The sequence below is a fragment of the Serinus canaria genome, chromosome 2 (genome assembly GCF_022539315.1).
Source record: "Serinus canaria isolate serCan28SL12 chromosome 2, serCan2020, whole genome shotgun sequence".
In the NCBI taxonomy this organism is placed as follows: Eukaryota; Metazoa; Chordata; class Aves; order Passeriformes; family Fringillidae; genus Serinus; species Serinus canaria.
This window is the reverse complement of record NC_066315.1, coordinates 104,370,795-104,594,908: the sequence shown is the minus strand read 5'-3', so window position 1 is coordinate 104,594,908 and position 224,114 is coordinate 104,370,795. Positions and strand designations below refer to the sequence as shown.

The 224,114-nt window shown below is 40.0% G+C and overlaps 3 protein-coding genes across 9 annotated transcripts; 2 read left to right on the top strand and 1 right to left on the bottom strand.

The window, feature by feature from the left end:
- Positions 1 to 9,029: 9,029 nt before the first annotated feature.
- On the top strand, positions 9,030 to 33,335 carry ABHD3 (abhydrolase domain containing 3, phospholipase). Its single transcript, XM_009102466.4, has 9 exons — positions 9,030 to 9,310; positions 10,859 to 11,022; positions 13,659 to 13,841; positions 15,529 to 15,574; positions 18,433 to 18,545; positions 21,980 to 22,153; positions 22,787 to 22,835; positions 22,920 to 23,085; positions 31,253 to 33,335. The coding sequence occupies exons 1-9, from the start codon at positions 9,164 to 9,166 to the stop codon at positions 31,429 to 31,431; spliced, it is 1,221 nt and encodes a 406-aa protein (XP_009100714.1). The 5' UTR covers positions 9,030 to 9,163; the 3' UTR covers positions 31,432 to 33,335.
- Positions 33,336 to 39,959: 6,624 nt separating this feature from the next.
- Positions 39,960 to 73,724, top strand: ESCO1 (establishment of sister chromatid cohesion N-acetyltransferase 1). Of its 2 annotated transcripts, XM_050970948.1 has the most exons (12): positions 39,960 to 40,043; positions 42,759 to 42,862; positions 43,020 to 43,218; positions 43,792 to 45,154; positions 45,787 to 45,898; positions 47,045 to 47,108; positions 49,154 to 49,268; positions 58,425 to 58,556; positions 66,570 to 66,659; positions 69,142 to 69,285; positions 70,158 to 70,345; positions 72,754 to 73,724. In XM_050970948.1, the coding sequence occupies exons 3-12, from the start codon at positions 43,022 to 43,024 to the stop codon at positions 72,899 to 72,901; spliced, it is 2,553 nt and encodes an 850-aa protein (XP_050826905.1). In that variant the 5' UTR covers positions 39,960 to 40,043; positions 42,759 to 42,862; positions 43,020 to 43,021; the 3' UTR covers positions 72,902 to 73,724. The 2 variants fall into 2 exon arrangements, 1 of the variants encoding a protein (XP_050826905.1); XR_007776882.1 differs by lacking the exons at positions 70,158 to 70,345; positions 72,754 to 73,724 and adding an exon at positions 65,862 to 65,984 and having other exon boundaries at positions 69,142 to 69,157.
- A 541-nt stretch (positions 73,725 to 74,265) lies between these two features.
- Positions 74,266 to 205,933, bottom strand: GREB1L (GREB1 like retinoic acid receptor coactivator). Of its 6 annotated transcripts, XM_030228201.2 has the most exons (35): positions 205,731 to 205,933; positions 179,357 to 179,422; positions 149,636 to 149,739; positions 134,752 to 134,923; positions 134,281 to 134,478; positions 127,120 to 127,296; positions 124,276 to 124,452; positions 122,238 to 122,375; positions 118,916 to 119,053; positions 116,950 to 117,087; positions 116,496 to 116,615; positions 114,626 to 114,763; positions 112,658 to 112,843; positions 106,683 to 107,009; positions 105,696 to 105,824; positions 104,980 to 105,114; positions 102,880 to 103,077; positions 101,862 to 102,042; positions 100,254 to 100,446; positions 98,708 to 98,841; positions 96,325 to 96,664; positions 93,296 to 93,411; positions 92,700 to 92,944; positions 91,111 to 91,673; positions 90,562 to 90,664; positions 87,581 to 87,736; positions 87,243 to 87,382; positions 85,338 to 85,499; positions 84,825 to 85,029; positions 83,983 to 84,148; positions 83,062 to 83,289; positions 81,558 to 81,699; positions 80,247 to 80,447; positions 78,364 to 78,502; positions 74,266 to 77,022 (listed from the first exon to the last, which is right to left on the bottom strand). In XM_030228201.2, the coding sequence occupies exons 4-35, from the start codon at positions 134,918 to 134,920 to the stop codon at positions 76,859 to 76,861; spliced, it is 5,946 nt and encodes a 1,981-aa protein (XP_030084061.2). In that variant the 5' UTR covers positions 134,921 to 134,923; positions 149,636 to 149,739; positions 179,357 to 179,422; positions 205,731 to 205,933; the 3' UTR covers positions 74,266 to 76,858. The 6 variants fall into 6 exon arrangements, with proteins under 6 accessions (XP_030084061.2, XP_030084064.2, XP_050827027.1 ...); XM_030228204.2 differs by lacking the exon at positions 179,357 to 179,422; XM_050971070.1 differs by lacking the exon at positions 179,357 to 179,422 and having other exon boundaries at positions 122,238 to 122,360.
- Between the last annotated feature and the right edge of the window lie 18,181 nt (positions 205,934 to 224,114).

The following is a 224,114-nucleotide window of genomic DNA, read 5'->3' as shown; positions in this document are numbered from 1 at the left end:
GTGACAAGAAAAGTGACAGACACCGCATTTTCAGATATGTGTCAGCATTTTCTTTAGAAACTGGGAAACTAGCCACCGTAACACCTTAAGGAAAGAAATAATATTCATTTTTCAGTTGAAAAAAACCCTTGTAGGCTTAAGGCCTCTTGTGAGGCAGAAGGAGCTAGCTCCTTGGCTGGCTGGTTGTACACAGAATAAATGCACACGGATTTGCAGTTGTCTCTAACAAGTCTCTGGTCCCTCAATAGGACTCTTTTCTTCTCCTGATGTATGCTGAGAGCTTCTCTTATCTCCTAAACTTGCATTTGCCCTTAACTGCACAGAACAGCCATTATACGGAAGAAGAGAGGGAGAAGGAAAGGGGATAGGAGAGGAGGGGAGGGGAGGGGAGAGGGGAGGGGGAGAGGAGGGGAGGGGAGAAGGGAGGGGAGAGGAGGGGAGGGGAGGGGAGGGGGAGGGGAGGGGAGGGGAGGGGAGGGGAGGGGAGGGGAGAGAGGAGAGGAGAGGAGAGGAGAGGAGAGGAGAGGAGAGGAGAGGAGAGGAGAGGAGGGAGGAGGGAGGGAGGGGAGAGGGAGGGGAGGGGAGGGGAGGGGAGGGGAGGGGAGGGGAGGGGGGGAGGGAGGAGGGGAGGGGAGGGAGGAGGAGAGCGAGAGGAGAGAGAGGAGAGGAGAGGAGAGGAGAGGAGAGGAGAGGAGAGGAGAGGAGAGGAGAGGAGAGGAGAGGGAGAGGAGAGGAGAGGAGAGGAGGAGGAGGGAGAGGAGGGAGAGGAGAGGAGAGGAGAGGAGAGCGAGAGGAGAGGAGAGGAGAGGAGAGGAGAGGAGAGGAGAGGAGAGGGAGAGGAGAGGAGAGGAGAGGCAGAGGAGAGGAGAGGAGAGGGGGAGAGGAGAGGAGCAGAGAGGAGGGAGAGGAGAGGAGTAGGAGAGGAGAGGAGAGGAGAGGAGAGGAGAGGAGAGGAGAGGACTGAGCCCTGAGGAACACTGCTGCTGACCAGTAACCAGCCAGATGTGATCCCATTCACCACAACTGCATGAGCCCTGTCCTTCAGCCAGTTCTTCACCCAGTGCATTGTGAGCCAGCTCTTCCCATGTTTGGATAACTTGTCCAAAATGATGATGGGAGGGACAATATCAAAAGCCTTAATAAAATCCATAAAAACTGCATTCGCTGTCTTTCCTTCAGCCAATAGATGTGTGACTGTATCATAATCAAATTGGTTAAACAGGACTGTCCCTAGTGAATTCATGTGCTCACACTGCAGGTAATTTAATCTATCAGTCCTCAGATTGGGGGAGAAAATGCAATCTAAACCATCAGTACTAGAGCTGGCAGATAATTTATTTATTTACTTTTCAGGTCTACAATCTAAAAACTATACTTATAACCCCCCTCTAACCTAGGACCAGTAGAAGAATGGGACTATGGGGTTTTTTCCACTATTCAGACTGGCAGAGCAGTAATGCCTTAAACTGCTGCATCATGAGCAAGCAAGGCTTATCTGTGAAAGGCTTATTTACAGAGTTGCTGGCCCTGTGAGACAGTGCTTGCTTTGAACACCTCAGGTAGTCATGGCAGAACAGTTGAATCAGAGGCTGGAGGAAGGGAATCCACAGTGCTTTAGGCAAACTCACTCTAATTGCAAAGTCTCATTCATATTCATGCAGTGTAGGAATTTGGATGTGCAATATGAGCTAGTGAACAAGTTCTCTTCTGGCTACCCAAAATTATGTATATTGCTGATTCAATCCCCCAGCTGGTGATTATGGTCTTCCTCACCATTTTCTGCCATATTGGAGCAATCCAGTAAGGGGCCAAGAGAGAAGACCTCTGGTTTGTGCAGAATTCAATGCTGTGCATACCCTGTAGCCTCCTTGATTTTGTTGGAAAGCAAACACTTTTGTAGGAGTGACTTTCTGTAAGAGCAGCTGCCACCCTTCTGAAGGGTAGGGCAACTCTCAAGACAACTCTCATAGAGTCACAACTCTCATAGAAATGGGACCTTGGAGAACATCCAGCCCATGCTCCTGTCCATCAAAGCCACAGAGAAAGCTGCTTGTCCAAACTGCCTGGCTGCCTTTCAGATCTGCAAAATGTCATGATCCAGCAGGAAATTCTAATATAAGTATTTGCCTGGATTGAAGAGAGGCTTTGATGGAGGTTTTTCTGGACTGTCTTCTTTGATTAAAGCTGAACTTGCAGTGTAGTATCTGGAACACATAATGGAAGCAGACCACAGAAAGGGAACTGTGGTATCTGGAACACAGAAAGGGGACTGTGCCTTTTGCACAGGAAAGAATTCTATACAAAAGTCTTGCTTTTATACATTTCAGAAGAAAAAAAATCTCAACTTCTTGGAAAGATACTTTTTAACTTGTAGAGTTTCGAGGTTTTGTTTATGATCTTGTACAAATCCTGAATTCTTAGAACTTGTCACGTGAAGAGTATATATAAATAGCTGCCTATGAATTGAGAAAGAACATCTAGTTTGGATACAACGAGCAGACTGCAGTTTTCTTTTTAAATTACAGAGGTAGAGCTTATCAATTTATACTGATCTGAGTAAAAAAAAATCTGCTTCCTTAGTTCAAGACTATATTTTAGTACAAGCATGGTTTTTTTTAGTCCTCCTCCTGAAAACTGAAAGCATTCTAGATTTTAATTTTCTGGTTTTGCCCAAAAAGGATTTTATACCACAGTTCTTTCCAGTGGACAAAAGTAATAGGAAAAAATGAGGAAAAAGGAAGCAACTGTCTTGCTTTTATTGAAATTATCTATTCTTTGTGTAACTAAATCGAGTAACTGAGGAAGACAGACAGAAATATTGGCAAATGAGATAAAAAAATACTGTCTTACTGGAAAAAAAATTGCCCCAAACATATTTTTTTTGTGTGATGAAAAGTATGTAGCCCCAGAAACTCCTGGTCTGATAAACATGACACTTCTAAGTGAAAATGTACATAATGTATATTTGGAACCCTAAGTACCAGTTAGGAACTGCAGGGCATATCCTGTTTTCCGTGGTATAGTGTTAAAACAACCCTCATTCCGCAGCCTCTGCTGCCATCGCGTGGCCGTGAACCATCTCATTAATGCTAAAACTCACCCGTCGTCTTCACTTGTCGCACTCTTTATTTCCTCTGCTTTGTTTACCAGTATCATTACCCCGTCACAATCCAATTTTCTTCCTCAGTTTTCAGAAAGTCATGAATAATTGGCATTGATTTTTTTTCCTAGTTTCTGCAGATTAAAATATTTTTAATGTCAGGTAGTGAGCAAGTTGTCATGCACCAGAGCAAATTGCTTTGGTGGGTTTGGTTTTCACTATGCTATTGGCATCCTCTATGAAACTGTTAATTAGAACAGATGTATTAACCCACAAAGTCTATGACACTGGATTTTTTTTCCAAGGAGTTTTATCTCTCTCCTTTTCTAGTAAAAAAAAACACCTTAGCAAAGAACAGAATAAAAATACATAATTTCATTTTCCTGCTGTGAGACAGAAGCACTCCTACGAAGATCTGCTAAAAAAAGATTTTTTTTTTAATGTAGCAAAAAACCTCAACAAGTTGAAAAAAGTGTTTTAGGATAATAATAATAATGAGCATCCTGGAATCTTCTTTCCTAGTTAAGGTTTTAAGTTTTACTGTGCTGAACTCTTTTGAGTGGAGAGAAAACAAGAAATCTGTGAAGTTAATCCTGAAGTTTTAAATATTCAAAAATAAAATAAAATAACTAAAAATTATGTAGCAATCTAGGGCATACACACTACAATACCACATACTGATGTTTGCACAAATTCTCCTACTTTAGCACACCTTAGAGGATTCAAAAATGTATACTTACCTGGTATTTCCAAGGGTTTAGCCAAATATTGTTGTTTAATTTATAGATGATTTTTAAATTAGGTGATGCATTGCAAGGAGGGATTAATTTCTTCCTGGTATTGCATTTCCTGATTGCAAAGATTGTAAAGAAAGTACTTACTTGAAATTCTAAGATGTAATCAGAACCAGCTAGGTCATATTTTTAGACTGATAGGAAAATAAACCATCTCCACAAGTCATCAAGATATTTTAAGAATGTTCCTACTTTATGTGCATGATAATTTTTGTTGCAATCAATGGGCCAATCGTGTGCATATAGTGTCCTGTGTCAAGTGCAGGTTTGTCTTGAGCTACAAAGGCATTCAATATGCACTAAGTAATGCCTGAAAGATGACTTCAGTACCAAAAAATACCTCTGTTTAATTTTAACAATCCTCCAAAATAGTAACAAACATTGAGCAACTCATGCAGAATCTAAATTTTCTATGTCACAAGAAATTTTCTGTCATATTTTTTGTCATAAGAAAATTGTTCCAGTCACAACATTGTGTAATCCTAAATTCTAAGAAGTAATATTTGCAGTACACTGTGACAGACTTGTTGAAATCTGCATTTATCTAAAACATGGCTAGAAATTTTTTAAAAATTAAAAATTACATTTGTACACAATTCTTATAAATAATCTTCACTGTTAAAATGCTAAAGAAAATCTAAGAAATTGCCTAAAGGAAGAAGATTTATTGAGCTTATTTCTGACTCCATTGAATTCAGCTGGTGCCATAGTGCTGATGTACATAGAAAAAGTTTACCAAAAGTATACAGAAGTTGTTTCATTTTGGAGGGAGGTGTTACACGATTATAAAGCATTCTAAGATTTTTTGGTCTTTTGTGTGAAATACAACTCTTTATCCTTTTGTGATAACCACTTCTTTGAAGTGATTATGAAGGTATGAAAACAGGTAAATAAAACTGAGAATGCTTTACTGCAATAAATCTTTCTTGAAGACAGGAAGAAATTTAACATGGATTCAACATCCAGTTCTACTGTGCTCTTTCAAAAATTCTCTAAGTTCTGTAGCAGCTTCTGTTAGTATTTTTAATGAAAAAAATTGATAAGACAAATGTCCTCAATATAGTTGCTCACTTTAAACAGTCCTCTATTAACCACGATTTTGTATTTAGCAGTTTGCCAGCTGTAGTCAAAGGCAGGGAGCTGATTTAATGTAAATCAGATCCTGCAAGAGTCATCCCAAGGGAGACAAATATTGAGCAGTCTTCCTGTTGCAAAAGCTGTTAAATGTATCTTCAGTCACACAAACAGAGAGCAAAACAATATCTGCTAGGCCTGATGAATTGACATACATTTAATGGAAGGAAACATAGTTAAGGGAAGAAGATAAATTATCATAGAATCATAGAATGGTCTGGGTTGGAAAGGACTGTAAATATCATCTAGTTCCAACCCCCCTGCCACAGGCTGGGACACCTTCCACTAGACCAGGTTGCTCGAAGCCTCACCCACCCTGGGCTTGAATGCCTCTAGAGATGGCACATCTACAACTTCTCTGAAATCTCTGAATCTACCCTCATCCAGTTTAAAGCCATTCCCCCTTGTCCTACCACTACAAGCTCTTGTAAAAAGTCCCTCTCCAGCTCTCTTGTAGCCCTCCATTAAGCACTCAAAGGCTCCTTTAGGTGTCCCCAGGGCCTTCTCTTTTGCAACTCCTGTTTCAGAAGTCTGTTCTCTCAGTCTGTCTTCAAAGGTCCTCCACGCCTCTGATCATTTTTGTGGCCCTCCAACAGGTTCACATCTCTGTGCTGAGGACTCCAGAGCTGGATGCAACACTCCAGGTGGGTTTTCACGAGGAAAAATTAGAGAGGGAGAATCACCTCCCTTCCCTGCTGGCTACACTCCTTTTGACACTGTCCAGGATGTTGTTGGCCTTCTGGGCTGCAAGCAATTGCCAGGCCAAGTTGAGTTTCTCGTCCACCAACATGTCCCAAATAAGTTCTTTTTGAATCCTTTGTTCCTTCCAATTTTACCATCATCAAGGGCGGAGAAATATCCCTTGATGGAGTGAAGAGAATCACCATGGAAGAAAAATATATGAATGCATGGGAATATGAAGATAATAGCAAGAGTAGCAAAGCTTAAGAAAGGGACAACAGAAGCAGCCCTTCCTAATGCCACAATTATTGATTTTTTCACGAGCACCGACAGTACAAATGCAAACACAGCCTGGCTTTTTCCATCTGAAATTTGAAGAGCCTCCAACACAGAGCATTTTCACTGACTTCATTCATATTTTAAGGAAAGACAAATTAATAATATGCATGAGGAAGTATTGAGAAATGCTGGATTGAGTTTTTCAAATGCACTTTTTTTCTCTCATTTCCTTGCTGATAATAAATATCACCAACACTGGATGCCTTTTCCTTAATGGAAAACTTTTCAGATATTTTATGCATGGACTTTGCACTTTTTAAGTATCCCAAGATATTTTATGCTGACACAAAGATATTTTCCCCATTTTGTTAGATGAATACTAAAGTTAAACAAACATTAAAAGAATATAATCAAACAGAACCTTGAATTTAGAACTCTAAGGTTAAAAGTCACTTTGCCCCTCCACGGAGGTACTGCTCTGAAATCCATTCTAAAGAACTGCAGTGGGGCCAACTTGCAACTGCCTATTGGAATGTCAGTAAGAACATAATGATTCTGTCCCAAACCCCAGATGATCATAGAACCACCTCCCTAAACAAAAGATAACATAAACATAGTGCAGACTTCTAGTGATAAAAGCAAGTCAGACTGTGACTCTTCAATTGCTTCTGTCAATTATTATCTATTGCTCAAGCAAGACAAATTGGGAGACAATATGAAAGAACAGTCCTGTGCCCTTTCGCTTCTGCTTAATCTATAATCCATTAGTAGTGGGTTGAGGCAATTGTTTTATGAAGCACTTTGAGAGAAGAGAGCATATTGCAAACAGGAACTCTCTCTGGGAATGTGGACTCTTTTTTCTCTCAAAAAAAATCCAGTAAGTGTTCAAAACACCGTAGAGACCACCTCAGTTTTTTCACTGGAAGTTTTTTACACATGTACACATGCACAATTTGTAATGACTCAATCACTTGGAAGTGGTTGTAATATGAGCACAATACAGCCTTTTCTTTATCAGCTCTGCAAAATGCATTATAAGCAAAAGCACAACCTTTTAAAGACCTAAAAAGCCCAACACCAGAACTGGAGGATCTGATGGGAATTGCTTGAAGCAGAAGGACATTATTAACATTTCTGCTGTTGTCAATGTATCAACATGTTTACATAGTAAAAAACCCAAACCCCTCAGCCCTTCTCAGTACATGTCATTTGTTTCAGTTTGCCAGCAGCATGTCACATGTGCCTGACCTTGTTGATATTCCCATGAGTAACCAACACAGGGTAGGTGGAAGTCCAAGACCAGATAAACCTCATCAACCTTTGTGTCCGGATGTTTTTTCAGGCTTTCCAACTCTCTTGATTGTTGATCAAGTCATTAAACTACTGGATTTGTATGACTCAAAGGCCCTCTCTAACCATCAACAGTCACACCTTCCACTTTTCAGTCAAATGAGTGGATATGCATTTAGAAGCCTTCTAGACCCAAGGACACAGGCTGTGTCCTCTTCTTTCTCAGATATTTGGGATTTTTCTTTTCTCTAGATTTTTGGTGACTCAAGGATTCTTCAGCCTGATGAGGATAGGACTCAGATACAGAACAGTCTGCTGCAAGCAAAACTAGTTCCCCCTTCAGATGCAGCAGGTTCCTCTGCATCCTAAAATCTAGTTGTCAGTTCAGCCAAATTATTGTCTCTGAAGATTCCTAACTTCACACTGCAGATGAAGCCTACATGTTCTCAACTGAGCTATCTACTCCAGCTCTCCCAGTGGAGTGTCCCTTCATGATAAATCCTTTCATCTGGGGTGCACAGCATACATTCCCAGCAAGTCAGGACCAAAACCTGGGTATGGTTATTCTCCATCAGCAGAGGAAGTGCAGCATTGATGACAGTAGGTTTCCATCCATTCGATTTCCTATTTCTGTAACAGCTCTGGGGGAAAAACCCAAACCCCAGCCTCTGCTTACCAATTCCCATACTCTTTTCAGCTTTGGACCACTGACTGTATAGGAAGAATAGGTATTTTAAAATTTCTTCAGATCTCTGCAATAGACTCTTATTAGTCTTTCCATGGTGAACAAGAACATTTTGGACTAAGATGCTTTACGTCAAAGCAGAATCTCTCTGGTAAACTCTGTCTTAATTAGGAGGAGTAAGTGAAAAAGGCCACATCTCCTTTTCTGTGGTTACATTTTTTTCTTCTTTTTTTATTTTGTAAATTTTGAAATTTGGATATAGTAAGAAAACACAGATAAGGTAAGAAGTGAAGAGCCTCACTGAGCAGCGTCTGTCTTCTCTCAGCAGTTCATGGAGCCGGGCCATAAAATAAGGAGAGGGAAAGTACTTCTGTGTACTGTGGTGCATGGATGCATCTCAAATAGCAGATGCTCAGCTCCAGGATCTTTGTGTTATCAGCTGTGCTCCTAGGATTTTGCCAAGGAAAAGACGCAGATACTGTGTGTCTTTTTATGAAGCTGAAGGGGGGAGCATCTGAGTTAGCAAGCACGAGGGCCTCCAACCCACACAGCTGAAAAGGGAGCTGGCCGAAATTCTCTTGGAAATTGGAGATACCTCTACTCCTCTCTGGTCTTCACTAATGCCTTGTAACAGCAGTGATAAATGGAAGAGCAGATAAGTGGAAGCACTTCTGGCTCACGTAAAATATTTAGAGAGAGATTGCTTATTAACCACTGCTGCATTTGGAAGCCTATGCTCCCTCTTCCCTTCCCGGCAGTGACTGAGTCCCACACGTCTGCACCAGCTGCTCCTTACGGTTTTGGACGTGTCCCTTTCCTATCTCACCCCCCCCACGCCCTCCCTGCCCTGCCGGCAAAGCGACGGGGCAAGGAGACACCGAAGGAGCACCGAGATGTCACCTGCCGTGGGGCGGCCGATGCCGGCAGCACTGTCGCGGAGGAGCCAGACTCAGGACTGTGTCCGCTGCGGGGCAGGCTGCGAGCCAGCCCGCCCCCGGCCCCTCCAAGCCGGCCCCAAGCCCCGGTGGCCGCGGCGGGGGCGGTCCCGGGGCGGCGCTGCAGCGCGGAGCGGGCGGCGGGCAGCGGCGGCGGGCGCCAGCTCCTCCTTCTCGCTTTCCTCTTCCTCCTCCCTCGGCGCTGGGGTGGGCTCGCCCGCGGCAGCCGGGGTGTGGTGTCCGGCCGTGCCGTCCCCCGTGTGCGATGGACTGGCAGGTGCTGACCAGGGAGCTCTCCCTCTACCTGGAGAGCCAGGTCCGCGTGGGGTTCTTCGGCTCCGGCGTGGGCTTGTCCCTGGTACTGGGTTTCGGTGTCGCCTACGCCTGCTACTACCTCAACAGCATCGCCAAGGTGAGCGGGAGGGCGGCGGGGCGGGCGGGCTCCGCAGGTGTCCCGCCGATGGGGACAGTCCCGAAGGTCACCGCGACCCACCGCCCGTAGGCGAGGGGATCGCACCTGAAATGGCTGGGGGGGCAGGGCTCTACGGCCGCCTTGTCCTCAGATACCTCGTCCGTCCCCTGGAGGTGTCGCCCCGGGGTCCCGGCCGTCCGAAACCCCGCTCGAAGCCCACACGGGCCCGGCAGCGCAGCCTCCCCGGCCGCCGGGGCTGCGTCTTCCGCAGGGGCCGCCGGTGACCCCCGGAGGCCGCCGGCCTGCGGTGAGGGAGGGCTCCCCTGGTCCTGCTCGCTCTGGGACGGGAAGGGGCTCCGGTCTCGGCAGTCCCCAAAATGCATTTGTACCAGTTGGAGAGCTTGGCCGGGTGCCATGCTTTGGAAAGGGAGGTTAGGAGACTGCTCTCCACAGCACAAACCCGACCTACTTGGTTCACTAGCAGTGCAAGCGATAAAGTAGTTTTGCTGCCCTTGCGTCCCCGTCCGTACCATCCTAAGTACCTCTGGGGGCACCATGGCAGCGTTTTGGAGGCTGGAGCACTCTTGGGCATCTCATCAGCAGTAGTTTTACCGATGAATTAGGCAATCGCAAATTACTTGGATTCAGTGAGCCTGACGAGATCTGAAGTGGCCCCCTGGTGAGAGCGCCTCGTTGAATGCGTAATCAATTGAAAATACGCATATCAAAAGGGTTTTGACCGTCGAGGACCGGAGTGTTGCCACAGTCCTTCAGAGAACCGCTGGGAACAGAGCCTTCCTCTTCATAGAGAAGAGAGTACTTGATTTTGGTCAGAGGAGAAAAACGAAGGGAGGATGTGCCATTACAGCTGTTTATGTGGAATGGTTTTCCTCAAAGCATGTGTTATTGCCCTCTTAATGCTTGTATGTTGAGAAGTCATTGTGACAGAGAGGTATAAGAAATATAGTTGGTATAAGCTGAGATAAGTCCCTGGAATACAGGGACTTTTCCATGTTAATTGGTAAACAAATGGAATCTGTAAGCAAACTGTCTGCATGCAGAACATTATTAGAGAGGAGGAACCAATGCACTTGTGTACCGTAGAATGAGATGGGAGGAGAAGAGTCCTACCAGGTTAAAAAAGGTACTGTGGTCAAAGTGCATGCATGAATTAAATGTCATTTTTGTGTGGACCAAGTAAACAGACTTGGTAAAACCTTCTTGTTTACTAAGAAACAATGTGATTTTAATTTGTCAGTGAAGATACAATGCTGGTAAAATTAGAGATAGATAGATCAGTATGTTATTAGAAATGGGTAAGGAATCCGTTATGCTAATGGGTTTCACTTTTAGCTTGGGCATTTTGGCATTTTGTTTGGTTTTCATTTACTTATCTCTGTACCATTAAAGGTAAGAGCAATGCAAATGATTATATGAAATAAATTTGTTCATTGAGAGAGGATTTAAATTAACTTTATTGCTTTATTTCTTTGATTTTTTATTTGTTTTAGAAGAATGCCCATGTCTGACTGTAGTCTCTTTTCTTAGAAACCCCAGCTGGTGGCAAGCAATGACCGTTTCTGCCGCTTTCTTGAGGAACATTGCCCTGTTGTGACAGAAACTTACTATCCCACGATTTGGTGCTGGGAAGGTCGGGTACAGACACTCCTGCGCCCCTTTATCACATCTAGACCCCAAGTACAGTACAGGAAGTAAGTGCCTTTATTCTTGAAAGTGATTGATTTGATATCCAGCTGTTCTCTTACTCTGTGTCACACCCACTGTCATTGCTCAAGTTTGTGCCTGCTTTTTTTTTTGGCTTTATGCCCACCTTTACAACTTTGTCATAGACTTGGAACTACCTTTATCATGGATTCAGTATGAAGTAGGTTTGAAAGGTCAGTGTTCTCAAATGGCCCTATTTTAGCTCAGAGTTTTGTAGCACTGAAATATGGGTGATGATATAGGAACTGATGTGGTTATATGTTCACAGGATTACACAGAGAATGAGGTCTTAAAAGACCTCTGGAGGTCACCTACTCCAACTGCCCTACTCAAGCAGGGTCACACAGAGCCAGTTGCCCCAGATCATGTCAAAATAGCTTTTGGATTTCTATAAAGGATAGTGACCGCACAATACCCCATGGCAAATCGTGACAATGCTTGGTGGCACACTCTCACATTGAAAATTTGTTTCCTGATATCAAGGGAGCCTCCCATGCTTCAGGCTGGGCCCATTGCCTCTTGTTCTGTCAATGGGCAACACTGAAAGGAGCCTGGCTCCATCCTCTTTGTACCCTCCTTTCAGGTATGTAAACACATTGCTAAGTTCCCCCTGAGCCTTTTCTTCATGTTGAGCAGTCCCGGTTGTCCCAGCTTTTCCTCATAGGAGATAGGCTCCAGTTTGTTCATCCTCTTTGTGGTCCTTTGCTAAATTATCTCCAGTATGTTCATGTCTGCCTTGGAGTGAGGAGCCCAGAGCTGGACTCAGAGGCCAGATGTGGCTTCACCAGTGCTCCACAGTGGGGCAAGATCATATCCCTCAATCTGCTGGTTATAGTTCTCCCAAGCCTCCAGACTTTTGGCCATCTTTGCTGCAAAGGCACATTACTGGCTCATGTTCAACATGGTGTCCACCAGGAGCACCCTCAGGTCCTTTTCTGCCAAGCTGTTTTCCAGATGGGCAACCTCTCCTGGTACATTGGGTTGTTCCTTCCCAGGCCCAGGACTTTGCACTTCCTCACTTCACTGAACTTTGTGAAGTTCCTGTCAACACATTTCTGCAGCCTGTAGAGGCTCCTCTGAATGGCAGCACAGTTACTTGGCTTATCAAATATTCTGGTGTTCAAATGCCAAAATTTTGCACAGATCATGAAGTCACTGTATCTGTCCATTAAACCAACACGTTGTACCTTAACCATAACAAGGCCACATTCAGCCTTGTTTTGAATATACAGAACTTCTGGGATTTTCAGAGTAACTTTTACCTGTGGAGTTTTTGTTGTGTTTTTTCATGCCTAAGAGGCATGCCTAAAGAGTCAACATTTCCCTCATTCTAAGAGGGAAAAAATCCCTTATATTTATTTTTTGTCCTCAGCTGATCTCTTTCGCACAGAAATGAGACTTAGTCTGGCAAATGAGGCATTTGGCACAAGACCTAAGGAGAAGGACTTTTATGCGCCGGAACCTGGATGCAACACAAGTTGTTTCAGCTCTGCTTGCACGGTAGAATAGATTTAGCATTTAGCAGCTTCCCTTAGTTTTAGTAACTAGGAAACATTTCAGTGGTATGGCCATGTCCACTTCTTCTAGTCCTTCTTGTACACTTCTATTTCAAGGGTTTTGAGAAAAGAAACATAGTTCCATGGAGCAGTGCTTATTTTTCACCATTTTAGATTGTGTTGGCAGTACTCACTAGAAGTGCATCTATTTCCCATTACTGAAAAAGGGCAGAGCTGAGCTAATGAGTCCAACAAGGCTGGTCACCTTTAAAATCTGCAGTAGTCACTACCAAGAATTTCAAAAGAAAAATCAAATGCCAGGTAGGCTTATATTTCAGCAGTTTCCACACCAACTCCCTCAAACCATTCCAATATGAATATATTAACTTTATCTACATCTTTCGCTATCTCTTCTCTATTTGGATAACTACTTTTCTAAGTTATGAAAGTAAAGTAGCACTTTAACTGTTCAAATTTCCAGGAAGTGGGAAGATTTGTATGTTTCTAAAAAAAAGATTGAAACTTTTTTGACATTGTTTAATGCATGCATATCTTCCTGAGATATTTGTTGCATTATTAAGATATATGCTATAGGAGTGCATTCTAGCACAGTTTGTAGCGATACAGGGTGAAAGATGCAGTAGTGTGTGTCTGTGTTCTGCATGTTTAAAACAATCCATTATACATTCTACTTCTTTGGATGAAGAGGGGAAAAAAAATGTGCTAAATGCTTATCACATTACCCAGTGTGCTATCAAAAGATTCTTAGATGATTCAAAGGAAACCTGCAGTACACAAAAATGCCTGTATAAAACTCAAGGCAGTGCCAAAAATCACATCAGCTACAAGCTTCCAGTATATCAGCAATTTATGAAAAGCCATGACTTCATTTACTGTCTTCATTTACTGAACGGGAATTACCCTGCAAATTGACTGTTCTAACTCTTGTCAGCTGTAGGTGTAACTCTTTCTGAACGCAGACATACCTAGTCAGGTGGCACTTTGAGTATTAAAACATAATGAAAAATGCAGAATTGATACCTCTTAATTTGCAAACTGCGAGCACTCTTGAGAGCATGTATGTATTTTTCAATTTAATCAGTGTTGTCTTAAAATGTACCTTTCAGTGAGCTCATTAAAACAGCAGATGGAGGACAGATTTCGTTGGATTGGTTTGATAATAATGACAGCCCATACTATCGGGATGCCAGCACAAGACCCACTGTCCTGTTATTGCCTGGCCTGACAGGAACAAGCAAGGAATCCTACATTCTTCATATGATCCATCAAAGCGAATCACTGGGATATAGGTACTGTTGTTTCTCATTGCTATTCATTTTGCTGCCTCTGGTAGGATCCAATATCAGTATGTATATGTATCAGATGCTTTCCTAAGGCAAATGAGATCTGAATACAGTAGTTTATGTAAGAAAGTATTATTAGTAATAATAATCATAGTGGAATTATATAACAGGCAGTACATTTGGAAGGGCTGTTTTAATATCTACAGATGTGCCCCAGAGATTGCAGTGAACGCCAGCTAAGTCTGCACAGGGCTTTGCTGCTGCTTCTTAAGTTATTATATTACGTTAAGTGGTAAGCTTTACACTTTCTAGAGAAAGGGTTTTTATTCGGCTCCAAGAAGACTTGTGTGGACGGGTTGCTGGCAGTAGGCCTTGGAGGAGGTCAGCTTCTGAATGCCAAATTGCTTGATACAGCAGCCTCAAATTCCTGGGTGCAGAAAGGAGAGCTAGCCTACTGTTACTGATGGTGTTTGAGGGGGTCTGTCACCTCTTCATTGTCACTGGGTAATTTAGTTTCATTCTTAAGGCTTCTGGTCAGATTTGGGTAAAATAAGTGGATTAGTCGATGAGTAGACTCCTTTATGTAACCATATTGCTGCTGCTGTGCATTAAAATAAGTTGTCATTGTTCCAGGATCTGTATTTGGAATAGTAGATTTTGTCTTTGCAGATTGGCTTCTGGTGCTGACTCCAGTAAGTTCTTCGAATATGTATATATTAGCGTTTATCTACATGTTTGGCTGTCTCTATTTGGAAAACTACTAAGTTAGGAAACTATTTAATTGTTCAAAGTACTTTTTAAATCACCTTAAAACTTAGCAGTAAAAAATGTCAGTGAAAAGTCTTGAAATCAACAACTTGTTACTATTAATTTTTAAACTGGAAGTTTTATCAGCATTTCATCCCCTAAGGGAAGAAGGTAGAATATTAAAAAGTGGAGCTTTAGGTCAGATTTCAAGAGGATGCTATAATTTTGTTTTTAAGTTGTAACATTTGATAAAAACATAAAAATAAATATTATTTCATGCATTTAATCCATCTAACTATATTATTGAATAAAATTATTTCAGTGAGATGTTAGAAGAGCAATAGAAAAGTAATATTATGGAGAAAGTATGGATTCTTAAATCATGGTAATACTGCTAGAACATTCAGAGACTCCCACCAACAGAGAGAGACCAGAAACTTCTGCTGTACCAGATAAAAAAAAACATTCTCAAGAACCTGTAACTTAGATCCAGCTGTCATTATCATTTTGACTTTGCTCATTTCTTCCAATTTAATAGAATTATGTAGCTTTGGGTCTCTGACATTCTTTTTTCAGAGCACAGCTTTAGGCTGGGCCCTGCACTGTCAGAGCTCATTGCAGAGTGCAGGCAGGACATGTCTGTACCCCTTTCAGCTAAGCCTTGGGGTTCTCACCCTGTAATCTGACCTCGACAAATCACAGAGCTCTGATAGTCCCACTGACCTCAGTAAACTCCATTTTGGTATAAAGCTTGTTCCACACAGTTCAGCCTCTAGGATCTGTAAATCTGTAAATATTTATATGCTAAACTTATTCATAGAAGTGGCTTATTTTCCTTAATGCATTTTCTTTTTTTCTTTTTTTTTTTTTTTTTTTGTGTGCTTAAGTTATCTCTTTTGGTGAAATTAACAATGTGCACAATTGCATTTACTGTCTCAATTTTTAGATGCGTGGTTTTTAACAATCGGGGAATTGCTGGCGAGGAGCTTTTGGTAAGGATGACTTCTAAGATAAACATCTCTCACTTATAAGTGGTAATTATGAAATAATTTGTGACTATTTGTACAATCCTAGTAGGATTTGCCAATCCTAGTTGGATTTAAATGAGAGAAACTCAGAGCATGGGTTGAAAATGCAGAGAAGATAATTCAGCCATCTGGTAGATCAGTCATGTGCCAATATTAATTTTTTATCTTGAAACCCTAGAGGGTCAGCTGGTCAGCACACAATTTTTTCTGAACATTCCATTTTAAGAAATTATTCAATTAATAATATCTGTAACACTAAAATGAACAATCCTTACATTTTCTTTCCAAAAATAGTGCAGTATCTAAAATGTGTGCATCTCTGCTCAATAATTGCAATTTTCTCCCACTGATTTAACTTACATACCCAAATATAATCCACTTTAATTTCTTTCCCAGTTTAAACTATATTTTTGATATGTTTAAAAAGGTGTGCCATTAAAATTGATCCATACTACATGTATAGTAAATTAATTAACCAGCTTTACATGGATATATGTATCTTGAAAGTTAAATGCTTTCTTGTATTTTTCTCAGCAATCATGACACAAATCCAGCTACAGAGGACATTTTTTTTGGGACAGACATATCATGTTTGTTTAGAAATAACTGGCCATTCCTCAGATGAAAAAATCTTGAAGCTAAACGTTTTCTACAGCTAGGGACAAGGCATGATGAAATATTGCTGAATAAGCTTTGTTTTTTTATATGCGTCCTGTTGACAATTCTGCAGCTGGAATGAACGTGCATAATACTTGGTATTGTTTAGCATTTTTTAATCCCCTGGTTTCAAATTTTAAAAAGCTCCGAATATTTTTCCCTAATCATATAAAGCATTTCAATGCAAATATTGCCATGTTAAGAGTAGTTTTCTGCATACTTTTGGAGATGGATCTACAAAGCAGTTTTGTCACACACAAAGTCCTTATTGATGAATTTCTGAATAATTTAGAGAAAAGATCCCTTGTCTGGATATATTGTGTGTACTTTACTGTAATCAGATTTACATCTTTAAGCTTTGTAAGTTCTTGTGGTGCAGCAAACCAGCTAAAATTATCACATTTTCTGCAAAGAGGTTTCAGCACTTTAGTATAAAATCCCTACTTAATGAGTCTGAAGCATAGTTAAGCACCACAGTAGAAATTAGTTATGTAAGCAGTTCTTTTCTAGTCACTTTATAGAGTCAAATTTGCAACAAATAATAGTTACTTAAAGAATACTGTACTCATTGATTATTAAAAGCTATTGTGAATTACTGCTCTGGAATAATCAAATATCATGTTGACCACAGCCACTGTGAGCTAAGATGGTGTTTTAAAATATCTTCATACAAAGTGTAAATAGCTGAACATTAAACTGTCTGGAATTACCTGAATTTAAAATGGATGATATATCTTTGGATGATATATCTTTAGGTTTATAAATTTTAATCAAATACACTTTCACTTAGAATGTATTAGATACTAGTTACCAAAAATAATTTATTTCTTCTTGTAAGGTTGACAATTTAATTAAAATAAAACACATTCACACTGCTTATAATTAATAGGATGTTAAACAGTGAAGAGTGATTAATGTGGATGAGAAATGGAAATGCAACATAAATGGAAATTAAAAATGTCTTCAGTTTTAATTATCTAGATTTAGCTTTTCTTTCCATTTCCTCATCTTTGACGTCAACATATCAATATTCTTGTTAAATGTGTTCTAAGTAATTAGTTTAGTGTTGTTAAAATCACCCACAAATAGCCAGGCATTTTAACTGAAGGCAATTTAAAAAAACACCCTTGAATTAATTGTTCCTTCAGGCACCAGAAAAGTTCCATTCACTCTTAGTGATGTATTTTTATATTTAGTTTTAATGTCTCACTGAATTTTGGCAGTTCAGTCAGTACCTGTTCTTAAGTCCAGGTCACTAACATGTTCCTAGCTCTAAAGTTAAAACCTTTATTTCTCTGTAGATGAGGTCTGGACAACACCATTGGAAAAAAACCCATGTCACTGATTCTTATGGTGCCTAAATGGACTTCTCTCCCTCATATAGCCCCAGACAGTCCCTCAGGCTGGACTGCTCCTGGTATCTCTGCAGGGGAGGCTCAAAAGTTGTGCTTCTCCTTCAATAGCAGGGAAGTGGTTAACCAAAGCATACCCAAGGGGTTACCCAACCTGATGCCAGCAGAATTCATTCCAAGTCTTGATTCAGGATTTGAAGAGACACTAATGATGGATAAAGAATGGATAATATATGTTTCATTGCTTTCGTTAATAGAATACTTTGCTAAATTAAGTAAACCACACTTGGGAATTTATTTATCTGTTTATTTGGTTGTGTTGTACGTAAAATCTAAATATGGGTTAGTTTTCAAATGCTGGCTGACAGAACTTGAAATCTAATGCTTTCTTTTGCATTTGAATGTGGGTGAATATAGTAAAATTGTTGTTATAACTTCCTTTTCTGTAAACTACAGCCTTTATAATGTTTCCATTTCCTTCGGGTATTTTAAAAATATCAGTGTCTATCTAGTTCTGATCTAGTTCTGTCTAGTTTAGCACATTGTTCTCTCTTCAGATTTTGTCTAATGACCTGGAGGTTGCAGATACTGAAGATACCTGTCACTGCTTTTACTTTGTAATGATAACAAGTATAACTCCTTCCTTCACCTTCTTGTGAAACATTCTGGATTTCTATTTGCCATTTAGTGAAGCTTCACAATAAATGCTAAATTTATCTTCTTATATAATGAACCACTGTTCAGTTTGCTTTGTCCTTAAAGGATAATACAAAAGCTTACTATGGCATTTTTTTCCCTCTTGACTCCTTACAGACGCCAAGGACTTACTGTGCAGCTAACACAGAGGACTTAGAGACTGTTATTCATCATGTGCACAGCTTGCACCCCTCAGCTCCATTTATGGCAGCAGGTGTTTCTATGGGAGGGTAAGGTTGTGTAACACAAGCTTCAGATTAACTGTGATCATAAGACTGGTGTAGCCTGATTGTAAATTATCACTCTGGAATACTTGCATTGCTTATTGACCTGCAAGCAAGGTGGGTTTCTCTCTAACAGTTAATATGCAGAAGACTTTTAGAAACTTTGTATCATTGAGGCTTTTGCCTCTGTGTCAGGGAAGGTTGAAATTGGATAACATTTAAAAACTGGGTGGAGGGGGGTGGAGAAAGACAGGAAACAATGACAGCCAAACAGGTAGGCAATACTGTCTTCGGAAACTAGGGAGGCTGTCTTCAGAACAGAGGGATATAAAATAGGATCTTGAGCTAATACACCATGTTTCATAGCAACCTCTGGCAATAAGATTTCTCTTCGCTCTGTGTTCTGCAGTGTGTGGGTAGGTTGGGCTGGAAGAGGTGTGGATATCTGCTCTGTCTGGCTGAGAAGCAAGAAGTAGTATTGTTGTTCAAACTGATATGGATTGGTAGAGCATGTGGTATTAAGACTTGCTGTGTCCTGGCTAGTCTCCAGAAAGCACAGTGAGAACAGACAATGATAGCACAGTTTCTTAGGGAAAAAAAAAAAACACTGCTAGAAGCTAGCAGAAATATTCCAGCAGCCTCTTTAACAAAAATCCTGGCAGAGGAGAATTTTCCTTAGGAATGCTGCAGACACAGTGGTAACTTCCTGAGACTTCCCTTTTCTCTGATAAATTTTGTGGGGGATGGGCAGATACAGCCCATATATATTGATATTAATATATATTACTGTGTATTGATATTAATCTATCAATGACTTGGAGGAGCTTTGAGATAAATACATATTTGTTCAAGACTGGTATTTTTTGCTTTTTCACGAATCTTTAGTCACTAGGTTCCCTGTTCTGTTGAACGGTGGTTCCAGGAGAGAAAAAGGCTGGTCAGCCTAACTTCAGTTCTTTGGGGATAACCTCTGGGAGCCATTTCCAGGCATATGGGGAATAATGGTGACTGTTTTCATCAAGGACAAAACATGGCCAGGTGATCTGATTACATTCTATGAAGAGATGACTGGCTTCACTGATGAGAGGAAGAGAATGTTGTTTGTTCTGAGGATGTTGTTTGCTCTGAGTCGTCTTTTGTACCAAAAGACTTACAGAAACTATTCTTGCTGCAGAAACCTTTCTCTTGTTGTCCTCCACATCCCTTGCTTGTTCCAGCTCCAGCTGAACTTCGGTTTTTCTAAGTGCATCCCTGCATGCTTGGGCAGTGACTGTTTTCCCAGGTAGACAACCTGTCTTTCACGTTAAGGATACTTCCTCCTTGAAATTGGTCAGAAGGGTTTTTTTCATCCATGTGGTCTTCTGCTACTCTTGCTCAACTTCCTGCATATCAGAACGTATCACACTTCTGCTTTATGTTTGGTTATCCTTAAAGTCCCCTTCGCTCATCAGGGCCATCTAATGTAAGATCTTGCCAACCAGATCCCTGGGTAAATGAAAGCCAACTCTCTCCAGAATTATAATTCTGCTGCTTACCTTACCCACTTACTTCTCATCTTAAAAATCCACCATCAAATAATCTCAGTGGCCAAGACTGTTCTGCATCTTCTCTACCTGACCAGTTCTTCCTTACATATGAATAGCAGATCCATAGAATATTTTTCCTATTTAGGTCCTTGATTGTATATCAAAATATTGTCCTCAACACTCTCCAGAAATCTGGTCTGCTTGTGCCTTGCTGTGGCAGTTGATGCTGGGATGGCTGCAATTCCCTGGGCCTGGCAATTATGAAGAGCTGAAAGTGTGGTAGAAGCTGGCAGTTCTATGACTGGTACAAAAGGCCACATCAGCCCTTAGTGTCATTTCTGTCCTTGGCTTATCCAAAATACTGGCAAAGTCTGTTACAATGGCACAGGGAATCTGTGTTATATACCTGGTTTACATGTAACCAGCACCACTGGGCAATTTTAGGCAAGGTGTTCCACCTCCCCCCTCCAATATGTTTTTAAAATCCTGAACCAAAACCAGAAAGCATATGCTTAATTGTATAGAACACTGGAATAGTCTATAATCATCTACATGAGAACTGTTTCCTTGCTTCAAAATTAATTGGAGCATTGCACATTTAAAATTAAGCAGGAGCAAAGATCTCAACAGGGATGTACTGAAAAAATCATCCACTTGTCTTAAGCTTACAGGAATTTTTTATCATCTATTGCTTTTCAGAATTTTCTGAATAGTCAGGTAATCTATATAAGGTAGATTTGCCCCAGTTAAGAATTAAAATAGATGCTCACTTCACAGACATACATAAATGTAAATGAAAGACCACCTGTTCTACTATCTTCTGTAGGTATTATTGTGGAAAAGGACTTCATTTTGTAACATAAAGATTCCTATGCCTTCTCTCTACCACATATTCTCTGTGAATTCTGTTAGAGAAGTGCTGCTTCTGCTACTGCAACTTTTTTTTTTGTTGGTTTATTAGGCTGCCATCCTATGATGTGGAAGGTAGTGCAGAGGGATAAAGTCTCTGTGGTGGAAGGCTGGTTCATAATGTCTTTGCTAAAGGTTGCTGCCTCCTGAAGTACAGTAGAGCCAAGGTACAGTGTGGCAATCTAGGGAGCTAGCTTAATGTTACTAATCAACTGCAGTTGTTTGTGTTGAAGATTTGGAGTTAAAATGCTTGTTGTGAATTTTATGGTCTCAGGCAGTAAAGAAAGACTTTCTGCCAGTATTTTTGTTTTATTCTCTTCGTGCTGTTTTATTTTTCTACATTTGAAGGCTGGATACTTGTGAACTTCCCCCATTTTCAACTCTACATTAGCAGTAGAAACTGTAAGCTGCAACTGATCAGAAAGACAAGACCTGAGCCATTTATTTGGGTCATAACTTTGTTTCTCTAGTTTTTTTCATTATCCAAGACTTCACACATTTTGTGTTAAAGAAGAGCTGTGTTCTTTCTCATGTGTGAGGTGAGGTAATGGCACTACCTTAACCTCAGAAGACTTCTTCATAGTGAGGCAGGTGTGCCGGGGCAGCTTGCATTTGCCAGGCACGCTGATCAGATTTATCACATCTGGAAGATCAGGAGCTTGTAAGATGGTAAAACTTACTAACACTTGGGAATACTTGTTCCATGAGTAAGAATCATTTGACTTTTCCCTCCCTTTAGTGATTTAAATAAGACTAATAAATTTCTGTTTCTAAATGCACTCTACTCACACCCTACACAGTGCACCCTGTTCCCCTCTGGTAGTGGAGAAAGTAAACTTCATGAGTCATATGTTGATTAGGTGACTACCTTCTAGGTGTACTAGGCACAACTGCAGGACTCAGACAAGAAACTACTGAAAAACAGACAAAAACGTGTCTGTTACATTTACTCTATATTGAAGCAAATGGTTTGATAGTATGTATATTTCTGTTTTTCATTTGTAGTATGCTTCTTTTAAATTACCTGGGAAAAACTGGCAGAGACACTCCTTTAATGGCAGCTGCAATTTTCTCTGCGGGTTGGAATGTTTTTGAATCTATAGAATCTCTGGAGAAGCCACTAAACTGGCTTCTTTTCAACTATTACTTGACCACTTGTCTACAATCCTCTATCAGCAGGTGAGTTGCCTTCTGAACTATTTAGCAAGGTGGAAGGATTTTAACATGAGATGGACAGCAGGTATAAAAATATTGGCAAAAGTAATGCTGTAAGAACTATAGTTGTTATTTGTGCATTATTTGGTAAGTTTTGAAATAAAAAGGATTTTTTCAAGAATGTTTGTCATCAATGTGACTAAATTTATGTGAGACTCAAGGGACTCACAACAAACCTAATTTTCTTCTGTATCTATAGATGAAGTAAATGGATTTTAAAAATTTTTAGACTTGCACATACTCACTTTGAGTAGATTTGCATTATAATATTTTTTTTAAGTTGGTGTTGGCTGCAAAAGCACAGAAAGACCTAGTTCATCATTGGCTTTATAAAACTAGGGTGTATTTTGTAATCCCAAATATTAAGTTCTCTTCTCTTTCATGGCTTATGTAGATTTTTACTATGTTGCTGGATGTACCTACATATGGATGAACAATTATTCTGCTCTTGGATTCCAGATTATTCATATGAGAGAAAATTAAAAACGAGCGTGTTAGACAGTTACTTCTATAAATGTATCTGTAAAGCAGAGAACTTCTACATTTGTTTATATAACAAAAATACAAGCCCTGCAATTTTTATATTCTTCTTTTTAGGCATCGACAAATGTTGGAGAAATTATTTGATATGGATCTTGTGATGAAGGTATGTGAAAATGTTACTTCTGCTTGAGCTGAATGCTGTTTTCCAAATGCTGACATAGTTCCCTATTTGAATTCTGCACTTCAGGCTAGAACTATTAGAGAATTTGATAAGCAGTTCACTTCAGTCATGTTTGGCTACCGTTCAATTGATGATTACTATGAAGATGCTAGCCCATGTCGCAAGCTGAAGTCAGTAGGAATTCCAGTGTTATGTCTGAACTCTGTGGATGATGTTTTCTCACCAGGTCATGGTAAGTTTAGGTTTTTAAAAATATATTTATCTGTATATGCAGTCATTAAGACAAACCACATAAGTTTGAGAATAAACTCAGACCTATGTGTAGAAGTGTATTTAAATGTTACTTGCAGGTAGGATCAAAACATCCATGGAGGGCTCAGTCTTGCAGTTAAGACAATGTAAAACAGATGATGATGGAGAGACTTGATTAGTACAGCATGCAGAAGTATATGGGGTGGCCTCATTAGTCATTAGTGGTGTTTTTACAGTCAAAAGAAAGAAACAGGCAAAAAAGAAAGAAACATTTAGGGTGTGAGTTTTCTCACTGTAAGGAAGATACCAGATGTAGTGCCCTCTCAGAAGCACCTGTTTCTGTTCACCAAGTATGAAGAGAACCCATAAAAAAGGAACTTGGATTCTGATGTCATTCTCTGGATGTAGACATTCAGAATTCAAACTGTAAACAAGTGGGGGGTTTTTACTGCCATTCTTTCAGTCCCTACAAAGAATGTGTGGGAGTTGCTTTTGTTTGAGATGATATGAAATCCTCATCTGTTGATCTCAGTGTCACCTCCTGTGCCTGTAAATTAAAAGTAAAAAAACCCAACTAAGTTAGATTAGTTACATCTAATCATGTAGGCCAAAATCTAGGGTAAGGAAAAAGATACACACAAGGTGAGCTCCTAGATGGAAGCAGGTTGAAATGAATAAGAACCATCAATATCAGCTAAGTAACAGGCTGAAAACTCCATTTTCCATTTTCTTTCTGTTTCATGCCAAGCATGTGATCATTATGAACATTTTTCTTTTCCTCTGAAAATCAAAACCCTGTCGCTAACTATTCTGAAAATACATGCTTATTCCTGTGGTCTGTGTATTGGTTGTAGATTCTGAGAAGAGAAGGAGAACAAAAGCTAATGTAGAAGAAAACCACTAAAATGAACAACTGTTTGAGGCAACAGTCTTAGCAATGAGCACCTGACACCTTTAAAAATGTAGTTTATACAGCTGATTTATTTCAGGGAAGTTTTCTTCTGCCATTACAAGTGAAGTGAGATTGTTGCAGAATGAGTCATGAAACCAAAATGAGCAGGCAAACAGATCAGAACAACAAGCAGAAATGGAAGGACTGGAAGACTCTTTGTGTGTACTGTTTATCTGTGTGCAGATGTACAACACATGCAAAAACATGCACACATGTTACTATTTATAGTTTGAAGACCAGTTAGAGACAAATGTTAGAGACATGAAAAGGGCACTAGAAAAAGTCTGATTTCTTCTTCTCTAGAACAAAAAGCATCCATGCTTTGCATGAACAATGTAAAGAGGTTACAGACACCTAATATGAAGGGGGAAAATAGTGACTCTAGGTTAGCCAAACTACCTATCCCTTACATTGGCCAAAACAGAGGCTTAAAAAAATAATAAGGTCTGGGTAAACATGGCAATATTATGGTAGAATACTGTATGCACCTTTAAAAATTTGCAGTTCAAAGGCTTTCTGAAACAGTTAGTCCCTTTGTATTTATTTTCTCTGTGAGATTTTTTTCCTTGAAATCAGACAGTTGCTTGTTTTCTTATAAGCTTATAATGGCCTTAAAATGAGGAGGAATGGGCTGTGACCCTAAAATCGATGTCCAAATATAAAATCTGGCTGGTGATTTTGGAGATCATTTTTATAGGTCTTAGGATCCTGGAGATGACTTTTCCCATAGTACTGCGGGGAGTTCATCTGCTGTGCCTTGTTTCTTTCACAGAGTATTTGAGAGGGAACAATGGCTTCACCACTTTGTTTAGCATTAGCTTAGTTTGTAGTTTCTGTCTAAAGTTAAGTAATAACTGTGGCAGGGTCTATCTAGTTAGCATAGTGACAGCAGCAGTAAACCGATCAGCGTGCCTCAGTTCCTGAAAAAAAATTGTTAACCTTTCCCAGCCCATTATGACTGGGACTGGGACATTTGTTACCTAGATGAAAATTAGTGCAGATACTCCATCCCTTTTTTATCTCCAGCTTTCAAGAGCCAGCTATTGATCTGACCCTATGACACTCAATCTGAACATCAGAAAACGCTTTTTTTACTGTGAGAGTGGTCAAATGCTGGCATAGTTTGTGTGGTCTCCATCTTTTGAGATACTCACAACCTTACTGGACACAGCCCTAGAACACCTGCTGTTGGTAACCCTGCTTGAGCAGGGGGTTACGCTAGATGATCTCAAGAGGTCTCTTACAGCTTCAGCTGTCCTGTGATGTGTAGTTTGAGTACTCAAAGATTGAGTCCCCTTAAAGTACAGCTGTAGTAGATCTCTCAGTCCTTGAAGCTCTTTTGTAAAACTAACACAAGTCTTGGTGAACAGTAGGATGGTTGTTTGTGTAAAATTAGGTATCTAAACTATTGTGAGGATGCTTTAGAAGTCTTGAAGTGTATAGGGGGGTGAGGTAGAACACCAGTACTTCTGAAACAAGAAGTCATATGAGTCTATTGTAATGACTGTCCATCTTCTCTTAAAACTCTGACAGTAACCAGCCTTTCTCCATGAAGATATTTGGGTGGTTAGGCATTTGTTTATTCCTTGTTCACAGAATTAATGCTGTTAGCTGTAAACCCTTGTACTTGTGGAGACAAGTTTGCTTCAGAAAGGGCCACCAGGACAATGCTGATTTCCTGCTAATAGCAGTACTGTTATTTCTGTCTATACTTGGCTCTTTTCGTTTGTGCTGTGTATCCTCGGTGGGAATCATTATGCTGGCACAAGACACAGAGCACCTTGATTAGCAGCCTGGGATTTATGTCTGCTGCCATTAGTTACTGGAGTTCGCTCATCTTGACATCTTGACATCTTCTGTGAGCTGTTTTATGTTAGCAAACATAAACGACTGGTGTTACTCTTGGAGGTGACTTTATTCTGGCAACTGGCTTTTTTTTTTCTAACTTAAAAACTTATATTTGTGGACACACAGAAGCCTGTGGCAACCAAAGGCAGTTTCCACTCACAACTGGATCATGGATTCAAAGCCACAAAATTCATACTCATCCAAACCCCAGCCTTTTGTTGACTTTGGGGACTGGTTATTTCATGCCTCATTTCTCCCAGTAATACCTACCAGCTTTTAAGCTACCTTCTAGTTCTGTTGTAGATAGCTGTAGTTTCCAAGAGCTGGGAAACCGGCCTAGAAAACTCACCAGGGAGAAAGCTGTGCCAGAATTCCTTTGTATTTAAATAGTTTCCATAAAGCCAGGCACATCTATCTTCCAGTAACAGAGCTCAAGTGATACAACCCCAAGTCTGCTTTGTTACTACATAATGTGGACCTAAAGAGACACTTCCCTTAAAAAGTGCAGAGGCTGCCTCAGTTGCTTGTTACTACCTGATCATTTCTTATCATGGGCTTTTTGGTACACTTTGTACTTCCCAGCAGTTATTTTTAAATATATTGTGAAAATGTGCCATTGGACCTCAATTCAGTATTAGGAAGAAGCAATCAATTTTCAGTCCTTCCTTAATGTTGCTGCTTCAAGTTCACAGAGCTTGGCAGCTGATGTATCTGTAGTTTAATTCTGGAATGCAATTCTCATATTGCATAATACTGACTAATGAAAACAAATGCTTTCTTCATTGCGTGACACTTCTCTCACCATAACTAATTTAAACAAACCACTGCTTCAGGAAATATGTAATAAAGCCAAGTCAAGCCCTGGTATTTTGTAAATGTGAAAAATAAATCAAGAAGATGGTGTAATAGCATTCATTATCACTGTCACATTTAACTTTTCATCTGAAATGGCATTTTCTCTGAAGAAACTTTAAGCAGTGTATTAGGCATCTGACTTGAATTTCACTATACTAATGCTTAGCAAATGCTAAGCTAATACTAATTGCTGCTGATGAGCATTGTACCCAAGCTGGAAGCCTGCCCTTGCAGCTAGGTACCATGCCAGCTCCCTCCTGATCCACTGTGACAAATAAGTGCTTGTCTGAAGCTCAGTTATATATATTTTATTGAACTCTCTGAAGCTTTTGTGTCCCCCTGAATTTGAACTTGAATTGTTTTAGGTGTTAGTGTACATCCTGTTACGTAAAAGAGCACAGTTGAATGCAGTTGTCAGAAGAGACCAAATGACCAAGAGATGGCCAGACATAATAATTCGGTTAAAAGTTTAAGGAACAGAGAGAAATCAAGCAAAATGGAATGTCTGACAGTAGTGACTTATGTGTTTTTTCTTTTGTTCTTTAAGAAAATAATAACTTCTTTTTGGCAAAGAATGTACAACAAATTGGTTTTGAATGAAGTAATTCTGCATATAAGTATTCACATTGTGGCTTTGTGATCACAAATCAGCTCTGTGCTTGCTGGATCAAACAGCAGTACAGATTTTGGCCAAAAGCAACTTAAGTACAAGGTTATGTGTGGACAAAAATGAACAGTGGTATCTTTTGGCATACAATTCTATCTCCTAGAACACATACATCCAGTGCTCCATTCATCTGCCTTTTACACTGCAAAATTTACTCTGTTGCTTTGTGGTTTTATTAACTGGATGGCTAACAGTCCCTAGGAACAGCCTTGAGAAAAGTACCACACCACTGCCAAGCGTCATTTGCATTTTGGCACTGAGCAGCAACACAATATACTCAATTCTCTTCTGAGAACCTCCAAAGCAAGAAACTCTGCTGGGGCGGAGTTACATGGGCAAATAGAGAGAATTTCAGGATGGGGAGGATGACATTTGTAAAGACCTGCATGTGGCTTGTACCTTACCAGGCATGGAAAATAATCAGCATCCTAGTGCAGGACTGGTAGGCTTCCAAGAAAGAGCCACTGTAGCTGTGTGGAGGCAGGCAGCACATGGCACCCACTACAGTAATGCCAACCAGTTTGGGAATGAATGACCACCAGCAAACTGATTTGGGAGCTATGATTACATTGGCAACCTCTGAATGACAGGCATGCAGAGGTCATGGTGAGATTGGTGGCCTGTAAGGGCTTCTCCAGCTGGGTTGCTGCAGTAGAGGAAATATTTATTGTGATCTCCCTTTTAATCCGCCAGCAAAACAGTTTCTTATCAGGAAGGGACATTCTACCTACACATTGCCACTAGCCTGCCATACTGAATGACTGTCATGTTTTTGCCCATTTTAGTGAGTGAAGAGGTACGTTCAGGCCAGTTAGCAGCTGATCCTCTATCTGTTAGAACTGATGGGGTTCTCATGCCTATCTCTGATACTTGGAGGTCAAATCTGTCTTTCCTCACATATTCATTCTCATACCCTTGCACAGAAGCCTATTTATTAGTCCCCTCAGTGACCAGGCAGACAGCTGCAGAATGGGTGAGGAAAGTGTGATTCATTGCCTGAAGCAGGCATGGGGTTTGTGTCTGATCCCCAATTCTCTCTTGGGATTCTGTTTAACATGGACCACAGGCTACTGGAGTGAAGAAGAGCAGATGGCTTGGTACAGATAAGTGGGCAAATTTCTGTGCAGTCAGCAGAAGGTGACATAAATTGCAGCCACTGTCTTTGTACATGGCAACATGTTCCTCCACAGAATCCAAGAGAGGCAGATCAGAGATTGCTGAGCAGATTAACTCAGGCAAAACTCCAGACAAGCGCGTGCTGAGTGAAAATTATGCATGTGTTGGCTTGCAAGAAATAACACATTGTTTTCTGCATCTCATGTTCTCAACATGTGCTATTCCCCAGTCTAGGCTTTTACATCACTGACTTTTTAGTCTGGCCACTGTACTGCTTTAAAAGGGCCAGATCCTGCATTCTGTATTTTCAGTTTTCCAACTGAACAAAGGAAAAGCCAAGGATTTCTTGTTGAAACAGTAAGAAGCACAGTTTCTTCCTCCTAGTAAGGAATCAAAATCACTTAGTAAATGCTGGAATCTACAAACTGCTTAGATGCCTGCAATTTTGAAAGGAGGGAAAGAATGGATAGTACTGAATAGCAAAGGACCTCACATATTTGCCAAGAGAGCCCTCATTGCTCTCTGGAGCCCAGTCTGTGCTCCCCCAGGGCATGGTCAGCTACCTTATGTTATGGGCAGGGAGCTTGCAACACACCCTCACAACAGACACTAACCCAGCTCTGCAGGCAGTTGGTTTTGCATCCGTGCTGAGGCCCTGGAGTGGAACAGAGCGTGTCGTTCCAGGCACTGCTGGTAGGGACCTCTGAGGCACAGACTGCTCCCCTGGCTCCACAGGTCCAGTGCTTCTGCTCTGATCTATTTTAAGTTGAACAGCTGTTCACCACAGTCATTGCACTCAAGTTCTCCTGTGACTTACTCTGGCTGGGGGTCCTTTTTTGGCTAAGCAAAGGGTTACTCTGTGCTCTTACTCCGGTTGCTGAAAATTAAGGCAAACTGGCATCTCAAGCACACAGCTATGAGTTTGCCAGCATCCATATGAAAGTAAGGAGCACATCTATGAAGAAGGCAGTAATATGCAGAGATAGAGACTATTCAAGAATAATGACCTTTGAGATAGCAAATGTATAAAGGGGTAAAGGAACAGACTCCTAGAAACAGGAATGAGTGGAAGGTGTCTCTGAAGGAAGGGCAGTTAGAAAGGGATGTGAACAACTGAACACGCCCAAAATTGAATCTTTATTCAAATAGCAAAAAAGCAAAAACACTTTAAAGTAAATGAAGAAGTAATATAAGTCTCATGAATGACTTGCTGCTTAGTGTTGTAGTGACAAGGCATTTTTAGTTGAGCAGTATATGACTTAAAATCATTATTTTCTCATCATAACCTTTTTAGACAACACAGTGAAACTGCTAGTACTCCTTTCTTTGGACAAAGCATTTTTGTTTTGCTGTTGCTTTTTCTGTCAATCCTGAATAATCAAAAATCTGCATGATTTTTATTTTTTTCTGTTTCATAAAGTTTCTTACTTGAAAACTGGAAATTTGAAATGCATTTTTTACTGAAATGTGCTAAGATTTCTGCTCATTCAGATGTCTACTTAGCATACCTAAAACTCCAGAGGAATTTGCTTAAATAAGTTAATTTTTATAGATCAGTGGTATTTGCAGTCTTCATATAAAGCTCCACTGCTGTGTCAACCAGTTCAAATGACACCAGGGTGATCCTATCACACCAAGTATCCTTTGTGAAGTGATATGCTTCCTCTGGTGTCAGTCTGTGCTAAGTGACCTCTATTTTCCTCCAGAAAGGGAACTGCCCAGGTAGTGAAATTGATTAAGCCACGCATCTATGCAGAGTCAAAATAGGAGCACTGAAGCCTCCCTCCTACATATTTCCAGATCAGTGCATATCTCAGGTGTCAGTCACTGATGACTTTAGGGCAATTGTAGGCCGTTGCCATCTCACTGAAGGCTCCATCTGACTGTGGCTTCCACTATTCAGATGTTGGCATTAATATGGGGAACTAGATTAGGGTGCTAATCAGATGAGGAAAACTAACCCAGCAAAAGAAAAATCCTTGTACTATCCAGTCTAATAATCTGCATTCTAAAATAATTTCTAGCAGTCACTATTCAGTAGAGAGCCAATAATCTGGGTGGCATGGATCAGCTTTCTGTGTCCCCCCCCCCAGAAGGTTGTTTGCCCTTTCTTCTTTCTCTGTTTACCTTGTGTCTTAGATTATGGGTTCCTCAGGGCAAGAACCAACCAACCATGCTCTAAACATGCAGGTGTAAACATATGGCAGATCAGATATAATGTAATCTTTTATATTAGCTGATAGGATATCTTACAGACTAAATCTTACCCTGACATTAAACGTTCTGTGCTTGGAGTCTCATACAATTGCAATTGAGGTCCCAGTTGCACAGCTTTTCTAAAGCTGAATATTGAAATTAAGAGGGCTGATTGTCCTTTTACTTACACTATTTATAGCAAATCTTAAGTATGCATTAACATGGGTGCTCTTCCATCAGTGTGAGAGAAAGACACATGAAGCTGGAATTTTTACAGCAGCCAGGGGAAAAAAAAAATCACACAGGTAAAGTGAATGAAAAATTAAGTGAAAAATGGCTTTTTAATACAGCTGTGTTTCTAAACCCTGACATTTAAGTGAATATTAAGTAAGTGTATATTAATGTTGTGCCTATTTATTCATACATAATATGAGAAATGTTTTAGAGAAATTTTTCAATGGCTGGCATTTCATAGAAGTTAAAGGACTTCAACTGTTTTTCCCCCCCTTTTAGCTATACCAGTAGAAGCTGCCAAACAAAATGCAAACGTTGCTTTGGTTCTGACTTCATGCGGAGGCCATATCGGTTTTCTAGAAGGAATATGGCCAAGGAAGTGCACTTACATGGACAGAGTCTTCAAGCAGTTTGTGCAAGCTGTGTTTGAGCATGGAAATAAAATCTTAAGCATGTAGCTTTGGACCACTGTAATAGCACAGTGGCACATTCTGACAAGGGCGGTAAAGCTTAGTGCACAAATTTTAACTCCTGTAAGCCAGCAAATGGATAAAGTCTATTACTACATGCAAAAATATTTTTGCCTAAGATTTTGTAGCAAGAAACTAAATATTATGTTGTCACTTTTATATTTATTTTTAATATGCCTTACTAAGAATGACCTTAAATTAAACAGTGTTCTGCATACATCAAATTGCACTTAACCAAAACTATCAAGTAAAGAGATTATAATTCCTCAGGATTTTAATTTAAACCAGTATCTATTTAGGAGACTTTATTTAGATGGCTTTTACTATTAGAATGGCAATACTTAAAAGAGCTTATATTATCCTGTCACATATAGTACCCTTGACCCATTCCTTAGAGCACTAACGGTAAAAAAGTTAAAATATTAAAACAAAAGGAGGGATCAAGTAAAAGTACTTATTCTTCAAATAAGTCGAAATTTCAGCATGTTATTCCACAGCATTAGACTGATACCTGCTTTTGCTGTTCTGCCCTGAGAGTATTCAGATTTAGGACTGTTTATTGTTTTTTAAACTATGTCAATGCCATACTTGTCTTACGTGATTATTTTTTAAAGAGCTAATTTATAGTGTTTACATATAACCAAAAGATTCCTTTAAAACAGTACTGTAATAACTTATGTAATTACAAGACATTTTGCATTTCAGAATTTATGTAAAGCTGGGTGTTGTCACATAAGTAAGTAACACATACTTCATATAACTGGTGAACTTGGTGATTGAACCTGCTATGTTTATATTACCTTGCAAGAACATTTCAGTTTTAAAGAATAAATATTAGAGCATCAACAAATTATTATATAATCTGCTTTAGATTAAAAAAGAAAAAGAAATTCAAACCTTTTGTCTCATATAATTTCTGACAAGAATGGAACAAACTGTTTAAAGAAAGTGGGATGGAGGTCATAGTCGTGCCTCTGGTTTGCTTATTTGGTCATTGGTCACCATTTTGGCAGCAGGTTGCCAAATCACTGGAGCCACTGCAAACCAACTTCTGCCCTAGCAGCTTACAAGTTGTGAGGGTAGCCGAGGTATTGCTGTTCTCCTGAGCCCTGACAGAGTGACAGCCAGCATGGAGAAAGGACAGTTGGACAGAATGTATTTTGAAACTGCTGAGAAGCCCTAATTAAGGGCATACTGAAATTTAGAACAGGCCCTTAAGCAGCATCTGTGGATCCCCCATCTTTTGCTGATTGCTGATTTGGGCCCAGCCACGTACAAGAAGTCAGGAAAGATGCCTCTGCATTTTTATTTTTATCTTTTGAGCGGGGTCAGTACAAGAAGAAAATGCAGCTAAAAAAAGCAAGTCAGGTCTTTTGTCTCAAGCAGTACGTGAACACTCCTCTTGCAAGGCATGTTTCCTAGTAACAGCAAAGGAAGAACAAAAATACTTTTTGTCTTTAGAAAAAGAAATTAGGACATGCTATACAAGGGCTGTTTTGCAAGGTAGACTGTTGAATTAGGAAAATTAAAAAGTGCTTTCAAGTTTTGACTTTTCAAACAGGCACTTCCCCAAATAATGAACAATTATTTTTTCTCTAATTAAAAAAATGAGGAAAGTGACTTGCAAAAGCAAAATGAAATTTTTTGCATGCTACTACAATACAGAAAAATAGCATATTAGTAGGGTGCCTTATTTATTCTTGTATTCATTTCCAGGTTGTATGTTCATGCAAAAAAAAAGAGCAATAAACAGTGTATTTAGTATTATATTTGTAAAATTGTTTAGGTACAGTACTGTCCAAAATTCAGCATATAGTATTAATAAATATAAAACCACTTATATTAAATCACACCTTACAGTTTAAATAAAAGTATTATGATTAATGCCAGAATTTCTGTCTCTCTGCACTGTCTTAATTTAGGATCTGATCCCTATACAGATCTCCATGAGACATTTATCTTTAAAGCTACATCAAGCAAAAATCTGTAAAGCTTGTTTTCCCCCCACCCCGATGTACAGTGTCCTTATACCCCATTAGGGAAAAAGCACAGTGTGCGAAATTTTAATATCAGTACATTCAAGCTTTCCCAGTCAGATTTTCTGGAAGAAAAAATGCAGACACCTCAGATCTTACAGGGTACATACAAGCTAGAAGCAAGTGCCATAAACATTTCTGCTGTGTAGTAACTTTGTACCTCACACAGAGTTTTTATAAAGTGAGCCAAAGTCCACAGTGTGCCGTCTATTCAAAACAGTGTGAATTCACAGGGTCTTTATTTGGCTTTTCACGTGATCCAAGTATCCAGCAATTAACAGAGATAGGTAATGCTGAAGGTGGGAGAAAGTCGTTAGTTCTCAATGTACTTTTTACTGAAAAGATGGAGTAGAACATAAATGAAATTCCAAGCCACAAAGGCTGCAGACACCTACCTCTTAAAAAAACTTTTTTCTTAGTTCAGAATTCCAAAGTAGCTGAAGTTGAAGCTGGCAGGGTCCTCTAGAGATTATCTAGTTCCACGCTCCTGACTAAGACAGGACATATCACATACATGCTCTAGAACATCCACCTCTTCTCATTTTTCCCTTGAAGTCAATGCATAGTACAGTTCTTTTTCTCTGTGAGGCCTTCGGTCACCCAAGAGCCATTCGTGGCCTCAGCTCTCTCAGCACCAGATCATAAAGACCTAGACTTTAAGGTGTAATTTATGATGTCTACTCCTGGCAAAAAAAAAAAAAAACCCAAAAAAACAAAAGAAACCCCAAGCCCCCAAAAAACCAACTTTAAAAACCTGAAAGTTTCCAATAGGCAAATATGGTTATTTGAATACAGAGAAACAAATCCATGGTATACATTTCACACCAAACAGAAGAATTAATGCTCTTTTCAGAAACAAGACACATTACAGCGCCATTTAAAATACTTAGCAGAAAGGGCTGTGGATGACAGTCTACAACTCCACAGGAGCTGGGGTCAAAAAAATGCCAATAAAGCAGCATTGACCCCAGGCATGTCAACATGGTCCTGTCAATGTGACACTTGAGTGTCACACTTCAGGTACCAACATGCTGACTGTTGGAGAGTGCAGTCACTCTGAGGCCTAGACTCATCATTACAGAGATTGGAAAAGGGCTCCATATTCAAGAATTACTCCCCAGATGTGGTTCAGGAAGCTTCTCCTTACTTTCTCCGTACTGCAAGTTACAATTTCCAGCTGAGATCTCATAGTCAAGTGTTTGAGCCCTTCAAATCAACAGAATGGAGCAGCTTGCTTTATCTCAGCAGTTCCCAAATGTTTCAGATAACAGCCTCCTCCCCTTCTTCTGCAATGGTCTGGACCCCTGTGTACCACTCACACATTTATCAACTCTCTGTCCTGGACCCAAAACTATGTAAGCCAGCTATACCAGCCTTCCCTCCAGATGTAGCTATCTGCAGTTTTTTTATTCCTGTTACCCTCTTCCCCTGAAAAAAAAAAAAAAACAAAACAACAAACCAAACTCACATTCAGCATGAAAGTAAAGTGGACAAGTCTCAGCCCAATATTTTTTCCTGCTTCCCTGCAGAAAGAAAAACACCGAAAGAAAACCAACTATTGAAATTCTACCTCCTCCCATTTCGAACATGGCCCCCTACTTTTTCAACTAACTGCCCTGTAAAGCTCTTTAACTCCAGGCAGCCAGGGCATTCTCCAATCCTTGCTGTCCCACATGCCATCTACGCAAGAATTTCAGAGGGCAACTGCCTCTTTCACCTACAACTCCTGTAGCTACCTGGCTCCTGCCAGTGACTCACACTTGCCAGGAAGAAGACTTTTGGCCCTGCACTCTGCTTCTCCCCGGGTCTCTTCAGCTCAATGCATCAACACCCCGAGGGAAAAAAAGGACATTTGTTCCCTGAGTCATCGAGTTGCTGTAACACACAGGCACACTTCAACTTGTGCCACTTACTAGGGTTCTCATTCCACATGCCAGCTCATAAAAAAGAGCCTTGGAATGCTCACGGCAATGAATAAGAAAGAGAAAGGCAGAAAGAAGCCCGAGAGTCTCACCCTGGGGACTTGCTACTGACCTCCAGCATACACGCCAGGTCCCCCCAGGTAACTCCACTACAGCCCATCTGTTGTGGACTATCTCAAGCACTTTTTGGGTTGTGGTTGTAGTTGTTTAATTTTCATTTCAACAGAAGAAAAGGAAAAATCTGCTAAGCAGATAGTGGTTCTTCATTGGCAAGCATCTCTTCCTCTTAAGGATCCAATTTTCCTGTCTCAATCCTACTGGAGATGAAAAAATCAGCTTCTCCCTTCTTCTAGGATAGAGGGACTTTTTGAATCTGCTGAAAGGAGGAAAATCGGAGCCCTGTGCTGTCTCAGCTGCTCCTCCAGTTCCTTAAATGTTCTGTATATGTAGTGATTAGAAAGCCACTGGTATAAATGAGCTTCCCGTGTGGTCTTACCTCACCTGTCTGAGGCATTCTGAGGCTCGAGCGGTGCTTGCAAGGTTAATTACCGGTGAAAGGTTAAGCACCTCCTGCCTTTTGGTTGTCTGTCACCACTTCCTTGCTCAGACGAGATGTCTGATAAAAAGGAGGGCAGGGTGGGAAGCGTGTTTGCATGTCAAAGGGGGCTGTAAAACCTGCGTGCTGGTAGGACCGCTGGGATGGAGTTTGGGATCAAGAGCTCAATCCTGTAACTATGCAGCCAGCCCTAAGGCTGCGGCTTCACAAGCAGCTGTCAATGGTAACAGCTCTCTCATGCCAAAAGGGGAAGGCTTGCACTTCCTCCTCCCCTGTCTTTTCTTATCCTGATTCCAGCCACACGGTCCTCAGCCTTTCTTACTCTGGCAGAATATGACAGTTTTTCCACTGGCTTTGTTCGTTTGTTTGTTTGGGGTTTTTTTGCTAGCTCAGGAGGTTAAATTTGCAAGTCTGTGGGGTCCCTCAGGTGCTAGATGGAGGCTGGCACGGTTAAGGAGCTGGACAACACTGCTGGGAGCGGGCAAAGGAAGTAGAGAAAACAACAGGGGAAGCTTCCACTCTCCGGTGACAGTCATCTCCCAAAGCTGTAGCCCAACATGACATTCTCTGCAATTAGTGGAATGATCCATTATCAGCTGAGTTATTCCGTGAAAAAAAAGCATAACTTAGAAGCAAGTAATTTTTCACATAGCTTCAGACAAGAGGCACTCCAGCAGTATTACTGCAGTGGTAAATAAACATGGCTGAATTAACAAAGGGGTCAAATCTTTTGGTGTTAAATCTGTCCTACTCATATACTCCACCTATGTCAATGCAGTGTCTCCTCCCTCCCCAGGTTCCCCAGTTCAACAACAATTCGTGCCCAAGCACTCCTGTTTATATTCACCACAACTTCCAAGGAGAGTAAATTTCTGTAAAGTTTGTGTTCTTTCAACAACGGCATTTGCTACCAAGTTCACACTGACACCAGTGCTTCAGAATGCTGCCACCTTCTGTGGAAAACTGGAAAATTACTGATATTCTTCTGTCCCGTGAAATAAGTTTTTCCAAATTTTGTAATTTAATGCTTTACAAGAATGCCTACTATACTATTTCCCTGCTGTACAGCAAATTACTATTTCATGGAAGGATGGAAGAAAATCTAGGTTTATTTGCTTCATGTTCCTAAGAAAGAGACATGGGAAAACATAATTTTAAATTTATAAAGATAATGGTAACATAAAGAAATGCTTTTATCATCCTTCAGAAAATTAACATGCAGCCTAGTGATTAAAATATCCTTCATCTGGAAAATATTCTGCCAGTTACTGAAGGAGAGCAGGAGACCACATGTGGCTGCGTTCATTGTAAAGTCACAGCAGATTATCATGCATTAAAGGGGGGCTGCTACAGGGAGTTATAAATAACATCTCCTCCTATCAGCTTTTGAAAAAAACTACAGCTGCTGAAAAGTCCCATTTATCCAGTACAAACTGTGCTTCAATGAAGTGTGTCCAGAAAGAGGACTTATCAAGGAAAGCAGTTCCGTGTTCCAGTTAACAAAAAGACAGAAAACTTTACAAGCAAAACAGAGTACTTCCAGGTAAATTTTATATTTTAATAAACAATTTTATGCTAATCAGAAACTTGACAGCAATTTCCAACAATCCCATAAATGTCATAACAATAGAAATCACTAAAATGTTTTGTAGATTATAAAAGACCTAGAAAGTTTATTATAAAAACAAAAATAGCCCTTTTAAAAATACTTCAAGCATTAACAAATGAATATTTACAGAACCAAATAATAAAATACTTCTGTAGTCTCCTTTAGATCAGTGAACTGTAACCAGAAATTCTGAAAGAAATCAGAAATCTCTGTGAGAAACCCTGTCACATACTACTTTTTCCTCTAAAACTTTTCATGGCTATTGGCTGAGGTTCATCACACCACTCCAGTGGTGTATACACATCACTAGGTGAATTCACAGTCAAATAAACTGAGGCTGTGTCTATACTGGCAAGTAAAGACTGATAGGAGTGAGCATGCAGAGCAAAGATATGGAGTGTTGAGATCTTGATACACTTATGTGCATTTCAGGTAGGACGTACTCCAGGTTAGTTCTAGGAAAGTAATATGGATGGAGCACACTAGGTATGCATGGGGTTCCTCTGTATCAGTATTCTAGACAGGATCAGCAGCTCACTTTTGAAGGCCATCCTCTGATGGCTCCCACTTACCATCCAGGGTCTTGGAGTGTGCATAATGGATTCCTTTTGAAGGAAACCAAACCCACAGTTACACCCCCAGAATACACTCAATATATTCAAACTCCAGCTGTCACTGCATCCATAGTGACAAAAGCTGGACTGCTACATCAGTGGTGTGGATGTCAGATCTTCAGCTTTTTCTTCAGAACTTCTCATACTTGCCAATGCAGACAACAAGCTCAGACACATAAGTATCCTAAGGCAAAGAAGCCATTACATAAGGTTTGGTGAGGCATAAACACTTCACAAATGTAGCAAGGACTGAAATATTCTAGACCATGGCAAAAATCACAAATAGGTGGTTATGCTATAGACTGAGTTGTGAAACACTGTGCAGAATACAAAGAATAAAGCTAGCTGGCACCTTTGGAATTACTGGAGGCTGGACTTAGGAAAGCAAAACAAGTTGGACAAATGGACTCAAAAAGGCTGCTCACTGAGTTAAGTTAGTCCTCTGGAGAGAGGAGTGAACATAGTGCAGTACCAAGTCACACCCAAGAGCCCTCTTTAATGTCCCAGACACAGACAAGCATCCATCCTGCTTTACGCCTAAGTGACATACACTGACAGCGTGACACATCTGTTCCAGGGGGGCTGGTAGCTGTCTGCACAACTGCACAGCTGAGCAGCAGCTGAGTAACCTATTTCAAAGGTGTCTGCAAACATAATGGTGAGAAGGGGACTGCAAACACTAAGGAAATGCTGCTGCAAGCACATCTGCTGTAATACCACCAGGAACTTGGTGGGACTCAGAATCATAGAAACACAGAATCGGTCCGGTTGGAAAAGACCACAGAGGGTCATCCGGTCCAACCTTCCAGCCCAGTGTTATCCTAGAACACATGGCACAGAATTGTGCCCAGATGGTTCTTGAATACCTGCAGGGAGGGAGACTCCACAACCTCTCTGGGCAATCTGTTCCAGTCCAGTCACCTACACAGTAAAGTTCTTCCTCACATTCACGTGGAGCTTCCTGTGCATCAGTTTCTGCCAATTGCCTCATGTCCTACTGCCTGGAACCACCGAGGAGAGCCTGGTTCCATCCCCTTGACTCCCTCCCTTGGATATTTCTACACATTGAGGAGGCCCATTCCCACCTGACTCTTCAGTCGACCCTCTTCATTTCACTATGGCTGTCAGCTGTGAGGTGTCAGCCACTGACACAGCGCAGGCCGCCACTGCAATCACTTCATCCCCACGGGCCCCACAACACATGGCGCTGCTCTTTCCCTTTGTTTTTGGCCCGAGGACGAACCGCGGGTGCCCGGTGGTGCGAGCAGGCTGAGGCACTGGGACATCGCCACTAAAAAGGAAGCTGAAAGATTGTCTGTATCCAAGCCCCTTGCCGTGGGCAGGGACACCTCCTACTAGACCAGGTTGCTCAGAGCTCCATCCAGCCCGGCCCTGAACACTTCCAGGGATGGGGCATCCACAACTTCTCTGGGCAAGCTGTTCCAGCGCCTCGCATTAAAGAATTTCTTCCTAATACCTAACGTAAACCTACTCTCTCAGTTTGAAGCCATTCCCCCTTGTCCTGTCAATAGGTGCTCTTGTAAACACCCTCCAGTCCTTAGACGCGTGTTTCAATTAGCACAGTCTCCGCCTTCCTTACTTAACAGTCCCACACAGCAGACACCCTCACAGGCGGCTGCGCATGCGCGAACCACGCCGCTTCCCGCCCTCCCCGTTCCGACTCCCGCCGGAAGATGCCCCATCCCCGCCGGGGGAGGCTGGGCCGGAGGGGGCGGGGCGCGGGGCGGTGCGGCAGGGCGGGCGGGACGGGGCGGTGCCGCGGCGGTGCCCGGCTGTGGGCGGGTTCGAGGCTCGGGCTCGCCGCCTCCGCCAGCGCCGGCACGTCGCTGACACCCTCTCGAGGTAAGCGGCCGCCGGCAGACCAGGGGGCGGGAGAGGGGGCGCTGAGGAAGTTGCTCTCCCCCACACTCGCCCCCCCACCCCCCACCCCCTTCCACCTCACCCGTGTCCCGCCGGGTCCCGTCACCCTCAGTTGCCCCTGCCCGCTGCCCCCCGGCCCGGGGCCGAGAGCCCGGCGGCGGCTCCTCCCCGGGCCTGCCCCGCCACTCTGGCGGGGGGAGCGGGCCGGCCGTACCCAGCCGCGAGCGGGAGCCGTGGCGGGCGCCCGGCCTTATCCTGGCACCCCCGCCCTGCCCCCGGCGGCCCTGGCCGCGGGAGCTCCCGGCCAGGAATTGGGTCCCACCGCCAGGCCCTGCCCCGGGAGGGCTGTCACCGCGAGGCGCTGGGGCGGCTGACACCGGGCCACGCTTGGAGGCCTTCCCTTCCCTTCCCTTCCCTTCCCTTCCCTTCCCTTCCCTTCCCTTCCCTTCCCTTCCCTTCCCTTCCCTTCCCTTCCCTTCCCTTCCCTTCCCTTCCCTTCCCTTCCCTTCATCCTGAGTTGTGCCGAAGGGGCTACCAGGCGCTGCCGTGGCCCTCAGCCGGGACGGCTCAGTTTCGAGATCCCCGCGCCCTGTCCAGCCGGTGGGCAAGCTGCCTCAGCCCCTGTTCTAAGGACTGGAAGCTGTGCGGCTCGCGTTTCTCTGTTTTGTTCGTTTGTTGGTTTGGATTTTTTGGGTTTGAGGTTTTTATTTTGTTTGCTCTGTTTTATTTGCGGGGTTCCCCCCCCCCCCCCCCCGGAACTTCTTGCACCAAACCTTTCTTTGCTCGTGTTCTCGTTTGTTCCTGCACTTCTGTGTCTTCCCTGCTTTCCATAATCCGGCTTTTACTCGAGGGTGACTTCTCCAGGGCAGAGACTGCCAGTTCTGGAATGTCTGGAAAAGACTCTGCTCTGTTGTTCAAAGTATTAGTAGGAAAGAAATTACTGTTCAAGAGCTCTGTGGGAGGAGAGTGTTATTTTTTAGTTGCCTGAGAAGAAGTACCAGCGAGGGAAGTTTCCTATTTTCTGTTTTGTGCTAGTTAGTCTCCCCTGAGTGTGCGTCTGGGAAAAAACGTCTGGGAAAAAACCAAAGAAGGTCCAGGTGTATGCAGTGTCATGATACTCTGAAATTCTGAGGGTCGGCGTTGTGCTCTAAGAGACCAAAGACCTAGTCAGCAACTAGGGGTGCTAATTTCAGGATGAGTGACCATACTGTATCTCTGGCGGGTTTTCTTTGCCTGGTGGAAACCCATAGACTTGTGAGGTGTTGTGGAGCTCATGAGCTATTAGAGTGGAGGCATGCAAATTCTACTACCTGCTCCTTAGGGAGAGACATGAAAATAGCACCACAAAAAGTACTGTTAGAGGTTGCTTCCTGGGTAGAATTAAAAAGATATATCTCAAATATGGGTTGTTTATCATGTATCTTCTTTAAAGGAGGTCAGAAGACAGCACTGGTGTCTGGAATCTAAGTTTTTCATCAGCTTTTTAACAAAATTAGCAGTTTTGCATGGTTAGAAATGCTTTCATAAGTGGATAAATGAAAATGAGGTTAAGGACAATATAAAGTCTAAAGAAAATAAAAAGTACAGTTGTTTACTTTTTCCTTTTGGATAATGATGAGTTATTAAAAGGAGCTTAATGTAAATATCTTTCTAGTTGTTGGGGAAAGACATACATTTGTCAATACTGGAAGCCATATTGTAGTTGTAATGAACTGAGAGTGTCTGGTCTGTGTTACAAAACCGGTAATCGTTCCTGGTTGACTTTAAAATGTGTCAGATTTAATACCAGATCAGTTAAGGTTTAAAAAGTAATGTAGTTTTATAGAAACCTGTATGTAATCTGTAAGTTTGTCAGTGACAAAAATTAATAGGTAATTCTTAATTGAAAAAGGTGATAGGGAAGTTCTGACCACTGAGTCTTTGAGTAAACTTTATTTTATAAAGTTATTAGTGAATCTTTATTGAACAATTATTGCCTCTGCCATAATGCAATAACGGTGTCTTTGAATAAGGGAACTGAAAAGTTTCACAAATCAGAAATGTATATGAAAGGGACAACCAGCCAAATCTGTGAAGATGTTTTTATCAAGAATCTCTGTTAGCTTTCAGACTCTTGTGCAGGGTAACTTCTGCATCGTTAACATCATTTCAGTTCTCATGAAAATATTGTCTTTAACTGCCCAAGGCAAATGTCTCTAGCAATGCTACTTTCTAGGCTTTCCATCTCTGATTTGTAGCTTAAGTCATATTAGAAGGAACAGTTGTAGGTGGTTGCTGATGTCTGTAAAGTTCTGTTGCAGCAGCCACAAAACTTGGTGACTGAGCCTAATGGATTTATTCCCTATTGCTGTGAAGCACAGGATTGACAGCAGTCTCACGTTTTTTGCCCGCTCTGAAAGAGAGCAGTGCACTATTTTCTGGAAAAAGGTGAAAGACTGAGAAACTCCCTTTTGAATTGTACTGTTACTTGCCACATTTCAAAACGTAAAAGGGTAGCACTTAAGACAGCAAAGTGCCAAAAATTGTTGGATATGGAAATAAAAAAATAAAATTTGTTTGTTGGTTGTTGGTTTGGGGTTTTTTTAGCTCCTTATCAATGAAACTCTTAAGCATTGTTTGAGGGGATGGAAGAGGGTGGGAGTCTTGAGTAGGAAGTTATGAAGTGTCTACTGCATGAACATTTTCTGTTCTTCATAGGTGGCATGAAACATCCTGTTTGTAAGCATATGCATAAGGAATGCCCTTGTTACACCTTGATAAGTTACTTTGGCCTAAACATCGATTGCCTCTTGTAAAAACCTGTAAGTAAAATGAGTGTCATTTGATTTGAGATTGCTTTAATGATTTACCTTCTGATCACAGCATGATCTGGCTGTAAAAGGAAAGTGAATATATAAAAATGAAAAGTTACGGTATTTGGCAAAGAGTCTAAAAGCTGAGTTGCTTGATTTTTTACAGAAATGGCAGCTCAGAAAAGGAAGTCTACGTTAGTAGAACCTTCTGCTAAACGTCCAAAGCTGGACAAGACCAGCAAACCGTCTTTGTCAAAGAAGGAAAAAGAAGTGTCGGATACAAAACATGGCTCGAATAAATCAAAGCCCAGTCAGTGTGCAGTACAGGAGAAAGCTGTGCTCAAAACCTCTGCCAAACCAAACAGGTCAGTGACAAAAAAATTATATAATTCTGGTTTATATTGATAGACTACATTAGTGCAGAAACAACCTAAGCAGAGCGAATCTGAGTTAAAGATTCAGTAAATAGTTAAATTGTGTTAGAAGGGAGGTCAGATTTAAATCATTATGTATGCTGACTGCTACCTGATTTTTCCTTGGAACCATCTAAGTGCCTTGACATCCAGAAAGACCTCCTTCAAAAAAGTTTCTGAAGCAAAAATAATATTATCTATCTATGTATATGTAACTCATACTTCATTTGAAAGACACAAGCATCAGTGATTAAAAACTGCTAGAAATGTTATAAAGTATTCATCTGGGGTTCATAGTTCAGTCTTGCCATGCATAAAAAACATTAAATACAACACTTAGGAGTAACTGGGTGGAATTGAACGCCTTTTTGGGATAATTCTAGATCAGATTATTCCAAAAATACTGAGAGTATAAGATCTAGTGTTTTTAAAAAGAAAAGAAAGAGGCAGAGGAGGAATGAAAAGAATCTTACAACAGATTGTCCTTTCTGGATGCTGAAAAAAAATATTATTTGACTCTTTCAGTAATAACACCCATGAACCTGAAGTAGGAACACGCATGACTACAAGATCATCAGCACTCAACTCAAATAATAAAACAATACCTGGCAAAACAGTTCAACAGCAGCAGCCTAAATCTGCAAAAAATAAGGAGGTATGCCAGAAAAAATCTGTGCAAGAAATTTCTAAGTCAAAATGCTTAATTGCACCAAACGAGCCAGTAACGAGGAGATCACAGAGACTGCAGCAGTTAACACATGTGCATGTTCCAGCAAGATCCCTGCGCAGCAGAGAAGTTAAAGAAGAAAAAGTTCCAGAAGTTAAGCACAGTAGCCAGGCAAAAAAACACACTCACAGCATTGCAGCAAAACCACTGAAGCCTGCTGGAGGGAAAACAGAACAGAAAAACACAAAGATAAAGCCAAACAATACAAATGAGGATAAAGAAGAACGTGTAGGAGTGACCAGCTCTCTGAAAAAGTGTAAATCAGACAATAAAAAGGATAATTCCAGTAGCTTTCAACAAAGTCTTCAAGGGTCCTCATCATGTCCTGCTGAGAGTCTTGAGGAAGTCAAGATAGACCAAACGGGCTCTGTGTCTCCTAATTCTAGCAATATAAAGAAAGTGGAAACTGATTCTCCTAAGCCAAATTCTACAGCATCTAAGGAAAAGCAACAAACCCATCAGAACATAAAACCCAGTACAAAACCAAAAAATACTTCACAGCCATCTGTAAGTGAGACAAATGTGGCTGATCAACCAGAGAACGATGCAAAATCCAAAAGAGTGAGCATCCTTGAACTTTGTGAAGAAATTGCAGGTGAGATTGAGTCAGATACAGTAGAAGTGAGAAAAGACTCCCCTAATGCAGAGGATAGCAAAGCAGAAGAAAAGCACAATGACACACAGTTACAGCAAAGTGAAATGCTTACTCAGAAAGAACCCAGTCAAAGTACTCAGTGCAAACGGTTTTTCCCTAGCAAAAAAGCAATGCCTGTCAAATGCACTCTGAATGGTAGAAATAACTCCTCAAACAAAAACTCTAAATGGACCAAAATTAAATTGCTGAAAGCTAGTAATGTGAAGCAAAGTAACTCAAATTTTCCAAATGTGCCCAGGCTTCCTTTTTTAAGAGATTTCCCTGAAGTTTCAGAGGCAAATCAAATGGCTGCAGAAGCAGAGCTTTCAAAGGCACAAGGCAAGCTGTCAACAAGACTCTTTGAGAATGAAAGTACAACTTGTGCACAGGAGAAATCACATCCTTCATCTGAAAGAGCTGAAGCTAAAGAAGTGACATTAGAAACAAAACAGCCCACAAGGAAAGGTGCAGAAAATGGTCTGTTGCCTAACTTGACAAAACATTTGTGTGAGCCAAGACCAGATGAGGTAAGTTATTTTAATTATGGTGTATAGTGGGAGGGTGTTCTGAATCAATTCTGTTTTCTGAGAATCCCATGGTCAGAATTGTTTTAACAATGTCTTTCTTTTACAGTAACTTAAAATTTTCAAATGTATTGGAGATGTACTGCTGTATTGTTATAGATGGGTGATAGTAAGCTGAAAAATTAATTGATTCCACCCTCCTAGATTCTGTTAACTAAATCTTGATCAATAACATTTTGTGCTGGAGCCAAAGGTTGTATGGATTCGTATGGACACTTCAGCTTCTCTAGCAGTTTTGTTTTGCAAAGATGTATTACACCTTTGGAGTAAATGAACTTGTTTTCCTCTCATTTTCTTATCTGAATATGTTTCTACTAAAATTAAGATTTTAAGGATAATTGTGATCTATAGAAAATATTTTACAAGCTTATATATAAAACAAAAAATATTTTTTTCAAAATTAATATCATAAAATTCAGTATAGACTAGCTAATAAGGTGCACTACTTAAGTTAACATAAAACAGATGCTGTGTTCAAAATGTTACTGCTTAGTTCAATTAGTGATTTTATTAATAGGTTAAAGGCATTGAATAACTTGGACATTTTTTAATTGACTGTTTTCTCTTTTGCTTAGAACTTTCGATTACATTTGGAATCAAGTCCAGAAAGTTCTCCTGTGAAGTGTGTTACAGCTCCTAGACCACCAAAGCAGTTAAAAAAAGAACCCAGAGAAAGTGAACCTCAAGGTAACTGTCTACTACAGATTTCTCCACTTGGTTTGATCAGTTCTTTGGGAGGGATCAGTCTCCCTTTAAGAGGAATGGCTCACATAGTAAGGCATAGCTGGTGCAGAACTAAACTTCAGGAGTTGGGACTTTTGACCAGGGGGTTTTGTATTGCTTTGTGTCACACCCAGGGCCGCTGGAGTAGCCCTGAAATGTACTTTCTTCTCTGGTTTGTGGAGTAGGAAAGAGGAGAAACCCAACCAAATTCTTTCCTTTTCCATGTAATAAAGCAGTAAAACTTGCATATTTCGGTTGGTTTCTTCTTTTGGCTTGTTTTTTGTTAATTCTCTGCTCTGTTTCCTCTGAATAATATCTGCATTTGTTTCTTCTAAATTTTTCTACTTGATCTTAACCAAATTATTATCCTGTTTTTTTATGTAGTCTTCATTTATCAGCATGTGAATGCAGTTTGTCAAAGCTTACGATGAGTGTGATGTGAATATTTTGACTGAAGTACATTTGACTTAGAAATACTGTCAATAACTCAATAAGTTGTCTCTTCACTATTTTTTTTTTCTGTTCTTAGTGGTGGGGGCCTTGGTTTGGGGTTTTCATGTATTTTTTTACTCTGAACCTTAGTTTGAGTGCACTCTTTTATTATTTAACTTTACTAAATATTTGGAATTTTTTTCCTGTCATTGTAGGATACTTTTGAAGGATAACTACTCTTAATTTCTGTTACAGAATTAATAAAAAAATCTTTTGCTGTTTTTGATTGTTTCTTTTCCTTAAGTGTTGTAGAACATGCCTCAGATGGGGGCATACTGTACATTTATAATTCTAATAAAATACAGACAGCTCTTTATATGTGTGTCAGTATAAACGTGTTTAAACTCCTGTGTAGTTTACTGCTGGCCTTGTTTAACTTCTGGCAAACTGTCCTGCAGAAGTGCTGTCAAAATGTTGGAGAAAAATGCCCCTTTTTTTTAAGTATACTTGGAGAAAGATGCGAATACTGCCTCAAACTTGAATAATTTTTTTTTGGCCATGAACATATATTGCAAAATTGTTTTGAATATGTTTTTTGAACATCGCTGTTTGTGTAACTCAAATTTCCTTTGCAACTAAAAACTTGATAATAAAATAATAATCTTTGATTAATTGTAGATTTGGCTCCCACACAGTTGATGCAAACTTCAGTAACAAGTCAAACTTCTGAATCTGAGAACAGGTATGGTATTTGTTTTTCATACATTATGAAATTATAGTAAACTTGCATGGATAGAGTTATGTGAGAATTTATTATAAAACAGTTTTCTCCCAGCCTCAGTTTTCAGTTTCAAATAAGTGACTTGTCCTTTTTAAAAACAGATCTTAATTTTATTCCATTGTTTAGGGATGTTTTTGCTTTGGTAAGAAAATAATTAAGATATTTGTAGCTGCATCTTTATTTAAAATGTATTATTTAACAGAGTTGGAAAAACATTTATACTGGTCTCTTCCTCAAATCAGATGAGAACCAGGGAGTAGGGGAAGGATTTGCCACATGATTTTCATGTACTGAATTATTTCACTTAGGTCTAAAGGAGCTTTTCTACTCCTTGTACTATGGGAGTGTTGTATATGTGAATTTTTTTTAGGTGAGGAGGAGTGGGTTTAATTCAGAAATTTGTGATTGCTGTGAAATGAAGGTGTCAGCAGCCATTTTAAAAAGAAAAAGTTCTTAGTGCTAAATTTGTCTTACAGTTCAATTTTATATTTTAGCCTTAATCACATTGACTGATTTTTGAGCTGTTCTGACATAGGTTCTGGTTTTTTGCCAGTTACAAGCTTAAGACAAAAATTTCTTTGTACCTGATACCTTGAGCAGCAGCAGTGGTCAGTGTGTTATTACTGTTTTCTCTGTATTCATAATGGGGACAAGAAGAAATGTTTCAGGTAATTTTCAGTATACCTCTCTGAGGCCAGATTAACAATTTTGACTAACCAGCCCTTGTGTACACGTTGAAAAACTCTGCTTCTATGGAACTTCACAGAAGATGGTTGGTAAGGTAGATGCATACTAGTTAAATGAGTAGTTTAAAATGTCTTGATAAACACTGCAATAACTTTGATTTTTTTATATCTTTATTCTCAACTGCCAAATAGCTTTATGGTATATACATAAATTTATTACCTTTATTACCTGAACAAGCTCATATCGCTTTACTATTATCTGGATATATATTTCAATTCTGAGACATTTCTTACCCTGTTTTCTAGATGATATCCAAGATTTAAGCCATCATTCTTCCTGTGGTAATCCTCCCATAAGATGGAGTAATCTGTTACCTGTGTATCTACTGTGTAGCTCTCTTTAGGACTTCATAGGAAAAGGCAAAACTTGAAGTAGCTAAATAAAGCAAATTTTAGGGCACTTGAAGGTAATAAAAAAAATACTCCTGATTTAGCACAAAATGCTGTTTTAAAAATGTCTGCAAGAGTTAATTTTTTAAAAAACTCACTGGATTAACCTGCTGCCTGTGCTACAGGAGATGCCACAATTAAGTTTGCTCAGGAACAGAAAAATACATAAATATCTAATTGAGGTTTGTGTATTTTTGTGTGTGCTTTGCTTTGGCAATCTCTACAAGTTCCAAACCTGGAACAAATGTAATTTTTTTTCCCCTGAATATAGGAACAAGTTCATAGAATGGTTTTGGTGATGGTTTATTCCGTTTTCCAGTGTTTCTTTCAGCTGTGACAAGGAGAGGTTTAAACTGAGTAAGATTGCAGTGATACCGATGCATTTATTCCTTGGGTCATCCTCCCTTCACTGCCACCTGTTAGAATAAGTTTGAATTGTAGGGATTTGACATCTGACTGAGATCTATGAGAATATATTTACATGGTCTGCTTTAGCAGCCTGATGTATGATACTTAAATCTTACTTTGGAAATACATAGCATTAGGCACCATTGGTCATGATCTGATAGTGCCTCATTTAAATGCTGGTGTTAATGGCTGAGGCCAGCTTACCCACTTGGTAATAATTTTTTTTCAGAAACAAAAAAAACTTTGTAATTAGGCTAGTAACAAGCTGTGTTTTTGATTAATCCTTTTATTTCCTTATTTTTTCACTTGAATTGCATGTTAAAATATACCAGGACTGTGTTTTATTTAATTAATTTGGATTTCCGTCTTGGTAAAGTTTGTACTAATCACAACGTTTTGAGTATCTAGCATGACGTGTATAAGCAGTTCCATTTTTAACATTAAATATATTTGTATTTCAAGGGCTCCATTGTCAAATCCTTCATTAGCATCAAAATGCAGTAACTTGCCATCATCTGAGGAACCTATTCAGAAGCTAAAAGAAGCAGGAAAAGATGGTGATAAGCAGCTGATCACAGTAAGTAATACCCTTTTAGTAAGGCTTAGAGCTTTTTGAAGAAATTACCTCTGAATTTGCAGTGCTGTGGTTTAATTAACTTGTCTAAAAATCATTACTTATACATACTGCTTATCACCATTTTAAATGACTTGTAAAAGTAGAACCTGTACTAAATTGCCATTCAGTGTTGATGGTAAATGGTGTCAGCAAGCCTTATTGTTTTGCATTTCTTTTTAAAACAAATTTCTGCAGTTTGTAAATAGAATGGTTTTTCATTGAAAATAGGGAGGGAGAGTGAAAATGCCTTTACTTATGTGTAAATTCTCAGTTTCTTAAAATTTCAGAATTATATGGGGAGGTGCATTTGGTAGATTGTGTGCAGAATTAGTATCAACAGATTTGTTCCTGTGTCAAAGAAGTATCCATTCTTCTGAGACCAACTTAGATTTCCGAGTGCATGCACTTATTTTTACCATAGTATTTAAGCAGTAGTACCAGTTGGGTTATTTATTCTTACCCTTTTGGCTATTAGCTACAAAATGCAGGTAACAAGAAAACATGACATGAGAAGGGAGTGACACAGTTGTTTAGTCGTTGTTTAGGATCACACAACTTAATTGTGAGACAGTTGAAATTTTTGATTTTGTTTTGGTTTGTGTTTTCAATAACGCACATGTCAGATAATCCTTGAGAAATGAAGAGCTAGAGAGGGAGAGGAAGCCAGGCCATTAGGAAGGAAGGAGTTTTCTTAGGAAAATATACCTCTAACATATATTATTGGAGGTGTTAATAAGTTGTTCTTTTTTTCATGTAATACATGGATTATAGACATGAAAATATTAACTGAAATAGAACCAAATGAATTCTGAACATTCTGTTATATCCATACTGAAATATTTTAAAATCAGAGCTTCTAAGAACTGAAGTGATATTCTCCAGTTGTCTGATGTTATACAAATCTAGGCATGTGAATACCCAGCCACAGGATAACTGAACTGTATCTAACATTTAAGAGGTATTTCAGTTACTGTCTCTTTGAAATCCATTTTACCAACAGAATTAAAATGAGTTATTAAATATCTTAACTACATTAAAAGGACTGTCAGAATATCCCTTTTCATTTCTGTGAAACTAACTTAATTTTTACTTACACAGTGATAGAACTTGGCTGAGAAGTTGCTAGGACCTTTAACATGAAGAAATACAGAACTTCCTGCTTGGCTGCTGAAGAGGGCTTGTGTAGCTCTTTGCAGTGTTTATTATACACAGAGATGTTTTGCAAGTTACTGATTATGCTGGTAATAGCCTTATATTCAGCTAGAATTCAGAGAGTAGTTTTTTCTTCAGGTATACAACAATAAAAGCTATTTACCAAGCAAAATTTTAAAGAAAGGTTCATTGATGAAGAACAGTGTAAAAAATGAGAAAGAATGGGAGAGACTTGGTTTGTGGTTTTCTATGGGTATTTCTGGAAAATGCAAGTGGCTATTTAATTTCTAAATGTGTAAGTAACAGCTTCACAATATCTTTCATATTTCAGTACTTCATACAAATCCAATTCACTTTGATTTAATTGAGTTTAGATTAAGCTTTTTATTGTGTGGAAAGGGAATTTTAATAATGCCTGTATTTCCAAGTTTACCAAGACAACATTAGGCAGAGTATTGGTCTGTTATTTTTTTACCTTGGGGAAAACTGCTCTTTTGTCAAAACATGTAGAAGACCCCAAATATTAGTTAAGCCACTTTGTTAAATACTGTCCTTGACCCTTGTGTACAGTGGGGATGAGACACAGTTATGTTTAGAATACTTTATGCCAGCTTCTAGAGGTGAAAAGTAGCTAAATTACCTTCTAAATTACCAGGTTTTCCTCCTACAAATACTCAGAAGATGTGGGATTAAATGCATCTAATAAAATACAGTACTTTTTGTAATTAATAGCTTTGCTTGCAAAACCATGGTGAGTTTTTAAAAAGCGTATTCTGAATGTCTGGGCTTATTTTTCTATTACTAGTAGTATTTATTTTCAAAGGTGTTTATGTAGTTCCACAATGATCCTGTGAGAACAGAGAAATTAGTAATTTGGTTTAAAAACTGCTGAGGTTGAAATTTCTCCTATGTGGAGAGCAGTCTCACTACACAAGGTCAAATCACTTAGCATTTATAGTGTCTAAAAAATTATAGCTAATAGCTAGAAATCCTTTTATTTTCAAGTTTCTGGCATGATGTATTAAGAGAAGCAGTTTCATTGTTCTTTACCTTGAGCAAAGTTGGGAAGCCATGCTTTTATTCCTAGCAAGAGACATTTAATTAGCTCTTTGTTACACTTTTAAAAAAACCTAAATGCCTGAAAGATGCAATTTAGTGCTCTCCAGTGTGAGATCTGATTGTTTTGGAGATGGGTCAAGCCAGTCCATCTTAATGTATATAGAGAATCCTTTTTTCATTTTGTTATCAAAGCTGAAAAACTAATTACTTATTTGACTAATCACATAATGCAAAATTTTTGTTTTACTGCTGAATTTTCCTTGTCTTTTTTATACAAGTTTGACACTTGTCCTCTTAAGTTTTTTGCGGTGTCTGAGGCTCAGAGTCTGGAATGTTACAGTATTGTCTGTGTGTTCCAATCTTTTTGGTCCCTGAGCTATATTTAGAGACGTGTTGTGGTAAAACTGGGCTTTGTTTTTCACAATATGCTTTGGGATTTTTCTATTTAATCCTTAAAAATTTATCTTAGCTTCCTTCTTCATTATGGTTATTATAATGAATAGATTAATTTTCTTTTTTTCTTAAGTAATATAATCTTTAACAAGCTTTAAGGCTATTTGACTACCAGAAGTAAAATAACATAAATTCTGTTTGTAGAATAAATACTTAGTAGCTGCACTTGCGCCGTTCTCTTTCCTAGTACACATCATCTAGTTATCTGGGCAGCTTTCAAACAGAGTTATCTCATTTTGTAGAAGTACATCTAAGTCAAATGTTGGGTTTTTTCTGTTCAGATTTCCTTGCTGTCACACATCTTAAAAAGCAATTCTCTTCAGAGCATAGAACTTAGCTGAGAACAGAAAAGCATCTAATGCTCCAAGACACTTCATAAAGCAAACAGTGCCAGGAAACAGTGGTGTTCGAAATGATATGCAAAGACTTAGATTCAGACTAAAGCAAGTCTGAAATTATCTCTTTTGGGGAAAGAAATCCCGCTCTTTCTTTCCCTTCTCTTAGGGGAAAGAAATTAAGATCGAGGCTAAGAGTTCATTGTGTTCCAAATCCGTGATTTGGTGTTTGGTGGGATAGTCTGTTCTGAGTGTTTGTGGACTGCACCCTCTTGCACTTCATTTAAATGTTCAGTTGCTAGGTTGTCAGGTTGCATGAAGTACCATAGGAAGCTTTGTAGAGTAATGCACTAAAATTGTTCTTTTCTTTGCATTTACTTGAATGGGATTTGCAAATATGAGAACCTGAATATGAAATCATCTGTTCCTTTAAATTCTGAAATGGAAAGAAATACAAATGCACAAAGCATGTGTTCTCAGTTTTCATCAAATGACAGATGCTGTACAAGCAAGAAGACAAGGAAAGTCAGTTGTTTTTGTCTTGTAAAAATTCTGCTTGCCTGTCAGACCTAGGACAAAACTTTGACCATAAAAATAAGAATCGATAAAAGCATTAATGCTACAAAGAAATCTCCTAAATTACCCATGAAGCACAGAATACTTATTCTATTTTGAGGTTTGTTCCTTTAAATTTGACTAGTTTGAAAATAAATTACCGGTTTTAGGAAAGAACATGTAGAATGAATGAACAATGAAAACAAATCACTAAAGTGATAGAAAGATAGTGTTGAGTAACAGGGACTTTTTTGCCTTTCTAGAACTCTGAGTTAATGCCTGGATGCCAGCAAATGTTGTTAATTGTAGTTGATCCTTATAAGTATCAGCAAGTGCATGGATCAGGATTGCTTGATGGAAGGTGTTTTTGATTCAGAGGTTTGTGAAGAAACTTGCATAGCAATCATTTAAAGTTGCTATTTTCTTCCCTAAACTGGTATAGTCTGGTTAGGCAATTTCTCTGAAGATTTGAAGAATGGCTTTTAGGCAATCTTTAATTGTTCTCATTAGTTAAGTACTGCCTCTCTCCTGTCCTCTAAGCCCAGAGAAAATGAGACAGTGACTACTTCGTAAGCCAAAGGGACTTTGGTAGTTGTGAGCAGGTTTTTTTCCTTCCACACAAATGGTGCTCTCTTCTCACGGGGATGGTATCCTCTCTTATTATCATTTCTTCCCATTTATTCTCCTCTGCAGCAACCCAGCTTTGTCTTGCAAATTCAGGTGGGCTGTACTTGGTGTTCTTTGTCCTGAAGGGAGGTGAGAATGCTTTGTAACCTTAGCTGGGAGCTGCTACGGGAATTCAGGCGCCAAGGCTGCTAACGGCTGTGCTCTGGGTGAACCCTGGCAGGCAGCTAAGCACCTGGCAGCTGTTTCCTCATTGGGCCCAAGTAGGATGGGAGAGAACAGTTTCTCAGGTAAAGCAAAAAATGTGAGTGCAAGCAAAGCAAAATGAGGAATTCATTTACTGCTGTTCATCAGCTTGCAGATCTTCCTTGGGAAGACAAATGCCATTAATTCCAAACATCCTCCCCTTTCTCCCTCTTATGCCACATGGCATCCTGCTCTTAGTGCTCAGCAGGATGCCATGTGGCATAGGATACCCCTCTGGTCAGGTAGGATCAGATGGTCCTGGCTCTGTTACCTCCCAGTTTCTTTGCCCCGCCATCCTCCTCAGTGGCACAGCAGTGTGAGAAACAGAAAAGGCCTTGAATGATGTGTAAGCATTGTGCAGCAGTAGCTAAAACATCCCGGTGTTATCAGCCCTGTTGTGGTCACAGATCTAATACACAGCACCATAGCAGTTGCTGTGAAGGAAATTAACCTTATCCAAGCCAAAACCTGTGCTCATGAGAACACTTTATGTAATATTCCTGCTTAATACTTTTATATGAGTTCAGAATGGATCACCTGTCCATCATAAATATTGCGCAGATTTATTTTCTTGCTTTGTATTGCTTTTCATGTTGCTTTAGCCAACGACCAGTGAAGATACAATTTCATGATGGATAATGACCCTCCATTTTCATTTTTCAAGTATGTAAAGGAAAATTAGATGTTTCACAGCTTTGAAAGCTTCAAGTTGATTTATATCCTTTTGTTAAAATAGCTTTGTAGGAAGATGGGCACTGGTGATGGGTTGGGTTTTTTTTTTTTTTTCTTGGTTGGTTGGGGTTTTTTGTTCAAAATGAAGACTGGATTTTATTCTGAGTTGGGGCATGTCTTCTGATTCTCCTAGTCAGCAAGGGGATCTGTCCATCAGTTTCAGCCTTGAATGCATCTTTCACTGAAATAGCATTCTTCGACCTTTTAATTTTCTGCAGAGAGCCCCAAAATCTTTGTGTTGTTTCTTCCTGCATTTCTTGTATTTCTTTTCCAGCCTGCCTGTTTATCTGGCTAGGCTTTATTCTTTGTTCTGTGAAAAGGCTAGAGGAAAAGAGGAAAAAACATTTTTCCTCTAACTAATACTAGGTAATCAAGAAGGAGGTGACCCAGTCTGTCACCTAAGAGAAAGAAAAGAAAGGAGAAAAAAAAAAAAAAGGCCCCTTTTCATCTCCTACAGAGGCACCAAATGCCTTTTTTACTTGCAGGGTTCCTTATTGCACATATGGAGGATCAGCAGACATGCATCTTCTCAAGATATTGGTAAGACTTTTCTTTCTGTCTGTCGCAGAATTTAAAAACCTTCTGGAGTTAAGGCAGTATTGTCTCAATGTTCAATTACAGTTAGCCTTAAAACAGTGAATATCCTGTACTTTAAGATTGCCTGAGATGCTGGAATTCTTAATTGCCATGTACATGTGCAGAATTTGCTTAGGAAGTATTTTTTCTCTTTTCTGTTGTTTAGAAAACTGAGTTATAAATGGAATAACAGCATTGTTTTCTGCCTGAAAACCCACATTTTTCTGAATATTATTGTTCTGAAAAACATTAAGTTCTGGGAGTCAAACCTCTTCCATACTTTTCTAGTTGTGAAAAGTCAGCACTTTATTTTTCAGTATCTGATGCTTACTCAGAAGATTCCACCCCTCCAGTTTCAAATCCCTGTTATATTTACTCTCATACATAGTACAGAAGATGCTCCTAGGAGGTTAGGGTTCAGGGGTTTGTTGTTTTTGTGGGTTTTTTTGGTTTTTTGTTTGTTTGTTTGTTTGTTTCTGGTTTTGTTTTGTTTTGTTTGGGGTTTTTTGTTTGGTTTGGTTTTTTGGTTTTATTTGGAGTTGTTTCATTTTGGTTTTTGGGTGGGTGTTGTTGTTGTTGATCTTTTCCCATTAGGAAGGTCTGGCAAGCTTTAATGCAATATTGCTATATTATGATTTGGGAGCACTTTTTTCCTCTGGATGCATGCCTTTTCCACTTTTGCTTATGCAATGACATCACTTTATAAATAGTCATCCTGTAGATGTTTTGTTGAAGTACAAACATGCATTCATCATAATTCCTGACCTTTTTTTGCATGTCTTTTTTGTTGTTGCAGTCTGTGTTGGATTTTAAACCTCCTGTGTTTAATTTTTTCCTGAAGCATTATGTCCTGTGCTGTGGCTTTGAAATAGTACTTCAGTTATACAAAAGTCTTATTCCTTGTGTTCAGGAGACTGTAAAATATTTTCTAAAGGCTATAGTCCACATTTATTAGGGCTACAGAGTTCAAAAGATTACTTTAGATACTACAGTGTGTATTTTCCAATAATTTTTGGAACCAGGTTTTCATATTAACCTCTGTGGGTAGCCCATTGATACAACTGAACGTGTGTAGAATAGTAATATCAGTGAAATCCTTAAAAAAAAAAAATCCAAACAAAAAGTCTCCCCCTGCAAACTCAAAGCCACCGCTACCAGCAACATCTGAGGAAGTCTGACTGTAAAATACAATATGGCAGTACTGTTCTGGGAACTGATCTGTTCCTGGAAACTGGCAAAACAGCATTTGTATTTACTAGGCAAGACGGGGTGAGCTAGGGAGCTGGACAGCTTTGACGATATCCTTGCCTTGAGTTTTCTGATTACTTTCTGCATAATTAGGGTTTCTTTGGCTTGAGTTTTTTTAATAGAAAACTTACAGGTTAGTTCAATACATTTAGCTTCTTGATGATTTGAGCAGAAATTGTGTCATGAGACTTTATGCAGTAGCAATACTTAAGACTTGCTTTATGTAGCTGATTTTCTAATTTAACTGGTGGGGGGTTTTTTTGACATGTATTCCAAGCATCGAAATACACTTCCTTTTCACTTATCCTACTCTAGGTGTAGGGGATATATTCTCCATCTACAAGGTAGGATTACTAAATCTAGTTCAGTGGGTTCATCTTCAGATAGTCAACTACACTGCCTTTTTTATCTTTCTTGTATTAACCCCAAGTCTTTTGGTGGCTACTTTGTTTTTGGTGGGTACTTTGTTTTGCTGCTTTAAAGTCAAGTGAAATAAAATGTGTTTGGTTCAATTTTTGGACTTTCAGAAAGCTCATCTTAATCTGACTTGACAAATTTAACCTCAAGATTCACCTTTCCCTTTTCATTCAGAAACGTAATGCACTTCTGTTTCTCCTTCTGTGTACAGTAGGGATCTGTACATTGATATGTGGTTAAAGCAATGACTTCCCAGATTCAGCTTCTTTCTTTTGGCTGAGTTCCATAGATGTGCTCCTAAGGAGATGTTCAACTCTGAATTTGTCTGGTCTGTTGTGCCTTTAGTCTCTTCTTGGAAAGAAATTGATACCTACACTTTAGATGGCACTAATGTCTCTTTGAAATAAGTTGCTGTTGTGTGGAGAATTGAACTGTTGTTTAGCTGGTAGACATGTCTTTGGAGATGGAAGGAATAGGAAATGTTTTGTAAACACTTCTGTGTGGCAAAATGCTTTCTTCTGTAAAGTATTTTGTTTTTACTATTAATATTTTCAGCTCTTAGAAAACAATATTAAGTTCATGTGATCTGTTTCCTTGCAGATTGTGCACACAGATCAATTTAATGTTGAAAAACATCCTCAAATATCTTTTTGCTTACTACATGTAGTATACTGGTTTAGAGTATACAGTAAATTCCTGTTTTTCTATTGCTTGTGATGTATGTTAAAATAAATTATAAGTGACATTTATTGCTGCTTACATAAGCTCAGTTTCCAGATGTAGTTGAAAAGGAAAAAAAAGTAGTTGAGCACTAAGCTGTAACTAAAACATGCCTTTTTGGCTAGAGATTTTATTCTAACTGGTATTCTCTTGCTCTTTGCAAAAGGCAGCCCCAGCACCTGATATGTCACTCTCCATTAGGCACTGGCTCCAAAATCTGAGCGTGTTCCTAGATTAATAACACTTTTAATGAATAAGTATAAAGCAGTAGGTGTTGAGTAGTGCCCTGAGTTTGGTAATGGTTCCATATAGAGTAGCAGGAGAACCTAGAAGGTCATGAGTGGTATGATTTTCCATTTGCAGTGTAGCTGCTATGCAGTGTCTCAAAAATTGCTTTGAAATATTTGATTTTTATTAAAAACCAAAGAAGGTAGTGATCAGCTGTTGCAGACATATTGCTGATCTTAACAATTATTTCCATAACTTTTGTTTTCTATTATAAGCTTCCAGACTTTCAGGAAAATGTCTCACCTGTGGCCTACCTCAAAGCAGTTCACAACCAAAGGCAGCAGCAGAAATGTAGGAAAAATCAAGTAGTGTGGGGCTGGTTATGGGAATTTTCTTTGTGGAAGATGTTTATATTTGGGCAGATGGTGAAATGAAGGAAGAAACCTCTCTTCTTTGTATGTCATAGAATAAAACTAATTTGTTCTAAAGTAATGGGGGTGGAGCTACTGTTTTTAAGGTTGAGTTTGCCTTGTGATTGATGACTGCGCCTTTTAAGGGTATATGGGTTGTTGAAAGACGAAATTCTAAATATTGTGCTTGCTGTTTCTCCTGTTTCACCCCATTTTAGTCCTTCTGCTGAGTTTTCAGGAGATATGCTATTAGGAGGGATACCTGACTCAATGAAAGTTCTGTTTGACTGTATTTAATATGCAAAGAATTGATAAGTTCCTGCTTTGTGGGTTATTGGTTTGGTTTTGTTGTTTTTTTATAGGAAGGAGGACAGAAGAGATTTGGTGCTATTTCCTGTAATATTTGTGGAATGCTTTACACTGTGTCAAATCCAGAGGATGAAACCCAACATCTGTTATTCCACAACCAGTTCATAAGTGCTGTTAAATATGTGGTAAGAAAACCTTCTCTTTTGAAAGACATAAACAGCATCTTTTGTTTGCTTTGCACTAGTTACAATTCATATTATATTGTGTTTCAATAAATTATTATCACAGTAGGCCATAAATCATTTACTTTGGGAGATAAATGTTTTTAAGAGCCATGGTAGACAGGTTAGATATTATGTATAAAAATAGTTAGTACAATAATGGTGTTTCATTGCCATATTATTACTTCTGCTACAATTACCTGATCTTGGGGAGGTGTGAGGGTAATGATAGGAAAACAAAGGAATGTCACTGTTCTGAAAGTATTAAATACAGGTTTCTCTGCAACTGGTGTTCACAGAACAGTTGACTTAATAGTCAGATGAAGGGCTGACTGTCCTGGTTTTTTAAGTGTGTGATCTTAGAAGACTTAGAAATTACTTTTCCATTAATTATGTGTAATTTGAGGAGACAGTGCCTAGGAATTCAGCTGATACGATTTCATAGCATATTGAAGCTGTACTGAATTTATGAGAATGTTATCTTTAAAATACATATTTGAAAATTTCATTATATACGCTATCTCTGAGTATGTCTCATTAAATCTCAGATTTGAAAAATTCTGTGTAATTTCAAGTATATTGTAAAATCAGCTACTTCACGCTAGCTGATATTACAAGACATAGGAAATGCCTGTTCATGTCTGAAATCCAGAACAGAATCCACAAAGTCTGTTTTCTTATCATACATGTTACCTTCAGTACTCTACACTCGAGTAGATAAGACCTCCAGGATAACTGAACTGAGGCCACCTATTTGTTTCATGTAGGCACCAAATGGCTGTTGGGCTACTCTTAAATCTCAAGAGATAACTTCATCCCTAAAGTGTTTGAAAGTCTCTGGTGAATAGTTCTGGTATTTATTCTGTCCTTGGTTAGTTTTTGCCAAATTATTTTGACATCTGGAAAGATCTCTTCTGATGCATGTTAGGTACATTGTTGGGTGGGATTGGACAGAAATTGTGATGGGACTCAGTAAATTATAATGGCAGCATGAAACACATTTCCCCATTTTATTCCTGTTTTTCCTCCCTCTCCCCACCCAAGTACTTTCAGATCTTGAATGTTACCAAAGATGTAAGCATAATTCAGAGAAGATGATGTTTAGTTCTTTTGGACAGAAGCTCTTTGGCACATGAGTTCAGTAGCTTCATGTAGGTAAGAAGCTGTACTGAAGTTTTGGATGTTTGGAAGCTGAAAGAGCTGAAATCTCACACTTAATGTGTATGTCAAGGGTAGCTACATAATTAATATGAAAGTGAATGAGCAGACTGCCTTAAACCAGTCATAAATAATTTCATACAGAGTTAGGTATGCTTTTAATTTGAAAAAAGCTTTCCCTATTGTTTTCTCAGTTGCTAGCCATCGTCTTAAATCTTCTAGCAATGTGTACTCAAGCAAATTATTTGTATAGTCACTTCAATGAGTAAAGACTTGTCTGTGTAATATTTTGAGACTTTTGTTGTATTTTATGACATTGTAGATGACTGTAGAGCCATGGAGCCATGATTTTGATGCTTATTCTGGAATGGAAACTGTAGAGTAAGAGGAGTCTTAGGAGTCTTCAAATTCCCCTCTGTTTTTGTTTTTTTTCCCCTCTTAACAATCTTAACACTATTTTCTGCATGGATGAGTAACTTTTGCCATTCTAAATAGGTGAGTTTTTACCACCAGTCATTTGATCTGGAGTCACTGGTTCTTGGTTGATAGTATTGTGACAGAAACATTCTCACCTCCGCTTCGAAAATAACTTCAATTTAAGATAAGCCTTCTTGGCAGTGAATTAGTACACCAAGTGACTACTTGTTAATTCTTAGTCATCTAGAAATACTGGAATGATTGCTAATTTTCCTGGTTTTGCTAGAAGGTTTTTGGTGGGTATTGCTGGGAGAATGGTTTCTGGATATTTGTTTGTAGTTAACTGCACTGAAATTTTAACTGTCTTCCTTGCCCTGACAGTGTTAACTGGATAGTAGTATCAGGGGATTAAAAAAAATGTACTAGGGACAGTCCTGGTAACTCCTTGGTTAGATTTCCTGGTCCAGGAACACGTGGTCTCAGTGACCTTGACATGTTACTTTTTAGCTCTCCTGACACTCTATAAGTAGTTAATATGTTTGGCATTACTTGTGATTCAGAGGCCATTCTAAGGGATTTTATAAGCATTTGTCATTCTCTTGTCATTCACATTTTCCATGTCATATGATGAGGTCCCAGTCCGACTGGAGAAAACTTTTCTCAGTTTTTTTTCCCTTTAAAGCGTCTCTTGTTATGGGCTTAGTAGTTCTATGAATGATTCATTTCACAGGCTCAAAAAAAGTAGGTCTATATACATTATCATGCTAGAGTACCTTGCTGTGAACTGTGAAAGTGGACATTATTGTTAGTGTCTTTCCCACCTGCCTGGAGGTGCTCTGTAGGTTTTTTAAAGGTTTTGCGTAGCCAGAAGGTAGTTTGCATGTAAGTAATAAATTACTTATTATCTTCAACAAAATACAATTTCGTTCAGGGGATTATTTTAAAGGCCTGTCTTACTGCTTGTGAAAAATTCTGTTTAGATCTCTAGAGGTACCATGACGACCCTAAAAGAAGGACAGGCTAACAAGGAATTAGTGTTGGATGCTTGCTTTGTCATGGATGTCTGATAGAGATGTTAAGGTAATTTGTAGGCCTTGTGTGTAGAGAGGAAATTTGACAAGTGTAATGACAATTTCTAGATTTGAAAACAGAAGATTGGCAAGGTTTGTTTTCCTAAGGGTGACATTTTCTATTAATAGAAGCATGCAGATTAAATTAGCAAGAAGGTAAGATGGCCAGGGATAGCACTGGAGCAGGAATGAGAGATGTCCCCAGCTGCAGACAAATGGAGCAATCTGTCTCAATTTCCTCTGGTTTCAGACATCTGAAAGTCTCCAGACAAATGATGCCATTCTAGTGTGTGTGTGTGTGTGTGTGTGTGTGTGTGTGTGTGTGTGTGTGGACTGAGCGGTGATGTACACATCAGGTGTTAGCTCCAGCAGGATGGGCAACTCTGTGGGATGGATAAATGAATCAGTTTTATAAAATCTTCTAGCTGTGATACCACACAGTATCAATTCTGCATCCTCTCTCTGATACCACAGAGGATCAACTTAGTATTTCTGCAATATATTTTTATAAGAGCAAGGCATTTTAAATGGTGTTCTGAAGTTGCAAAGCCAAAACCTTGTTAGTAAATGTGGATTCAGGTGTCATATGTGATTGCAGTCAATGTGTTTGTATTGCAAGCTCATCTTCTTGGTTAAAAATATCTTGAGCTTAAGAAAGTGGGGGAAACTGTTATTTGGGCTGTGTAATCTTGATAAGTTTACAGCTATTCTGCTGTAACTGCACCCAAGTTAGTCTCTGAGCTTCTTAGGATTCTCACATTGAATGAAAAGCAATATTTGACTTCTTGGCATCTAAAGTTAACAGGATATTGGGATTGAAGATGGCGCTGAACTTCATGTCATCTTAGAAGGATTTCATACTTGTCTTGATTTGCATTAATTTCAAAAGTAATGCATCAGTATGACATAAAAATAATGTTAAAAATGAAGTTTTTACCCTTAATATCTTCTCTGAGAAGTTTTAATAGTTTAGTAGTTATATATTTAGTAGTTATATATCTTAATGTGTTCTGCAGTCAAAAACCCATTCTCTACATTCCATGCATAGGAAGGAGAGGCAGAATATCTGTACTTGTCAGGAAGAAGAATGCAGCAGACCCATTTCTCTGCTGCAAATTGTCAAGGACAATAGTTTACAAATTTCACACTAGACTTCATTACTAGGGAAAAAATTCATAAATGCTTTTCATAGTGAAGACCAAGAATTATACAGTATTAACCATGGTTTCCTTAGTACCTCCGTATTTTTGAGGAAAAAAGCTCTATAAGAAAAAAAAAACAAAACTGTTTGGTTTTTTTTTTTTTCATGTTTTTGTATTCAGTTGAGAAATAGTGACTACGGAAAAGCCAGAACTGGCATAAACAGAAAGGCATCAGCATTGCTGTATCATTTCCTACTCATATGTAAGAATTTCCAAAAACTTAGGGAATTCATGGGAAGCAGGCTCTCACATCTGATAACTTACACTTTTAAAGACAAATCTACATCAGAAATTATGTTCAACTATAAGCAGAACATAATTCATGAAAACAGAGCACTGAACATTTAGTTACAGTACTATTAATGTTGGAGCCATCTTTACACATCTGTTCTACCTCATTTTTTATATACATACATCATATCCAGTTAAAACAATGAACTGCACTCTGTAGTGGTAGCTACTGTTCACACTATTTCATGATCTGGTAGCAGGTGCTTGTCTGTATTGCCCTTTTTGTAGGGATGTCTTTTGTACTCCTATTGCCATTGCCCCTTAATAAACACAGCAGAAGCTGCCTTTATTCTTGTTAGAATTAGGAGGAAGTTAGAGGTAGAGTAAGAAGGAGCTAACAGTGCATTGCAAAGTTGCCTTACTTTCTCAAGCAGTTACAAATACTTGTAGGATCAATAGTCCCAACATGGAGGGGAGGAAGGTGTTGCTACATTGCTTACACACCCCCTTACAGCATCACTCTCCTCAGCTGTGGTGAATGGTGTCTGCCTGCCTTGCTGCTGCTGGCTGGAGGTAATCTCTTGTTGGGCATAGACTTGCAGTATCAAGTGCATGATTACAGCAGTCATGTAATCATGAGTGCTGTAATCATGTGCTTTTACTCCAGGCCTTGCAGAATATGTTTCCCTGTGGGAAGAGTAGCTTTCCTTTTAAGTTCTTTGGTCTTCACAGGAGATGTGTATCAATGGGCATCTGATTTAGCAGTAAATAAATCTTAATGTCCTAAAGTAATGTCAATTAAAAGAAAAGGGAAAGCAGTTTTCTGTCACTGCAGTAGAATACTATATATTGCAGACATGAGACTTCTGTTTCTTAGTCTGCTGAGATGTTACCTGCCTGCTGAAAGAGTCCCACTTTAGTTCTCAGTGACTGAGATACCTTGCAGACTGTACTGTTTTAGTAGGGTTAAAATACTGGGGGGTTAGTTAAAAACTGTTAATAGGTGTGTTTAGGGAAGTCATTTTCAGACCACATGAAAATGCTGACTGTCCTGGTTTAGGGCAAATTTGTGAGAGAATCCCCAAAAAGGGCTTCTCCAAAAGCAAACCCACACGCCCCCTCCCCCAATTGGTTCGGGAAGAATTCCTCGGAGAGAGGTGGAAAGAACCTGTTTATTTGACAATCACAGCACCCCCCAGCACACACAATGAACAATACCGGATGACACCACTCTTCCACTGCTCTGAGAAAGATGACAAATTCAGAAAGTCTCTCCTGGGGGTTTGCTCTGTTATCAGTCCCTCCGGCGCTGAGGCAGCTGCTGCAGTCACAAGGTGCAAACTCTCTCTCCGTGTTCCAAATCCCAGTCCGGAGCAGTCAGCAGGTCCAACGGGGTGGGGAGAACAGTCCAGAAAGGAATTTGGACTGTTTAGCTAAAGTAACTAATGAGAAGGGGGGGGGGGGGAGGGGAAGCAAGAGCAAGCAAAGCAGAAGCGAAGCAGTAGCAAGAGCGAAAACAAAAAGCAGGGCAAAAAGCAAAAAAGCAGCAACATGCACTGGTGCTATCTGTATGTCCCGCCGAGTGGCTGATAAGAGGCCCAAAACAAAACTCTCACTCTGCCAGTCTTAAAGGCACAGAACATAATATCTAGCATAAATTACATACACACGAATGGGGATAACAGTCACCCTAGGACACTGACACTAAAGTATATTTTGTGTACTGTAATTATCTAATAGGATTAGTCCCAGCTGCAGCTGTAGCACTTTCCCTTCAATGTTATAATATCACAGAGTTGTGACCAGTCTTGTGCATTGCTTCCATTTGTCTGGTTTAAAGGAAGCAAAACTCAGCAATAAGGTGCAGATAAATATATGAAATCATAGTTTTTCTTTATAACATTATTAGAGCTGCATATGACTTTAAGGGCTCAGTATTGCTGTGAAATGGCTTCACTAAAAATCTGGGCTTAGGCTTTGCAGAAACCTTTTGTAGAGCTGCATCTAAAAGATGTATTTCTGAATTCCAAAATACTTCAATTTAGAAACTACCCCTCCTCTGAATATCATCAGTCTCCATATTATACAGATGACTTAAGAAGATGAACAGGTGGACAGTAATGAAAATAATGAGTCCTGTACATTTGAGAATCAATTATTGCATTTTTACAGATTTTTAGACTTGTGCTACTATACTGTTGCTTAAAGGCATAAATACTGTGATGTTGAGAAGTGTTCTGTTCTTTATTTGATTTCATTTTGTGGAATTACCTGGCATTAACAGGATACCTTAACCTAAAAATTAGTGTTGAATTTTCTTCATTAGTTTTGTGGCAGTTTGGATGCTGTAATGTCAGGATTATCAAACAGATTGCATTTATACCCTGAGTGATGATTTAAAATAGGCTGTAAAAAGCTCTTGAAGAGCAAACAGGTAGCCAAAAGGCAGAAAAAGACAAAAATTTGAGAGGGGTAAGGTTTGAGGTTGGAGAGTAGTAATCCTTGCCTGATTTTTGATGCCTTTCCTGATGACAGTCTCAAAAAGCATGTTACAATCCCACAAATTAACACTTTCCTGCTCCCCTAAATATGATGACGCTGCTGTTTACTGCCCTTTGTGTTCAGACCATAATATATATAAATTCAAGGAGGATCTTCATTTGTTCAGTTATTACTGAGAAGAAAGGCAGACAGGATTAAAATGGTGTCTGTGTTGTGGCAATTGCCGTGCTGGGTGCTAAACTAATACTTAAATAGTTTGAGAACTAGCAGCAAGTAGATACATTTCTAAAATTTTTCTCTTCATGTGCTCCTTGGGGTAAGGGAGTAAAATCAGTATGAATAAAATGAGGTGCAGATCAAGCATTATAACATTGAAGTTTAACATTTTTTGTGGTAGTATATATGGCATTCTTATAGTGCCAAATTCCATTGCTTGGTCTTCAGTCAAACGTTATTTTATGGGAAGGTACAGATTTCAATGAGAATCACCCCATCAGTATTGTTTCTTCAGAGACTTTTTTATTTAAAGTTGCTTTGAAGTAAGACTTGTAGATCAGCCTTTTTAGTGGCTGAAGTTACTTCTGAATTTAGTATTTTTAGGTCCCATCAAAGCAACTTGAGTTCTAATATCTACCAGTCCCATCTTGCTAGATTTAAGTGGCTTTTTTGTTTTGTTTTTTTCCATGCAGGTACTGCTCATTATTCACCACGAGTGTGGATCTGAAGAAGAGTTAATTACCTCTATTTTTTTGAGTATGTTTATACTTCAGATACACACAACGTAGTCTCCTTCCCTATTAGATTCTTAGAAGGTAGTTATAAATTTTTTTCTAGTATCCTTCTTGTGGCTTTAACAATTATGATCAGTAACAAAATAAACTATTCCTTACATTTTGGGCAGCTGCATGCCAATCAGTTCACTTAGAACCTCCTGGAGGTCTTTCGCATGCCAGACTTTTAAAACTGAGTGTGTATTTGTGGAGGTAACTATGTTAAAAAGAAATCTAATAAAAATTAGGGCTTTCTCATTCACTGGACTTCGAAAAATAAGTTTTTACGTGGTTTGGAAATCAGTTATGTGAGCTGAATTTTTTACTTCTGTTCTAAAAGTGAGTTTGCACTGCAGTACTGGGGAAAAAAATCTAGTTGGGAAATTGTAAGATGCTTTCACGTTGTGTTTTAGATATAGTAAGGTTACTGTATAAATTATTGTATAAATAACATATTTTATCTGTTATGCTCATTTTAAAAGGCTAGCTGAAGTTTACTTCTCTAGCAAAGCAACTGCTAAATTCTGTGAAATCTGCATAAATTCAGTGTCTAGAACAATAATTTGCCACTTCTGTTTGTAAAAGTACATCATGGATATGATTTAGATAAGTGTTTGTTTTATTTAGGGTTGGAAAAAGGAGAGAATCTTGGCTGAATATCCCGATGGAAAGATAATAATGGTTCTTCCTGATGACCCAAAGTATGCACTTAAAAAGGTATGGTGAGAAGGATTTGTATGTCTTGCTTTGTTTGATGTTTTCATATAAATGATGAGAATGTTCATAGAAAAGTTTGTGTCATTTACATGTGAACAGTTGAAATTGGACTCAAAACTGCAGTGGTTGTGTTCCCTTTTCCACAGACAGGTCAGGTGCCTCACTCTCAAGCACAGCTGGTTTCTTCATAGAGAGGCTGGGCCTGGGCAGGGGTGGGAAGAGCGTCAGACAACTGACTTCTTAAAGTTTGGTGTTGGTTTGTTTTAAGTATCCTTGCAGAATATCTGACAGATATTTTTATGTAATGTAAATTTCCTGTTATCTTTAAATAAATTGAAATTTATTAACTTTATAACACAGCACAAATGTGGCACCATTATCTAAGTGACTTTTTGATAAAAACAAAATTAGGTGGAAAGTGGTCTCAGAGTCATCTAGTCCATTGCCATGTCCAAAGCAGAATTTGCTCCGATTATGATGCATCTGATGACTTTCTAAAAATTCTGCCACTAGAGGTTTGTCTGACCTCTTCAGACTGTATTACAGTGCTTTGCTAACCATAACATTAGGAAATTTTCCCTGAATGTCTTAACAGAATCTCCATACTGCAATTTAAGCTCATTACTGCTAATCAGACTGCCATAGTTATAGAAAACATCCTTCTTTTCCTCCTTACAGCAGATTTTTTGTGCCTGATTTTTTTTACCTCTAAGGAAATTGACTGGATGTGCTGGGTTTTTTTAGGTTATACTCCTAAATAATATTTTTCAGAACTCCATTCATTATTATGTTCTCTTCTAGCTAATCTCCATTTGTGCCATGACTAAGGTCTTCCTTGAAGCTCTAAAAGTGGTCCCAGCACACTAATGGGGACTTAGAGCAGTTGGATACTTCAGTGTCCTGCTGGCTAACCTGTGTTCATACATCTGAAAGAGTCATTTCACTATAGCCTGGCACCGACTCTGCTTAGCTGGGGATTTGCTGTGGCTAATAGGGACTTTTCACAGTATCCCTGTCACAGGGTCACAGAATGGTTGAGGTTGGAGGAGACCTCTGGAGGCTGAATGGGTGCCCAAGACAGCTCTTGCTGCTGGTGTAGCTGTAGCAGGTTTCTTTAGGCTAAGTTACTGAATTAAAAAGAAACTACAGATTTTCACATTTGATGCAGATAAGTTTATTCTTTTAGTTTTATTTTTCTTGTGGGATTCTCTTAATTTTAGTGTATTTGTTGTACATTCATTTTATAATATAATGGCTAAAGAAAAAGAAGGAAGTCTATAGCAAATTAAGTCATTTAGGACAGAGTTCTCTGTAGTTCTGTGTAGCTGAAGTGGATAGAATCTCACAGCTGTCATAGCCATGGGTGCCTGAATTCAAGAATAATTTTACTTGGTGTTTCAGATAATAGGATGTGTCATTAAATGATTAGTACCTGAAGGTGAGAAAATAGAGAGTAATTCATACCTGTTAAAAAAATGTTTTTCAGGCATTTTTAACACAGCTTTCTTTACTGTGTGTGTGCCTGTTTATTGGAACAGATTGCCCAGAGAGGGTGAGGAGTCTCCCTCACTGGAGATATTCAAGCACTGTCTGGATGCAATCCTGTGCCATGTGCTCTGGGGTGGCCCTGCTTGAGCAGGGAGGTTGGACCAAATGTGGTACCTTCCAACCTGACCCATTCTGTGATTCTGTGATACTCAGAGCAGCAGTAATTCTCCTTGTGCATTGCTACTGTAACTACAAGATGCATTCAAGAATCTTGTGCCATTTAATGCACCATAGGTGAGGGCACCTTTTTTGTCTTAAAAGAGATGAGGGATGTTCCAGTGTCCAGGAACATATAGGTTCAAGAATGCCTCAGTAAAAAATCAGCTCATGCATAAGCTTTCATTTACGTTCATGCTTGAGTTTTATCTGTTTCTTTTAAACTTGGTAATATTAAACAAAATTTTATTTTTAGTTTCAGTTGCTCTTTGAAAATCCAATGGAGGAGTAAAAAGCTGAAGGAGACAACAGTTACTCTTTTAAAACAAATGCCTATATTTTCTGCCTGCCTTGGCACTGTGCCTGCTGTTATCTGCTCAAAACCCTTAATGGATTAGTTCTTTCAAGACTTGAAAAATAACAAAAAATGCTAAACTGCTTTAACTTTCCTTGGAGGTCTAATTGACTTCTAAAATATCAGAGCTCACAGTTTGATTACCTGCATTCTCTCTATTAGTCTTTGTCTAATGAAGTTTGGACTTCATGGAAGCTGACTGAGGGGTCTCTACTCTTCCTATTTCCAGACGAGTATTGTTTAAGGAACATTAATGCAGATGATGTGTTGCAGGTTACTTGGGTTGATCCTTAACTTTTGGAATGGCTTTCAGTATTCTAGATACCCTAATACGTTTTTTTCAAATCTGTGATTTTAATGTAAATTTATAAAAATATACATTTAGATGTTTTTCTTATACAGCATTTAAAATCATTTTGACAGGTTGAAGAAATCAGAGAAATGGTAGACAATGACTTGGGATTTCAGCAAACTCCTCTCATGTGCTACTCTAGAACTAAAACTCTTCTTTTTATTTCTAATGACAAAAAAGTCATTGGCTGCTTAATTGCAGAACATATCCAGTGGGTAAGTGATTGAATTGGAGAAAGATCATCTATGTCAGTGCTTAATAACTGTTTTACATAGCAAATTATTATTCTGTGTGTGCCTGTTCCACAGAGGAAGAGACTGGGTGGTTGGACCATTCTGAAATGTGGTTACTCAGTTTTGTGAACAGTTGAAATTGGACAGTTTTGTGTGGTTGACACTGAGCAGAGACACGTGGATGGTGTCATACTTGGCTCAGACAGACCTCATCATTTAAAAACTTGATACAGCTGAGGGGTGGAATTTTTCTTCCTCTCCTGTTACACAGCTCTGGTTGTGCTCTTGCTTGTTGACAAGCAGGTTCAGCTCCCTACCCAGCAGAAATCCAACATGGATGAAAGGGTGGATGCTCTTTATGATTGAGTTGAATCACCACAGGGTCAAACATCTCCACAGGAAATAAAAGCAGAGTACTGAACTGCACTGGAAGGCAGGACAAGATGTCATTGTAGTACTAATCACTGATGTCACATAACCTGTCTCTTCATTCCTAACTCTATTGTTTTCTATTGTTCCTTGGGAGTATCAGACAACAGGCAAAACAATACTAGCCAAAGCCAGAGAAATTGATGCAAACACTTTAATAGAGGTAGTAATAAGGATTGGATTATTTGTTGCTGTTATTTTAAGTGAGAGAAACTTCAGAGGGTTTTTTCTTTATTTATTCTTTTATAATTTGCTTGATTTTTGAAACTTATGAGAAATTAAATGAGATGTTAAAATACACTCTTTTTGATAAGGCATTTTAGCAGCCAGGTATGTTTAACTAAAATCAATTAAATGTTAATTATTTTCTTCAGTCATTAGTGATGCTTTTATAAAGGGCCTAATGTTTTTTACATCATCTGCAGGGCTACAGAGTCATAGAAGAGAAGGTTCCAGAAATCAGTTCAGAAAATGAGAAAGTGATATTTGAGAGACAGAAAGCATGGTGCTGTTCAACTTCTCCAGAACCCGCGATCTGCGGGATCAGTCGGATCTGGGTGTTCAGCATGATGCGCCGGAAGAAGATCGCTTCTCGCATGATAGAGTGTCTCAGGTAAGAGGGAAACATTCCTCAGCCACTCGTGGTCAGTGCAAGACATTGATTGTTTTGTGCATCTCAAACTTGTATTTCCAAGCTGCTGGTGGTACTGGGGATATGGATTTGAGCACAGTTCCAGTATTAGATGGAGTTCAGTAACTAATGTTATTGAACGAACGAACTAACTCTACTAATGTAACTAACTCTACAGTTGTTCGTCTTTCGCAGGAATCTTTGAGTGCAATTGTAATTAGTCACCCTGGCAGAATCTCATGGAAAAATTCCTCCACAGTAGTTATGAGTAAAGGATACAGGACTGTCTTTGGTCAAAGTGTGAGATTACCCATGGACTGGGACCCAACCATTGACTGTTTGTCCATTACTTAGAGGTAGCAAGCGAGAAGCAACAGAGACCCAGTGCACCAAACTATTGGGTATAGTCTGGTGGTTCTGGCTGTTGTTTTGTTTTAGTTCTTTTATATATACTCACGTTCACTGAACCTTGTGGATATTTTCAGTTTCCATGGAGCATTAGTTGCTCTTTGAAAATCCAATGGTTTTCAGCTAGTGGTGAGTGTATTCCAGCTGAATGTTTGAGTCCATAAAAAGGACTCAAACATCTGTGCTATTGTCTAGATAAATGTTAAAAATCTGAATCTCCAAACCTTAGGTTTCTTTCCAAGAAGTTTAAATGTCAGTTCTAAGTAATGGCGAGAGCTGCTCAAATCTTAATGATGGCTGGGTTGTCAGGTTTGTGCTCGCCTCATCTTGTTGGGAGTTTCTAGAACAGATACTGCTGCCTCTGCCAGTCCTCACTCTCTTGGCTATTTGGAGAGCTCAGCAAAGCTGTTTTGCCCTGCACCATTCATCTTGCCTGGCTGGTGGAGCAAATCATGATCAGATCATGTTTTGGCTGACCTATTGACAGTAAAGCTGTATTCACATCAGTATATTAACTTGATGATTTGCTTATGGTTTTGGCAGATTTTTAATAGTGTGTTCCTTAGCTTCCTAGAAACTATTTCTAAAGGAAAGATTTCTCTCCCAAAATGATGCTGAAGTTACTTCCTCAGCTACAGCCCTAAAGGATCTTTAGAATCAATTTTGATGACCTGTTGCAGATAATGAGGCCTCAGTTTCCCTCGTAACTGTGCACAGCACCTCCCCTTTTGCTGTGCTCTGGTGCTTGTTTGGCCTTCCAGTAGCTCATTGCTGTATTCACGAAAAAGTTTTACATTATTCTGGTGCATTATTGGTTAGTAGAAAGGTCTGATGAGCTCTAGAGGTGGTATAGATGAGGGAGCCTAGGAGGTTACAAAAAGCAAAGGAAAGGAGTGAGACTTGCTTTGGGATGGCAGTTAGGCACTTATAGCTGCTCAGCTGCCTAAACCTAAACATGTTCCATAGCAAAAGGTACTTGGAATGGGATAATTTTGGTAACCAGCAAAATCCTGACTTCAAAATGTTGAAGGCATCATAACAGACTGAGGTTCATTTTGAGAATGTCTGCTCCATTTCACTCAGGCTATCACAGTACCTTGGAATCACAGAAATCTAGTCAGTCTTAATCTTGCAAAATCATCTTTCTGAACTCATGAAAGAAAAGAGAGTTACTGGTAGTAATTAAAAAGGATTTTGTTCTTTCTGTCTTTTCCTCAGTATTTAATGGTGATGTCCCTGTGAGTGAAGCTCCTGCTTGCTCTTCAAGTACATTTCTGGTTATTTTATAGAAACTAAAGAACTTAAGTCTAAAGGGAGTTTGCTCTGTTTCTAAGGATAAAATAGCACCTTCCCTTTTAAGACCAGCTGAGGTCTTAAACCTGAATTCAGTTTTCTAAAATTGCTCACACAGCCAGCCAGAGAATTAGAATGCTATCACTTGATTTCCACTCTCCCTTCAAATAAGAGTGAAACATACAGGAAATACTCTTCATGAACAAGTGAATTCTTTCTTTTTGTATAGTTAAATTCCTGAATGTGTATTTAGAAATTATGCCTTGGGGTTGGTCCCTTGAGGCCCCTCCATAAGCACCCCAACTTGATTCATAGCTTGTTTTCATTCCTAGTGATTGTAGTCACAGTCCTAGTAGTCTCTTTTCTATTAAAAAATCTTTGGAGTTAATTCAAACTTTTTATTTTAAACTCTGAATTTGAACTCTTGATGTAATTGTGCTGTACAAATATTCCTTCTAAAATACCAGACCCTTATAAAACCCCCTCTCAGAGCAAGTGGTCATTCTTACTCTTTGGAAGGAGGAGCTAAATCCTATGAAGAGCCCCATATCCTCCTAACAGAACTTTTTCCTTTTGAATGTCTGTGCCACTTACGTAATCGTTTGTCCCCTAATAGCATAAATATTTTTCATGATTCTCTGAGGGTAATAATCTTCTTTTATTTTTGCATTTTCCCCACTTTTAAACAGGAGCAACTTCATATATGGCTCATACTTAAGCAAGGAAGAAATTGCTTTCTCTGACCCCACTCCTGATGGAAAGCTCTTTGCAACACAGTACTGTGGCACTGGCCAGTTCCTGGTATACAACTTCCTCAATGGACAGCACCAGACTTAACTGCTCTGCAGGAATTCCATTTTTATTGGAGACTTCTGCCAAACTGCATGGAGTGGTTGCAGACCTTCAGCAGAAGCCAGGGCCATTTTTATTACAGTGAACTCAGGACTGGTAACAACCAAACGGTTGTACTATTTTATTAAAATTGTAAACAATGCAGTAATAGGCTAACTTTGTTTTTTTAAAAGAAAGATATTTTATTAACTTTTACAAAAGTTTGATTGTATTTTATCTAGTTATTCATGTTTACATGCAGCAGAAAATTGTTCATAGTGGACTGTAAACTAATGCAAAGACTCTAGTCTGGCTGACAAGTACATGCTGAAGTTCTTACTGAGGTAATATACCAGTGCTTCTCAGTACTGGAGCGCTGGGCTCCTGCCCCAGCTCCCACTACCAGCACTTGTCTGACAGAGTTCCAGGCTGTGCCCAGTGGAATTGGGGCAGGAAGTGTTACAGTGCAGTTGCTGTGGGCGACATCCCTCACAGGCTGTATGTACGGTGCCTTCCAGGGTGCCCCTGTATCCTGCTCCCTGGCAGCAGCATCGGAATCTTGTTGTGGCCCCCGTCCCCTTCTCCCCCAGATTAGTTTTGGAGTAAAAGGTGGAATGAAAAGCCCAAGGACTGGTGTACTTGTTATTCTTCAAGTATTGTACTGAGTATATACCTTTGTTAGTGGACTTCACTTTGATACTTGTCACTCCCTCATAAATCTCTCCTCTTTCAAAGGGTTTGTATGTTGAAAAACTGCTGTGGCCTTTCTTGATCTGTACATAATGTAGATAGATTAAAAATAAAATACTTGATAGCTTTTTTAAAGTTACTCTGTAAAATACTAAGTGTGAATTAATCTTTAGTGTATTTCATACTTTTCTTGGTGGGAAAAACATAACATGCTGAAGATCAATGCCCCCAGGAGCTCTGGATCAAGATCATCTTCATACAAGGTTTATAGTAAGGTGAGCGGGGATACCTTCAGTCTTGAGTAACAGTTTAAAGCCCTAGTGGAAGATGGGAAAGATTTAGCTAAGGTTAAACTTAGCATTTGTTTCCATTTTGGAACCTGTGTGCAGTCAGGATGTACTTGTACTTGTGTGCTGTCCTTAGCCTTGGTCTAGAGCTAAAGCAAAGACCTAGCACCACATCCCAAACAATACTCAAGAGTACTTAAAGCTGGAGTAGCAGAACAGTGCTGAATTCTGGGCTGCAGAGGCTGTTTCCAAGCTGCCATGTGCAATTTTCCAGGGGATTGTGAGCAGCCTTTAAAGAGCAGACAAGTGGTGCAGGTGAACAGGAACTCTAGAAGTGATCCTCTGTGGTGGGCTCAGAAAGGAAAAGCAGGACCCATTAAGAGAGAGGCAGTCTGAAATGGTAACTTAATATATTCAAATTTAATGAAAGCACATTATAAACATACCATAGCCACAACTTCAGACAGTTTCAGTTCATAAACAATAACATGAGGTAGACTGACTAGTGAAGCTAGATTCACCAAGTTTTTGGTTAAGAAAACTTTACACTAGGAAAGCAATGTTTTTAACCCTCTTCCAAAAGTCACAAAAAGCAATTACATAAGTTAAGCAAAAAGCATCTGCATATGATTCTTTAAATCTTAGTTTACATTCAGTTTTAACCTGTGAATAGACAAGAACATCTACAGGTAAAGGATAATGCTGGCCAATTTTCATACATTCATAAGAATGGTCTTAATGGCAAGGCTTAAAACCAAAATGGAATAGCAATCATGTGCCTGTCAACCAAGGGTCTCCTTGCCAGGAATTCACAGGCAGCCAATTTAAAGTGTTCCATGGGACAGGCCTGCGCTGTTGGGGCTGGTGTAGTGCACTCTGGCCAGAGTGTTACCAAAACTCCTTGCTTTCATAGGGAACAGCACTAAGGAAATGGGTTTACTGTTAGCTGGTCAAGGCAGGCAAATACACTGATTTTTTAAATGTACTCTCAGTCCTCAGGATGATTTTGCTCTGTTCCACCAGTGGGCTAGCTCCTCCTGCTAGTCTCAGCACCTGGAATTTTAAGAACTTAGTGCAAACATCAAATACACGAACAAAAAGGAAACCATTTTTGAACATGTAATACCTGACACTTTTCTACACCATGCTAAGACTGGGGGCTGGCCTTAAGCCCTCTGGCAAAACCAGAGCTACTAGAATACATTCAGGCATGTAGCAAACGCTGCAGGAATCATCCTGTACATTCCTACATCTTCCCAGTGTTAAAATAGGTAAGGGCAGGTTGTATCTGAAGAAAAATAAAAAATAGATTTACTGAAAGGGGTTGTTCATGAGAAATTTGCTAAATTTACAGCATCAGAAATAATGCTACATCAACACAGACATATGCAAACCATTTTACTTTGGCCTCTGTCAAATATATTATGTTTATTCATTTGTAAACATATTTTCACAAGATAAAAAAGTTGCTTAATTAACACTATGCCTTAAAAAAATGCAGCTTTGGCAGGTCCTTCTGCAATGACTGCAGGTCAGGTATAAAGATGCATTAATTTCATTGCTTTTTGGGGGAGTAAATTCATATTCCTGAATAGCCTTTAAGAACATTCTGCATTTTTCTTATTGATAAAGGGGGTCACGATGTGTAGAAAGACGATTGTTGGGGGGGATGCGTGTGTAAACCTCAGTGAGACAACACCTGCTGAGTGTGAGGGGAACAGAGCCCTGCTGCATACACCTCTGACAGCCAAATGCTACAGCATCAAGTTAATTCTGGAACACCTTCACAAGGACCAGTATTGCAGCTGGAAATAACAGTGTGTGACTGCTGCAGAGCCAGTATTTACAGAGGTACAAGGACAATGTTTTCAGGTGATGTGATCACACATCTCTGCTTCTGGAGTGTCCCTCCTGAGCAGCCCCAACTCCCTGGGATTTCTCCTCTGCTCCCCGCCTTGGAGGTACAGTAGAATACTTTCTGTTTCTCTTGGGTCCAACTCAGGCACTGTTACTCTCCTGTACATTTCTTGGTGTGTTTCTTCATACAGGGGTACAAGTCAGACCTGATCTCAGCTCTTCAGCCAACTGGAGTTGAGCGTAAAGGAAATGGAGAGGGAGTTGCAGGCAGTCCACCACAAAGGTACTGGACCAACAGGAGGATGCATTTCCATATGCAAAGGGGGATGGACTGCAAGTTTCCAAAGCTCTGAGGAGAGTGAGAAACTGAGGGTGATTTGCTGGGAAGTTACTCTGGCCTCTAACTGAAAAGAGAGCAGCTCTGAGAAGCCTTTTACTTTGGGCCTTGGAGCTGAGGAGGGGGTACCTGCTGGGGCCAAATTCCACTGCTAAGGGTGCACAGTGCCTGCCATGCATTTGCCCATTTGTTCAGGTTTAAGTAGTAAACTTCGAACACCTGTGGAAATTTTGCCAAAGTTTCAATACGTACACAATTACAAATGTTAAACTAACACTGCACAGAGAACAAGACTATTCCTCTTAATACAAATATCTACTTTATATTGTAGTTTCAAACCCCTGAGTATTCCTGTACCACAGCACAGAGCTGAAGAGACATGGTGGGCTCTCCTCCACCTATCTTCGATAAATTCCACATGCTAGGGTGCGTTTCATGTAACACATTCACGCTTACAGCTGCAAGAGGGGAGCAGCTTCTTCCCCTAACTCAGCTGAATATAAAAAGGATTCTTCTTTGACGAAACAACATCCTCTTCCCAGATCCTACAGCTTGGTTGGCTGTGTGATTGGTGTTGGTGGTTGTGAGTAATGTGAAAATAACTGGAATCCAGGATCCTTTAAATCATAACTGATGCGGTAATTTTACCCCAAAGAATAAAGCTACTTCAGAATGCAGGGAATCCTTTAGAGCAGTCAAGATAAATATTGGTTGCACTTTGCTCCACAGTGATTGTACTTTTAAAAAAAAAAAAAAGTTCTTTTTTTTTTCTTAGCGGTGTCTCAGCAAAGCTTATATGTGGCGTCCCGTGAGGAAATAGAGTGGTTCATCATCACTGCTGTTTGCAGTTTGAAACTCATCCCGAAGTCGGAACTGCCACTCATCCTCCAACTCCAAGCGGACTATTGTCTGCCGTAGGGAGCTTCTGTCTTGACATATGACACACAGGGTGGCACCTTCAATTGAAAAGCACGTTAGATTCTCGAGGTACAGTAACAACTCATTTTCTTCACTGATTTTTCCTAAGATATTTTAAAGAAAGCTTTGCTGCTAGGGAGGAAAAATGTAGTATTAGAAGGGTCTGTCACCAACTAGTGATATCACCATCAGCCAGTACAGGCTCAGATCAATCCTTTGAACCTCAGGGCAGAAATGAATGTGTGTGTCCATTTACAGGAAGGCATAGACACACGGAGAAGTGAGCATGGTGTGGGGTGTGCTTTGGATCACAGGATGTCACTGCCTGACAGGCAGTGTTAATATCATCAATTGCAGCAGAGAGAACATTAACTGGATCTTTAAATTACTACTGATAATTAATTCCAAATAATAAAGCCTACTTTTGTTTATTTCATAAGACATGTGGGTTTGTAGAAGGTCAATGATGAAATTCTATGAAGCCAAACCAGTCTCACAACTGACTTAAGAAAATCTGCTGACTTCCTTAAGTATGAGAGCTGCTCTTGCTAAAGCATTCTAAGAATCTGTAATTTCTTCTGTGGCTTAACAAACTTCGTTCTACCTAGTGTTACACATAATCATTTAATAAGCAGGAGAACTGGACACCTTCAGGACCATCCCCAGAGTGTATTTGTGCCTTCTTCCTCTGTCCCTGCCCTGCAGGGCCCAAGAGGGCACAGGAGCAAACTTCAAAATGTGGTTCTTGGAACTGGCTGAGGGTCATCCCTGCACATGCACCATCCTCAGTCAGCAAGAGAGGGAAATGGCTCAGCTGTGCCACCACAACTGCACTGGAGCTCTGCAACACACTTCAGCATTACCAAATTGCCAGAGGAATTCAGTCATTGTCAGCATTAAGACAAAAATAAAGATTTTTATGAGGTTTCTCAAGTTCTGGTGAGGCAGACCAAGTCATCCTTCAGCTAAGAGCCTTCCTTATTTACAGAAGTGAAGATTTACTGCCATTATGGACTGATTGCCAGAGCAGAATTTCCCACCCTCATCACTGACATCTGTGCTCACAACTCTCAAGTTGCTGACTGCACCATTCACTGCCTGATTTCCAAAATCCTTGCTGATGTCACTTTAAAATAACTGAATGAATGTCATTTATCAACGCTTACCTAAGGTTCAATTATCTGCCAACAGGAACAGAAGTTTCATACACCCCTCAAAAACCACTCCATCTATTTCTTTTGAAAACAGTGCCAAAACAAACTGTGAAAATAATGGAGCTTTTTATTCAAGCTGTTTATTCCTCTGCCTTTCCCTTTCCATCCATGCTATTATTAGTTGGAGAGAGGCAGCCAGGATGCCCAGCAGAGAAGTGAGATTACCTTTGAGGAACCTGAACCGCTTGAGGAGGTCTGCACCGACGAAGGAGTCGCAGAGATAGAGCAGAAGCCCACTGAAGAACACCCCTTCACAGTTGACATTGACTGAGTGGGGGCGAGAGCTAATGTAGCATATGGCCACCTGAAACACAAGGGGGAAAGAAATGCTTTCTGCCTTAGAAATGTCTAAGGATGACTTATATGGAATAGAATATAACTTAGTGATAACAAGGCAAGTCAGCTGGTGCTCTGACAAAAATCCAATCCAACAAGATTGCAGTACTGAGCAAAGTTTCCCAAAGAAGTAACACACAGGACAAACCTCTAGATTTAAATTTGGTCACCAAGTCTGCAACACATTATTTCAGGGCCCTCTGTAATTCAGTTTGATTTTTTTTTTTCCTGTACAAATTACCTGCTTATAATGACTGTATAGATTATAGAGGTTAATCTAATAAGGATACATTTATCAAACAAAGCGATTCCATAAGTAGGGGAAATTCTGATGCTTGTGTTCCAAGTACTCTTGTGTCTCAGAGCTGTGATGGCTGTTACATAACAAAGGGTGTTTCCTCTATCTTACCACTGACCTCCATAAAATTTGTCTGACAAACACCCTTGTTAGACATTGACCCTGCTCCAGACCCAGTTCAAGCTGACCATTAGGTTCAAAAATTCTAAACTCCCCACCTACAGACATCTAGAATATATTTGCAAAAATTTAATTTCCTTGAAACCCAGGTTCATAAAAACAGAAGCATCTAAGGATAAGCACCAGGTTTTGTCAAGAATGGCATCACTTTTGGGTTTTTGCTTTGTATGAAATATTATTTCAGATGGACATGCCCGATTGCTTTGCAAATCATGGAATTGTTTAGGTTACACTCATTGAGATCCCACTGTTATCATGAGTCCATGAGATCCAAGATCACTGTCTCCAACTGTTAACTCAGCACTTCCAAGTTCACCACTAAACCATGTTGCCAAAAGCCAGATCTACATATCTTTTAAATACCTCCTGGAATTGTGAACCCACCACTACTCTGGGCAGCCTGTTCCAGTGCTTGACAAACTTTTCCATGCAGAAATTTTTCCCAGTATCCAATCTAAATCTCCCCTGGCACAACTTGAGGTTGTTCCTCCTTGTCCCATCATTTGTCACCCGGCAGAAGAGGTGAATCCCCAGCTGGCTACACCCTCATTTCAGGTGGTTGTAGAGAGTGATAACGTCTTTCCTGAGCCTCCTTTTCTCCAGGTTAAGCACCCCCAGCCTCCTCAGCTGCTTCTCATCAAAGTTGTACTCCAGACCCTTGACCAGCTCCATTACCTTTCTCTGGACATGCTCTAGCACCTCAATGTTCTTCCTGAATTAAGGGGCCCAAACCTGAATATAGGATTTGAGGTATGGCCTCCCCAGTACCGAGTACAAGGGAATGATCCCCTCCCTGGTCCTGCTGGCCACACTGTTGCTGATCCAGGCCAGGATGCCCTTGGCCTTCTTGGCCACTTGGGCATACCCTGGCTCATGATCAGCTGCTGCCAACCAGCACCCCCAGGTCCTCTTCCTTTGTGCAGCTTCCCAGCCACTCTGCCCCAAGCCTGTAGCACTGCACGGAGTTGTTGGACCCAAGTGCAGGACCTGGCACAGCCCAGCAGTCACATTAATCCATCACAGACCTCTGGTCTCTACCCACACCAACCAGCTGGAGGCTTCACCACCAGCTCTTCCAGTGGATTGTCCTTTACTTCCAGCAACAGAATCTGTTTGAGACCAAAGTCTTCAAGCATTACCCTTAATGCTGAGGAAGGGCATTTCAACACAACAAAGATATTGAAGTAAAGGTTTGCATTTCCTTGTCCCCATCATGCCTGCAAATCTCTTGTACCTCCAGCCCGATGTTCAGGTAGCAGTCAATGGCCAATACCGGGTTCTTGAAGTTGTGAATGGCCTTGGGGAAGAGTTTGTAGGTTGCGTGTTGAAGGAATTTCTCCAGGAGGAACTGAGACGGGGCTGCCAACAATGTGTGCTCGCTGTCAGGGGCACAGACGTACTGAAGAGGCATTATTGGTGCCACACTGTCTGAGACCTGCAGTGAAACCAAGGGGAACCCCTTTTAACCCACTGACTCTGTGTATTTGCTCTGCTGGAATTCCTCTAACTGGGGAAGGGACTGACATGACAGAGCAGAAAGAGAGAGAGGAAGAACAAAAGGATCAAAACTCCCTATTCAATTTTAACATAGCACCAAAGCACAGGAACAAATTTCATAAATGCTCGTTCTGTGCTTGCTATGTACTTCTGTGGATTATCTGCTTGCCTAAAGAAGGGACATAAAACGTGGAGTTCAAACTGTCACAGTAGCCTTCATCCTGCCTTACTTGTGGGCATTATATGAAATTACATACTCCTTGTGTGGAGTCATCTATAAAAAGTGTTTTCTGTGGAGTTTTCTCATAGGCCAGTCCATCACTACAGATTCCACTGTAACCACAAGAAAAGGAAAATCAGAAAATGATCTTCAAAAATACTTAAATCCAGAGTTTAGCCAGTTAAATTGTGAAGTATAGGGGGTGGCTTTTTAAAAGGAAGATGTTGTGGGATGTGTTCAAAACCATCAGGAACACAAACCGTAAGATTCCTAGATTAAAGACAATCTTTTGAAATACACCTCCATTTAAAGCTGCCATAGGTGTAACAGAGTATTTTATACTCTGTATAAAATATTTAGTATATTTTTATAAATACTTAGATTTCCTGGGGGGATTTCAGAAGGTTGCAGTTTCCAGAGCCCTTCTTCTGCCCTCTTTTTGTTAGGAAGGTCAAGGATTGAAACTCATCACAAATCAGCAAACACCAGAAACTTGTAGCTGTGCTGAATTTTTAAAACTGAATCTGGTACAACTTGCTTGCTTTGGATCAGAGTCTGCAAAATCTTGCTCTATCAGAGATACCACTGAAAAGCTAGACCAAACTCTTCCCAATCTCAGTCCATCTTCTAATAGATTAGAAGCATTTTTTTAGTAATTTATAAATAGCAAAATGTTTCTTGTTTTCTATTTTTGATGTGACAGCCCTACCATGGATTAAGCCAAGAACGTCAAATGTCAAAGAACAAAATAAATGTAAAGTACTAGAGAATTCCTTATTTCTAGGGAAAACAGGTCCTGATTTTATCCCTTAAGTACACCAGACTTACCATGATTTTTGGCTTAACAACAAAGTCCTTTTGTCCTCCAACCTGAATATGTTTCTTCATGACACTGAAGTTGTTGAAGCGGCAGATGAGGAGGCCGCTGCTGTTGGTCCGCAGATTAAAATCCACATCTTCACAGAAATACCTGGACATTGAACACAAGATCACTAAACCAGCTGTGTGGCTGCTGTGCACGACCATTCACACACCCCCTGCTGAAATGCACCAGTATGGGCTCGGCAGAGATTTTTGGAGATCATCTGACATGGTGCCACTACAATCTTCTGCAGAGCTCCAAAGACTCATTCCTTCAATGTGCTCCTGGTCAAGGAAAGCAGCTGCTGGTCACCCTAAACCCAAACTAGTCTTCACTTTTCAGTGTGCCTGTGTGCTTCTTCCCCATACCACATCTGGATTCCGCTCTCATGCTCATCACACACAGGCATCAATCATTTTCTCCCCACCTTTTACTTCTTTTTTTAAATTTTTTAAAAATTCTTTTTATGTTTGGGGTTTTTTGTATTATGTATTTTGGACTTGGCAGAAGCTCTGCAGTGACCAACCTCCACCTCTGAACAAACCAGTGCCATATGACATATTTCTCCATAAACTGGAATCAAGGGAAAAAAGATGGCTTTAAAAAATACTTGGCTATGGGAGAAAAAAGCTGCTGGGAAGTAACCCTAGTCCTCCACTGTTCATGATGTTGTTCATTTCTCTGGGCTGACTCCCACCTCATGATTCAACCTGACACAGAATGTGAAATCAAGAGCTCCAAAAGTCACATCAGCTTCCACTGACAGGCTACAGTTTCTCACCGAAACACACAGGATCCCTGAAAACAGCATCAGGAGCCCAAGGTGAGAAGCCCCAGGGCCATTTATGGCCAGCAAAGACAGGATTTGTTTGGAACTCACTTGTCTGCAGAGAAGAACTGGGAATTTCTTCAATCTGTGCTGGCAGCGAGCAATACAGGTCCATGATATGAGGGCTTTATTGTAAATGCTTTAGGATGAAGTTGGGTGGGGAGTGGGGGAGGGGGAAGGAAGGAAATAGTAGAAATTGTTTCATCTGTTTTTCTTGCAAACTCAAGAGACAGCAGGGAGGACAGCTATCTCTGAAAGAAATACAAGGATTCTCTCCTTCTAGGCATTCTGGAAACTCCCCATTCTTCCTGTAACTGATGTCATTTTAGCTCCCTTCTTGTACTTTTGGTGTCCCAATTATTTTTTATCCTCAAGTTTCTTCTTTCCTCACTTTTTCAGTCCTTTGAAGCCCCTCCTTGCCCTTGATCATCCCCAGGTTTTCTTGGCTTATAGTAGGTTTATTTTGATGCCTTACTCATTCAGATGAAACATATATCACACTGTGTTTTATTTTTGTGATTGTGCACTCATTACCTAAGGTAGTATTTTTCTGTTTATCTCAACAGCATTCAGAAACATTGTGACAAGGTTCTTATCAAGTCAACATGCTATTTTTCCACAGATATATATGTGCTGCCTACCTGTTTAGGTCATATTGCACATTCTGGGTCAGGTCTATGTTGAGCAGTATAAAATCACGCACATGGCACCTGGAGAACGGAGCCTTTGATTTCCTGGTGTTCAGCTTGCTGTTCCATTTCTGAACACCCAGTATTGCATAATGAACAATTTTGGGGGTGGCTTCAATGTGCTGGAGGACACTTTTCAAAGACACATTCTTGCTGAAACTCCCAGGCTCCAGGGACTGGCTGCGAAACACGATCATACACAACGTACAAACATATTTTATTATTTTTATATTATATACACTGCATATATATCCATGTGTGTGTATAAAAAGCACCAAAAAATTCCATTGACAACTGAGAATTTTTACTCCAGATGCTGTAAAAATATATACATAAATGAAGACTTTTTAGCAACAGGCAACTAATTCCACCTTATCAGGGCAACCATTCAGAAAATGAACCTTTCAGCAGAATAAGCTCTTACACAGCAATTTAGGAAGGGAAAAGAAGTCACCTTACACGTAATTTTTGGAATGCTATTTTCTCTGTACTGGACAGTGTAAGCACTGAGGTCAAGAGCTTAATGCCTTCTAAGTTCCCTAATAAACTGCTCTGAGAAACAGAAACTGAATCAAAGCAAAGTAAGATATTGAAAAATCCCTCAAACAGTTGCTAGAAAGAAGAGTGGCTCTAGGCAAAGAACAAACACAAGCAGAGGTCTGTTGGAGGTACTGACACAGACGTAAGAGCACAGTCATGTGGAAGCCTTCAACAGCAGGTGTTGAACTAAATGTTGGTGGCCAACAAGACAAACATTTGGCCTTCCGACTGTTCTGATCCCTGCCAGATGTTGGAGATGAGCCTCAGTCACAGATGTGCTGCTGGCAGTGCTGGATCAGTGAGTGCCAGGAGCCAGCGTGGGTGGGTACCAACCTGGACTGCTCATGGGGGCTGTGCATGTTCCACAGGACACAGGAGTCGTCCATGACCACGATGAAGGGCCACACGCACTGGCGCTTCACTCCCAGCTCCTCCAAGCGGTTTCGCTCCAGTTCCAGGTTGTGGTAGGAAAGTTCCTTAATGAGAAACCTGGCAGCACCTGAGGAAACACCATAAAGAAGATGTACAGACATCTGTATTAGACTTTATCACTCCTTCCAGAGAAAGGTAACACAAACATCTGCAGTACCCTTTCTGAAATTAGTGCTCATAACACCTTAGTTTGAAAAGAAATCTGTATGTTCCTTTTTCAGTGTGATTAAATCCACAATGCAGATTCCAAGAAGACTGGATGCTTTAAGACACTCCACAGAACACAATTTTGTGGGCATTAATGAAGTAACTTGAACCAAGAAGGGGCTAAGATTCTAAAACTGAAGCTACTTAAAACTTGTTGCAGAATAAACTCAGCATCCATGAAAACAAATTCCAAAGTTCAAGCCCCCAGTGTTCAACTCCAGTTATTATTTGCCTTCTGCTAACTAAAACGTTGCAATTTGAATATGTGTAAAACATCTAGAATTTACACAGCAGGGTTGAGTAAAATGAGTGAATATGACCCATAAAGCATCTTTAGGCTGAGAAGGCAGTGATCCATGCAAACATATATTCCATGCCCCTGACAGCAGTTCTTCCACATTATTGCACAGACATTGCTGCTGTTATCACAGCAGGTATGTGAGGAGCTGCTGCGTGGTTTCCTGCAACAGCATGATCCACATTGTCCAACGTAGATTTTGGTACCTTCACAGCAAAGCACTGATGGCGTCTCTTACCAACTCCAGCGTTGTTGAACATGCCTGGCAGGACAAGCATGATGTGGTTGGGCCAGTATTTTCGGTAAAGTGGCATTTCATACTCCTTGACTACCAGGAGGTGCAGGTGGTTGATGCCTTCCATGGCATGGTAGAGGTTCAAGAGTCCATGTTCATGACGCCCACTCGATGGGGTGAAGATAGGACTCTTGACTGCATTCAAATTCTGCTGGAACACAAGGTATTTTGGCAACATTAGGTAAAAAAGCAGGTTATTCCTGGTAGAGACTTCCATTTGTTTATTTTTTATACCAGATTTTAACATCATTGATTACTGAAACACATACGAATGGGATGCTAGGAACAGAAAACCAGGATGTCTTCCCTCAAAAAACCCATTCTAAGGACAGTCAGGCAAACTTTACACAAAGGACTTCAAAACCAAAAGACAACAGAAAAAACCTCCCCCCATTAATTTGCACATGTACGTCAAGCTGACTGCGTGCAGCAGATGGGTAAGAGCAGCACACGCACCTTGTCAGAAACGAGGGGGAGTCGCATGCTTTCGAGATGTTTTCCCTGTTTGCTGAAGACAAAATGGTTCTCTTTGGACTTGGGGATTATAAAATGCAGCTGAACCTCTTCTCCCAGCATCGAGGATGAAAACGTGAATGCATGCAGAGTGGAGTCAGACACCTGAATACAACCAAGCAGCAAAAAGAGGTTTCCTAGCAGGTAACACATAAGGAATATGTAAGGAGGAGGAGGAGTTCTTACAGTCACAGAACCGGAAGCCATCAGTGAAGAACATCCAAACCACTCTCTTTCAGTAATCATGTTCCTCACAATAAGGTACTGTATTGAGGCCTTGCTATTACAGGAATCAGCTTTCTGTTCCAGTAATGGTCTTTGGCCAAACAGGACTCTTCTGAAGTCCACTTCAGCTAGGAATTATTTCTCAGTATTTACAAGGAGAAGTCCAATATATAGATACACACAAACACACAAACACACACACACACACAAACATGCATACATACTAGGAAAACACTGTCCACATCAATTTACCTAGAATATTCAAAGAGCAGTGCAGTATGGGGGTGCCTGCACAGCAGCATGCACTGTCATTCATACCCCTCAGCAGGAGCACTACTGTGTTGGTGTCAGTATAGTATTTTTTCCGTGGCAATATTCTCCTAAGTAGTTGTGTGACCAAAGCAGGCCACACCATTAACAAGGCTATGAAGAATTCAGGTGAGCTTAAGCTTGCACATCACTTCACTGAACCATGTAAGTGTATACAAATGACTACACAGCTGGTAAATTTCATCCTAGAAAAGCATCTGTCTCACTACAAAGTCAAGTCACTTACTCTTACCAATGAGCTTTCTATAATCTTTTGCTAAAAATTGAAATAATTAGCCTAAGATGGAAAATGCAAGCAACTTTTAGGTTTTGTTAAAGCATTGAAGAATCCCTCTCTCTTCATAATGTTTGCTATCCAGTGACTCCCCTTTGAAAGTGTAATTTCCCTGAGCTTTAATTATCTTAATTCTGTATACACAGCTCACACTGGAACACAGAAGTAGATGTTTATATTTATTACTACTAGTTATGTTTAACCACATGCACAAAGATAAGTGGAGGGAACAACAGATGTCCTTGGGGAGCATTTGCTTCTGTCAACGGACTTAATGAAGCATGAGGTTTAGATCAGACCTGCTGGTGCTGCTCTGAGGGAACTGGCATTGTGCACTGCCAGGTCAGAGTGTCTACACTGCCATATCTTAATAGCAAGCTGCTGGAAAACATTAGCGAGCAAGGAATGAATGAATGGAGATAAGAAACTTCCAGGTAAATTGCTGCTGGTGGTTAAGAAATAATGTGTGAGCTATTAACCAGGAATAATCTTGCTTGCCAGTCTCCTGTGAGCATAACTGTTTGCTTTAGCAACGAAAGGTTTTTATAACTAAACAGATTAAAATGTTCATTTCTGTCCAGTGACTCATAAGCCACTGCTGAGAAGGATGCACAGTTACAAACAAGGCAAGGAAGAAGGAGGTCTTGCCATCTCCCATCACAGGTGTGGATGGCTGGCATTTAGGTTAGACAAGCATTTCTCTTAATTTTTACAGTCTTGTCCTGTGAGACACTGCAAACCCTCTGGGCAGGCTGAATAATGCTTTGGCTTCAGAAAACTAATCATAACATTCACCCTTTGCCAGGGGCAGCTGCAGAGGAAAACTGCTCATTCAGAACGTGGCAGACACAGTTGATGCTCCTGGGTCTGTAGCTCAGTATCTCCCCTGAGAATGGAAGAATTAAACAATTCCATCTGAGGCAAGGTGAAAGCATGAGTCCTGAGATGAGAGCAGTATGCCTGGAGAGACCACAATAAAAAACCAAGGATGCAGTTTACCCTTAGACCTTGACACCAACCTGTGCAGCAGGATTAATGTCCATGTACTGATGGCACTGCTCACAGTGATGGAAGGTGTTGTAAGCTGCATATTTAGTCAGCATCATGGACACGGTCTCCCTTTTCTTAGGTTCCTCTGATTTTGTTTCTTTGCTTGTTTCTGTGCACAAAGAAAAGAAATAACAGAATTTTTAGGAGTGTTAAAAAACAGATATTGTGATCCTGGTACTGTGAAGAATATATAAATTATTTTTTTCCATTTCATTTTGGAGATTAAAGTGAATTTGTGGTCAAATAAACCAATAAATACTGAATCTCTGTATGAAAGTATTCCTTAAAAACTCTACATTTTACTTACCTTGTTTCACCCTGGAGAGTTGCTCTGTGTACACAGGACTTATATTTCTGTACTTAGGGTCATGTACACTCAGATCGAAAGATATTTTGCTGAAGATCTCAATGTCTGGCCAGTGGTCATTGCTAGACTGAGTAACTTCACTGTTTTCTGTATGATCTGCAACAACACACTTCAGGTAAGCAGAATCAGATACCCACCACATGATGCTCATGTGATAGATGCTGCTTTACAGTTGCACTGGAACTCACACAGGCACACACAGAGAGTAACATCTTTGAACATCATAAATATTACCAGTGAAATTACAATCCACACAAAGCCATTTCAAATAAATGGCAGTGCAGGAGAAGAAGCCTCCTAGGTATCTTTCTGCACTGTTCCTCATCATGCTGCTGAGGTATAATTCGCTCTGGTTTAAGCATAAAATGCTCAGATAAATGTTCCTATTTGTGCAGAAGGCACGGGTGTAGTAGTTTCAGGCCCCTCTGTGATGGAATGAAGAGTACTGGCTAAATGAGAAGCAAAAGTATCCAAAGGCAGAAGGATGAAAGAAAGGGAAGAGAGGCTGCATATATTTATGAGCTAGTAGCTGGTGGTACATGATAAAGGCAGTAGAAGACACACTCCTATTACAGAATAGGATGTGGCCAGCAAGGATCAAATGAAACTTTTTTGTACAGATCCAACAGAGATAAGTCTAAATAGAAAATCCAGTTTAAGCAATAGGAATGGTAAAAAACACTGGCCTAAGAAAACAGCTTTGGAATGCAGCTTGAAAATAAGTCAATTCAGATTAAAATGAGATGGAAGAACACATGAAAGTAGCTGTGTAAATGAGGTTACTGATTTTGGAAAAGTGAATTCAGGTGAAATGAAGGTTGGGTCTACAGACAAGCTCAGGCTCACCCTACCCTGATGCAAGAGGAGAGACAGTAATCTAAAGAGCTCTGAGTCCATTACTTTTACCTGGGTAATATTCAAAATTTGGAGAGGGTGAAGGAAGTAATTAAAGATGTTGATTTAAATAAAAAATGTGGTAAAATGCAAATAGGTTGACTAAAGAAATCCTGTATTACTTTCATTATATGGCCATGAAATACCTATTTCTCTGAACAAAGGAAATGCAATGAATCTTATCCTTCTGGACTCAAGTACTTGGTATGATACTATAGGAAAAATTATTGATACAGCTGAAGAAAATGGAGAATGGTCTGTAAATTGAAATAGTTGACTAGATATAAGATGACAGCATGTAACATTGTAAGCATTAAGGCAGGTGAGATTACCAATGAAGTTAAAAGGTCAGTAGAGGGGCACAATGATTAATACTTTCACTAATCTCATGAGCATTAAACAAAAAATTGGCTTAAGTTTGCTGGTGGCACACTCCTAAGAGACACTGTCAACATGGAGAAGGAATCAAGGATCAGCTGGACAGAATCCAACAGCCTCATCAACTGTAAGAACAAAAACTTGGTGATGTTTAACAGAAAAAAATGTGAGTCATATGTACATTCTGGGATTAGTAACAAGCATCTCTGCAGCAGGTTGGGAGCACCTTGGTTGGAAATGACAGAGTTGCTGAGAAACCCTGGAGTACAAGCTAAGCATCAATGCCACTGAAAAGGGAGAATGGAAAAGACCATTCATAGGCTTCATCAGTCATGGGGCTTTCAGTGGGGGCAGGGAAATACATGAACTGTTGTAGGCTGGGTTGGCTAAACATTCAGTTCTGCTCACCCATGCACCAGAAGGATAAATTGAAAATAGATGTGTAGGCCAGAGCACCAAACTGATAAGGAGAATACAGAGCCTGCCATTTGTGAGAATCCTGTAAGAAGATCCAGACTACCTAGATGAACAATGAAGGGGAGGCCTGACCACTCCAAAGAAACAAACCTCAAAGAAGAGAAAATTATTTTAATTTAGATTACTATGTTTTTTGGTCCCAAACAGAATGTGTATAAATGGGACAGAAACATATTTGGGGTGGAGAATAAAGCAGTGCTTAACATAATGAGAACACAAGGGCTCTGGAGAAGCATTCCGACAAGAGTAGCGGGAGCAAAAACACCACAACCAAAAACCCCACCAAACCCAAACTGCTCTTCTGCTGGAGTTCCATGCATTCCTGGCAGGGGTGTGACACATTGCCATGATCTCAACAGGCCAGTCAGCATGGTGCAGAACATCTCCTGCATTTTGATATTTCATCCTAAGTTTCTGAGGTACTTTAGTTCAAAGAACAAGGGAATAACTGCCCCCAAAGCTCAAAATCAAAGGAAAATATATTTCTCTCACTTTTTTTTTCCCCCATTAAATAGCACTGTATGAACAGAAATACTAGTCTTTTCAAAGGTTCAACAACAACTACATTTTCAGGATGCCAGTCTAATGGTCATGAGAATTATGTACCAGAACACCATGAAGAGGACTAATTTTTAAAAGGTTTTGCTCTTCTCAAGGCATCCTGCCATGGCAGTTAATGGATCTGTGAGATCTGACAAATGAGCACAAATCCAAAGAGGATCCCGCTCTCCTTTATCCTCAGCATAAAACCTGCAAACTGCAGACAGGAGACAATCTTACGGAAAATGGATATATAACTTCTAAATAAACATAAATAATAGTAAGGTTTCAGCCAGGAACAAAATGTTCTCAAATTTAAAAGCAGACAGCACTTAAAAACCTGCAAGGAGAGAGAACATGGCAGATGTTGTCCATCTACAGCTTTGTGCTCACTTTCGTTTGAGTGCTATACAAATGTATCAACCCAAAATACACTTAATAGTTCTCAGACAAGCCCATGATAAAGTTCACTTTTTTGTCAATCTATACTGAAATATATGCAGACACCAATGGAGAGGACATGCAGTAGGTTTAATTCATAGTCTTTTAGTGAGCTTAAGAACTTCCTTGCTGACTAATGCACAACATAGGCTCTTTATGATACATCTTAAGAACACCTACTAAATACTTACTGGCATTAATCTCTTCTTCATCATACACGTCCACTTCCAGCAACCGGATCAGCATGCGGAAGAGGATCCTTAGGAACTGCAAGTATGAACCAGTCTTTCCAACCTGAGCCAGAGATGGAAAAAAGTCTAAATGCCAATCCAAACTACTACAGTGGAAGTTTGGTAAAATTCAGGTAAAAGCCTCTGGGCTTACCCCAAAGCTCTGCGTTCAGCTCTGCCTGAAAAGACTGGAAGGTGTAATGCTGCCCACTATACTGAAAACACTTCTACTAAATTGGTCTCTGAGCACAACCCGGCCACAGCGTGTGTCACTTTGGTATGCAGGGAGATCAGCAATGATAATTGCTTCTCTCCTGATGACAATGTTATGCCCAGTGCCACCCACATGTATTTCACTTAGGCTAAAACATGACATAAAGCATCACCCTTCCTCTCCTTACCACTTTCAGCATGGACTTAGCCTTAAAATTTGACTTTGATTTTTGACCTCAAAACACATCACTGCAAACTTGACCCCCTCAGACTGCTGAGAAGGCAGGAGGAGCTTACTTGTGGTGGCCCTGTCAAAAGCAGCCGGCGGGGGTGGAATGTCCTGGTGCCGGACGCCTCAGGCTGATTGCTGAAGTCCGCGTGGTGCTGTCGGGCTGTCGTCCACTGCCTGTAGAACAGAGACTGCTCCTCACTGCTCATGTCCTTGTGGAGCAGGGGCCTCAGGGAGCTGAGCCAAGACACGTCAGCATGAGGCAGGAGGGAAGAGGAGGAAGGCAAGTTCCCGTTTTTCTGCGAGCTCAGGAGGCAGTAGGCAGCTTTGGACAGGATGACGATGCGTGGCAGCGCCACGCGGAGAGCCTTGCTATCCTTGGCTGACTGGGCAGGCCACGGGAAGGTCTGGGAGACTGATGACACAGAAGAGAGTTTGGGAGTGGTGCTGCTGGCCATCTGGTTACCCAGCGAGTCACACTCTTGTTTCAGGGTCTCTCTGGCTGTGAAACTGGAGTAAGCTCCCTCGTCCACTGAGCTGTGTGCCACAGCCTGGAAGTTCAGGGATGGCGCCTGCTTCTGAGACTTGTCTGCGGCACTCGAGGAGCTCACACCGTTGTCAGCCAGGGAGCCTGGGAAAACAAAAAGCAGGCCATGAAAAGTTACTGACTGATGAAAGAAAATCAAGAATTCATTTGATCTATGTGACAATCCTCATGTACAAATACTTCTGTTCAAGGAATGCTGCTGTGGCTTAGGTCAGCGTTTCACCATGTAAGAAGAAATCATTTACATCTGTCTGTCCCTTTGGCTGGAAAGGCAAATGCTCTGCTGCAACAGGGGTCAGACTCCAAGTGCTCAATCCTCATCTCTGTATGCTAGCTATCATTTCCCATCTAGGATTTGGAATTTGATGGTACAACGTTCTGAAAGTCAAGTTTAACAAACCACTGTATACACAGATCAATTGCATCTTCCTTTCTATGAAGAACGGAGCATTTATTTCACTGCGACTTGGACACGAACTGGCCTATGTCCCTTCCTCCCTCCTCCCCACCTGTCAGGTTTAGTTAGTGTATGGGAAGATCTGGTGCATAGCAAAGACCCAGTTCAGCTGCCTTAATACCTCAGACTCATAGGGACATAAAGGGAAGGAACCAGAAGTGTCTGCAGAAGGCAAAGAAGGGAAGGCTTGGTGGGAAGTGATGCCTGAAGAGGTAGGACAAGACCCAACCATTCTGTTAGTCTTGGCAAGGAGGCAGATATCCGTCCTGACCCATAGGTATTCCCAGAGTTCAGAGCATTTTTCTATTCCTAAAATTTTATACTAGCCCTTTTTGCTCTGATTTTAAAGATCTTTTCAGGATCCACTGAACAAAGCTAGCAACAAATGTGAAATTAAAGTTTAAACCTCAAAATCACAAGGAATGCTTAGCTGTGACATACCATCCCTTCCACGGGAACACCGTCTCCTTTCAGCAGTAGACAGGAAAATTGCTCACTGTGTGAAGAATCTGCAACTTACATTTCATTGTCTAGCCTGCAGCTGAATCCAGCTAAGCAACCCACATTTGAGAAAACATCTCACTGTTTGCATCCAAATTCCAGTGACTCAGGAATAAAGATTTGTTTTCCAGACCAACAGCAGAAAAACTGACCTGAGGTTCCAGTGACAGCACTGCTGTTGCTCTGGGGCCGGTCCAGGTCTATCAGCAGCTCATCAGAGTCATTCTCGCTACCATTTGCCTTCTCCTGCTCCTTCTCACTGAGGTCAAGAGCTACAATAGGCCCTCGAATTGCCTCCTTGGAGACGTAGCAGCACGCCAGGCCCACCTCTTGCTCTAAGGCAGTACGAGTTAAGTAGCTGGAGTCAATCAGTCGAAGGTCACAGTATTTCAACGACCTAGGAAAGCCAACTCAAATGAAAAAAGAAGTTTTGTTTTCTCTGACTTTGCAGAACACTCCCTATCTTTAATTGCTTACTAAATATTCAGGAACAATTTTATTAGCCGTACATATAAAATAATTTTAAAATATTCAGCACATAAGGTCTGTTCCTTTGTACTTTGCACAGACACTTACTGCACTGACCCACACATGACTTCTCACAAACTGGACTTTCCAAACCTTTAAACAGTTCTAACTGAAGTCTACAAAAATACACTTATTTTGTGAAAAGACAGCTAGATGGTATCAAACCCAAGTTACCTAAACATGTTAGAGAGCAACCACATTGACAGAGTAATAACAGCACCTGGGAAAAGTCTCTCCCAGAGGGTCTTTTCCAGTGAGAATAACAATGCAAGGTAGACCTTCCAGATCCTGATAGGTGCGAGGAATCCAGTCATCCTGCTCATTGCCCCTCCAAGCCTGTGAACAGAGAATATTCCAGTCACACCTAAATGACTTCTTCTAAATCTTCTGCTGTTTCCTTTTTTCACCAGTTCCTGCTTTTGCTTTGTATATAGGGCTTGCTTACTCAAGGGCCAACAGGAAGGAGACCTTGGGTGCAGGCATGCATTTGTTTTCTGGTAGCCAACTGTTAGCCAAGCATTAAATGCAAAAAAAAACGGGTGCATAGCATATGTTATTCAGTGCTGGAAATATTCACCAGGTGTGGCATTAGTGTGGGCTGTCAGAGAAAAAAGCCATTGATGCGTTCAGTTTGGCACAGATAAAAGATATTAATGTAAAGCTAAAGTAAGACTTTGAAGTGGAGTGTGAAAATGGGCCATGAACCTTGTTTAATTATTTTATACAATGAAAGATTACATGACAGAAACACATTTCACCTTTCCCTGGTGAAATCCACCCCTAAAAGAACTCTTTACACACAGTCTATCAAGGCCTGAGACCACAAAACTGCACCATTTTCCCTTAGCATTGGAAAGGTTGGTAGCATCAGTCTCATGTCCTTACACCCTTCAACTCCCCTGGTTCAGTAAGCTATTTATTTCTCCAATTAACTAACAGTATCTAATGACTTGGGAAAGCAGCCATGGCAGCAGAGAGAGAAATTCTGGCTTTAAAGGGTTAGTCCAGCTGTGTGTTCCTCTGCCTCTCCACAGACCAAAGTTTCTGTGAAAGTGTGTGACTATAAAGTAAAATAGGGGAAGACAATTTTTCTTTTGATGTTCCTTGATTTTCTTTTTGCTAGCATAAGGACCTAAAAATAATGAGTGCCTAGGGCTTTGAGATGTAAGCTTGCATCCAGAATATATTTCTTGACCATCTTTCTCAGGAAGGTCAGAGAAGTGCAAACCTCAGGGCGCCTCATTTCTGAATGTCTCCCAAACAATTTGATTCTTGTTACACTTAAAGGGTATGCCATGACAGCATCCCTGTCAGTGAAATAGTTATTTAAATGGTCTTCCATCTCATATTTTATTCTGTAGCTCTGATGGAGAGGAACGATCTGTCTGGCTGGTCAGGCTGACCAGCAGGCTTGTCTGACAGAACAATGTAGCCACCAGCACTGCAGAGACAGCTGCCCACCCTCCCTGCTCTGCTGTGGCACCACACACCCTGCTAATGCCATCTGAGAGAGAGGCTAAGTGAAGTCACACTTTTCACTAACACCTATAAAGTTTCTGCCTCTGAAAATGGTCATGATGAGGTCTCATCCTTCCTGCAACCAGGGGGATTTATTGGTGGACCATATTTTGAGCCTCAGCACTCAGAAGCCTCATACTGCTCTCTCCCCATACACACATCAGAAAAAGGCTGGGATGCTCGTAGTGAAAGCTCTCCACTGGCTCTAGTCCTGCAGTTTCAGTACTCCACCTAATGTCAGAACAAATGCCCAGCAGCACAGAGACTAAAACAAATTTGCCTGCAATAACCTAGGCTGATGAATTTTATAATGGGAATCAGCTCCCCAAACATATGCTCACACCATGTCAGAAATCTTGTGTTATCCCAGGCACCAGACTGGCAGGTATGGTAGCACAACCTCAGCCTCACAGGTGACCTTTGTTATTCTGAAGTGCTACTGGGACACCCCACCTAAAAAGATACTACAGGCTTATATCTGGGCAACTGAATTCCTCCCCTCAACTCCGTTTATATGCATGGTTCAGGTTTGAGGGATTTTTTTTTTAGTAAACTGCAAGAAAATAAACAAATCCAGAATCCTACATTTAGTCCAAAACTGCATCTTATGTTTTGGAGGGAGGAATAAGAAGAATTATTTAGAAGGCTTTTCACTCTCTACCTGATAAAATTCCTCTACTCCAGACCAATGTCTACATGGATATCCACCTGCAACAGCTCCACAGTCAAGGCCTCACAGGCTGCTTCAGCACTGTGTAAGGGCTGCAACTCATTATGGCAAAGCCCTATTAAGAAGCCTTCATAGGACAAAATCTTGAATTATTTAAGAGTGGAACCCAAGCCTATCCAAAAAAACCCACCAGCACAGAGCAGTTAATCTCACACTTCATTGTCTCAATAATGACTACTTTCTTCCTTCTCCTGCTGCACATAAAGTTTGAGAAGCAGGAGTCACAGCTTCTTTAAAGGACATTTTATCAGCTTTCAGCTGTAGGCAAGCTCCTTCAGACAAGCTCACAAAATTCCTTCTTCTTTTCCATGGTTTTGAATACACTGCATAACTCATAATAGAAGTAGAACATTAAGCTCTCTGTGAGCAAAGATCAGGACAGATAACCAGTACTACTTTCAGGCAGATAGCTAAGGCAGGCAACACACCCCCCCTTTGTTTAATGTAGTGAGGTCAATACATGAAGCGGGTTTGGCTACTTGAACCATGCTCCTGTAAATCCATGCAAAATTTTAGGCTGGTGCAGAGATGCTAGGCAAATGTGCATGTAGCCTCCTCAGGCTTTCAGCATGCAGGGGGTTGAGGAAAGAAATCTGAGACAAACAGCATACTTTACCAGTTATCAGAAGGGCAGAAGATGGATGAACAGAGCAGACAACAGATACACTAGACAGACAGATAAGTTGGTGGAAATAATTAGTTTGCCTAAAGAGATCTGAGCTCTGCTTTTAGAGATGAACCCTATCTGACGCACACTGTTATTCAACTTTAAGAAGTGAAATAACAGCTGGTGTTTGACTTCATGGACCACTAACAATTCATGTTTGCTCCAAGTCTCTCTACCTTCTATGCTCTACAGAAATGCATTCACAGCGACAGATACGGAACACCTGCCCTTTCCCGATAGAATAATTGACCTATAAACACATGGGAATAAACACAAAACAGCTACAACAGCCAGATGACTACAGTGAGCACACAGACATTCAGCTTCTGCTGACCTTGAGCCGTGTGACGAAGTGTTTGGCCACAGTGAGCTCGGAGGCAGGATTCCCCAGGAGGATCTCAAAGCGATACTGCAGCCCCAGCTTGTCCCTCACTTCCTGCAGCCTCTCCTTGGCCAGCATGGCCAGCTGCACCGACGGCACCCGAATGACCAGCATGTGCCCACAGCCGTTCTTGTCCTTCCCTGGACTTGTGATAAGGTCATCCATGATGCTGAGTGTTTCAGGTGTGCTGTGATCCCTCAGAGAGGCCATGGTGGTCAGGGCCATCAGAGCTTGGGAATACTGCTGAATGAGCAGGTAGCAGCGGATCACCATGCTGTGCAGCCGCGGGTACCTTGGGGGAGACACAGTTCTGCATTAGCTCGTGCAAAATCACAGCACTGTCTGAAAATCAGTCAAAATGCAGGACTGCATAGTGAAGAAGTGCCTGTTTTTTCCAGTAGTGGTCAAAGAATGAAGTCTTCCATTTTCATAGACAAAAATTTTGAACAACAATTCTCTGCATTTGGCCCAAGTCCTGAGCTCAAAGTAACAGGAATTATAAACTTCTGTTACCCTCATCTAGACCAAAATTTCAGCTAAAGATCTTTGGCTTGATGGAGATAAGGAATACCTCAGATCCAATTTATTCCCAGAACACACACTTGTAATTGCTTTGCTTTCCACAGGCTTTTTCTTCTACAAACTTGAGGACCATTGTGGCTTCAAGGGGTTTGTGGGAGAAGTACTTCATAATTTCACAACTCTCAATCTCTCATCAGAAAGTTGGCTGTACCAATAGGAATTGCTGGCTCTGAGCCAAATCTGAACTCCCGTTTTGCCTTTTAACTTACATAGCCAACATCTTTGCTTTCATTGCAGCTACATGCAGTGAGAACAAATATGAAGTAAAATTTTAAGAGAAATAAAATTAAAACCTACTCAAGCAAAAAAACCTATTCCATTTGTAGACATTTCCCATGGGCTCACTTGCCACCATAATACAGAAAAACACTACACTAATACACCTTGAGTGCTGGTCCTGTGCCACATAAGTCCAAATAACTAAAATAACTAGAAGTTCCAAATTTCTCTGGTCTCTTTCTTAAGTAATCTAATAGACAATATGATATCCATTTAAAGAAAGTTTTGGGGTTGTGTTTAGCCAGTAGATACAGTAGTTTGTTCTGGATACCATGAGCCAGTCACTAAACCAGTTAGTTTTTAAAATACTTTTTACTCTTCCTGCCATAAAAGTGCCCACTGCACTTCTGCTACTAAAACAAATGGAACCTTTCTTATCATACAAAAACGTCTGCAATATTTTCAGCTTGTAAGGTTGAATGGCTCATCCACCCAGACAGAATAGCCCAGTTTCTAGAAAACAGAGCCTAAATTGATAAACTGTCACACAGAAACATATCTTGGCTCCAAGGCAGAGAGGTTTCCCTGCCATCAATTTCTAGTATTATCCTAATTTCCTATGATTATTTGCACATACATAAATCCTCCTTCATCCTTTTTCCCACCCACACTTAAACAAAGAGAGTGACAGTGACCACTATCTCTTCCATTGGATTTGACCAGAAAGAAGAGGAGAAACCTAAGGAACTGACCTAATTATTATTGCCTATTTGTAGATAACTACAATATTAAGTATTAATGATGTACTTAATTATTAATGTTGCTAATTTAACACATTTTATATTGACTTTTACTTCATAAATACAGATGCATTTACAACTATTATACTGACCTAATTAAAACAGAAAACACAGTACTGAACACAGAACAATCCTGTTCTAGCAAATATGAAAACATGAGACCTATTATTTAAAGTGCTATAAGGGATCTGTCCTGCTGACATGCACAGCAGATTAACTCCACATTGCTGGAAATGACGGCATTCCCCTCACTCCTGAAATGGGCACATTTAATTGTATCTTGGATATGTGCCATGAAAGTAGCATTTTCAGGCAGCTGCAGGGTACTAACAGGCCCTGAGCTGCAGGAACCAAAACCATGGCCAACTACTGAAACAACAAAAATTATTTTTGAAACCATGTCCCTTACCACCAATGAGAGAGACACCAGAAGTGGTGAGGCATGAAACCTCTGGTGCCTTCTGGAGCTCAGTGTGGGCCAAAAGAAGAGAGAAGCACAGCTGAGCCAACTTGCTGCTCAATGAGCCCAATCTCTTCTAAAAACAAATGAAGGACATCCACTTCCTTCTTCAACTGCACAAAATTTGTTACAAAAATAAAATTGCACATACTTCATGTTTTCCAAGATCAACATCAAAGGTCATCATCCCTTCTCCCCCCGTAATGGGGCTCATAAAGATGTACCTTTAAGATCCCAACTGGGCAGAATCCCAAGTTTCCATGTTATTATTTACCTTTCTAAAAGCGTGTTGACCATTTTTTCAAAGGTTTCATCACATCTCAAAAGGGGACTAGTGACTCCCCATTGGAGGGATTTGCTGTATTCATTCAAACCAAAGTACAGCTTTTCTTCACTTGCTTCATCATCCTGTTTCATACACAAACAGCAAAAATATAAGGTATTCTAGAACGATTTTTTATTTCTTGTGTCATTTTAAAAAATAAGTGAAAAGCACTTTCCCAACCAAAGAATCCTTTCTTTTTATCCATTCTCTCTAAGTGATGCTATTTGTTTGTTTCAACAAATACGATAAAATGTAAATTGTTGTTTTACTTAACATATTATTTGCCTATAGCTAGGAAAGACATGTTTAGGTCCTCGCAAATTGTTCAGTACTATCTACTACCTGTGACTGCAGGGGGTTTCTAGAATCCTGCTAATTATTTTCTGACTCCCTATCTCCGGCTTTAAATCTACTGACAACTGTCATCTTATTTCTGTTTAGAGTAGAACCTGAAAAGAGAAGGATTATTAATTTCCAAAGTTGTTCTGGATTGTCAGAGTCTATATGCTTTTCTAATGGAAACCACAAATTAGTAATTTTTTTTTTTTGTTGGAATGTAAATCTGCATTCAGCTATCAGAAAGACAGAATATTTGTGTTTCAAATTTCATGAGTCTTTCATGAAGCACAGCATGTTCTCTAGTGCATTTATATCAGTAGTAATCTCTAGGAATGTAATTAACCACCTACAGTCTCCCCCCTTTTTGTGGGTTATTTTTTAATCAGAAGACTGAAAGTTGTTAATTTTTTTACTTTTGGGAAACCAAAAATTGTCTAGACTATTTTAGAAGGTCACCACATGGTTTATAATAACAATAAGCCAAAACTCAAACTTAGAATATTCATTCACTCTATCATTTTAGATTAACTATTTTTTACCGCTCCCATTTTTAGACACTTTGCAGAAACTAATGTTCCACTCAGCACAGTAAAGTCAAATCTGATATAAATACACCAAACAAATAATAGGAGAAAATGCTATTTTTAGCAGGTTTATCCAAAACATCCTCAGAATCAGCTGGCTAAAATGATGGAAAAAGTTAATAGTGCAGAATATCCAACAGGATTTTTCCTCTGCACAATGACAGCACCTACTACACCAAAACTTGTGAACCTAGCACACAACTTTAATTAGGACTGGGAATGTAATGAACAGACTGGACAGGCTATGTGACATATAACTTATAGTCAGAAGTCAGACTCCTTGAAAAGGGAAAGCCAGCTCTGTGGCTTTATGGCATGTCTACATAGCTTTGTCTGACCAGAGCACAGGAAGTGGATTTTCATCTTGCATGACTGGATAAAGAAAACTGTTTAATTCCTGGTCCTAATATCAGGTGCTACCTCTACCATCAGTATCTGAGGCCTGTCCATCTGGAATGTGAGAGAATAAACTCCAGCAGAGAAGGAGCTCCCTCCCAACACACATTCTAGATGCTGTTAGGCGTCAATTCCACATTAAAATTCACAGTTAAAATTCACAGTTAAACACTTACCACAGTGTCAGATTGTATCCAATGGACCTCATTGCTAGAGCTGATCCTGGACTGCTGTGTTTGCAGGGCATAAGGGAAAGAGCTGACCTGAAGAACAAGGAGGTTGAACGCTTCAAGCACCTCCCTGCAATTAATTACTCTATCAGCCAGACCATGATTAGGCTCACCATGTGACAGGGAACTTGAAATGGCACTGCAGAAATAAGAATGCAAAGAATTGCCTCACTGATGTCCTGAAATTCAATGGATTATTCTCTTCCTACAGAAAAATCTCTAACTGACTGTGACACAGAGAACCATGGCTCAAAAAAAATCTCTTTGGAAAGGTAAAAGACTTCAAAAAATGTTTGACTGTTCTCTGTGGGTAAACTCATGAAAAAAAGGAAAAACAGCAAACACCTAAATAAAGGATCAAAATCTGTTGACAGTGAGAAGGTGGATTAGTGTGACAATTTAAAAAAGCCGAGGAAACCAAAAATAAGCAAAAGCTGATTAAACCCCTGTCATTAAGAAACACTCTTCCATGAGCTATGGGGATAGGATATAGTTGCAATTTTATGAAATTCAGAGGCATTTTCAATCTGAAAAAACAAATTTCTAAAAGGCTGGGGAGCCTGAAAGTCTACTGATGTTCTGAGCTCCTGAAATTGCCTTTACAATTATTTATTATGTCCATTATTTATTCAGAAATTCCAAATTCAAAGTATAGCCAAGACAGTAAAAAAAAAAAAAATGAATGGAAGACTATGTAGAAATAATGTTCCTTTTGTCTATTTTCAGCTGTCCTTCAAGGAGAGTATTTTGCTTATTATAGAGCCATAGAATGGTTTGAATTGAAAGGGACCTTAATGACCATCTAGTTCCAACTCTGCTGCCATGGGAAGGGACATCTTTCCCTATTTCTAATATTGAAAAGAATCCCACAACCTTATATAGCATGTTTAAACCACATTATTCTCCTTAGTTTACTCATGGAACAAGAACAGAATTATCAGCTTTACTTATTTCTTTCTTCTTCCAATATGAAGTTGTGATTTGGTGTGAATAAATGTTTTTGCATGTGTGTACATGTTGTGTTTAGAGCTAAAGCCAAATTCAATACAGCTGTTTCTTTAAATCATTTCCTTACAGAAGTTATGGCATCTTTCTTACAATGCAAACTTAAAGGTCTGTAGGCTTTCTCATATCACAAACAACACTATTATCAGGGATAAAAAGATGAATTAAAGCATGACTAGCTTGTGAGCATCGGATACATTTGGGTTTGAGCACAGAAAAAAAAGAGGAATAGAAAAAAAGACAAGAAGAACAAAGAAATTTGCAAAATCCAGCTTTTTCCCCTAGATTTCAGCACCATAGCACACAACCCTAAAAAAGAGTCCTGTTAGGCATCCAATAATCTGAAACTACTCTCACCAACCTTCAGCTGAATCAGAACAAGCTAACAAATATGGGCAGCCAAAAATGATTCTTTTGGATTATAAGTCATAAAATGCCTTAAAAATGCCTAGGCAAAGCAATACGTGTCTAAGATGGTAAGTCTTCTGAAAAACCTAAGGAGAAGATGCTGGGAGAGGGTGGTTTGCCTCAGCAGATTGAAGCAGCTACCTTGTTAAATCCACGTGGGCATTGTCATGAACCAGCACAAAGAGCGTGTAGGGGTTCTGCTTCACCCGCCGCATGAAAACTTCAAATTTAGCTTGAATCTCATTGTCCAGCCGCACCACGTATTTCTCAGCTCTCTGGTAGGCTGTCCCATTGTCTTCTAGGCCCAAGTCCACAAGCACACCTGGCAGAAAAGGAGAATACAACAAAATTCTTTTCCTTTGAGTCCATCCAAAAATGAAGGGTCAATGGGAAGTTGCCACTTGTCCGCCAAACCACTGAGAGGCCCCAGCAGGAGGACGATTATCCAAATGTGATTTCTCTCACAATGGAGGCCAAAATGTGCTCCATGGCTTCTGGAATTTCCTCCAGAAAGTGCCTGAAGACCTTTCAAAACCTTCTCACATTATCAAAAAATGGGAGGGAAAACATCAGGCCTCCACAAATATTTCCAAAGCAGCACTCAGTTGGGTATGCTCTATGATCGATCCGAGGCCAAACTTGCCTACATTAAGATAATATATTAATATTGTTTGAGTCAGAAAAAGTCACCCTTACCTTTCCTTTGCAAATATCATTAATTTATATAAAACTGGCATTTTAGATCACTATAAAATTTATATTTTCTATCATTAATTTATATAAAATTTATATAAAATTGATTTTCTATAATATCATATCATATATCATATCCTTTTCATGCTCTGCTTTAATGCTTGTGTCAATACAACTAGTCTCTGTAAAGATATATTGCTGTCATAGTCATAAATTAGGCATGGTGCAATGCACATGACACTGAATGCCATTTGAATTAAAGAAAAAACTACTCTGAAATATGGATCAATTAAGTATTTTCCAGGGCCTTAATGATTTTGTAAAATTTTTTTTAAAGTACAATAAAACACAAACTACGAGGACAAAAGATATGCCGGAGCAACTTACTTTTCCCCATATACCAGTAATGATGTAATAACATCCCATACTGGTGTTTATCAGCCTGTTGGCCCTCCCTCCCTTTTACCTGACTGCCGAATCCGCTGAAGGGTCTGCTGCACCAGGACTTCCGAGCGGGGCACTATGACAATGAAGTCCACCTTGCTGAAGTGGCCCAGATCCAGGCTCTGATTGCCACTGTCTGCTATAGCACAAACCTGGGACAAGAGCTTTCTGGCAACTGTGAGCTGTGGCTGGTAAATTTGGAAGGTATCAACATCCAAATCTAGAGTGTGTTTGTTTGAAAAAGAAAACAAAACACAGCAAGAAACATGTTTACTTTCCCACCCCCCCAGTAAAACATGACCCTCCAAACAGCCTACCCTCTATTATCAGGAAAAAAACATCACTCACCAGAATAAATCTCAACTCTCTGGAAAGTTTGGTCCAGATCACAAATGCCAACTTTCTTTCTTTGATAAAAATGTGGTAATATATCAGATAACCTCAAGTACAGCACTGCCCATTTTTTAATATGCCCTAAGCGTTTTAAGGATTTCTAACCCAAGGAAACCTTATGAATATGAACACAGTGAAATGCATTCTGTTAAATGAACCAACACATACATAATATGCATGCTCATACCTAGATATATATAAAGATGTGCATGTGTACATATAATAAAAAGGAGAGAGAGAGTGGTACAAAGCTCTAATGTTCTCCTGAAACTCAGATTTATTTGGACTTAATGAACGTCAGTATAACACTAGATGCAGAGAACTGAGAGACTGAACAGAGCACTCATGTTTCCTCAAAATAAAAAGCATGTTCCATTTCAGTATTTTCATTAGGTAAATTCTGCGTCCAACAATCCATGCTTCATTAACCACTTTTCCACTTGCAGGTTACCTGATTAAATCCTATAGTGACATTACAGTGTTTTATGTATGCCACTTTTACTGCTGTGTTGGTTTTACACAGGGACATGTTTTCATGTGTGCATATGCCCGTGTGATTATCTCCTGTTCAAATATGCCCATCTCAGCAGATCTGCTATGGAAGAAAATGTCCCTCTCACTGCCTAGGAGACTTACTTTATTTTTTTTTTTATTCAGGCAGTTTCTGAATAGCTTCAAGCACTGTACAGCTATATGTTAAGGACAAACCTAACTCAGAACAACTGTTTGAGAAAATATGAAGGTTTAAAAAAAAGTACACAGTAAGAAGAAAAAAAGCCCCAGAATCTAAAGATCATTCTCCCTTCAAATTGATCCTCTGGGGAACCTCAAGACTGGTACTTCTGAGGGTGCCAGAACAAAGTGCCTGGCAGTCTTTCTATTTGGATCTCCTGATCCACGTGGAGACAATATACCATCCTGCTTTCATTCAGATTTAACACCAAATAGATGAATTGAAGTTAACTAATACGAACCAAGAGCATACCTTTCTTTCACAGAAAAAAGCTTTACTGGAACTTGAATTTGCTTTGATACTGGACCTGAAAGAATCTCAGTGTTCACAACAGCTCAGTGTATCTTTTGCCAGTATTGTGATATGAAAAGGAAAGTATGTTTAGAACTCTGAATAGCTAAATAATTCTGAAATTTAGCAATTTTAGACAGGAAATCCTACCTTACCTTTTGCACTTAAGCATCTTATCACATTATGCTGAATAAGACATCTCAGATCAACAAATTACAGATCACTTGCCTAACACTTTCAGTCCAAGATCTTAAAATGCATTCCCTGAAAGTTTAAGCCTCAGAGCACAAGTCTCTAATGCATAATACCAGGCAGGAGGACAGCTGAGGAGATAGAAAGAGAACACAGTTCCTCTCTGCCTTAAACTCAAGGTTACATTCCTTTTCTCTTTGCAAAAAGATGAGATTAATCCACTCTGCCAGTGCTACAAAGAAACATCTTCTCTACTCTGCCTGATGCCTAACAGAAGAAAACATGTTTTAGCTTAGAGAATATAAAAACATCAGGAAAAAAAATTTGCTGAAGGTTATTGCAGAGATTTTCTGTCTGAGCAACTGCTGTATTGCTACATTTAGCTGGCAGCATTAGTATTTTAAGGTTGGCACACTGACTGCAAATGTGCCCTCAGATTCTCCTGAGGAGTATGCATTCTGATGTTTAACCAGCTACTCACTTATTTCATATCTTGCACATAAAAAAAATTACCTGGTTCTTGTGTAGAAACCATGGCAATTGCCTCCTGAGATGACACACACTCGCTTACATCTCCATTAAAAGGAATAATGACACTTTCCCCTCGCTGCTGTAGCATCTTCTCCAGCAGCTTGTCCAGATCATCACCTAGATCAGAATGAGCAACACCAGGAAACCATTTTAGAGAAACATCATCAAACATTACATACAACCTGTTCTCACACAGCTGGTGTCAAATCTGCACTCGGGAAAGGGACCGGGCATACAGAGAAGAGAAGGAGGGAGAATACCTTTCTCTTTTATCTACTGATTTACCAATTGGATTAATTTTTCTTTAAACAAGGAGCCACATGTGTATAATTTCAGGTCCATGGCTTTACAGCTACTGGTGACATCTGATGATTACAAAGAAGCACACACTATAGAACAACCTCTAAAACCTTGCTAAAAGCGCCAGCTAGAAAACACTTGGGTACTTATGGGTTATGCAAGCATTACATGCCCTGCCATTACTTTCAACAGATGAGACAGGGTTAAAAATATTTTGCCAGAGGGTTATGACCTGCCACCACACAGGTGAAGGAGACAAGCACTCTTTTACACACAAGGAGGAGAGAAGAGCAGAGTGCCTCTCAATCCATGTGCATTTTAACTGCTGAACAGGAGACAGACCAACCCTAAAGACAAGACTGCCTTGGCTAAAACTTCTGTTTCTTAGAATCACTCACCTAAAGATGTATTTTTGAAATGTGATGCCAGGAAACTCACTTTCCCTGTGATGAGCTCATAACTGATCTCTTTTAAAAATTCACTGGTGGTAAGCATGCTCTCTGCAAGTGCCCGAGATTGATACTGACCTGGAGAAGAGAGGGGAAAAGAGCGAGAGCAGACCTTAATACAATTTATTGTCAACACAACCTCCTCATCCTAGAAGTCTGGGGAGCTCTGATCTTCAGTCATGGATCTCCATGTGAAGAGAGATCCATGACTGGGAGAGCAGTCTCAGTCTACTTCGTTAGTGACTGGAGAATTAGTTGATATAACTAATTTTAGCCTGTTCTTTGTGATTGCATGTCATTTTGCATACTTGTATGACAAATGATACTCAAAATAAGTATTTGCACCTTAGAATAAATGGAGGATTCTGGATAAATAGGAAAAAAGTAATTATCCCGAGTGTGGGAGAAAAAAGATTTAAAAAGTAGAAAATTGCATTACTGATTTATCTGCCTACAAAGGAAAGATGACTAAAGTTCATTTCCATCCAGACACACTCATTCACACACAGACAGCACAGCCAGTCATCAGTGCAGAATAAAAAGGATAAAAATAAGGACAAAAAGGATGAAAATCATGTTCTGTTCTAAGCAGTCTGCAGAAGACCCTGCCGTGTAAAATATCACAGTTGTTACATGAAACAAAGACAAAGCAACTATTTTGTCACTGGGTCACTTCAAAATATTTTCTAAGGCAATCACACAAACAAAAAAGTCTCAGGCCTCTCAAGAAGTAGTAATGACTGGCATAAAGATATTTTTCTGTATCTTCATGGACTTCAGTACTCTGAGTCTTGCTGAAGATACAGTAAACTTAGGCATTGCGATACAACAATACAACGGAGAATAAAAAGAACAAAAGGGATTTAAAAACCAGATCAACAACTCAAGAAAATGAATTTGGCATTGCCATTTGAAGCAGTCTGCAAATATACTCACCTAGAACCACTACACAGAATTCATTTCCTCTAATCTTGGATGCACAAATGGCAACTACATAGTCTGGTAGCTTTTGCTGATGTTTCATTTCATTGAGAGACCTCAGGGTCTCTGAGATGCCCTCTGCCAGGGAATTCTGGGTGACAACCACGTGCACGAGATCCCGAGACACACTGGCGATTAACCTGGCCAGCCAAGGGAGTTGACCTGGTGACACAGAGACACACTGTGCACTCATTTGCAAGGATCTCTCCCTCAGAGTGAACTCCTGCATAGCTTTCAACATGATCTGCTCAAATTCTTCCCTCAGGGGTATCTGATCAGGACCTACAATGCAAACAAACAAAGAGAAGAACAGTGTCTCATATAAAAATGTTATTGAACCAGGAATAATTACATGTCTGTCTTGATCTGACAAGCTCCTTCATCATATTTTTTTTTATATTTTAAAATAACCACTTGCTACTCAGTGGATATGTACCCTCATAGTTTATTCTTGGGGTTTTTTTTTTATTTTAGAAGCCTTTCTCTTCCACCACCACCCTTTTTTTTTCTCCTCCAAACAATGAGGTATTACACCTCACTCCTAGCTTCAGCAACTGGTGGGACAAACAAGGGAATGGGAAAATATGTGCCTTTTGCCTGGAAGAGAAGGGTTGAGCATGCAGCCATATGTTTTTGCAGCAGAAAACCAAAATGCTTATCCTTGTAGCCTAATCACAGCCATGCAGCCTGACAAAGCTTGTTAAGTGCTCTTTGTTTTGCTTTTTCTCATCCTGCATACTAATCAACTAAGCATAGATGCAAATAAACTTGTTTAACCTCTTCCTTAGCTTCATTAAATTAATTTAGCAAATCTGCAAGCACCTACCCTAAAGAAGAATATGAAACTTTAGATCTACATTCCCCAGACTCTGTGAACTGAACTGGAAAACAGAAATATAAGCCATCCTATCTTGGCATCAGTCCTCCAACTGAACTTCAATTAACATTCTGTTCAGTTAGCTTTGTCTCATCGTCAAAGACATTCAGGAACAGTTAAAAACATTCATGAACACAGAGTAAAAAGTAACCATGGCTAATATTGCCAAGATCTCATATCAGTGCCAGAGGAGGCAGCTTCACACTTCAGCATCTTGCTTTTCTCTGACTAAAGGAGGGCTTAAATATCAGAGATGTGAAATACTGGGTTTGGTTTTATATTTTCTTTCAGACCAGTAAACAGAAAGGTTGTGTGAGAAACAGGGTGTGGGTAAATAACCCACAGCAGAGAATCTGTAAAAACTGCCACCTGTTGTCATTTTTTGCCTTTTTGAGAAGTAACATATGGAAAGTGCCACCATTCAATTACCAGAGGATGGTAAGACAACTATAAACTTGTAAGAGCAAGGCTGTTTTCATTTTTGATACAAACTGAAAAATTCTGAAGAGTCCAATTTAACACAGCATGGACATAATTCTCTCTTTTAGAGTTCTCTTTTGGAAATGGATTTTCTTTTTCCTTCTAAAAAAGCATCACACATTCCAGGTCCTTGAAGACCACAAAATGGAAAAAAAAAAAAAAATAGACATATATCAGTAGAGAAGAATGTTCCTCTGCAGAAATAAAGTAACAAATGAAAATGATGCTACCCACTAGCAGAAATTAAAGCAAGCTTTTGCTGATTGAGGGAGGCTACTTAAGAGATAAGCTCAAAACACAAGGGTCATCATCAAGAATCCAAGAAGATTAAAATAATGGTATAAATGGAAAAGCAGATTCTCGGTATGAAAATACACAGAATTTCACTCAGATTACTCATAAGAAAGTACAGCTGTCCAGAAAAATAATAGAACTAATATCAGATGAGATCTAAGACAAAATGATAGATATTGATTTTGATTGTGAATAGTTTCCTTAAAAAAAAAAATCGATGCTGAAAGGGAATATATAAAAGCTTCTCTACAGAAATGAGCATGCAAATGATCATCCTGATTTCAAAAACAAAACTGCAAAATAAACAATATCATAAAATATCAATATCTGAGTTGCAGTCAGTTGGTGTCTGGTCACAAGTGGTGTTCCCCGGGGCTCAGTGTTTGGGCCAGTCTGTTTAATATCTATATTGATGATATGGACAAGGGGGTTGAGTGAGATTGGCTCAGTTGGTCAGAACACAGTGCTAATAATGCCAAGGTAGTAGGTTCAAACTCCACATGGGCCATTCCCTTAAGAGCTGGACTTGATGATCCTTATGGATCCCTTTCAACTCCCAGTATTCAAGAATTCTGCACGAGAGCACCCTCAGGCAGCTTGCAGGTGACAGAGGGCAGGAAGGCTCTGCAGAGGGATCTGGACAGGCTGGATCAATGGGCTGAGGACAATGGTTTGAGATCCAACAGAACAAAGTGCCATGTCCTGCCCTTGGGTCACAGCAACCCCCAGCAGTGCAGCAGGCTTGGGAAGAGTGGCTGGAAGGCTGCCTGCTGGAAAAGCACCTGGGGGTGTTGGCTGATGGCTGGCTGAGCATGAACCAGCACATGCCCAGGTGGCCAAGAAGGCCAATGCCTGACTTCCACCAGAAATAACGTGGCCAGCACGACCAGGGCAGGGTCATCCCCCTGTACTCAGCACTGGTGAAGCCACACCTTGAGTCCTGTGTACCGTTCAGGGCCCCTCACTACAGGAAGGATGTTGAGGTGCTGGAGCATGTCCAGAGAAGGGCAGCAGAGCTGGGGGACACAAGTTCTGTGGGAAAAGGGAGCTGGGGTTGTTTAGACTGGAGAAAAAGAGGGCCAGGAGGACCTCATTGCTCTCTACCATTACTTGGCAGGAGGCTGCAGCCAGGTGGGGATTGGTCTCTTCCCCGGGATAACAAGTGACAGGACAGATGGACACAGCCTCAAGTTGTGCCAGGGGATATTTAGATTGGACATAAATTTCTTCACTGAAAGGGTGGTTAGGCATTGGAATAGGCTGCCCAGGGAAGTGGTGTATTCAGCATCCCTGAAGGCATTCAAAGGCACATGGATGTGGCAGTTGGGGACATGGTTTAGTGGTGAACCTGGCAGTGCTGAGTTAGTGACTGGTCTCACTGATCTTAAAGGTTTTTTCAACCTAAATGATTCAATGCTGCTACGATTGTATTCTATTATCCTATACAGTTTAAGTCAATACATTCAAATGTCATCCATTTCTGGATGACAGTTATTTCTGGGTAGGCAAACTTCAGGGTACAACCCACAGAGACTACTTCTCCAACCACCTAAGACAGGAGAATTGCTGCAATAAGCTCTTGCTTTTAGTTTCTGACTACCCCTTCCACTCAAAGCAAAGCCCTGCGAGAGCCTTGAGTCTGGATGTGCATTTGGACATTAAAACTACAAAACACCTCTGGGCATCACAGAACACAAAATCTAGAGTCAAAATGACTCAGATGCACCACAACAATGCACAGAGAGAAAGGAGAATGATTTCAGAATCCTCAACAGGAGGTACAACACAGGATTCAGAAATCTTTTCCAGCCAGAACACAGACCACCTTAGCACTGCATAGGCTGAGACTGTGTTTGTAGAAATGGCAGTGCAGTAGCAAAAAGCTGATGATTGCAAATGAAGGAATGTAACCCATAGTGCAAATATGGGCATTCTGATATACAAAAACAGAACCATTCTGTATAAAAACAAAGCTTGAGAACACTTCACCATGAATGCTGCCAAAGATAACAAGTGTGAAATCTGAATAAGTCCTGGAGGTAGACTAAAAAAAAAACCCACTAAAATCAAACACACTTCTTTATCTTTTTTTACTTATTCCTTTATCACAGTCAGTGGAATTTATTTATAGCCATGCTACAGCTCACAATCATAGGTTTAACTATGTATAGTCTTCCAAGAAGGTTTAAAGCATCAGAAATGCATTTGGGTTTTTTTGACTTTGATTTGTAATATCATCACAAGCTGCTCAGCTGATTTCTGAAAACACAACAGCATCATCCTACAATTAATGTCATAATTTCACAAGAACACTGACAGGAATTCTCAACTATATTCTTTTTTTTCCAAAAAAGGAGCATTTCCACAGATAGTATTTTTATCATCGGTGATCACAGTCATCTGCAAATATATTTTATACAAGTAGTTAGATCTGAAAAAAATTAGACAAGACTCTCTTTCATGCCTTTGCCTGCTTTTTTATCTTTGTCTTTATCTTACTCTTTCGCAATATACTCTGGAGAAAAGAAAAACATTTTAGTCCTACTTTCTCAATTTAGAAAAAAAAGAGGTTTACATGAATAAATTGTTAATTTATACGTGTACTGGTCTCTTCTTGTCAAAAACTTTTCCATCTGGCCACCCTCCAAACACCTCTAATCTGCTTTGATTTAACAGCATGGGACAAAGGCTACATTTTGGTGCAGCTGTCACAATTCCAACAGTTTTAAGTTTACAGCAGTATTCAAACCAGCAACATGTTTTGATCCCCTCCTCTACAGAATGTTTTTACTTTTCTCCTCATTAGGCTCTTTCATCTTACAGTACTGGCACACGTCTCCACATAAGGTCAAACAGCAAACTATTCAGCTTTGCCCAGCTAAGAACAAAAGCCAAACTAAACACCTGCTAACAAGAGAACTGCTTTATGCTGAAGTCACAGCATAAAACTGTGTCCATAACTGTGTCCACAGTGCTCAGTGGACACCGTTCAGCTACAGAAGCTTTGCAGGAAGCCACTAGTCTGCAGCAAGTATAGACTTGATGCATCCATCTAAAGTTAGGCATGCTCATGGAGCATGATTCACTGACTCACAGGTTTCAACAAATAGTTTGTTTTTAACTGGAAAGGCTGTTATCAGCTGGCTACAAATTTGCAAGCTGCCTCTATCAATCCAGAATTGTGTGAAGCAGCTGGTTTTACCACACACCCTCTACAACTTTTCCAATAAAGGTGAAAACCTCAAAATAACAAATTTAGGCCCACTGAAAGAAGGTAACAGAAAAACATCCTGTAAAAAATTAAGAAACCCTTAGTCAGTTCTAACATGGCATTCAATGAACTAGTGAGGCAGAGAATGATAAACAAAGCCAACAGGTCACTTAGAGAGTATTACAACATGGAAAATGGTTTCCTTCCTGTCCTCTAGAGAACTGCAGAGAAGTGTAAGCACTCATGGGTGAAACCTGCATGTTTGGGGTTTGGAGCACGTTTGGTCCCCAAATTGAAAGGTTATCAGCAGTTGGGCTGCTTTTGGAACACCTCCATACTTCACACCACTATGTATTACAGATGCACTGTGCTCTTCAAAAGTAACTTCACACTGCCCTATGAAAAGTGGCATCTTTTCAAATACAAAAGTTTGGGTGAGACTACCATAGAAGTCTCCCAAAACTCTCCAATTTTTAACTCCTAAAACCTTGCTCCTACAACTGCTCTTTTTATTCTAAGGTAGGGAAAATGACTGGACCTGCAATAAGAGAAAAAAAAAAAAAGTGGCTTGCTGGTTTGCTCTCAAACTTGCAAAAAGTCCATTTCAAAAACATTTACAAGAATGAGATATTCACTGAATCACTTAGTCTGAATAACAAATGTGGTTTTCATGTAAACAGTGCTGTCACCAAAACAATGACAACCATCACACATCTGCCAGCATTTGTCACAAAACTGAATAAAACAGACCAAGTGTCCTTAGAAAGGGCTGTGATAACTGATGGTTTGATGCCCTAAGAAAATGAGTTATCTGCATTGCAAATCCATTTCACAAAGGTGACCTGGTCAATCCCCATATGGAGAGTAGAAGCAGCATCAGCCTTTAAATTCACTTCACTTCTTCCGTTTCAGGAGCAAAGTGGCAAAGTCACACACACTAGATGGAGCCACTTGCCTCTTCCAGCCACAAAAGCAGCCAGAAAACTGGTCCTAAAAGGGACATCAAGGAGGTATGAAGAAAAAAGGACAGTGTCTAATAAAACCAAGTACTTATGACAAATTGCTTACCTAGCTGGACAAGATACTGAATAGTTAAAAGTATCATATTCTCCACACTTAGCAGCTGACTGCTGGACAAACCCAAGAGATCCAAATCCTTGTTTTCCAGCTGTGGAATCTTGTAGCAGTTCACCAGCAAGGGACTTACAACAATATCACCAACATTTCCATAGAAATAAGGTAAAGTGCCATAGCCTATGATAAAACAAACAAAACCCCCACAGAAATTCATAAAATTTGCCATTACAAGAAATCTTGCACAATAATACATTTCCAAATGTCTTCTTAAAGCTGTCTGGCAAAATAAATTGCACCAATGACTGTTCTTGGCATTATAATACCTTAAAAAATAAATTACAGGCCAGGGATCGTCTGCTGTGTTTTACAACAAATGATCACATACATTTGCAAGAACTAACATTAACTGCATGATATCCAGCAAGGTAATAACTATTAATATTCTCATCTGTATTTGGATAACATCTGTTTGGGTCTTACCCTGACCTTTAAATACAGATTCTCCATAATATAGTGTACAAAGAAGAAAAATCAATGAAAGCAAAAGTACATTGACCTTAACATTATAAAAGCAGGGTACGTCACATTAGCATTGATTCAGACACTGTGGTATTGCTGTGATTGATTTCACTCTTTTTGCCACCTCCCCATTCTGTTTTCATGAACAGGTAAAATAAACATTGACAACTAAACATGCCATTCTGTAAGGTAAAGCACGTGAGCACAGGCTAACTCCTCCTTTCCTTCAGAACGTTTTTCATTTCAGAAGAAGCATTTCCACAGAGATTTTGCCAAATCCATCCTTTTGGGTACATCTGGTTCTGTACTATTAATAGGACGCTGTTTCTCAGGGCCACTAACGTTTAGCCTAACTGAGGACTTAATGGCAGCTCTCCAAGAGCCTAAGGGCTGCATTCAATTTGCACTTAAGCTGATGGCTGTAGGCACCCTCATCTTTAATAAGGAAGTGTTTCTCTGAAAACCATTAGAGCACCACGTTAGAGCTTTATAATCGGCTTCCAGAAAACAACGCTAAGCAAAACAAACCAGAAGCGTAACCCTATCCTTGACAGATTTACTGGTGTACATGGCCCTGGTAATTCTCCTGGAGCTGTGTGTATTAAAATTATCTGTGCAAGTCAGGACTTGGAGATCTTCTCCATTCCTTTGGGGTAAATTATTCCACAGACTGTATTGACAAGCATGTTCTGTTGACACTGAAGCTACTTTGTATGACCATTTATACTATATTGAACCTAAATAAAATTTAGAGTGAAAAAAAAAAAAGTCACTCATCAAAATTTTGGCAGCACTAGCTGACCCATCTATTTTTAATGTATTATGCCCAAATAGCTCAGGTTGAAAGGCATATTCGCATTAAAAGTCACACTCTTAAAGCAATGTCTTTCTAAGGGTCAACAAAGTATTTTATACAACTAAAGGATTTTAAAAGCCTGAAACCTGATCTGTTATCTCAATTGCTTACAAGAACTATGGACTATAAATGACAAAAAGTTAGTATGATTTACTTCTGTTTAGTCAGTGCAAATCAATTTTCTGGTTCTCATGTAGAATTCTGGGGCTTCAGGATTTGAATTATAAATGCTGCAGGAAATATTTGTTTGGTTTATAAGTTGTTTATACCGGAAAGCTATTTTCATCACTTGGAAATTGTTCTCTTCTTGGGTTTTACAAAAATCTTATTTGTATAAAACTTAGATTTGGCCAGTGGCTCTGCATAAATTTGACCTAGTGGTGACCTGTTTGCAAATCAGGTTCTCCAGAAATTGCCTGACTCTCAGTTTTAAATATTGAGCAACTAAAGGAAACTATCTGTGACAAACCAACTTGGTATTATACTGAATGCCAGAACCAACAAAAAGAAATAAACCCCCTTTTGTCCTGGGGAGTGTGTATTACTACAACATGCAGCATTTGATCCCCCAGTGTAAGACTTACCTATCAGAATCACTGGTCTGACTCCCGAGTTATTCAGCAGGTTTTCAGGAACTATTACAGTCTCCCCTGCTGGGAGGGGTTGAGGCTGTAAAATTCCAGTTAACATGGATTGAGGAACTGGGACTGACAAAAGAGGCTCTATAAAATAAAGAAAAGAGAGAATTCCATTACTAAAAGGCTCATACTGTGAATTGGCCTTATGAACAAATAAGAAAAAAATTACTGTAAATCACTAACTGTAATAAAATTCAAAAGGTCTCTGCATTTCCTGCTATAGTTTTAAGTAATTGAAATGAAGAGCCTATATCCTCCTCCAGCCCCAGCCCTAAAATAAAACTTTTTCTGGCTACTGTATTGTTGGTGAGAATGAGAGAGCAAAACACTGGTTTGAATATGCATCTTTAAACAAAGCCAAGTACTAAGCCAAAAGGCCACCCCCCAATACTGCCTCTCAATACAAGGGAAGAAACTGCTTCAACTTCTGACCTAGAATATATGTAGATAAGAAAAATAAAAGCAGGCCAAAATCTCAAAGTTGCCCTTAGATAGTTGCTACAAGGATAAAAATCAGTCTTTACTCATGAAAGAGCAGCGGCAGCTTTCATAAATAAAGGAAACCAAGTGCAAGAATTTTGTAATCTGTAATCAGGTTTCAGAGTAAGGCCTGCTTCACAAGCTACTTAGGCTCCATTTGGTGGTTTGCATCCACTTTTTCAAACCATGCCAGCAAGAGAAAAACATCAAAGGCAGGATGAACGAATGCGTACGTTTTACCAGGGTAAATGGTTTATCCAACAGGAAAAAGTACTACTAAAGACTCATAGCAAATGGAGTACACAAGAGAGGTAGCAGATTAGTGGAGACAAACTCAACAAACAGGGGAGATTGCCTTATATCATGTCTCTTCAGCAGGTTTCTGAAGATAGAAACCGACAAAAGGCGCAATTTGAGGTGCTCAGAGAAGCAGGCCTGCACTACCATGCAACCCTTCCTCCTATGATGAATATCTCTGAAAATAATTCCAAAATATCTTAAAACCAAGTCCTCAAGACCAGAGTTAAAAATGCACTGTGCATATTGATGAATGGCATTTTTCATTCCTTGGATGCCTATTCTCTCTCTCTATAGAGAGAAGAATAAGTAACACTTTATTCCCCTTTAGAAAATATGCTAAATCTCACAACTGAAAAGTACTCAAATAGTGAACAGTTTTATTAACAGTTATAAATAAAGAGTTATCTACATGGATAGACATCAGAATTCGTAACTTATTCTATTTCATGTCATGATAATAAACTCCTACAGCTTTTCCATGCACAACTGGCATGTGGCCTCACTTTCTGCTTTTAACTGAAGATCACCCAGCATATCACTATCAGTGTCCTTTGTTAGGCCAAAATTATATAAAGCTGTTTTTCCCGTGCAGAAACAGAGTGTACAGGTTCTGTAGCATCCCACACCAGACTGAGACACAACAGTCAAGGTGAAGGCTAATGAAAAATCCTTGAAATATGTTCATATATCCATACACCTGCACAATTTCAGAACATACAAGTTACAGTTGGGGGAACCATGGATTTCTTTTAGCTTTCTATTTTTAACAATATGATTTGCCTCTTCCTTTCCTCTCTCTCTCCCCCAGCAGTTTTACTTCCCCTGTGTCGCATCTTAGATTACAACAACCAGGAGCAAGCAATCCTGTGTGGTTTTTTGGGGGCATGGTGTGCTTAAATACTCCATGGTGTGCTTAAATACTTTGACAAGATCAGTTATGCTTGCTGTGCAACACGTGAGAGGTGCAGCACAGGGCTGCTGGGCTGGCTGAGCTCACATTTTAACAAAGGAAATCTCGCTGTCATTCAAGTTTTACCTGTTCTTGTCGCAGGCCGGATCGTAGGAACAGGTACTGCTAAACCAGGAGGTGGGACTGGGGACCCCGGAGACCATCCTCGGTGGCGTTTCTTTGGTGGTCCAGAACTGGACATAGATGCTGGAAGGAAAGCAAAAATTAATTCTAAACCCTGTCCTCCCAAGTGACCAAATTCCAGCCCACCCTCCATTTCCCACCGGTGTTGAGTGGATATCACATCACAGAGCACCAGAGGCTCATACCTAGATTCATATAAAACCAGACTGTGATGTGAAAAACATTGCTACCTGGGTTAAAATGTCCAGCATTATCATTAATGCCATTCCAAAAAGCAAATGGATCTGTAGAGACTGAACAGTAGGAGCAGCTACAGTCAGAAGAAGAACAAAATCACAAATCCCAAGCTCACCATCCAGTGCAGCTTAGAATAAAAGGACAGAGAGGTTTTCTTTACCTTGATCTCCAGCTGCACAGCCAGGACTTGGAGATGTTGAGTGAGGCATTGGCCGAGAGACTGCAGTACTCAATGCATTATTTCTTCCTCCATTAGCGTTTCCATTAGCAACATCCGTGGCACGCAGTGAAAGAGGAGCTGAGTATAATAAAACACAGAGTGTGTGGCTTGAGACAATCTTGAAAACAAACAAATAAAATAATAGAGAATAATAAAAGAACAGGGCAAGATGCGTGACTGAAAAAAAACCCCATACTCCAGGGAAAGCATGAAATGTACTCGGCAGAGAAACATTCAGATTGCAAAACCTATGCCTTAAAAGAGATGTCCAGATTTCAAGGTGAGAAGGGATAGGTGGAAGAAAAAATGCAAAGAAAGTCCTATGAAAATACAATAAAAAATTGCACACACACGAAATTATTGCGAAGTTTGTGACTAATTTTCTTACACAGTGAAATTTTTTTAAAATATACATCACAAATTCAGTTTGGAAAGATTTCTAAGCCACAAGTGGCTTAGAAATTTTCCCCCAGTCATCCCTATGCTATGCACAGTAATTCATTACAGGGCCCTCATCTAAAGCCTTAGCAAAGGACACTGGGCAGGGGAAGACAGAGCAGTTTGCTGCAAAGTGTACATGGCCTGAGCATTACTGAGGCGAACCGTGCTAATTTTGCTACCTCTGCCTAAGGTGATTCTCCAGTCCCAGCAAGCCTGACACTCTAGCAGGACCCACTATATCCACAACAGATGATCACCAGAAGTTACCATCACTCATTGTTCTCATTCTTTCTCAGAACACAGTTTTTGCAGAAAAAAGAAAATGGCATAAACTGCCAAAATGGAAGCCAGTGGAAACTCCAGTTCCTTGCTGATATCAGCCAGCTTCACAAGGATTTAGCTGCCAAGAACACATTCCAGGAGCAACACCAGGAGATGGTGATGGCAGCTGCAACCTCAAGTGTTAGAGATGTAGGTATGTAGCTTAAAACAATGCAACTCCCCAGCTGCAGACATCCAAATACATCCTGGTACAATTGCCAATTACAAAATATGAATAACCTCACTTGCCCATGGTAAGCTCCTCATTTCTACTCTGAGTCAACAATTTTGAATGGGCAGATATGGTGGGCATGGGTCAGTTAAAGCGATTGAAAAGCTGGGAAGAAATTTCAGTGCAAAATTAAATCACACGAGTATGGAGGGGGAAAGGTATTTTGCACAAAGAACTGTTAATGATTTATGAGATAAAACATAATTGTAATATGTACCATAACTAATACCATGTTGTGTTAAATAGCAGATGTAATACATCATGTATAAAATGATATATATATGCTCATGTGCATATATAAACCAAATGAATAGATATGTTTTCTTATTCAAGCATACTGTCCTGCAATAAGCGTGATGATTTCTTTTTTATTGCTCAAAGATGAACCACCTAAAGTAAAAAACAATCAGATTATCCCACAGAGTGTCAGTGTGGGACTTAGATGTCACAGTTGAGGGTTACAATTTATTAAACACACAATACAGAAATAAGCAATTAAAACAGCAGATATATTAAAACTCCTTAAAATGAGACTAAATTCCACCAGATGTATGTGGAGGAACTACAATTGTTAGAAATGCAGAACTGCACACAAATCTCAATTACTGAGGCAGAATCAGAGTGATATCAAGAGGTGACATTTATGCTCTCTTACAGTTAGGAAGTGCAGAGAGAGATACACTGCACTCCTGCCAGGATGTTAAATCTGAAAGCCAAGGTGTGGCTTGGGGACAGCACCAACTGCAAAAATTTCTGTGCCAAAAACTGCAAGAATATGAGAGTTCTGGAGAATGCTAGTGAATGCTTTCCTTTCCCATTTCCATCAAAAAAAAAACCAAACCACTCTCTTTTCTTGGCTGTTAAGTTGATGATTCCCTTGGCTCTCAGAGGTTTTGGAAAGCAAAGCCATACCTGCAGCAAATGCCTTTCCTACGAGCTGTACTGACAGAGCCAGAGGTTTCACAATGTTCTTGTTCCGGGATGGTTCCTGTGTTCCACTTAAGTTAACAGCAGCAGAAGATGATTTTGCTGGACTGAACACTGAAGAATCTGAGAATAGAAGTTGTTTAATTAATGATTAAAATTTATATATTTACATTTATATAATTTTTATTACATACACATTTATCAAAACTCATCTCTGCATAAATTACAAAGATTTTTTTACACTCCTAAGAAATTACCATGTATCTTTCAGGAGTTTTAACAATCATTTAACTGGGTGTTTCTATAGAATATTATAATCTACTGGACCCATGACTGATCTCTTCCACAATATTTTGCACTCACACACACTGAAAAAATATTTTATTTTAATATTTTAATATTTAGAAAGGGTTATCTCATTACTCCTCAAAACAGCCTCATGGGATAGGCAAGTAAATGCAGTTTTCTCATGGTTCACATGAGGAAGCTAAGACAAGAGCTTATGGAGCTTGCAGCCAGCAAGCTCAGGGAATAAGCACTGGAATAAGTTACCTAAAAGAGGTTGTGGAATCTCCATCACCTCAAATTTTTCAACAAGAAGCTACTGAATCTCTGTCAGACACAATTAAGCTTGACTAAGGACCAAAAAAAAACCAACCCCAAAAAGATAGCCTCCCGACAGCACTACTGTCTACAGAACTATAAAAAGTGTATGCCCATTTATAAATCTGGGTAAAAATTTAAGGGCATTTGAGACCAAACTTTCTGCGTAAATTTACAAACTTCATGGAGCACTTTACCAAGGCTAAAATTTTTAAATCTTATTTTGTAGAAGAATAAACTGAAGAACAAACAAATGTGAATATTTGCCCAGTATAAAACTGATTCCAAACCTCTCAGCATGTAAGATCCTTTAACATCAGGCATTTCATAGTCACAATTTACTTCAAGAAAAAATGGGCATTCGGATGCTGATACACTGGCAAATCCAAACTCTTATAACCAGAGTGAAAGAATATTAACTCAGCATCAGTCCAGAAAGTAGTTTGTAACAAGTAGGCAAAGGAGGCTAAGTTCACCTACAGATATCCCTGTAAAACAGCCAGCTAAAGAAAACAGAAGACAAAGACCAACTTGATCTGCCAAACACATTCACCCTCAGGCCACACACCATTTGGTGGAGGAGGGTGGGAGGAAGCTCTTCTTTGCCAGACAGAGTAACTGGCATGAAGAACTAACACAGAAGCCTCTGCTGCTGCTGCTGCCCCACCAGAAAATCCCATCCATGCTCATAGGAAATACTCTGAATGGCTGACACAATAGATCACCAGGTCAGGCCCTTGGAGGGAGACGCTGGTCTGCCATTAAATATGATGTAACAAATATGTGGTGTTAAAGTTTCTTTAAAGTAAACTGTCCAGAAGCTTTGGGGTTTTTTTTTGTCCCCCATCTCTAATTGTAATACATTTTCTTGAAATTTTAACAGTGAATGTGGGTGTGGCTGGTATATGTTTAAACACCACTCTGTTACCTAATCAGGATTTATAGTTATTAAAATACCAGTTATTAAAATTCTTCACCTTTCTCTTCTAAAGCCTTGTTTCTAGTTGCTTAACATGTGAATTGAATTTCCCCTCAAGTCTCTGCCCAAAACCATATTTTTGATACTGTCTGCCCATAACTATATGTTGTAGAACTCAGAGACTGAATTGCTCACCAGAAACATTTACACAACTTTTAAAGAAAAAAAGGGATATGAGTTGATGATGAGCTGAAAACAATTTCAGAAAACAACCTGCTAATAAGTAATCCTGTTTTAAAACAACCTAGAAGCAAACTCCAGTAGAAAGAGCTATGCAGAATCTAGAAGAGAAAAAGCCAGAAAAGCTTCACATCATAGGTGACACATGAGAATTGTGCTCTCCCCCCTTCTCCCAGTCACAGGGGACTCATGTGTCTGTATGTGGCATTATCTTCCCTAGGAGATAACAGTAGAAGGAGATGAAAAGGTTTTGACGAGCATGACCTAGGAGTACAAACAGTGACACACAGAAACACCAGCAGACTGAAAATGGCAGGGAGTGATAAGGAGAAAGCCGTGTATAAAAGGTGTATCTATTAACTTGGCAGATACAATAGAAGACAAAGCTGTGTAAATATTAGAATGCTTGTTGCTCCAAATAAACAGGTTCTCATGCATCTGCACAGCTCTCATGCCTGGATCTGGAAGCCAAGGGATCATGCAATGAAATGCAGATGTGTTTTAACCACACTGTCATTTAATTTTACCCAAAGCACTTTGCTTCCTCAACAGAGACAGGGGCAACCACCTGAGAGAAGTGCCTCTGGAAATACTAATCAGTGATTATAGTCTCATATGAATGCCCATGTTCAGCTTTTGTTTATTACTCCCTTTGGTAAACTTTCGAGGTGTAAAAACGATTTTAACCATCTCGCTTTCCATCTGCATTTCATACTCTTAAAGAAACGTCTGGTTTTGGACATTCACATCAATTAATAGCAACAAGCCATTTTCTCTTGTTTTTAATTTTTCAAGAAATAGGACAAACAGGCACAAAAACATACAACAGCATAGATGAAGCTGCAATAAAGCAATGAAGAAGAAAGCTCAAACAAAAGCACTTTTTTTACTTGCAATAAATAAATAGATACATGACATTAAGATGCTGCTTCTTTGTCAGTCAATGTCTATTTGATTTTTATATTTTCTCCTTATTTGAGGATATCATTAATAGCTTTCTAGAATAGTTGTGAGAGACCTGTTAGCTCACATAACAAAAACCCACTGTATTCATATGGGGAAATTGCAACTCCAAGTACACCTTAGTGTGCAATAAAATTTAAATAAATAAGGAAATTAGCAAGTAAATAAAATAACATCTGGTCCCCTCTCCCTAAAAGGAGATTATTCTCCTTTTCCAGACAAATAGCCTAGTTTATATACTAAGCAAACACTTCCCTACAAATATGTAATTGAAGTTTTTTGAGATGCACAAAAAAAATTAATGAAACAAAGAGGTTTCAACAAGAAGGCACAGAATCAAATAAATTAATCAAAAGACCGCTTAATGCTTTTACATGAGTTGTTGTTTTGAGACCAATCTAACCTTCAGCCTCACCTGGGTCTCAATCTTTGCCAAAGCAAATTTTGAAAGGCATCCTCTCCAGTGTAATCTACACATGGCTCAAGGTAAATACCCAGTTGTTTACAGCATCCCTGACCCACCAGTGGCTGAGGTAACTTACCACCCCCAATGGTTATCTTTACAGCACTTTCAGCTCCTACCTGTCTGAGTGAACCCTGATTTGTATCCATTAGCTGATCCACCCTCTGGGGTCGTGCACGGTGACACCGAAGGATTGGGTTTAGCAGAGAGGCTAGCAGCAGATGATTGCCTGCTTCTACATTCTGCAAATGAAGCAGCTACAGTACATATTAACAAGGCCTCCTCCCAGCAGCAAAGTTCAGCAACGCGGCGGCGAAAGGCGACAAAATGTTAAGAGCATACACAGAGCACGCACAACAAACAGCGGCAAATGGCAGCATCCAACGAGAATACGGACTCGCAGTTTTGTCAACTTTGTCTTCTAATTAAGAAAACCTCCCTGGGGGCCACTCAGGGGGCCAGGCAAATACAGAGCAGATGCTGCAAAATGGCAAGAGCCCTCGGATCACGGCTTCCAAGAGATTTGAAGGTATTGGACATGTCCCAGAAAATACTCAGCGACTTCTGCGGCACAACCTGTATACAAACCGTCATATGTCGCCCTTGAAAAGGAAAAATTGTGCTGAAACCCAGATTTTTAACATGCTTCCACAAACCTTCAGGGAGATCTCAGCGCTGTGAGTGTCTAGATGAAAACTGAGTTGAGGGAGGAGAAAGTCACCTTGAAAATCACATATTAATCAAGTTTTAAAACTGAGATCCAATCAGGATTTGTTTTAGGAGAAGGGTTTAAATGCTTAAAAGCACTCTTCTTCTAATTAGACCTATAATCTAAGTGAAGAGTGAAAGGTTACCAGATGGATGGCAGCAATATGGAGATAGTTCTTATTAAAATAATGCCCATGAGGTTGACTTTTGGTGGATTTTCTGAACTTTCATGGGTGCTCAGAACACTTGCAATCAGCATATAACCAAAAGTGGAACCAGTATCTGCTTCTTCCACAAGCGCATTTACTCCTGACTGCATTTACCAGGACACAGGCCAACTCCAACTGCATGAGCATCAGGGAGGGGTTTCAGAAAAGAGATTCCTGAAGTAAAATAAGGCTTCCTTTGTCTTTATTTGGAATTTCACTACCAAATTAAATATTTGCGTCATTTTTGTGAAAAAATGCTGTTGAAAAGCCACATGCACTCTAAAGCAGTAGTTAATTATCCTTGTAACACAGAAAAGCAGCTGAAGCCAGGATCCTTTTGAACCACTAACTGATACAAACTATAATCACTCATACAGCTCGGTGATAACCATCTCCTTCTGGTGTCATGCTGCTATTCACATGAGGATGTGACTCCTCAGATGTCTGTCAGTTCTCCTGCAGAGCTTCCCCTCTCCCACATCAACTTTTTGGAACAACAGGGACCAGATCAAACTCTGTCTTCACTGAGTGAGACCACAGATGAAAAGGTCAGGTAGTCTGCACATAAACCAACCTGGTAGGCAGTGAGTGGGTAAACCACTCTTTCCTTGAGTCCTTGCATGGTTCTAGCTCCAAAAACCTGCATCCTCCAATAAGAGACCCCATGGCTACCTGGCCTTGAGGCCACAAATGCACCCTCTTGTAGCACATACTATCCCATGGGCTGCTCTGGTAGAGGGTAAGACCAAGTGTAAACCACTGCAAACGGCAGGAGCAGCCAAGTCTTTTCTTTCCCTGAGATCATTGCCCTGAGCTTTCTTAATCTTACAGCATGCTAGCAATCCTCAGGCATGAGACAGATTGGATGGCACCTGCAAAGATGACTATCAGGGGAAAACCAATGCTGCAGCCCTGGCTGTGTGCTTTGGGCACATAAAAGAATCATCAGACTGAGCAGCCTCTTTTCTTCTACCGAGATGACTGCACACTCTAAAACGGGAATATCTAGGGCTGCCACCAAAATTATGGGGAGATGAAAGAAGAGGGTTTACAGTCACATGGTTATTATTAAGACTTTAACTTCTTTGGCAAAATCCAAAATTTAGTGAAATCAGTGAGAATTCTTCCTTCAAGCAGTTACTTTTGAATGTATACATTTTCAACAGCAACTTTCAAATTTTCATTCAACATCCCCCTTAGCAGCATAAAACCCCCCTAACTGAATGGGCACCTTTATTACCTTTCCAGCAAATAAGGGGTCCCTTTGACAGTACACCTTGGGAGCTTCTTACTAGGTAGTACTTTAAGTGCTTCTGCTTCTTTGGCTGAGTGGTTAATTTCAGGTTGATATGATTGGAAAACTCTGTGAAGTACCGAAATCCTCTTTCTCCACAGCCTATACAATTCCCAGAAAATCCTGGAAGAACGAAGCAGAAGATACACCAACAGATTAAATGTCTTGTACTGTCTGCTAGGAATAAGGCCATCTAAACCTACCTGCACATCCAGTTCCAGGGGACTGGAGGCCTCCAGCCAGCCAGCCAGCTTCTGTGTGTGTTAAGTCTTAGCTCTTCTGAAACTCCTACATCTCTTTGGGGCGTATTGACCTATGCCAAAATCCTACCACCAGTTTTCCACTCTACACAGTGCAGAGTAGAATAACTGTTTGTAAGGGGAGAACTATGTTGCCACACTAGGAAATTTCCATGAGAAAAAAAAAAACACCATTTTTTTCTATATTAAAAAACCATGGGCTCCGAACTGCAGACATCTCTCTCAAAACAGTGGCTAACTCATCAGAGCAATTTCATATGACTGAAATTAACATCAAATAAATTTTCCCTGAGGCTTCTTACACAAAATACTTACCAAGTAAGCTGAACCTTACATTTTATTACAGTCTTGAAAGCAATCACTTGATATCAGGATTTGCACGGCCAGAGTTAGGAGTGCTTCAAAATAGTTTAAAAAACCTACACCTTCTCAAGAAAGTAACCACTTTAGTGACAAAGACTGTTTTTCTGCAGCATTCCCAACAAGGTTTCACAGAAAGGGGTGAAATTTTGAGTTGAGGTCTGGAGGATATGATCCAGACTAAGAATTATCAGCAGCCTTGATTTCCAGTGCCATTCACAGCTATGTCAATGGGAATCTGGCATAAGGCTGGCACCAGTGTAACATTTCACAGAACAAAGCACAGGGTGTGTTCTGAAATGGGTCTGCCTTAAAATCTTTGTTGTTTGAATCAGCCCTCTATTATCTAATGCTGAATAATTAAGCCCTGTTGTCTTACTTGTCATGCCCCTTATCTCTGAGCTGCTTTCAACCCTTAATGAACAGATTTTCTATGGAATATCAATAATGATCTATAAAACTGCTAGCAGATTAATACCTAGTGGAAATGCTTTATTTGTGTTTGTTTGGGTTTTTTTTTCCAATTACTAGTCAGTTCGAGATCTGTAAGAGAATAAATTTTTCATTCTTGCTACTATTGTTATTTTCCACAATGACAAACACCTTGGAGGATGCTGGTTCCTACACTCACCTGTCAGCCAAAATGACAGGTTTATGACAAAGATATTCAGTGTTTTTGACAAAATGCCTTATCCATAAACCCCTTAATAATTAGGCCATTGCCTTTAGCCTTACTGCGCCTCATTATCAGAGTCGATGAGGATGCCAAGACGCAAATTTCTTCATCTTGTTTTTCCTGGGACTGAATCATTATTTTTTTACTCCCTTGCAGCCCACAGGATCTACTGATGCATCTCCACAGTTTTCAGAAAGAGCAACCAGGGTCTCTGAGAGCTGCTGAGTCTTTGCTCTCAGGTGCCAGTGACAGAAGCCTCGAGGCACTTCAATACCTCAGCAAAGCCAGAGGTGTGAGTCACCAGGCTCCTTAACAAAGGGGACCAGAGATGATGGATGGATACAAAGCTGGGATGGAGGGGGAGGCTTACCAACAAAGACAAGCAGTACCACATTTAATCAGGTTTAAACACCATCTGCCTATCAGTTCTTACTGGTCAACTCCTGACACTTCCCCTGCTTAGCAGGGGAGAAGCTCCTCTGAATCCTCAAGTGTACCCTGTTATCCCAAATCCCCAGTCATACCAGGGAGGGCACACCACACCACAGCCTCTATCCAACTCAGGCCAGGGGCACTTCTGCCTTAGGCCCAAAGGTTTGCTGTGTATGGATTTATCAAATGCATTTACTGGAGATGTAATGTTAAAGCACAAAACAAAGCTGTTTCCAATAGTTACACAAAATATTGGTGGTCTGCACCAGAATTTGAGCAATGCAGTTAAATCAGGGTATTTACCCTTTGCTGTAATTTCTTTCCTGTTGAAAGGTCTTTCTGAACATATCCTAGGCAGAACAATGACTGGAGGGAGAAATGAAAGAGTAAATTCAGAACAGACTAAAGAATCCAAAATACATTAAATCACTTCTCCTAGCTTGGTAAATGTGTACCAGTTGTGACCCAGGCAGGAAATCTAGGTGTACATAGGCCTGTCTTCAATTACCAAGAGGCATTGTTGTACTAAAATTTTAAACTTCATAAATGTAACAGATTATGACATAATTGGGAAAGGTAGGGCAGGGTGTCCCTACGTATCGGTTTTTGGGAAACAAACTGCTCCCAGAACTCCTACTGAGAACAACGATCCTGGTGAAGCCAAGGGCAGAAATCAACCCTTCATTAAAAAATAAAAATTATATAGTTCATTTTCAGTACTTGCATGAGCATATTTCTTCTTAAATGAAAATGCTGTAAGCTCCAGCTGAGATAAAGAGAATATGGATAGCTCACATTTAGAATGCCAGGGCTGCAATTGACTTCTGCCTACACAGAAATCTGGGAGATTCAATTGTGATTAATGGTGGAATCAGGGACTTGTTTTAAAATGGGCTTTTAAGGCAGGTTCATCTACAGATTTGATTTAATGAAGTCAGTCCTCTCCTCAACATATTTCTAATAGAAGGTTATTAGCTGAAATGACATTAGATAATTTTCAACTGGCTTTTTTTTTTTTTCCTCTGAATTATTATGACAGAGAAGGAAAAAAAGATCTCTTACCTAAAAGTGCATTTTTTCCATGATCATCTGGCAAAAACCTCTTGTCAACAGCGCAGACTAGAATGTGCTCAGGAAGGTTGGGAGATTTGGCTCCCACTAACAGGAAGCCTGCTGGGATATCAATTTGCTCCATGCACAGAGACACTAACCGTAAATCCTTGCCTGCTTGACAAAAACCTACAAAACAAAGCAAAACAAATAATAACTCTGCAGAAGAATTCATTTAATTCTCTTTGTTTTATCAGTTGCAAAAGCAAATGGGCTTCACAACTTGACGCTGTAACTGGAATTTTCATATATCCTTTTTAAGGGAAATAGAGGGAATTGAGGTGGCATCTCGCCAGAACCACTAGCTCAGAGTTTCAGAGGTGATAGATAACATTATTTTAAATATACATATTTAAACATATACAGGCAAAAAAGAAATTTAAGTGTCCAAACATTAGACATCAAATGGCTCCAAAACACAATTTTTCAAAAGTAATCAAAATAAGAGGATAAGCTTGTGATTTAATAACAGAAAACAGCTCTTAAAACCTGTCAACGATTATTTTTTTCTTTGCCAAACTTTAATGTACAGTCTTTTCAAGAGAAACTATTTTGTCTTAGTTGCTTGTAGAAGGCTAGAACTGATACATAAACACCATTAAGTAATACAAAAGAATGATAAAAATTGATGATGGAAGTTAAGCAGTGGCTACTAAAAATCATTTTATTACATAAAAATAACTAAAAACTAATTTTTAAATTCTCCAAAACATTTTAGAAATTCCAGCAAATAAATGTTTCACTAGTTTTAGACATGTGAATCATGTTTTTGCTACGTCTCCAGTTGAGTCTCTTGAAGTCTCAGTGGACTGCAGGACTTTCAAGTCCCCAGTTAAGTCTTTTCCCCTCTCAAATACACATATGGCCACAAAATAAGGATACAACACTGACTCTTGGGCTTCTAATCAGTGTAGAGCTAAAGCAGCAGAAGTAGGCAGAAATGGGGACCCGAGAGAGTTTCTGCTGTTCAATGCCCTGCAGTGAGCAGGCAGCAGACTGGGTCACACAAAAAGCATAGCAAGGCAACCCACAGCAGTGTTCAGGCTAAATAAACAATAAATAAAAAAATCACAATCAAAAGAATCGAGATTATTGTTAAATTTGAAATTACTGCAATAGCTATTAATACTTATTACTTACACTTGATTTAAAATATTACTCATGTAAATATTATTCATTGTCACAGAAATTTTAAGGAAGGAAAAAAATATCCTGGAGAAAGATCTTGTGTAAGCATGTGGTAACACAATGTGATCACAGCTTAACCAAAAGCCGCCTCAGCCATTATTGATACCTATGTCTGTGCTCTAAGCTCCTGAGCCAAAACCTGCAGCAACTTCAGCAAAAATTATGGAAGTTAATGGGTTTTGGTTTTATCTCAGAACTGTAGCAGGCACAGAGCATGTGCAAAGTGGAATGCACAGGATCAGCTTGCATGAATTTCTTCACAAGCAGCAGCTTGCTGAAAACAGGGTCCAACACAGGTTCAGTCTTGTGCCTACACTCACAGTCTGCTGAACCAGTTCTTGGCTGAATGGTTTCTTCACTTCTTCAATCAGCCCAGCTCCAGCAGCAGCTCATGGAAAGCTGGCATGGATTCACCCTCACACACACCTTTTCCAGGCAATGAAGTGAAATGGAGCGCCTGAAGTTTTCATGTATGAATCAGTGGATTATATCAATAACTTACCAATAAAAACTTACATAAGTTTTAGGAGAGAAGTATTAAATCTGCATATTTAAAGCACAATTAGTTCTTTTCTGATTAGGTGCTGTTTGATTTTAATCTGTTAAATTCTTCTTAAGGCAGGTTCTCTAAAAACATATTGATCATAGTCAAATACAAAGCCAGCTACCAGGCTTTCAGGTATTATTCAAACTTTTTGATGTAATTTAGAAAGAAACAGTCTCAGATAAACCCAGGAAAAAAGTCCCTTCCATTCAAAATAAAATTTGCTTATTCAAATGTTTATGTCACTTGGGTATTAAATCCAGAGTTTTCAAAACTGACCTTATATATTTAGACATTCAGTGAAATCTGAGTAGTTGACGTGCTTAGAAAATACCACTTTACATCTAGATTTCAAGCAGAAAAATTGCCCACTGCTGACAATGTGGGCAAACAGGAAATCTGTAGATAAGGATTATGAAACAGCAAGTGCAGTAAGATTTCAACACAGATTTAAACCCATGCTTTACACAATTAGCTTCTAGCCCAGTCTCTACCTAAATATGTTCCGGAAATGCCCAGAAGCACAAATGGTGCCCAACAGGAGAAGGGTTTTGAAGGAATTGCTGGCAGTAGCAATGCTAGCACAAGCAAGGTTGTCTGTGTTGTTAAGTGTCATCACAGACTTGCTCTCTGAAGGAGCACACAACACTGAGAAGGGTGACTATCACAGGAGAAGCTCTGAGCCCCTTGGGGTGCTTGAGGGTTTTGCTGTCCCAGTGAAGTGAAGCAGCAGGTGAAGGAAATGACTCAGCTTTATCTGGGCTACGAGCAAAACAACTTCAGCTACACTTTGAGCAGCTGCCTGTCACCATTCTGCATCAATCCCCAAGGGAGAAGCTACAGGAAAGTCCTAAGAAAAACCATCCTAACAAGTTTACAAGCACAATTCAGTAACACCCTGCTATCATGGCAACAGCAGCCTCTTAGCCGAGAGGCTGTAGATCTGAGTATTTCCCACCATTTAGGATATGTGGGACTGGAGTGTAGAAATGCTGCAAACCACCCAATCTGCAAGCACTACCTACAATTCACCCCCAGTATCATCTCTAACTCAGCCAGTGCTCCCAGACCCCTTGCACGCTCCCCCCCCTTCTCCCTCCTTTCACAATCTCCTTTGGCATCCTCCTCTGCTTTGGCTGGCGACATCTCTGGATCAGAGAGGCATGCATGTGCAGACTGGCTGGCCAGCACATGCCTCTGTGATGTTCAGCCTGTGAGACAGCTATAATTACCCTGCTGCCCCAGGGGACTTAAGTTTGGGGACACTGATGTCATTCAAACAGCTCCTGAACTTCAGAAATCTTGCTGAAATTCCCTACCTTTAGAATTCACTACCAGAAATGACAGAATGCAGCCACCAGCTCAGAGCTCGCAGGCCACTGCCAAAACCTCATTTTCCGAGGTGGTGAGATAATAAACAGGGCTGACACCAAATGGTTTCCTCTGGCTCCCCTTGTGAGAGGGAAAGGGATCCCGATGGGTGGGCAGGGAGAGAGGCAGCATAGACAGACCCTCAGAGCCTCCATGAACTTTCCTCTTGCTCATTGAACGGCTGCCACAGGAGAAGCAGGGAGGGCTGCAGAGCCTGGCCAGGAGCAGCCGGGACTAACTTCCACCAGGAAATATGGAGAGGATGCAAATGTGCTCCTGTGCAGTAAAAGGTTTGAGTTTTCCTTCAAAGACATGCAGATGGTATACTTCAAGAGCCCTTCATTATCCTTCTTTCCCTTGACTTTTAGGCCTGAAAAGCACTCTTTTAAGTTTCTGCTGCTTTTTGAAACTGAATGAGGAAATTCCACCCAAAACACATTGATTTGGAAGCAAGTAACTGTGGGGAGATGAAGGGGAGATTAACCCTCTCCCTGATACATTGCCTTTTTCTAACTAGCAAGCACCACGGAGACCCCAGCCTTATTTTCTTTTCTGTTTTGCATGATTTTTGCATTGGTAATTAATTATCTGTTAGAACTAATAATTTCCACATTAGGAAAGACAAGACATAATGTCTGAGTACTAGATGAACTTGCACTGTCAATGTAAAAGACTTAGGACATTTAAAAGCCATTAATTTATAACTGTGCTGGCACTACATTTCTATGTCAAACAGCAGTAAAACATTTCCTCTAAAGAAGAAAGAATGGCACTTTAATTTACTTGTGTACCTTTTATGAAAATCTAAGTAGGAAGAGAAGAAAACACGAGTCAGTAAACCAAACCAATTTCTTTTTGTGAAATCCTTTATCGACATGTAACTGCTGAACTACTTAAAAAAAAACCAACAAAACAAACAACATGTTCTCACAGGATCTCAGCTTTGTTTCAAATAAGGAACGGGCACTTATATTTCAATTAAAGATTTGCAAATACCAAGAGCAGTCACCAAAGAATTAAAACATTAACAGCTTTTACAGACATCTGCATTTCTCTGCATTAGTTTTTTCTTCTGAGAAGCACGTTTGCATTCTCCAACATAATTTCATTTAAAGTAAACCAGTCCCATCTTCCTGAAAATGTATCCCCAGAGCTTTCTACGACTCGAAATTCTAGAATCGTCTTAAAAATGAAACTTGTATCTGTCTTCCCTTTCCCCACTGTAAGAAGAGGCAGTTTCCATGTGGGGCACCAGCCCCTTGTTGCACTGTTATAAATGGGGCATTTGCATAAGGAATTAGCTTCCAGGAATTACATATGAATTAGGGGTCACTGTCACTCGCTATTGTAACCTCACAGTAACTGATCAGGTGTTAAGTACCTGCTTACCTAATTGCTTCTGAAACTACCTTGGCCTTTCTTTAAGCATCAGGTAAATTGAGGATTTGCTAACAAAAGAAAGGTGATACTATTGTGTTTCCCACAGCTTGCATAGAATGTTATTCCACAAATTAGAAGCAGTCTCTTTTAAAGCTACAGCAAGCAAGTGGTTCAGAACAGCTTCTTGATAATGCAAGAATTTTGCTGCCTATTTGAGATACTCATATGAAAACAAATAAATTATTTTTCTTGAAACCCTATTTTCATGGAAATTTTAGTTTAAAAAATTTGTATTGAGCAGGAAAAAAAAAAACAAAAACAAACCCCCAAAGCCCCTGAAGATAAGTGAATTACTTTCATGACTAACTGCAAGTTTCAGTGGCAAATACAGCTGGTCTTTCCAATGGGCTAAGAAGAGAGTTAAGACATGTAATACTAGCTGAGAAAGAATCTCCAACAAACTCACTTGAGAGGCATTTATTTTTTTTTTAGTTGACAACTAAAGCATTAAGATGACTTTCTGCACCCACGTGACTGACAAATGCATCTGAATAAAAGAACAAGTCACCACAGAAAATAATATGATGGTTATGGCACACATCCTGAATTCAGGAAAAGCAAACAGCCCAAATAGCTAAAAGGGAAAAAGATTTCATCCCACCTGATCCTAAAGGTGGGAAACAAGTTTTACAGCAAGCAGAGCTATGAACTGCAGGCTCTAGTACCAATATTTTGCTCTTGGATAAGCAATTGAATACAGGCTTAGTTTAAAGTATCCAAATACAGTGAGTTCAAATGGTCTATTTAGTATTGTTTAACATCTCCATAATGTTATTTACCTTTGCAATTAAATAAGTAAGATAAGGGATGCAAACAATGGCAGTGATCCTGTCTTACATCTCTGGAAGGCACACTCATGAGATGAAAGATGAGCTATCAGATTAATATCTTGTTGAGATATGGTCTGCAGTGTGAATGTTTGGGAACCAGGGCATTTTAAGCAATTATGCAAAACTGTCCTAACAGATCACCAGAAGTATTTGGAAAAAAAAAATTGTTTTCCATTCCTTTTCCAGACACAAAACCACTACTCTCTTAAATCGGCTCCTTGAGAACATCTAAAAGTACGGCAGATTTTGTAAGCTCAGACTGATAAACTTAAAAATGAGTAATGAACGACCCTAAAATTCTGCAGATGTAACACACAAAACTTTCTTCTAGAGTGCTTTGATCATAAAAACCTTATAGATAAAAATCAAACCACAAAGCTGCCCCTGAAAGGTCAATCCCAGGACATACTAAGAAGTTTAATATTACATGCATATAATATGTGAAGTGAAAAAGGCACTGCTCCTGCTTTCCACAGGAGATTTTGAAGACTTTATTGATCCTTGTCCTCAACTGAGAACACTTTCCTAGGAATACATCATTTTATACTCTCTCCTTCCCTCCTCCTTCAAATTTACAAGCCTTCAAAGAACAGAAAACCACACTTCTGTGTGAATAACGAATTCTCCCAACAATATTCCCCATCTTTTCACAGCAGCCAGCCAGCCCTTCTGTTCTTTGTGCTACAGGGAACGGGCAGTATGCAGTTAAGAGGGTAAACACGCTCCTGTGAGCTGCATTTGGAAGTGGAAAAGGAAAAGATGACAACACATGCCACTAATGCCCACCCCCCCGAAATGTCAAATAACTACCAGAGGTTGGGTCCTTACTTCTATCATTTCATATAACCGGATTCAGAAAGGTGTAAAACCATTTCAAAATTACAGCTTCTGATGAACTGTGCACAAGGAATTCCATGATTGAGGGGGATATTGAATAAAATGTCAAAAAGGGCACTTGGACCTTGTCGGAACAGTTCTTGTTTTCAGGTGTCTGAAGTCAGCAGGGAGATGTTTTAACAAGAAGCACATCTAATAACTGTGAGTAGATCTTTTTTTGAGGAAGTTAAACCTTCAGAATAGAACAGTTTTGGGGTAAGATGAACCAACCACATCAATTTGTCTTAGGCCAAGTAGGTACATGCATAATTACCTGGTTCTTTCTTTCACACATTTAAACCCAAACAAATATAGTATGGTCAACAACTTTGCTCATCTTGAGCAACAACAAATCAGGACAGCTCAGGGTAAGGAAGCAATGGCCTGCAGGCACATGGGGAAGACAAAACAGCTGAGCTTCCACTACCAACCTTCTTATCACCTCAGCAGCAGAAAGTACACTAAGTGTCCTCCCTATTTTCTTTCTCTTCTTTCTACCCATGGAAGCAACTAAATCCACCTTTGCCAATGTTTTGGAGAACCATTTAGGGACAGACTGAGAACCAGCCAACTCCCAGACGACCTCTTTGAGGACAGTGAATCAATGAAAACCAGAGACAAAAAGGGGCTTTTAGAAAGTAATGGCGTGCCACAGCCAGGCCTCCACACTGCTTTCAAAGGATACACGAAACTTTATGTTCTCAAGCAAGTCCTTCTAATCCATATTTTTTCAGATCTGTGGCTTTGACTATAAACTGTATTTTCAGACTTTCTAGCTAAAGAATTTGTAACTTCAGAGAGTGCACATTAGCATTAGAATCATACAGTAGTGAAGATCATACAGTAAAACAAAAGGATACCAACCATCAGTAGTGCAAGACCCTTCTGGGGCAGGTTTTTGCGAGTATGGGATTGGTGGACTACTTGAATCTGACATGTCTTCATCGTCCTCTTCATCTTCCATTTCATTAATAGCTGTGTTGGTAGAAAAGTCCAGGTTTCCATTTTCTGAATAGCGATGTACTAACTCTTTATCCAACTCTTCTACCTTTGGCTTCACATCTGAAGAATAAAAATAGAAAAAATAATAAAATACAGTAAAATTAAAAATAACCTAGAAAATTAAACTTTTCAACATTATCTCCTTTAATATAATATTTATCTCTTTTTAAAATAATCAGCATGCCATTCTTTCCCCTTAACAATGCCCAAGATTCAGATTTTATCACACAATTAACTACTGTGCAGTTTCTGCCTTTTTTTTTTTTTTTTTTTTCCTTATGAATCACACCCCACCCTTTTCACGCACAGAAAAACAACTGAAACGTGCCATACTTTCTTGGTTACCTTCCGGTAGGAAAGGAGGCTGGTCAGGATCCAGGTACAGCTGGGAGAAGATTGGCCGCGGGACAACGCTGCTGCATCGCAGAGAGGCTTCTATGGAGTTATGAAGGGCTTCTTCGAAACGGGCAGATTTTAGTTGCCCTGCATATGAATTCCCCATGATCTGAAAACACAAAGGGAACAGCTGATGAGGGGATGGGAATGCCCATGCACAGAGAATTTACAAATGAAGACAGAGATCTGACTACCATGCATGACAGTGATCTAAAGTTAGCAAGAAAATATGTTGTGCAAACAACATCTCCAACTAGCACCACACGTTCTGTTTGTCAGGCAGAATGCATCCTTCTGTTCCACTAAGCTTTTAGCACATCCCAACACACTGCTCTGTGTCTTCTGAGCACATGGCCTCTCAACAGCCTCAAAACCTGCCTGGTATAAAAAATTAATGGAGGATAGATAAAATAATCTATTATTATTATTATTATTTGAGTTTTTTTAGGATATTCAGGGTAGAATAAGGAAGGGTACATATCAAAAAAAAAAAATTAAAAATCAAGGTGGGCTTCATCAGTTTTTGCCAAAGAGTGTGTTTACATGATTTTTCACTTGTCAGTATGCCATTATTTGGAGAAAAACTTTACACAAAGACATCCAATAACTTGAATTTTTGCTCTTGCTCATATTAACTGAAATTACATGGAAGGTCAGTTTCTCTGTCTTTTCAGAATCTCTTCACCTCCTGTCTTCAATGCAATACTGCAATTTACAAGTGGTCTGACCTATCAAAGGATCCAATTATAATAAAATACATACATAAAAAAGAGAGAAATAAATAACTTCTAAACCACATGCAGCAAATGAAGTGAAATGTCTTTATTTGAAATTATGCTTTAAACTCCCGGAGTGATAACAATAATTTAAATATCTGCTTTAACAATTAATATTTCTGTTTATATTGATGATGAACTTAGGAACTTAATTAAATACTCAAGCACAAACAGACCTATAGACCATTTCTTCTCCTTGGATGGCATCACACAGCCCAAAGACTGGTACATTTATGCACCCAGCACTGGGACACTCAAATTTAAGCATTTAGTAACAGGGTGGCCATGGAAGGTTTTAAAATGAGCTAAGGGAGACTCACTGAAATATGAAATTTTCCAATTTGCTATCTCATTATATCAAATGACATTTGTTCCAAAGAAACAGCAGTCTAAAATTTTCCAATATTCAGAACACAAGACTGAACTTTCAGAGTAATTTATTTCAACAGAAACAAGTTTTCCCCAGGTAAACCAACAGACACAAAAGTACAAAACCTTATAACATTATCTTTGTTCTTCCCCTCACTAGATGTCACCTAGCCCTACAAACAGGAAGAGACCTTGGCCAAGAAGATAAATTGGCATTTTGAAAACCTGCAGTTCCACTCCTGCTTTATCACTGGGTTGCTCAAGGTCCCCAGGGCCACCTGTAAAAGGGCAATAACCATGACAGCCACTTCCAGCAGCCTTTGAGGTCTGCTGGTGTAGACAAATATCTAAGAGCTAATTATTACTACACCACTGGATACAGGTGTGAAACAAATAAAATTATTCACCTCTAACCTGGGAGAGAGGGTCAGTTCCTTGTTCAGAGTCTTTATGCAGCTTTGGGAAAGTAATTCCTCATCTCTGATTTAGACTGGCTTTAAATAAATTGACAAATGCACTTCTCCACCCCAACCAGAGACAATACCAGACAATAAAAAAACATTTCTTAGCCCGACACATTCTGCTATTTCAGCAGTGAAATACCTAAGATAAGTAGATTCTCTTTTTCCTTCTCTGTTTTCGTTAGATTTGGAAACGGTAGGGACTGTGTACAACCACACAACTACAAAGAGTGTTAGGGAAAAAACTACACTGAAGCAGTATTAAGGCTGCAGTAGCCTAAAGCCTGTCAGGTGTCTTTGAAAAAAAGAATTAATGGAACTCAGCTAAGTGACTGAAACACTTATTTTTCTGAAATCAGTGATGATACTTCCATGAATATAAGTGAAATCATGATAGACTTTTCTTCAATTTCATGCAATAAAATTTAATTTCTCTGCTATTTATGTCAGTTATGATGTGCCTAAAGGAAGATTTCAGGAATGTATTCAAATTAAAAGACTTTAGTTAAAACACCATAATGAAAATTAATCAACCTTCATGAATCAGAAAATTTGCAATTCCCACAGCACAGCATCTGCATGAAGTCCATTCATTCTCCATGTTTTCTAGAAGCCACCTGTTGTATAAAATCGATGACAACTATTTTAATTTTGATGGGAAGCTATTAATAAAGGACAGCACACACAGAGCAAAAATGCTGGCAACTTGATTTGCTTCCCTGGCATCTATACAAGGAGACTTGCCTGTGGATGGAGACTGCCACAGACTTACCAGAGAAATGGCTAATGGTTAACATTACCAGAGGATGTTTCCAGCCTGCCAAGAGAAAACAAGATTGCTGGTGGAAATGCCAAGCAAAGAAAAGCTCAGGAAGCACAGCTTGTGTGCGTTCTGGTCCCTGCAGCGGGGGAGCAGAGCAGGAGGAAGGAGTGCCAGGGATGCAGGGATGTGCCCGGGCCAGATGGGGCAGGCAGAGGTGTCGGGGCAGAGTGGCCACAGGTTGAGGAAGCTGTGACTCCTGGAGAACAGCACGGGCCAGCTGATTTCCTAACACTGCCTGAGGCCATTAGGGCAGCTGGGCCTCATTTGGAGCTCAATAGAGCTGGGGAGGGGAGAGGAGGTGGCAAGACCCTCCAGCAGTGAGCTACTGCCTGGGTCAGGTGTGCTTGATCCAGCCTCCCCAAAAGCCAGGAGCATCCATTCAAGGGAGTAACTCCTTAGTGTGTCTGCACTTAGTTCTAGCCCTAAATGTCCGGTGCAATTAGGAAATGGTTAATTTTCCTCCTCACAGGGTAAATGGGAGCACACCTCAGCAGCAGCAGAGGAGACAGGAGAACGTGCTTTAAAGGGACTCCCAGTGTGCTGAGGGGGCTTGAGGAGGCAGCAGAGCCTGAGGAAAAATAAATTGATGGAATTTAAAGGGAGGCAAAAAAAAAACCAAAAAACCAACCAACCAAACCAAAGATAATTTCTCATATTGAGCCACGTATCTGCCATATCTGCATTTAAATATGACCAAGGCAAATGATTTAACATAACTAAAATAATGTTCATTGTTTAAAAAGTTACCCAAATAATATGTCTATCCAACATTCATATAAGAGGTCATTTGGTAAAAATAAAACAAACCAACCCCTCTTGCTTTCTATAGTGAAATTAAGACAAGGTTTTCTTAAGATTCTGCCCATCTGATGCATCAGTGAGCTCAGGAGGATGTGGGAAAGACATTCCATTGTTGAGTTCATCTGAGCTGATCTGACACAGTGACTGGAAAACAGAGCTGGACTTGACTCAGGAGCTCCTCCCTGATCTCACAAACCTGTCTTTTGCTGCCAACTCTGGCACATCAGGGCTCACCCTTGTGTCCATTGTTCTATGCCCAGTCACATGGCATGGAACTCTGCTGGAACCCACCTGTGGGCACCGAGAGGTTTCCAGTGGGCAGGAGTTTTGGTGAGAGGGTAAATAATCATTTCCATATCTACCTGCACACTAACTGTAGTTGGCACAGAGCTGGTTAGATTCCCAGCAATGAGCAATCTGCACACCTCTAATTCAGTATTCCAGCCCTCATCTTTCCTTTTACTTGCACCATTGGTTGGATACCAGTGTAATTCTTAAGTTGCCTGCTTCTCTTGGAAACCTTTTGAGGTCAGCAGAATGTAGACCTCAAAATGTAACTACAAAATGTTAGTATGTGCAAAATGTTTGTGTATTTAGCTGCTATACTTTTTCCTTCCCCACCACTCTACCAAGGAAGGAGGCCAAATTTGGCAACACTCCTTCTGAGGCTTCTCCTCTACCTCACCAACTTTTCCACTGTACACAGATGAATTTTATTTAATTTCCTTAAAACTTACTGTGGGGATTAGAAGACATTATCAGAATTGAATAATTTCAAAATTAAATCTGAAAGAAAACATTAAATAATTGGGGAATTTCCTAAAATTTAGATCACCCCCACTTCCAGGCTCTATCACTCTTCAGCCTTTTTTGAAAAGATTCAGATGCTAAAGCACCACCCAGCACACCTCCATTGCTGCTGTGCTTCTTCAAGGCAAATTTCCTAAACCCACTTCAAGTCTCCTGTGCAGTGGCCCATCACTGAACTAGAGGATTACCCATGACATTTGCTGGAGTGAGAGCTGCATTAAAACAGAGATGGAAAGCAGCCCTCACATTTCCATCTGTCTCCTTACAAAGACTCATGAACAAGAAAATTGTGAAATTCCTCTAACCTGACCACAGGTAAAGGAGGATTATTGTTATAGCTTTAAATAAAACAATTAATGTGGGCATTCATTGTGGAAAGCAAAACTACAATTACCACGAGCTTCTATCAAAGCAGACAGAAATGGAATTAACAAAAGCAAAATCTCAAAGAGAATTGATTTTAACACTGCATCACTTCTCTGTGTGGTGAAGGACTCAGGGAAATTCTAATCACTCTTTCAAAGCCAGAAGCTGAACTTACAAAAAGGCCTTGCCAATTCAAGCCCTGTTCAATGTGGTCACCCAGGTTTCAAAAGATCTGTGCAGAAACATCACCATCACATGGGATGCTTGAGAAAAACCAGAGCCCAGGTCCAGCAGTGTGTATGTACAGTAACCACTACCCATTTTTAGACAGAAAAATGTGTGCTTCTTTTAATGTAAAGAAGCATAGGTGGCTATGCTTCTTTACGTTAAAAAAACAAACAAAACACCAACAAAGAAACAAACAAACCCCCCCCCCAAAAAAAAAAAAAGTCACTCTGAAAAGTGGATCATGACTCAATAACTCTTGGGAGCAAGAACTGCACATTGAGTTGAAGGCTCTGCTAGTAAAAATATAATCAGATCATTCACTACACCAGATACCACATATTTGGCCTCCAGGTGGGTCATGACCCCAGAGACTTTAAAGGAGAGGAACCGAATGGGAGGATGAGGGAGGGGGTGAGTGTTGTTGTTATGGCTTAAAGCAATTTCACAATTACCTGATAGCGAATGATGAATCTGATGCAAACACCCTCCATTAAGTCAGCTCTATCAAGTCCTTACTTTGTGTTTAACCTAATAATGTAATTGTGTTCTCCAAAACACATAATCTGGCTTCTGATCTGGCCTACCCCACAGAGAAGTTTCTCTTCAAAGGAAAAGAAAGCAAGTTCCTCCACAAAGGCATTGCCAGGCCCAGCACAGCTTCTGTATCTCAAAGGGTTATCTCAGGCAAAAAGAGACCAGGCATCTATTTGTGCTGCAGAAAAACTGAGCTGGTTGTTTCAGGTACAGCTTGTGTTTCTGATTGTTTACATCACTCTTAGTCATGTTCTGAGAGTATTATTTTTTCCCATTAGAGCATCACTAGGATGTACCCTGAACATGCATAGAGCAGAAAGAATGTCAGGTAATAATGACAATAACAAATATATACACTCATTAGAAGTGCAGACTTCAAAGTCAAAAGTCTCTGCACAGCATTGACTGTAGCATTCAGTGAGGAAGATTTATGTGTGACTCAAAACAAGGTTGTAAGGTGGAGTAGAAGCCTTAATTCATAACCACTGTAAGATCCCTTTTTTTCCCTCTCACAGTCTTTTCAAGGCTTTGAGATTCTCACCCTGTTTTGTCTTCATTAGGGATATTCAAACTCAACTGTAAAAGAGCTTACAATCTTATATAGCAAGTGACAGAAGTAACTCATTCACAATGTCTTTCAAGAGAAATGAATTATTAGTTTGGATTTACCCTCTTTCCTGTGCAGTTTCCTTTCATCTTTAATTTTATTTTTAAGAAAATACTGTTTGCATCCAATACCCATTTAGAGTCTCGTCATTCAGTCCAATGTTGCCACTGTTTTACTGTGTAAAAGTAATGGGAAGGATCAAGAACCCATAATTTTTTCTTGACAAGGTTCTTTCTCTTATTGCTCAATTAATGGTATCTGTACTTGGAGTATTGCATCAGATTATCTGGGATTTGGACAATTCCTTGCACAGAGACAGAAAAATGCATACATTTCACAGCCAAATGCAGGATGGTGGAAGAGGGTAGCTGTTTCCCCACAACATCAAACAGAAAGAAAATCACAAGTGGTCTTAATATGGAGACTACTATGCCCTTACTGCTCCATCCCTTCCACCCCAAGACTATTCCTGCAGTCCTCAGGAACAGCTCACAAAACAATAAACGTACTAAAGGTAAAATTAACACCTGGATGCAGGATGGTGTTACTAAGTTGAACTTACATGAATGAACTTCAAATCACTCCCAAGTGATTTAAAGCAAAAATTAGGTCTGAATTGCAGTTTTAGAAATTCAGTGACCTGGGAGTTTTCAGCTTTACAGGATAAACCAGCAGTGATGTGACATTGAGGGTGGCAAAGGAAGAGCACCAAAAAATAGCCACTGAAACCCCATCTCATCTCTTTTACCTCAAGTCTGAAATGTTTCTTTAGTTCTTTTTAACAGTGTTATCTACTGAGCCGTGCACAGAAAGAGCAGTTTACAACCACGATCAAACACAGAGTACACTGAGAGGCACAATGGTACAGAAGTCACTGCAAGCTGAGCTCAAGTCAAGTTTTACAAAATAGCACTGGCTTTACTTTTCTCCAGGTTATGGCTCCCACTCAGGGAAAAAATGCTGCATTCTAGATAGGTTAAAAATCTTATAACACAGTGAGAGAAAAACTAGTGCAGCCAGTGCACCAGCACATTCCTCTAGTGAGGACTGAGGTGATTTAAGATTAAGCATGTCCCAAGCTTCATTTGATGCCATTCCCTAAAAAACAGATGTAATAAGCAGATGAAGGAAAACATATAAAAGCTTTCAGGAGTTAATTATGTGGATTTAGCCTGCTCTGACTGCAAAGCTTTTGGAGTCCTTTCAAATGGTTATGAAATGAGCAGGTAAGTTACTGTGGAGGTTTTGTAGGGTTTTCTAAATAAATTAGTAGAAGATGGAGCAAATCCTTTTATGCTGCAGGGACCTTTCACAGTATACATAGGAAAAGGAACATTACTATGCACCCTTAACAAAAGGGATACACTTCTCTTTCAAAAGAAAAACCTTCAGGTGGGAAAAAAAGGGTTATCAACATACAAACATCGCTTTTGATTTTGAAATTTAGGTTAAAAGACTTCATTGTTTTAAAAGGAGTATATGCTCACACAGTCGTGGTAGGGATGACAGCAATAAATCACCAAGGAGCACTTTTGAAAACCTCAGCCTGCTTCCTTAAAACATGCATGCTCATACACAGCTTTCCCCACTTATGCTTTCTGTCCTAAATCAACAGGACTATTAACCACATTATCAATGCCAGTGCAATACAACCAAATCAGCAATGATGCTTAATCCTAGCTATAGGATCAAGGCATATTTTTGCAGTGCAATTTTGATTTTGCAATTAGTAGCAGACATGAAGTGCATGTATTTATTCTTCTAAGAACCTGGTGTGTTCTCACAGTCAGGCACTTTAGTTTGAATCAGCTCCATGCCCAGCAAGATCATGGAGCAGATACTCCTGGAAACTCTGCTAAAGCACATGGAAAACAAGGAGGTGACTGGTGACAGCCAACACAGCTTCACTGAGGACAAATTGTGCCTGAAAATTTGGTTATCTTGTCCAGTGGGGTGAGAGTGGTGGGAAGGGATCCCATGCTGAGGGATGTCACAGGCTTGAGAAGCAGTCACATGAAAACTTGATGAAGGTTCTGCACATGGCTTGGGACAACCCCAGGCTGGATGGGGAATGGATTGAGAGCAGCCCTGAGGAGAAGGACTTGGGGGAGTTGGTTGACAAGAAGAGCAACACGACCCAGCCACGTGCACCTGCAGCCCCAAAGGCCAGCCACATCCCCCTGCTCTGCTCTGCTCTGGTGAGAGCCCATCTGCAGTGCTGCATCCAGCTCCGGGGTCTCCATCATACTGAGAATGATGGAGCAGGTCCAGAGGAGGGCCCTGAATATGATTAGAGGGCTGGAGCACCTCTTCTGTGAGAAGAGGCTGTAAGAGTTGAGGCTGTTCAGCCCGGAGAAGAAGCTGCTCCAGGCAGACCTTCAGTGCCTAGGAGAAAGCTGGAGAGGGACTTCTGACAAGGGCAAGGAGTGATAGAACAAGGGGAAATGGCTTTAAGCTGAAAGAATAGAGATTTGCAGTAAGTATTAGGAAGAAATCCTTCACTGTGAGGGTGGTGAGGCTCTGGGGTTGGAACTAGATGGTCTTGAAGGTCCCTTCCAACTCAACCCATTCTATGATTCTTTGAATTCATTTAGCTACCACTCTTAATAACACAGCAGATAAAATTAATATAGTTTGAAAGCAATTAACATAATAAAATAAGTACAAATTTGTTCCTCAAATAATGTATTCAAAATCAGTAACTGCTCCCAAAGCCAATATATTTTAATTGAACCTTGTTATTTTTATATACTTTTCATATATATAAGTGTTTAGTCATTCACTAACAACATATATTCTGTTAATACACAGATCTTATTGTAAGTTATTAGCTAACAACTATATTTAGTAATTACCAATTAAAACAAACTATTCAGAAGCATCAGAGATATAAAATCTATTTATGTAGTTTACAAAAATCTATGAAGTAAATTATATTCTCATATGCACCCATTAATTTAAAGCTTTGTTTCTAATTATGATTTAATGTTCATTTCAAGAGAACACTGTCTGATATTCCACCATTAAAAAAAAATTCTATAACTGGGAAGCTCAGTAAATGTTCTTTCCAAATAAACACAAGTCTGTGCTTGTCAGCAATTTTAATGCTGGCAATTATCACTAATTGCTGACTTTAATGAATTAAATTTTTGTTTGTATTTTTGTTTGGGTTTTTATTTTTCCAGTTGCTTCTATCCTGAGAAATTGAAAGGCAAAGTCCCCAATGTTTCAGAAGAGCCATGTAATGCCATAAAAAGAAGCAATCACAATGGCATCTCAGCTGGCATTGCTTGTGAAAATGAGAGGAATGATCATCTATTAAGCACTTTAGGACTGGGCATCTGGAAGCTGAGCACTTCACCTACAACCCCAGGCATACTTTGAATGCCTTATCTATCGAGTTTGAGGACCAGCTCTTCAACACAACTGGACTAGCAAAGACCCCCATATGAAGCTAATGATATTGAAGTAATTTCCATGCACTGAGGTTGCTCAGCTTGTTTGTGTTTCATTTTTTCCCTGCAAGTTGTCTCTACACCAGCTCTCCGGATCTGCTTTCAGAACTCAGTGCTCTACATATCCCCCTGCCAGGGGCTGCCTTCACTAGGACTATGGAGTAGGACTGTGCATTATGGCTTAGCATTCATTTATGTATTATTTATTTATGTATGTAAACTATTGTAAATCCTTAGGCCACTGGGCTGCAAAATATTAAGTTTTAAACATCTCAGCTTATGCTAATTATTTATTGTAGGCAGAAGGTACCATTTGCATAGGAACTTATGCTTGACATTTTTAAAGCCTGCTCACCAAGATGACACTACTTGATAGGAAACAGCAAAAAAAAATCCCTATTAAGATACAGAAAATAGAAGCTAAAATGTAATCCATTTTGACACATCTCAACATCAGATTGCACAGCATTAAAAAAAATCCTTAATAAAGATAATTTTAGATATGTATATCTACAATAGAAGTGGTTTTCCCCATGTTCTTTTCTTTCCTTTTTTTTTTCAGTTTTCTTATGTGAAAGTGCTGCTAAATAAGAGAGGAAAATATATTTTTATTGCCAAGCAATATAAACAAATCTCTATTCATTTCACAGAGACATTAGTGGTTCTGAAACTTCTCAGTTCTCAAAACACATACAAACTGACACTAATAAAAATAAAACTTTCTGAATAATAGCCATAATGGTAATACAGATTACATTTGCTCTAAAACTTTCCAAACAAAGTTGACCCAATTCTTCACAAATACCCACTTAATACTTTCTTTTTCCACCATATTCATCTTATCTGATCCATGTTCTGGTTTCTGACAGCTGCAACAGGCTAAAAATAAAGCTCTGGAGTAAAACTTTGTTGACTTCAACCTTTCCTTTGCTGCAAGCAAACTTTTTTCCCCCATGAAGTTGGCAGAGCTGGAGATGTACCATGGCACTTCTTCAAATATGCAACTTGAAAGTAATGTCAGGGTTACCAATAAAATAAAAGAAAAAAGAAAAAGAAAAAGTCTGTGCAGCCAGAACGTGTCTCTGACTCTGTATAAAGGGTAACACTCTGCATCCAAGTGACTCACACATGGCATTTCCCCCTTCTTCACTTGTAAAGTGCAAAATTCTGCCAAAAGCACCATCAAGTTTTGTTCCTCTCCCTCTTCAGATAGATTATTGAAAGAAACCCTAACACAGATTTCTAGATTTTACAATAAAATTTAATTGAGAAGAAATAAAGTCAGCCTTAAGTAATTAAAGTAGACTTCACTAATGCACTTGGGTAGAAGGTTAGGTAAGCTGTTGGTTCCTCACATCCTCTGAAAAAGGACTGTTTTTCTCTCTAGAGCCCAGTTTGAAAACAGGCAAGCCTGAACAAGAGTTCTCCTCGGTTTTACAAGGCTTAGTCATCCCTAAAAAGGAACCAGCAAAGGTGGAAATGAGCCCCTCTTCTTTCGCAGAGCCTTGTGTCAAAATGTTTGTCAAGTTTCCTCAGAGCACGTTCCTGCACAGCTCTTCCAAAAGTACCATTTTCAAATAAGTCAAAATAATCATGCTTCTGCTCTTTTGGACTCAAAATATGTCTTAGAACAGAACAAACAAGATTTTTCTTATCTGAAGCTCCCATGTAGTCACGAGATAGAGAGGCACATCTAACATTTCTGCAGCCACTTTCAGCCCATTTTCAGCAGAGACAAGAAAAGACCAAGACAGCAAAGCCAGCTGCTTTCATGGCCATTTCTGTGCAGAAAACAATGCTCTGAACAGACAAGAAAACCTTCTAGAGGTCAAAACCGTAACAATCAGCTTAAATCCACAAGTAATGTCAATTTAATATCATTCAGACACTATTTTCAACTTCCCTGCTGGTGGGAAACTGTGTCCAAAGTTCTCATAGATAATTTTAGTGGAAATGAACTTCCATGTGCAGAGTGCTTTGCAGAGTTCTTCCTTTTCCACAACATATGTTTGTCATGTGTCAAAGCTGACTCTACTTTCTCCCCTCCCCAGAGTACCACAAATTCTTCTCTAAAATAAACAAAGTTCTGACCAGAATCTCCAAAATTACCAGAGGCAACCCTGTTTGAGATCAAAGATGCACATCACTGTTGGGTCCATCTGAAATATCCCAGATTTTAGTTAGGATGAAATTTGCAAGAAACAGGCAATCAACAGAACAACACTTGAACACCATATCCAGGCACATGGCTAAAAAAGAAGAGTTTTGACATTCAAGCTACCTTTCTAGATACTTAGGAATCTCAAAAGTTGTTTGTGGGATAAATGTCCACAAATGACATTTATACAATGCCATTAGGAAAAAAACCCCACCTTTATCTTTACTCAAAACAGAAATCCAAAAATTCAAATCACATACTATTAACACTAAAGATGAGAAGGAAATAATTTTCTTTATCTAATGCTTGTATTGTTCTGTAGTGCAACTCATCAACCACTATGATAAATGGGGGGGGGGGCTATTTCTTACATGAAAAAATATTGTAATAAAATATTTGACTTGTTGGAGGCATTAGATACGCTTCTGTACTTTTCTCCCCAAAATCTTAATGATGTTTGCAGGCTGGACTTAATATACATGCCTCATAAGCTTGCCAGCACAGGCAATCTTGATTCCCAAAGCTGCTGTTATGGTTTAATGAGCCAGCAACACAGAATATTTAGAGGTTCTACACATTCTTGGTGGCATGCATATAAAACTTCCAGTAAATCCTGACACTCAAGAAACTAATACTTAAAATATTTTTCTGTGACTGTTGCCACAGTAGAATATAAATGCTATCCATAAAATTTTCACTGTGGGCTAAAATCTGCTTTAAAAAAATTTTAAAAGCCCAAACCCCTGCTAAATAAACAGTTTATAAACACAGAACAATTTTCTCCGGTAGTTGAGAAAAAAACATATCATAACACATCTAAACCTATTTTATGTACTCTGAGTAGTTCAATTCTGAAGTTACAAACAAAATTAAGCATTACAGCTCAAATATGCACTCTTCTAAGGAGTTTAATTATTCAGATATAGCGCTTAATTCCACAGAGATACATATGTAAAATGTGATAGTCATTGTCTGTAGGGATAAAGCTGAAAATACTCTCAGACCTCTCATTGAATTCCTACAGCAGAAGCCAGAACAATCTCATTGATAAAAAAATCACTTAATCCTTTCTTCATTTGCCATCACCCTATTGCAAAAGCATGAAGCTGAAGCCTAGAAAGTCAAAGCTAAAGCCTGACCTTCCATCTCTGTCCTCTCTGGCTGCTCCCTTGTGTACCCCTCAAACACATGCCATCATTTCCTGATGAGTTTAGAAGGGGTTATCAGGAGAATTTCAGGACATGTGTCAGTTTTGTGGCAACCTGAATGCTGTACAAACATCTTCTGTGTTTAATAGGCGATTTGTATCTTAGTAGGTTTATCCATTCCCGACTTTATTTGTTTAAAGGTGCCTTAACCTTGACATAAATCAATGCTAGGCATCTGCATGGAGTACTTCTGAAGAGTTTAAAAATTAAACTCTACAAAGAGCTGTATTTTGCAAGGAGGTTTCTTTCAAAAATAAACCAAACCGACTCGTCAACTTCTTTGTTCACTTCTCCCCACCTTGAAAATTATGCAGTTTATTCTTTTTTTGCTCCTCTTACAGAGTTCTTCTACAGATCATGATGAAACACCAGGCTGGTCACTATAAAAACACCACCACCACTGGCTCCCAAGTACCTTTTTCTTCCTAATACAACCACGAGTGTTTGTGTAAGACAGCAGGGCCAGCGAGTCAGAGGCTCTGGGTCATGCCTTGCAGTAGCCCCCCCTTCCAAAGGAAAACAAAAAGCACTGAACCTTTTCTGCCACATGCCCAGTCCTTCCCCCACCACCTCTGTGGTGAAGATGGCCATTATTACATTTCCTTTCAGGTTATTTACAAGGTCTTGGCTCTGACATTGATTTCTTATCTGCTTCTATGACAAATGTTAAGTGTTAATAAACTGTCCTTTTAAAGAAAGATAATGCTAAACAAATTATAGAATTAATTACCCCAAACCTATTCTTCATTTTTTTGTCCTGAGCAGTGAAACAAGAACAGTAAAAATCACTCAAGACCAGAAAAAAACCCCACACTTTTTTTTTTTTTTTGGCCAATTAATAAGTGTTAGCAGATTAAAGGAAGTTACACTTTAAGCCAGGCAGTACCCTGAAAATCTAAAGCAAATTTTTCAGGGAATACAGAACAAGCAGGCAGACACAGGTTTTTAAATTATAAATGAAGAGTTACTTATTACTTTTTCATATAATTTGTTCATGGTTTAAATTTTAGGATAAAGGGTGAAAGTTTCAGAAATCTTTTCAGTTACAGAACCGTTAAAATGATAAACATTTGGGATCCCAAAGTACACTTCTACTCTAACTGTCCTTTCAGACCTGCACTGACTGCACTATAATAGCTGCCAACATTTGGTAAGGATTAGCCTTTCATTTAGACAAAAGCAAGCATTCCTCAGCTAAATCAGCACTTTTTGCCATCAGACTCATAAAACCTTTTCACAACACAGATTTTCAAGAGAATCCTTTAGGGTTTTAGGATGCTGCTCCTTTTACTAAGTAACAAAATACACCCCAGGGTGTCTCATTGACCGCGCTCAGCTGTCCTTTGACCTCTGCAATTGTTTAGCCTAACTTCAGGGCCACAGAATCTGCCTCCCCCCCCATCAAAAAGGCTAATGTTGCTTCCTCCTGGCACCTGGCGAAGCAAAATCCTGGAGGTTCCCCCCTCTTCCAGATTTATGCCACGTTCCAGATGTTGCCCAGCAGAATGCTGCTGCAGGCAGGTTTTGGGAGCCCCCGAGCGAGCGCAGAGCCCGGGCTGTGGCCGTGACCCCCTTGCTCCGCTCAGAGCTGCCCTTGCCCCCAGGGATACAACAGGTCATAAAGCAGGAATAGATCTTCAGCCTTCTGGGTACACTGGCTATTTAAATGCAACAAGAAACTATGGGAGCCCAATATTGTGTACTGAGGCAAGCCTCCCCCCTCTCAGGAGCCAGGGAAAAAAAGATGTGTGAGAATCTCAGTTGGAAGCACAAATCTACCCCAATCATTACCAAGATCTGCATTCTTCTTCCCATTTGTTTTAAACCCTTTGAGAGGACAAATAAACAAACATTCACGCTCCAAGTGCATAAAACATGTATTTAGCTAGTTGCTTAGGTATTTGCAGAGGCTCTAAGTAAAACAGCAGAAGAAGATTGTTACAGCTTCAAGGGAAGTGTCATTAAATAATGAAGCTGACCTCATTGTGGGTATATAAGAAAAAAAATGGAAGCACAAATCAGCCCTCTGTTGAAGGCTTTTTGATTATATGATCTGGATTTCATGATTTTTTTTAAGAACTTGGACATTTTACATGCCTGAAGCAAAAATAAAATCGTTATTTACAGTCCACACAGCTCCTAAAATGCAGTCAATGGAAATGAAAGCAGAGGAGCTGATCACAAACATACAATGTATTGTCGGTTAGGAAAGGCAAGCACAGTACCTTCTCAGATTCCTTTCAACCTATTTGAAATGCAGTCATGATTAAAGGATGCAGCTAAGAGTTTGTGAAGCCTTGCTCCAAAGTTGTTTAAAACTCCTGAGCACCTGAAAAATAAAAAGGGAGGAAAAAATCAGAATTACTCATGCCAGCACACAGTTTATAACAAGACAAAAAAACCTTCCTGTGGAAACCTGGTCTAGGGTGAAAAAAGGAGGGCCAATGACTATAAAAAGCACATTTTTCTTTAAAGGAATACTTGGTTGAAAGTGCTCAGTTACTTCTCTATATTCTACCAGAAGTACAAACTCAGATTTTGCACATTTTTTGCACTGAAGTCACTATATGACAGATTAGGAATTTATCACATTAATATGATAAAGTTAACTGTTGTAGAAACATTAAAAAATACATGATAATGCAAAAGTAATTCTTTCTTTTGTAAAGAAAGTTTCTTTCTATTTATAAAGAAACAAACTAAATGGGTGAGCAGTTATCTACCCTGTAGATCAATGTTCAAAATTAAATCAGATTTAGCTGGTTGCTCTCCTATATGGCTTTCCATGAAAATACTGAAGTGAAAAAATTACTAATAGAAATTGCACTTAATAAAAGAAGATAGACCTGAAGTATCCCAAGGAATGGTAAAAATGGTGTAGCAAGAGGCAAGCAAAAAATTAACTCCTAAAATACCTAGGGCTGTACAGAACACCAATTAACATCAGGAACAGATTTAAATTAAGCTGTCATTGAGTGGACTTTGACAAGACTTTCTTTGGCAGACAAACTGGTTTGGTTTCTCAATAGCAACAGACCATATTTTGCCAAAGGATTTAAAGGAATTTTCCCTGGTGCTCACGGATGGGATTTTAAGGCTCAGAGCTGGGACTACAGGCACAGGCCCACTGGCAAAACCAGAACTCAGCTGCACACCCCGAATTCAAGCTCCGGCTTTTAAAATTAATGTCCTTAAATCTTCCTCCCCCTCCTCTCAATTCTAAAAATCAGCCTGTTTAAGAGAGCAGCTGTAACCCTCACCTCTGGCTCAGGAAAGGTTTTGGGCAGGATGGCTGTGCCCTGAAGAAAGGCACTAGACAACTCTGTTGCCAGGGACCAGCGATGCTGCCCGCACGCCTGGGCGCGTCCCCGCCGCGCTGGCAGCGGCTCCGGCGCACAGGGACACCCGGGATAACACACCAGCCCCCGACCAAACTGTAGGGTCTGCACAGCCTGCAGCGACTGCAGAACGTCAGTAATCCAATTCCAACCGCTCCTGGCTCTGAAATTGCTATTTTTCAGACACGTGCTGAACGTTTCACCTGCTAGTAATGACATTTTTGTATTTTCTTCTAATTACACTCAAAGCTAAGACCTTTGGCCCTAGGCCACAGACCTCCATTCAGGCTGCACACATTCTCTTAAAGGCCCTGAGCCTTTGTTGTCACTCTCAGTCTTTCATCTATTATTTATATCCATTGAGAAGAGAGATACTCCACCATTTGTGAAGCTTTAAAGCTTCTAATCATCTTAATTTCTTCGCCTTTCAACCAGTGCTTCCCCTTATGGACCAATGCCAACAGTGTGACAAAATAATTTTTCAAGCCAAGATCCCCTCTTGGACCCTTCCCAAACCTTGACACACACTGGGCTGTAAGTGCCTTTTGTCCTTTGCAGGCTGCTTTTGCAAACACAGACCTTTGCTCAGCTTGGGGGTGGGGGGTGCAGATCTGCTTGTCAGAGCATTCAAGGGAGTTTCCTTGGGGTTTAGGGGGTTTTGCACTACTTTCTCTCTGTAAAAAAGTCTAACTCAATTAGTAACAGCTAAATCAGAGATGCTGTAGGGAACCTTACCTCTTTTAAAAATATTAAGTACCTTCTGAAATACCATCAACTATGAATTTTAAGTTTCCATTTTTTTTTTCCAAAAGCTAAACTGCTGATATGCTGCTTTGGTTTTTATACTGTTACGTGCCCACTCAGAACTGACAGATAACCACACAATATTCAAGACACACAAACTACTGTTAACCCTTTTCCTGAATATTGGCAACATTAATTTGTCCTGACCACATAACATGACCTGACAAAAAAAAATGTTTTTCATCCTATGTTCAGGTCATCTCCTTCTTATCCTCTCTTATTTGCAAATGAAATAGGAAACAAATCAACAGCATTTTTGCCAAGATGCAAAAGATCTCTTCAGAATTCATCACCCACCAATCTTCATTGCCAAGACCTGTGAGATCTGCTAACGTGAGCCACATCTTGGCTCTTTCTTCCACTATGGTCTGGTTTACTTTTGATTTTTAACAGTGCTTCCTTGTCTGTCCCCTCTGAAGACCCCCAACCCCCACGTCTTTTCTTATTTTTACCATTTGCTTCAACCAGCAGTTCACTTGAGACTCATCCATCTTACAATGCCTAAAGTGACAGATGCTCTCAGGAATGACCATACTGTTGAGTGAACAAAAGATAACATCACCTCTAGGAACTCCCAGAGAAATACAACTTCAACCCTGAGACATGGTTATCCTGGCAGAGACAGCACCATAAACCTCTCTCAAGTGAAAAAAAAAAAACCCAACCAACAACTGTGGGGAAAAGGAATCTGACACAATTGCGAGCAAAAAGAGTATTCTTTCCACCCTAAGCTGTAGTGATGTTGATGACCTCTTTATTTTCTTTTCTTTCCCCACCTAATACCCCATTGAAGAATTTTGTAGAATTAGCTTGTGATAAAATCAAGAGGAGAAGAGAGAATGGAGGAAATTCACACAAATACTGTTTCAGGACCCCTACAGACTTGAATGGAGGAAGAAGGCACTTTGGAACAGCTTCAGCAGAAGGTCACACAAGTCCTTTGCCAAAACACAGACATTACCTTGTTAAAATCTACACATCCTACAGACCAGCTGTTGCTCAGTTGAATTCCACAGGAATTCAGAATCACCATGCAAGCCTGTGTCCTTGAAAAATGCCTGCTGTAACCAGAGTAAGATTACTTTAATGTCACAGCTGCTTGATAAATCTGTAATCTGCAAGTAAAAACCCCTCAGTGTTTTGACATTTGAGCCTGCACCACTTAAAAAAAAAAATTAAATTAGGATGATGGATTTTCCAGCCAACACTCACATATCCAGCTATAGAGTGATACCCATTCCTAAACAAAAATCTGCCCTCTATGCCTGTTAGACTGAGCTAAAACCTGCTGATATGAAACACACCCGGAATTCTCCATCCAGTCAGTGGAACAGGACTTTTGAAGAGTCCTGGGTGGTAGAAAATATTACTTAAAAAAAGAAAGGTCATATTAGCTTCTCCTGGTGACATATTTGCCAAAGTGGCACCACAAATGTGGAGAACTCCTTCTCTGCAGTGAGATCCAAAGAATTATCCTGTCTCTCAGCAAAGCTTGAAACAGCATCTCATGTTCAGCTTCCAAACCCTTCATGAAATAACCACCATGAGACTGAGAACATGTGAGCTGTACAAATGTAAAGTTAGAGCTGTAAAATAAAATAGGGGGCCTGGTAACCAAACATCTCTCCAGTGTAAAGGCAGGGAAAAATCATAACATGGACTTCTTAAGATTTATTTATTGATTGTATTTAGCCATATTTATTAATTTGTGATGAGTTATGATTTTAGGTCCCTATTCTGATGTAGAATGTTTCTGCTGTGCTCTCATAGCAGACCACATCAAGCCACCAGACTATAAATGCAGAAGTAATCTACAGATACACAGTTTTTAAATATAGACCATTTTCCCACAGTATAGCAGTATGGGCACCCAACACAGAGAAATTAAACTAAAAACCACTTTGGTCCTTCCTAGAGAGGATCCCAGCTCTGGGCCTCAGACCACCTTCAGAGCTCCTCTCCCATTCTGAGCCACTGAGTGATCTGACATGGAAATCTTTGATAAAATCCCCTTCAGTTGGAAAAAACATGAGCAGGAAAGCCTACAGAAATCTATCATTACTGGTATATGATTGAAAAAGTTTCATGCATGACTCTGCTTACCACCTCATATCTCAGCAACTGGCAGGGCTCAAGGCATGCTGCAACTACCAAGAAGAAAGGAAATGAGAGGATTGACTCTGTACTGGGGGGAACGTACTGGGACATTCTGCTGTGGTATCTGAACCCACCAACTCCACTATACCTTGTGTCACCATGTCCAGAACAATTTTTTGAAGCTCCTTCCAACCCAAATAAATCAAAGAAGCAAATAATGAAGTCTGCACGTAACATCCTCCCAAGGAAAAAAGGCTTGAAAATATACAATGCTTTCACCCAAAATACTTGAAGATCTTGGCATCAGATATTGATGAAAGAGTAGTAAACTGTATCCTGCCTTTAAAAATCTTTACTCTGCACTCAAATGGGCATCTTATCAAGCAGCCAGCCCTTACACATTTTATCTCCAAATATTTATCACAGTAGAGGGAAGTGTTTATAATTAATATGCAATCCATCTTATGCATGCTGCTGCTTTTAAACAAGACAAAATGTGACTAAAAGGTCAAAGCTACTAGAAAGGGCCTTGAAAAAAACCTCTGATATTACAACCATTTTGCTGGAAGAGACAAGGTGTAAAATAGATTACTAGAGCCAAACTCCATATGGAATAGGGTAGACCAAGGGTACTGATCCAAACAGCAGTGAACAGTATCAGAACTGTCAGTATTAATGTGTTTGATAACTCTAGACTGCTTTGAAAATCTCTCATTCCATGAGACTCACATTTTCCAGTTGAAGCTGAACATTTTTACATGCATGTATGCAAAATCAGTTCTCATTCAATGCAATTTTAACATGGAATGAATGAAAAATTGATAATAAACTTACAGGTAACTTCTGTCCTTACCGTTAAGTTATTGACACTGAAACATGACCTTGAAATGACAGCTTCATTAATGCAACTTTTACCAGGGAAGGTTTCAAAAAGCCCTGATTAAATTAACTACTTTTAAACACAATAGGATCAATATGTATGCAGAGAATGTACACCCCCATGGCAAGTTCTGCTTGCTTGATTGATCAAAAACAAAACAATCCTGTGGCTTTCCAGATCTCAGCTGGTGCCAGAAATCCACATAGAAAAAAAAAATCCATCTAAATGAAACTCTGAAAAGGTTTACCCTTCACCAGTCTATTTGCACTTCAAAAACTCCTTAAGTCCTTCAGCTAAACCCCAGGATTGAACCATTTCAAAAATGAGAGGGGGATGGCCATGATTTATCTCCTTTCTGTGCTCTGGACAGAGCTGTAAAATCTGCCTGCTGGTGTGCCTGTGTGCTACAGGCTTCTTTTCATGAACCTTGGACACTTACCCCTTTTAGAAACAACTCTGCTCAATGCCTTACTGCCCTTTATTTCCTTCAATCAGACACAAGTACCATTTATAAGGGAAATTTTGATTTTTGGTCACCAGCATGCAAGCTGGGGAAGCTGAATCAGCAAAATGGCCAAGCATCTGAAATTAGCATTTTAAAGGAAAATATAGCAGATCTTATTCATCCCTGTAAGGATTGGCTGTTGCCTTAGTGAATTTGTGCTCATGGAACACTTGTTTGACAATCTCATTTAAGCCTATCCCTTATATTTACTAGTACCAAACACATTTTTAGCAATAAGTTCAAATAATTTTCTGTTTATAGATAATCAATGTGTTAGGTCACCCAGGATGCATTTTCCAGGCTTCTGTACTTCAAGGTACATTACCAATAGAAGGAAAATGGAGATTTCATGGGTCACAAACTTCTGCATCATGAGGACCTTCAGTGCTGCTGTCAGCCTAGTAAAACTCAATCAATACACTCTTGCTTTATTTGTCCACTATTAATACCACTGCACCCAAATTTCTACAGGTTTTTTTTAAAACCAATTCAATACCAATACCAATTCAACAACTATAGTGACATTCTTTGAACACAATTTAATGCTGTGATATTCACTTTGTGCATTAAAAACCATAAACACACACATATAATATAAACATAAACCCTACAGCACCGACACTTTGGAAGAGCACAAAGCAAGGGCACTGAAACATGTTTAGTGTACTTCAACTTTTCCAAAGCTTTCTTCTTCTCTTCAGACCCAACCCTATAAACCATGTATCAGTGGCACAACTCCTACCAGTCTAAACTCTTCAGAGTTGGGTAAACAGATAGACTTGCTCTCAAGGGGAACAACAATAAGAACAGATTCAATATTAACTATTTTTGCATGCAAGAGGCCCATTTATTCCCAAAGTTTTATTCAGATTTTGCTTTTATCACAGATTTTTTCTCTTCCATTCTAAAACAAAAGAAATTGATGAAAAACATTTTATGAAAATATAAAAACATTGCACATCCTGCCACAGGAGGCTGAGTCTTAATTAGACTAGAGTGAAGCTTCAAAAACATTGACATTGTGCTTGTTTTTGTGCAAGCCAAACACTGGCCCTAACAAAACTGCAGGACTAATCTGGGGGAAAAAAACCCCAACCAACCCTAATCACTCCATTAATCCCCACTCAAATCCACAAGGATACTTAAGTAAGAGGTTGTGGATATAAGAAGGAATGGCATCTTACTCAGCATCTGACATGCTACTCAACTTAACTCCTCAGAGTCTGAAACTCTCCTTTGCTCCAGAAAAAAAGATGTTTTAATAATATATCCTCTTTTGTGCATATGCTTTTCATATTAAAAAACCCTCTCCAGTATAACTTGTTTTTCTGTAAAAACTGTAATAGAATATTTTTTTGACTTTGTCCTTCACTGGCTGGTATTTGTAAGACTGCTGAGGGTGTTTATAAACTTTCATCTTCTCCTGGTGTGCTTGCAAAAATTCAGCACTCCAGCTGCCACTTCATTAGCAAAACACTTCAGCTTCCCTATGAGAGCCAACATTTGTTATTTTAATAAAGTTTTCATGAAGGTGGAAGTTTGTCTCTTTTTACCACACCCCCTATTAGCAAGAACAAGCTTTGTATCATATGTATTGTATTAAAGAAATTTTGAGTATTTGTGCAGCTATCTATTTTTCCATACTTATTTACAGCTCCTGAGAAAACCCCAAATGGACACACTGACCAATAGGATTTGGTACTTCTATTTCAAGCAAAGTGAATGTCACCACACCACAGCCAGGTAAACCCACTTTAGAAACTGAAGTCCAAGACAGAAGAAAAATACCATAAAACAGAAAAAAGAACCTGGAAAAACAAAACACCAGTAAGAAATACCCTGTGGATTCATTAGCAACCAGGGTGGCAGGCTTTCCTCTAATTCCCTTTAAAAGCCCATGACTACCTGCAGAGCCTGGGAGTGCAAATCACATTAGTGGAGCCACCAGATGACCAAAGAAAGCACTGGAGGCCTGGTGAAACCAGTAAACAAAAGGCAGCATTCCAGCTGAATGCCCTGCTAGAGTCAGCATTGTAAGATGCTTGGATCTGATAACCCAAAAACCAGATTAGCTGCAGGCAACAAAAGAGTAAAATGAGAAACAAAGGGGTCATTTTGACACATGAAGAAATCATTTCCATTAAACCATCGAGTTTACTGCATAGTTATGAAAACTGCTCCTACCTGAAGTGACATTTGAAGCAATGAAGCTGTGACAGTGCGGTGTCTTGGAAAAGCTCCTGAAATAACACATCCTTGAACGCCATATAATTAAAAAAGGCAAACTGGGCTCTTTGTCTTTGAATCTTTATGACGTTTTAAAGGTCTAATAATGATTTTTAAATTTGTTGTACAGATTTCAGTTAGAAGACTGAATACGTATGGCCAGGCTTGAGGAACAGATTCACCAGTTTGATCTGTATTTCAAAGTCTCCTGCAGAAAATGCACATACTGCAATATTCTCACACAATTACACAAGAAGGTTGCCTTCTCCCCCCAGTCCCCATCTCCTCACATGTGTGCCTCACTTGCTGTCAGCACAGGAAAGAATCATATATTCCTTAACAGAAGCTTAAAACAGGATTTTTATCCTGAAAAAAGCCCAGGCACACTATAACCACAAGGACCAAACTGCAAAACTCAAACACAAAAGTCTGTAAGAATATGCAGACACCAGAGAGAGAGAGAGAAGTCAAAGCTTTCCAGGGTAAAATTGGAAAATTTGCCACAATTTTGTCTTATACACTCAAGGCCAAAATAAGTCTTTTTCTTTGTTCACAAGACAGTAAATTGTCCTGCTATGAAATATTCACGAGCTAGAAGAAATTTCTGAGGAACACTGAGGTACGCAGAGAACATTTCAGCTTGCTGGCTTTGCTCTCTGCTCTAGCTGGTAGCACATGACACAGAAAGCTGTCACATGGTGAGGGAACAAGCCTTCCTGGAACACCACATTTCTTCCCTGGGTTTTGAACACATACAGCAACTAAACCTGCTAGCATCAGTAAGGATGGGATCCCACATATGTAGCAGATCTATCCACAGCCAACTTCCTCTCAGTGACAAATGCAGAGAAAACAGACCCAGAAAAACATCTCAGCAGAGCCTGGTGGGGACAGCATAAAAGGACAACCTGCAGCTGTGTCCAGACACAAATATATGGTATGCACTGACCTGGAAATCCTGCTATGGAGGCTCAGTGAAAGGCTTGTCAGAAAAAGCTTTGCAAACACCTTCTGCTACTTGGTGAAGTTTTCAAAACACACAGCCATGAAACACATCTGAAAGGGGAAAGATGTAATGCAGGCCTCTAATTATAGAATATGGCCATCTCTGGGGACATCTGAGCCAACATACCCAACAAAGCCCAAAAGACCAATGGTATGGAGTAGGTTCTGTACACATACAGTTTTTCCCTGGTTCCACATCACTCTCCTCTGGAATGCTACCATGGTATCCATGCTGCTTCTAGTATTTTTGCCACATACATGACACAAGAGAAAAAGGTAGATGGGCAGAAGACCCATCCAGAGAGAGCAGCAGAAGCCCCTCTGCTCTTACTGTTCTTTTAAAGATATCTTCTTACCCAAAAAACACTCAGGCACAAACATGCCTTTATAAATCCAGATAAGGAAAACGTGAAAGGTGTGAAGAACAGAGTCAAGAAGAAAGGAGATTTCAAAAAGAAATATGATTTGTGGCCAAAATGTGCACACATGTGTGCTGTAGAAATCTAGTTGGAGGGGAAGCACAAGATACTGTTGTATACCCGGCTCATCTTGAACCCTTATACTGAGGAGATTCAGCCTGTCACCATTCAAAGAAACTTTTGTTTATAGCAATCAGCCAGTCTGAATTAAAATCATCCACTTTTAAGGCAGTTGTTCTGCAAAGAGAAAACAACATGCTTGGTAGTCATGAACAGTTAGATTATGATTAGTGACTTTACACTGCATCTTTCTAATAAAATATCACAGTACTCTAAGCAAAGAAGCAGATCAGAATATTAAAAAAAACCCAACAACTTTAAATACAACAAAAACAACTTTTAATACAAGCAGACCCCCTATTTGAATTACAAATGGCTTTTCCAAGCAAGGCTATTTATTTCAAGTTGTGTTGCCCAAATTCTCCCATCACTAAGATACTCCAGAAAAACAGAACCTCTGTCAAGGCTTGCTGTTTATGTGCTGTTTCTTGTGCAGAAACAATGAGAATGAGCAGACCTTCCTAAAAATGCTAATGTTAAAAGCTTTCCTCTCTTTGAGGAATTCTAGTTATTTCTACATAGGGGCAAGCACCTGACTCACAAGTATTCCCCCAGCTGGGAATGCCATGGGACAGCTGACTGAACACCTGGGAGGTAGAAGAAACTGGTTTCTTGTTCCTAAAGTCATTCAGAGCTGGCAAAAGGTCTCTAGAAAGACCCCCACATACACAGAAAAATTGATGGGTTCCTTATAGACCTGATAGGAAAACCACAAACAGACCAGGGCATCTTCACTGCTCATGCTGATGTACATCCTCTATGACTGCAGTTTGAGTCCACATCTTCTCTCACATCAAAAGTGCTCTTGTTGAGAAGCTCTCCATATGAAGACTTGCACAACGCCCGGAGAGCTTCCTTGAGCACTATTCTAACCACAAATATTGGACATTGGAACAGTTATCCCAGTAGACTAGGTGCCATTCATAGAGAAATTATGTCTAATCCAGACACTGCTTGCCATGCTAGAAGTCCAGGAATATTTACAGAAGAGGCTCTGGAAGCATTCTGCCTCAAGGTGGGAAGAGAAATCAAGCTGCTCTTTGAACAATTAACACAGAAATCTAGCACACAGAAAGAGACATGTGAAAGCTGCAGGACTGGGAAAGAACACTGCTCTGCATTCACAAGGAAAAGACAGATGCTAGTGCTTTTACTCAGTCCTTCCACATCTTCAGTGCTCTGACATGAAGAGAAACAAAAAAATGGTCACAGGAAAAAAAAAAAAAAGGCCTTTCAGAAATAAGAATTTAATAAGAAAAGTAAATAGAAAGTAAATAGTAAATTGTAAATTTACAATTTACTATTTACAAAAAAGTAAATAGTAAATTGTCCTCTCTCTCACACACACTGAAGTAGAGAGATCTCATGAAGACCAGGAATAAAAAAAAGATCCTTCTACTTTTGAAGTACAGGAGGGGGCAACAGATAAAAACAGTGCTAAGGAACACTCTCTGCTTGTGATTACAAACCTGAGAGTCTGATTAAGGTGAGCTAATGGCATTTTCTTCTCACAACACCATAACCAACTTACACTGAGCTTTTCTGAATGGAGCTGACTTTCCTACAAACAGGTACAGGGCTCTATTTTTGTCACAGCTTCTTTAGAAACTAGCTCAAAATGAAAAGCCCATACAGAAAGATCCTGAAAAAGACATTCATACTGCCACCAGTTGATTATAATACAATAATCACAAGTGCATAACAAAACATGTATCAAGGTAATCTAATCCTCTCTACAGCTCTGATTTTCTCTGAAATGGAAGTCCCCCATCTGTCCCTCTCTTCTTTCAAGGGAAAAGTCTCCATTTCTGCTAAATTATTTGGTTTTCAAGGCCATACCCACACCCCCATCTATAAAGAAAACAAAATGCTTTGATGGAGTGAAAATGAATCTTTCCACAGGATTCAAAAGGAAGACAATTTTTTGATCTTCACTTAAATCTATTGTTATTGTACAGGCATTTTCAGAGGATAGGTCCTGTAAAAGCTATTCAGATAAAAAAAAAAAAACCAAAACCAAAAACCAAAAAACAAACCTGACTTCAATGCCTGTCACCCTTGAAATTCCTAATGTGACAACAAGCAGCACTTCCTCACCATATCCTATATGCTTCTGGTGCCTTCCAGAAAGCCTTTTTATCTGATGCTGAGAACAGACTCCTGCCGCAGATCTGAATGCTGGGGACTGAAAGTACTGCACAAATGACAGGGAGTTGGGGAAAATGAGTGGTTGACTATAGAAAGAAACAGGAAATCAATTCTCAGAAATGCTATCTTTGCTTCAGTGCTTCTGTTTGGCCTCCTCCTCCCACACTCGCTCTCTGTCCCTGGCCAGCTTCCTATTTTACCAGCTCTTTACCTTGCTACCCAGTAGTGAAGGAGGGAAAATTTACCATGATCATTTTCCTCTGCTGGTGCATTATGTGTCTGTCTTAAAAGCAGTGTCTGGTTTACCCTGGCCTAGGTTTGGCTGTCATCTAAAAACACAGCAATTCTTTCTTTCAGCCTTTTCTGCTTCCCCAAGTATCAATTCTCATCCCATCTAATGACAGGGTTTGAGAGAAGCACATTTTTCTCATGGAAACTATGAGAAAGCAGCAGAAGGACGAAAATTAGTGTATGAAGAATAAACAGACATATTTTTTTTGAAAAGCAGGGGCCAGCTGGATAACAATTCCAGATAAGATTTGAATAAACATACGTGGGAGGTAGCAGGAAAGGCAGTTGGTTCCTCATGCTCAGACGCACACAGGTAATGACCTCTGTCTCCTGCTCTCCTAAAGCTAACAATGCTGGTTATTGCACTCCTCCAGTGAGCTCTGGAAAGGATCCAGTGCACTACTGATTACATTTCATCCACAGTTAGTTTAACCTTTGAAACATGACAGTCAGTGGCAGTGAGCAGGCCAGCACATAAGGTCAGCTCAACCTTGTTGGTCCCAGCATTCTCCCAGTGTTTGCACAGAAAACAACCTGGTGATCAGGGATTCCTGCCCTACAAATACAAAAGGGCCAACAGGGACTGTGCCAGAATGCTGATTTTATTGCAAGGTGTCATTCATGGCCATTAATCTGTCAAGACAGAAAAATACAGGTTCTCCTCTTTGAAAAAACCAAAATAGCATCAGACAGAGTCTCATTTAGGAAGGCAGAGATGTGACTGATCTACTGTCAGGTACCAGGTAAATGTTGCCCATTACTCCTCCAAAAATAGAAAGACAAAAATACCAAAGAGAAAATAAGTACGTTCTGCAATAATGGTGAGACAACCAGGTCAGCAAGTGTAACAGGAACACTTTGTGCTCAAAGGAAAGCTAAAAAGCCAATTCCTGTTCAATTGCCCATTTTTCTCAAGTTACTTCCTTTCCAGAACAGCCTCTTTTGAAGCTCACTTTTTATCTGCTGTACACCCAATTTTAAAATGAAAAAACAGCATCCTCAATTACCTTGAATTTCTACAGAAAATATAGGACTTAGCAAGATCAGATACCTTATCTCTTTCTAAATATTATTTCTACATCTTAACAAAGCCCTTAGTCTCAGGAAAACATATGCACAGGGAGAACATTCCAGGCTTCAAAAAGCTTCTAGTTAGTTATTTAGAACTTATCACATTTTCCCTTAGGGATAGATTAAAAGCATTTTTAAGGTATTAAAGTGGGGGAAAAAAATCAATTTTACTCAGAAACAACTGCCCTCTAACATAATAGCAGCGATGAGGATTTTTTTTTAGACATGCTTAAGTATCCCTTGGAGCATGTGCACTTGGATTTTTCTTTGGATTATTTGTGTGCTTGTGTGGACAGCTCAGGAAGCACAGGCTTTTCAAGAGCCAGTAATGGGTGAAGAAAAGGTCATTTCAGCAGAATTCATTTTCTCTTAAATTCTCAGACAAATGCTGCTGAAAAGAGGCAACAACAAACCCATCACCTCTTCCTCTCGCTATTAGCATTTCCTAAGATCCTCTCAGCTATAATACAGCAATATCTTTGGTTATAGCCTATCACCTTCTCAACCTCCCCTAACACAAATGCTGGCAACAAGTCTCTAAAACAGCCTGCACCTTTATGTAGGTAAAGCACAATATACTTTTCCAATAGTTTGTGTCACCTTGGAGCTGGCAGTACATGTACTGGGAAAGATGCTGCCCTGACCTACAGACTGGCTGCTTCCCCAGGCACCCACATGAGACAACAGGCCACACAAAGGAATACAGTTAGCCCCAGGACACAGAGAAGTGGGTGCTGGAATACACTGGGGAACAGGAAAATCCAATTCCAGAGGGTAGGACCACAGAGCAGAGATGTTTAAGCAGCTCTCCTGAGAGCAGCAAGGTCAGGTCAGAACCAGGGAGAAAAAAAAGCCCTTCCCAGAGCAGGGCTGGTGCTGGTGCAGCAACTGGCCACCACTGGCTTGGAGAAGGCTCTTCCACCCGGGCTCAGGAGCTGTCTGGGCAGGTTCCATGCAGCCACACTTCCATCCCTGCAGCTAAAATGTCTCAGCATACGTGACAGCACCACTCAAGTGAGATGGTGCCAGGGAGTGGGGACCCAGCAAGGCTCAAGCACTGCTGGGCCCAGCACCCAACAGTGCTGGGCTGGCCCTGCATCAAAGTCAGCTGGCCCTGGATCAAGGTCAGCTGCCTCATTAGGCACTGGGGTGGACATCTCAATAACAAAGGGAAACGAGTGGCAGATAACAGAGAGAAAAAAACCTCACGGTTTGGGGGATTTTTTTGAGCGCCTTGAAAGAAAAGATAAAAACCTTAGTCTAACATTATAGAAGGGGGGAAAAAAAACCAAAAAACAAAAAACCCCAAAACTGTCAGAGAAATGCAAAAAGAAAGGTAACACAACCAAGGTGACACTCAGAATACAACAGCCACACAGACCAGGCACACGGAGACATCTGCCCAGTGCAATGAACATGGTCCTGATGTGGTGAAGATGGAAGCTTGGACCGTGGTATTTTCCTCTCCAAATGAAAAGGTAATGCAGCTAGGTCAGAGACCTTACACAGGACACAGCCATGGTGGCTTGTGCATAGTGGCAGAGAAAAGACACATAACAGAGGACTAGGAGCTAAACATCCTGGAGGAGATGCCAGGGAGAGAGACCAAGATGTCAGCTCCAGCCCAGGGAGACCAATGATTCACTTTATGGCCTGAAAGCACTTCCCACCAAAGTTCACACAGGAAGATAATGAACCCCTCAAATGAATTTATGCAGATGGCAGTTCATTTGTCAGAGGTTAAAAAGAGCCACTTCCATTTTAAAACGAGAACACTCGAGGTCCTCAACAGACAAGAACTAGCAGAAAGCCAGTATCTGTATGTGAGCAGTTTCTGCTCATGCCTGTTGTCTGATTTTAGTGGAGTTTACACCACCAGACCTACAAGGCCTGCTGCTCCAAAAAGGGACATGATTCTATCCCATTAAATCTCATACTAATTTATATTTCTCACAAGATGCAAATGAAAAACCCGTGCATTGCACAGACAGATGCTCCTGCAATGTAATTTCTGAATTAAAAACAAACACTCCAAAACGGACAGCAGCTAAAATAATGTAAACCCAGATGCTTCAAGCAAAAAACACTTGTGAGGCAATTAACATTTTTTTTTCCTGATTTAGGTTAAATCCCCACTTTACTGATGCTAAGTCTCAGTAAGGCTTAAAAAAAAGACTGCTTCAGAAAGTATTCCTTGCCCAGTCTTTTAGCCAGTTTTCTGTGCCTTTCTCACATGAACTTGTAATCCTTGATAAGGTTTACAGACATAAAAATAAAGTTTCAAGATGAAAATCACCATTACCTGTACTCAAAACCACTGCATCATGTCAGGGGTCTGATACAGTAGACCAAGCATAGTGGCAGAAAGATGTAAGACAAAACATTTCATTTCACTACTGCTGAAATCAGCTACTGAAACTTGTCCATTGATTCCCCTTCATTAAAAAATAACTGATTGTAAAAGAAGCGCTGCTTGGCAGGATCAAAGCCTATCCTACAGGAAACACACAGACAAAGCATTTGGAAATGAGGGTTAATTTGGCATGCAATTTAACAGCATTAGCTTTTATCAGCAGCATTTCAAGGTCAGGCACAGTCATGTTGAAAATGCTGGGTTTTGTTACAGTTTCAACTACAGTGTACTAGAGTTCAAAACATCTTAAACCACAATTAATAAAGTGATGTGGCTCTTTAACTCTCCCTTTTATTAACTCTTTCAAGAAAAAACCCAAAACTGTATCAAATTAGCAGATTACAAAAAATGCTCTTCTTCATCTGAGCATGGGAATAAATTAGACAGATTAGGTCAGATGGAAGGAGTCCTTTTACAGACATAGGTTGTTCAAAATTTAAAGAGCTTTTGAAGATACTCTTTTAATATATCAAGTGACTTAGTTAAAATGACCTCGTATTTCAAGTAGTGAATTTCTTCAAGTCTACAATTTAGATTTATTCTAAGAAAAAACACACTTTTTCTTTTTTACCAAAATCTAATCTGCTCAGAATTAAAGCTAGCACATTAGATTTATCCTCAAAAAGATTAATTCAAAATGTAAGACATTATTTTTTTATTATACTTCCATTTAATTTATTCAAAAACACACAAAAGGATAATGGAAAAAGAAAAGAAAACACAAAGCAGATTTGCTCAGCTCCAATATGAAATACTCCAAACACTTGCTGGAGATTTTCCCTTTTATTGATTTATAAACTCCAAAAACTAGTGAGTGGCTGCATGTTTTCACGTTCACTGTTATGCTGTGGAAAAGTTTTCTGCATCTTTTTGTTGAAAGCTTATTCTATATAAGGAGTCCCAGCTACCAATAATGCTGACAGACTTTAACAGCAGTTGGCACCAAACGTTTCACGAGATCAAGTCCATACAGCACTCGGAACAAACACTTTGATTAATCAATTACTGGCAGAACTTCACAGTACTGTGGATGTGTGCCTAAGAGCTTTACAAATGCTTACAGGACAGTGATGTTAGGGGGCTGAAATCTCTTAAGCCTCTTTCTTTGCAATTCTCTGCCATGGTTGAGAAGAATGCCACCCCATTACACCAAAACCAGCACGGAAAACAGCCACTCGGGCTTCTTGCATGAGCATAATTAATCTTCTGACACCTTGACAAAGCAACTTGTTGACAGTCAAAGAAAGGATTTTTCTGATTTCCTCCCAAGACAGGAGATGGTCTTTATCCATCATCCCTTCTTCCTGATCTCTTCTTCCACCGTCCCCACATCAGCAGAACTGTCTATCAGAGCAGACAGCAGGAGGGAGAGGTCTGACTGATTGATAGGGCACCAGTGCCCGACAGTGCTATTTAAGTGTAGGAACCTATTGTTAGAATCTTACTTTACAGCAGTTAAACAAATATAATGGCAACCAATTCAACCATTGTGCCACTAGAGTCAGCTCAAGCTAATAAGTAAAGTTAGCTAATTACACTGATCTGATTTAAAATCCAGACAAATTGTAGAGACAGTCAGCATTACTGTGCACTGAAAGAGTAGAAATAGTAAAGAAAAAGAGTTTTGCACAGATTATGCTTTCTGAATTGAATTATGGTTCCTTCTCACTCTCCCTTGTGAGCAGGATCACACACCTCCCTTCTCTCCCTGGGCCTGCTAGGTACTCATAATTAATCAAATCATTTTTTTCACAATGCAGTTGACATTTCCTTGTCTTCCCTTACTTACCCCAAATTCTAACATATCTTACTGTTAAGATTGTGAGAAATTCCAGTTTTTGAGGGGAAAACATTATCCAGTGGCTCCTAAAAGGGGGATACCATACACTACAAAACACACCAAACCCCACACTAGTAACACATCTTTAGGATACTGATTTGGTGTCCTGATGTAAAGAAGATTCTGCATGCTTTTCAGAAATAGATACTTAATATATAAATCACTGTTTGCATGTAGAAATACATAATTTCCTTATATACACATTATATATATATTTATATCGATTTTGTAGTTTCTCTTTACTCATCTCCCTCACCTTCCCAAAAAGATAAGCAAAATATTTGGGCATAATTATATATTCACTGAATTATTTTATTTACTTACATAAAGGGTGGACATTGTGTTAATCGTACCTTTAAAAAACTCTTAATTCTTTGATAACTGCTGGTCACAGAGGAAGCCAGTCCAGGTCACAGAGGACCAGGGCATGGCACTCTGTGAACTGCTGCCAGCCAGGGCAAGTCCAACTCAGTTCTTGGTGATCTATTTCAAATATAAATCAGACCACAATCTGTGTCTCACCAATGTAACCACCAAGGCAGAGCCATACAAGAGCCAATGTTTTCTTACTGAAGTTTTCAAGAAAAAGACCTTCATCTGGGTCAGAGGAACGTGGTAACTGCTGGGTTTAACGACACCATTCTGACCTTGACTGATTCATTCAGGACTTACCGTTCCATAAAAATAGCTGCCTGTGCTATCTGACCTAGACCAGCTCTCCAAGCAATCTTCTTTCATTCACTTATACCAGAACAACTACCACTGTGTATCTCTGTGAGTAAAATTAGCCATTCAAAAAGTTAACAGGGTGTTCTTGCCATAAACTACATGCAATTTCAAGGGATACCAACAAGGCTGGAGCAGTTAAATATTATTTATGTCAGAGCAAGTGTAAAAAAACTACACATTCTTTCTCTCAAGAATACTGTAAACCACAACCTGGAGGAAGATCTCCCTGTTTCTTCACTGGCATTTTATGCTTGCAGATGTTGAGGCAACAATAGGAACAGCCACCTGCAGTCTCCTACTTTTCCTTATGTAGTTTCCCCATCTGGGTTTAGGAATCAACAGACCATTAGGTCCTTGTGCCAGCAGGATAGATGAAGGAGAGATGGGGAACACTGGCATGGGTGAAGAGACCATCCAAATCCCAGGACCTGTAGCTAAATGCATGGAAGATGCCAGTTGGGAGGCAGAAGGGACATAGGTGGAAGAAGCAAGGTGCATGCTGCTAAGGAAGAAAGCAACCTCGTCCCTTCCCCTTTCTATGCTGGAAGGGACGAGGTTGGAGTTGATGAGACACAGAGCAGCAAAGCCAGGCAGTCTGAGTCCAGAGGAAAGGTAAATGTGAACAAAGGGCTGTGGAACACAAGGCTATGGAAAACAAAAGGAATACTGGAACTTCAGGGTGCAAAATTTGAGGTTATTCTCTAACCCAAATATCAAACACTACTCACGCAGATTGTCTGTAAAGGATGTGAAAATACAAGTAAGACCATCTCCTTTCTTCCCCATTTCCCTAGGATGAACTACCAAAAAAGCTGTCTTCCTCCATATGCAAGCCATCTTTTTTGCCTCAGAAATAATAATGCTTATTTTCTGGAATGCAGTCCCACCTATTTTCTTAAAACTGGGAATGCTGAGTCAAACTAGAGGGGGAAAAAATGTAGATCAATAAATGGTAAGTGCAAGCTTTAAAAATGCCCAGGCCAGGCAAACATGAATTCCCCAGAGTAGAGGAGATCACAGAGTTTTCTGTCCATAAAAGCTCTCTACTCCTCAGCTGAACATTTCCTCTCTCTGTCATCAGTGGCAGAAATTTATCAAGTGTTTACTGCCACTGTATAGAGTATTACTGCACCACTAGAGAACTGGACAAGGGCATTAAAGATCACTAGAGAACTGCAAAGGGTTATTTTCAATGAGACTCCAACTATGCAGGAATCATTAGCATGGTACATCCAACAGATCTGTATTCCCTTTCCTATTTGCAAAATCCAAAAGCAAGCTGAGGGGCTGTCAGTCAGAGGTGAAGTTTAACAACAAATGCAACAATTTCAGTATCTCACTCATGAATTTTGCATTCCATGCCTGAAAACAAAGGAGTAGCTCTCTCCCAGTGGTGGAATGGGAGAGCACTGGGACCTGCAGTTGCTCCTGTGAAGATAAGACATGCCTTTGAGTCTGTTTCTTTTGTTAACAAAGCACAGAGCTGGCCTGCAGCCCTGACTAGGCTGTATCTTCCCAGCACACGGAGAGCAAAGATAACTGGAGGGAGGAGGCAGCTCAAAAAGCAGAAAGAGCCCACCCACAGCTGCATGCAGCTTTGTGGGCATCATGTTCTGAGCAGTGGACTGGACAGCTCACATGGAGCTCCTTGCTGTCCTGGGGTTAGTGTCTATCCCAGTCCAACCTTTTTCTAAACAGTCACGTTTGGGTACCTTTGCACTGCACTGGAAAAACGTATGAAGAAATACCATGTCTGTGGGTTTTCTGTATGATGACAGAATGCATCAGGACATTCACAAACTGGAAATTCCTTATAGTAAATTGCCACTTTAAAAGAAGGCAGTGCATTTGTTACTGGTGCTATTCCCCTGTATATACTAAGTAGCAGATTGTTAGCATATGCACATTCATTTAAAGCAAATTCATGGAGCAGAGCTGTGGATGCTTTTGTGTTGAACGAATAGTCACAACAGTGAGTACAAAACATTGTCCTCCCTATGCTAAATACCTCCTGGGCACTTAGGTACCAGCTAGCAGAGTCTGAATGCGAGGTTCTCTTCACTAGAAACACTGAATTCCTTTGGAAAGATGAGGCCAAAGGGCACTTGGGCAATGAATTCATTCTAGTGAAGGAAAAGCTATGGATAAAGACTGCTTGCTGCTTTACTAAAAATCCCCACTACTGGAGATTTTTGACTTGTGTTTTCTGGTTTGCTTAAGGTTCTAAGTAATAATTTACAGCACCATGACGAGCTTTCACCAGATCAAATACTTCTTCCCATCCTGATGTCTGAATTGCAGATAGAGGGAGATGCATTCCTATTACCACCAGGAGCTATAGGTGTAATATCTCTGAAGGAGCACTGAAGGAAAAGCTGACTCCAGCAGTGAAGCTCCATCCTGAAGCTGAATGACTCCTCAGAGTATTGAAAAAGAATATTCTGACATCTTCTCCACGCTGACCCTCTGAGGGGGGTTTCACCAGTCAGCTGTTTCTAGGATATGATCATTTCCCTTCACAGAGCAAAGAACATGACTTTCCATCCCTACACTGATGGACAATAAGCTGCTATCAGCTTCATCCAAGCAGAGAATTTTATTGAGCTTGTGATTAAGTTCTGATGCATAAAAATAAAAGTCAGGTCCCTGAGCACTCAACATACAAATACTTGTTAGTCTGCAGTTTTGGAAACAAAATGTATTTCTATACTAGAGGCAACTGACAGTGATGAAGTTTCCTGACAGGTTGTGCAACTTTTTTCTTTGCCAACTCATTTATATGCCAGGAGTTTTGATTTTCCACAAAATAAAAGTAGGGAAGCTACAAGTTACTAAACAGCAAACACATAACACTGGTTTCAGATAGAGCAGAAAACAACACACAGAAAGAAAAACAAAGCATAGAATAAACAGATAAAAGCCCAGTGCATACAACAGGCCTAGCTGGTATTTATTTAACAGCACTAAGTAGCGAGGAACAAACAGGAATTTTGAAGCAGTTCCTCTGACTTTTTGCTTACAGGCACAGCTGTACCTTCTAGCAGTGCAGAACCTGGCACCTGAAGAAGGAAGCCCAGTGGAATGCTCACACTGTCTGTGGTACACAGCTAGCAGACATAATATAAAATCTGCCCTTTTGAAACTCAAAGCAATAAGCAATTCTCATTTACAACAGAATCCTCAGTTCAAACATTCACCTTCAATTAAAAAAACCCAATGATTTTTAGACTACAGTTAAATAAGACTTTCAACCGTGACCAGTAGTAAAGTATAATTGTTTTTAGAGATAACACAACTTTGTTAAGTCACCTATTTAATTTCTTTTTCCACAAAAGACCTCAAAAAACAACCCCCCACTAGAATTACCAAAGAAAACATGATTCCTCTCAAACAAACAGCAATACAAATGGTTTTCAAAGTTCTCTATAAACTACTGATTTAGAATTTAAGATGATTATTTTAAATTATTTGACTTCAGAAAATCCAAGTTATATCCAAAGCTTTCATAGGACTGCTCTTAGCCGTACATGGTTTTAATAATTCAAGTCAATATTTTTCAGTGAGGTCTGCATTTCTATGAAGCTCTACCAAGAGTTACAGCAAAGGCAATAAAAGAATTGGGTAGTACTGCTAAAATACTTCATGAACTACATAATCTCTTTTGCAATCAGCTCTTACATATTAACAGTGTGAGGCAGATAATAAGGTTAAAAAGACAAGTTAAATAAGTTTGAACACTCTTAAAGCAATTGTAACTTTATTAAAATTCTGTCAATGTTTTATTGCAATTGCCCTTGTTTGAAATCCCCTGACTGACAGATCTTCCAGCAGCACTCACCAGCACTATCCAAAACCAGCATTGTTCCAGCCTCACAGAACCAGCCCATTCCAGCTCTGTGACTATCAAGATTCAGATGCTCATTAGCTGCAGCAAAATGTCAAGATCTCCAGAGATGAGAGATCCAAACATTTTCAATGCAGGCCATGCCACCACCAAGAGCAAAAGGCAAGAGTGAAAATATAGATGTTTATCATTTTCAGAGACAAGGCTGGTTTAGAAGAACAAAGACTAGGAACAGTTCATTCCAAAATATGATTCAGCTCAGATTTCGGCCAGTCATTTAGAGACTTGCCATCAACAGCTCTTTGATGTACAATAAGAACATAAATTTGAAAAGCAGAATTTAGAAAAAAGAGATTCTACGTATTTTTAGATTGTTACTTCAACCTAATTTTGAATCACTTAAATTCAACATGTGCAATTTAGAGAGGTATCTGAACGATTTGTGCTTGTTCAGTGCATGTTGTTCTCATCATTTAGAACATTTCTTATCTTCAAAAAGTACATTTTGTCCCCTGCCCCTCAAGCATGTACACCAAACCCTAAGTTACAAAGAAAAGCTGATACATGGAATTGAATTATGCTTGTTTTTAACTGAAATGAAGTACAGTAAACAACTATATTTTTTCCCTCCCTTCTCCACCCATATCTTTACACATACCCAAGATAAAGAATATCGTTTATTCCTTGCCTTCTAACAAGTCAGACACCATTTTTGTGTTTTGAAGATACTATTTCAATTATCTTTTATGTTCCAATATTACACAGGTTTAAAGCTGCACCTATTCTTCACACCATCACATTACTCAGTGTCCACCAATTAATAATCTGTTTCCAAAGGAAACACAGATCAATCACTGACTGTGGTGGCTCCACTTGAACACTCTGAAGAATTGAGGAAGTCCTTTACAACTTTTAGCCCAGAACATGAACATACAATCTAGTGCTCTGCAAGGCCGGTAACTACTTTTTTGTTGCTATTTTATGTGAGACATCTCACACAAGTATGAGGGCTCTTCTTTTGAAAGTAACTGCAGTGTGGCATGAGAAAGCAGGTGAAGTTAAGAACAGAACACTTGATAATACTGATTTTGGAAAGGACAGCTGAAAAGGATGGTTTTACAGAAAAGTGCTTTTTCATGTAGAAAGAAATTGTGCATTATACTAAGCCCATTTTAGAGCAAATATGATCAGAGAGGTATGACAGTCTTCACTTGTTTTCTTTTGACATCTAGTATGTTTACATTAGAGACATCTGAAGACCAATTCTATAAATCTTGGCAATGGAAGCAGACAATACAGAGTGGTTTTTGTCAGTCATCCATGTGCAGCCTGGTAGCTTGTTTACAGATTTACTCAACACAGCTTTCAGAAAAAGAGAAAAAAAGGGGAACTGCAGAGTCGTCATCTGCAGATTTTATTCCTCACTTCCATTGTTTGCATTATGATTTGAAACTAAAAATTTGTAAATCACATTACAATAAGAAATAGCAAAGTTATAATCTCGAGAAGCAGGTAAATAATGTATTAAGAGAGTAGTATAAAGATGTGCTCTTACATAGTGAAAGTTAAAATTATTACAAGCTTTCTGCAATAGGTGCATTTTACATCAATGGTTTCATTTAGTTCTTTAATGAAAAATCAGTTTATATCCACTTATTAGTAAACCTAATTGCAGTAGTAGGTATCAAAGTGACTTGTGAAACCCCACACTTTTTTCTAACCAACATAGCCTCATTTTTGCTAGTATATTATCTAATTATCTAATATGGGGCTCTTTGGAAACAAAGAATGCAAACAAGTTTTAACATTACAATTTAAAAAGATGAAAATTTTAGTTACTGCATAGCTATAACCATTTGCAGTATTCAAAGACTGTCAAGTCAATGACACTGAAGCCAGTCTTACAGACTACAAAACAGCAATATGCTTCTCAATTGAAGCAAGTTATCCTGCTTGGAACAGGGATGTATCAATTTTCTACTCTTGGCAATTTAAAAACAAACATCTTTTGTAGGATTGTATCTGCCCATGATCTACCTTGCTTACATGTGGTTTTGCCCAGTGATTCATGCAGCAACTCACAAAAATAGATTCTGTGAACACTTCAGGCGTTAAAGAGATGGTTTTTATTTTGATTCAGTCCAGTCCAGCCAGCCAGATTCAGAAGGTCTCTTCTAATACTTCATGCAGCAAAATAAAACAGCACATCAATACAAATATTTCAGTCACTTGCAAAATATTAGCTAGAACTTATTTGCATATAGATTTTCCTGTGAATTAAGTGAAAATATCTGAAAAAGCTTGACAGCAAAGAGCCTACTAACATATAAATATCACATGTGCTTGTTTCAAGAACATGGCAACAAATAGGCAGAACGTGAGCAAAACCTCTGCACGGAGTAAGCCTCTCAAAGAACAGGCAAGAAAGTTAATACAGCACACCAAAAAGTGGGAGACCTAATTAGAGACCTAATTTTAAGAGCAATGTAAAGAAGTGACTTCACATCTTTTGCTTCCCTACTACAGCAAATGCTATATTGCCATGAATTCACACGGTAGTGAAAAGACAACATCTTCAAAATCAACTTCATGTTTAAATGCTGTTCTTCCTGCTCTGTCTTTTCTGGTGATAAATACTTGGAAATCAATGAGGAAACATCATTTGAAGTGAGCCATTCATCATGTACCGAAAAGGGTAAGTACCCCATAAATTGCAGTGATCCGTTTCCTATTAGAATCACACAACAGAAGGCAACAGCATTTCCATTAGCAATTTTTATGACCTCTGTAGGTAGAGGATAAGGCTAGGAAATTGCTTATTTTTGTCAGCTGTAAAGCAGTTGTTGGGTGGGTAAGGAAGAAAATTTTCAAGAGAATCAGAGTTATTAGTAAATCAAAGGGGAGGGGGCAGGGGGAGATACAACAAATCGGCTGCACCAACTGCACGTCCTCGTACTTAGGAAATTTGTGGATTGGCAGTTCTCCTAAGTAATACTAAATATTTTAGTAAAATTTTCTGTCATTAGAACCTTATTAAACTGTGTGTAGGCACAAAAAAATTTGCTAAAGTTGTCCACGACTGCTGCCTAATAAACAGCACTTCTCTAAACCTAGAAAATGGATTCACTATTTTAAATGTTTCTCTAAAGCCAGTGTTACAAAAAGGACAAAATAAAAATTCAGGCTGTAAAACAGAAAACCAAATTTTATTAAATTAAGCACTTTCTTTTTCTCTGTCACTGTTTCCCTTCTCCATCCCATCCTGCGCATCCTTTACACTCTCTGCACCAAAACCAGACAGGATGAACACACTAGGTAGAAAAAAAGAAATAAAAACTGTAGGTTTTGATGTGCCCCTTTACAACTGACAGTATGACTGCCCTCCCAAAATACCAGCCCTGAAAGAAGAATGAAGCTTTACAAATGAATAGGCTTTTCCTAGAGTTCAGGGAGTGGAGTTGGGAGGAGGAGAAAAGAAAGAAAGAAAGAAATTAATTGAAATAATATTTGAAAATAAAACTAACTGTATTTAACACAGAAATGCTTCTCAGATTCAATTTGATATACCAGCAAGAAATTATATTTTTAAGGCAATCTCACCCTAAACCCACAAAATTTCAAAGTCCATACACCAAAATACCATCTAGTCTTGTGAAACAAATTGTAGGAAAGCACCTTGTGTGTGCCTTAAAAGTTTAAAAACCCAGGCAAACAAACAGCCAATGAGAATTATTAAATTTAAGGCATGGAAAACCAAATTAAGTCAAATAAAATTACTATACCTCTCTTGTGTCCCAAGATTTAGCATTAAACCATTGGGAAACTCCTCTGACCTGCATTATACACTAAGACAGTCCAAAGGAACATCAAGTCACTTCTGTCTCTACTTTCTCTCCTTCCACATACAGAGCACTGAATTAACATTGAATAAGTCAACAGAATTCCCACATCTCAAAAACTGTAAATTTGTATTTATTTATACAAGTTTTTAAGCCTAATTCTACCTGAGCTTCCACCTTACAGAGGGCAGTGCAAGCCAGTTGATTTGTCTGAGCCAAAATCCCAGGGAAATTCAGATTCAAATCCCACACTCGCTCCACCCTGGCTACACTGGAGCCAGAGGGGCAGAACTCCAGTCCACTGAGTGTGCTAGTGGTGGCAAAAATATAGGTAGCTAGGTATGAGTTTTCCCCTCAGGAATGACTTGTATTACCTCACATGCCACCCACAGATGAGCCCTTCCCACAGTAATTGTTCAGCTACTTTATGTTGCCAGCAGCCACGAATAAATGAGTGTTTATTACAGGCATGAAAATGAGGGGCTAGTTAGCCTTAGTAAGTGAGATTGGTTTCACCTACATGAAACCTCACTAATTACTTTTTCTTCTTTCAGCATTTCAGACCAGCTTGCACACACACCTCCTTCTTTTCCTCAATGAAAAGTTAGTAATTCTAATTTTCTGAAACAGCCAAGCATATAATTGTAATAATTTGTGGCTTTAGCTGTTTCCCAGAGAATGGATTTTACTCTCCCAACAGTGCTCTCAGGACCTTCTTCATAAACCTTTGTAAAATCAGAGCTCAGAATGGGCTTTCACCACAAAAGTGTTTTTCTTCTGTCTGTGCCAGTGTGCCTGCCATAGTCGGGACAAAAAAAGGAAACCACCACCCATTACAAACACATTTGTGGAACAGTCTCCATACAGAGTGAAGCCTAGGCATCTGCAGTAAGTTAGGAAAAAACACTATGATCTTCACTTATACAAGGGTGCTTTGATTGAACTTTCCTTATGAAAGGAGTCCCCCACTGTGCTGCCCCACCTGACAGGCTGCCCCAAATTCAGCCATACCATCAGAAAGTGGTAGGTACCTCTTTACAGAAGGTTTTCTGTGAGCTTGCCAATTTTCCTATGTATTATGCTGCAATTTCTACATCTAATCCCTGATCCTCCTTTCTGATACTCTAGGACTCATTCCCAACCATCCTGCTTCACCAGCCTCCTCTTTCAGCATTCCTGTGTTCTGGTGTGTTGTTTGAGTCCAGCCTCTGGCTCAGCCCAGACTCAGTGCTTTGATGCTTACTCTGGCACACTGGCACTTCCCACGTTCCACATCACAGCCGGGCATCCACACCCCTGCCTTGCCCTCAAGATTAATGTGTTTGGACTTTAGTCTCTGACCTTGGGCTTTCCTGACCCTGACTGTGACCTCCTTTCTATCCCAGCCGCAGCCTGACCCAACACTAAGCCAAACCCACCAACGCCCTGGCTCCAGCAGCGTGTGATCAGACTCCTCTGAGTATCTGTGGGGATAATTAATCCCCAAGCAGGGGAGGAGATGGGCAACCATTAGTTGGTCTGTTTTCATGCAGACAAGCAGAAGTCAAGCAGCACTGCCAGTATTCCCACAGATCAGCAAGAACTGTGGTGCTCCCTTCTCCTGGGTCTGCCTGTCTGCTGGGAGCAGCAAAGCTCTTTGGAGTTCCTCTCCTTGAGTCAGGAACTTCATGTGGAACACCAGGAATAAGGCAAGACCCTGGCACTGAAAAGATTTATGATATTTACTGACAGTGTGTATTTGGGTTGTGTGGGAAGGTCATGGAGGTGGAAGGGTACAAGGATGACTTCCGTGAGAAGCTGCTAGAAAGTTCCTGTGTCCAACAGAGCCAATGCCAGTGGAGTCCAAGACAGACATGCTGCAGAAGAACGCCAAGCCCATCAGTGACCATGGTAGTGCCTCTGGCATAACAGAGCTAAGAAGGGGGAGAAGTTGATGTGCTACTGCAACTGCAGCTGGAAAGAAGGGTGAGAACATGTGAAAAAACTCTGCAGACACCAAGGTCACAGAAGAAGGGGAGGGAGGAGGTGCCCCAAGCTCAGGAGCTGAGAACCGAGAATCCCCTGCAGCCCGTGAGGCAGGATGTGCTCCTGCAGTCAGTGGAGGTCCATGGTGGAGCACAGACCCATCTGGAGTCCATGGAGGACCCAAAACCCTGCTCAAAGGAGTTTGTGACCCCTTGGAAAACCCACACTGGAGCAGGCTCATGGCAGGACCTGTGGGCCCATGGAGAGAGAAGCCCAGGCTGGAGCAGATTTTCTGGAGCACCTGTGATGCCATAAAGGACACACGCTGGAGAAGTCTGTTCCTGAAGGACTGCACCCTGTGAAAAGGGCACCCTCTGGTGAAGAAGGGGAAGAGTGTGAGAAGTCCTCCCCTGAGGAGGAAGGAATGGCAGAGACAATGTGATGAACTGATAGTGCTGCTGCAGGGGAGCAGGGAGAGAAGTATCACAGAATATCACTTCAGAGTGGGAGGGGACCCATAATGTTGAGCCCAGGAACAGGGGTGGAGTGGGGGAAAAGTGTTTAACGAATTGGGTTTACTTCTTGTTACCCTACCCTGACTTCATTAGTAATAAATTAAACTAATTTCCCCAAGTAGGGTCTGTTTTGATGGAAATTGGTGAGTGATCTCTTCTTGTCCTTATCTCCACCCACACAAGCCTTTTGCTGTATATTCTCTCCCCCACCCAGCTCAAGAAGGAAGTGATGGAGTGATTTTGGTGGGTATCTAGTGTCCAGCCAGGGTCAGCACAAAACACAGCAGAAAAGTGACAAAAAAATTTGATCCTTTTTTAGGCATTACAATGGATAAATTTCTGTGGAAACATATTATTCTGATATAACCCTACTGTTTCCACTCCCAACTGTTTTGTCAAACTCCAGACCAGTCCCTTTCCTTAATCTGAATCCTGTTTACTAGGCCACACTGTGCCAGTTCTTGTCATTCCGTAGGAGTTTCATCCCACTCCTGAAGTTTTATCCCAGTTCAGCAACTCTCTCCCATCATCCGAAGACTCATTACAAACAACATTGCCTAGCTGTATAAAAATTTGTCAAAAACACTTGGTTTCAGTACTCTTTTTTTCCCCCTCACCTCAGCAGTTCTCAGGTTCCTTGTCAACATGTTCTCGGTGTTACTGCCCGGCTTTGCCTTCACCTGCCCTTCACTTCCCTTTCTGATTCTCAAACACTTCCTCCTCATCCAGCCAATCCTGATTTAACATGTGCTTTCCCTTTAGTTTCTAAGCCCTCACAACCTGTTCTGGCCAGTCCAATCTCCTTCTCATTTTGTCCTACATCCTCCACTCCAAGACTCCCTATCTTTCTCAGCCTCCTTGTTTAGTCCCTCCATGATGATTTCCATTTCCTCACCATCTTCCACCTGCACATGGCCTAAACCCAACCAGTAAAGTCATACAGTCACACACACACACATCAGCCACCCTTAAAAGCCTCCTCAGCTTCAGTGTGTCATCTTCAGAAGGGTTGTAGGGATCAGGGGTACAACTAAGGGTTGTACAGCTGCAGGCTGTAACAGAACCATAGGGGAGGTGGAATTTTAGCAGTGCAGCACTAGCAAGTTTCTGAGCATGAATAAACTATAAGTTTTGGGTCTTAAATAGCTGTGGCTAGTTTCTGAAGAGACAGCAAAGATGCAAACTCAAGATTAAATCTACTCCTGCCAAGTGCAAAGTAATTAGACAGCAAGGATTAAAAAAAAAAATCAAGAACAATGCTTTCACAGTATTTTCCCTTCTGCAAGAAAAGCAATTGCTCCAGCTGTGTGCCTGGTGCCAAAAGCTGCCAACAGCTGAACTAAGGGCACAGACTAGTCTTCAACAAGCTGTTCAACAAGCCAAAGTTCAGACATATGACTGAAGTCTGGTAAAGCACTAGGATACTAAATTGTGTCGCAGAAACCACTTGCAAATCTCAGCAGATTATAAATTTCACCTATGGTTACTTAAAACAATAAAATAATAATATTTGTCTAAAAGTATTTGCTGTTTCCTGTCATTTGTTTCTAAAAGTGACTCCTCCTTCACTGCCTGTTTTAACCTTGGCAAGACTTTTAACCTTCATTTTGCCACCACTAACCCCCAGCTCCCAAGGGGATGCAAACAAGAACTTTTAAGCTTACACTCATCTGTTGCATTGATACATCTGGCTTTAGACCAACTTCTTAACTTCAGACAAATTTCACATGGATTTGCTATTACCAAACACAAAGCCATCAATTGCATAATTTCCAGCCTCTTTTGAGACAAAGATTCTTATCATAAAGCCAAAGTCCTCTTTTTAGTAATTAATCAACAGTTTTGTAAACTGATAAAATTAAGTTCTAGTTTCACATCTACCATACTCCTACCATACCTGCATCAGAAGGCCATAAATTCAGGCAAGGTTCAAACTAACCAGCTGTATATTGAAGAAACTTTCCTGTGTAAAGAGAAAAAAGAAAAAAAAAGAAAAAATATGACCTCCACATTGAGTCTTGGCAACCAAGAAAATAAAGTCACAACAGCAAAAAATTCACAGGAAAAAGATTAGGTCATCTAATACCTCTTGTCTTCTCAGGCTATTAAGGAGGATACTTTCTAGTGCTGCGTCCAGTCCAACTGTGACTCAACTTCCTGATGTCTGACCTGCCCTCTCTCATACTAGTCCAGTATTTCACTACTCCAGAAATCACCCAGTGAAGTAGCTGGAAAGTATGGTTTTCAAAGTAACAAATAACAGCCTTCATGTCTCCACTTCAAAGTTTTAATCACTGAAGGGGTAACCTAACACACTGCAGTGCAGACTTACAGCATCCCACAGATGTAAGGTCACTGCATTGCAGAGGAATTAATTCAGAAACAATTTTAAACTCATGGACACTCAGTTTTGAACATCTGAGCTGGGAAAGAGAAGATACAACCCATGGCTGTTTGTCCTACAGCTGCAATTCCCTCCAAACACATTCTGTCTGTTAGAAAACCAAAACTATTCATTCACGTATTTTCAGCCATAGGTAAGTAAAGAGCTTTATTTAACATCCTGGGCTTAGCTCAAAGATGTCAATAAACTTATTTTTTAAAAGTACACTACAGTCACCACTTACAATCTCCAAGTGGAAAACCACCAATTTTTTTTTTCTCCATTAAAGTTTAAACTAAAGGTTAGAAGGAAAAGAAATTTATCTCAAAATGACAAAACATGTTTTAAGAAGATGATTCTCTTTTCTCTTTAAAAGATGACAATAATATTGCTAATCAAGTAGCACCTCACAGAAAAATAAACCTAGTGAACCAGTTGCTCTTGTTTTTCATGGGAATAGGAAGGAAAACTATCCAAGGCTAAATTCACTTAAATCAGAACAGAAGCCAGGCAGTTGCTTTGATTCCATCACCCCTCACAAAGCAGGGAAGATAAGTCAATAAACTGACCCTTTAAGAACTGTCTAGTTCAGTAATTGTCATTGGTATCCAGTTGGCATTAAAAAAAAGTAGTCATGATCATGACCTTTGCATTTCTGCAAACATTAGCCATTGTCATGAGGAAGACCCCTTTGGCCTCATAATTCACATGCTGTTAACAACCAGCAAGAGCACAGCATGTGTCAGTTACTAAATAATGTAAGAAAAATAGGATGTCACACTCATACCCCAGTGCTCCTGAGAACAACTGTGAGCACTGAACTAACCTGTATTACACTCAAAACTTTAGAAAGATTACATTAATTTATTTTTTATATTCATGTGATTTTTCAACTATATTATTACTACTTTGCGGTACAATGAAGGATTCTTTGGCTTTTTTGTATTATTTCTAATTATTTCACACTATTTCTGTTTGCCTGGCTTCCAAGAGAAACATGGCTCATATTACATGTTTTCTGGCAACCATCTCTTAAACCCACAATGCAAATGAAACAGAGGAACAGAGCTCTGAAAAATATTTCAGCTTCTTAATATTCATGAAGAAACTTAGCCAGTTAGGCAGGACATTTGACTGTGTAATGGTAGTACAACAGGAAGCCATTGGAAGGGCTGATCCTAACCCCATCCTAAATACAGAAAACATTTTAAATCAGAGTTTATTAACAAAGAAAGAGAGAAATCTTTAGGAAATTAGCTTCTTCAGTTCTAGCACCCCTGGAATTGCTTGTTAATACTTAATTTTATTACCTATCAAACCAACATGGTGCAAACAAGACACCTGTATGCTGCTTTCATTGGGCTCACTGCCTGTCACCCAACACCGTGACCAACGCTAATCAAAGAACAATGGAGCCGTCAGATCAACTAAAAGCAGACACACCTAAAAGTCAGACCAGAGGCTGCTTTCCCTAGGTCACACAGTGGCCAACAGCAGATACTGTCCAAACTCCATGATGTTCCTGCAGTCATAAGAATATGAAACACTCTCCCAACCTCCACTGATCTGCAGCGCAGGGCCCATTTAACAGGAACCATGCATTTATCCAGCTGCTTTAGAAAGCACCATGCCTGGGACCTGAGAAAGGAGTGTGATAACCCACCTCACGCTGGCAATTATCACCTTTTGTTTGCATTTAAGCACAGTCCCTGCTAATTTCATTTGATGCTCCTCAGTTCTTTTCCTCCAGAAGACACGAACAGCTCTCACCTTCTGCCCCACAGCATTTTATGGACTTCAGCTGTCTGACTGGCAGGGCTGAAGTCTAGTCAATGTAGTTGTTCCTTACATAACAGTAGTTGTTCTACACTTGAATGGACCTTATTTCTTTCTCTTTGTGTTAATCTTAAAATGTGTTATCACAGAAGCAAGAGGAAGGAGACAAATTGCACGTGACCTTCAAGATGGAGATACCCTAAAGATGCATGTGCATGGCAGAATAATTTTTTTTGCTTTGGTTTCCTTTTTTTTCCCCCTCACTAATGCCTCAAAATCTGATTTTCTTTGTCTTTTCCTCCCCACCATTACAGACCATTAAACTAGCACATCAATGGCATTGTTTCTGGGCAGTAGCCCATTCAGAGCATCTATACAAAACTGACACACATCCATGCGCTTTCTGAGATATATACTGAGATATTTCCAAAAGAGAACATTGTATATTCCCTGAACTGCTATTCCAGTACATCATCAGGATGGAAAAACAGTAGGACAAAGGAATTCAGCTCTAGCCTTCCTCTTCTGTTATTACAGTGTTATTGAGTGTTACAGTGGTTTGCAGTGAGAAGGAAGATACTGCATGTGAAAGAGAGGTAATAAACCATTGGTCAACTTAAGCAGACTAGGAATTCTGCACACGGCAGCTGAACAGCCCAAGAATACAAACAAACCTCTTTGTCAACTCATTCTGAAATTTCATACAAACCTGGGCTGTGTTCAACTATAACAAGTGTGTAGCAGGTAATAGGTTTCATTAGAGAAATTTCAGTGCAAAAGAGGATTAAATCATCACTGTGTGAAAACCAAAAGACAAGGTGGATTTCTCCTCTCTCCTCTCCTGAAGGCTGGCAAGGATCAGTGAAATTAAACACTGCCCAAGGCAATTGTTAAAAGCAGTTTGGCCATTAAAGTCATGTCATCTGGTGACCCAACTGACCTACATTAAACCCAGGCTAAAGGGCAATGTCATCTTTCTTTTCCTATAGATAGCATGACTTTGCATCTTCAGCACAGATGGAAGACAACCCCCTTGGCCTTCTGGTTTCCACTGGTTTCCTTGCTGCAAACCAAAGTTAGTTGCAACTGATCTTTTGTACTTGTTTGGACGTAGTTGTACTTTAGTTTTGTGAAACAGAGCTGAAAACCACCAAATTTCCTCCAATAAGGTTATTCAACCAATACCTATCTAACGAGAGGCTGTAGAACCCCATAAACTTAATTAAGAAAAAGATTAATAGGCTAATGCAAATATTACAAAAATTGTCTATTTAATTATCACTGGATATATTCCGTTTATATAGTCTGAATAAATGAGATCTGATAATAATTTTTCTGTTATAACATTGTGTCAGATGAAGAGGTTTCTCAATGAATTATTTACTTTAGTCCTAGTGCATGACCAACAGCTTTTCCACACAGATTTGAGAGCTGCCATATCAAAAAATGGGACTTTCTTTAGAGATTTTGTGTGGAAATTCCACAAAGTCAGTTCCGAGGAAAAAAAGAGGATGAGAAAAGAATAGGTTTGTACTGCTTTTCATCAGTCTCTCTTTTATGCAGTTATTGAGGAGAACTGCCCTACTTACTCAGTCTGTGTTTCTTATATAAAGCAAATGGTGTTCAGCACAGGCTGCTTGAAAAAGATATAAAGTAGTTACATCTTGAAGCCTTAAAAGAGTTCTTGAATTATTTCTGTGTTCTGTTCTCCCAGAGAAAACCACTTCATCAAAACCCAAAGAATATTCTCACATTTCATTCCATCTCTCTTCAATGCAGGCTGCAAGATACAATACTTATTTATATTGCAAGAATTTTCTGTGCCAACAAAAGACACTTTGAAGAGCTTCCAGTGTGCCAGAAATTAAATTTATAGCTTGATCCTGCAATGTCTGTGCCTCTTCAGCAGCCATCATTGTCAATGGGAATAAACTGGTAGCCTGCCTAATGGCCCAGGAGAAAAAATTTCAATCTGCTGCAGATAATGCAAATTTATCACCCATTTATGGGTTATAAACACTATGCAATTAGTCTAGAAATTATATGTCTGCTAAAGCATTAGGTTGTTTTTATCCATAAAGAATAAAAGTCATTCCCTTGTTTGAGCCAGGAGCACACTAAACATTCCAGCAACTAATTCATCTTCTTGGCTTTATCCACACTTTCAATCTTCAAAATCTTTTAAGACAACTGTAGAAACACATGCCATATTTAAGAATGCAAAAAGCTAAGTCAGCTCAGAGTTTAACTTCAATTTGCTTTTAACAGCCAAGCAATACAGAAAAAGAAACCTCTCCTGTTTTCTCTGGTGCTCAAGCACAGTTGGTTCTTACTGAGGTAAATACCCTTTTCCTCACTGAATGGTAATAATTTACTGTTGAAAGATCTAGAGGTAAGTAAGAAGTAGATTCTTCTGGCTGCTATTTAAAAATAAGGGCATTAAAACATCTTCCATTAAAAAGCCCCAAAACCAATCAAAACTAAAAAACCAAACAACAACAAACACAATGCTTAAAAAAAAAAATCAAGGTTGCCAAACTCTGATCTCAAATTCCCTGTCAAGACTGGCACTCCTACTTATGAAACACCCAGTAGAATCTCCTAGAATTTAATCAGTGACCAGCATGTTGAAGGGAAGAACATGTACCTAATGACCCATTAAAGTTTAAGTTTCATATCATTTTATTAACATCTTTCAGTTTGTCTGAAATAGTAATTTTGAAGAAAAAGGAGCCTATCCAAAAGAAACCTTTCTTAAGATTATCATGAAAGAGAACTTTTCAACATGAATTAAAAGTGGAATCTAAAAAGTTGACCAAAAATCCCAAAAAGGGATAAGAATCATACTTTAAAAAAAAAAAAAAATAGGTAGCACTGATGAAAAAAATGGGCTGAAAAACTTGTTTCTGTGTAAGACTTGTTCCTGCCTCTTGGATGGGGGACCAAAAGAAGGAAGGAGCAGGGTTGATTTTCATTAGCAAAGTGGAAGGCTCCTTTGAGGCCCATACAAATACTTTCAAATTATATTTGGTCATATTTGGAATGCCAAAGCATGAGCAAAGCACCCTGATATCCTCCCTGCTCCCTAAAGTGGAGGCCCCCTCCATACTCCTCTAAACCACTCAATACATCAGAGATAGATGTATGTTCATCCCTGTTCCAGTAGGGAAGGAAAATGCTTATTAGAAGAAGGAGAAATTCTGCCAAGAGGGTGTTACAGCCTCCTGCCACATTAGTTTTCAATTATTACCCCCAGTCTGGCAAACAGCAGTATGACTTTTATTTTATTTATTTTTTAAAAAACAAGTTGTCATGGACCCTTCTGCACTCAAGTCTGTTCTTAAAAACCTTACACTTCCAAGACTGTTTTTTCCAGCTAAGGAATTTACAAGCCCTCCTAGTAAGCTTACAACTGACACATGTCAAATACTGGTACAAAAGCTTTGCAAAGCACTAATAATAAATTTGTTTCCCCCTCTTGTTCTACAACTTTCAAAAAACTTAAAGAAGTGCTGAAAGTATAACAACAGGTTTAAAGAAGTTTAAAAACCCATCTAAACAAAATAAAAAATTTAATAAACAATTGTATTTATATGAAGCACGACACAATTTTCTTGAGTTGCACACCTTATTTCTCTTATGCATTATACATATTTTTAAATGAAATGGAAGGAAGATGACCCTTCCTTCAGTAATCTCACAAAAGTATACCTACTTTCATACATACATATACATCATAATTCAGCTTTTTGTATGTACCAGAGCAATTTAAATCCTGTCATATATAAATGGCTTATTATAAAGCTAAATGTTAGCAGCCATTTTGATGTCAAATCACACTTTAGCCCAGGGCAATGTAACAACCACAAGTACAAAACTATTAAGGAAATGACCTAATCAAATTAAAGGCTTCCCTACAAACACTTTAAAATGATAACTTGTGAGAGCTGCGTGCCAAGCACCTTCTGTCCTTGGTTGCAGGGACTAATTCAGTCTGCATTCGGCTTCACCCCTCTGGCGTCAGCCACCCATCTGTCACCTCCCTTTTTCCGGGGTAATCTGCTCTGTACTTATCTGAACACTAGACTCCTAAGTCTTGTCTACCTCAAGAAAGTTACCTCTTGCTGATATTGGGGGTAGAGATGGTTGAGACCAGACATATGCCTGGCTGAGCACAAACCACCATCAGCGGCATCTGCAAAACCACAGTGAAATGGTGCTCAACAGGGCCCCCCCACCACCATCACTCAGGCTTCCAAAGAAACTATATTTAGCTGCAAATAAGCAGCAGTGAAGTTGTTTCATATAACCCACTTTCATTAAAAAAGTGGTGTAAGGGCATACTCTGAGTCTTGCCCAGATGGAGAAAGCACGGACACCGCTGGTGATTCACTTCAGCAGCACGGGGATCTCACCCACTGCATGGGTTTGTCCAATAAAGAGCTCTTGAGTCCGTGGCAAAAGACTCATTTCAAGGACACTCAGGGAGAATAGTACCTGTATTTCCTCTGTCTAGCAGGATTCTTCTCAACTAGAAACATTTATTTTTGTCAGGCAAAGTACAATCAATATGTACCATACCTCAGCTGCGTAGCACAAATCATCATGATGTAAAGACTTCACTACTTTCACTAATTTTTTTTTTTAAATATTACACAGAAATGCACTAATTTGCAAGAAGTCAGCAGGTACCAAATCCATTTAAATATCGTATTCTTGGAGATACACCTACAAGCCTGAGCATCTCATCTATAATCCATTTTTACAGTGAAGAAGTGAACAAGAATATTTCTGCTTCATCTAGATGGGCAGAGAAGCATCAATAAAGTGTATTCAAGTACAAGACTTCTGCCTTTTTCTTTGTTGGAAAAAAAGTAAAATTTTCCCCCCAGCTGCTTAATTTTTCAAGTATGATTTCACAGATGCAGTAGATAACACAGCTTACAAGTTTCAGGTCACTGTCTCAAATGTACTGTAAGTAGAGTGACAACACCCTGGCACAAACACAAACTTCAGTTTCTTCACAGTTCTGTAGTCAAAAAAGGCACTAAGTCACATTTGGTACTCCTCACATTTGTATTTGGAGTTCTGTAATTAACATGCTTTAAAAGAAAGCATTTTCCTCTGCCTAAAATCCCTACACTAAACCAGTGTGACATTTTGTGCATAGCTTCTGAGATGTAGCACTGAAAATTTACACAAGGGAAGGTAATTGATTCATTACATCTATTTCTACTATATTTCTTTTTGTATTTTTTTTTTGGTCGCCATTTCAAAAGGCATTGTTTAAATTGCCCTAATCTGCAAACAGCAACAATAAGTGTAGCAAATACTTGACAATGAAGATGTAAAGCCTCTAAAAACCTGTTACCTTAGTAACCATGGGAATGCAGGAGAATAAGAATACACACAGTGTCAGGACATCATTTTGGATTCCACAGGGTTTGGGCTGAAATACAGTCAGCTTTCATTAGCTTTTTGTTTTTCCCAGTAGGTCCTTGGACTTTGAAACAAAACCTGAATGACAGCTATGAGCAATTCCAGCCTCACTCCTCATCAGCCACACCAAACAAAACAGCTCTTCACTGAGGACCCCCCTCCTTTGCACCCAACATGACTCGAAACAAACATTATTTATGCTGCTGACCCCTCTGGATATCACTAATAAATTGCATTCCAAACAGAAGAGTAAAATGAAGACCCACTTTCATAGTACTTAGATAATTTACTTTAAACAAATGTACTGCAAGAAGAAAACAAAACAAAACAAAAAGTCAGCACATTCTTCCAGGATATTTCTGTAAGCCCACAGTTTATTCCAGGCTTTACAGAGTATGTTAATTCAACACCAACACTAAGAAGAATTTAGCTGCTCATTTAAGTAACACTTTATTTCCATTTTACTCATGAAGGGGGAAAAGAAAATTAAGAAGATAAAGAATTGAGATCCATGCCCCCACCCCCACCAATGTCTGTTGGGAAGCTTGTGGTCAAGACTGAACAGAACAAAGATCTCCCTGCTGCTGGCCTTAGCGGGTTTAATTTTAGTTCTGTCCCCTTATTCCTTGCTGCCGTCTAGTCACTTAGGAAAACAATCTGAAAAACCTCCAGGCAAAACCATTGGAAAAATGAGCAAGAAATTCAACCTCATGAGCATAAGGGGGGGAGGGGGGAAGGAATGAAAATATCTTTGCTCAGCGAAGGGAAAAAATAAAGTAGAAGTATTGGTCTACTTGGTCATCATGTGATGACAAAAATCTTTGCATCAAAAAGCTGGAGAGTAACAGTAGTTCAGAGACACTGGCCTTGCCTTGCTTTACATTGGTTCACTTCTCTTTCAACTGATATTTCTTTTCCAGTCACAGAAACTGCCATTCCAGGATAACACAGACACATGTAAGAGTTACATCCTCCACTTATTTGAAGTCTTCTGCAATCCTTGACCCACATATAGAAAGCAGTACCAGACAGAGGCAACACTTGTTTGACATGCAATAGTCCAGATTCTCTGGTTTTACACTGCATTATATGAAATGTCTGGATCATATTAAACATTATTAGTAAACACCAAAGTTACACTTTCAAAGCATTGATCATACAGTGTATCTCCAGGCAACTGCAACTTAAAAGTTAAATCAAAAAGAAGGTCTAGATTAAATCAAATCAGTCATTATGTATGGAAGAATAATTTCTGATCAACTCACATGTTTTTTAGATATATATGGGAGTGGCTATTCCCCAGTCCTGAGTAGGAAATGGGCTCATCTCTACAAAGGAAAGCACACCCCTAAGAACATTGAGCCAGTAGGTTACAAAAGAGCACATTTTATTCAGAAATATGCAGAAATATGCAGGTAGGTTTTGAGACATTAGCTTAGGCCTCAGAAAATCAGGCAAAGATTAGAGGATGGGCACAGCCCAGGATGCCCAAGGCCTGGAGCTCTTTTAAAGGTGAGTGTTCACCTAAGCACTAACACAGAACAGGGCGGTGGTAGACTAGGAAGTAACTCCATTGAAGAACATGGGGTTTTTCCTTTCCAAAGTTAAGTTTCAGTTTTGTAGCTTCAGAAAGCAATTTGCTGGAAACAAAAGCCTCTCTAGAAGCCTTTTCTTTGTTGCTTCCTCCCTGAAGACTCTGTCAGTGGTGCTGATGGCCATACCTTCCTGGAAGGGAAGCTTGGCACCTGCACCTTTGATGCATGGGGTTTTGGAGCTGGGGATTTTGGCAGGGGAAGAAGGGGTCGCATCATTCTTATCCTCACAGCATAAAGTCATTGCTACAGTGCCAAAACTCTGTGCTACAAACCACAAATAGGCCTTTTTATCACAAGGAGGAAGATTTCTCAAACTCATATTAAGGATGGCACTGCTGTCAGTTCTGTAAATGGCTGCTGAGTCAGAACTGCAACAGGGACATCGGCATGACAATGACATAATACCTGAGGCATATACAGTGAACCCACCAAGCATGGAGAAGCAGCTCATCATGACCCTACCTCTGTGCTCCCCCTCCCAAAAGAAAACCTTTGCCAAACACCCCAACACTGAATAGCAGTTCTTCAGACTCTGGTTGACTGCATTCAGATAGGAAAAAAATGTTCATAAATAATTCCATTCTTGCAAAAGCAACATGAGAAGGTGAATGCAAGGAGATGCCAGTCTCCTACCAACTTCCCTTTCTGGAATTCCTGCCCTCCTGTCTGTAGGGTAAGCCACAGGTGCTGTGCCTTCTGACTGGCAGATCTGGAGATGCTCTTATCTGAGAACAAAGGGCACGTCAGATCTGTTCTAAGGGGAGAAGCGCAGTACAACCCAGGCAGAGAAAGCACAAAGACAAGTGCAGGACTGTATTCTAGCTGCTGTGTCATCTGCACAGGTCATGGACTCAGCTGCTTGCCCCAGATGCCGGAAGAACCAGACTTTTTGTCAGTTCCCTACAATTTGAGTCATACAGCTTAGTAATGCTCTTTTAAGGGTTCTGAGAAAATCTGGATAAGAACAACCACTCATCATCTTCTCTAGGTCTTCATTTTTCATTTATTTCAAGCCTGAAATAAAATTTCCTTCTTTTTTTTCCCTTCACAAAAATAACTCTGAAGGAAGAAACAAAATTTAATCAGTTCTTAAAACAGTTTAGAACAGTTCCTTCACTGCCAAGTTTAAAATCTCAGCTCAACATTGACCTAGTTAGCACTAGTTTTACAAATGATTTTTTTTTATCTCAGTATAATTTCAAGACAGACTGAAAGTACCCAAAAGGCATGCTGGTGGTACTTATCACTTTCTAACAAAAAAAAAAAAAAAAAAAAAAAAAAAAAAAAAAAAAACAAAAAGGCAAAAAGCAGCACATATACACAGGTTCAATTAATTTTACACCTGCCCAGTGTAAAATCCAAAAGTAGGATTTCTCAACCTAAAAGAGAATGTATGTTTAAAAACACTTCACAGTACATTTGGCACTAGTGGTTTTTGAAAAAATAAATCTACTCAGTACTGATCACTTCCACCCCATTGTGTGGGTGGAAGTGCACCAGTCAAGCCTGGCATGCCACTCAGTGGGTAAACTGGATCAAGGAATTCATCTAGCTGAAAAGTAACCTAGAAAACTATGTTGCTTTCCAGGTGGATGAGTTTTTCTGCCAGATCCCAGCAAGCTCCAAACAAACACCAGCAAAATAGGGGGAAATGTTGAGACTGGGGGGAGAAAATGGGCAACCAACAAGGAACCAAGGGCTGATGGACCACAAGCCATGGGCTCATTCACATGGTTTGATATAAACCTCCCTTACTGAGCCAAATCACAGATGCAATTTTCTTTTGAAAGGATGGAAATCTCACAAGTATCCCTTGACCCAACATTCACTAAATCACTGTTCAGTAGGCAGATTGCTATTGGCTTCCAAAAGAGCTGAATCCACATGGATCCAGAACCATGCTGAATGCTGCAGGCAACAGGCCTCCCACCTGTGGAAAGCAATCTGGAAAGTACGTGGGAAAAACAGAAGTGAAAGGGAAATTAACTTTTCTAACACCTCCAAGTCTGTGAAGTGACCTTTGGGAATTACCTACAAATTTCATCTACTGAATGACAAGTAGGCTAAACTCAAATAAGCAAAGACCTGTAAGATGCCAAGACATTTGTATTGAGTCTTTCCTTCTCATCCTCCTCTGTAACACAACATCATGGAAATACTCCAGGAAAGAGGTACAATGACTGAAGGAAATTACAGTGACTATCATTTTCCTACTGCATTGGGTGACTACACTAGGTTTTTTTGCATATATTACCTGTCTTTTTGTGTCACACATGCCTTAATTCCCTTTCAGCAGACACCTAGAACTATGAAATGCTTCTCTGAATGCTGAGATTCAGGGCAGGCAAGAAAATGGCAATGGAATGCTTTTAAATAATTGCATACATATTGGCATATGCATGGGCCTTGTACCCTGCATGCATAGAACTAAAGGAAAAATATGGGCTTCTGCAATATAAATAAAACAGATTACTTAAAAATAACTCGAGTTCAAATCTATCCAGCACACTACTACTAAGCAAACATCGGGAGGCAGTCAAACAGAGAATGATTTTCTGACAATTAAGCAAGAACAATAGCAAATATTCCATTTGCAACAAGAATCTGGGTTTTGTTTTCACAGAAACAGTGGGGATTTCTTCAATAGTGACTTCAATTAACTTCTGCTCTCCCCCCCACTGACAAAAGGCTTAATAGGTCCAAAACCATGGCTTCTTTACCCCAACAATTTCAGAATGAAAAACCAGCTTACTACATCTTCTCTAAGAATGTTTCAATTACATTTATTACACTTGCCTACTGTACTGTAGGTATTCCCAAAGAGCTAAAAACCTAAAAACCAAAGCCACAAGACAGATAAATAAATCCCAGTAAAACCAGTCAGTAGCCTTGGAAAAAAACCAAAATCTCTTAAACATTAAAAAAATTATTAAAATTAATAGGTCTGTTTTGTGGTTGCCACAAGGCAACCTGCTGATTCAGGGCAATGTCACCAACAGTATTCTTATCTGTAAAGGGTAAGAATCAATTGTTTGACAGAAACAAAGGAGAGCTCAACAGGAAATCAACCAGCTTGGGACAGATGGTCACTGAATCAAGTTTCACCCCTCCCCTCTCCAAAAATAGGCTTAAGAGGCATTTTCTGTTACCAAGCAACAGCCCAAAGGAAGGCATAAATCTTTTCCTACGTGTTATTCCCCTCCTCCCCGACACACATACATTTCAATTTACTAGGGCGGTATGTTTGTGGGTTTGTTTATTTTCCACATATCAGGTAAGAGGGTTTATTCTGTGCAAGGACAACGCCTTCCTGCATGCCCACTAGCCATGTTTCCTTTTTTTTAAGGCAAGAAGGGGGTTAACTGTATCCATGCTATAAGAACTGCCATGAAGACGAGTACAAGCGGGGATCCAATGCTAGTTAGTAACCCCTCCTTGTTCCGCCAAGGTGACCTGAGAAATTACTCCCCAAAGAGGGGAGTTCCTAATCACTATTTTATATAAAACAAAGATGACCATCATCACACCCTGAGAAAAGGTCACCACCTTTTTTTTAAAACTCATTAGAAAACCCTGTACCTGCTTTAACCCATGAAAATCCATAAAATTTAATTCCCAAAAAAAGCACCAGGATATCTTTAATACAACACACAGACCAGCGGGCTTTTAAATAATTTGAATTTTAGGAGCATTAATTCTCCAGTACATCAAACACCCCAAGTGAGAAACGGGGTATGGGATGAGTAGGAAAGGATAATCAACATTTACTATTCTGGTGAGTCAGTGGAGGAAAGAAGGGCTGGAGTGGGGGGTGGGATGGAGGGGAGAAAGAGACCCGAAGAGGCTGTTTGCAGAGATCAGGGAGTAGGGGGAGGGGAGCAGAGCCCGGGGGTGAAGGACAGCGCCTCTGAAATTCAGATTAGCATCCAGGGAACAAACCGGTTTGTTTGACCCCCCCCCCCCAATCATACAAACCGAGAACAGATCGGCAGCCAGCAAAAATAGATGGGAGTTAAATTTAGCCACACAAAGAGCAATCTGTGATAAATTAAAAAAAAAAAAAAAAAAAAAAAAAAAAAAGGTTTACGATTACAACCCTCACAGAAATTAATTAAATGGGAAAGAAAAAGTCTCACTTCAGCAACAAACTGGGTAATCATCCTTTAAAAGCACAGAGCCTGGATTACTGCTGACACATACTTAGACTACTAAAACATATGGCCAATAAAAAAAAAAGAAAAAAGAGGGGGTGGGGGGAGGGGAAAAGGTTGTGACAGCATGTGGTCTGCAAGAGCTTTATTTACTCCCTCCTCAACTACTGCTTGCTTTAGCCAGCTGAAGACCTTCTAGAAGACAGAGCCTATTTTCACTGGGTATTTCATGTATTCCTTTGACAGCAGTGCAGATCCTGGCTGACACCACTGTGGTGGGTAAACACGGGCCGTGGGCTGCTTCACTGACCAAAGGCCTTGGACTTTCGAATCCGTTTCACCATAAAGTCATCTCAGTGGAGGCGCTGCCCCGGCTTTCCGCACATGGCAAACAGTTTTCACAGGCAAACCAAAGACTGATGTCTAAATTCAATTAATTAAAATGAATTGAAATTAAACAGAAGGTTTGAACACAAAAGCCAAATAGCTGCTTGTATGTATGCCAAGAACACCATTTGTTCTTTGAGGTCTAAAGCTTTCTGACAGAAGCACGAAGCTTAGCAGCCCAAGGACCTGAGCAGGAGACTTGAGCTAAGGGCCCTCCAGGCTCAGCCATAAAAGACCTTAACAGCAAATCTTTACTGTCCTATAGTGCTTCAAAAACTCCCAGGCCAAGAACACCCTTGGTTTGGAGAGAGGGAATCTGAGGCACGTAGAAGCCCTGTGCCATCTCTCAGTGGCAGAATTTGGAAATAAAACCGGATCTTCCGCAGACCCAAGTCCACACTATAATATCACCCTGAGTATGCATATGAAAGCAAGCAAGTTGTTATTTATGTAAATTCATGGCCAACATCAACATTTTTACAGCTTCTTTTCTTGGCCTCTTCACAGCTGAACAAGAGACCTGTAGATTAAATCCAATTCTTTACCAAAATTAGTCTCTCCAATCAGGCAGGCAATGATAGGCATCCCAGAGTTATTCAGGGATGGATACACTTATTTTTCTAACACATTCAGAATTTGGCCAAATAAGACATAAAACTATAACCCTTCTCTAATGCAAGTTAGCAATTTCTCTATAAATATTAAATTAATTATGGACTGCAAGGGTTTTGGGTTTTTTGTGCATCAGTGTAAATGGTGCAAAATATACCAGAGTAGCAAGAGCTCCATACTCTTTACCTGCCAATACACAGACCATCATCTGGGAGAAAAACATACATTATAGCTTTGCAGAGGCATTTATTACAGTTTTAAAAGAGGTGTTTTCCCTTACATTTAAATAAATGTACTTTACATCACTCTGCCATGATAAGAGAGAGCGAAGCACCGAAGAGGGGAAAGAAAGGTTGTTTTCTTTTTCCCTCCTAAATAAACCTTCATGCTTTTTCTTCAGTGACTAAAGAAATTTCCATATTCCCTGGCCAAGGTGGTATGTCCAAACATTGCATGTTTTTTGGTTGAAATGTAAAAGGACACAAGCTTACCTCAAATCTCTTTCAATAATTCTACGATTCAATGAAATGAGGTCTGAGAAAACCGCATTGCAGTATCCTTCTCTTAGAAAAATCACTTTTTTTTGGGATTTTCTTTGGATTCTCCATCTCTCAAACTGCTAATTTAGAACTCTAGGTCTTCTAACACAGTTTATTAGAATAATTAGTTTAACTTGACTCTTTACCTTGAACTAATCCATTCAACAGCAAAACAAAGCTTGTATCTGTGAATGATCCAAACAAGTCCCCTTTTTTGCCATAAAATAGCAATAGGCAGTGCTCAAAACGTAAGAACATTCCTCAGTTTTATTAAATTCATAATAGCACCACTTTTTGTTAAAGGATGGGCAGAAGAATAGAACGGTAAAGAACAGTGATCATCAGTTAAAGGCTCTGTTAAGTAAAAATAAGTTTATCCATAGAAACAGAGAAGCAATTACAAAAGGGATAACCTACAGGGATAGGTAAGCCAGTAAAAAACTGGAAGTACATAATCGCAAGCCTCATTTCCAAAACAAAGAACATCAGAAATGGAGTATTATCCTTCATGTGGCTATATGGTGGCGTTGCATTTAACTATTTACTCCCCAGTTTGACATCAAAGTGTCAAAAGAGGACATTTTCTCGTAAAATTTTCTGCTTATATATTTAGTTTGGGGCTATTTTTCCTGGCACACATAATGACAGAATGGGCACAAGATTCACCCGTGCATTCTCTTATCTCTGCACGCTGGCTGAAAGGAGCACAGTTGATGTGATTTATTCCAGATCAGAAAGGCAGTGTGACAACACAAAGAATAGACCACATTTTCAACAGGCATTTCCTAATGAGAAATTTATCAGTCTCTCTCAGCATGAACTGCACTCTGGAGTAGGGAGGACAGAATTGTTTAAATTAATTCATCCTGAGGCCAGCCTCCTTCCAGGCATATGGCCTCAAAATGCACTTGCTTCTGTCTTTGGGACAATGAATCATAAAACGGTTCTGCTTTCTGGCTCTTGTTAACTTGCCAGTCAGCTTCTTCCTGAGGTGGAATTTCTCAAAGAAAATTCAATCTGCAATTGCAAATTTCTAGTTCTTTCCCCTCCCCCTTGCTATGTTTTTTTACAAAACCTCAATCTCCCACAGTTTATTCAGATAATCATTTGAAGGAGGAAAAGGTATTTTATCATCCAGCCTCCATTCCTCTTTTCATAATTGCAACAAAAAAAAAGCACAACCCCCTTCTTTCCACACTTGGCTGGTTTTCCTCTACATATGGAGTGTGTTCAGCTAGAATATGTCAAGGAGAAACTGCAGCCCACATACTGAATCATCACTTAAGAATCAATATGCCCAGAAAAATAAAACATATGGATACACATACAACTCAACAGAAAGATGTTGGAGGGCATGTCATTGAAAACTGCAGCTCCCAGATCTCACTAATTAACAAAATAAGTAGTAGAAGTGATTGACTGAAATAACAAATATCTCCTTTGTATGCATGCTTTATTTTAGCCCTGAAAAAGGTTTAAAATTAATTCTACTGGGCTTATTCCAAGTTTCCTTAGAGTAAAACATTCAATTATGAACGTGAATCTAGACAGACTTGATTTTAGACAATGCAACAATGTCAATCCATTAGGTATCATTATTACCCTTTGATGCTCAATCTTCCATCCCAGACAGGCCAAACAACCTCTTACAGAGTCACTCAAGCTTTGCAGCCTTCCTATTAACACATGCCCAGCGATGCCTCAATCACCAGACCATTTCTGTCGCCATCCACCAAGGTGACGAGACTGGCAGAGAGCTGCCAGCAGCAGAACTCACGGAGTCTCTCTGTCAATGCGTGTGACTGGATGTGCAACCAGCACACATTTCTGATGATATACAGAAAGCACATCTGGCACGTAGCAGAAAAGTGGCCAGAAAGAAGAAAAGTAGAAAGCAGGTTACCAAAACAGTTCAGGCTGCCAGTAGCCTGTTCCTTGAGTATTTTTGCAAAGGCCTTGGGCCAGATGAATTCTTTCAGGAAGCTGTATCTTACCAATAGGTAATACTGCCAAGTTTTATGGGTTTTGCACTACCCCATTTTACAACAAACGACAGAACTCTGAAGGTCAACCAGTCCAAACTCATGCTCTTGGCAGGGCCATGTTGGAAATCCCATTAAAGCAACACATATTATTGTATTTTGGTTCATGGCTGAGCTGCACTGATAGTTTTGACTTATTATCCTGTCAAATCTAACTGTGAGGTTCTCAGTGATTCTCAGCTAGAGTACAATGAACCAAGGACTGAAGGTCTGTTTCTTAAAAATAAAAAGCCCAAGGCTCAAAACAGCTTTTGTTAAAGGAAATTAAATATTTTATTGATGCAAATACTTCATCTGTTTCCCAACACGCAGTTTTTGCAATTTGGACAAACTGTTAGTGACCTATAAAGTAAAGATCCAGTTGTGTCAAGGTTATACACTGAGGTTCATGCTGTTCTTGTTTATACAGTGAATCAGAATAGAGAACACAAGCTTAAAGTATCAGTATCGTCAGACATAAGAAGCATCAAAACTATGCAGCATCTGTTGCATTCCTCTGTCTTTTTCAGCCCTAAACCCCTGAACTGCGTGTTATTGAATTCAAAGTTGAGCCCATTTTCACAGGAAGATTCAATTTAAAACCATCTGGAAGAACACTGTCTTTTACTGAAACTAAGTCCCAGATCCAATTCTCATTTATTACACTGCTGGGACAGCATCCTTTAAACATGGTAATCAAAAGCAAACATGTTTTTTTTGCTTTCAAACAGACATCAAAGCAACAATGTTAGGATGAATTTTCAACTGTTCTAAGTCTACTGGTTATTCAGATCTGCCTTTTCCAGCAGGAGGGACTCTGGCAACACACATGCAACTTCACAAGTTCAACTTGGCAGTTAATCTGTCTGGCTTTAGCACATAATCAGAAATGGATTTACTACAGTGACAGCAAATGGAGCTGAAAACCTACACTGCACTGTGTAGGGGTGTGCTTAACTCTACTGCAAGCATGGCCTCCCTCCTTCTACACTATATCCATGTGACAACTGGAATCACCCCAAAGCCAAGCTTGACAGAAAGCCAGTCAGCTGTGCTGCAGATGAAAACTGAGCATCTATCTGCACAGACACCAGACACCAAGACTTCTCTCAATAAAACAGCCAAGCTGGACAGTCAACAAGCAACACAGTTCATTATGATAGCTGAGAGCAGCCAGAAGAATCCTTTTTTCCCCCCTTCCTTCTCAGGCTTTTCTGCCACAAGGTCACATCTGCTGTTTAAAATTAATTTTTTTTTATTTTTTTTTTTTTTTTTTTTTTTTTTTTTTGTGATGGTGGCCTATGTTTAAAGCTTCCAAGGCATACTGTTTTGAATAACATTACAAGTGGCACATCTACTACCCACTAAGAACTTCTGGTCACTAAAGGAAAACTATCGACAACACAAAAAACCAGTATAAATCATCTCAGCCAGTCAATCATTTAAAAAAAGAATCTTCTTTAAAGATTCACTAATGTATTGGACCAGTATGATATTAGACCTCAGCATTTCTAATTCAGGTCTTCTTCTCTTTCAGGTATGCATATATATGTACATGCACAAACATACACACTAACCTCTCTAGCTTTGAGTACTTTGGAGAAGGGAACTGCCTATGTATTTTCCATGCAGCACCCAAAACATTTTCAGATATGCAATAAGAAAGAAGAGTATTACTAAGCTGATGCAGCAAAACAAAACAAAAAGATCTGTATGTTTAGATGCCCTGTCATTTCATAGCTCTTGACAAAAAAAGTTTGTGACTGCTAATGATTTATTCTTTGTGCCCTTGAAATCCAGCTCACCTTCCACATCTGCTATAATAATGATTGTTATTTCACCTTCTTCCTCCAAGTCCACAGAATGACAGCTAAGTTGTCCTCATCCTGCTCAAAAGGCTTGGAAATGGAGTGCTGACTCAATTTCCTACTGAAAAAATATGGCAGGCACTAACTGTCAAAATTTACCAAAACTGCTGCAAAAGGGATTGTGAGGATATGCATATTTTTCATGCTGAACTTCTGCTTTAAATATCCCATCAGTAGTTCAGTGTGCCTCTGGCATGCCTGGAGGCATTTAAGTGTTCTTGGATGGCTTTACCTTTTCCACCCTTCTCCTCTATGTTTGCTTCAAAACTGCTCCTCTGGGGTGGTACTGATCACTTGGCTAATCCACCTAATTTCTTATTGTTCCCACAACCAAAATTTTCTTCTAAGAGGTTAAGATTCAAAAGAGCAACAAGAGTATCTTAACATCTCATCAAAAATATTAACTTTTGAAAGCATTTTTTACAAGAATGGGAAACCATCATGTTCTTAAATGTCACATACAACATGACTGGCAGGAAGCTGTTTCCCACTTCTTGATTCAGTGCACTGTAGTTGTAAAAATCAAGACTAATTTCGTGGTCTTCCCAAAGGAATCACCTAATTGCACTGAGAATTTGATTCTGCATAAGTGGTTTAAAGAAATTACAAGATTAAGCTTCCTGTATTAAACAGCTGTTCTCAAAGTGCACTGAAAGTGTAAAAGAGCAGGAGAATAAAGCCATCTAATGCTCCAAAGCAACTCAGAATTTGGGAGACTTCCTGAGAAGCCACAGGGAGATGGTCAGTGAGGCAGGAACAAAAGCAGTAAAAGTAGATGGCTTGTTCTGCTGAATGGCAAAACTGAGCACTGTGAAACACATTATCACCAAGGAGATAAGTAAGAAGAGAACTAATAGCAGTGAAGTACTGTATCAGCAGGAAAAGGACATGGGGCTCAGGGTAGGGAACAGAGCACTTGGCTCTCTGCAAATCCCAAATCAAGCCATCATGACACAGTTTTGTCACATATGCTCTTCATTCTGAGCATGGGCAGGCAACAGTAATATTTATAAAATGTTGCTGTGAACACCCCTATTTCACCAGTGATTCCAGTGTGAAGAGGTAGCTGCCCAGAGTCCTTACAGCATCACAGGCAGTTGAGCTCAGCTATCTGCATTTGCTGTTCCTTACCACTACACTATCTCTTTGAAGTGGGTGTGATGGAGAAAGAGCTTGGATCTCACTAAGCCCAGAATACTGTGCCACACTTGACTTTTTTTAATAAGTGATCATTGCCTCTTTACTAGGAGGACTGTGGAGGATCAGGCTCACAGCAATTTCCAAACACTCCTCTAATTACTCAATTACTCCTGGGTGATAACACAACAAGGGACCATACAACTCAGAGTATACACAAGTCTCCCTAAGCATTGGCAATACAATTGCATATGACCACCTCTATCTTAAAGGAGAGCTGGAAATAATGCAGGGAGGGGAAGTGGCATAAGGGAATTCTACCAAATTAAAAGCATAATTTAACTATTACACTCCCAGAAAAAAATTGCTTAGGTTTCCTTACAGATCTGGAAGTCTATAAGGAAGCAAGTTCTGAAGTTAGAGGTAGCATTACAAAAGAAAGGGGAGGGACAAACCATAGCTCTCAAATATGCAGAATGCTAGAAGTAAAACGTTTCATATGCACATTAATGCTTCTTTATGAAGCCAAATTTAAATTTATTATGGCTCTAGAGAAAAACAGCAGCATAAACAGAGCTTTTCAAAAAAGGCTACTGATTTCCCTGAAATTTTGGTGCTGTGCATTCCATTCAACAAAAAAATCGGTGCTGCAGAGGGAGGTGCAGCAGAATTTGGTGCAAAAGGACAGGAGTACCAGGAAAATATCCAGCAGCTTAAAATAACCATCTAAAGAAGTTTCACACAGTAAGTTCTAGGGAAATATTATCACTTTTGGTGAGACACACGGATGAATCTTCATTGCAAAAAGGAAGACTTAATAGAGTATGTTTCAGACCACTGTTACATTCAGTAATTAACTTCGTCACTTGCCTCAAAGTGCTCTGATCAAATCACCCCAAGGGTCTTGAAAAGAGCTAATTACAAAAAGTGATGGAGATAGGAGACAGAGGATCTCTGCACAACATTTCAAAAAACTTGTCTCTCCAGGCTTGCTCATGGAACCAGTACAACAGATGTCTGGTAATCTCTTAAGTAACAGTACCTTAGGTCTGCCCACACTGTTTTCTGCGCACAGCTCCAGCAGTTTGAAAAACTACCTCAAAATAACCTCTCTAAAACCTTACATGACCAATATTAATCAATCATATCTTGTCATACTGACTCAGGCTGCTCCCTACCTTCTTACTCTCCTGGCGATTTTGTCATAACATATAGTTCTTCCTGTCTTTTATATGAACATTTTATTAGTTAACTCCTTAAAAAAAAAAAAAAAAAGCAGTGTAACTCCTAAAAAAAAAAATTAAACACAAATTAACTAAAGTATTTGACAGTATATGATGCAAGATATTCAGGTCCAGTATATGGAGGTTTTTTACTAAACATCTGAGGTGCCACGGAACCTAAAATGCTAACTCAATGAGAATAACATTAAATACACTTCAATGAAAGTAGTAATTTACACAAATCTCTATGGTCTCTCATATCCCAAAAGGATTTTGCAGAAATTGTGACATTATTGTGTAACAGAATAAGACAACAGAAACCAGCTCACCAGGCTTCAGCAGTCATCCAAACCAAACCTAATTACATTTTAGAATTACAGAATCATAGAATGATTTAGGTCAAAAAAGACCTATATGATCACTGAGTCCAAGCATCAACCCAGCACTGCCAAGTTCACCACTAAACCATGTCTGTAAGTGCCATGACTACACTTCTTAAAAATATCTCTAAGGCTGTTGATTCAGCAGCTTCCCTGGGCAGGCTGTTACAATGCTGGACAAACCTTTCCATGCAGAATTTATGTGGAAGTTGAGGCCATTTCCTCTTGTGCAATCCCTTGTTACCTGGCAGAAGAGATCAACACCCATCTAGCAAGGTGGTCCCCTCTGAGCCTCTTTTTCTCCAGGCTAAGCAATCCTGCCTCCCTCAGCCACTCCTCATAGGACTTACATCATCAGCTCTGCTGCCCTTCTCTGGACATGCTCCAGCACCTCAATGCCCTTCCTGAATTGAGGAGCCCAAAATGGAACACAGGATTAAAGGTGCAGCCTCACCCAATGCTGAATACAGAGAGACAATCACTGCCCTGGTCCTGCTGGCCACAGTATATGATACAGGCCAGGATACCACTGGCCTTCTTGGCCACCTGGGCACAGGCTGGCTCATATTCAGCTGGCTGTCAACCAATACCCCTGGGTCCTTTTCCACCGGGTACATTTCCAGCCACTCTTCCCAAGGCTGTGGTGTTGCACGGGGTTATCATGACCCAAGAGCAGAACTTGGCACTTTACCTCGTTAAACCTCATACAACTGGCCTTGGTCCATCAATCCAGCCTATAATTTCTGTAAGAATCCCATCTTTCTGTTTGATACTTCCAAGCCAACAACAACAGTGTACAAAATTTGGCTGTCCCTGTTGTGAATAAACACTGATCCAAATTTCTGTCATCTACATTCCTCCAACAGATATCCTGTGTTTTTTACTCCTGGATTATAAAAATATTAATGATTCTCTTTAATTATTAAGAGCCTAATGCTACTGGATAGTTCACCAATACAAGCACCTTCAAAGAATGGCTCCTCGCTTTTGGATCATCTTCACTACCTACCTGCAAATTCAAATCCATTAACAGGGGCTATAGTAGCTTGTTCAGAGTTGCAGTTAAGCTTTTGCAATGACTCACTGAAGCTTTCTTCACTAGGTCTCTCTTTATTATGTGAGGATATCTTCAGAGTTCTTAGAAACAAGGTGTCTTTGGGTTATACAAGACATAAAACTGGTCCATGAATGTATCTCCACACAGAAAACAACATGAAACAAAATTATCAGGTCTGGAATTTTTAAAAAATAAAACCTGAAACTACATTAGGAAAAAGCATTTTGAACACATATTCTTACAACTAATACTCTTCTTTACATATTTAGGAAAGTAATGACAAGACAGGATTTGAGGAAAGTCAGCAATTCTGAAAAAAAACCCTAACTCATTAATTGTAAAAGTTTAGTGTCATTTTATGACTGCTGTTGTAATCTGTATCAGGATATTAGCTATCTCTTAATTGCTTACTATATCTAATGAACTCTGGTTCACAAGACTAATTCTGTAAAAGACATGATTGTCAGAATGTCAAGGCTTATTACTCCTTCATTTGTTGGTTTTCCCAACAGTTCTCCTGCTCACAATTATGTTTTAGAAACAAAAGAAAATGCATCTTTTGAATTACATGCAAGAAATGATTATGCAAGAACAGGCAAAGAACATACATCTCAAAGAGGCAGTTCTTCCAAGGTGTAAAGTATCTGAAATGTGAATTTTTTATGTTATTGATTTCACAATCCTTTTTTGGCAAGAGTCAAGATGTGATCCCTTAATATCATGTCCAAGCTCCATGTTTTGTTAATTATGCCCTACCTAGCTAAATGCCCCCCATAGTTTCAATTAGACATGGTATTCTTCCTCACTTCCCGTCTTGATTATTGTGCACTGTTGCTAAGCGCTAGTTAACAGTTGCCACATTTACCCAAAGTTGGCTGCATTTCAGTGGTCATTCAAAGAATTAAATACAAAACATATGGTACAGAACCGCACAAAGCAAAAAAAGCACTTTCAAAACCACATGCTTAATATAAAAGGTACTACAAAACTGGTTATGCCACTGAAAGTAAAATCTTTACAGTCCTATGCCCACTCTAAATTTCCTAGAAGCACTGAAAATTTGAGAGAAAAGCATTCAATCTTTTTTTTCAGCTTTCACTAAAAGGTTTCCTAGAGTATATTTTTGACATTACACTGAGTCTAATTTTACACTGAATAAAGAGCCTAGCAGTCATAGTGTGACTGGCTTCAAGGTACAGATATTTTTCCTTTAAAAAAATAGTTTAATTCTCTATATCCTATAGCAACTAATTAGAGTCTCCCAAATTGGACTCCAAATTTTCTTTACATTTTATCTGCAAAATACTTGGGACATGACTTGTTGAACTGCCAAATACCAATGCCAGTAGCTATGTGTTTCGGAAGACCTTGAACCAAATGTGCTTTTTTTGAATTCTAGACAAACTTTTCACACGGTCAGATCACCCCTCCTTTCATCTGTGATGTCCTCATGTGATCTTAAGAAACTTCACATAATTTAATTATCCCAGTAAAAGCTCAGTAATCAGCGTATTACTACTTATTTCCTTTAGTATTACATCCTGGACTTAAAAACTGCCTTACCAAAAAATCCTCACTATTTATGATTGCTACATTATCTACAGCCAAACCCAACCAATAAAAATTCCTGGTATGTAAAAATTGTTTCTTACAGCTCTTTTTTTTTCCTGTTGAACACCTTAGAAAAAATTTGTTTTGCACAAACATTACTAACAGTAAGCAGAAAGAAACACTTCTTTTTTCTGTATTTACAGATGTTGAAATAAACCTTCAGGGCTCAGAACCCAATCATTTAAACAGGTAGGCACATACTGAGCATTGACTTTCTGGAGCATTTTGTTGGGAACACTTGAGCATACATGAGAAAAAGTATGCATATGTACAAAATGCATCAATGTTAAAAATGACAACTAACTATTTCTCAACAGCTCTGAGAATACTCACACAATCCCTATTCCTTTGCAAAGAGGTATTTAACAAGCTAATCCTCCAGCTTCATAAGTGCTTTTGTTGTACTCACAAGCAAATTCAACAGGATAATGTTTAAAATCTGCAAAGATTTTTTTAATCCACTATCACATATCTAATAAGTTTTTCAATCAACATAAGACCCATCCATGTTTCTCTTTAGAGGGCACATCCCTTAATAAAACCCAAACTTAGGTGTGCCTTACAGTATTTGAAAGTGCTGAAAGCTTTACTTGTCTCAGAAACCACATATATAACTGTACCTGCAACTGAACTATGCACCTATTTGCTTCACCTCTCAAACAAGAGTAACAATTGTAAAAATAAATTAAATAAAATAAAGCTTCAGTAATTCCTAGTCAGGCAATAAGACACAACACTTTCTTCTCAGCAGCCTTTTTATTTCCATCTTTTAGAAAGCTCTCTGTAACGGGGTATCAATGAAGTATGAAGAATATGAGTATTATTTCAATAATACTTAAAGTATCATTCAGTGGAAAAGTCTGAAGAGGCATCAGTTCAAAGAAAGGCAAATGGAATAATGTAAAAAAAGGTCCTATCTCGAGCGTACTCAAAGCAAACATGCTGACAAGCAGCAGACATGGGAAATATTTTTCCATGGGGTAACTGAAAGAGTCTCCCGCACTTCAAACACATCTAACCATTGATAATTCTTGAATTTCAGAATATGGATAAATATTTGCAGGCTTGGGGCCTAAACAAACAGCAACGCTTGGCCCACCCGCTGAGCTGGCCGAAATCCTATGGTGTACACAAAGTTTTCATCTTTCGGAGGTTTCGGGGAGCGCCGGGAGAGAAGGGCCGGACCCGGCGGTACCTAAAGGCCCCTATATACATCTGTCAGCTGCCGCGGGGAGTCGCCGCCGGTTTCATCCCAGCCGCCTTTCCCCCATTCTACCCTTACTTCCAATAGCAAAGGAATCGTGTCGGTCAGCTGCCCCCGCGGTGGAAGCATCACGGACGGGTCGCAGCTGACACGGCCCGCGGGGCAGCGCGGCCACCACCGCGCGTCGGGGCCGCCGCGTCTCCCGGGGACACAGCCGTCCCCCACCACAGCGACAGCCCCTCACCCCCGCGAGGGGGGCCGGCGCCTATCCTGCCCTCCCTCCTCAAACCCGGCCTGCACATGTCCAGAAGCGCCCCCAAACCCGCCCGCCCCGCGGCCACCCACGGCCGGCGCTGCCCGCCCCGGGCGCACCTCCCGCGGCCGCGGAGGGCGAGGCGGCCGAGCCCCCTCTGCCGGCGGCCGCCCGCCTGGCAGCGCGGGGCGGGGGCGCACTCGCCGCCCGCCCGCTCCCCGGCTGAGCCACCTGCACCCCCCGCGCCCGCCTCGTCCCGACGCTTGGCTGCCCGCCGCCCGCCCGGCCACAGCGGCTGCTTTGCTCCCGCAGTCCCCCGGCCGAGCTTCTCCCACCCCCGCCCTGCCCCATCAACTAGGGTTATTCCCCCCGCCCCGATCCAAGGCGCCGGTAACAAAGAACTGGAGCCCACCCAGGGGCGGGCGCCCACAGCCCGCGGGTGACACGGGTGCTGCCCGCCGCGCCGCTGGCAGCCCACAGCCCGCCGCCGCCGACCCTGGGGCTGCGCTCCGCGGGGTGACAACGCCAAGCGCGACTCCGCCAGCGGAGATGCCGCCGCCGCCCCATCCCGCTACCTTTGTGCCCTCCCAGAAACCGGCGAGAAAGCGAAGCAAAGCCCCGTGCCGTTCCCTTACCTTTCTGGGCAGAGAGAGAAAAAGTTGAAGGACTCTTCTACACCTCCCTCACTTTTTTGTTTAAATTTAAATATTTGAAATCTTGGGGGTTTGGTTTTGGCTTTTTAATTTCCCCCTCCCTCCCCTCACGCCGAGCACTGCGCTCAGGCAGTCCCTCCCAGCGCCCTCGGTGCCACCGTCTCTCTCTCTCTCTCTCCCTCTCTCCCTCCCTCCCTCCGGGTCTCGGTCTCTCTCGCTCTCTCTCTCTCGGCGAGAGGAGGGGAGGGGAGGCGAGGGGAGGAGAATGGGGCGGACCCGCAGGTGCCGCCCCTCCTGCTCTGTCAGCGAGAGGAGAGGGGTCGGGGGGCGGCAGGCGCGGAGTGCGAGCAGCGCCCGCGGGAATACCGCGCTCAGGTGCGGGGGTGTCCGGCGGCAGCGTCCCCGGCCGTGCCTCAGGGCGGCGGGGCTGGGAAGGGGGTGCTAGCGTCGTGTCAGGGACTGAGGTGGTGGAACGGGAGCTAGTGTGGACATGAGTTAGGGGAGGAGGCAGGTGAGGCTCGGGACGTAGCGGCAGAGACTCGGTGAGGACGGAGCGAACTGGGGTGCTTCCAGTCTATGAGGGAAAGAGCGCTGAGAGGAGCCAAGCTAGGAAATGTCAAAACCCTGTCGGATATTCAGCGTGGCTCGGTGGCCGGTAGGGCAGAAGATGGCACTGGGAGTGCCATCTGCCCTGTGAGAGACGGCCCTGCAGTGCACGCTGGTCAGAGCTGTGGGCAGAGCTGAAATTTGGGCGGGAGGTTGTGTTTGGGTTTAATTAGCAATGGAGCTGGTCCAGGGGTGCTGAAGTAGAAGCTGAAGGGATTTAGCATGCTAGGAGATTGCTGGAGGCGAACAGGAGAAGGGCACTCTGTGTATATTTTTGTCTGATAGTAAATTGAGCTGATACTGAGTCTGATATTTAACTGAGGTGGGTATAGATGAGGGGGTCTGATTGCGTTGGAGAGATTGGAAACAGAAGGATCTGGAATATTTAAAATTGAGTCCAAGTGGGTGGGGAAGAAGTGGGTTTGGATTCTTGGTGTGTACAAAGGTGAAGGTCAGACATAGCAGGAGCATGGGAAGGAGACTAGAAATATAGCCAGGTGCTCTGAGGGTAAATATCCATTGAACTGGGGAAAAAAATTATTTTGCATTTCCTTCCTTCTGGCTTGGATTGATTAAGCAAGTGTACGAACCACGTCCCTTTTTGCTTTTCACAGGACATATTTCTTGAGAGCCTTTCAAAAAGTCTTATTCATGTCTTGGGACCATAGGGCTCAATCCCATGCTATGATAAAAGTGTTTTATCTTTCTGCTTCAACACCTGAGGAAAAAAAAAATGTACAGTGACAAAAAACTGGTAGTGTTTGTTCATTTTCTTTGATAGGAACCTGCTGCAGTATGACATAGAGAAAAAGAAGTCCAGTAATTTTTTCACATGCTTTTCTTTTGTACTTGCTGGTTAAAACACTAAGTTCCAGCATCCTTCCCATCGAAAAGTGGGAGGGAAAAAAACTGTCCATGCCTATTGGAGAAAGTGGAGGTGGCACAGCAACAGTGTGGCACTGCAAAAATGCTGCATGGTCCAGAAATGAGAACAACTGTGGCAGGAGAATAAATGTAAGGAAGTTCTGGAATTCATGGCTATAGCCAAGGCAGAAAAAGGCTAGATTGATTCAATGTTCAAAACCAAGGCACCTCCCAAATAGAGCTTTGAAACTGGGTTGTTCACTGGCTACTTTGATTCTGATTTCATGGAAATTTTATGTGAATAGCTACATCAGTTGTCTTTGAGAGGGCTATTTGCATGCTTGAATTGCTTAGAGCTGGGCTTCGGCCATGGATTACCTGAAGACACACTACCTCCATTAGCCTAAACATCTTGGTATCACTGCATTTATAAAGTTGCTAATAATATGACCCTTAAAAACAGGTAGCTAAAAATTTAGTTGAATCAGAGTTTAAGAGTTTACCAAAGCAGGTCAGGCTTCAGGATCAAACTTTGTCACTTTGCCCGTTCTAAGTGGTACATTCTTATGCTGTGTATGTCAACTCTGCTATTGATATTACAAACGAATATAATGGAATTAAGTAACGTCAGTGTCAGCCCTTTTTAGATAGTGTTGCCATGTGGCTCTGGACACATTTAGATAGTAACTGTTATTGTTATTAAAGGTTTGTGAGAGATTTGAAAGCATATCAAGGTGCCTGTGCAATACCATGTTATAGCTTATGATAACTCTAACTCAAATTACTTAATTATATCTAAATTGATCCCAGTAATTGCAGTCTAGATTTCCCTTGAAATTTGTGTTTGAATTTAATTAGAGATATGTACTGAATGAGTGAGAATGCAGTAACTCTTTTCCTATTTGGACTTATTTTTGTTTGGCTTTTTTGAAAAGGAAGAGACATTAATTATATGTTTTCTTCTAACTTCTTGTTTTGACTATCAACATTTACAGCTTGTAGGGTGGTTTCATCTGTACCATCTGTGGGCCATATTGCACATCAGATGGCAGGATAAAACCTGCAAAGAGAACGTTTTGGGACATAAAAGTCTTTCAGGGTTTGAAGCCATGATATGCACAACACAAATGTGCAGAGCCACTCATGTATCTGAAACAGAAGACGCAGAATGCCAAAGCAGCTGCTGGAGTGAAATCAAGGAGAGACCACACAGTTGGAGGAACATGATGACATCAAGAACAAAAGGACATTTGAGGGAAAAAGAAAGCACAACTTTAAGCAGTGAGAAATTGAAGTCAATCATTCAGAATTATTGACAGCAGATATGCAGTCACACAGCAATTAGAGACTCACTTTGGGAATCAAGGTCAATTAATACTGAGGTAAAGAGGCAGCATCCAAAAAAGCACCTTGTTTAACAAACAGCATTTTCTGATTGCTGACTAGACAACATAGAAGAAAATTGTCTATCACAGGCTGGGGTATGGTCATTTTCATACTCACAAGGCAAGATACCATCACCTTTATTGTGTTGTGAAGGACTACTATATAAGAACACTGTGCAATACTACACTTTGTGCAAAGACTGACGGGCCACTGCCCAGTGGAACTACAGAAGTTGATAGGTATCATTCTGAGCTGAGCCTTCATTGTGTATCGCATTTCACTCTGCACATAAGTGAAAGTCTCTTCACTTACTTCATATTCGCTGGGTTTGAGAGCAACAGGAATAAGATCCTTTATGGTATACTGCTCTGGAAGTCCATTTCCCTCTTCCAAGCCATAAAGGCAAACTTCCAACAGATTTCAACCTTTTTTCTCAATCCTACAAGCAAAGGTTTTAAGTTCATCTTAGATCATTCTCTGAACTGCAGCTTGTTTGTTGTTGTCATGCCTGTTACATTTAAATATTCACTGATAATCTGATGTATCCAGCCTCAGGAATTAGGTTTCAAAACCACAAAGAAATAACCAAATAGTCACACAAGAGAACTCCCTGCTTTAATTCCTTATTATTTGTGAACTATTGATTTCATACATACTAAACCCAGTAATTTCTATCCTGTTTTATTATCAATGTTTTAGTTGATCCAGCCTATGAAATTTTTGGTATTAAATTTTGCCTGAATGAAGTGTCTGAATTCCACAGACCTGGTATTGTCATCACTAAAATCCAATTGCAGACTTTGCTTTGATTTCTTTTTTGGGGCTAAAGCAAATCCCACAATCCTGATGAGTAGTTCTGGTTTGAACCTTCTTAATAACTTCTATCCTTCTGTATGAATCACCAATGACCTTTTAAGGTTCGTTATACTTTACCCCCTTATTATTTTGATGTGAATTATCCTTTCCCTAGTTGTAATATTGTAATTAGGATTAGGACCAATACAATTTGGTCTGTTTAACATCGAGGCATCTACAAAATGAGCTATTGCCACAAAAACATTTATTCTAAATGGGTGAAACAGTTGGATAGGATGAAACAGAAAGCATGAGATGGAGATGGGGTGTGAAAGTACATAAAATTAGATGTCTTTAATGCAGACAGTCTGAGGGCAGAGCTAAACTGAGTTCAGATCTGATGCTCAGACAATGCTGTAATTCCAATTCCAAGTCACCCTATCTAGGCTTCCTTATCACTAGTATTTTATGGTAATGTATTTAAAATCCATATTTTGGCATTTGTGTTTTTAGCATGAATATTTAACACACCTCCTACCAAAAAAAATGATAGTGCACAGCAAGATAAAGGAGACAGGAGTGTTTCTTACAACTAGTAAAGACATATTTCCTTTATCTTTCTATTACTCACTCCAAAGAAATTGAGCAACTCATTATCAGGCTTTTCTGGCAATTCAGCAGTATTGCATAGTCAGTGACAGGCATATACTTTCTATTCCATTTTGATAGGATTTAAGGTCATTTAGAATGACCACTTTTAATAAGATAATAATCACAAAAAGAAAAGGATGGTTGTAGAAAAGTCGTGGAGTTAATCACTTACATCTTAGTCACATTGGCTCTAGAAACTATAACAGAGTCTCCATTTTTTAGAATCTTCTATAAAACATTTAGCAGTGTCAGCTCTGGTTTACTGATTGGTAACTGTCCAGCATCCATCATGAAAGGCACGGCAGGATGCCATTTCTTTTGCTAGGAAGCCTGTCCTTAACAGCAGCCTGGATGCCAGCTAAAGGGAAAATGAACTACATAGTGAATGAACTACATGAGACAGTGTGTCTCTTCATAATTTTCTAAATATGGTTGTTTCAGATAAGATAGTGAAAAAGGAATACCCCTTTTTCACTACCATATTGCAAAAAAGTATGTCCTCAGTTATGGAAAACTCTGTAAGTGAGCACTTGTCAAAGCTGACTGGCTACATAGTTTTTATGTTTTCTTTTTTTTTAATACAAATTTTGATGTCATATTCCACTTTCAGAATTCACTGATCATTCAGTGAATCATTTTTATTAGCTATTGATCAAGGAATCATTTTTGTTACCTAATCTGTGCATTCGTTTAGAATGTAGCTGAGTAAAATGAACCACACTGTGAATTCAGGTTTTTTGATTGAGCCTGGTTTTTATACACCATGTGATTAGCACAATCCAGTCTGACCTCTTTCAGTGAGAAGATACAGACAGATTTTTTATTATACAACAAAATGTTATCAATACCACCATCATTTTTAAAGGGAAATTAAAAGCATGATGACTGCTTGAAATTATTCAAGAAGTGTTTTCTGATTGTTAGTTGGATTTGTTCACTTTAACTACATTATAAAGAATTTCCATGTATCTTTGAATGCATAGTTAGTATACTCATGAGGCCCATAGATCAAAGACTTTTTCCCCCTGGGATATCTAGATATAGATTAGTCTTTTCTTCATCAGGAAATACTATTTAAAAAAAATAATTTTGCCATTGCTATTTAGCTAATTGTATGCAATAAAAAGTAGTACTACTGATTGTTTAAATGTTTTCAAAATGCAAGACCATATGAAAAGCAGTCTCAACAAAATGGAAAAGGTATGCATGATACTGGCTATTCTATAAAATATCCAGTCTGCTCTGGATTTTTCACCATGGATTGCTCCTTCAGAGACACTACTGAACCTTAAATCCATTACTCCTAATTGACACATCTGCATTGCCAAACATATCTACTTGAATCAAATTATTTTATAGCCTAGAGTGAAATAATCCTTTTAAATAGGGCTTTCTTACGGAGGAGGCAGTCTTGACTAACTTTTAGAGGTATAAAACTTGAGATCTAATCTATCTTTATTTATAGACAGTGAAAATTACTTGGCAGTTTCATCCCATTCTTAAATGAACACCTTCAAAAGGCAATCCCTTTTCTCTTGTTCTCATTGACTTTTGAGAGAGTTTAGAGACCTAGGTCTATGCACCTACACATCACCAATACTGGGGCAATGCAGACTGTCTCCTTGGGACCACCTGATCATTTACCATAGGGATATAAAAAATTTCTCCCTGTTGTTCACCATTTGACTTGCACAACAGAACCACTCTCAGGCTGGCTGTGAGTCCCCTGGCTAATTAGTTTAATTATACTAATTGGGGGGGGGGGGGTTCATGGCACTGACATGGTTTGAAGAGTAAAGCTCAATGGTTAGTTTTTAAAATACCAAATTTGCAAAGTTTCCTGTAGTTTTTATCACTGAGAGAAGTGACTCTCATCAAAGTTGGTAAAGAATCATAGAGTAAGAGTTTGGGTTGGAAGGGACATTAAAGATCATCTAATTTCAACACCCTGCCATTGGCAGAGACAACTTCCACTAGACCAGGTTGCTCAGAGCTCCATTTAATTTGGCGATGTTAGTGTTGGCTGACATTTGTTGGGATATTTATTCTGAATCCAGCTGGGAAATGGCAATTAGTTCCTTTGCTACTTTATTTTTGCTGCCCTTTTCTTAAACAGATATTTGGATAGATATTCTTAATTCTTAAACAGATATTTGGACTGTATAAGAGGTGCTGCTTGAGTTACAAGTATGTTAACAATAGCAGAGAAAATGGCCCTGAATCCACACTGGAGTCAAAACATGGAAATTGGTAATTTTAGAGGTCAAAAACAGTCATCTCACAATTACAGCACCCATGTCTTTAGTGGAATGTCACCCGTGGCCTAAGTGTAATATTTTTAGTGCAAGGAATTTTTGGTGTTTTGCACTACCTATGCAGGTATATCTATCTAGGGTATCAAATCTTCATTTTGGTTTGTGACTTTGTTTTGTTTTTGTCAGAAAATCACAGATGTGTTTGAGCTTTTCGGGTTCTTACAAGTGGAAAATACTTTTAATGTGAGGTAGATAAGACTGCACAAGCCCTAACTATTATGGGTTTGTCACTGTTCCCTTTACAGAAAAAAATCCTACTTAAAGCAGCCTATGGTAAAGTTCCTGGCCTTGTGTAGCTGCCAGAAGTAACAGTAATTCACTTTTCTCCCAGTTTTCCCCCTGGCTCCACACACATCATGGTAGGCCAGATTCCCTTTCCAGTAAGGGAACTCAGCGCAGCATTCACTGTATCTTAACTGGCTCAAATGCTGTCATAATCTTGTGGAGGCAAACATCTAATCCTACACAGATATCTACTCCCATATTTATAAATTCTCTGTCTTTTCCATAAAAATTTACAGAGATCTGTGAATGCAGAGACAGCTTGGCTCAATTCTCTTGAAGCACAGAAAGAAAAATGGGTGTGTGCCATGGGGTGTGACCTGCCCGCAGATGGGGTTTCCACAGTGAAGGTTTCCCACAGAGCTTCAGAAATATGCTGGATACCTACCATCCCTCTCTTGGGCATCTTCCAGGGTCTTGGCATTGAGGTGTCTCAACCTGCATTCTGCAGGTGTGCAGACACAGAATACTGTAGTTAGTTATCTCCCAGCTGTTTCTCCAACAAAAAAGAAAAAAAACCCAAACCAAGTTAAATGCTGCAGTATCTATATGCCTACAAGTCTCATTGCAAAAAAAAAAGTGAGTTATAATGTATTAATTACAAATACTTTTGCCCAACTACCCATCTTCTATTTCTTTCTCTTTCTCTGTGTGTAACTTTCATGGGAGATTAATTTAGGCTAATGTCTCACAAAACTACTGGATTTAATACTAAGTTAGATTCATCTGTGTCTCAGGGAAATCAGCTGTTTCATCAAATTAGTGTAATTTTCTGTCTTTTACTATATTATCATCTCTCAAGCACATGGTACTAAAAAAATGCACAGTGAGTTTGTTACCTTTGCTAACAACTTACTGTAGAGCTTTTGGATTTCTGTGGGTCTTCTTGTGACATCAGTGAATGAGAATTGGTGGAGAGTTCCACCTTTCCAAATGTACTAGCATTTGGAAAGCAATCTGGGATATGTGGGTTGGCCAGCAGGGAAGGCTGCTGCACTAATTCCCTGCATGGCTTTGCCCTGGAGTCCACAACAGCCAATCTATGGCCCCCAGTCCCAGCTCAGACATGTTTGGATCCTCATGACTGTAGTTTCAGGTCATGTTTTGTTTCCATATTGCTTTTTCTAACCAGTTTCTTGGTACCTCCTGACAGTGAAACAGACAGGATTGTGATTGCTGTCTGCAGGGAAGGAAACCTACCTGCTTGCTCTGCAGGTTATAAACAGTTCCAGAATCAGCTGCTGTCCAGTCATCCAAAAAGAGCAAGAAAATCCTGAGGGCTACAAAATATGAACTTATTAATGCTGTGGGTTAATCTCTATTCATTTCCCTTATTACATGTTTATTGTATAGAATGGCCCATGTTCCAGTAGCTCCAGAGAAAGGGCAGATGCAGGTTATGCAAAACAAATTCCTCTGGGTTTTCCAGTTTATTTAAAAAGAGGTTTTGTTTATCTGAATTAACAAAAAGTCATTTAAGTCTCTTAGTATTTTCACTCATGATGTTTAGCAATCTGTGAATTTATATGGTATTCATGCCCTCCTTTGCTTTTTGGTTGGTTAGTTGATAGGGCTCTTGTTTTTGTTGGTTTTGGGGTTTGTTTGTTTGTTTGATTGATTTTCTCTAGCCTGTGAAGAAGGGTTTTCCTCATAAGTAAGTTCAGTTTTACATAATGTTTTGTGGTTGAAAGTTCAAAGATTTTCTTGGGTTTTAACACTCCCAAATTAAAATAAGGCATTCTGTTGTCTCTCTCAGCAGGAACCTCCTCAAGAGACCACCTGAGAGTAATGCTTTTCCTAAAGTACAAAATGAGCTGTGTGATGTCTTACAGAGAGTGGCTCCAGCTGTGGTGGTGACTTTTAGTGTGGCCAGAGACTACTCTTGGTGCTTGGGTGCTGTCTACATCTGCTGTAATCATCAGCACCAGGAACGTGAATATTATGCAAACATAAACTTGAAAATCACAAGACTTTGAACTTTTCAATTCCAAATAAAGTTGAGGGTAGGAGAAAAAGCATATCACTTGTGAGGTGAAGAGTCAAGGAAGTAGTCCAGTGCTGTCAGCAACTCAGAGCTGAAAACAGAGAGATATTGGGAATAGTTTATAAAATCTTTCAAGAGATGAAACTAAGGAGGGAACCAGAAATCACTAAAACTGGCATGAGAAGATGGACATGAAATGGAGGCAGGTAAACACAATGCTCATTAAAGTACTGGTCGAAACAGAATCTGCTTTGACTTCATCAAACACTTTGGTCAACTACCTGGTCGTTTAACTGCCCGCTGACTGGGAGAACAAGGTGGCTACTCAAATCTTATCTGGTTTCACTGAAGATGAGTTGCAGAGCAACCAGTAAGACCAAGAGCAAGCTGAAGAATGTAAATGCCACCTCCCTGCGTTTGTCCTTCATCGCATCACCATCAAGCATACTGCCTTCCCTGTAAACACTAGTTGACACTTACTTGCCTATCAGGGAACAAGAATGGAAATTCCATCACAACATTGTGGGGGGAAAGCCCTTTCAAGCACTGGTTGCCTGGAGGTACTGAGGAATCTCATACCTTGGCATATTTACAACTGACTGGAAAAGACACAGAGTAGCATATGTTAAATCGGCCCTGTCCTGAGCAGGGGGTCGGAGCAGGTGCTCTCCAGTTGTCCCTTTTTTCATCATCAGTAAGCAACTGCATAGTGACTCAGTAAAAAAGAAAGGACACTTTTAGGCACTTTCAGCCTCCTAGTTGTATATGCTGTGCTGCTGTCACTAAAATGAAAAGAAATAACACAGTGGTGAGGTGTTAAGATGCAGGCAACTTACAAATACATAAATGCTCACATGGGGACACAGGCAAGTGTTGGCATTGGCTGTTCTGCACAAAAACAGTCCAAGAGCAAAATATGAGGGCAGAGGAAAGCGTGCTTGAGGTTGAGGAAACCCTTGCAAAAAGAATGAAGGCAGATTTGAAAGTGCTGGGTTGATGGCTTTACTAAATTATCTTAGTGGTCTTTTCCAACCTTAATGATTCTATGATTCTATGATTTAATTTGCTATTTTCAGAAGTCCAGTAAAATAAATATTCTTACATTTATCCTCAGAAGTGCATAAGGTTTTCCTGTTTCAGACAACTGTCCTATGGGACATAATTTTTTTCCCCGTCACAGGTAGAAGCTAGAAAGCTTGACATCAAAGGTATTTACACTTCCATCTAGGAGAAAAATTCAGTTGTATTGAATGGTTTCAGTTCCAGGAAAGTTATACTTGATAACAACCAGAAATCAATCTTTCAGGTATAGAAAGCTTTGCTTTCAAAAATGTCAGCATTCTGCTTGCTGCATTACACCATTTTCTTGTCTATAAGAGAAGTCCCTGGACCATTAGGAGCTCCTTAATGCGGGCTTTGGGTCTAACATAGCAAAATGACACTGACCTCTCCCCCCACTAATGTGACAACATCCTCCCAGACCCAAACATAGGAGAACTAGACCCAATATTTCCTCATAATGGCAAGATTAGTAACAAATCTCAAAATCTTCTTTAGTCCAACACAAGAACTCACTTGCCTGTACATCTAAAGGTTCCCTTATCCTTGTAGGTCCTCTTTCAGTGGGAGTTTCTGTTCAGTTGCTGTGTCCCTCTTTTATGAGTCTTTTCCAGAGCCACTGCTTCAAAGCATAGTTTCCCATCTTAATTGTGTGGCTTTCATTCTCTGTTCTTAGATATATAGATTCATGTTTACCTGTAATAGGGTAGCATATTATATGCTTGCCTTTTGTTTACCATCTGATTACATCAGTGGCCTATTTTCATTTCTGTTCCTCTGGTCTGTTGCCATAGGGCGAGTTTATGGGTTTTTTTCTGTACCACAGATCAAAATGGAAAATAGCCAGGAGACAATCTAGGTGGAGCTTCGCTAGTTAATACCCCTGAACAATGAATGATACTGAACAATGATTGTTTAACATGAAGATAGAGTTAACTACTGGATTGTGAGCTGATATACTGATATACTATAACCTCTCCATCAAAGAGCTGCACAAAAAAGCCTTATGCATCTAGCAGCTTTATATGAAAATGTCTTACTCTTCTGAGAAAGGTACCAGATTATCTCAGCAAAATCTGGTTTTAGTAAATCCATACTACTTAGTATAAATAACATACTTTCTTTTATCTTGGTATTTACTAACACAGTCATTTTGGGCAGCACACATTTCAGGCTGTGGACTTCCATCATGCCCAGAGCCAGAAGAATCCAGGCAAAGTCAGGGCTGGATAGAACTTCACTGCCTGAATTGCCTGGATTGTTCTGTGTATCTTTCAAATACTGTTTCATTATGAACTTTTTTTTGACCCCCTGGAGATCCTCTGGATTTCCAGGTCTTCTGAAAGTGAGTTTTAATGACAAGCTTCTGCCAGCTCGTAGGAAGTTCTGGGGTGCTGACACATTTTCTGACGTTAGAATGTCTGGTATCAGTGCATGTTGTTCTGAGCATTTTGACATACCCAATCTTCCTCCACAGCAGTGACTCCACTTGCTTTTTACTCACAGATGCAGAACTAAAGTAGTCATTTAAATTCCCAAAACAGGTCAATTGCAAATCCTTGTTTGGTTTATATTGTGCATAGGCAAAAATCCCGGGCAAACTTGAGTCAAAACTGAGGCAGAGTCTTAGCAAATCCCTTCAAAGTATTTCTTACTGCAGCACAGCTATGTTCCTTGAAGCTTCACCCCTCCCTATGTCACTGCTACTACTTATATACCGTCCCCATATAGCAACTAGTACATTATTTAAATCCCTTTGTTACCATCATTTTAGAGAAACCTTCTTCTGAAATGTTTATTATCTGTATTTATGCTGCTCTTCATCTCTTGCCCTTCTGAGGTGCTACACGGCAGCCGCCTCTCGTGGTTGCGTGCCGCCTCTCACTCTGCCCTTCCCGTGGAAATCCCGACAAACCCTCCAGCACCGGCACTGCCTCAGTGTGGCAGACACATGACAACGTGCTTCCAGTACCCTCGGGAGCCGGGGGATGCTCGGCGGTTCCCGGGCTCCCGGGGGAAGCAGGGACAGGGCCACTGGGGTTCGCTGCCGTACGCAAGTAGCGCCGCGGACGACATCCTCCCACGAAACCTTCCCTCTGCGCCTAAACCAATTTTTTAAATCACCTTTTTATTTTCCTTTCTTTTCTTTCTTATTTTTTCTATATTAAATATATAAACATATAATTTTCACAGCTTCCCACAAGCGCAGTGCCTCGCCAGCAAGGCATTTCCCTCAGGGCGCGGGGCCAGGCCCGCGCTGCCGCAGCGCCGCCCAGCGGCCCAGAGAGCGCGGGGAGCCGGGCCGGGCCCGCCGCCGCCTGCGCTGGCTGCCCGGGCTGGGCAATGGCGGGTCCGCGGCACACACCGCACTAAGTTTCGCTCCCCTGACCAAGCTGGTTGTTCTCTCCCCTCCTTGGGAGCGGGGGTTGCAGAAGCGAGCCAGCCGCTGCCCATGGCTGCCCGGAACAGAGCTCTGCGCCGGGGACAGGATGCGTGCTTGCTGGGCTGAGCCCTCCCCTTGCCGCCCCAAGGGCCTTCCCCGGCTCCCTGGCTTTTACACGTGCGGATTTATCATCTTTCCCTTGAATTAGACATCCCTATTCCGGGGCAGTATTGTAAAATTTAAGCAGTTCTCCTCTATTACAGAAAAAAAAGTAGCTATTTTTCTTTCTGTTTAGAAACAGCATCTCTCTTTTTTTCCTTCCTTGTCTGGGCCAGCCCTGGAGACAGTAAATGTCTGTGGCCGATGGTCCACAGGTGAAATCTCTGCCCTGCTGGAGAATGTGACAGTGATCCATGTAGTTCCTAATCAACTGAAGTCCCTTGTCACTCAAGTAAAACTACACCACAATGCACCAACAGCAAATGATGCCTGAGGAGACATTGTGAACCCGACTGTGGAAAGAGCCTGTGCACATCTTGGGGAGAATCTCTTCCTCTGGGATCTCTCCAACACTGCTGTGTCAAGCTACAGCCCATATCCATAGGTGCCTGTAAACTAAATAAGGCCAGTTCGTGGGAGAAATGCAGATTTAGTCTAATTTCTCTCCACCAGACATCTATCTGAAATAAAGTGTTCTTGACGGTAGATGAGGGTGTGTGAGCACACCCCATCAAGGATAGGGTGGAACCAGGATGTTGCCTGCCTGAGAATGTGAAGCAGCTGCTTGGCAAAGCACACAACCCCTGGAGACGTGCCCAGAAAACTGGAGCACCCCACAAAAGAAATAAAGCAAACAAAAAAATGCAAGCAGAAGAGAGCTCTCAGAGTGGCTTTCTTTACTTGGGCCAGAGGCAAGTTTTTTGGTTTTGTTTTTTGGTGGGTTGTTTTGGTTTGGTTTTTTTTTTGGACATTGTCCTTTAAACAACACCCAAGGACAAAGAAGGTACTGCCCATCTACCCTTGGGTTGCTGCCCCTAGGACAGTCCCCTCAAAATCCTTGAATCCTTTTCTATTTTCTGATAAGAGAGCATTTAGGCTCAAAGTTTCAGTTTGAAGTCTGCCCTCAAGATCCCATTGTACCCACTTTCTCCAGATGAGCTGGTCACCTCAGGAACCAGCAGCGCTCTATTGCATCAAGTCATCGCTTCCTTTCTTGTAGTCACACTTCAAAACTCCGTCCCTGCACTGCTCCAGTTCTCTTTGGCGTCTATCCTGTGATATCCACATAGAAATGGCATTGTAAACTTCATCATGATGTAAACTTCATCATGTTGTATGCCGACAATCTGGGACCAGGCTGAATTTTAGCAGACAGGGCTAGGGAAATACAAACAGTGCACATGACTTATAGTGTGCCTCTTTATGGATAGAAACCCGTATCTGCTCCTGAGATCATCCTGAGTTTCTTCACTTTCTTCAGGATATGAGGAGAGAGGCAAAGGGTGGATGCAAAAGAAGAGGTCAAAAGAATGTGCAATTTCTCTGTGGCAAATTATGGAAATGGCTGCAATACAGAGATTATTAGATTTTGATTTGGATCTGAAAGTAAAGGACTGACTGCCAACACCAACCTGTGGATTACAAAATAACAAGAAGCTGAAGACTGGCTGATGACATTTGTACTGACAGTATCAATATAAGCCCAAGTGCCACCTGCACAGAGTTAAGATTGTTTCAAACAGAATTCTGCTAAAAGCATGAGGGTTTTTTCCCAAAATGTTTTACAATGTGTAACTGCCAACTTCTGATCTGATACTGGAAGTCCTAAACCCAAATTTACTGTGTCCCCACACTACAGCTCCTTAAAATATCTTCAGGTTTGTTCCTTGCATATTTCTTGTCTGACTGGTGGTCTGGCACTATTTAGGTTATAAAATTCAAAATAGCCTTTGCCTGAGGTGACTAGATTTTCAGGGAAGTGTTTCATATAGGATCCATCTGCTGTCTTTGAACACAGCAGTCTGCATTGAGCCACTACATTGCCCCAATTTGGGTCGTTTGCAAGTGTAATTTTGGTCCAATATTTAGGCTGCTTTTTGGAGAGAAAATGCAAAAATGAAAATATAGAAAACTTGAAAATTAAGAGGAAGAAAAAATGATGAAAGCATTTTTAAAATTATTTTAGCAGAACTTTTTCAGTAACAGACACAAAACAAAAATTAACCTTTATATTACACTTTTCAATCTCCAGAAATTTATCTTTCATGAAAGAAATTTTATTTGATTAAGCCCTTAAAATTTACTCTCTATAATAGCTTATATATGGAAGACTTTTTTTATATAAAAGAGACTTTTGGTCAAATAGTTCTGTCTGTTCTGATCAACTCATGGAAACCTTTGTTACATCAAAGAAGACTCCCTTTTGTTTTGTCAATGCCAACATCAGTAGCTCCTGTGAGTTGTAGCTACAGGGCTGTTCTTCCTGGTATACACTTTTAGATCACCAAGTTTTTTGAGGTTTTAGGGTTTTTTTTCATAGAAACAATGCATGCTCAGTGCTGTTAAAACACCATTAAGATTTTTAGTGTGATTTATTAAGGCAGCACAATTCCTGTCAAGTGAGGAACTGTAGATATTTCAGAGGGTGCTACTGAGATGTATGGATGGCTTGTGACTAAAGATTCATCAGTGTCCTGTCTATCAACTGATCACACTCTGCAGTTACAGCATGAAGCAGCTCATTTCTCATGGAGGAGTCTAAACCATCACTGCAGTGTGACATCATTGCATTGTGACTATTCCTTAGTCAATGGGACAAAATAAAGCTCTAACTAGAAAGTGCTTGTAACATTTCACAATGTCTAATGCATAATAGTATATCTCTTAAATGTCAAGCTGGAAGAGATTAATCTCTTAAGTGTCAGTTAGAAGAGATTTAAGCCTCAGGACTTGGTCTGAAGTCCTAGTTATTGACACTAGCAAATGCTTTGAAGGTAGGGAAAGGAGTGCCTTATTTTTATAATTGCTATTCTTTGGCTGAAATACTTTAACAAATTGCATTTTCTTCTGCTGAGAGCCATTTATCCCAATGCAAATGTAGATACAAACAAACAGAAGATAGCTGGTGTTTTCAAAGCCTGAACATCTATCCTACCTTTCCCAGTTTGGTTCTCAAACTACAGAGGCCAAGCATTTCCACTGCCAAGCTATCATTACCCCATAGAAGGCCACTTGGAAAACCAATAGATTTTTTAACCCCCATTCCCATACTTGGAAAGTACTGGGGAAAATAATCCTTTACCCTATGACTTGCCAGGAGAAGGAGAAATAACTTCTATATAAATGTGAGTGGAGCCCCAGTTGAAATCAGCAAACTTGAGCTACAGCTGGCAGGTTAAGCAAAGATGGAGTTTTACTCCTAGTGATTTTATCTGTGAGATGGACAGACCTCAAAGGTGTGAATTCGGGCGGGGGGGGGGGGGGGGCCATCCTTTTGCTAAACACACCTTAATGGCAAGGACAGCCTATCTATCTGTGCTTGGGTTTTTCACTGTTTCAGGGTTATTTGTATATTTGTATAAAATGGAACATCTAAAAATCACCTAAAATACTAGGTCATGGAAGTCTAGCTGTCTGATACAAAGCAATCATGAAACAAGGATCTGTATTATTCATGTTAAATTTTCAAGAGAGTCAGGTCATGCTGCTGTAGCATGGCTTTCTTCTCCTCTAAACTGAAGATTTGCAGCAATATTATTAGGGAAAGGCTTTGGAGCTCTCACCACTGAAGGCAATGTCATGAAAAGCTTGTACACTACCATGGCTGATAGCCTCCTGCTGCTGAAAGGTGTTTGTAGCTCCTGGCAGTCTCCTGATGACAGCAGCTGTCAGTGACAGATGTCATTTAGCAAATTCTAGTCTGGCTATAGTGATAAGTACTGAGAAAATGTACAGCTGAACTCCTAATTTTATTTCTCTTCCCTCATCAATGCTTTCGTACAGCTCTGATATCACTATTGCTGCAAACTTTTTTCAGTTTCTGTTTTCTTGTGAGGAAAAGCTTAACTTTTCATTTATAAGCTGACTCTTTTCAATGATAATAACATGACAAAAACTTGTGCTGGAAAAGAGCAAAAAGTTAAATTTTTTTTCTGGCTGGCCCCAAGTGACCCCTTGTTCCCACTGCTTTTGAAATTACTGGAGTTTGCTTAGCCTGAAAAATTACAGCTATAGCAAAAGTTATGCTTTGCTGATCTATTTTTAAAAGGAACAGCAGAATTTTAAAAATAGAATCCCCCCCTTTTTTTCCTAACTCTGGCATCTCCAACCCAAGTATGTTGATGTAATTTCCAAAGCACTAAGAAATGTCTTAGGACACATTTAAGTCAGATCAGCCAAATCCAGGATTAATGAAAAAATGAGATGTTCATCTGGTCTGGAATGAGATCTTTCTTCCCATCATTCTTAGTTATAAAGATATCTTTTGTGTGGTTGAAGCTAAATTTAAGCCCAGCCTGAGTGTATTTGTGTAGTCTCTACGCGTGTTTTATGCATCAGCAGCACACTGCATTAGTAATCTGCACATACAGTTATGGATTTATGATCTTTGAAGTCAGCTAATACAAGGATTTATATATTTGCAGCAAAAAAAACCCCAACAAAAACCTAGGAAGCAATAAGAATAGGTGTTTCTTAGAGCTACAGTCTGGTTCGCCTTTGACTTGTGTTGGTTTGCTCCATTATCTTCAGAGGAATTAGTTCTCTCCCTGATTTCAGCACCAGAAGAAGAGGAGAAAATCCATCCCTGAATGTATGACAAGGGAGATCTGCTTTTCTAGAGCTTGCTTTTGTTTCAAACCATGGCCCTGAGGAGGGGGGAGCACTGACGGAGAGAGCAGACCCTGCCACGGGCATTAAACCGTGCGGGGTTTCTTCTGACAAACGACTCACAAGGAGCTCCTGAAAGACTGGGACTGAGCCCGGCTCTGGTGAGCGATACCGAAGGGGTGGACCTGACCCTGTCGTGCAGCTCCCGAGGGGGCCAGATTGCCGGGGGGATTCCTGCCTGCTCGCTGGTGATGCTCCACTGGGCAGGCAGGAGGAGGTCACGCCTGGGTGCAGGAGTGAAAGTCACGTTCAGAGAAGTGGGCACTGAATGAAGGACACGGTAAGGTGAGAACGTGCTGATTTAATATATGCACTACTGTTTTGCAAGGAACTGTCTTACAGGCTGTTTCTTTCTTTGTCAAAGCATTCAGCTACTGTAATAGGATTTAAATGTATAATTAGTTGAACTTTAACAGATCTATAGTAGAAGTTAACTAGCAAAGGAAAGTCCATGTCCAGCTATTTCCTGCTGCTACAATGTTTTAATAACAATGATACACAAAGACTTGTTTTGTTTAGCATGCGCCATATTATTGCATTTTAGACAAAGTCTTGATTCTCTTAGTCCAAGACAAAGTCTCAATTGTCTCCATTTGAGACAAAATCTCAGGACAAAAAATATGTATTTGAAATGTTCCAAACTACAGAGGAGTAAGGAATCAGATTAGCATCAACTGCTGCTTCTAGCTACAATGAAAACAAAGATAAGAAAAGTATGTATTTTCTAACTGGAGGGACATATTTAGGAAAGATTTTGTACCTCATCATTCCCTAATCATGAAATCAGAAAAATGAAAATATTCTTCTCATTCACTGCACACACACCCTACCTCAGGCAGACCTGTTCTTACTGCGATGAGATTTGTTTTCCTACAGCAGAGATTCCCTTCAAGAGCTCACAGGCATGGACAGCAGTTTTGTTTATCAACCCCGGGTGCAAAACTCATTAACTAATGTTTACTTTTGTGTTTTCAGCTTTCAGCAATGAGGCAGGTTGATGGATAGTGAAGATGGTGGCGGTGGGGAGAATGGTAAGGAAAATTCAGGAGCTGGTTTTACATCTTTCAGTTGTGCATGCTCATGGGCAAAATGACTATCAGCCTTTTAGCTATACCAAAAGAAGAAACCCCAGCCCTTGGTAATGGTGACCCTTC

What these genes read in the sequence shown, in the direction of transcription:
- ABHD3 (XM_009102466.4), top strand. Translation starts at nt 9,164, where the DNA reads ATGGACTGGCAGGTGCTGACCAGGGAGCTCTCCCTCTACCTGGAGAGC. An exon ending in TTGCTGGCGAGGAGCTTTTG is followed by an intron (nt 15,575 to 18,432) that starts GTAAGGATGACT and finishes GACTCCTTACAG; the next exon opens with ACGCCAAGGACTTACTGTGC. An exon ending in CTACAATCCTCTATCAGCAG is followed by an intron (nt 22,154 to 22,786) that starts GTGAGTTGCCTT and finishes TCTTCTTTTTAG; the next exon opens with GCATCGACAAATGTTGGAGA.
- ESCO1 (XM_050970948.1), top strand. Translation starts at nt 43,022, where the DNA reads ATGGCAGCTCAGAAAAGGAAGTCTACGTTAGTAGAACCTTCTGCTAAA. An exon ending in CAGAGAAAGTGAACCTCAAG is followed by an intron (nt 45,899 to 47,044) that starts GTAACTGTCTAC and finishes GATTAATTGTAG; the next exon opens with ATTTGGCTCCCACACAGTTG. An exon ending in TTGCAGAACATATCCAGTGG is followed by an intron (nt 69,286 to 70,157) that starts GTAAGTGATTGA and finishes CATCATCTGCAG; the next exon opens with GGCTACAGAGTCATAGAAGA.
- GREB1L (XM_030228201.2), bottom strand. Translation starts at nt 134,920, where the DNA reads ATGGGGAATTCATATGCAGGGCAACTAAAATCTGCCCGTTTCGAAGAA. An exon ending in AGGAAAGGCATTTGCTGCAG is followed by an intron (nt 117,088 to 118,915) that starts GTATGGCTTTGC and finishes TATTATACTCAG; the next exon opens with CTCCTCTTTCACTGCGTGCC. An exon ending in GCGGTTCAGGTTCCTCAAAG is followed by an intron (nt 77,023 to 78,363) that starts GTAATCTCACTT and finishes TTTCAATTGAAG; the next exon opens with GTGCCACCCTGTGTGTCATA.